This window comes from Castor canadensis, chromosome 19 (genome assembly GCF_047511655.1).
Source record: "Castor canadensis chromosome 19, mCasCan1.hap1v2, whole genome shotgun sequence".
Taxonomy (NCBI): domain Eukaryota; kingdom Metazoa; phylum Chordata; class Mammalia; order Rodentia; family Castoridae; genus Castor; species Castor canadensis.
Genome location: NC_133404.1, coordinates 24,192,697 through 24,481,054, shown reverse-complemented (window position 1 = coordinate 24,481,054; position 288,358 = coordinate 24,192,697). Strand labels below are relative to the sequence as shown.

At 39.5% G+C, this 288,358-nt stretch overlaps 4 long non-coding RNA genes and 2 pseudogenes across 9 annotated transcripts in view; 2 read left to right on the top strand and 4 right to left on the bottom strand.

The window, feature by feature from the left end:
• The window catches only part of LOC141419203 (uncharacterized), a 15,242-nt gene extending 10,684 nt beyond the window's left edge, over positions 1-4,558 (bottom strand). Inside the window, exon 1 of the long non-coding RNA XR_012443860.1 lies at positions 3,802-4,558. This is a non-coding gene — a long non-coding RNA (uncharacterized lncRNA). The remainder of the gene's footprint in view (positions 1-3,801) is intronic.
• A 74,917-nt stretch (positions 4,559-79,475) lies between these two features.
• On the top strand, positions 79,476-171,173 carry LOC141419275 (uncharacterized). 5 transcript variants are annotated; one of them, XR_012444063.1, is made up of 8 exons: positions 79,476-79,556; positions 99,238-99,362; positions 125,275-125,449; positions 126,090-127,973; positions 128,671-128,757; positions 130,745-130,933; positions 161,566-161,638; positions 163,934-171,173. It is a non-coding gene; the product is annotated as an uncharacterized lncRNA (long non-coding RNA). The 5 variants fall into 5 exon arrangements; XR_012444065.1 differs by lacking the exon at positions 79,476-79,556 and having other exon boundaries at positions 95,649-99,362; positions 126,090-126,282; positions 127,529-127,973; XR_012444066.1 differs by lacking the exon at positions 79,476-79,556 and having other exon boundaries at positions 95,649-99,362; positions 126,090-127,584; positions 127,826-127,973.
• LOC141419274 (cytochrome c, somatic pseudogene) lies at positions 162,940-163,348 on the bottom strand (annotated as a pseudogene).
• A 32,727-nt stretch (positions 171,174-203,900) lies between the features above and the next one.
• On the bottom strand, positions 203,901-217,295 carry LOC141419198 (uncharacterized). Of its 2 annotated transcripts, none has more exons than XR_012443855.1 (6): positions 216,843-217,295; positions 215,501-215,736; positions 213,926-215,161; positions 212,971-213,101; positions 212,227-212,335; positions 203,901-204,643 (listed from the first exon to the last, which is right to left on the bottom strand). It is a non-coding gene; the product is annotated as an uncharacterized lncRNA (long non-coding RNA). The 2 variants fall into 2 exon arrangements; XR_012443856.1 differs by having other exon boundaries at positions 214,944-215,161; positions 216,843-217,289.
• A 400-nt stretch (positions 217,296-217,695) lies between these two features.
• On the top strand, positions 217,696-219,814 carry LOC141419287 (glycogenin-1 pseudogene; annotated as a pseudogene).
• A 9,013-nt stretch (positions 219,815-228,827) lies between these two features.
• On the bottom strand, positions 228,828-287,164 carry LOC141419236 (uncharacterized). Its single transcript, XR_012443982.1, has 3 exons — positions 287,078-287,164; positions 230,977-231,071; positions 228,828-229,768 (listed from the first exon to the last, which is right to left on the bottom strand). It is a non-coding gene; the product is annotated as an uncharacterized lncRNA (long non-coding RNA).
• Between the last annotated feature and the right edge of the window lie 1,194 nt (positions 287,165-288,358).

Here is a 288,358-nt window from a genome sequence, read left to right as displayed (position 1 = left end):
TTTGTTCCAATATGATGTTGCCACAAGAACAAAGTGCAATGAGCTCTGGAAGTACTTTCTCCAGGGCTGTATGCTTCTTGTGTGTGACTTGCTCTTCCCCCAAAGAGAAACACACTGCCTCGGGATTCATGTGAGGCCTCTTAAATAGCAATTCTGCCATTTGTAACGGAGGTTTCACACCGATCTGGGGAATCCCTGGAAGGCAGGTTTTCCCAGCCTATCCACCATCAGGACCTGGACAGGAGGCGAGGTGAGCACCCAGTTCATATGGTCCTCACAACTCTACCAAAATGACCAACTGCCCAAGGGCCATGCAGCCTTGGCATGGGAGCTCTCCTGGCAATGGGCCATTTGAAAACTGGGAAAGGAGAGGGCAGAATGTGACACTTATGGTGGCTAACTTGCCTCCAGCAACCCAAATACCTAGCCATCCTGAACCAGCTGTGGTGTATTTGCTACTCAAGATGTCCTTCTCTGAGCTGTAACCATGTCCACCTTCACCGGAATGAGCTGGAGGACCTAGAATTCAGTGAGGCAGAGGTAAAAACACACATCTCCCTCCATGCTCTTGTGATGGAAGTCAGAGGTTAGCCAAGATGTTACAGGGAGCAGGTAGGAATGTCAAGAGTGTAAGAAATGTAAGCAAAGGGGAAGGGGATGCTGCCATGTGCTGATGCAGGACACCTGATGACACCAGGGATACCTGCTCTGTTCTTAGACACACCTGGTGTCCTATAAACATATTCCCTCTGGAACCTCAGGATTCTCATCCATGAAATGGGCTCACGGTGTCATTTGAAGTTAGGATGAATAAAAATTGAATGCAATGGCATGTTGGGCATCCTGTCAACCCTGAGCCCAAGGCAGTGTGCAAAATATCCAAGGCAGAATTTGAAGAGGAGAGGTTAATGTTGGAGGACTTCTATTTAAGGATGTTTAAAGCCACGATTATTTTCTTAATGATTTTCTATGTTTTTCCACAAGGATAGAAGACAGATGTGAATGGCTATTCTGAGACAGTAATAACTGCGCACATGATTTTATTTGTGGTAGTGGCCTGTGTGAAAACATGCTGCTATTCCTAGCCATCACCAAATGGTCCTGGCACCTGTCATCCTGGGGACATAAAGTACTAAGTCCCGAATTGGAGAAGAGTCAGCATGGGCAGGGCCATCATAGGGTCACAGAGCCACTCATTTTGGATGCCTAATGAGGGAGGAAGTCCCCACCATTGGTCACCACAATATTAGCTCTAAGAAATGATTACATACATCAGGGCACCTTAGAGGCTGTCGATATAACATCAAGAGCTACAGTTTACGTCCCTTATGATGAGAGATAGAATGGTAAGTCTAATGGTGGAATATCCAGTGCTGAAGAAAAATATAAATGTGATATATACATAGTAAGTCAAAAAGATGGAGGATATTATGTAAATAGCAAAAAAATGGATGGAACTGGTGAATATCAAGGTAAATGAAGTAAGCTAGGTTCAGAAGAACAAAATTGACATGTTTTCCACTATGGAAAGCCCTATGGACAGTCCTCAAAAAACTAGAGGTAGAACTGCCATTTGATCCAGTGTTACCACTCCTGGCCATCTACCCAAAAGAATGTAAGACAGGATACTGTAAAGATATCTTTACACCGATGTTCATCACAGCACTATTTACTAATGCTCCCTGTCACTAACATTTCTCAATTTTAGTTTCTAATGTCCAGAAGCAATTTCTTCTAAAAATATTTTGTGCATTATGCAGACATGCAAGTGGTAACTGAAAATGAGGCTTCTTGGAGTAGGTAAATCTGTCTTCAAATATGTGGTTTTTCAAACTGAAGCTGGTGACTGGGAAATGGATTGATAAGGCTCTATTACTCAAAATACTTAAGAAATTCTTACCAGCCAAAACAGAAAGAAATATATCCTAATTAAAGTGGGAGAATAAGGGCTTTCAGAAAGGCTCACGTGATAGAGGATTTTCCTAGTAAGTTTGAGGCACTGAGTTCAAACTCCAGTACTGACAAAAAAAGTGTGGGGGAGGAATGAACATTCAGGGTATCCTGCATCCAGTTTTAGAGCTCCTGCCTAGAAAGGTTAAGAAACTGAAAGACTATGCACCCCAAAATAAGTACCAAAAAATTAAAAATTTTTTTAAAAGGTGAATAGTATTCCAGAACAAATGGGTGAGCACTCTTTGCATTTCAGACATTCTTTCAGTCTTAATCCCAGAAGTCCAGGATAAATGTGGCTGGCATTAGGTGGAGTCTGTTGACCCTGTATCCTTCTACAATTCCTCCACAGGAACACAGTGGAAAAGAAGATGCAAGGAGTAGCATTTGTGGGAGCCAGGTATAGGGGTGTCTGCATCTTCCCCAGGATCAGGCTGCAAGACCTCCCACAGACTGGCCTGTCCCACCCCAGCCAGCTGAGGATGAGTTCCCTTTGCCCTTCACAAATGCAGCACTTCCTGCAGGGGGGAGGGTGGGAACTGCCAGCAGGAAGTAACCAAGCAAACATCCTGGACATTCCTTGGGGCTTTGTCTATGGTAAGAACATTGTGACCTCGCCCAGCAGGAGAGAGCACTTTTGGTGGCTCTAAAGTGACAGCTTTGGGGAGCCTCACAAAGGTTCCTGCAATGGCAGGTTCCTTTGTATTTCTGTCATATTTACCTTTCATGCTTGACCCTGAAAACCAGGATAACCAATGCAAGAAAGCACACCACGGAGGCCTCACCTGGCACAATGCTCAGGGGATAACTAAAAGGAACTTTTTTACACACTTTACTATTCTGCACAACAGACACTAAATTGAGGGTTTGGCAGAAGTAACATAGCCTAGTAAACCGAACAAACCATTTCTGGACCCACACTTTATCCCAGGCATGGGGAGGTTTCCCGAAGCAAACAAACAAACATATAAGCAAGTTTGCAGTACATACAGTGAACATTGCATAGGATCACAGAAAAATTACTATTGCATTAAATCCTTAAACCCCTATGCTTGGCATCCCTGCTTCTCTCCCCTCCTTCTACACACTCTTCATTCCATCATTTCTGCCACTCCAGATATACAAGAGAACCAAACACCTACCCATCCCCCCAATATATAGTCCCTCACCATCCTGTCACCACCTCTTCCACTCTGGGACCATGGGCCTGACCACCTCCTCCACTCATCTCAGACACCTGCTTCAGCAAACTCTATGGTCAATCAGTGCTGCCCACCCACACCCACCCCACTCTCACCCCAAACTATTCTGTGAACCTCAGCTTAAGCCTATACACCACAACCACAAATCACACCCCAGTTAGATATAGATGTATAATGTACCCACTCTCAATCCCACCGTCCTGATCTTGTGGCAAATTTAGCATCTTCCCTCAAACTGTGCCACAGAAACTCTCCTCCCCATATCCTGCCATCAACAACATGCAGTACTTCTTCAAAGTTCAAGAAAAAATGTCCACCACAAAAAGATCTGTGGTGACAGGAAAGAACACACGGAAGACAAAGCTTTCAGGACAACAGGAAGGAGCAATGGGGCTGCTTAGCAAGCTTGAGACTGAGTCAATCCACAGTAACTATAAAAAATTTTTTAAATGAGCCTCGGGGTCAGAGAACAACCCTTGGCTAACCTTGTTGTGCATATAATTTCAGGATAAGGCTGTGGCACGTCCTGCTGACCCCCCACCCCCAACATGCTGTACTGAGCCAGTTCCTCACAACTAGTTTTCCACTCTTGGCAAATCTGCAGGGGACATGACAACCCCTAAAAAGGAAATGTTTCAGGTAAGAGCACCTGGACCACAAGCATTCAGACAACCGTTTCCTTGAGGGAGACACTTCAAAAGTTTCTATTTGCCCGGTGCCGGCGGCTCACACAGCTAATCCTAGCAACCAGGAGGCAGAAATCAGGAGGATCGCAGTTCTAGTTCTGCTTCCAAATGGTCCGTGGCTCACTGGTGTGGGAGTGAGTTTCTGAGAAATTCCGGAAAGACCCAGTGTTCAGCTATCTTTGCCCAGGGATGCAGGACAGCCAGCAGCAGATCTCAGCTCAGACGTGGGTCCCCTTAATTGCATCGCAAGTCCCTTTCTTTTAGAGTAATTTCCCTTCTCATCTACTCTTCTCTTTGGTCAGCTTCAACTAACATAACCGCCGAGACGCCGCGGCCTCTCTGTGTGTCTTGTCCGACTTGGTCTCCCCTGAACCTTTGGCGTGGTCCTCCCAGCCACCTCCATTCCTGCTGCTACTCCTCACTGCTGTGGCGGCTCACGATCCTGGTCCCCGCCTTGGGAAGCTTCCACTGTGTCTGTAGCTCTGCACTCCACCTCCATCTCCGCAGCCGCAGGCTTTTTGCTGTCATGGTGATCCGGTCCTCACCAGACGTTTCACACCTGGGACACCGTCCATGGCTGCTACAAATCCCATGCTTCACCTGCACTGCACCGCCAACACTGTCTTTAAAGATGGGTCCCTTTGTGTCGCTATTCCCTTTCTGTCGTCATTTCTCTAATGATGAAACTGAGGAAGCTGTAAAGGAACTGTGGCCTGGATCAAGCCCGCGGCAACACTGAGTCACAGTGAGGGAAGGAGTTCCTGCAGGGCTGGGGCACCGCGGCCCCCCTGCGGATCACGACCTACTTGGCCGCACCATTACCCTTGGCGTGGTCCTCCTGGCCACTTCCGTCCCTGCAGCTGCTCCTCATCACTGTGACCCATTTGTGGTCCTGGTCACTGCCGGCAGCTCACACCTGGGACACCTCCTGCAGTTGCCGGAGCTCCGCACCCTGCCTTCATCTCCTCTGCTGAAGACCATTTGCCGTCCTGGTGATCGTGGTCTCCGTGGGCCCCTCACGCCGGAGACACTGAATCGTTGCTCCACCTGCACTGCCACCGCCAACAACATATTTTTCAATAGCCTTGAGTGCAGGAGAACTGATGAGCTTCGCTTCATTAAAAGATGCCACTCCTTACCTTTCTTATGTGCCGCATGGCCCAGATAGAGAGTCCAGCTCCCTCAATTTCTTCTGTCACAAGTTGGGTCCTCTGAGCCTTCTTTCTCACATGATCCTCCCCCAGAGGCTCTCCTTGACTGCCTCATAAAATTTCCTCCTCCCTGCAGAATTCCCTTGGCCTTTCCCTAGCCCTTTGTTTTGGGCTTTTCCACCTTGACTCACTGACCTGGTAAGCAGAATTGGGGTCATTTCATTCTTCTGTCTGTCTCGTATTTATGATATTGAACATTGGGTCCACTAAGCATCTGGAATGTGTTTGTTCATTTTGAATTGCTTGTTGTATTTCTGACAGAAGACTGGTCTTTACTTGAAGCATTTGTAGTAATTAGACCCAGTGTAGACTAAACCAAGTGCAGGGACAGATCAACCATGGACTGAAAACATAAGGCAAAATAAAATTTTCAGGAGGATTGAGGTTCTAGGCTAGCCTGAGGTAAAACCAAGACCCTATCTTGAAAATCCCCAATTCAAAAGAGCTGGTGGAGGGGCTCAAGTGGTCAAGTAGTAGAGTACTGCTGAGGAAGTATGAGGCACTGAGTTCAAACCCAGGTAAATGAAATTAGAAATCTACATAATGTGACAAAATATTAAAATTGGAAACCATCTACACATGTACAAATTACATTTAGCATTATAGGTGTGAGCCACAAGCACCTGACTCCAAGAATTTTTTTATGTAAATTTTTTATTAGGATATATTCTTTATACAGGGGGGAATTCACAGGGTCAATTCTGATTTGACTTATACTGTACATTAGTTACCTTGCTCCCATCATCTCTCCCCCTCAACCCTCTCCCACCCCACTTTTGCAAGATTTTTCCTATTTCTATTTCATATAGGTACATGAAGCCCCTGAACCACATAGTATCACCTTAATCTCCTTCATTCACCCTCCTCCCCAAACACACAGTGTACCTATTTTACAGCCCCATTTTTCATTATTAATATTTGATTTGATGTTCAAAGGAATTGCTCAATGTATTTCCACTGTGGGTATACTTTACTTCAGCCCATTCTACTCCTTCCATTACTTTCCCTTATCCTTTTACCTCCCATCCCCCATTTTTCAAAATCTCTCAACATACAGTCTTATATTCTCTCCTTTGTATCTATGTTTTATGATACTACTGATGCTCTATGATTCTCTTTAACTCTTTCTTTCCCTGAGGTTCATAAAGTAGTTCCACTATTGCAAAAAGTTCTGGGTTCCAGGTAGTAAACTTGGAACTATATATACACACATATATATGGACAGCAGTGTGAATGCTTAACTTTATATTCCAAAACTGCCTCTTCTAGTCTGAGCATGGGTTTTTAGCCTTTTTTTCTAGTGATGCTGAAAATTAAATAGTGGGCTTTGTAGATGCTAAAAAAAACCTCCCTACCACTGAGCTACATACCAACCCCATTAGTCTTTTCATTTGAAATTTCATCACGTGTAGCATAGAAATTTACCTGGCAAAGCAGAACAAGGGAGGATACAGAATAAGGACTCAATTAATGCTAACTGCTAATGAAAACATTTATATTCTCAGCTAAACTCAATCATAGAAAATATGAGGCTACTCTAAAAACAGCATTAGGTTTCTTTGTTTGGGGTTTTGGCGGTAATGAGGATTGACTCAAACCCTTGACCTTGCTAGGGAAGCATTCCACCAGCACATCCATTCTACAGCCCATTTTTATTTGTGAAAAGGACAACTATATAAAATGAGCCAAGAAGTACAAAAAAGAATTGATCTGCAAGGGTGTGGTGTCTTTTTAGCAACATTCCTATATCTGGTTCACACAAAGAAGCAGTTCTTTTATGTTTGTGGTGAGATAATAGGCTGAACATGGGTTCATTTACCAACATCTAGATGCAAACTTCCCATGACATTTAGCTCCACTCTCAGGGTGGACCTTATAAACCACTGCATGATAAGAAGAAACTGATGCTGTTTATTTTCTGCACACAACTCCCATATTGAGATATCTGTCATAGGTGCTACCACTCAATGGCCAGGAACATAAAGTGGGCTCTCCCTAACTTAATAAAGGAAGATCCTTTCTGAATGAACACTGAGGACATTCTTCAGCTATCTATAGGAACACACCTAGAAAGAATTCCTTAAGAATCCCATGGCCTTCTCACAATAAATGCCTGTACCTGCATTCTCACAAATTCAGTGAAGGAGCCTCTGGCAGATGCTGCTCTGCTGTTTCAACATGACTATCTCTGACATCTTCACAAAACTGAGGTTAATTTTCAGTTGCATGAGCCATGAAGAAAAATGAAATGTTATCATTCACTGGTAAATGGATAGAATTGGAGAACATCATTCTGAGTGAGGTTAGCCTGGCCCAAAAGACCAAAAATCATATGTTCTCCCCCTCATATGCAGACACTAGATCAAGGGCAAACACAAGGGAATTGGACTTTGATCACAAGATAAAAGTGAGAGCACACAAGGGAGATATAAGAATAGGTAAGACACCTAAAAAATTAGCTAGCATTTGTTGCCCTCAACACAGAGAAATTAAAGCATATACCTTAAAAACAACTGAGGCCAATAGGAGAAGGGGACGAGGAACTAGAGAAAAGGTTATATCAAAAAGAATTAACCTAGAAGGTAACACACATGCACAGGAAATTAATGTGAATCAACTTCTTGTATATCTATCCTTATCTCAACTAGTAAAAACCCTTGTTCCTTATACTCTCTGTTCAACAAAATTAGAGATGAGGGCAAAATAGTTTCTGCCGGGTATTGAGGGGGTGGGGGGCAGAGGGAGGGGGCAGAGTGGGTGATAAAGGAGGGGGTGGGGGCAGGGGGGAGAAATGGCCCAAGCATTGTATGCACATATGAATAATAAAAAAATAAAAAATTAAAAAAAAAATTTAAAAAATTTTTCAGTTGCATGGATGCTTTGGTGGATTTGGTCCTATAGAAAGGAGAAGAACTGAGAAGAAAGTTGAGTTACTAGAATTTGTTAGGTGTCTTAAGTTCTATGGAACTTCTAGAATTTTTATCTCTTCCAAGAGAAACATAAATGTCAAAGACACATCATTAGGAAGGTTTGAGGTAGGAGTGGAAGATTGAGTCCTTGACATAACTGATGAAAAGGGACCATAACTGACTAATCATTCAAGAAAAAATCTTAAGCTGCAGCTGACTAAGAACACAGCTAGAAAGCATTAAATTTCTGAATGCTCTCTTGGTGATATTTAATTCTGGCACTTGAAATTGGGGAGGGAATCTAGCCCAAAATAAAAGGCCCTCATGGATTACTATGGATTCTGTTTGGGTATACATATATTTCATCTCTGTATCTGATTTCCAATCTGCTCCCAGTAATTGAGGGCAATTGGGTTTCAATACATTCATCTGCATATTCAAATTGGGATTCATTCTTCTATTTCCTCATACTCTGTACAGTTCTGTGATTTTTCCCACACTATGTTAATAACTCTATTGCCACTTAGGAGTATTACTTCTCTTTGTAACTTTTTATATGAACACAAGCACTAGATAGAAATGCAAATTACAGGACCCCAAATAGAATTTTGAATGTAGGTAGGAATTTGTGCTCAGTGTATTAAGAAGCCCCCAGGTGATGCTAATGTACACTCAAGAGGAGAACCACTGCCTTTGACAGAGGGATACAAGAAAGTCAAACACAACCACTGGAGAAAAGTAAATATTCAAAAATACAGAAATAATTAAACTCAGGTATTAAATTTTAAATAAATTATAATGCAAATAGCAAAATGTGAATGTTTACATATTTAAGAAAAAAATTTAAAATCACTATTATCAGAAGAGTAGGCAGACTAAAGAGTGTGTACAGCTGAGGGTAAAGAGGAATAAGCTAGAGATGTGTGCCATTCCTATTTACATGAGATAAAGTACATGGAAACATAAAACAGGTTTTTCAAAATTTAAGGAGTGATGAAAACTGTGCTTTGTGTTTCTTAGAAAGGGAGAGAGATACAGATGAAGGAGAGTTAGCATTTTATTATACCTTGATTTTTGGGCTTTGTTTCTACTACATTGCTGCACTACCTGCCTAGCAAGCACAAGCTCTGCATTCCATCCCCAGAACTACATCAAAAAACAGCACCACAGAAATTCAGATTCCTCAATCCAACAAAATTCTTTGCATAATAAAACTTTCTTCAGGGACTTTCCATGCACTTTCTTATGAAATCCAGTTTCACTAGGCTTCCTGCTAACTCTATTTACAAAAATTACCACACTCTAGATATTTGATTAGTTTTCTCATCTTTTGCCATTCTCCAGGAGTTCTACTCACTGTGATCCCATCGTCAGCCCAAATAATATTCCATCCACATGACCCCTTCTAAAGGTCAAAGTCTATAAATAACCATTTGCCCATGCTATATTCTGGATTTAGTTTGATGTCCTTTCCACCCAAGAAGACGGTTGTTTGATATACAGATAATTTGCTTTACCATCATTTAAGAAACACCACTGAATATATTTTAAATAAAACACACATACAAAACTAGACTTATAGCTAATATCCTTTGCAAGTTTTGCAACCATAAAGCCCTGAGTTTAAACTCAAGTCCCACCATATATACAAGGAAACCTCAAAAAGACATATACACTCTAGAAACCCAAACAAACTCCCAATAAACAGATTCTACTGATATACTATTCAAGATCCATATGATCTTTTGACATGAACTGTGTAGCAATTCGACACATAGATTCTAAATAGCCCATATTTCTGGTCTCTTTTATTATAGATATTTTGTAGAATAAAAACAGAATGGTAAAATCAAAAGCAAACTCCACACACAGACACAAACCACAAATCAAAAGCACTCTTTAGGTTACATTTGTTAAGCCAGATTCAAAGGAAGCAAGAACAACATTAATAAAGAGAGCTGTATATTTTTAAATCTAATATACACAGTATGCTGTTAAAATTTTAGAAGTTAACTTGCTTGCAAAAATCAAGTGTCAAAATAAAAGCAAAAGGAAAAATATTAAACATCACTCTCTCTGAACATGTAAACTGAAACCCACAAGGTGACTGGAGTCAGCTCTGGAGCCTCCCACCTGCAGACCCCAGCAGTTTAGGCCCATGCTGACCACTGTCCTCACCATTAGGAAATGCAAATTTTGCTGAATTTTGACACAGTCTTGCTGGCTGCTTAGCTTCGGGGTCATGATTTTACCTGGTGTCTTTGCCTGCATGAGGGTATGAACCTAGAAGTCAGTTTTATGTAATAATATTCATTTTGAAAACAGCCTGTGCTGCACAGGAAAAATACTTTACAATTGCTCTTTTCTGAACCCAACATGACTATTCATGAATAAGAATTTTAAGCAATTATGATGCAGGAAGAATTGAATCATTGATGGGGCAGTGGTTAATGAAACCACAGAGTTCATAGAAAGGTTTTCTTTCTTTAATCACCTTCAAAAACTGATTCTTATATAACATTTCAAATTGGAACATACTACATTGTTAACAAATATTAGTACTGTTACCTTGCTTGATTTTATTATTATTTCATAAGTTATATTATACATATAAAAAATAGAGCATACAAAGAAACATTCTTTTTTTTTTTTTGCTTATACTCTCTCTACAACAAAATTAGAAATAAGGGCAAAATAGTTTCTGCTGGGTATTGAGGGGGTGGAGGGGGAGGGGGAGGGGGCGGAGTGGGTAGTAAGGGAGGGGGTGGGGGCAGGGGGGAGAAATGACCCAAGCCTTGTATGCACATATTAATAATAAAATTTAAAAAAATATTCTTGGGCTAGGAAATATCTGAGCTTTGGAGTATGTGCTTAGCATGTTGCCATGCCTAATTTTCATCCCCAGATACAAACACACATGTACAAACACACACGTACAAACACACACATACGCACACACAGTTCAACTGAGTGATTAGTGAGAAAATGAGTAATTCATAAATTGACAGGAGATTGCAGTTCTTCTATGTTTTTTGAGGATATAATTTGAACCAAAGGAAAAATAAATACTGGGAAAACAAGTCACATCAGTACAATGTAAAAATGTGAGTGAACAGATTCTGATGTATTTGTACAGAGTGACAGAGAGTATTTACTGGAACATCAGTAGTCATAGTTGAGCCCAATGTCTATAAACAATTATATACAATTCCATCAAAATGAATCCTATCATCTATCAAAGTCATTCTTGCAGTGCTTTTATAAATTTGCCAGATAAATTTTTAATAATCATTGAATAATATTTATGTCACATTAACAGTGCCATAACTTGGATATGAACATATTGACCATTTTGCTCTTGGATTTCTCATCCATGTGATTCAAACATCAGCACCACTATGCCAAGAATAACTCCAATGTTGATGGCAATGACAAGATTAATTAATTAATTAATTAATTGATATCTGCAGTATGTAAATTAAACGTAGGACCTCACACTGAGCCTTAACTCTAGCCCAGGAGAGATTTTGAAAGTAAGTTAAGTGGTATATACTCCTAAGCTGGGATAGTTTCTCAGGAAGGTCTTCATACCTCCTTTTGTAAGGGCAATTATTCTCTTATTCCTGGTCCACTTTTCTCTGACCCTTTTCAGAGGCAGAGTGTATCACATGAAGGATTGTTGAGCTGTAGACACTGAAGGAAAGTAAATTTAAGGAACTTCTTTAGGGAGCTGAATGTGTGGCTCAAGTGGTAGAATGCCTGTCTAGCAAGGTTGAGGCCCTGAGTTCAAAAGCCAGTTCTGCACAGAAAAAGATTTTAAAATTTTTTTAAAAAACTTTAAAACGTAAAGTTTTCTATCTTTGCTTTATGTGACTAAGAGCGTCACATAAAGCGTTACAAAGACAAAAGGTATCCTATCCCTCTATCTCATTTCTACCGTATTAATCAGTTTAACAACTGAAGACAACTTGTCAAGAAAATAGCATGAAACTAAAGACTCTTAGCTAGGCTCTGATGACTCCTGTCTGTAATCCTAGCTACTCAAGAGGCAGAGATCAGGAAGATTACAGTTTGAAGTCTTCCCCAGGCACATAGTTCATAAGAATCTTGCTTCAAAAAAACTCATCGCAAAAACGGCAGGCAGAGTGGATCAAGTGGTAAGAGTGCTTGCCTAGGACCTCATGAATTACTATGGATTCTGTTTTAGTAGGTCTGTGGTTGAAGTTATGTTTCATCTCTGTAACTGATTCCCCTCCTGCCCCCAGCAACTGAGGGCATTTTCATTTTAATACACTCATCTGCATATTCAAACTGGCAGTCACTCTGCTATCTCCTCATGTTCTGTACAGTTCTGTGATTTTTCCCACACTATGTTAATAACTCTAATGCCACTTGGGATTATTACCTCTCTCAGCATCTTTCTTATAGCAACACAAGCACAAGATAGAAATGCAAGTTACAGGACCACAAATGCAATTGTAAATGCATGTCGAAGTTTGTGCTCAATGTATTAAGAAGCCCCCAGGTGATGCTAATGTACACTCAAGAGGAGAATTGTTGCCTTTGACAAAGGGATATAAGTAAGTCAAACACTACCATTGAAGAGGAGTAAATATCAAAAAATACAAAAATAATTAAACTCAGGTATAAAATTTTAAATACAACTATAACAGAAATGGCAAAATGTGAGTGTTTTCATCCTTAAGAAACAAGTTTTAAAATCACCTATATCAGAAGAGGAGATGGACTAAACAGAGTGTGTACAGCTGAGGGTAAAGAGGAATAGGCTAGAGATGTGTGCCATTCCTACTTACATGAGATAAAGTACATTGAAACATAAAACAGGTTATTCAAAACGAAGATGAAAATATGCCTTCTGCTTCTTACAAAGGGGAGAGAAAGATGTAGATGGAGGAGAGGTAACATTTTATTATACTTGAGTTTTGTGCTTTGTTTATAGTACAGTGCTGCACTACCTGCTAGCAAGCACAAGCTCTGGGTTCCATTCCCACAACCACACCAACAAACAGTACCAAGGAATTCAAATTCCAAATCCAACAAAATTATTTGTGTAATAATACTTTGGTTAGTCTCCATATTTCTCTCCAAGGAGTTTCCGTGCACTTTCTTATAAAATCCAGTTTTACTAGACTGCCTGATAATGCTATTTACAAAAATAACCATGTTCTAAATAAATTGGTTAGTTTTCTCACCTTTTGGTATTCTCCAGATAATATCTAATCACTGTGATACCATCCTCCCCCCTTCCTGCTTAATGATATTCCTATCCATAAGCCCCTCTAAAGGACAATGTCTACAAATACCCACTTGCCTGTGCTGTATTCTGCCTATATCCATTGATCAGATGCTCCATACTGATGATTGGATCATGAAATTATGGTATATATACACAATGGTGTATTACTCAGCTACAGGGAATAATGGCATGGGGTTTGAAGGTAAATGGAGCAATTGGAAGACATCATGTTAAGTGAAGTTAGCCATGATCAGAAACACAAAAGACACATGTTTTCTTTCATACATGGATGACAAATCCAAAGATAAACATATATACAAAAACAAGCATGATCATATACAAACTCAGTTGTATAACATGTTTGTAATTCTATGGAATTTGGGGAAAGAGAGAAAGGAAAAGAGAATGATAGAGCAACAGTAAAATCGCATACCACAAGATGTGAAGGTAGACGATATAAGAATGTGTATTGAAAGAGGTTGAGGGAGATTCCAAGATGGCGGCTAGAGGGAGGAAGCAGAAAGCGAGCCTCCTATAGTGAAATCTTGGAGAGACGCTGGAGACACACTTTGCAGGCATAATCACCGAGAAAAGGCATAACTTTGACTCCTCCACATCTCCAGCCGGCGCAGAGAATCTCCACTTCACGTTAAACGGAGAACCGAGGAGGCCCCCGGGCCGCCAGTGGCCGGCGCCCATACGGCTTGGGAAGGCGCGGACCAGGTGAGCTTCGCGGTACCGCGGTTCCCCCACAGACAAGCCTGGGCCAGAGCAGCATAGCCCCCTGGACAGACTGACCTCCACCCGGGGAAAAAAGAGAAACTGAGTACTAAGCAATAAGAACAGTTAAGACACGCTGGAAAGAGGGTGGGGCGCCCTGAGCGCTGAAGATTGGGGGAAGGGAATCCTTCCCGGGACTGTAAATAAACGAGCCGGGCGGGCCGGAGAGGCTCTGGCGGGAGCGGGGCGCGCCCAGCAACCAGGAGCGGGGAAGCTTGTGAGAGGAGGGAAGACCCACTTCCCACGTGAACTGTAAATAAACACGCAGGCCTGACAACGCCGGGCAGTGTCGCCTTTCCCAGTGCTTGGAAAGGGAAAAGCCTGTAGCAGAGGCCCCCCTCCCCCGCACAGGAGAACTCTGAGCAAACAAAGCCTGTGGGACCAGGTGAGCGCTAAGCTCACCCCAGAGATCTGCATAAATAACGCCGCCAGCTACAGGCTGAGAGCAGCAGGCAGGCAAGCCACAGTTGCAGATACCACTCTCAGAACTGCCTCCAGACGCTTTTTTTTCTTTTTCTCCCTACCTTTGATGAGAGAACAACCGAATTACACCTGCAAGCCGAAAAACTTACTGAAACTATTGCATTTGAACTGGGGACACTTGGTGGGGCTTTTTTTTTATTTTTTCTTCTGTGTGTGTGTGAGTGTAGTTTTGTTCTACTTTATGCATCCCCTTTGATGAGACAACTACAGAACAACATCTGAGGCACCAACTCCAGGACTGGAGATTAAGACGGACATCCAAATTATTAAGACTGAAATTGCATTGCATATAAACTTGGAAGTTTTTTGGTTTTTTTTTTTTTTTTAATTTCCTATTTTCCATTTTATTTTAATTCATTTTTATAAATAGCTATTACTTTCATATACTTATTTTTTATTTTTTTTATCTTTGATTTTCAATCCTCTCTCTGTCTCTCTATTGTCTGTTCAGCTTACTGTCGATTAGTACACTAACACTCCCTGTTTATACCTTTGAAACTCTCTTGTCTGATACCTTGTTCTGCTTTCTCCCTCTTGTCTGTATATTTGTTTTCCCCTTTTCTTTAACTTCTTGCTTTCCATCTCAGCTCACTCTTCCGTTCTCAATATTACCATTGTTATTATTACAAGCTAGAAAATACTTAATTACACACAGTACAGGGACAGTAACAACACCAAGGACAATGACAGGAAGACAGAAAAAACAAGGAAACCAGTTTCCCCACAGCAAAAAATTAGTACAGGAACCAGAGGGGAATGAAGAGAACAGAAACTCAGAGCCAGACTCCAACAAAATGAAGATAAACTATGCCAAAGGACCCAATGAAGCCTACAAGAATAATTTAAAAGAAGACATACTACAAGTACTCAATGAGAATTTTATAGAGATGATACTGGATAGGGTCAACCAAAATGTACAGGAGACACTCAAGAAATTCCAAGACAATAAAAATAGAGAATTTGAAAAAGCAAAAGAAGAAATAAAGGAAACCATAGAAGCACTGTATAAACACCAAAGTGAAAGAGAGAACACAATGAATAAATGGATAAATGAACTCAGGACAAAAATAGACAACAATAAAGAAGAAAACAGCCAGGATATGGAAAACCTCAGAAAAAAGAACGAAACAGAACTGCAAAACAAAACGGAAAGCCAATCCAGCAGAATAGAACAAACAGAAGACAGAATCTCAGAACTTGAAGATGAAATGGTAATTAAAGGAAAAACTGAAGAACTATTAATTAAACAACTCAAGACCTGTGAAAAGAAAATGCAAGAACTCACTGACTCCATCAAAAGACCAAACTTGAGAATCATGGGCATCGAAGAAGGAGAAGAGGTGCAAGCGAAGGGAATGCGTAATATATTCAACAAAATAATAACGGAAAATTTCCCAAATCTAGAGAAAGATATTCCCATACAAATGCAAGAGGCCTCCAGGACACCAAACAGACCAGATCAAAATAGAACTACTCCACGACATATCATCATTAAAACAACAAGTTCAGAAACTAAGGAAAGAATATTGAAGGCTGCAAGAGAGAAAAAACAAGTAACATACAAAGGTAAACCCATCAAAATCACAGCAGACTTCTCAACAGAAACATTAAAAGCAAGAAGAGCGTGGGGTGAGATCTTCCGGGCACTGAATGAAAATAACTTCAACCCCAGGATACTCTACCCAGCAAAGCTATCATTCAAAATAGATGGAGCAATAAAAGTCTTCCATGATAAGCAGAAACTAAAACAATATGTGACCACAAAGCCACCATTACAAAAGATTCTGCAAGGGATCCTGCACACAGAAAGTGACACCCAACTTAACCATGAAAAGGCAGGCAGCACCAAACCACAGGATAAGAAAAAGCAAGACAGTAGAGAGTAACATCAAGTTAGGTACACACAATCAAACCTTCAAACAACTAAGATAACTAAATGGCAGGAATCACCACATACCTATCAGTACTAACACTTAATGTCAATGGACTTAATTCACCCATCAAAAGACACCGTTTGACAAAATGGATTAAAAAAGAAGATCCAACAATTTGTTGCTTACAGGAGACTCATCTCACCGACAGAAATAAGCATATGCTTAGGATGAAAGGCTGGAAGAAGATTTACCAAGCTAATGGCCCCCGAAAACAAGCAGGAGTAGCAATACTTATCTCTGACAAAGTAGACTTCAAACCTACATTGATCAAACGAGACAAAGAAGGACATTCCATACTAATAAAAGGGGAAATAGACCAAAAGGAAATAATAATCATCAATCTGTACGCACCCAATGTCAACGCACCCAATTTCATCAAACATACCCTAAAAGACCTAAAAGCATATATAAACGCCAACACAGTGGTTGTGGGAGACTTTAACACTCCATTATCATCAATAGATAGGTCATCCAAACAAAAACTCAATAAAGAAATCCAAGATCTAAAATATGCAATAGATCAAGTGGACCTAGTAGATGTCTATAGAACATTTCATCCAACCTCTACACAATATACATTCTTCTCAGCAGCCCATGGAACCTTCTCCAAAATAGATCATATCCTAGGGCACAAAGCAAGCCTCAGCAAATATAAGAAAATAGAAATAATACCGTGCATACTATCTGACCACAATGCAGTAAAAGTAGAACTCAACAACAAAAGTAAAGACAAAAAACATGCAAACAGCTGGAAACTAAATAACTCATTACTTAATGAAGAATGGATCATCGATGCAATAAAAGAGGAAATTAAAAAGTTCCTAGAAGTCAATGAAAATGAAAACACAACCTACCGGAACCTATGGGACACAGCTAAGGCAGTCTTGAGAGGAAAGTTTATAGCCATGAGTGCATATATTAAAAAGATTGAAAGATCCCAAATCAATGACCTAATGATACATCTCAAACTCCTAGAAAAACAAGAACAAGCAAATCCCAAAACAAATAGAAGGAGAGAAATAATAAAAATAAGAGCTGAAATCAACGAAATAGAAACCAAAAAAACCATACAAAGAATTAATGAAACAAAAAGTTGGTTCTTTGAAAAAATAAACAAGATCGATAGACCCCTGGCAAACCTGACTAAAATGAGGAGAGAAAAAACCCAAATTAGTAGAATCAGGAATGCAAAAGGGGAGATAACAACAAACACCATGGAAGTCCAGGAAATCATCAGAGACTACTTTGAGAACCTATATTCAAATAAATTTGAAAATCTAAAAGAAATGGACAGATTTCTAGATACATATGATCATCCAAAACTGAACCAAGAGGAAATTAATCACCTGAATAGACCTATAACACAAAATGAAATTGAAGCAGCAATCAAGAGTCTCCCCAAAAAGAAAAGTCCAGGACCTGATGGATTCTCTGCTGAATTCTATCAGACCTTTAAAGAAGAACTGATACCAACCCTCCTTAAACTGTTCCATGAAATAGAAAGGGAAGGAAAACTGCCAAACACATTTTATGAAGCCAGTATTACACTTATCCCAAAACCAGGCAAAGACACCTCCAAAAAGGAGAACTATAGGCCAATCTCCTTAATGAACATTGATGCAAAAATCCTCAACAAAATAATGGCAAACCGAATTCAGCAACACATCAAAAAGATTATCCACCACGACCAGGTAGGCTTCATCCCAGGGATGCAGGGGTGGTTCAACATACGAAAATCAATAAACGTAATAAACCACATTAACAGAAGCAAAGACAAAAACCACTTGATCATCTCAATAGACGCAGAAAAAGCCTTTGATAAGATCCAACATCATTTCATGATAAAAGCTCTAAGAAAACTAGGAATAGAAGGAAAGTTCCTCAACATTATAAAAGCTATATATGACAAACCTACAGCCAGCATTATACTTAACGGAGAAAAATTAAAACCGTTCCCTCTAAAATCAGGAGCCAGACAAGGATGCCCACTATCTCCACTCCTATTCAACATAGTACTGGAATTCCTAGCCAGAGCAATTAGGCAAGAAGAAGGAATAAAAGGAATACAAATAGGTAAAGAAACTGTCAAAATATCCCTATTTGCAGACGACATGATACTATACCTTAAAGACCCAAAAAACTCTACTCAGAAGCTTCTAGACATCATCAATAGCTATAGCAAAGTAGCAGGATATAAAATCAACATAGAAAAATCATTAGCATTTCTATACACTAACAATGAGCAAACGGAAAAAGAATGTATGAAAACAATTCCATTTACAATAGCCTCAAAAAAAATCAAATACCTAGGTGTAAACCTAACAAAAGATGTGAAAGACCTCTACAAGGAAAACTATACACTTCTGAAGAAAGAGATTGAGGAAGACTATAGAAAGTGGAGAGATCTCCCATGCTCATGGATTGGTAGAATCAACATAGTAAAAATGTCGATACTCCCCAAAGTAATCTACATGTTTAATGCAATTCCCATCAAAATTCCAATGACATTCATTAAAGAGATTGAAAAATCTACTGTTAAATTTATATGGAAACACAAGAGGCCACGAATAGCCAAGGCAATACTCAGTCAAAAGAACAATGCAGGAGGTATCACAATACCTGACTTCAAACTATATTACAAAGCAATAACAATAAAAACAGCATGGTACTGACACAAAAACAGACATGAAGACCAGTGGAACAGAATAGAGGATCCAGATATGAAGCCACACAACTATGAGCAACTTATCTTTGACAAAGGAGCTAAAAATATACGATGGAGAAATAGCAGCCTCTTCAACAAAAACTGCTGGGAAAACTGGTTAGCAGTCTGCAAAAAACTGAAACTAGATCCATGTATATCACCCTATACCAAGATTAACTCAAAATGGATGAAGGATCTTAATATCAGACCCCAAACTCTTAAGTTGATACAAGAAAGAGTAGGAAATACTCTGGAGTTAGTAGGTATAGGTAAAAACTTTCTCAATGAAACCCCAGCAGCACAGCAACTAAGAGATAGCATAGATAAATGGGACCTCATAAAACTAAAAAGCTTCTGTTCATCAAAAGAAATGGTCTCTAAACTGAAGAGAACACCCACAGAGTGGGAGAAAATATTTGCCAATTATACATCAGACAAAGGACTGATAACCAGAATATACAGGGAACTTAAAAAACTAAATTCTCCCAAAACTAATGAACCAATAAAGAAATGGGCATGTGAACTAAACAGAACTTTCTCAAAAGAAGAAATTCAAATGGCCAGAAAACACATGAAAAAATGCTCACCATCTCTAGCAATAAAGGAAATGCAAATTAAAACCACACTAAGATTCCACCTCACCCCTGTTAGAATAGCCATCATCAGCAACACCACCAACAGGTGTTGGCGAGGATGCGGGGAAAAAGGAACCCTTTTACACTGTTGGTGGGAATGTAGACTAGTACAACCACTCTGGAAAAAAATTTGGAGGCTACTTAAAAAGATGGACATCGATCTACCATTTGATCCAGCAATACCACTCTTGGGGATATACCCAAAAGACTGTTACTCCAGAGGCACCTGCACATCCATGTTTATTGCGGCACTATTCACAATAGCCAAGTTATGGAAACAGCCAAGATGTCCCAGCACTGACGAATGGATTAAGAAAATGTGGTATCTATACACAATGGAATTCTATGCAGCCATGAAGAAGAACGAAATGTTATCATTCGCTGGTAAATGGATGGAATTGGAGAACATCATTCTGAGTGAGGTTAGCCTGGCTCAAAAGACCAAAAATCGTATGTTCTCCCTCATATGTGGACATTAGATCAAGGGCAAACACAACAAGGGGATTGGACTATGAGCACATGATAAAAGCGAGAGCACACAAGGGAGGGGTGAGGATAGGTAAGACACCTAAAAAACTAGCTAGCATTTGTTGCCCTTAACGCAGAGAAACTAAAGCAGATACCCTAAAGCAACTGAGGCCAATAGGAAAAGGGGACCAGGAACTAGAGAAAAGGTTAGATCAAAAAGAATTAACCTAGAAGGTAACACCCACACACAGGAAATCAATGTGAGTCAATGCCCTGTATAGCTATCCTTATCTCAACCAGCAAAACCCCTTGTTCCTTCCTATTATTGCTTATACTCTCTCTACAACAAAATTAGAGATAAGGGCAAAATAGTTTCTGCTGGGTATTGAGGGGGGGAGCGGGAGGGGGCGGAGTGGGTGGTAAGGGAGGGGGTGGGGGCAGGGGAGAGAAATGAACCAAGCCTTGTATGCACATATGAATAATAAAAGAAAAATGAAAAAAAAAAAAAAAAAAAAAGAAAGAGGTTGAAAAATGGGGGGATGGGAGGTGAAAGGGTAAGGGAGAGTATTAGAAGGGATTGAACAGACCAAAGTAAAGCACACCCACAGAGGGCATACATTGAGAAACGCCTCTGAACATCAACTCAAATACTATTACAAAAACCAGGACTGTAAAATAAGCACAGTGTGTGTAGAGGGGGGGACTAATGGGAGGAGGGGGGATGAACTAAGGAGATTAAGGTGATGGTACATGGTAGATGGACTTCATATACCTATATGAAACAGAACTAGAAAATCTCTTGCGACTGCTTAAAGTGGGGTGGTGAGGGGGCAGGAGGGGAGAGACGATGGGGGCAATGTAACTAATGTACAACATAAGTCTAATTGGAATTGTCACTATGTAACACCCCCCTGTTTCATGACTAGATCCTAATAAAAATTCATAAAAAAGAGAAATATAAAAATTTTCCACAATAGTATGCAAAGAAAAAAGTAAATTAAAATTCACACACAAACACACACACAAAAAAAACTTTGGCCAGGCTCCATAGTTTCTTCTGGGACATTCCATGAACTTTCTTATAAAATTCAGTTTTACTACATTGCCTGGTATCTCTATCTACAAAAATTACCACACAAAAGACACTTGATTAGATTTCTCTCTTTTGCTATTCTCCAGATACGATCTCATTACTGTGATTACAATCTCAGCCAGAACTCCTCCTTACTGCTTAATAACATGCTATCCACTGGCTGCTTTGAGTGTCATTGTCTACACATAACCACTCTACATTTGCACTTAGCCTGAAAACTTTCCTGTCCAGGATGCCCATTAGGAGAAGTTCCTACACATACACTGTTAGTTTTACCATAGTTTAAGAAATATCTTGAATAAATTTTAAAATACTCATACACACTAGAAACTCAAACAAGCAGCTTATACTGATACCTCATGCAACATCCATAGGATTATTTGAGATGAATTGTGCCACAGTGTGACACACAGACTCATGAAGTGAACTTGTTTCTGGCATCTTTTATTATCAGTATTTTTTAGAATATGAGAGATATTAAAATTTAAAGAAAACTGCACACACACATCACAAATCAAAAGCATTTTTTAGGTTATATTTGTTAAGCAAGAATCAAAGGAAGCAAGAAAAAGAAAACAATGAACAAAAAATTGTATATTGTGAAATCTGTATTACATGTCATATGCTGTTAACATTTTACATATGAATCTGTTTTCAAAACATTAAATGCTAAGCGTATAAAAGAAATAACAAAATACATTAAAGCTCATTCTCTGCCGCCATCTAAAGTGGATAACATAAGATGCATGGAGTCAGCTCAGGAGCCTCCCACAGCACAGACCCCAGCAGTTTAGGCCCCTGCTGCCTGTTGTCCTGAGCCACACCTTACCTTAGGAAGTGCCAGCTGTGCTGAATGATGTAGCAGTTCCACCAGTCTCTCCACCTGGAGGTCATGGTTTTACCTGGTGTAGGTGAACTTGGAAGTCAGACTTATGTGGTAATCCTGGCTTTTAAAACAGCTTGTGCTAAAAAGAGAAAGTACATTAGAATTCCTATTTTCCTAATTTTGTCCCCTCATGATAATCCAGGAGTAAGAATTTTAAGAAATCAGGACAACGTAAATTCTACACTAAAGTGTCTTTTTAAGAAGTATTTGATGAAGAAGGAATTTAATCGATGGGGAAGGGCATATGAAACTTACAGGTTTCAGGGAAAGTTTTACTTTATGTGTATTTTAATTTCAAATGAAAATTCATCACCTTGAAAAACTGGTTCTTACCTAACATTTCAAATATACTTGTGCTGTTACCTAGCTTGTCACTGGCTAAAGCCAGCCTTGCTACAGGGCAGGTATGTTGATGTAACTAGATGTATTCCTGGTGATCCAGGAAGGAATCTGTCAGCAGCCAGGGGGTCCTTTGTCTAAGGACTAGGCTCAGATAAGGGGCTCCCAGGGGTGACCCTACTTCTTTGATTATGTGTTAAACAGAACATGGAACCCTGGTAGCCAGGCAGCCAAATTCCAGAGCTGCCTAGAACCACCTCACTTGGCTAGAGAACCTAGAGAGAGCAGGGTGCTGTTTCCCAACTTCCCCTGACTCAGGAATGGGGTTGAAGCTCAGCAGCAAGAGGGTCCTTTGTCAAAAGAAGAATCTTAGTTATGTGCCCCATCCCCAACCAAGGTGGCCCTACTTCCTTGATTTTGAGCCAAACAGAACATGAAACCCTGGTAGCCAGGCAGCCAAATTCCAAAGGTGGCTAGAGCCAGTTTACTTGGCTAGAGACATTGAGAGAGCAGGATGTGTGTTTTTTGTCTCCCAACTTCCACTTGCTGAGTCCTCAGAAAGTCCAGAATAGGGGTGTTATTTGGGTCTAAACATGGTGGATCAGCCTTCACTACAGACCCAGGTGCCACAGGCCGTTTTCTATGTGAAATCCAAGAGGAAGTGCGGCTGGCAAGGGCAGGTACACACAGGCCAGGCAACATCTCATAGTAAACCCCCACCCTACCGGCCCTGTAAACACCCCCACGTTTGTTTGAGCCTGAATATTGAGAATGTTTTTTGTGCAGGTTTCACTTCAATATATGCCAACTAGACATTTTCAGTTTCCTAGTGCTTCCATGTTTGTACTACCTCACCCAGACTCCACCACAGAATGAAAATGAAAACTATTCATTTCTAGTAGTAATATTTACAAAGAATTGGAGTAGTGAGCAAGTTTGTGGTACATCAAAATAACTTATGTTCTTCATTTCTAACAGGTTTTCTATACTTAGGGAAACTACATCTTCAAGAAGGTCTGTGTAAGAATCTGTCTTACAGTCTTTAAAATGATCACTTTATAATTATGATTAAATAAACACCTATTATTTTAGATTGTTAGCTTTTCTTTCACCACAGTCTTATGCCAGAGACCCAACACTGCATGTTCTACCCTGCCAGGTGCAGTCACTTGTCCCAATGTGTCAAAGAAAAGAGTATTGGTAAAGGACAGAGAAAAGGATATTTATGAGCATGCTGGCCATGCACTGGTGAAAGAAAAATAAGCACTTCAGTTCATCTTTGGTAGTACAGACATGAACTGTAAGATGAACTATAGGAAAAATGGAAAAGGAGAAAAAGATATGCATAATTATTGAATAGCCAAGGACCCTACGGTCAAAGGTGTTATTCACTTGATATAATCTTGAGATTGGTTAGCCAGAACATTGTCATGATAAGAAAGTCATTGCTGCTGGTGAGTAATTTCTACTCTTGTCACAAGATGTTTATTCAACATCCCTCCCTTTCCGGGAACCCAAGGGAGTCTCAGAAAACATAGGCTCTCAAAACTGCAATAATAAAAATAGACAAAGAGACATACAGTACAAAACTAAAGCTTTGAACAGGTTATGAAAGTTGTGACAAAGTAATAAGATAACTTAGAAGGGAATTTGAGTCAATGGAAGGGAAAAATGTCCTCTTCTCTCACTTTATATCTCAAAGTGCCCCTGATGTCCAGAGACAATGACAGAACTGGTAGTTAAATCCCATCACTCCCTCTCCAAGACTGGTGGAAATGGTCTTGGTGTGCAACAACTGAGACTTGGACACAAAGGCAAGAAGGGTAAAAGGAAAATAACAGCCAATATTTTTGCTCCTGACCTCCATGCTCACCCCGAATATTTAAAGTCCACAGGGTGATTTGGAAATGGACCAGCAACTCTAATAAGTTACCAATACTTTTTGGCAATACTGGAGTTTGAATTCTAGGGTTCATACTACCAAGGTAGGGAGTCTACCATATGAGTCATGACTCAAGCCCTTTTTGTTTTGGTTATTTTGGAAAAATGGTCTCACTTTTTGGCCCAGGACAGCCTGCATTGTATTCTTCCTTTATTAAGTTTCCCTGCATAGTTGGGATGACAGATGTGCATCACCATGCTAAACTTTTTCTGTTGAGATGTGAGGTCTTGCTAATATTGTTGCCTGGGTAGACCTTGAAACACCATTCTCCTGATCTCAGACTTCCAAGTAGCTAGGAATACAGGCTCAGCCACCAATGCCCATCTTAATCTGTATTCTTTAGGAGAGAGTTCATGGAGGAAGTGAGAGTACCAAGAGTAACAGCTGACTCAGTCTCCCAAGTATAAGCCATTCTGAAACAGCATAAACCTGGTAGGTGGGAAACACTGAAGGCGTCACATAATTCCCTAGTGTAATTGATGAAGAGCAATAGTTGAACGTACCACTAGGAAGGAAAAAAATATCAATTTGGGGCTGACATAGGAACCACCTGGAATGTATTGAACATCCAGCAGGAAAAGATAACCAGAGACAAATGTTATGGGGATCAGAAAAGACTACACAAACACTTAACAGAAGAAAATAAAATGAAACAAAACAGTGGTTTCTTCAAGTGTAACTCAGCATAAAAGAAATCAATCTGGGAATTCAAGAATCAGCAAAATGAAAATGGTGACACTTGTGTTAAATTCATATAAATAATTAGCCATGAGGTTATGAAGGAAGGATCCTTACAAATAATTGTATGGAAACAATTGTTATTACAGCTGGGGGCCCATGGCTCACACCTGTAATCCTAGGTACTCAGGAGGCAGAGATCGGGGGTTCGCAGTTTGACGCGAACTATTTGCAGTGAGCAAATAGCACATGGGACGCTCTGTCAAAAACACCCATGACAAAAAAGGGCTGGTGTCGTGCCTCAGGTGGTAAGACTGACTGCTTAGCAAGCATTCACTAGTCACACATGTGGTGTCTTAACCTGCAAAAAGTGAAGGAAGCCCATCTGAGGGTGACCCAGGCACCATTGCACCAAGCCTTCCTGCACCTTCAGTGCCCACCAAGCACTATGGGTCTAAAACATGTCACCCAGAAGACAGATGCCTTCAGTGGAGATCCTCACTTACATAAATAAATCCATGTAATCACTGCGAGGTTGCTTATCAGTAGAGTGTGTTTGCTGTCCCAGTCTTGTACTGCAAAGCTGGAAATAAAAGAAATATGATTGATGCTGACTTCATATACTAATAAGGGATCAGTGAGATGTGCTTTATTGGTCAGGTTTGCTTGCAGGGTTGGTCATCTGTAAGGAATCTGAGGTAGAATAAGTTTTTTTTATAGTTTGTCTAAGGTTTTATTATTTCATGGAAACACACAATCATGATTCATTTTAATTGTCCTGAGGCATAAAACTTCCAAAAACCTGTTAGTATTGGGAAACACTGGTTTCAGGTTTAGCAGAGACCTACCATTTGTGCACAAACGTTATGTATAAGTACTCCATGCAGCCTCTAAAATACGTGAACAGGCAGGTGCTATTATTACTCCCATGATGTGAATGTCAAACTGGGATAAAAATTTACAAAATAGAAGCAGAACACTGTGCTTGACCTGAATATTTTCCATAGTCTTTACTAAAATCAGCTATATGTCTGAGTAATTTTTCTCTCATACTATAGTACTTTCTAGGTTCATTTTAAGAAACTATACTTTACCTTGTGAACACGTACTTATCAACCACAAACTGCTTGTCAAGACAGAATAAACAGGACAACAAATAAACAAGACATATAATAGGACTAGGAACAACAGAGTATCAGGACAACTTCAGAATATGACTCACAAAATAGAGAAAACTAAAGAATGAATCCCAGTTCCCCAGAGATAAAACAAAGAATCATGTAGAGGCACACAAATAGAAACTCACAAAGATTCTTTACAAAAAAAAAAAAAACTGGAAGAGCCCATGTCAGGAATATCTTCACACTATCTGGGAATAAAAGGCCATATATACAATTAACAAAAATGAAATAGCAATTCAAGAAAAAATAGGACACATATTTGTAGTGGCCAGAGATTCCTAGATAATTTTATTAAAGGAACTAAATAATAAATGGAATAACCCCCCCAAAAAAAGTATGGGTGATGATGTATCTAAATACACGAATAAATGATCAATATCTCTTCACTTAAGGAAATGCAAATAAAAACATAAAGAAACATGTTTAAGAATAGAATGATGTCTTAAAGGAAAATGTTGCACACAACACCATGGATACTTACTGAACATACAAAAGAACAAAAGCATATACAGTAAAGAAGAAGTGAAATGATATGAGGACTATTGCTACAGTTTAAATATATAATCAAAAGGAATAAAGGCATAACAAGCTGCATGGAGGGTTCTTCTTTGTTGGTAGACAAGGTCAAGATTGGGAAGGAATGCCAGCAGTTAGAGGAGAGCCAGCAATATATATTTCACAACTTGGATGTTAACTCTTATATTTGCAAAATATTACTATGTACTGCTGATGTTGTTGTGTGTGGATCACATTATGCTTTCATTGGCTTTTTCAGAGAGTGTCTCACTATTCAGGCTAGAGTGTGGAGACACTGTTGGATTTGCCTCATTAATTCTTCCACAAGTTTGCAATGTTTGCAATGGCATTTTCATGAGACCTCAGGTGACCATAGTTGTCTCCATGCATTCTGGTTACAGGTTGGTTAGTGCTGTGGGAAATTTTACCTTGCTCTTATGAGAAACTAATGTGTATGGGTCAACAGTGTCTTCTGTGCCTTTGATATCTTGTAGTGGACTTCTGTGCCTGTCACCTGTACTCCTAGCACTGAGCACTCACAGCTTCTTAATACTCTTTGAATTCTGTGGTATGTCACTGCATGTCCATATCCAGTTTTCTCTTCTTGGCCTGCCATTCTACCTTACTATGGCTCACAAAAAATTGTTGAGGGAAGATATTCACAACATACATTTTAAGAAACTATGAAGACTACACTGAAGTGAAAAAGAAATATGGAATTGAATGTCGCTTATCTGTTCCAAAAACCCAAATTTAATTATATGATGGGAACGACTGTGTTTTAGCTTGTGCATTGTAAATGAGTCCATCGTTCTCAGGGATAAAATTATGAAGTAGGGCACATCAAAGTTCCTGAATAACAATGATTCATAATATAGCACCTAAATATCTGACATCACGATCTCAGAAATGAGAACTGTGGTCCAGGCAGGCCATCTCTCACTCCAGTTTCAAAGTCCAGAAAAGCTAGTTTACTCACTAAATCTATGAGTGTGGTGTTTCTAAAAGATCTCTGATTACAGACATAATTTCAAGAGTCTTGACTCTGGATTTCATGCAAAAAAGTATGCATTCCTATGGCTTTGGAGGCTTTAATGTGGTTTCAGGACATGTACCTAGAGATGCCCAGCAGAGAACTGTGGCTTTGTACAGGGAATTGTGTGAGGAGAATGCAGAGTCCTCTCTGTAATGGCATTCTTCGTTTATCCAGCACACGTACAGAATTACCATTCTTTTATTTTGTACCATACTTTCTACACCTGTGCACTCACTTGTCTTCACCTTTTGAGTAACTGAAGTTCATATTTCCATATTCTGATCTTTTCAAGAAAGGACTTCTGAATGCAGACTAAAACCATCTCCAAGAAAATGTTAGTTAAAATAATCAGCATCATTTAGGCTGTGGTATAGCTCAGTGGTAGAGTGCTTGCTTAGCATACACAAGGTCCTTGGAAAAGGCAAAGGAAAGGAACTGATCCATGTTACTAAAGAAGTAATGGGAAATCCTAAATCTAACAGACACAGTCTTCATAAATATTATGCCTTCCCTGGTAAATATGTTTCAAATGAATATAGAGATTATTAACTCTAAAACTACTATTCATGTATTTTCCAGTACAAAACATGGAATCTCTGTAAGGAATATCAGTGACTGCATGGCACACAAATAATTTTGGTTATCAAAAACATATAAGTCAGAGAGGAACCAGCCTCTACCAGGCAACCTCTGGTGGGGTTGTGGGCAACTCAATAAGGACCAATTCCACCCAATGGTCCTAACATTTGTTTTGTTTTGTTTTTTCCTTAATTTCAGATAGTTGGAGGCCCTGGGTGAACCCATCAGAGTATGGTGGGTACCTACTGTGTTGTAGCTGTGTCCACATATTTTTCTGATGATGCATGAGGGAAGCAGTCAGCACCCAGGGTGTCCTTTGTCTGAAGAAGAGGCTCAGTAAAGGGAACCCACAAAAGTCATCCTCCTTCCTTGATTATGAACCAAACAGAAAATGGAACCCTGGGGGCCAGGCAGCCACATTCCAGAGTTGTAGCCACCTCACTTGACCTGAGACCCTGGAGACATCAGGATATTCTTTCACTGTTATCCCACTTCCCTTGCCTCAGACTTCAGAAAAGTCCAGAGTAGGAGCCTTGTGTAGGTTTGGAGAGAAAGGATTAGCTTTCTACATAGATCTTCTTGCCTCAGGTTATTTTCCAAGTGGAATCCAATGGGAAAACAGGACTGGGAAGGGCAGAGAAGCCACACAACATTTCTGACTGAGTCACCACTCAACCAGTTTGACAAACCATACCCCATGTGTATTTCAATCTGAGTATTGAACATAATTCTTTATGTGCAGTTATCATTTCACAGTATGTCAGTGAGACATTTTTCAGTTTGTCACAGCTTCCATGTTTGAGCCACTCTGCCTAGTCCCCACTTCAGAGGAAAAATGATTCTATCGTTTATCTGGATGAGCCCATGAGGTTTAGGAACAATTCATTAAGGCTGGCATGCTGGAGAAGCTTGTGAGCCACGTGTAGTATGCCACGATGAGTGGGTTCACCTTCTTTGTTCTGCCTTCCTATGTATCTACTGAAGCTTTACTACAATCAGCCAGGTGCTGGATCTGCTCTGTAAAAGGTGAGTGCAACACCTCCAGGCCAAGTGGCCTCACAAGCTCCAAGCCTGGTTATTAGACTGTTCTGCAAAACTGAGTGTGTCTTTTCCAATAGGATGTTGCCTAGACTAAGTGTGATGAGCCCTGGAAATGCTTTTCCCAGGTCTGTATGCCTCTTGTGTTTGACTTTCTCCTCCCCCATGAAGAAACCCACTGCCTCATGAAGTTCCATACCCTATCTGGGGGAATCCCCTAAAGATGCATTTCCCAATAGTACCCAGCTTCAGAGCAGGACAGGAGGTGAGGTGAGGTGAGGTGAGGAGGCCTACTCATCTGGGCCTCACAAACCTACAAACACGCCCAGCTTCAAATAGTATCCTGGCCACAGCACTGTGGCCTCCCTGTGGATTGCAGGCTACCTTGGCCTCCCAGAACCCTTGGCACGGTCCTCCTGGCCATCTTGATCCCTGCTACCACTCCTCATTGCTGTGGCCCATTTGTGGTACTGCTTCCTGCCTTAGGCAGCTTGTGCCCAGGACACAACCTGTGCTTTCCAGTTCTCCTTGCTCCACCTTCATCTCTGCTGTCAAAGATGCTCATTGTCCTGGTGGTCCTTGTTCCCGCCAGGCCACTCACACTCAGTACTCTGCCCATGGCTGTGCCAAACCCTGGGCTCTGCCTGCACTGCCACGTTCAACACCATCTTTCAAGACCTTTGAGCTCGGTAGGACTGGATGAACTTTTGTTCTTCAAAGATGCCCCCTCCTTACCTTTCTTACATTTTGCATGGCTCAGATGGAGAGTCTACCTCTCCCAATTCCTTTTGTCACATCTTGGTTCCTCTGAGCCTTCTCTGTCAGGTGGTCCCTCCCCCTGGGGCTCTTCCTGACTGCCTCACAAAAGTTACTCCTGCCAGCAGACTTTCCTTAACATTTTACTAGCCCTTGAATTGGTGAATGTAGCTTTTCTACATTCTGCAAGTTCTATGCTTTTAAGGTAGTTTCAAAATGTAAATTTAAATAAAATCAGCAAGAGCCAATTCATTTGTTGAAAAGTCACCCTAAAGAAAGACCTCAGAATATCCCTATTTGCAGACGACATGATCCTATACCTTAAAGACCCAAAAAACTCTACTCAGAAGCTTCTAGACATCATCAATAGCTATAGCAAGGTAGCAAGATATAAAATCAACATAGAAAAATCATTAGCATTTCTATACACTAATAATGAACAAACTGAAAAAGAATATATGAAAACAATTCCATTTACAATAGCCTCAAAAAAATCAAATACCTAGGTGTAAACCTAACAAAAGGTGTGAAAGACCTCTACAAGGAAAACTATACACTTCTGAAGAAAGAGATTGAGGAAGACTATAGAAAGTGGAGAGTTCTCCCATGCTCATGGATTGGTAGAATCAACATAGTAAAAATGTCGATACTCCCAAAAGTAATCTACATGTTTAATGCAATTCCCATCAAAATTCCAATGACATTCATTAAAGAGATTGAAAAATCTACTGTTAAATTTATATGGAAACACAAGAGGCCATGAATAGCCAAGGCAATACTCAGTCAAAAGAACTATGCAGGAGGTATCACAATACCTGACTTCAAACTATATTACAAAGCAATAACAATAAAAACAGCATGGTACTGGCACAAAAACAGACATGAAGACCAGTGGAACAGAATAGAAGATCCAGATATGAAGCCACACAACTATAAGCAACTTATCTTTGACAAAGGAGCTAAAAATATACAATGGAGAAATAGCAGCCTCTTCAACAAAAACTGCTGGGAAAACTGGTTAGCAGTCTGCAAAAAACTGAAACTAGATACATGTATATCACCCTATACCCAGATTAACTCAAAATGGATCAAGGATCTTAATATCAGACCCCAAACTCTTAAGTTGATACAAGAAAGAGTAGGAAATACTCTGGAGTTAGTAGATATAGGTAAGAACTTTCTCAATGAAACCCCAGCAGCACAGCAACTAAGAGATAGCATAGATAAATGGGACCTCATAAAGCTAAAAAGCTTCTGTTCATCAAAAGAAATGGTCTCTAAACTGAAGAGAACACCCACAGAGTGGGAGAAAATATTTGCCAACTATACATCAGACAAAGGACTGATAACCAGAATATACAGGGAACTTAAAAAACTAAATTCTCCCAAAACTAATGAACCAATAAAGAAATGGGCAAGTGAACTAAACAGAACTTTCTCAAAAGAAGAAATTCAAATGGGCAGAAAACACATGCGAAAATGCTCACCATCTCTAGCAATAAAGGAAATGCAAATTAAAACCACGCTAAGATTCCACCTCACCCCTGTTAGAATAGCCATCATCAGCAACACCACCAACAACAGGTGTTGGCGAGGATGCGGGGAAAAAGGAACCCTCTTACACTGTTGTTGGGAATGTAGACTAGTACAACCACTCTGGAAAAAAATTTGGAGGCTACTTAAAAAGCTAGACATCGATCTACCATTTGATCCAGCAATACCACTCTTGGGGATATACCCAAAAGACTGTTACTCCAGAGGCACCTGCACACCCATGTTTATTGCGGCACTATTCACAATAGCCAAGTTATGAAAACAGCCAAGATGCCCCAGCACTGATGAATGGATTAAGAAAATGTGGTATCTATACACAATGGAATTTTATGCAGCCATGAAGAAGAATGAAATGTTATCATTCACTGGTAAATGGATGGAATTGGAGAACATCATTCTGTGTGAGGTTAGCCTGGCTCAAAAAACCAAAAATCGTATGTTCTCCCTCATATGTGGACATTAGATCAAGGGCAAACACAACAAGGGGATTGGACTATGAGCACATGATAAAAGCAAGAGCACACAAGGGAAGGATGAGGATAGGTAAGACACCTAAAAAACTAGCTAGCATTTGTTGCCCTTAATGCAGAGAAACTAAAGCAGATACCTTAAAGCAACTGAGGCCAATAGGAAAAGGGGAACAGGTACTAGAGAAAAGGTTAGATCAAAAAGAATTAACCTAGAAGGTAACACCCATGCACAGGAAATCAATGTGAGTCAATGCCCTGTATAGCTATCCTTATCTCAACCAGCAAAAACCCTTGTTCCTTCCTATTATTGCTTATACTCTCTCTACAACAAAATTAGAGATAAGGGCAAAATAGTTTCTGCTGGGTATTGAGGGGATGGGGGGGAGAGGGAGAGGGCAGGGTGGGTGGTAAGGGAGGGGGTGGGGGCAGGGGGGAGAAATGAATGAAGCCTTGTATGCACATATGAATAATAAAAGAAAAATGAAAAAAAAAGACCTCAGAACACATCTATACACATCTTTAAATTATATTTAGGATTATATGCATAAGCTAGCAGTGTCTGCCTCTAGGAATTTTTTTTAAATGACAATAAAAGTTCTGGGTTCTGGGCAGTAAACTGGAATTCTTGGAAATCAATACAATGAAATACATAAAGAGGACAGCATTGTGAAGGTCTAACTTTATATTCAGTATCTGCCTCTTCCAATCTGAGCCTGGGTTTTCAGACTTTTCTTTTTCTAGTGATGCTGAAAATTATACAGTAGGCTTGGTACATGTAAAAAACCTACCTACCACTGAACTACATACCAACCCCCTTAGGCTTTGTGTATGACATTTTCATCACCTGTAGCACAGAACTGTGCATAGAAAAGAACAATAGATGCTAACTGATAATGGAAACATTTATATTCTCAGTGGTATTCAATCATCAAAAATATTAGGCTACTCTAAAAAGAACACCAGGGGTTTTTTTGGCAGTAGTGAGGTTTGATTCAGGCTTTAAATAAAACCTGTATATATTTTTATAAAATACATACTTTTTATAAAATATACACTTTAAAAAAAAAGATAAAATATTTTATTTCTAAATAAAATATCTTTATCTTTCAGTAGTGACCTTGCTAGGGAATCATTCTACCAATAGATCCATTCTCTAGCCCAATTTTATCTGTGAAAAGTGCAACTATATATAATGAGTCAAAGAGTAACACAAAGAATTTGACTGCAATGTGGACCTACTTGAAAAAGATAATAATATGTGTCAGAGCTACCCAATTTAATTGTCCAGTATAGCCAGTTTTAAAACATAATGGGATCATAAACATTAACAGACTAGAGATGTTAAATCAAGGTATCTTCTAAAGTCCTAGATGAATTACTACATATAGAAAAAGTTATCCATAAAATAACAGATTATATTTGGAAGTACTAAGTAATAGCAGAAATGTCAGATATGTTTTTGCAATACTTAAAAAGAACACCAAGAATGTACACTGTTTACATTGGAAAGCAAAAACTAACAACTTGTGACTCCAATAAGACTATTTAAACAGAATATTTGTACTATTATTCCAAATAAATTAGGCAAATTAAGAATCCTTAAATATATCATCTATAGATAACATAATGATGATAAGTAATTATAAGCAAATGTTAGGAACAAAAGTGTAACAGTAACAATTTAGAAACAATGACTGCACTATTAATGAGGAAAAATAATAAGATCATGTAACACTTGCAAATTTTTAGATTGGACGTGGTCATCAGAAGCAGGCCGATATCAGAGATAGTGACAGACAAGATTTAAAAATAGGGACATCTATATCGTATAAGAAGCACAAATGTGGATAAAGTTATCTGGCTACTAGAAACAAAACATAACCGCTTAAACACCATATGAAAACATTATAAGGCCACAAGAAAATCATAGGACTTCACCTGGGGACCAGAATAGAAACAGGCACTAAAAATATTAAAAGACATAGTCTCTACCTTCCAAAGTCCCAAAAAATTGGCAGGTATCCAGATTGATCACAAATTGGTTACCTGGAAATGCTACATACAAGAAAGCAGAGTTGCTGGTTTCAAGAGCCAACCAGGCCTCCCCAGAGGGGAAATACACAATATGGAGATAAACACGATGACTTCATAAGGAGAGGGGGGACATGAGCTAGGATTCTGTGTCAGGCTAAGTCATGGGCTGTGTTGCCTCAGGACTGTATAGTCCTCACCTGCAGCTGTAATTCAAGCCTTAACTGTACTGGAGGACATGGAAGCTAGAGAGGCAGAGCTCAATACCCACATCTCCTCCTATGCTCTCATAATGGAAGTCAAAGAGAAGCCAAGGCATTACAGGGAACAAATATGAATGCCAAGAGTGTAATAAGGAATCCAAGCAATGGGAAAGTGAGAACTGCCATGTGCTGCTTCAGGACACCTGATGACACATGGGTATATGCTCTGTTCTTAGACACACCCAGTGTCCTATTGAGAAAGGCTAGGTAGGGGTAGTCTCAGACTCCTCCTCCTCTTGACTCAAGGGCTCCTCCCCCTAGCCCACAGGTGTGAGAAGCCAGGTGATGACATAATCACCTACCTCCAGGTTCAAGGTAATATAAAAATGACCTACCTAGGATCCCAGCCCCCCTTTTTCTTCTTCCCTGTCCTCACCTGGCAGAATGGGTGACTCCCCTTCTCTCAGTAAAGCTATTCTACCTCACCCCATCAACATTTTGTGCTTCAATTCTTCCATTTGGCACAGAAGGACCAAGATCTTCTGATAACAATGACTGCCAATAACACTCTGAAGTTGTTCTCACTTGCACCTCAGAATTGTCATGCATAAAATGGGCTAACAGTGTCATCCAGGGTTAGGATGAAGACAAACAGTATGCAATAGCATGTGGAATATCCTGTCAACCATGAGCCCAAGGCAGTGTGCAAAAATACAAAGCAGGACTTGAACAGGAAGGTTAATGTTGGAGGGTTTTGATTTAAGATGTTTAAACCCATGATTATTTTCTTAATGATTTTCTAAGTTTTTCCCAAAAGGGTAGAGAATAGGCTGTAAATGACTATTCTGAGTCAGTAGGAATTACACACATGGGTATGTCTGTGGGAGTCACCTGTTTGAAAACCACCAAATGGATCCTGGTACCTGTCACCCTAGGGATGTAAGTACTGTCTACTCACTTAGGGAGTCATTGTAGGCAGAGCCACCTTAGGGTCACAGGCAACTTATTTTTGATGCCTAGTGAAGGAGTGAGCCCCCATGATTGGTCACCACAATATTTGCCCTAGGAAATGCTAATACGTTTCATGGCACCATAGAAGCATGTGTCAAGACTCAGGGCTGTCAATACAACAGCAAAATTGGGTAAGAAACAGTTTAAGTCACTACTGGAGACAGGTGGAATGAAAGGTACAATGGTGGGATACCCAGTGAGGAAGGAAAATGTATATGTGATATATGTGTTTATATTAATATGTATATATAAAAGTATGGTAAATATATACGTGATATACGTGACACATCACATATGTAAATGTGATATATATGTACATATACACAATGGTGTATTGTTCAGTCATAAAGATGGGGGACATTTTGTCAAGAGCAAGAAAATGGATGGAACTGGTGATTATCATGTTAAGTGAAGTAAGCCAGGTTCAGGAGGACACAAGTGACATATTTTCTCTCATATGCAGAATCAAGATGTTTTTTATATATATATATATATATATATATATATATATATACATATATATATATATATATATATATACACATATATAAAACATGACTGTAATTGTGGGGCTACTCAGGAAGAACAAAGAGGAGGAGGGAGACAGGTAAAGATAATGATGGGTGTAAATATTATGTACACCAATTGTGTCTATCTATAAAGACCAGATAATCTAAGCTAGTGAAGGTGACTGAAAATAAGCGAGTACAAAGATAGGCTCAATCTCTCCTATGAAAATAAATCAATCGTCACTGAAGAGGCTCAACTCATACAGTGCTTCCACAGAAAGCCCAAAACCTGAGTTCAAAGACAAATGGTATAAATAAAAATCCCATATACTAACAAAATCAACAAGTAAGCAAAACCAAATTGATATACTATCAAAATTGAAACTAGACACTAGTGTCTCAAGCCTATAAGCCCAGCTACTTAGTAATCAGAGATCAGGAGGATCAAGATTCAAAGTCAGCCAAGGCAAATATAATTCTCAAGACCTTATCTCAAAAATATCAAACACAAAAATGAGGCTAAGGGGCATGACTCAAGTGGTAGAGCACCTGTCTAGTGACCTTGAAAAAGTGAGTTCAAAGCACAGTACCAGCAAAAATAAATAAATAAACCCCAAAGATTATGGGGAATTATTTTAAAATTAGCCATAAGTTTGATAAGGGTCTATTATTCAGAATATATAAGAAATTCTTACCAGTCAAAACAGAAAGAAACATATCCTAATTAAAAATTTGTGAATGAGTGCTTTCAAAGAGGCTCACATGGTAGAGGCCTTTCCTAGTAAATGTGAGGCCCTGAGTTCAAATCCCAGTACCACAGAAGAAAAAACGGGAGGCAAATAAATAAAAGATCAGGGTGTCCTGGCTCCAGTGGTAGAGCTCCTACCTAGAAAGGTCAAGAAAATGAAAGACTAGGCCCCCAAAAAACAACTACCAAAAACTTAAAATTATAATAAAGGTGAATAGGGCAGAACAAATGGGACAAGCCCCATTGCAGTCCTGACATACCTTTCATGCTTAATCCCAGAAAACCAGGAAGAACACTGTTCTCATCAGCTCAACTAGATGGTGTCTGTCCACCCTGTCTCATTCTACAATTCTTCCAAAGGGACCCAGTGGAAAAGAAAGTGCCAGGAGTAGCAGTGGTAGCAGGCAGTTATAGGGGTGTCTGCCATCTTTCCCAGGATCAGTCTGCAAGACCTCCAACAGACTTGCCTGCCCCACCACAGCAGGCTGAGTCTGAGTACAATGTGCCCTTCCCAAATGCAGCACTTCCTGGAGGGGGCAGAGTGGGCCTGAACTGCCAGCTGGAGGGAACTGAGCAAATGGCCTGGACACACCTGGGTGTATCTTTGCAAACTCTCAAGTAACACCAGCCACATTTCCAGAACTGTAATGGCCACTTTTCTGGCCTGTAATGACCAGATCCCATTGAATTCCTGACATACCTTTCAGGTTTGACCCTGAAAACCAGGATAACCAACTTGAGAAAGCACTCCACTGTGGCTGGCCTCACCTGGCAAAACTCTCAGGGGATACCGAAAAGCAACTTTCACACATTTCGCTATCCTACCCAAAAGACACCAAAGTGTGGGTTCTGATAGTGGTAAAATAGCCACTAAACCCAACAAAGCATTTCTGGGACAATGCTTTATCCTAGGCAGAGGGAAGTTTTCCAAAACAATCAAACAAGCACATTCACAGTACATACAGTGGACCACTGATAGGATCACAGAAAACTTAACATTGCCTGAAATCCTTAAAACTTCTGCCTGACATGATAAAAGCGAGAGCACACAAGGGAGGGGTGAGGATAGGTAAGACACCTAAAAAACTAGCTAGCATTTGTTGCCCTTAATGCAGAGAAACTAAAGCAGATACCTTAAAAGCAACTGAGGCCAATAGGAAAAGGGGAACAGGTACTAGAGAAAAGGTTAGATGAAAAAGAATTAACCTAGAAGGTAACACCCACGCACAGGAAATCAATGTGAGTCAATGCCCTGTATAGCTATCCTTATCTCAACCAGCAAAAACCCTTGTTCCTTCCTATTATTGCTTATACTCTCTCTACAACAAAATTAGAAATAAGGGCAAAATAGTTTCTGCTGGGTATTGAGGGGGTGGGAGGGAGAGGGAGGGGGCGGAGTGGGTGGTAAGGGAGGGGGTGGGGGCAGGGGGGAGAAATGACCCAAGCCTTGTATGCACATATGAATAATAAAAGAAAAAAAAACACTTCTGCCTGCCATTCCTGCTTCTGACACCTCCCTCTGCACACAGAAGCATTCATTCCTCTGCTCTTGCCACTCCAGATACACAAGAGACCCAAACACCCACCAATCCCCCCAATAAACCGCCCCTCACCACCTTGTCATCGCCCCTTCCAAAGCCCCAAATTCCACTTTGGGACCATGGACTCCAGACTTAAACCCTGACCCCCCAGTTCCACCACTCACCTCAGAAACTTTTGCTTGCAGCAAACTCCAGGTCAGTCAGATCTGTCCACCCCCCTCCTCCCCACCATCACCCCAAAGTACTCCATGAACATTCTGGCTAGCAAAATTGCACAAGTGGTTTAGCAGCTGCTTCGCAAGCCTGAGACCCTGAATCAATACACAGCATACACACACACACACAAACACACACACACACCATGCAAAGACTCAGTCTTGAGCCATCTTTTGCCCAGGAACTCAGGACAGCCAGCAGCAGAAGCTCTCAACACAGAGATGAGTACCCTTCATTGCAATCACTTGGCAGCAACATTTCTCTAATGATGAAACTGAGGAAGCTCTAAAGGAACTGTGGCCTGGATCAACTCCATGGCAACAGAGTCACAGTGAGAGAGGAAGTTCACGCAGAGCTCAAACCAGTTACTCATTATCCATGCAAAACGCAGAATTGTGTTTTGGACATGAAGCCTCACTATCACATTCTTCCCCTCAATAAACCATAACTACAGTAAGTCCCCCACCACGCTCTGGAGGACATCGAAATTGTCTCCCTGTGTGCTTCTCCACTTTCATTATTGACCACTTTTTCAGCATCTTGATATTGATGCCAATTAGAGATGACCTTTAGTTTACAGTAATTTCCCTGCTCATCATCCTCTTCTCTATTGGACTCTAAATAATGTCAGCTTCATCTTGCAGCCTGGCTGCGTCACCACAGCCTCCTGGTCAATTGTTGCCTATTTGGCCTCCTTTGAACCCCTTGGCTCTGTCCTGTAAGCCACCTATGTCCCCACTGCCACCCATCACCACTGTGACTTGCTCAAGGTTCTGGTGCCTGCCAGGAAACTCATGCCTGGGATGATGACCTTGGCCCCATCTCCGTGCTCTACCTTCCTCATGGCTGCCGCAGACCTCTGGCTGTCGGGATGCTCCTGGTCCCCATAGGACACTTGAGCCCTACACATAGGCGCATCAAACCCTGTGCTTTGCCTGCATCACCTCGACCTCCACACCAACCACAGTGCTGAGCATGGACTGGAGGCAGACACTGGATGGCTCCAGATGTGCCAAGCCCCTGTCCCACCATTTTCATATGGATTACAGCCTAGATCAGCCTAACAAATTTCTAGGGATAATAATCTATATTCAGATTTGTTTATGTGTGTGGTACTGGGGCTTGAACTCAGGGCTTACAACTTGAGCCACTCCTCTAGCCCTTTTTTGTTTAAGGTTTTTTAGAGATAAGCTCTCACAAACTATTTGCCTGGCTTCAAACCTCATCCCTACTGATCTCTGCCTACTGACAGGCATGAGGTAATGGCACCTGGCTTAAGATCTTTTAAACTAAGGTCATAGGCAAAAGCATAAAAACTACAGATGCATAATTTATCCTTTTATCTTCATGGAAAACAATATAATTTCCAACCTACCATTCAAACTTCAAAACCAATAAGTCGCCTTTTGATATTTACCCACAGAGCCAAAAACAGTAAAGCAATTTTTTTGGTGGTAGGAGAGGTTGAACAAACAGCAACATCATTTCATGACACAGTCTCCTCCACTTGAGCACTATACCAGCCACAGTGTATATAATTATTGTACAGTGTTTACTTTCTTTGGCAAACATGTCACCAACTTCATTCAATTTAGTTTGAAAAAGACTGTGTTCTGGTTGGAACAGAAAATGTGCTCCACATGCTCATGCATTGTACCTTGATGCACAGTGGTAGATCTACTTAGGGAGGTTTTGTAATGTTAGGCATTAGGGCCTCAGAGGAGGAAGCAAATCACTGGGGATTTGCCCTTACAAACTGTATTTTCTTCTTAGACCCTGTTCTCCTCTCTCTGCCATGCAAACAACTATTCTATTTAGCATCCTTCCATGTTGTTTTTCCCAAGTATACAGGACCAAACAACCATGGACTGGAACTGCAAAACCTTGAGGCAAAATTAAATTTTCTTCCCTCCATCTTTCCTTGTAAGATATTCTTTACCATAACATAAAAGTACCTGATGCATATACAGGGTGTCTGACAATGTGGCTGGTTCTGGTAGTCACATCTCTACATTCAGCCAGGAGGAACTCATGAGTCCAGGAGTTTGAGACTAGTATTTGAAACACAGTAAGACACCATCTGAAAAATAAAAATGTATTTTCCCTTATTGTAGAGACTGATGCTAACCACAAAAATTACCAAATTACAATTCTGTAGAGAACATTACTGGGGAAAGTGAAGGAACTCCATTATAGACTGTACGTTAGATCAAAGAACTATACTACTAAGTTTATTGACTTAATTACTGTTATGCAGTTGTTTAATTGTTTGCCTCTGTTGTTTGGAAATATTTTATTAGAACGAGGTCTTCAAAGTTCTCTCAAATTGTTCAGAAACAAAAAGTAAATAAGTACAAAAGTGTGCACAAAGCTTGCGCTGGTGGATCAAGCCTGAAATCCTAATTCCTAGAGAGGCTGAAATTTGGAGGATGGCAGTTTGAGACCCACTCAGGCAAATAGTTTATGAGCCCCCATCTCCAAAATAACAAGAGCAAAATTGACTGAAGGTATGGTTCAAGTGGTAGAGTGCCTGCTTTGCAAGCACAAAGCCCTGAGTTTAAATCCCATAAAAGTTTCCACAAAAAAGGAGAGAATAAGACACTGGAAGAAGAAATCCAGGTGGGAAAACAGGACAGTGAGAAATTGGTAAACTAGATAATTTGGCAAACTATTAAAATTAGTGTCCCATGTTACTGTGCTAATGAGAATTTTTTAACATTCCTGCAAGTTCTATGCAATTATGCTTGTCTCAAATTATAAATTAAAAAGTACCTTGGGCAAACTCATTTCTTAAAAGTCAACCCAAAGCAAGACCTCAGAACAAACATACACAAAACTAAAAGCAAAATCCATTTACATGCCTACAAATTATACTTAAAATACTTCGAGGTGAATGCAGACAGTGACACCACACATACCACTGAATGGGGTGGGTTTGCACTGAGGTAAAGGAACAGGAATCTGAATAAAGTACCTGGACAACTCATCATTCAAATGCCCACTTCTGAGAGGAAGACTTGTAATTATACCAGGACAAGGTTGTAAACTGCTCTGAACCAGGCATAAGGGGATTTGTGAACCTAAGGGGAAGAAGCAGACAACTCACTGAATATCTTTTTATGTTTTTATTTTTTTAACTAGGGGGACATATTAGTTACTCAAAAATTTAAGTAAAAATAAATATATATTGAACGAGTTATCTAAGGTTCTGTGTATTTTTTCCTTGAACTCAGGGCTTTGTGCTTGCTAGGCCAGTGCTCTACCACTTGAGCCATGCCTGCATCACAGAATCATCTAAATTTTTACTAAATATGATAAAATTTGGAACCAAAAATATTGTTGGAATTTCTACTCAATGGACAATGGAACCAACTGTAGGTACCTATCTTTTTTTGTTGTTGATTCATCCTTTGGTCTAGTGATTGACCCCAGGGCTTTTTGTATACTAAGCAAATGCTCTACCACTGAGTTATACTCCCACCCCTACTACAGCTATTCGGGTTTTAGGTGGGTCTATTCTTTCTGTACTAGCAAAAGAATAAGTTAGCCATATGTTGGTGGCTCACCCATTTAACCATAGGTAATCAGGAGACAAAAATTACAAGGATTACAATTCAAAGCCAGCCTACAAAATAGTTCATGAGGCCCTATCTTGAAAATGCCCCACAGATACATAAAAAGAATTGGCACAGTGGCTCAAGTGGTAGAGTGCTTATTTAGCAAACATGAGGCTTGGAGTACAAACAACAGTCTCACCAAAAAATAAATAAATAAAAAATTAAAAGCATGAGCTAAATATCTATACTTGTTTCAGAATCTAAACATTTCACACCATCTCACCAGATTCCTGAGCCACCATCACTTTCATATGGACTACAGTCCTCTGACTACCCTCCTCCTAACCCTCTTATAAAAGATTTGATAAAAATTAATGTAAGCCATATCCTCAAGTCACATATGCACACATGTACACATATATACAAAACACATACACACACACACACACACACACACACAAAGAAAGAAAGAAATTAGGCAGTTTTGAAAACTCAGAAAGTAAATGGGAGAGAAATTGCAGCACAGGGAGAAATTGCAGCACAAGATGGGGTTGTAGTCCCAGGAGAGTATGCAAGTGGGGACAGCAAACCTACTGTTGCTCTCTATGTAATGAGCTAAAACACGGGAAAACTCTTTTCTCCTAGGACCAAGTCTTCACTTAGATATGCAGGAATTTAGCAACAATCCTTTTTGTTTTCCCCTTGCTGAGTAAATTAGTCTACTTCCATAACAGTAGGTTGATTCACTGTTATTTTTCTTCTACTACACAATTCCCAAGATTACTAAGGTGGTATTAACCACAATTTCCTCATTTAACATCATTTTTTAGCAAGGTGTGATGTTATACTCCTGAATGTCCAGCACTGGTGAGGGTGCAGGAAGGGAATATCAAGCTTCTGGGAAGTCCAGGCTACATCGTGAGCCACTCTCCAAAAACAAATGAACAAAGTAAGTTGAAACACATTATGTAAACATTATAACCCTAAATCTCCATAGGTGTGAAAATTCACTCACAATTGTGAAAATTTCAGTGTACTTTTCTAAGGGGCAGACTTTGATTTTTTTATACTACTTAGGACAACTATGTTTTTGCCTGGATCCCTATGCTAAATATTATTTTTATGGAAATCCTCAATGATTTTACATGTAGATAATTTTTTTTGTCTCTGTATAGTACAATTCTATTGAATTCATATACTGACATTAATTTACTAATTCTGGGTTATTATTTATAGATTTTGACTATAACAAGTAATACTGCTCTCAAGATGTAAATATATGACTTTTCATGAACTTTGTAAGTAATCTTCCCAAACGCATACTGTGAAGCAAAACAGCTGGTGTATAAGGCACACAGAGCTTTGTTGGTAACAGTGAATACTTTCAAAAAGCAGTTGTTAGAATGAACATTCCTACTATGAATGTTTGAACTGAAAATTGTCCACTCAACTCCCAGAAACAGACACCTGAGAAATGTGAGCTTCTAGAAATCAGGACACATGAGCTTAGATGTTTGTGGCAGTCGTGTTCATGATACTTGCAAATTAGACATGAGTCAAACATCAAGCAAAGTAATGAACAACATAGTAGAGGATAAACATACTGTTGATTATGTACAAGTATTTGTGATATTAACACATACTACTATATATACACACTGTGATGAAATATGTATTATATAAACATATATAAGAATAGAATGATGTCCTCAATTAAAATGTTGCACACAACATAATGGATTCATTCTGAACACAGAATATTAAGTAGAAAAGAAAAAACAGCATATACAATTAAGAAGAAGTGAAATTATATGAGCACTATCCCTGCTGCTTAAATACACAATCAAAAGTAATAAAGGTATACCGAGCTGCATGGAGGGCTCTTCTTTATTGGTAGAAGAGGTTAAGATTGTGAACAAATGCCAGAAGTTACTGGAGAGCCAGCAATATATATATCATGATTTGGATGCTAACTTCTATTTTTCATAACAGTACTATGTACTGCTTTCTTTCTTATGTGTAGATCACATTCTTCCTTGTTTTTTTTCAGAGAGTGTTTCACTATGTATACCATGCTGAACTCTAACATGATTTTCCTGCCTCTGCCTCCAAGAGCAGGGTGTACAACCATGTATCACAATGCTTAGGGATAAGAACTTTCCTAAAAGACAATAAACCAACAAACAACTTCTGGATTCCAGACAGAAATCTTGCAAATTCTGGAATTCAAGTCAGTGCACTCTCTAAAGAACAACATTGTGAATGCCTACCTCTATTCTCCTTATCTACTCTTCCATGGGAGCCTGGACATTTTCCCTTTTTTTCCTAATGGTACTGGAGATTAAACATAGAGCCTTGTGGATGCTAATCAACCTCTCCAAAACTGAGGTACACATCAGCCATGTTAGCATTTCATATGACATTTTCACCATCTGAACCACAGATCTTTGCATGGAAACCAGAAGACAGTGTGTTATACGGAATAAATCTACTCAATAGATGCTGACTGATACTTGGAACATTTACATTCTGTGTTAAATCCAATCCCCAAAATATTAGGCTACCATAAAAAAGAGCACCTAGTTTTTGGCTGTACTGGAGTTTGACTCAAGGCCTTGAGCTTGCTAGGGAAGCACTCTACCAATAGATGCATGCTGCAGCCTATTTATCTATTTCTCCTCTGATTTATTTATCAGTGAAAAGAGCTACTGTAAGTAATAAACCAAGGAGTACCTCACAGAGTTAGACTGCATGGATGTGTTCTCCTGCCTTTCAATAACAGTCATATAACTAACAGATGCAAAGAATAAAGCAGATCCTGCAGATGAGTTATGAGATAATAGGCTAAACATAAATTCATTTCCCAACAACTACATGAAAGCAAGCTTTCCACCACATTCTGCTCCACTCTCCAACTGAACCTTTTTTTTTAGTGAGACTAGAGTTTGAACTCAGTGCTTCATGCTTGTAATCAGACTCTTTATCACTTGATCCCCACCTCCAGTCCATTTTGGACTGGTTATTTTGGAGATGGGGTCTTGTGAACTATTTTTCCAGGTTGGCTTAAAAAGGTGATTCTCCCAAGTAGCCAGGATTACAGTCATGAGCCAATGGATCAGAGCTGGCTGGACTTCAAAACCACTACAGGACAAGGAGGAACCGACACTGCTTTTTGCCTGCATTACAACTTATCCCCATGCCTCAGGTACTGTATCCTGGTTGCCCCCAATCTCTTAAATGGAAAAACAATGGGTTCTCCTTAAGTTAATAGAGGATAACTGCCTGAATGAACACTGATAAGCTTCTGGAGATAACTGAAAGAACATTACCTGGAAGGAATTCCTGAGGGATCCCGTGGGTTTCTCCCAATAAGTGCATGCACTTGCATTTTCACAAATTCTCTGAAGAAGCCTCTGGCAGATGCTGCTACCCTATTTAAAGTCAATCTTCTTAAACATGACTCCGAAGTCTTTATAAAGCTGAACTTCATTTTCAGTTGCAAAAACTCTGTCAGATGTTTTTAAGCAAAGCCATTCAAAACAACCTTGAGTAAGTAGAATTGAGAAGCTGTCTTTAGATTTATGCAATTTCCAGAATTTGTGAGCATCGCTGACAGGAAAATCATTGAATGGCCAGGGCACATCACTATAATGTTCTGAGATAGGAATGGAAGATAGGATTCATGACCACATGAAAGGGGAACATAATTGACTAACCCTTCGAAACCAAAACCTTAAATAGCACCTGAATTAGGACACAGCCACAAACCATTAGCCATCCAAATGCTATCCGAGTTAAACTTTGCTTCTGGTATTTGAGATCTGAGAAGGAGTCTAGTCCTGTTATACATCTGATCTCCAACCTGTTTCCCAGTGCTGAGGGCATTTGGGTATTAAAACACACATTTGCATATTCAAACATGGATTTAGCTCTACTCTCTCCTAATGTTCTGTACACTCCACAACAGGTTATCTAATTCCATTAACATTGGAATTATGCCATCTTCATATCGACCCAGGCACTAGTTAAAAATTCAAATTTCAGGCACATGTTGACATTGTGAATTCTAAACCGACGTGGAAATTTGTGGTGAATGCATTATGAAGCCCCAGGTGTTGGCCATGCACATTCAAGGGGGAACAATTGCCCTTGACAGAGGGATACAGGAAAGCCAACCAGAACCAATGAAGATAATACCAAAAATGAAGAAATAATTAAACTCTGGCATTAAATGTTAAATAAAAATATAACTGCAAGAGGAATGTGGAAATGTTTTTAGAATTAAGGGAATAGTTTTAAAATCATCTATATCAGAATAGGAGGTAGACTGAAACAGTGTGTGTTTGAAAGGTGAGGATAAAGAGGAATAGGCTAGAAATGTCTACCATTTCTATACACATAAGATTAAGTACCTTAAGCTTTGCGATAGCAGCAGTAAAATCTGCAGAGCACATTCTGGTGAAGGAGCAGGTTCAAGACATTTGAATTCTAATTTCCACAATTACACATGAATGATGAGAATCACAGAGACAACACTAAAAAAAGGGTTAACAGAACAAGCAAGAAAATCTTAACAGAGTTGTATATTTTAAAATCTCTATTATGTATGGTGGTTTTTTAAGGTTTCAGACGTAAACTAGTTTGAAGATAATTAAATGCTAAACATAAAAACAAAAAAACGAAACATCACTCTCTGTGACCATTGAATCCAAAACAAACATTGAGTACTGCTGTCCACTCAAGAGCCTCCCAGAGGCACAGATCCCTTTATAGTGAGCTCTCCACTACATCTCACCTTCTGGCAGCAACAGCTGTGATAAATGATGACGCACTTCCTGCTTGTGGCTCAGCCTTGGAGATCATGGGTTTACCTGGCTTTTGGCCCAAGGGACAAAGTCTGGGCCAGGTTCCCGTGGTTAATACTGGAGCCTATGCTACACAGGAAAAGTAATTTAGAATTGCTTTTTTCTTAATTTGATATTCTAATAATAGTTCACATATAAAAATTTTAAGCAATTAGGACAACATATTTATGCAGCCATGAAGAAGAATGAAATGTTATCATTGGCTGGCAAATGGATGGAATTGGAGAACATCATTCTGAGTGAGGTTAGCATGGCCCAAAAGACCAAAAATCATATGTTCTCCCTCATATGTGGACATTAGATCAAGGGCAAACACAACAAGGGAATTGAACTTTGATCACAAGATAAAAGTGAGAGCACACAAGGGAGATACGAGGATAGGTAAGACACCTAAAACATTAGCCAACATTTGTTGCCCTCAATGCAGAGAAACTAAAGCAGATACCTTAAAAGCAACTGAGGCCAATAGGAGAAGGGGACCAGGAACTAGAGAAAAGTTTAGATCAAGAAGAATTAACCTAGAAGGTAACACACATACACAGGAAATTAATATGAGTCAACTCCCTGTATAGCTATCCTTATCTCAACTAGCAAAAACCCTTGTTCCTTCCTATTATTGCTTATACTCTCTCTTCAACAAAATTAGAGATAAAGGCAAAATAGTTTCTGCTGGGTATCGAGGGGGTGGGGAGAGGGAGGGGGTTGGGTGGGTGGTAAAGGAGGGGGTGGGGGCAGGGGGGAGAAATGACTCAAGCATTGTATGCATATATGAATAATAAAAAAATAAAAATTAAAAAAAAGGACAACATAAAGTAACATCTACCCAAAATTGTCAAGTTGCCTTCTTTTTTCAATGTGAATTAATCACTTTTCAAAAATGGTTCTTAACTAATGTTTCAAAATTGGCAATAACCACATTGTTAGCAGATACTCACTGATGTTATCTTGCTTGATTCTATTATAATTTTGTAAGGGAACTAATTCATACAAAATACATTGGCGCATAGACAGGAAAAGCCTTTTCTCCATGTTGAAACTGTACCCAGGAACTGACACAAGCTAAGAACTGCTATACCATTGAGCTACATCCTTGCCTCATGAAGGTATACCTTAAGAGAAGATGTTAATAGAAAGATCAAAGTAAAGACATTGGAGGTGGAACAGCATAAATTAGAAAGCTTGGGTAAATTTTCATTTCCAAACATTTTGAATTCTTTTGTTACATGAGCACAGATTTCTCTTTAAAAAGTAAGTCAATTGACCCAAAAAGATGTGTTTCTCTATATATGTATGCATGTGCATAGTGTATGTGTGTTTGTGTGTGTATATATTAATATATACACACACACATATATAATATGCACATATATACATGCATTCTATGTATGACTGTGTGTGCATGAATATATACAACTATGGTCCAAGTTGAAAATTCCTGAATTTGTCAGAAAGAGTTTTCTCATTGTGCAATTATTCCCTATTTGTATAAACATTTCTTATGTCTGTCTTTGCTGTGTCCCATAGGTTCTGGTAAGTTGTGTTTTCACTTTCATTTGAGTCTAGGAATTTTGTAATTTCTTTCCTTAGTTTTTGCAATGACCCATTAATATTTCAAAAGTGTGCTGTTCAGTGTCCATGAAGGATTTGCATGCTAAGCATGTTCTCATATACTGAGCAATGTGCTCAGCTGAGTTGTATCTCCAGAGCCTCAACATTGCATAATCTAAGAAACCTCCTGCATACTTTGATTGCTACCAGTATTATCTAAACCTCTAAAGGGAATCTGGTTTTTTTTCCCATATAGGCTTTGTATCGTGGCTTTAGTATATGTGGAGGCTTCGTGTTTTTTATCTATTTGCTAGATATTCCCAAAGGATTTTGTTGTTCTTTTTTATGTTAAAGTGACAAATTTTAGGTAGTGGGCCAATATTTTATAAATACAATGATATTAGCATTTGTTGACCAGACATTTACCGGTTAAGATGAATGTCTAATGCAACAGCTAAGTGGTAGAGTTCAGGCCTTTCACATTTGAAGCACTGAGTTCGTTCCCCAGCACTGTAAAAAACTGACTTGCTGATGTTTGGCCACATCAAGGTGTTTTGATATGCAAACCTTTATCAGAGATATTCTGGCTAATAGAAAACAACAGCATTCCACTAGATTCTACTACATATGAGGTCATCAGTGTCATTTGTATAAACTATGAGCTCCCATACTATAGACTCCATGAATCAAATGGAACATTTATGTAGTCAAAGGATTTAGGGAAGGGTTGACCTCCCTCAGGTCCCTCAATCTGGCAAGGAACTGAGTAAAGTGGAAGCCACCCTCTCCTACATGTGAATTGCACTCCAAAGCCATTATTTGGTTATCTATTGACTTAGGTAAAACTTACTTGCTGTGTTTAATTTTGGCATTCTGTTTCCATGATTCAAATCAGAATGGACCGATGTGAAAGTGTTACAGGCCCAGAGTCTGGAAGAGAATATATTTGGGAGATAGCCCAGTATGTAACCAGTCATTGTAGTTTTGTTGTAGCAAAGTCCGAAACGAACTGTTTTTTTTTTTTTCATCCTAAGACCAAAGCTTCTGGAAAATGCAATAGAAGTTTACCTAAGCATCTGAGGTGAATGTTATTTTTTTCTGTTCATTCGTTTGGAAGACTGTAAGAATAGAACTGGCTGACTTCATTTTGCAAGGAAAATGTACAAATGAGTCACCATTTCCCAAACATGCTAACATAGGTTTGTTTTATATATCATTAAAATACTTTGTCTAGCAAACACACTTAGAGGAGGATATCATTGATGCCACATACCAGTATTCCTACAGAAGGTATAGAGCACTATTACCTTGTCTTAAAGATTGTGTGTAGAGGAAACTCATGCGTAACCTTGAAAGTGTATATTATAAGTCTGGGGTTATAACTTAGTGTTACATCCTGTGCTTTGCAAGACACTGTGTTCAGTCCACATCAGTAAAATCCCCCAAACCACCACCAACAACTACAAAATGCAATGTGTACTGTATTCTTTTAACATGGAGGGAAACTATAGCTAAGAGCATTTTGAAGTAGGAACTGAGGCCGAGGGCTGGTGATTCATGCCTGGAATCCTAGCTTCTAACGAGGCAAAGATCAAGAGGGTCGTGATTCGAAGCCAGCCACTGGATGACATATATATAAACCCTATCTCAAAATATCCACCAAAAAACAGAGCAGGTCAAGTGGCTCAAGTGGTAGAGTTCCTGCATAGCAAATGCAAGGCCCTGAGTTTAAACCCCAGTACTACCAAAAAAAAAAAAGAAAGAAATATGAACTAAACCATACATATTAGCCATATGTATAAGACCTCAATGTTTGAAAAACATCAAGTGCTAAACATAAAAACCAAAGAACAAAAATATTAAGAGCGCTCAGTGACCATCGATTCCAAAACAAATAGTGAACCCTGATGTCCATTCAGGAGCCTCCCAGCAGCACAGCAACTTAGTTCCCTTCATGCTTAGCCCTCAGCCACATTGCACCTCTAGCAGTGACAGCTGTGCTGAATGATGAAGCATAGCCTGCTGCTGGGTCAGCATTGGAGATCACCATATTTCGTGGATATTGGCCCAAGTGAAAAGGTCTGGGTCAGTCTTCTGCAGTAATACTGGTTTTCAAAACAGCCTATGCTAGACAGGAAAAATACTTTAGAATTGCTATTTTCTTAAATTTGTATTCTCATGATAGCCCATGAATAAAAATGTTAAGTAAATATTACAACATAACATCCACCCAAAATTGTATTTTTAGGAAGTATTTGATCCAGAAGTAATTTAATCATTGATGTGTGGGTAGAGGGAATATCTAGATGGTTATATCCAGACGGGGTCTTGTAATCTATTTCCCTTGACTCTCCTTGACCCATGATCCTCCTTCCATTTAGCTAAGAATACTGGTGTGAACTACTGGCACTGGATTTCAGTGCATTCATTTATGCTATCTCATTACACAAATGCAATGGATTTCAGTATTTTCTCTCAATCATTACCATTTCCTCCTCCTCCCCTCATGAGTCCCCTCAAAGGATATACATATTACTATCATACTCATATATGATATATGTATATAGAAAGATAATTTCATATACAGACAGGTAAATAGATAGATAGGCATTTGGTCTAGCTTCCACATAAGAGGGAAAGTATAAAAGTTTTGTACTTTTGAAGCAGGGTTACTTTTCTTAACAGGATCATCCCCAGTTCCATCTATTTATCTGCAAACAACACAATTTAATTCTTCTTTGTCACTAAGTATTAATCCATTGTTTATATATGCCACATTTTCTCTCTTATTTATTTATTTATTTTTTATTCATATGTGCATACAATGCTTGGGTCATTTCTCCCCCCTGCCCCCACCCCCTCCCTTACCACCCACCCCACCATCCCCTCAATACCAGGCAGAAACTATTTGGCCCTTATCTCTAATTTTATTGAAAAGAGAGTATAAGCAATAATAGGAAGGAACAAGGGTTTTGCTAGTTGAGATAAGGACAGCTATACAGGGAGTTGACGCACATTAATTTCCTGTGCATGTGTGTTACCTTCTAGGTTAATTCTTTTTGATCTAGCCTTTTCTCTAGTTCCTGGTCCCTTCTCCTATTGGCCTCAGTTGCTTTTAAGGTATCTGCTTTAGTTTCTCTGCATTGAGGGCAAAAATTCTAGCTAATTTTTTAGGTGTCTTACCTATCCTCATATCTCCCTTGTGTGCTCTCGCTTTTACCTTGTGATCGAAGTTCAATATCCTTGTTGTATACCACATTTTCTTTTTTTTTTTCATTTCGTAAATGATTTTCTAGTACTTGTTCATAAGTCAACATGCTCTTTTTTTTTTCATTTTTCTTTTATTATTCATATGTGCATACAAGGCTTGGTTCATTTCTCCCCCCTGCCCCCACCCCCTCCCTTACCACCCACTCCACCCCCTCCCGCTCCCCCGCCTCAATACCCAGCAGAAACTATTTTGCCCTTATCTCTAATTTTGTTGTAGAGAGAGTATAAGCAATAATAGGAAGGAACAAGGGGTTTTGCTGGTTGAGATAAGGATAGCTATACAGGGCATTGACTCACATTGATTTCCTGTGCGTGGGTGTTACCTTCTAGGTTAATTCTTTTTGATCTCACCTTTTCTCTAGTTCCTGGTCCCCTTTTCCTATTGGCCTCAGTTGCTTTAAGGTATCTGCTTTAGTTTCTCTGCATTAAGGGCAACAAATGCTAGCTAGTTTTTTAGGTGTCTTACCTATCCTCACCCCTCCCTTGTGTGCTCTCGCTTTTATCGTGTGCTCATAGTCCAATCCCCTTGTTGTGTTTGCCCTTGATCTAATGTCCACATATGAGGGAGAACATACGATTTTTGGTCTTTTGGGCCAGGCTAACCTCACTCAGAATGATGTTCTCCAATTCCATCCATTTACCAGCGAATGATAACATTTCGTTCTTCTTCATGGCTGCATAAAATTCCATTGTGTATAGATACCACATTTTCTTAATCCATTCGTCAGTGCTGGGGCATCTTGGCTGTTTCCATAACTTGGCTATTGTGAATAGTGCCGCAATAAACATGGGTATGCAGGTGCCTCTGGAGTAACAGTCTTTTGGGTATATCCGCAAGAGTGGTATTGCTGGATCAAATGGTAGATCGATGTCCAGCTTTTTAAGTAGCCTCCAAATTTTTTTCCAGAGTGGTTGTACTAGTCTACATTCCCAACAACAGTGTAAGAGGGTTCCTTTTTCCCCACATCCTCGCCAACACCTGTTGTTGGTGGTGTTGCTGATGATGGCTATTCTAACAGGGGTGAGGTGGAATCTTAGCGTGGTTTTAATTTGCATTTCCTTTATTGCTAGAGATGGTGAGCACTTTTTCATGTGTTTTCTGGCCATTTGAATTTCTTCTTTTGAGAAAGTTCTGTTTAGTTCACATGCCCATTTCTTTATTGGTTCATTAGTTTGGGGAGAATTTAGTTTTTTAAGTTCCCTGTATATTCTGGTTATCAGTCCTTTGTCTGATGTATAGTTGGCAAATATTTTCTCCCACTCTGTGGGTGTTCTCTTCAGTTTAGAGACCATTTCTTTTGATGAACAGAAGCTTTTTAGTTTTATGAGGTCCCATTTATCTATGCTATCTCTTAGTTGCTGTGCTGCTGGGGTTTCATTGAGAAAGTTCTTACCTATACCTACTAACTCCAGAGTATTTCCTACTCTTTCTTGTATATACCACATTTTCTTAATACATTCATCAGTTTTAGGGCATCTGGGCTAGGCTATTGTGAATGGTGCTGCAATGAACATGGGTGTGCAACTGTCTCTATTGTATCTTTACTTACATTCATTCAGATATATGCCAGGAATTGTTTTCCCTCAATCATATGGTAGTTCTATTGTTAGTTTTTTTTGGCATGTCCATAATGCTTTCCATAGTGGTTACTCTAATTTACATTCCCACCAACAATGTATAAATAAGGGTTCTTTTTCCTGCATTCCTGCCAATATTTCTTGTTGTTTCTGTTCTTCATGATAACTACTCTGACTGCAGGGAGGTAAATTCTCAATGTCCTATTGAATTGAATTTCATTTATAGTCCATGATTGTGAGTATTTCTTCAAGTAGTTATTATTGACCATTCTCTTTTTAGAATTATCTCCTCATCTCATCTGCCTATTTATATATTGGGAGTTGATTCTTCAGGAGACAAGGTATTTTGAGCTCTCTTACATTCTGACTATTAATCAGATTATTAATCTCTTATAAAATGGATATCTGGCAAAGATTTTCTACCATTCTGTAAGCTCTCTTCCATCTACTGACCCCTTCTTTTCTGTGCCAAACTTTGTACTTTGAGGTAGTTCTATTTCTTGAAACTTAACTGTTAAGACACTGCAATTCTATTCAAGAAGTTATTGCCTATGCCTATAAGTTCCATATTTTCCCTATTCTTTCCTATATTTGTTTCATAGTTTCAGGTATTACATTAAGAGCTTTGACCCACTTCAAATTAATACTATTACAGTCTTAAAAACTGGGGTCTAGTTCCAGTCTTTTATATGTCAATATCCCATTTTCTGAGCATAATTGTTGAAAAGAGTGTGCTAAAAAAGGGGAAAGGAAAGATGAAAAAACGAAAGAAAGGAACAAAGGAAGGTAGGAAAGAAGGAAAGGAGGAAGGAAGAATGGAAATAAGAAAAAATTCTCTACACTTCATAGAAATGACAGTTTCTGAGATTCAGAGGAGACAAGAGGGAAACACCTGATGACTTTCCCCATCATAGAAACTAAATTAAAATACACACACAAGGAAGGAAATTAAGAACCCAATATTCTGTCAAGAAACTGATTCCTTCTGTGAATATACTCTGAGTACTCTGATCTTGTTAGGGGTTTCAGCAGAATCCAAAGAAGTTCTTAGTGACTTGGTTCATAAGTGTATGGAATATATTCCTTCCGGAGGTGATGTAGAAAAATCTACCAATGAGTCCACATCCCTTATATCAAGCAATGCTTACAAGGTTCTCAGATAACTCCACAGAATCATTCCCTGACAACTACATCAGTCTAGGCCTGTAGGGATACCTAGTCATCAGATGAGGGTCCTGTACCTTAAAACACAATCAGAGATGCAGGCCTCATATGAGTTAGGATGAGGACAGCCATCTTCACCCCTGCTTCTTGGTAACTGAAAATGATTTCATGCCAGCACACATAAAAATTAATCCCCAGGCTTACCAGTTTTAAGTTTCAGAGGAGGGTCCTTCTAAATGATATGGGCCTATGCTTGGCTAAAACAGAGCAAGTAGAGACTGATTGGTGTAGCTAAGGTGTGAACTGCTGCATAGACATGGGAACATATACACAGAAAAGGGAGATGTAATAGACATAGGAAAAAGGGTATTGGGTGGCAAATGTGGCAAGACCTGCTGGATGCATATATGGAGAGAGAAAATAGACATTAGACTAATGCTTTCTCAGATTAAGAAACTGTGTTATTTATATACAACAGAATTTTATTCAGCCATGAACAAATATGAAATTTTGTCATTTGCAGGTAAATGGGTAGAACTGGAGAACATTATCTTAAGTGAATGTAGCCAAGCTCCAAAATTCAAAGCCACATGTTTTCTCTCATATGTGAAATATAAACCCAATAAAATACAAGCAATATTATGAAAAACAACTCACAGCAGGAGAGGTAACTAGAGGGACAATGAGGTTAAAAGAAGGAAGTTTAGAAGGTGAATATGGTTGATGTACTTTCTATACAAGAATGAATTTAGAATTTTTTAACCTGTTGAAATCACCATTAGACAGTTACTAAGGCAGAAAGGAGAACAATAGAGGGGATGAACCAATTTGGGTTATAATACACATATTCATGGAAGTATCACAGGGAAACTCCCTGTATAGCTACCTTATAAAAAATGCCTTTTTGCAAAAACAGAGAACAGGATAGGAAAAATAGTTCCTAACTGGGGATAAGCAACAGGGAGATGGAGTTAGGACATATAACAAAAGAGTGTAGGAGTATGAATATGATAGAAATATTTTGTACTTATATAGAAAAATGGAAAATTAAGATCTGTTGAAACTATTCCAGGAACGGGATGAGGGGAATAAAGAGAATGATGGAGGGGGTGAATTCAACAATGATACACCGTTAAGAACTTTGCTAAATGTGATGATGTATCTCCAGTACAACAATAATAAAAAAGAAATAAATGAAAGGAACAAAAACTTTTAAAATCAAATCCTAATGCATTCTCTTTATTCTATGAAAAATTAAAGCAAAGCAGCATTACACCACTGGAGGAAAGGTGGTAAGCACTGCATCATCTGACATGATAGGAAGGCCAAGGTTTCCCTCAATGTTGGCCATTCAGGAGATCTGAATTGCTTTGGAAATAGTATATATGTATCTTTGTAACAAAGAGACTTGACTCTAGTGGATACATGGGCAAACACATTCTCATACATGCCAATCCTCACATAATAGCTGAGCCCCTGATCTACATAGATAGGTACAGATGTTCATCCATCCCTTTGAGATGTGCTATGTCTACTGTTGCGAATTGTGCATGCTTTTCTACCCCATAGTGGGTCATCATAGCCACACTCCTAGAGAATACTGTGGGAACTGCAGATTATCAGGTGAGTTCTGTTTGCAAGTGATTGCATTAAAATCCATGTTCCAAAGGGAAGACAATTAACAATCAGTGGTTTTTTCCTCACCCAGATGGTAGATATTATCAACAATTCCATCTCTCAGGTGGGCACAAGAGATAACAGATACTATTCAGGAAGTAGACTGACTAGGCATTGTACATCCCACACAGAGGACATAAAATGTCTATATGGTTGGGCTCACAAAATACTGTTTTGCATTCACCAAATGCTTTCTGCAGCTTATTCCTACATATAAGTCCAAAGACATGTTTGCCTCACTTGAAAGAGCCAACAATTTGTTGTTTATGTGCTCCTCCAGGATTTCCCTTCTGGCCCCACTATTTGAGAGTGTTTAATACCTAGAGACCTACTCATCTTTTGAGAACCATCCCAGTACTCACTGGAAAATTATGATATTCTGTTAAACTCATCAGATTTATGTCTCTTGAAAAAGGTTACCCCATTAAAAGTCCTTGATCATTTGGAATCAAGACAATGGTCAAGCAATTTCCAGAATTTCCTGGCTAGAGGGGAGGGACAGTGTTGGGGTGGGGTAGAGGATGGAACTATAAAATTCCTGAGTCTGATATAGTTGGGTAAGGCCCAAGAAGATGTGGGAATATCAAGAGCCCTGAAACTAAATAAAACCTTGTATGCTTACTAGGAAGTTAGAAGGCCTTCATTTCCCAATTTAGCCCAAATTTTGAAGCCATCATATAATCTTATAAGGGCACAGAAACTGTGGGAATGGAGTAATATAAAGGTTTTACTCAAGGAACAGCCTTAGAATTCAAACACAAGATAGACTTGTGACTTATAAAGGAATGGGCTGAGCCCTCTGATTGAGTGGATGTAAACAATGTGTGCTCACTGGCTTCTAGTCACCTTTGTTAAGGGAACAGAGGAATGCTACGTTCTGTTACAAAACCAGTGTCTTGCAGTTTACCAAGCTGTTTAGCAAATAGATGCTCTAACTGGAGGTAACTGGATTACCCTAACAAGGGTTGGATTAATTGTCTGTCTGACCCACATTGGCCTTAACCCAAAGTAGAACCAGTTAGGAGGCATGCATATTTTCCCTCATATGTATCCAAACCTTTGGGGAACCACAGGGACTATTGTGACCTTTACAATGTACAGTGGATTTAAAATTAGTTCCAAATCCATCTTGTGAGAAATAAGGTGAAGTGTATGAGGGAGGTGGGGACCTTGTGAGGATGTGTGGTACACACACGAGTGTAGTGAAGGCCTGTCACCAAGATACACTGCCATAGTTACCAGGTGGATGAAAACAAGAATGGGAATAGAAGCCAAAGGGAACAGCTTTAAGCTGCCTGCTGAGTGATTATTAAGGAGCCATACCCAGTCATTTGGTGTACTTATTCCTAGATATTGAGGAGTGTTGGTATTAGGTCTTCTTTAATGGTCTGGGAGAATTCAGCAATAAACCCATCAGGACCTGGGCTTTTCTCTTTTGGGAGGTTCTTTGTAACTGTTAATCTCATTGCTTGTTATAGATCTGTTCCAGTTTTTAATGGCCTCTTGGTACAATTTTAGCCATTCATAAGTGTCAAGAAATTTATCTAGGGTGGGGGGAAGGGAGAGAAATGACCCAAGCATTGTATGCACATATGAATAATAAAATAAATGAATAAAATTAAAAAGAAATGTATCTATTTCATCATCATTTGCAGTTGGCTTGATTATATGTTTTTAAAGCATTTCTGTATGATCATCTGAATTTCATTGGTGTCTGTTGTTCTATTCCCTTTTTCACCTCTGATTTTATTAATTGTGGTCTTCCCCTTTCTTATTTTAGTTAATTTGGCTAGAGCTTGGTCCATTTTGTTTTGTTTTATTTTTTAAACACATATTGTTTCACTGATTCATTGTAACTTTTTTGGTCTATGATTCATTGATTTCTGCCCTGATTTTTTACTCTTAGTCTATTACTTTTGGGTTGGCTTGATCTTGCATTTCTAAGCATTTTTGATGTGTCATAAGATTATCTGATGTCAAATTTTGTGATGTGGGTATTCATGGTGATAAACATCCCTCTTATGACGATTTTTGCTGTGTCACACACGTTCTAGTATGTTGTGTCACCATTTTCACGTGAATCTAGGAATTTCTTCTTTTTTGGCAGTAATGGGGTTTGAACTCCAGGTCTTTTGCTTGCCAGGCAGGCACTCTACAACTTGAGACATTCCAGCAGCCCTCCTAATTTCTTCAATCACCCATTGATTATTAAAAAGTGTGTTGTTACGATGGAGAAATAGCAGCCTCTTCAACAAAAACTGCTGGGAAAACTGGATAGCAGTCTGCAAAAAACTGAAACTAGATCCATGTATATCACCCTATAACAAGATTAACTCAGAATGGATCAAGGATCTTAATATCAGACCACAAACTCTAAAGTTGATACAGGAAAGAGTAGGAAATACTCTGGAGTTAGTAGGTATAGGTAAGAACTTTCTCAATGAAACCCCAGCAGCACAGCAACTAAGAGATAGCATAGATAAATGGGACCTCATAAAGCTAAAAAGCTTCTGTTCATCAAAAGAAATGGTCTCTAAACTGAAGAGAACACCCACAGAGTGGGAGAAAATATTTGCCAACTATACATCAGACAAAGGACTGATAACCAGAATATACAGGGAACTTAAAAAACTAAATTCTCCCAAAACTAATGAACCAATAAAGAAATGGGCAAGTGAACTAAACAGAACTTTCTCAAAAGAAGAAATTCAAATGGGCAGAAAACACATGCGAAAATGCTCACCATCTCTACCAATAAAGTAAATGCAAATTAAAACCACGCTAAGATTCCACCTCACCCCTGTTAGAATAGCCATCATCAGCAACACCACCAACAACAGGTGTTGGCGAGGATGCGGGGAAAAAGGAACCCTCTTACACTGTTGTTGGGAATGTAGACTAGTACAACCACTCTGGAAAAAAATTTGGAGGCTACTTAAAAAGCTGGACATCGATCTACCATTTGATCCAGCAATACCACTCTTGGGGATATACCCAAAAGACTGTTACTCCAGAGGCACCTGCATACCCATGTTTATTGCGGCACTATTCACAATAGCCAAGTTATGGAAACAGCCAAGATGCCCCAGCACTGACGAATGGATTAAGAAAATGTGGTATCTATACACAATGGAATTTTATGCAGCCATGAAGAAAACGAAATGTTATCATTCGCTGGTAAATGGATGGAATTGGAGAACATCATTCTGAGTGATGTTAGCCTAGCCCAAAAGACCAAAAATCGTATGTTCTCCCTCATATGTGGACATTAGATCAAGGGCAAACACAACAAGGGGACTGGACTTTGAGCACATGATAAAAGCTTTAGCACACAAGGGAGGGGTGAGAATAGGTAAGATACCTAAAATTTAGTTAGCATTTGTTGCCCTTAACACAGAGAAACTAAAGCAGATACCTTAAAAGCAACTGAGGCCAATAGGAAAAGGGGACCAGGAACTAGAGAAAAGGTTAGATCAAAAAGAATCAACCTAGAAGGTAACACACACGCACAGGAAATTAATTTGAGTCAACTCCCTGTATAGCTATTCTTATCTCATCCAGCAAAAACCCTTGTTCCTTCCTATTATTGCTTATACTCTCTCTTCAACAAAATTAGAGATAAGGGCAAAATAGTTTCTGCTGGGTATTGAGGGGGTGAGGGGGAGAGGGAGGGGGCGGAGTGGATGGTAAGGGAGGGGATGGTGGCAGGGGGGAGAAATGACCCAAGCTTTGTATGCACATATGAATAATAATAAATAAAAATAAATAAATAAAATAAAATAAAAAGTGTGTTGTTAAATCTCCATGAGTTTAAAAGATTTTTGTGGATTTCTTGTTTATTGGTTTCTAATTTTACTCTATTATGATCTGTTAGGATACAGGGGATTATTTAACTTTTTGTATTTATCATGGTTTGCTTTACAACCTAGGATGTGGAGAAAGTTTCTATTTTGGAGAAAGTTACATGGGCAGAGAAAAATGTGTAATTTGCTCCTGTGGGATGAAATACCCTACAAATGTCTGTTAAGTCCATTTTGTCCATGGTATTATTTAGTTCTAAAACATTGTTTTGATTTTTTGTTTGGATGTTCTGCCTGTTCAAGAAAGTGAGCTGTTCAAATCTCTCACAATTATTGCATATGGTCCTCTCAAGTCTGTAAAGCTCAGAGGTGTTTGTTTAATAAACTTGGGGGTGTTGATGTTTATTGCATATATATTTTAATTTGTTATATGTTCCTGCTGGATTGTCCCCTGTACAAGTATATGATGACTTTATCTCATGACTGATTTTTGCATAAGAAACACTTTATCTGATATGAGAATAGCTACTCCTGCATGTTTTTGGTTTCTGTTTGCCTGGTAAATCTTTTTCCAGCTGTACTTGTGTCTTTGTTTATGAGATATATTTCTTGTAGACAACAGATTATTGAATCTTGCTTTTTGATCCAATGTGATGTCTGTATGTTTGGAAAGGAGAGTTAAGTCCATTTCCATTTAAGGTTATGATTAAGGGGTGTTTACTGATTAATCAATACACAAAAATCAGTAGTATTTTTGGTGGGTCTGGATACCTAAGGTAGATGAGTGAGTTTCCACCCCCCCCCACCATGGAGTTGGAGGCCTGCATTCCTGCATCCTGAGAGGGAGTTATAAATCTGCATTTCTTCATTCTAAAGAAGAGATACAGAGTCTGACAGATCTGCCACAGTACTGATGAGCAAAATGCTCTCAAGATTGTTCCCTTTCCCCAGTAAAGGTGCTAACTATAGCAGTTCACCTAAGAAAGCCCACAAAATTGGCCCACAGCCAATGAGAAACCCCCCCACCCAGGGTTAAAACATCGATAAAAATCCTAGCCTTTACCTGAGTAGGGAGTTACCGATTTCTGGGCTCCGCTGTACTTCTCTAGCTGTAGCCTTTCCCGTCTCTCTAATAAATCCTAGTTTATATACAAGTTTAGCTCATCATTCAGCTGCCTTATGAGCCAATTCCCTGGCCTGTGAAGCCAAGGACCCTCGACACCAGCCTGCAACACTTCAACACCGGCAAGTAACATTTGGTGACCCATAAGGGGACCAGTCTTCATCTGAGGTCAGTATAGGTTGTGCCAAACTGGGAAAGGCTGCCTAGGAACATGGCCATGACCATCTGGCCCTCTGATGGAGTCTGTTCTCCAGGACAGCTCCCCCACCACCATGGCCTAGCTATGGTGGACCTCTCAGGTCAACCTTCTCTCTCTCTCTCTCTCTCTCTCTCCTCTTGTTAAGGATGCTTTCTCCCTTAGGAATGTGAGGAAAAGCACCGAGCCCATTACAGTAAGGCAGTCAATCTGAGAGAAGTCAGACGCCAGCTGGGAGCTTATACTGGACTGCCAATGCTATGTGGGTGCAGCTGAATTTCAGTGCACCAAGGCTTTTTTTCCTCTCCTTAAACTCTCTCTTTTTCAAGATCTGACCCGCTTAGGTGGAAGTCTGAAAACAGCAAGTGGAAAGGAAAGTTTCTGTTCAAGCTATAGGGTGCTCTGGCTGGGGCACACCCCAGTGTAGCCCAAAGGGTAGAGATGCAACTTCCTGACCTACCCTGAGGCCCCAAAGGCACCTAAGTGTAGGACCTCTCCAACCATGTCTGAGGCAAACAGACAATTAGATATCTTATGGTTCCTTCATGGTTTTTGTAACCTGCTGTCACTCTCCCGCAAAGGGATGAGAGAAAAAATAAACGCACACAGGCACATGTACACAGGGAGTAGGGAGAGGTGACAGGCTGCAGGATGGGTCACTCATCCTGGGCATAGAAGGGGGGCAGTGGAACTTTGCCCCGTTCCCAGCCCTGCCCTACGCCTTGGGATTGACTGACCCAGCCCTTGAAAGCTAATTGTTATCTCAAGGTTATAGTCCCAGTAATAGCAAAATGGGCATTACTGTGGTCTCTAAAGGTCTCATTTAAAATTTCCTATACTTTTTGTCTCAGCATAAAATTATTTTTCCCTCCAAATATTAACACTAGTTGTTCCCTTATGGCACTGTGATCACCTTACTTCCCTGAGTACACTTCTCTAAACTTACAGGTACCCCTCTCAAGGAGAAATCCCTTTAAAGAGGCTGCCTACTGTTAGATAAAAGGCAGGATCCTAGAGCTTTCCTCACTGTGTCAGTCAGGTGGCCTAAACTGACCAGTTCAGTTTTCTTGATCCTGGTCATGGATGATGGGGAAAGTCAGAAGGTAGGATACCTGGTCTTGTTAGTTAGGTCATTCCCAGTCAGGACACTGACAAGAAGGGAACTGACCCAATTATTGTTGTTACTGTTTTTCTAGATGGGACCTACCCCTTCCACTCTTCCAGCCTCAGTCCCAAGCAGTCCCTGATGGCCTGTCTACTGAAACATTGGAAGGGCCTTGACCCAAACCTCAAAAAAAAAAACCTTCATCTTTCTTTGTACTGAAGCTTGGCCTCAGTATCCCTTAGATGACCACAAGAAGTGGTCTTCATAGGGTTCGTTAAATTACAATACCATACACCAATTAGACCTTTTCTGTAACAGGGAAAAAAAGTGGATTGAGGTACCCTACATACAACTTTTTCTTCATCTCTCAGACCACCCAGAATGGCTCCAAAATTGCTATTTAGATACTCAAACATTGGCTAGTATTTGTAAGCCACAGGATAAACATGGGGAAGTAGAATAAGAAAATCCCCTTATCAATAACAAGTGCCCCACCCCTACTGCTCTACCCTCTGCCCTACCTTCTAAGCCAGCCCCATATTCAGAGCCTCCTAATGGGTGCTTCCTCCTTTAGCGAGCAATGATAGGAAGAGGACATGGCTTTGTTCCCTCCCAGTTATCAGATCTAAGGGAGATTTTAAAATATCTGGGCAGTTATACTGATGCCCCAGACCAGTACATCCAAGCCTTTATTTCTGTGACCCAAATCTTTGAATTGGCATGGCAGGATATTATGCTTCTACTAGACCAAACGCTTTCTTCATTAGCAAACAATAGGTTCTGGCCAAAGCCACTCAGGTTGGAAATGATTACCATTCACAATGAGCCCCAATACCTGTGGCACCTGAAAATGAAGAAATAAATGTGCCTATACCCACAGGGGCACAGGCAGTCCCCTTGGCAGATCCACACTGGAAGCACAATGGTGAGGAAGATGAGTGGCATCGATGCCACTTAATCCATCTCATAGTGGAAGGGCTAAAAATGGCCAAAGTCAAACCTCTAAACTATTCCCAGGTGACTATAGTACAACAAGGCCCTGATGAAAACCCCCTTACCTTTCTACAGAGTCTTAAGGATGCTATCAGAAAGCACACCACAGTGGACCCAGAGTCACAGGTGGGAGAGGTTCTCCTCAAAGATAAATTTCTAACACAGTCAGCCCCAGATATTCATAGAAGCAAAAGTCTGTGGCTGAAGGAGAAAAATCATTGGCTCAATTAACACAACTAGCCATGTCTGTATACTATAACCAGGACATTACTAAAAAGAGAGAAAAAGACAAGAAACACCATGACATCATTGCAGCTCTCAGGGAGGGCTCAACCCAACTGGGGCCAACATCCCAAACTTGCTACCATTGTGGAGGACAGGAGGGGCACTTCCACAGAGAATGCCCAAAAGGAAGTCAGCCTGGGAGACAGCCCTGCGCCCCTCCAGGACCCTGCCCTCTCTGCAAAGGTAACCACTGGAGGTCTAAGTGCTCCTGTCTCCAGATAGAAGGCAGGGTGCCATCTCCTATGGATTGATGGGTCCTGAGGACTCCTGTGCAGGCTCCACTTCTTAACATCAATGTTGAGGAGCCTCAGATAACCATAACAGTAGAGAAGCAAAAGGTCAATTTCCCACTAGAGAGTGGAGTCCATTTCTCTGTCTTACCATTCTCTCTTGGTCCCTGGTCCAATGACAACATTATCATTTAGGACTAACTGGCAAGCCCCTAGAGTGCTATTTTACCCACCCTCTGGCCTGCTCTTGGGGAGACCTCCACTTCTGTCATTCTTTCCTCATAGTTCGTGAAACTCCAGTACACATACTAGGGCAGGATTTACTATCTCAACTAAAAGCTCAAATTCTCCTCCCAGCAGACTATTTCTGCTGCCCTCTCCTTCAGGAACAAATAGATCCCAATGGGGACTGATGGGATGACTGTAAGGTGAGCCAAAAAGGCTCTCCCTATTCAAATAAAACTCAAAAATCATTCACAGTTTCCACCCCAACAACAATAACCCCTCAAGTCTGAGGGAAGACAAGGCCTTTTACTTATCATAAATTCCTTAAAAAAGCAAGGGATACTAATTAGTTGCACCAGCCCCTATAATACTCCTATTCTTGCTATCCAGAAGGGGCCAAATAAATGGAGACTGGACCAAGATCTCTTTCTCATTAATGAAGCAGTGATTCCCTCCACCCAATTGTTCCAAATCTCTATACTCTATTGTCTCAAATACCTTCAAAAGCCCAATATTACTCTGTACTAAATTTAAAGGATCCTTTCTTTTGCATTCCTCTGCATCCTGACAGTCAGTCTCTGTTTGCCTTTGAGGATCCCACAAACCCTTCACAGCAACTAACTTGGGCAGTTTTTCCACAAGGGTTTAGAGACAGCCCTCATCTTTTTGGACAGGCGCTAACCAGAGACTCATTAGATTGGCACTACTCAGAGGCCACCTTCTTCAATATGTTGATGACTTACCTCTGTAGAGAGCCACAGAGCCCCTCATCTGCAGGGCAACTGAGTCCCTTTTAAAATTTCTGACCTTCATGAAGAAGAATGAAATGTTATCATTCACAGGTAAGTGGATGGAATTGGAGAACATCATTCTGAGTGAGGTTAACCTGGCCCAAAAGACCAAAAATCATATGTTCTCCCTCATATGTGGACATTAGATCAAGGGCAAACACAACAAGGGGATTGGACTTTGATCACATGATAAAGCTAGAGCACACAAGTGAGGTATGAGGATAGTTAAGACACCTAAAAAACTAGATAGCATTTGTTGCCCTCAATGCAGAGAAACTAAAGCAGATACATTAAAGCAACTGAGGCCAATAGGAGAAGGGGACCAGGAACTAGAGAAAAGGTTAGTTCAAGAAGAAGTAACTTACAAGGTAACACACATGCACAGGAAATCAATGCAAGTCAACTCCCTGTATAGCTATCCTTATCTCAACTAGGAAAAACTTTTGGTCCTTCCTATTATTGCTTATACTCTCTGTTCAACAAAATTAGAGAGAAGGGCAAAATAGTTCCTGCCAGGTAGCGAGGGGTAAGGGGGGGTAAGGGAGGGAGTGGGGGTGGTGAAGGAGGGGGTGGGGGGAAGGGGGGAGAAAGGATCCAAATATTATATGCACATATGAATAAAATAAAAATTAAAAAAAAAAGAATAAAATTTCTGGCCTCCCAGGAATACAAAGACTCTGAGGAAAAGGCTCAATTATGCCTCCCACAGGTCACCTACCTAGGTGTGGTTTTTAAGGGACAGACTCTCTCCCTGAGTCATGAGCAAATCATCCCAACCCACTGGGTGGGTTGAAGCATTCTGCTGCTCCTCTGAAAAGGCCTGGGAGGTAACTAAGGTACTAATTAGTGAGATTATCCCTAGATTCAGATTCCCTCAGACTCTCCAAAGTGACAATTGGCTGGCCTTCCAAGCAGAAGTCACTCAGAGAGTCTCTAAGTCTTTGGGAATCAAATATCATCTCCACTGTGCCTGGATACTCCAATCCTCAGGCAAGATTGAGCGAGCCAATGGATTCCTCAAAAGACACCTGTCTAAGTTGACTCAGGAAACTCACCTCCCTTGGCAAAAATTACTACCTTTAGCCTTAATCTGACTTAGAAATACCCCAAATAAAATGGGCCTTACTCCCTTTGAAGTCTTGTATGGGAGATCTTTTCTCAAAAAAGATTTAATTTTAGACCCTGAAATAACAAACCTAGTCTCTCAAATCGCAAAACTAGCCAAGTTTCAGCAGGTCCTCTCTGAAGTAGGGAGGGAAGAGCCTCAAGGCCTCTCCCTGATTACCTTTCATCCTGGAAATTTAGTCCTTATCAAACTTCCCCATAACTCCTGAGATCTCACTGAAACCCCTTGGAAAGAGCCATACCCCATCTTGATATCTACCCCCACAGGAATTAAGGTTGCTGGTCTAGACTCCTGGGTTCACATCTCCCGAGTGAAACACTGGACACCAGAGCCTGATGCACCCACCCCGTAGCCACTCCCTGCTCCACCAGCCTACTCCTGTGAGCCAATAGAAGACCTCAAATATCTTTTCAAAAGGAACACCTTGAACGCATAACCTATACCTTCACTTTTTCCCTTTGTGTGGGCTGTTTTTATTCTGGTCCCCTTTCTTCTGAGTGTTGGTTTGTAGGCAACTTCTCCCCGAATGGATATGGCCCCAATGAGTAGACTTGAGTGGTGGGTATCTCATCCTGTGTATTCTGCTCCTTGTGCTCTCCTCCCTCTTATAGTCTGCACCTTGGCTGCGGTTCCTCCTCCCTGTACTCATGATTCCAGTTACTATAATGCTGCACCTGGTTGCTCACACAGCAACCTTTTCTGTTTAAAAAATGTACAACTATATGGCAAGGCCTTCGGCACAGGATTTGTCAGCATGTATGGTCCCACCCAATGCCTTGGAAGAGCAGGCCAATGGATCTGTTGATGACAGGAGGGGACAGAAGGAGAAAATACAAAAGAGACTATAAAAGGAAAAGTTGAAATACTTGCTGGCATGTCACAGGAGGATCATATAAACTATGTATGCCAGATTTACCATTTCCCACTCCCTCTCCCAGAAAAAAAATTATAACCCCCTCAGTTTCAGCCACCCATGCATCTAAATTCCCAGATTTTCAGGTTACTAAACTCTGCCTGTCATCTTTTGAACTCTACAATCCCCTCTTTGGCTGAGGATTGCTGGCTTTGTCTCTCTCCAAGCCTTCCACAGGTATTGGCAACCTCCATGGACTCACTTGAGGTTTCACCAGGTAATAAATTAAACCCTCTCTTAACAAAACCTAATATTACCAAGATAGAACTAACCTATCCTGCTCCCCAGTGCCTCCAAAGTTTACAGGGTCAATTCCACTGAGGAAAATCTCCAAGAGCCTTTGCATCAATATCACTTAGTCATCAAATAACACTCAGTGTTTGTTTTCTCTTGGAACTTATTTTGTTTGTGAAACATTTGCTTGCCTCCTGGATGAAAGAGAACCTGTTCTGAGGCTTTCCTAACCCCACAAATTGATGTTGTCCCTGATCCCCAATCCATTCCTATTCCTCTAGAGGCATACACGTGGTCAAAACAACCTATCCAAGTCATTCCCTTATTGATAGCTATGGGGCTCATGGCTGAAATAGGTACTGGCATTGGGGGCATCTCCTCATCAGTTGATACCTATCAAAAGCTGTCAAGACAACTTAATAATGACATAGAACAGATCACTCAGTCCACAGAGGCTTTACAGGACCAGATAGATTCACTCGTGTCAATAGTGCTCCAAATTAGGTATGCACTTGACCTATTAACCGCTAAAAAGGGTGGAACATGCCTTTTCCCTAAATGAGGAATGTTGCTTTTATACTAATAAATCTGGGGTGGTCAGAGACATGGTTCAACAGTTAAAGGAATGTGCTACAAAATGGAGACAAGAGCTAGCCAATTTGTGGTCCTTCTGGGACAACATATGGAGCTGGGCTCCTTGGGCACTACCTCTGGCTGGCCCACATTTTATGCTCTTTCTAATACTCCTATTTGGGCCTTGTATAATAAATGCTGTCTCCAGATTCATAGCTCAACGTGTCCACCGGATCAAACTCCAGTTCTTAGTAAAGGAATACTCACCTCTGCCTACCCATGAGCCTTCCATCCTGTTCTATCGGGGGCCCCTGGAGACCACAGGTCAACTCCTGAGACAAGTACCACTTCCCCTACCCCTAGACTCCCCATTGTCAGCATGAAGAAGCTAGAGGAGTCATCACTCCTCTCCCCAAAGCATTTGGGTACTTGTCTTAGAGGGGAGACTTATTGGGTCTGGAGATCTAAGGCACATGAGTGAGTATCCCACCCTTCCCTGGAGAGCAATATCATTCCTACATCCTGAGGAGCTGGAGGCCTGCTTTCCTGCATCCTGAGAGGGAGTTGTAAATTCACATTTCTGCATCCTAAAGAAGAGATACAGAGTCTGATAGATCTGCGCAGTGCTGATGAGCAAAATGCTCTCAAGATTGTTCCCTTTCCCCCTATAAAGGTGCTAATTATACCAATTCAAGTAAGAAAGCCTGTAAAATCCACAGACAATGAGAACCACCCCCCCAAATTCAGCGTTAAATCAACCATAAAAACCCCAGCCTTTACCTGAGCAGGGAGTTATGATTTCTGGGCTCCATTGCACTTCTCTGGCTGGAGCCTGTCCTTTCTATCTAATAAATCCCACTTTATATACTGGCTTTGGCTCCTCATTCAGCTGCCTCATGAGCCAGTTCCCTGGCCTGTGAAGGCAAGGACCCTGACACCATTCTGCAACACTTCAACACCAGCACATAACATTTCTATATACAAACAATGAGTAGTCTGTAAAGGAAATTAGGAAAACAACAACATTCATAATAGCTTAAAAATTAAAATACATAGGACTAAATTTAATGAAGAATGTGGCTATCCTAGCAATGAAATTACTAGTCACTAAAAAAAGAAATCAATGAAGACATCAGAAGATTGAAGGACACCCCATGCTTATGAATCAGCAGAATGAATATTGTGAAAATGATTATACTAACAAATGAAGTTGTATGTTCAATGTAATATCTATCAAAATTCCACTGACATTCTTCATGGAGACTGAAAAGTCAACCTTAAAGTTCAAATGAAAGAACGAAAGATCTTGAATAGCCACACAATTCTGAACAATAAAAACAATGCTAGAGTTATCACAATACTGGATTTCAAACTCCATTATAGAGCTGTAGTAATAAAAGCAGCATAGTAATAAAAGCAGTAATAAAAATTTTTGGTACTGGCACAAAAAGTGACATGAAGAGCAATACATGCCACTTTACATAACCCAAACAAGTACAGCCATCTGATTTTTAACAAAAGAGCCCACAATATACACTGGATAAAAGATAGCCTTTTCAACAAATGGTGCTGCGAAAACTGGATTTCCACATATGGAAGACTGAACCTAGATCTCAGTCTCTTACCTTGTACTAGCATCAACTCAAAGTGGATTAAAGATCTTAATGTAGGATCTGAAACAGTGAAATTATATCAGGAAAGAACGGGGAACACACTGGACCACATAGGCATAGGTAATAACTTTATGAATAGTATTCTAATAGCTCAGTAATTAAGAGAAAGGTTTGACAAATGAAACTGCATGAAACTAAAGGCTTCTGCACAGCAAAGGAAATGGTCACCAGCTACATATCTGACAAAGAATTAATAAGCAGAATATACAGGGTACTCAAAAACCTAACCTCTCAAAGAATCAACAACCTACTGATTAAATGGCAAATGAACTGAACTGACAATTCTCTAAAGCAGAAGTACAAATGGCCAATAAACATATGAAGAGATGCTCAAGATCTTTGACTACCCCAGCTGTGATCAGGTACCCTGCCCCCTGTAACCTGGTGTAGCCTGCAGCCCAACCCCTTGTGTGGCAGCAGCTAATGGTAGTGAGGGGGCCCCCACAGAAGCAGGTCCAGATTAGCCCATCACCAGGTCTGGATGTCTATTGATGTGGTGCTCTAGTTGCGAAATTAAGACCTATGTTGTTTGCATCTCTGCATGGTTCCCCAGCTCTTCCCCCAGCTCACTGTTAGATGAAGGGGCAACCTGCAGCCTGGAGTGACAGGCATGCACTGTACAAGAACAGTCCTATTTGGCGCCCACAGTCTCATTCACCAAAGAAGCATTATTGCGGGAAGAGGGGTGGGGAGGGATGAGAAAATGATACTTAGGTCAGAGTTCACAGTGGTCTTCAGGGAGTCAGCCCCCACTTCAGTGTGCCTCCTGTCTAAGGTGAGAAGAAGGCATGTACCTAAAAGCATGTAGCTCTTTTCCTGTGAGGCTTTTGGGGAATGATTGCTGACTTACCACATTCTGTGCCACAGCCTTAGAAAATACCAACAATGTGTGTCTCTTTTTAGCCGTCTGTTACCATGCACTTAGGCTAAGGCATGGGCCTCAGATACCCCCTTCTCAAAACGCAGTAGGCTTATATGTTGTCACTTCTATTGCACCTGTGAATTCACAGCATTGTGAGGTGTTTGTGTTAAATGACATCCAAGCAAAGGAAACAGTATTTGGAATGTCACACATTGACATGACCAAAGGCCTCATGAAAAAGGTACACTTACAGCAAATTGTGAAATTTTCCATGAAAAAAAGGAGAAACTATCCAAAATAATTATGAAACTCGTTTAGAAAACAAGGAGACGTATGCAGACGAGACTACTTCTAAATATCATGGTCTTTTATGCAAATAGATGGAGTATCAAAAGAATTTTGTATTTTACTCATTTTGATTTTCATTTATGTCAGCAAAGTGAGAAGCATTTGTGGCAAAAGAGTATCGTTTTCAATAATTCCAATTTGGCAAGTTTTATTGGTTAGGTAATCCTTGTGATGAATTTTATTGGGCTCCTTGTTTTGAATTGTAGTTGTGGGTGAGCTGACAGATTCTTATAAATATTTTCTGAATTTTAGCTTCCTGTTGCCTTATTTCTGCAAAACAAAAGGAGAAAGACTGAATTTTCAGGTTGGGGATGTAGCTGAGTGGATAAGTGCAAGACCCCGGGTTTGATCCCCAGTACTGAAAAAAAAAAAAGTCCGGATTTTGTTCTTAGCAATAAATAACAATATTTTACTTTTGTCCATTACTTTATTTTAGCTGAGCATTTTTCACTATTACTATTTAATCTAACCTTCCTATGACCCTCAGGCTTGTGGGGGTGTTGTTATTTACAAATAAGGAAATTGAGGATTATAGGGGTTAAGTGTTATGTCTTGGAAAACAACTGGTAAGTGGTTGCTGGAGACTGGGCTTAAAATATTTGACATCAAATATGGTTTACTTTCTTGATCAGTATGATGAAATGCAGAAACAGAACACTGTAGTAACAACCAAATGTTGATCCTAAAATTTAACAGCATATCAACGTGAGGTATTGTTACACAAGACTCAGTGATCCATTGTCTACTTAATTTCAGCCAGTTCTATTTCTTCTGCAAAAGTATACTACCATAATTATTTCTGGTAAAATCATTAGACTGAAAGAGTCACAGAATAGATAAGCTGCAAGGCAGCTCAAATGCCAGCACAGTGTTTATTACTTGGGAAGAAGTCCTGTGGAGAGGAGTATCCAGCCAAAGCCAGAACACCAATGTCAGTTACACACTTGGAGTAGATATAGGAAGGGGTGTGGGGGGGAAATTTTCCTGAGTGGGAAAATTTTTCCAGGCTTAAAAATCGCTAGGGGAAGCTAGAGGAGGTAAGTGGGGCCTACCAGCTCTGGGCCTCTGGGGAGGTGACATTTGCATTTCCTTGAGGCTGGTCGGGTGTTTCCATTAAGCTGCCTACAAGGGTAGGGGTCCCATCCTAACCTGGCTTGCCTTTTCTTCATCCTAACAAAAATGGGGCTGTATTTTTGAGTAGTCTGCATGCTCATTTCAGAAACAGTGTAGATATTGCTTTGATGTCCAATGGCATAATAACTGCAGGTTCTAGAACCCCCTGGAGACCAGGTGATTTAATGCAGAGCTCTGGGAGCAATTATGCTTGGCCACTTTCAGGAAATGAAGTATTTTCATTAATTAAATCATATGTTGTATAAGAATATTAAAGTAAGTAACCTATTTTTTCTACATCTTGTTTTTGTAAACATCATGGAAATTTGCATTTGACAATTTAAAGAACTTAACTACACATAAAACACTTAACTGTTCTGTCTTGGTTTACTTTTTTTTTCTTTGGTGGTACAAGGATTTAAACTTGGGGCCTCATACTTGTAAAAACCGCTCTTGCTGGAGCCACTCCACCTGCTTTTGTCTGTGTGTGTGTGTGTGTGTGTGTGTGTGTGTATCTGTAATAGAAATATGCAAAAAAAAAGCCTCCATTTTGAGCCCAGCTGGGTCTCCATTCTGATTTCCAATGATCTCAGTAAATTTTCACAGCAACTACTTCTCTTACCCAAGACAGACATAAAAACAACCCCACCTCCGATTCCCACGCTGTGCCATTCTCATGGGCAGCCTGGCAGCTTGAGCCTGTCATAAAACTTTGCCTGCTGGACTTGAGAGTCTCGTGTGAGCTTTCCTTTGCAAGCAGCATTTTCCTAACAGTGTGCATGCATGTGCGTGTGTGTGTGTGTGTGTGTGTGTGTGTGTATGTGTTGGGAATTTTCAAAACAGGGTCCACAAACTATTTTCCAAAGGCTGGCTTCAAATTGCAATCCTGATCTCTACATCCGAAGAAGCTAGGATTGGAGGTGTGAGCCCATGGCATCTGGCTTTCTTTACTTTTTTAAAGATGTATAATGATGGCATCACTCTCACAGGGATTAGGACAATAAATGAGTTAGGATGTAACCTATTTAATCAGCATTTGGTCCTCCTTACATGCTAGCTAACAATAAGCTAGCTAACACTGATCTCTTTTCAAAAACTATTTTTTTCCTCTTTCTTTTATTATTCATATGTGCATACAAGGCTTGGGTCATTTCTCCCCCCTGCCCCCACCCCCTCCCTTACCACCCACTCCGCCCCCTCCCTCTCCCCCCCCTCAATACCCAGCAGAAACTATTTTGCCCTTATTTCTAATTTTGTTGTAGAGAGAGTATAAGCCATAACAGGAAGGAACAAGGGTTTTTGCTGGTTGAGATAAGGATAGCTATACAGGGCGTTGACTCACATTGATTTCCTGTGCATGGGTGTTACCTTCTAGGTTAATTCTTCTTGAACTAACCTTTTCTCTAGTTCCTGGTCCCCTTTTCCTATTGGCCTCAGTTGCTTTTAAGGTATCTGCTTTAGTTTCTCTGCATTGAGGGCAACAAATGCTAGCTAATTTTGAGGTGTCTTACCTATCCTCACCCCTCCCTTATGTGCTCTCGCTTTTATCATGTGCTCATAGTCCAATCCCCTTGTTGTGTTTACCCTTGATCTAATGTCCACATATGAGGGAGAACATACGATTTTTGGTCTTTTGGGCTAGGCTAACCTCACTCAGAATGATGTTCTCCAATTCCATCCATTTACCAGTGAATGATAACATTTCGTTCTTCTTCATGGCTGCATAGAATTCCATTGTGTATAGATACCACATTTTCTTAATCCATTCATCAGTGGTGGGACATCTTGGCTGTTTCCATAACTTGGCTATTGTGAATAGTGCTGCAATAAACATGGGTGTGCAGGTGCCTCTGGAGTAACAGTCTTTTGGGTATATCCCCAAGAGTGGTATTGCTGGATCAAATGGTAGATCGATGTCCAGCTTTTTAAGTAGCCTCCAAATTTTTTTCCAGAGTGGTTGTACTAGTCTACATTCCCAACAACAGTGTAAGAGGGTTCCTTTTTCCCCACATCCTCGCCAACACCTGTTGGTGGTGGTGTTGCTGATGATGGCTATTCTAACAGGGGTGAGGTGGAATCTTAGTGTGGTTTTAATTTGCATTTCCTTTATTGCTAGAGATGGTGAGCATTTTTTCATGTGTTTTTTGGCCATTTGAATTTCTTCTTTTGAGAAAGTTCTGTTTAGTTCACATGCCCATTTCTTATTGGTTCATTAGTTTTGGGAGAATTTAGTTTTTTAAGTTCCCTATATATTCTGGTTATCAGTCCTTTGTCTGATGTATAGTTGGCAAATATTTTCTCCCACTCTGTGGGTGTTCTCTTCAGTTTAGAGACCATTTCTTTTGATGAACAGAAGCTTTTTAGCTTTATGAGGTCCCATTTACCTATGCTATCTCTTAGTTGCTGTGCAGCTGGAGTTTCATTGAGAAAGTTCTTACCTATACCTACTAACTCCAGAGTATTTCCTACTCTTTCTTGTATCAACTTAAGAGTTTGGGGTCTGATATTAAGATCCTTGATCCATTTTGAGTTAATCTTGGTATAGGGTGATATACATGGATCTAGTTTCAGTTTTTTGCAGACTGCTAACCAGTTTTCCCAACAGTTTTTGTTGAAGAGGCTGCTATTTCTCCATCGTATAGTTTTAGCTCCTTTGTCAAAGATAAGTTGCTTATAGTTGTGTGGCTTCCTATCTGGGTCCTCTATTCTGTTCCACTGGTCTTCATGTCTGTTTTTGTGCCAGTACCATGCTGTTTTTATTGTTATTGCTTTGTAATATAGTTTGAAGTCAGGTATTGTGATACCTCCTGCATTGTTCTTTTGACTGAGTATTGCCTTGGCTATTCGTGGCCTCTTGTGTTACCATATAAATTGCATGGTAGATTTTTCGATCTCTTTAATGAATGTCATTGGAATTTTGATGGGAATTCATTAAACATGTAGATTACTTTTGGGAGTATCGACATTTTTACTATGTTGATTCTACCAATCCATGAGCATGGGAGATCTCTCCACTTTCTACAGTCTTCCTCAATCTCTTTCTTCAAAGAAGTGTATAGTTTTCCTTGTAGAGGTCTTTCACATCTTTTGTTAGGTTTACACCTAGGTATTTGATTTTTTTTTGAGGCTATTGTAAATGGAATTGTTTTCATACATTCTTTTTCCGTTTGCTCATTGTTAGTGTGTAGAAATGCTAATGATTTTTCTATGTTGATTTTATATCCTGCTACCTTGCTATAGCTATTGATGATGTCTAGAAGCTTCTGAGTAGAGTTTCAAAAACTATTTTATGACAGGGTTTTTTGGCTTATGTGAACAGCTCCTGTCTAGCATGCACAAAGCCCTGAGGACAAACTCCAATACCACCAAAAACAATACTTTAACTCAACTATATTTGGTTACAAACATTTCAATCTTTTGAAATCATCAGGAAAACACTTACTTGAAAATTCTTATCCCAGAATATTCCCTGGGCCAGACTTTATGAGGAAAAAAAAGCATTTTCCCAACGCTATCATCTGACCCTAGTAAGTGCCTGGGTAAATTGTGTTTTGTTTTGGCAGTACTGCAGTTTGAGCTCAGGATCTCAAGATTGCTAGGCAGGCCTCTACTTTTGAACCACTCCAGTAGTCACTTTCTTTTGTTTGATACTTTCTAGATAGGGACTCTCAAACTATTTGCCAGGCTGACCTCAAGTCACTATCCTCCTGACCTCAGCCTTCCTAGTAGCTAAGATTAAAGGCATGAACCAGCGGTACTTAACTATACTAATTTTTTTTTAATTTTCATAGACTAAGAATGATAAGAACAGATTAAGGTGCTACAAAAACCCTAAATAAAAAGAAAGGTGGGTGTGGCAAAGGAAAACCATATAGCCTCAGGTATGCAAAGAGAGTACTTTAGCCAAGCACCAGTGGATGACAGCTGTAATCCTAGCAAATAGTTGGCGAGACCCTATCTCAAAAATACCAAACACAGAAAGGGCTGACTGAGTGGCTCAAGAGGTAGAGTACCTGCCCTAGACTTCAAACTCCAGTTACACAAAAAAAAAAAAAGAAAAAAAAGCACTTTAACAATGAAGTACATTCCAGAACTAAGAATTTATGAATGTAGGTAGTTTTGAATTCCAGCTCACATTACTCCTTTAACAGAGAATAGTTCATTTTTAGAGCAATGAAAAGACAATAAATATAAATTTGATGGTTTAGATCAGCAATTTGTGAAAAGAAACAAAATTATTTAGTTGTCTTGGTGGCATATGCCTGTAGGGCAAGAATCAGTAGGCTGAGGCAGGAGGATGTTGAATTCAAGATTATATTGGTTATTTAGTGAAACTATATTTGATGGAAAAAAGTTAGTTTCTAAACTATGTTCATGTACATTCCTCTTTTCGTGATAAAATCTAAGTTTTGTTCAGTGGTTAAATTGTTCACCTTGGTAGAAATTGGATGAAAGGGTATACCTTTTAGTAAAGGAAAAAACAGATAAATTCCCCGTATGTATGTATGTATATGTGCAGGTATGTATGTATTTATCTGTTTAGTTGTACTTGGATGGGAACTCAGGGTCTTAAACTTCTTTTACACATGCTCTACCATTTGACCTTCACCATCAGTTCCAAGAACTTTTACTTTTTCTGTTTTATTTTTTGTGGTATTGAGTTTTGAACTCAGGTCATCACACTTGCTAGGCAGGCATTCTTCCACTTGAATCACTTCTCAAGTCGAATGTACTTTTCCTTAACTCTACAAATCTCAACAATCCTTGATGTTTGGGGGCTGACATATTCTGACCTCTCAAAAAGAGTGAGGAAAAAGAACATTCCTGGCCAGAGAGAATGCAGGAATAAAACCCCTCACTAAAAGTAGCTATCCCAGTAGGGGCCCTTAAACAGAACCCTGACACACTAAACGAGCTTCAGAGAGTATACTTCTATACTTAAGAAAAAAAGTCTTTCCTGAGACTAGAAATATAGACTAGCTGTGTAGCACTTGCATAGTATGCCTGAGTCTCTGTGTTTAATCACCATTTTGCAAAAATCAATCAATAAATAAATCGATATATAAATTAATAAAACTTGCTTTTACCAGTATCAGTGGTTAGTTTGTTGGAGTAAGGGTTCAGGTGTCTGACTCCCATGACTCAGAAGTCCAGGCAACCAGTGATCATATGATTACATCAAAGACTGCGCATTTACTGTGAAAAAAAAATTATTCAATGATTTTTGAAAATTTACCTGTAAAAATGTAAAAGCATTGCAAGGAAGGCTTTATTAGGACCACTGTGATAGAGTATGGGATTCATTGTGATGGAATTTTTTAGTGTTGGAGACAGACATTGGGCTCAACTCTGACCACAGCAGGTACAACCTGGTATTTACAGTTAAAAAGCAATACACAGTACATGGGATGGAAAATTACTAAGGGGAAAAACATCATGATTAAGTGGGGTGTGATACTGGCTAAACTCATCTAACAGTACTCTTATTAAAGAAAGGCAGGACCAGGCGTTGGTGGCTCACACCTGTAATCCTAGCTACTAAGGATACAGGGATCAGGAGGTTCTTCATTCAAAGGTAGCCTGAGCAAATATTTCACAAGAACCTTTGTTAAAAATACCTTAAACAAAACAGGACTGGTGGAGTGGCTCAAGTGGTTGAGTGGCTGTCTTGCAAGCTTGAGGCCCTGAGTTCAAGTCCCAGCACCAGAAAACAAAAGAAAGACAGGCTAGAATAACCAAACATCACGTGGAAGTTTGTTTTGGATCAAGACATTGATCACATACTGGGGGTGATCAGTTATCAATAATGAGAAACATAGTTATTATATTTTGCTATAATAGGATTTAACAGAAAAAATTAAAATGCTGAATGCTTTTTGAGAATCATTCGGAAGCCTGATGAAATGGTGGTTTATAATTCAATAATCCAATGAGTAGTACCAAAACAATCAAACAAAAAACAGAAGGCTAAGTTTTGGTATTTCAAACTCTGTCACTCTGCATATTCATTATACTCCCTTTACTACAATGGTGCTCATATTATCACCCAAATATTATTGTGAACTAACTTGTTTTTCCAGTATTTGTGTTTGCTTTGGTTTAATTAAATCTTAAAAAGCATAGCATGTCAGGCTTCAGTGGGTCCTACCTGTAATCATAGCTACTCAGAAGGCAGAGATAAGGAGGATCCCACAGTTTGAAAGCAGCCTCAGCACATAGTTCTGCAAGACCACATCTTGAAAAATACCCATCACAAAAAATGTCTGGTGGAGAGGCTCAAGGTATAGGGCCTGAGTTCATAACCTAGTACCAGAAAAAAGCATACAAGTTCAAAATCTTCCACAATTCACGAATTCTTCATTTTTTCATTAATCATTCAGAATTTAACTGTGAGTGTATGTTCATATGTGAGTTTGGATCTGGTGAAAAGCTAAGCACAATTATGTAAAAATTATGCAACTTTAAAATATTGGCATGATAAGAAATTTAAGGGGATGTAGAGAGCCAAGTGCTGGTGGCTCATACTTGTAATCCTACCTACTTAGAAGGCTGAAATGGGGTGGATCATAGTTGGAGGACAGCACAGCCAAGAAGTTAACTAGATCCGATGTCTAAATTAACCAGAGCAAAAGGAACTGGATTTGGCAGCATAAGTGTAGAGTGCATGTTTTGTGTACTTGTAGCACAGAGTTCAAACCCCTGGCCCACGAAAAACAAAAGTGTGGAATAATTCCAAAATTAAAAACTTCCTTTGACAAATTCAGGAATCTTCAACTAGTACCACAGGTATACATATTCATGAATACATACTCAATCACAGTATACACATACACACAGTTTACAAATCTCTCTATGTGTGTATATATACACGAACAACTTTTTTAGGTTATAGTTCTATTTAGGGAGAAATCTGTGCTCATTTAACAAATTATAAGAATTCAAAACATTTGGAAATGCACAATTCTTTAAGCCTTTTGATTTGTGCAGTTCCACTTTCAATGTGTTCACTTAGTCTTTCTATTCAAATACACAATTAAGAAATACCTTCATGAGGGTGGGGTATTGTTCAGTGCTACAGCAATACCACTTGCTTAGCCTGTGTTACCCCTGGATTCAACACAACGTGGGAAAAATGTCTGTTTATTTGTTGTTCCATTGTATTTATATGTATGATTTAATATACAAAATTATAATACAACCGAGCAAGGTAATAATAGTATTCGTTAACAATGTAGTATTCCAAGTTTGAAATGTTAGGTGGAGAATCTTTTTTTGAAAGTGAGAAATTTACATTGAAATATCAATGCAATTAATGAAATAAAAACTTTCTCTGAAGTCTAAGGTTACATACCTCCACCCCATCAATGATTAAATTGCTAGGGGATCAAATGCTTCTTAATACAATTAAAATTCTTCATATTCATAAAATAGTTCTTAAAATGTAGTTTGGGGTAGATGTTATTTTATGTTGTCATCTTTGAATTGCAGAAAATCGCAATTCAAGAAGTATTTTTCTTTCCAGCATAGGCTGTTTTCAAAATCAGTATTACCACAGAAGACTTTCTTTTAGGCTCACACCAGCCAGACCCGGTTCCTGGGGCTCAGATGCAGGAAGAACCGCGACCTCCAAGCTGAGGCTGCAGAGGAAGTGCGTCATCATTCAGCGCTTCCGGAAGGTGAGGCGCGGTGAGGATGGCTGCGGCCCCCGAAACTGCTTATGCCAGTGTTGTAGGAAGCTTGGGAAGGAATGCAAAGCGCCTTGTAGGTTTTGGGCTTAATGGTCACGGGAGAGTGAGGGGCAGTATTTATTGTTGTTTTGCTTTTCTGTTCAACACATTTTTTCATACAAATATTTCATACAAATTTGCACGTAAAATCTGAACAACCTACCGTATATAACATAGATGTGAAAATATACAGCTTTCTCTGGTAATATTTTCTTGTTTCCTTTCAATCCGGCTTTACCAATACGACCAAAAGAGTGTTTTGATTTTATGTAAAACAAAATTAAAATTGTTTTGCACCCATTCTATTGTTAGAATTCAGTCATGGGTCGATTTGTATGTGTTTCATCCTTTAAAATGTTTGGGATCGTTTTCTTCTCTTTCTTTTTGCAATACTGGGTATTTGGAATATTTTTAACATAATTGAATTACTAAAGAATTTTTCAGTAGGTTTAATGGTAGAGATTATTCCTACTTAAGATTCCTCTTAAGTATTGTGTTTGGGGGTGGATTGTAAAGAATTGTCTTTTTATGTTACCATTCTCTCATTTTTTATTACAAAATACCTGTTATGAAAGAGGCCAGAAACAAGGACTATTGAGAGCCAATTTGACAAACTGCTACACTGTTTATCTCAAAGGTTCATATAGATTTTGCATACCATATAAGTAGTAGCTGTTTGTTTGGGTTTCTAATGTGTCTTGTTTAAAATTTATTTAATGAAATCTCACATGATAAATTTGAATGTGTATATATAAATAGACCACTGCAATGTCAGTGTCTTCCTGTGTGGGAAGGATATCAGGCTAAATGAGGAAAATAGCATAGGCAAGTAGTTATTTATAGACAATGATCATTTAGAGAGGTGGGATGAATAGAATATTATTAAGCAGTAAGGGGGGATTCTGACTGAGGATAGTATCATGGTGATTAGTTGTCATCTGTGCAATAGTGAAAGATGAAAAAAATTAATCTATCTAGAGTGTGGGAGTTTTGGTAAATCAAGTTAGTAGGTATTGTGGGAAAACTGGATTCTATCAGAATGTACCTGGATGGTCCTTGCAGAAAGTTACAAAGAGACTGAACAAGTTTTATTAAGCATTGATTTTTGTTGTATTGGTGAATTTAAGTTTCTGGTGTGTTGTTTGTTGATGTGCTTCTTGAGGTTGAAACCCCGAGCTTGGTGCATGCCAGGCAGGTATTGCACAACTGTGATATAAGTGAATTCCAGAAAATCAAGGTATGATAAAATTTTACCTCTCCTTCATATGTGACTCTCCCCTTTTGATGGAAGAAAAAGCACATTTTTTCTTGACTTCTAGATTTATACTCTTGTGTTTTGAAAACATGTTTTATGTTTTCTCTGTAATTCTTAACTTTCATGTGTAATAATGGAAATTGAAAGCCAAAATTCCTTGATCCTGCTCCTTCCCCAGAATTTGTTCTGCAGATTTTCCTGCCTCCGCTTAAGGTTCTTTATCTTTTGAAAGTAGATATGTTAACTATCTCTGGCCTATTCTCTTTACCCTTAGCTTTCATAGACCCTCTTAGTCTCCTCCTCCTCTGATATTATAAATGACTTTAAAACTTTTTTCTTAAACATAAAAACATTTTCATTATCCTCTTGTAGGTGTAAGTTTATCTAACATTTTGTACCAGAGTTTAATTGTTTCTACCATTTTGATATTTACTTTTCTTCAGTGATATTGTTTAACTTTCTTTGTATCTCTTTGCCAAAGGCAATTGTTTTCTACTTTACACATTTACTAGTATCACCCAGGGGCTTCTTAATATACTAAGAACAAACTTCAACCTAGGGCTAAAATTCACAAGTTCTTTTTGTTGGCTTGTAATTTGCATTTTTAACTAGTGCCTGTGTGAGAGAAGTCAAAGATCCCCACTGGAATACCAGTTAGATACTTGTGAAGAAAAATCACAGATGTGTACAGAATAAGAGGAAAGAGCAGAGGTGAATCCCACTTTGAAAATAAAAATGAGTGTTTTAACACCCAAATGCCCTAAGCACTGTGGAGCAGGTGTGGGATCAGATACAGGGATGGAAACATAAACCTAATCCTAGACCTACTGATACACAATTCATAGTAATCTGTATGTTCCTTATATTTTGGGAATCACTGAGCTAGATTCACTCAGAAATCTCTAGTTTCAGGAGCAAAAGTCAACTTGGAGAGCATTTGGATGGTTATTGCTTTTTGTCTGTGTCCTAAGTCAGCTGCAGGGTTTTTTTTTTTCAGAAGAGTCAGGCATTTTTGGCCCCATACTACATGTGCAAGGATTTATGTACTCTTTGGGATGGTGTTAGAGCCCTTGTCTGGTTTGATCAATCCCCCCAAACTCCAGGATCAATCCCCAGTACTACAAAACAAAACATAGTATTCCTAGGGTGTTCTGTCCTCCCCTCCTATCTGGCTTCGCAGTGGGACTCAAAATTGTGGAATTTGCATAGACTTAAAGATAGCTACAAAATTCTAGTTACTCAGACTCCTGTACAGATCTTCTTAATACAGGACCACATCTGACAAAGGGCAAAAGCAACTGAGATGCAACTTAAGCTTCGTGAAAACTTCAAAAACAGTTCATTTTAGGCAGATTGACTAAACAGGGGCATGGCATTTCCCAGAAACTCCCACACGTAATTTGTAAGGACACAGCTGCATGCATTTATTGTGAAAAAGTCATGTGATATTTGAGGAATTCCTTGCAGGTGGGTTCTTGCAACTAACCCCCCAATCTTTTCAGTCTGCATTGAGGCAGCAGATCATTTATTAACTTAGGAAGAGTCCACCTTGTTTTCCAGGTAAGAGAGTAGGAGAAACTCTGAAACAGAAACCTAACCATTGGGATTAACAGACAATAGCCTCAGTTCCTCCTTGTCATGCAGAGTTTTAGGAGGCCCAGCCAGAGTGGAGCTGAACATCACAGGACGCTTGCATCTAGGTGTTGCTTCCAGCTTGCATGTAGGTGAACATATGTTCAGCTTATTATCTCATAACTGATGTGCAGGTACTATTTCTTTCTTTGTCTCTGCTAGTTACATGGCTGACGCTGAAAAGGAGCTCATAGCCTTGTAGGCCAATTCGCTATGGTACTCCTCAGCTCATTCTTTATAGTTGTTCTTTTCACAAATGAATGAAAGGACAAGAGCATGGATCTACTGGTTTAGTGTTTCCCTAGTAACCTCAAGGCCCTGAGTCCAAACCCCAGTATGGCCAAAAAAGTTGTTCTTTGGGGAGTCTAAGATTTTGGGGGGATTGTTTTGAACATAGAATATGTTTCCAGTATAAGTTATCATCTATTGAATACTGTATAATTCACAGCTCTTTTGGCTTTCCATGGAAATTACTATGCTACAGATGATGAAAATGTTATACAATATGAGGCTCAGTAGTAGTGAGGTTGATCAGCATGTATAGGGACCAGTGTTTAATTTCCACCATCACAAGAAAAAAAAAAGCCAAAAATTAAGCTGACAGTTGAAGAGGTAGAGCTGGAGTACAAAGTTAAGTATTCACAATGTTCTCCTCTTTAGAGACTTCACTGAACTTAATTCCTGAAGTTCAAGTTTACTGCATGGAACCCAGAACACTTTGTCATTTCTAAAAAATGAATTCTGATACCTGGGAATGGTGATGCATGATTGTAAAAACTGCACTCAGGAGGTAAAGCCAAGTAAATCATGTTTCAGGTCAGCCTGGGATATATAATGAGGCTCTGTCTCAAAAAAATATAATCTACATATAAGAAATATTTCAGAAAATAGTGCTGCTTTGCAAATTTGTAAAGCTAATAGACAAATTGTGAAATTATCTTCCCCAAAACTGTTGGCATTCCTTCCCAATCTTGACCTCTTCTACCAACAAGAACCCTCCATGTAGCTCTTCATACTTACATTCCTTTTGATTATGTATTTAACCACTAGGGATTGTGTGTGTGCTCTTTCTCTTTTCCTTATTATACATGCTATTTTCTTTTTCACTGAATGTCATATGTGTAATATTTATACATGCTGTTGTGTGTAAGTCCAGATTGATCCTTTTCATTTGTAGACAGCATAATGTGTACTTTACCAGATACTACATTTAGCAGATATATGTGAATATCACACATTTGTGTATGTATATACTTAGTCATCATCAGTACATTTATCCCCTACTAGATGGTCATTCCTCTGCTCAGTGTTTGGGTCATGTGTACCTTGCTCTTATGACTAACCTTGCTGCCACAAACATCTAAGCACATGTGTCCTGATTTCTGTAACTTCCCATCTCTCAGGGATCTGTTCATGAGAATGAAACTGATACATCTTCAGCTCAAATATTTGTCATGAAATGTTAATTTCAAGAACTGCTGTTGGAAAGCTTATACTTTCCAACAAAAACTGTGTGTGATTTACACATCAACTGTTCTTCTTTGCAGCATGAGCTATAGAAGATTACATGCAAAGTTCATAAAAAATCATTTATTTTCATTTTGATAGTAGCATTGTTTGTTATAGCCAAAAAATTAATGATAATAATGAGTAAATAAAAGAGTATATGAATCCAATGGAATTCATCCACATATTTATAAAAAACAAACTGTACGTGTAAAATCTTTTTTTTCTAATTTCTTTTATTCATATGTGCATACAATGTTTGGGTCATTTCTCTCCCCTTCCCCGCCCCCTCCCTTTCCCTAGCCCCCTCTCTCTCCTCCCCACCCCCTCGCTACCAGGCAGAAACTATTTTGCTCTTATCTCTAATTTTGTTGAAGAGAGCATATAAGCAATAATAGGAAGGACCAAGGGTTTTTGCTAGTTGAGATAAGGATAGCTATCCAGGGAGTTTACTTGCATTGCTTTCCTGTACATATGTGTTACATTCTAAATTAATTCTTCTCAAACTAACCTTTTCTCTAGCTCCTGGTCCCCTTCTCCTATTGGCCTCTGTTGCTTTAAAGCTTCTGCATTAGTTCCTTTGGATTGAGGACATCAAATGCTATCTTGGTTTGTTTTTTGGGTTTCTTGCCTATCCTCATACGTCCCTTGTGTGCTCTTGCCTCATCATGTGATCAAAGTCCAATCCCCTTGTTGTGTTTGCCCTTGATCTAAAGTCCACATATGAGGGAGAACATACGATTTTTGGTCTTCTGGGCCTGGCTAACCTCAGGATGATGTTTTCCAGTTCCATCCATTTACCTGCAAATGATAAGATTTCATTCTTCTTCATGGCTGAGTAGTATTCCATTGTGTATAAATATCACATTTTCTTAATCTATTCCTCAATAGTGGGGCATCTTGGCTGTTTCCATAACTTGGCTATTGTGAATAGTGCTGTATTAAACATGGGTGTGCAGGTGCCTTTGGAGTAACCTGTGTCGCATCCCTTTGGGTATATCCCCAAGAATGGGATTGCTGGATCATATGCCAGGTCTATGTTTAGACTTTGAAGAAGTCCCCAAATTTTTTTCCAGAGTGGTTGCACCAGCTTTTATTCCCACCAGCAGTGTATGAGGGTTCCTTTCTCCCCACATCCTCGCCAACACCTGTTGTTGGTGATTTTTCTAATGGCTATTCTAACAGGGCTGAGGTGGAATCTTAGTGTGGTTTTGATTTGCATTTCCTTAATGGCTAGAGATAGTGAGCATTGTTTCATCTGTTTTTTGGCCATTTGAATTTCTTCTTTTGAGAAAGTTCTGTTTAGTTCACTTCCCATTTCTTTATTGGTTCATCAATTTTGGGAAAGTTTAGTTTTTTGAGTTCCCTATATATTCTGGTTATCAGTCCTTCGTCTGATGTGTAGCTGGAAAATATTTTCTCCCACTCTGTGGGTGGTCTCTTCAGTTTAGAGACCATTTCTTTTGTTGAGCAGAAGCTTTTTAGTTTTATGAAGTCCCATTTGTCTATGCTATCTCTTAGTTGCTGAGCTGCTGGGGTTCCATTGAGAACGTCCTTGCCTATACCTATTAGTTCCAAAGTATTTCCTACTCTTTCCTGTACCAACTTTAGTGTTTGGGGTGTGATATTAAGGTCCTTGATCCATTTTGAGTTAATATTGATATAAGGTGATAAACATGGATCTAGTTTCAGTTTTTTGCAGACTGCTAACCAGTTTCCCCAGCAGTTTTTGTTGAAGAGGCTGTCTTTTCTCCATTGTGTATTTTTAGCACCTTCATCAAAGATAAGTTGGTTATAGTTGTGTGGCTTCATATCTGGGTCCTCTATTCTGTTGCACTTGTCTGCATGTCTGTTTTTGTGCCAGCACCATGCTGTTTTTATTGCTATTGCTTTGTAATATACTTTGAAGTCAGGTATCGTGATACCTCCAGTGTTGATCTTTTTGCTCAGTATTGCCTTGGCTATTTGAGGTCTCTTGTGTATGTAAAATCTTTGATGGATTTTTGCTTCTCTTTTGCCATGCAGTTGGTAGATGTCACAAGCAGAAAGTCGGCTTTGCCCTCTGTGTCACCAAAACAGACACCAACAGCCCTGAGTATTCAGATATGACAACCTGAATGACAGCTTTCTAGTTGGACTACTAGACTCAGAAGTAATTTGACCAGTACCTTCACCATCCCATTTACGTACTGATAGAGCTTGTGACCTCTTTTTTGGTCAGATTCCCTTTTGTAAATATGCACTGCAACTTTGTAAGCTTTGGGGACCTTGCTTTCTTAACTGCATCAGTGTTTGTCAAACAAGGCTGTAGCTTAGGCATTAGGTGTTTCTCCTTGTGGCCATGCATGTCACTAGACAATGTACAGATGCATATTTACCCCCACTGGTTTGCTATAATGCCCATTGTATGCATGAGAGAAAGAATGCCCAGGGAGATTTAGTAAATTCCTTAAGATCACATTGTGAGTGGCTAAGCAGGGGCTGGGGCTTGGTATGCTGCCTTCTGTTGTCTGAAGTCTTTTTCAGTTTGTGTTAATGCCTTTCCTTTGCTATTGCATTTTTTTCATGGTCATTGGTTCCTCTCCACACATGGCCAGCATCTACATGCTTGCTATGGATATGGATTCTTTCCACTCCCCTGAATTTCATGTTGAAAGTTGTTACCTTAGGTAAGAGTATTGAGAGGTAGTAGGACCGTTAAGCAATGATTATGTCATCATGTAATTTTAATGCTATTCTTTCTGGTCTAGATTATTTAACCTAAAATGATCATACAGGTACTGACCCACCACCTTTCCCTTTTCTGTTATAACACCATGTTGGGATATAGCTCAACAGGAGGCTTTTTCCAGGTGAGGCAGCTCAGTACTAGATTTCTGGCCTCCAGAATTGTGAGCTAAATAAAATAAATTAAAAATAAATTTCTGTTTCTTTAAATTGTTCAATATCTTAACAATACTTCTGATAATGTGACAGAATACCTGAGATAACTACCTTGTTAGGGGAAAGGTTTATTTTTGCTCGTGGTTTCAGAGATTTCAGTCCATGGTCACTTGGCACTTTTAAGTTGTCTGGCAGCACATGATGGTGGCCAATGTGGCAGAGAATGCCAGTTCACCTTATAGAATCTGAAAGGAAAAGAGAAAAAGAGGAAAGGCTAGCGTTCCAATAGACACTTATAGGGAATGCTGCCAGTGACCCAACTTCCTCCCACTGTGTCCCACCTCTTAATGGTTCTATCAACTGTGAATAGTTCCATACACTTGTGACCTAATCTTCAACACACTGAGCTTTGGGAATATTTACCATCAAACTGTAACTCCCACTCTCAGAGGGTCTATGATAACAAAAGAAAGTAGACCAAAACATCTTTGGGCCTAAGACTTTTAGCAGATTGCCTGACTTAAACACTATTTTCAAAGGTATTTCCCAATGCTCAATAATCTTGTGCTCAGTAGAACCCTATGAGCTCAAGTTTGCTAAAGATGCCCCCTCCTCACCTTTCTTTATGCTTCATGTCCCACATGGAGCATGCTGGCCTCCTAATTTCTGCTATCTGAAGCCTGGGACTTCTGGACCTTCCCTCTCAGAATTATCCCCCATGTAGCTCTCACTGATTGCCCTAGGTGAAATTTATTCATTCCCCCTTGCTGAGATCCCTTAGCCTTTCACTGGCTCTTTGCTTTGGTTCTATGTGCACCTTGACTCATTGAGCTCAGCCCTTGGCAGTTACAATTGAGTTCAATTTATTTTTTTGACTGCCTTTCTCTTTGACACTGAACTTTGAACCCAGAGAGCAACTGGAACATGTCTGGTCATCAGAATTGCTTGATATATTTGTGTGGCAACCAGTGTGTGGTGTGAAGACTGGTCATCTGTGATGTTTCAGAGTCAAGAGCTCTGTCTGGTGCACACAGTAGGTATTCATAGCCACTTTTGAAATGTAAAAATTGAATTGTTGTGTAGTGGTTTCTTGAAACCATTTTGCCATCTTCCCCGAATCCACAAAGCCATCATTGATGATTTCAGTGAGATAGCAGTGGCTAATTCGTGGATATTTGGGCACCCAAAGCATCCTTGAGAGGGTGTGGGGAGAATATATTGTGCAGTTCTTGTTATTAAGTCCACTTGGTGGTCTGAAATGGGTGTTGGGTTTAGCAGAATTATCACATCATGTGGAAGGGGATTACAACTAGCAGGGAAGGCTCTGGCAGAGATACAGATTTTCAGACAGCAATATTTTGTCAGTAACTTTTATTGAAATGTACACCGTACTTGAAATAACGGTATGGTGGCAGATGTGATTTGTTTTGCATTCTTACCTATTTTGGCCCTGGAGATGCCTTGCTTTGGTGTCTATTGCATCAAATGGTGAAATGTGTAGAACTTGCTTTCAGGTGTCACCTGAGAGATGTGTCAGGAGAGCCCACAGGAGCTTGTCTTTTTTTGTATGGTTTATGTTGATTTTCAGGATCAAGACTGAAGATATGTAGGAATTCTAGGGATCATGGCCATGCCAGCACCTTTGTGTGGTTCCCAAAGTTGGCTACTGATGTGTGGGTATGGTTGTCCAAAGATATGATAGGCTGGGGCTGGTGTGTCCCTCCTTCAATATTGAAGGCCCAACTGTATGTCAGGGCTTGTCTATCTGCTCAGTTCTCTCCAGATGGAATTTCAGCCACACTCTTTAGGTGCTGTAGTAGGGTAGTGTACAGGGTACTCAGGTACAATAGGGAAGACAGCACCCCTGGCTGTGATGGGGAAGGCAGGTTTGTGCTTCCAATCAGCCAGGGGAAGATTGCAGAAGGTTGCAGAACACTTATGTGCAGGAGGGAAGAAAATGCCCCTGGCAGACGCCCCTACACCTGACTGCCACAGCAGCTACTCCTTCTTTCACACCTTGTCCCTGTAGAGGAGCTGTGGAAGGAGGCAGGTTTATAAAGGGTCCACATAGTTGTAGTGATAACCGCCATTTCTTTACAGTTCTGCAATGTCTGCCATAAAAGATGGGAGAAGAGTTAGAGAGAGTGCAGTGTTTTTTGTTTCATTTTGTTGAATAGTCCCCCCACCCCTTAGAGAGGTTTGAACTCAGGGGTGTATTCTTGCTAGGCAGGCGCTCTAGCACTTGAACCACACCTCCGGTTGTGTCTAAAACATAAACTTTACATTTATGGTAGGTGATTTTTTAAAGTTGACAATTCCAAATTAAAAAATAGTTTGTCACCAAATATTTCTAGGAAAAAATGGGTAAAATAGACAATGCAAGTTGGACTCTTCCTTCATACCATATTAACAATGGTATCAAAATGCACCATATACTTAATTATGGGAGAATTACAAAACTTACAAATAAGTAGGTTAAATAATGGATTTTATGTAATACCCCAAGTACAGCTGATAAAAGAAATTGTAAATTTCATTTATTTAGAATTAAGACATTGTGTGATTCAAAATATGTCATGAAGTGTGGGCCTGGTGATGCACCTCTATAATCCCAGAACTTTGGAGATGGAGGCAAGGTGATCCAAGATGCAGAACATATTGGGTCACCTGGTGAAATCAAGACCACCTCAAGGGACGTAGTGTTATCCTGTCTCCAAAAACAAGGACTGAGCCAGGCATAGGTGGCTCATGCCTGCAATCCTAGCTACTCAGGAGGCAGAGATCAGGACAGTCATAGTTCAAAGTCAGCCCTAGGAAAATAATTCAAGCGAAACTGTCTTGAAAACACACAGCACAAAAGACTGGCAGAGTGGATCAGTGGTAGTGCACCTGAGTAGCAAGTGTAAGGCCTTGAGTTCAACACCAGTACTGAAAAAAATCTTATACCTGGCCATGTGGTGCATGGTTGTAAACAAATAGTTGATAGGCAGAGAAGGGAAGAACATGAGAACATGTGTGAAGTCAGCAAGGTACACATAATGAGAAACCGTCTCAACCCCCCCATAATATAATAAAAACTTACAAAAAAGAACACTGCTTTGAAAATATGATAAGCCAATGTCAAAATCAAGAAATCTATATTCCCTCGCTCTCCCAAAACGTCTGGCATTCTTTCCCAAACTTTACCTCCTCTGTGAACACAGAACTCTAAGTGCAGCTCTTCGTACCTTTATTCCTGTTGATTATGAATTTAGGTAGTAGGGATTGTGCTCGTATAATTAATACTACACTTGTATTTTTCTTTTTTGTAAATGCTGGTTTTGAACTCAGTCTGATGCCCTTGGAAAGCAGGCACTCTATCACTTGAGTCACCTTGCCAGCCTTTTTTGTGTTGGATATTTTCAAGATAGGGTCTCGGCCACGCATCATATCCTGGCTGTAACTCAGCTTGGGGGAATCAGTGGCAGTGCATGGGGCTCTGGGCATCCCTGAAATGCATCCAGGGTAAGAACAGCCTGGGGGACTGGGAATGCGACTGGGATTGGGACCAGAGTGGCCTGTGCAACAAGGGGCAGCAGCCAGGACCTAGGAGGCCATGACCTGAGAGGAGGCTGTAGACACAAAAGGCCGTGGTCCCATGGCCCAGATGGGGGTTGACTTTTATGGTGAGTCAAAGACCTGCAGGGTACTCATCCTAAAAGTATAAATTAGAGTATAGTCTAGATAAAGTATCGTATAATTTAGAATAAAGTAGATGGAGACAGGGTTGACAGGTTCCTCCTAGTTGAGCTGATCCCACCAGTGTTTATCCTGGTTTTCTGGGATTAAGACTGAAAGGTATGTGGGGAATGCAAGGGGACCTAGCCATGTTTTGTGTGCATGCACGTGTATCTGCACTGGGGATATTGCCTATATTAATTTCTTCACATCTTTTATGAAAATGGAGGCGCAGTGAGGCAGAGCTGGGGTGGGGCAGTGGCACAAAGGCGAAGGGCAGCAGTAGGGATGGAGGTGACCTGCAGAGCCATACCTACGATCAAAGAGAGATAAAGGGGACAAGGGGAGAATACTGCCTGGTTTAATTGAAGAGTCAATGCAGTTGAGCTTGGATTCTTTGGCATGTAGGCAAAGAGGGAAAATATGTCTGTTTAATTAACAAGGAGAGTAAACTGGCCAGTACACATGCTCATTACAATCAAATTACTTTCCCTTTCAGTCTCAGTTACATCTTCCCCACTGTCCATTTATTTTTTCTATTTCTGTGGAAAAGAGGTGTTCTAGTCATCTGTTTCCTGCCTTTACTTGATCCTGGGGCACCAGTTAGGGAGTCAGTTCTCTTCAGTGAAAGCACCTTTAAGCCTTATTACAATCCCTTAGAATATCCATATATAGCCTTGGTCTGAAGAAAGAAATTTATTAGTTCCCAAATAATATATTTTCATGTTCCTTTTTGTATGTTTGAAAATGCTTATTTCCCCCCATTCTGTCATTGATTAATGATAACTTTTGAATGTATGCAAATTTAATAGAGAAAGAAAGCTTTCATTTTTAAATGTTAGATAGGGATCTAAATTGCTTCATTTGTAATAGGAATTGGACTTTTCCTATTTCAAAGTTCTTTCTCTTCTGTTTTGAAATGTTAATTATTTTACAATGTTGGGTTGAAGACTTTTCAACTTAACCCTCCATATGTGCTGAAAGTAGAGTAAAGGTGATCATCCTGAAAGAATTAATCAATTTAGCATCTTTTCTTTTTTATATGATTAGGCACATTTTCTTCTGGCCAGGGTCTCTAATGTCTGATGTGGTTTTCTGGCTGTAGATTTGGGTACTTTTCCTTTTCCCAAGCAGCTTTTCAGAGCCATACAAGAAAATGTGAGGGTGATTTCCAATCAGGATAATTTTGCCTGTGGTGCCTGCAATGACTTCTTGAGAAGCAAGAGTTTTATCCTGACCCTTATTTACATATATAAGAATAGATCAGTAAGTTCCTTCACACCAGGCTAAATGGTGGCATTTGAAATTCTCTCCCTCAGTGCTTGTAGTCAAGATGCTGTTATCCTCAGGACTTTGCATTCAGCCAGGTGCAGGTGGCCCAAGCCTTTGATCCGAGCTACTCTGGAGGAAGAGATCAGTAGAATGACAGTTGGAAGCCAGCCCCTGCAAATAGTTCACTAGACTGAGTGGACAAAACCCATCAGAAAAGAAGAGCTGGTGGAGTGGCTCAAGATGTAGACACTGAGTTCAAACCCCAGTACTGCAAAAAAGAAAAGAAAAAAATTCTCTTTCTCAAGGAACCTCTTGTAGGAATGCTTGTAGTCCAGTGGCTTTTATCCTCAGGGCTTTGCATTCTTGGCCAGTCTCTTGCTGGACCAGAGAGGGTCCCCTCAGAGGTGCAAAGAGGTGCACATGCACGGAGGGAGGGGCAATGTGTGCTGGCGTGTTTGCTCAGGGAATTTGAAGGTGAGAAACTGGCTCAGTTACAGCAAGTTGTCCTGGAGGGGTGGCTGGAGCTAGCAGAGCCTCCACCTGAGGACCCTTCACTGAAGTGATGAAGACAGCAAGGTTAGTCAAGCATGGTTTCTCTGAGATGGTGAATATTTATTTTTGTGGGTACTGTGGTTTGAGCTCAGTCCCTGATGCTCACAAGGCAGCTGCTCTATCATTTGAGCCACTCCTCCAGTCCCCGATGTTCTTACTTTTTTTTTTTTTTTGGCGGTGCTGTGGCTTGAACTCAGGGACTCTTTTTGTTAGGCAGTCACTCTACCGCTTGAGCTGTGCAAGGGTGCAGGGGACGGTATGATGGGGAATATGTGGGTGTTTGGGTCCTTTGTGTATCTGGAATATCAGGAGCTGTGGGGAAGAAGTGAGTATTTCAATGGCAGGCATGGGCATGGGGCTAGGATGTAAGACAATGGTAATGTTCTGTGATCGTATGAGGTGTTCCACTGTACATACTGTGAACATGCTTATTTATTGGTCTGGGGTTTTTTTTGGTTGTTGTTACTTTGGAAATCTGCCCCATGCCTGGCATTAAGTATGGTCTCAAAAATAGTTTGTTCAGTTTACTTGACTATGTTACTGCTGTCAGGAGCCTCACTTTGTTGTCTGTTGGGTAGGTTAGTGAAATGTGTAAAAGTTACTGTTAGGTATCCCTTGAGAGTTGTGCCAGGTGAGGCCACAGTGGCATGCTTTATTGAATTGGTTATCCTGGTTTTCAGGGTCCAGCCTGAAAGGTATGTCAGGAATATAAGGTGACCTGCTTGAGGCGCCTTTGTGAACTTCCCCAAAGTTGGCTTCTGTTACCAGTCACCCTATCCTTACATATGAGAAGGCCGCTGGGATTGTCCATGCCAGTTTCTCATTTCCCTCCTGTGAGAAATACAGTCCCACCCTGCAGCTTCCAGGAAGTGCAAAGGGACCTTGCCATTTTTTCTACCTTATTATTACACATTTTTGGCAGCTGTTTTGAAGGAATTGGTCTCAGTTTCTTGACCTTGTTAGGCAGAAGAGCTACCACTGGAGCCACATGGAAGTCAGCCAGCTCACTTACTTCTGGAAGATAGGAGACACAAAACATTAGAGGTGTTGTGGCCATTGGTAGCTATGGATTCTCTTCACTGAATGTGAGGAAGATGAGCAAGTAAAGAAGTGACTGGACTTTAGGTCAAGGAGGAGGCCTTCCATATGGGCAGTGGGGAATTATGGGGGCTGAGGTTGGATGGTGGGAAAATTGTGCATCATGCATCTCTTGTGATTTATACTAGAGGACTAAACCTGGGACTTTACATGCTAGGAGAGGAAGGCAGAGATATTGGTGGATTCTGGGATTTTTGGTATCTGATTGGAGGCTGGGGGCTCAGGTCTGGCCATTGTGTGAATCCTTCCCCACCTCACTCCATCATAGTCACAGTTTCTTAGCACTGTCCTCCATCAAGGCCTGGACTAGAGATGAAGTGAACACCCTGCTCACGCAGGCCTCACAACTGTGCCCAAAATGCCTAACTGCACATGATCTGGGCAGCCTCTGCATGGGAGCCTCCCAGTAAGAGGCCATTTGTGTACTGGGAATTGAGAGAACAGAGTGTAACATTTCTTCCCACCAACCTGACCCCAGCGTCATCTGCTCCTTCCTGGAAATGTGGCTGGACAAGTAACCTGAGGAGTTTTGCAAGTTCAATGGATTGGCCTCTTAAAACAGTTGATGGCCTATCTGCTGGTCAACATGCCATTCCCAGACACTGCCATTCCTGTCCACCTTCTGTTGACTCAGCTGGAGGATTTGGAATCCAGTGATACAGAGCCCATTCACAGTCAGGAGGCCTTGAGTCAGTGCCTGAGAACTCAGTAAGAGGCAAGTGTACAGGGAGCAAACTCCAGAGCCTGGGGTTGGGCCAGAAGACATCAGTGGTCACCAATCTGGGAAGATATCCTGTTTTGGGGTGAGGTACTGAAAATATCTGGCAGGTGGGGTCATCTCTCGGTATGGAAACGCTCAGGCAAAGCCACTTATCCTAGTGTTCTTGTATCATCCCACCAGTGCAGTGCTTCCTAAAGTTCTAGAGCTACCTTCATTAGTAGTGCATCTTTTTCCATCCTTAGATATAGGGCCACACATACCATTCATCATCAAACAAGATAACCCTTTACTCATTCCCCCAGCTTTGCAACAATTATCAGCTTTTCCATCTGCTCTAGATGGAGAGTTGGTGAAACAACAAGATTCTTGGGAAAATACAGCAGGTTATTTCAGTGGCAGAAGGGAATTAACAACTCCACCTGGTTCTGCCCATGGTAGCTGACACAGACAAAGCTTCAGCTGTTTCAGCAGCAGATGAGCCTGAACATCTGACTACTGTGGATCTCCAGTTGGTTCTCTCCATATAAGTAATATTAACCTACCTCTACCTCTGGAGGAGCAGCTATCTCAAAAAACATAACAGAACTCCAATTTCCTCCTCAATTTATGAATTATTCATTTTCCATTTAACCACTCAGAATTTAAGTCTGCATGTGAGTATGTGTGTTTGTAAAGGTGTGTCTGAATCTGGAGATCAAAATTAGGCATGGAAACATGCCAAGCACATACCCCACTGCTGTGACATTTGCTAGCCCTAAAATTTAACGTTTAAAAAATTATACACTTGGTCTGGGAGAGTGGTTCAAGGGGTAAAGTGCCTGCCTACCAAGCATGAAGCCCTGAGTTCAAATCCCAGTATAAACAAACACACACACACACACTTTCTCTCTCTCTTACATAATCATGGGAGCATATGAAATTTAAAGAGAAATAGGGAATAATTTCAAAATCTGAAAATTCCTCCTAACATACTCTGAATCTTTTAAGTACATCTGTACCTAATGCCCTCATACACAGTATTCATAACACATACAATGCATACAAAAACACTATGTACATACATATATGTGCACATATATACAAAAATACTCCTTTCTTTGGTCAGACTGCTTTCTTTCAAAGAGAAATCTTTGTTCCTTTAAGAAATTGGAAACATTCAAAACAGCCAAAAGTGAACATTTATACAAGATTTCTGGTTTGTGAGATTCCACATTGAACTGTCTTACTCTGGTCTTTTTATCTAATTCTATACACTTAACAAATACCTTCTTGAGGACTGGGTGTTATCTCAGAGCTACAGCACTTGCTTAGCATGTGTTCATCCCTGGGTTAAATCCGAACATAGGAAAACAATGTTTCTTTCTATGCTCTCTTGTATATTATATACATATTATTTACCTTAAAGTTATTATAAAATCAAAGAAGGTAACAGCACTATTATTTGTTGATAATATAGAATATTCCAAGTTCGAATATGATGAATTTTTTTGAATGTGATGAATTTACATTGAAATACAAAGACATTAATAAAAGGAAATCTTTCTCTAAAATCTGGGGTTTCATGCCTGCCCCCATTAATGATTAAATCTCTTCTGTATCAAATACTTCTTGAAAAGACAGTTTGGTGTAAAGTTTATTTCATGTTGTAATCATTGCTTAAAATTCTTATTCCTCAATTATTATGAGGAGTTCAGAAAACAGTAATTCTAAAGTGTTTTTCCTATCCACCACAAGCTGTTTTCAAAACCAATACTATCATAGAAGACTGACTGCCAAGTTTGCACCCTCTTGCTCATAAAGAAACCAGGTAGTATGGCAATCTTCAAGGCTGAGTGGCCAGCAGGAAGTGTGTCAGCATTAAGTTCAGCATGTGCTTTCTGAAGGTGCAGTACAGTGAGGACAGCAGCCACCAGGGGCCTAAACTGTGGGGTTTGCAGGCTGCAGTCTCCTGAGCCTATTATACATACCTTGTGGGTTTCAGTTTAGTTGTTTGCAGAGAGATACGTTTAATACATTTTCTTTTATTTTTAGTTTACCACTTAATTGTTTGCAAACAAATTTATGCCTAAAATTTTAATAGCATGCCATATATAGTAGATTTAAAAATATACACCTATTCTTATTACTATTTTTTGCTTCCTTTGAATCTTGCTTAGCAAATGTAACCTAAAGAGTGCTTTTGATTTGTGGTTTGTGTCTGTGTGCTCAGTTTTCTTTTAATTTTACCATTCTGTCATTATTCTACAAAATATAATCAAAGAGGACAGAAATATGGGCTATTTAGAGCCCATTTGCTACACTGCTACACAGTTCATGTCAAAACATCATATGGATTACGCATAATGTATCAGTAGAAACTGTTTTGGGGAGTTTGTTTTGTTTTCTAGTGTGTATGTATCTTTTTTGTTATTTGTGTGGTGAGACTGTGGTTTGAACTGAGGGCTTCACATTTGCACAGCTTGCAAAGGACATGTGTGTATGTCCAGTGCTGTATGTGTATTTTATTTAAAATGAGTTCCATGGTGTTTGTGAAGTATTGATAAAGCAAACCATCTCTACATTTAAGGGACCACTCAAATAACAGACTTCCTGGGTGGGAAAGTTGTCAAACTGCAGAATATAACATAGGCAACTGGTTATTTATAGACACTGAACTTTAGGGGGGGGGGCATGTGGATGGAATGTTTTTAAGCAGAAAAGGGGATTTGGGCTGAGGATGGGATTGCAGAATAGATCACCTGGAAAACAGCAAAAGATGAAACGACTAATTAAATTTGTAGAGTGTGGTAATTTATGTAAATAGAGTTAGCAGGCAGTTTGGAAAGACTGGTGTTTATAAGAAAGGACATGGAAAGTCCTTGAAGAAATATATAGAGACTGACCAGAGTTTAATACCCAAAGATTATTGTTGGATTGAGGGAATTGAATTGCTCTGGTGGTGTTTTTTGGCGTGTTTCTAGGATGGAACACAGAACTTCGAGTTTGCTAGGCAGGTATTACAGCACTGTAGTATAAACAAAAATGAAGCCCCAAACTCAATTTCTAATACAAGGCCACCTCGCCTTCGTCTATATCTTCTCTCTCCCCTTTCTAAGAAACACCAAGTTCATTTTATCGCTTCTTGAATTTTGAAAAACCTTTTAATGTTTCTCTGTGATTCTCAAATTCCACATGTAATAGCGGAAGTTATAATCCAATGTTCCATAAAACAGGTCCTCCACTAGAGTAGGCTCTGTAGATTTGCTGTCCCTGTCACAAATTGCTTAAGGTAGTTAACCTTATGTAAGTAGAAATGTTACATATCTCTACCCTTTACCACTTGACCAGCATCTTTATACACTCTCTTTAGTCTACCACCTCTTTTTTGGTCATACTGGAGTTTTGAACTCAGGGCCTCAAACTAGCTAGGCAGGTGCTCCACTAGAGACATTCCACCAGCCCTGAGCTCCTCTTTTGATACAGGTGATTTAAAAAAACTTTTTTCTTAATAATAAAAGCACATTGAGTTCTCTCAGTTACAATTTTGTGTGAAATTTACTACTAGAGTTTTAATTATTTCTGCATTTTGGGATATGTACTTCTCTGCAGTCATTCTGTTTACCTTTTCTATTTTCTTCAGTCAGTGGCAATGGTTCTCCTGATGCGTGTACATTACCATCACCTGGGAGCTTCTTAATAAATGGAGCATAAACTTCAACATCGATTTAATATTCTATTTGGGGTCCTGTAATTTGCATTTGTGTCTTAGTGCCTGTGTTAATATAAGTAAGACACTGAGAGAGGTAATACTCCCCCAGTGGCATTAGAGTTAGGTAACCTAGTGTTGGAAACAATGCAAAACTGTACAGAATATCAGAAGGTAGCAGGGTGAGGCCCACTTTTAATATACAAATGAGTATATTAAAACTCAATTTCTGGGGGCAGGTTGGAAATCAGATAAAGAGATGGAATCATAAACTCAACCCCAGACCTACTAAAACAGAATCCGTAGTAATCCATAAGGTCCTTATATTTTGGGAATCAGCAGGCTACATTCCCTTCCAAATTTCAAATTCCAGAAGAAATGCTCAGCTTGGAGAGCATTTGGATGGCTAATGGTTTGTAGCTATGTTCTAAATCAGCTGCAGTTTAAGTTTTTTCTGGAGATGTTAATCGATTATGGTCACCTTCCATGTAGTCAAGGATTCTATCTTCCCCTCCTGTGTCATAACATCCTACTGATGTGCCATTAACATTTCATGTTTTTATAGGAAGAGATAAAAATTCTGGAAGTTGTGTAGATGTTAAGAAACCTCCCACTTCTAGTAACTAAATGTTCTTCTGAATTGTTCTTCTTAATACAGGACCAAATCTAGCAGAGTCCGTGCAAGTGAAAATGAACTGCAGTTTTGTGAAGACATTACAGACAAGTCATGTTTGAGAAGATTGACTTTAAACAGGGAAGAAGCATTGGCTAGAGGCTCCTTCACAGAACAAATTGAGAGAAGCTTGCAGATACCATTCCAATAAGGAATTTTCTGAGAACAAAGACATTTAGATACAGTAATTAACATATATAGTTAGTTCATCTAGTATACAGTCCATAATGCCATTCCTTCTCTTTCCCAAAAATGTTTTTATAGCCTTGTTTTATTTCTAACAGCTCATCTGACATTATAAGTACAATCAGGCTCCCAAATAATATACAAAGAAAAATCAAGTTTAATTTACAATGGCTGCTCAACCTTCCTTTCTCTTTCATGGGGATACTATGCTTGAATCATTCAGGACAAAGATTCTGTACAATCTGTCAGGTTCTCAAGACTGGATTTAAATGTTGTCTTTTTTAATTGTGACAGTAGTAGTTTGCTATAATTTCCCTCCAATGATATAATTACGGATTCATTTCACTCACTGACAGGTACATTTGAGAGAAATTAGCTGATTTCATCATTGTGTAAACATCACAGTGTGTATGTAAATAAAGTGTGATACCCTACCTTCTACAAGGCATTACCATATGGTGTGAAGGGAGCTTAATGTGGTAACTGTTTGGTAAGGATTGGTCTCAGTGAAAAGAAATGCATTTTTATTTTTCAGATGGCATCTTACTGTGTTTCCCAACCTAGTGCCCAAATCCTGGACCCAAGAGATCCTACTGCCTTCATGTAGAGATGGAACTGCAGGAGCCTGTCATATTTGGAGACATAATGTGTATATATCAGGTATTTTCATGTTTTGGTGAGCAATAACTGACAAAAGCAACGTAGAAAAAGAAATGTTTTTATTAGTATACATTAGTTGTACAGGGGGATTCACTGTGAGTTTTCTGAATACTCTTCCTTTGTACATTGGTTAGGTCCACCTCAACCATCTCTTTCTCTCATCCCCATCCTCCATATTTAAACCATTGCAAAAGGTTAAGGGATGAAAATTTTATTTTACTTTATGTTTTCAGTCCACCTTTTTTTGTTTACATACACTTGGTGTAGTTACCAAGAGTCTTACAGAGTAAAGCCAAGCCTGGTGTCAGAAATAAAACAAGCAACTCAAATGAACAAACATGTTCCAAATGCTCACTGGATCCAATGTCAGTGTCAAACACAGAGACAGTCAGAAGAATGAAATGACCCCATGTCTATTTACCTGCTTGGTTAGTCAAGGTGGAAAAGCCCCATATAGAAATGTTATTGCCAGTGAAAGGCTAAGGAAAGTCGGCAAGGAGGTACAAATTTACAAGAGGAAGTCGGTTAGAGCCCCTGTGGGAGGGACCACCTGAGAGCCAAGGTTCAGAGAAACCAACTTGTGACAGAAGAAATTGTGGGGGCTGCACTCTCCTACCTGGGCCATGCAGCTTGTAAGAAAGTTGAGGGGACATCCTTGAAGAACCCAAATTCATCCTGTTCTACTGAGCTCAAGGCTCTTGAAATACTTTTACAAACATTGATGAGGCAGGCCCGCTCCAAATGGTCTCAGTTAAAAAGATGGTGTAGTCCATTTTCATTGTTAGAAAGACAATCTGAGAGTTGGAGGATCCTAGTTGGAAGGCACCCGGGGAAAATATTTTGTGAGACGCCATCAGCAAAATAACCAGAGAAAATATACTGAGGGCCAATGGTTTACCACTTGAGCCACTCTGCGAGTCCCTTTTTTGCTGGGTTTTTTTCAAGAGAGATTATTGTGATCTATTTGCAAGGCGTTGGCTTTGAAGAGCAATCCTTTTGCGTAGCTAGGATTACAGCCACGAGCAGGGATGGCGGCAGCAGCAGTGCAGGTGGATTGTGGCGCTCTGCTCAGCCAGGGGCGGTGTCCTAGGTGGGATCACCCGGCGGGGACCCAGACCATCTCAGTGGTCGCAGGGGAGATGAAGGCAGAGCGCTGACGCTCGTGTAGCATTCAGTATCCCGAGCATACAATGCACATCGGGCACCAGGTCCACGAAAGGTCCAGAAGTAGCCAGGAGGACTATGGCTATGGTTTCCAGGGCTGCCAAGAAGGCCCTGACCCGGGCCTGCAACTAGGAACTTCTGTTGTAGCCCGGAATCTTGGCTTGGTGGTTGCTCTGCTTGCTGAGCAGGGATGTGGGCGGAGCACCCGGCTCAGCTTAGCCCCAGGCGGGCTCCTGGGCGGAAGCGACCCAGCGGGGTCAGGACCTCCAGGACAGCTTGACATCCTTGGCAGTGGTGACAAAGGTGGTGTGCTGAGCTCGGAGCAGCCGCGGGCAGCATCCTGGGTGCAAACAGCCACCCGGATTGAGGATCACTAGGACCTGGAGTGATCTTCAGCAGGTAATGTAGGTGGCCAAAGGAGCCTGGGTGGCCGTGGGTCTCCACCCAGGAGTGAGCTGCTCGGTAGGGATCAGGACCAAGAGTCAGCCACAGTGGTGCAGGCGGTGGGGACAGGCGTGGCTTGGGAGGACAAGTGGATAGGGCTTCCCTGCCACCAAGGAGGCCGCAGTGTCGCGACTGGGATGCATTTTGTAGGTGAGATTGATTCAGATATCAATAAAACAGGGAAAATTATTCCAAAATAAAGGTCATCTCTGTTTGGGACCGTGGTCAAGATACCGACAAAGAGATCAATAATGAAAGGAGACTCGCAGAGTGAATAGATTTCAGTGTCCTCCAGCTCAGCAGGGGATTCCACGAAGTTCCTTTTTGCTGAGAGAAAAGAATGGGATGGTGAGTCTTCATGTCCAAAACAAAAGTCTGCACTTCTCATGGATAGCAAGTAACTGATCCAGCCCTGATAATAACTAGAACAAAATATACTATAGGGAGGAATTGTTAACCCTTGAGCTACTGAGTCCTTTTTTTTCCCCATGGGTGTTTTCCAGATAGGGTTTCTGATACATTTGCCTGGGGCTGGTTTCAAACTGCAGTCCTCCTTATCTCTGGCCTCTTGGTAGCAAGGATGACCTGCGTGAGCCACCAGCACCAGGAAAATAGTGGTTTTCAGGTCTCTGCTTTAAGGAAATATTGCATGGATAGTTGTAATCCAGGTGTAGTACAGCACATTGTGAGTGAGAGTCAGCTAGAAGCAGCCCCTGAGAGTTGTGCCAGGTGAGGCCACAGTGGAGTGCTTTCTTGTGTGGGTTATCCTGGATTTCAGGGTCAAGCCTGAAAGGTATGTCAGGAATACAATGGGACCTGGCCATTACAGGCACCTTTGTGAGGTTCCTGAAAGGTGACTGGTGTTACTTAAGTATGCAAAGGTACTTCTGCTGGGATAGGTCATACTGTCCTTACAGTAAAGGAGGAGCCAGGGCGTGTCCAGACCATTTGCTCAGTTCCTTCCTGCTGGCATTTCAACCCCACCCTGCCCCCTCCAGCAAGTGCTACATTTGATAAAGCACAGTGGGCTCAGACTCAGCTGGCTGGGGTGGGGCAGGCAGGACTTTGAGAGGTTTTGGAGCCTGATCCTGAGGAACATGGCAGACACCCCTATACCTGTGTTTCACAACTGCTACTCCTGTCACCTTTTGTTCCACTCTGTTTCCATGGAGGAATTGTAGAATGAGACAGGGGTGAACATAGCCCACATAGTTGAGCTGATGACAGCAGTGTTTATCCTGGTTTTCTTGGATTGAGACTGAAAGTTGTGTCAGGCATGCAAAGTAGGTTGGCCCTTTTGTTCTGCACCTTTTTTTTAATTTTAATTTTTTGGTATTTATTTTTTGGGGGCCTAGACTTTCAGTTTTTGACCTTGCTAAGCAGACGCTCTACCACTGGAACCATAATACCCTAAATGTTCATTTCCCCCCCCCTTTTTTTTTTTTTGGTGGTATTGCAATTTAAAGTCAGGGCCTCACACTTACTATGAAACGCCTCTATTACTTGATCCTCTCTGAAAGCCCTTATTTATCCATTTTTAATTATAGTATGTTTCTGTTTTGCGTAGTAAGAATTTCTCATATATTCTGAATAATAGACGCTTATCAACCTTATGGCTAATTTTAAACTATTTCCCCATAATCTCTGGGGTTTACTTTTAATTTTTTTCGCGGTACTGTGGTTTCAACTCAGTGCCTGTCACTTGCTAGGCACGTGCTCTATCACTTGAGCCACTCTGCCACCCTTGTTATGTGTTGGGTATTTTTTTTTAAAGGATATTGAACAGTTTTTGTTTTTTCCATTAAAGCAGTGTTGGATTGTGTTGTAAAGATTAACAGTCAGTTCTAAATATTAATAAAACTTTAGTGGAAGTAAAAATCCCATTTATAGATAGCATCCCAGTTTTTAATTCAAACTCAAATTCTACCAAATGAGCCTAAGTGGGTGGATATAATGTCCTAAATGGACTTTTTAAATACTTGCAAAATTACTTGCTCCAAATGACTCTAGTACTCCACTCTTAGGCTTCACCTTCAATATTTGAGACAGGCACTTCCTAGCAGTTAAATAAGATAAACACTATGCATCCAAAATGTGTTTATTGGTACTTGATTTAGATACTTTTAATCCTGCTTCCTTCTGAAGGAACATCCTTCTTTAATCCTTGATTTTCCTTGTGTCTGTTGGCAGATGACAGTGAAGCAACCAACTCACAAACTACCGTTAGGTATTTTTGAAAATGGGTCTTGAGAACTATTTAGCTGGGCAAGCTTTGACCCTTAATCCTGCTGATCTCTGACTACTAAGTACCTAGGCTTACAGGCTTGAGTCACCTACCCTGGGCCTCAATTTTTATAGTGTATGTTTGGGGCTTCCTAGGCAAGCACTATACCACTTGAGCCATGCTTCCAGAAGTGACTGACTTATTTGCATAGAAGGGATTGGTCCCAGATAATTGTGCACACTTGAGACTGGATATCCCTATGAACCTCAATTCACTGTGAATAGCCCAGGGTGATATCAATCTCAGATCCTCTTGACTCTGCCTACCAATTTCTGTGGTGAGTCACAATTAGGTCATTCATAGTATAATTGGATCACAAAATGTCTTAAGTCTGATGAAGTTTAATTTATGATTTATTTGATGTATCTTCTATTGCTAGTGCTTTTTTTGTTATACAGAAATTATTATTTAAGCTAAGACCTTGAACGTTTATTCCTATGCTCTCTTTTGTGAGTTTTGTACTATTTTTTGTTTTTGTGATCATTTTAAAGTGTGCACTCAGAATCTCACACTTGCCATGCAGGTGTTTGACCAAGTTAACCACTCAGTTAACCCCTTTTTGTGTGGGGTATCTTTGAGATAGGGTGTCGAGAAATATTTCCTGGGGTGCATGCTAAATTTAATGGTCCTAATCGGCCTCAGGAATAGGTAGGGTTAGAGGCATGAAGCAATGGAGGCTCAGTGACTTTATTTTGGTTTTTTGCCTATATTGGGGTTTGAATTCAGAGCCTCACAGTTGCTAGATAGGTGCTCTGCAACTTGAATCACTCCACCAGCCCTAAGATTACTTGTTCTTGATGTCGTAGTTTGGTAATGGCCTATTTTGATACTCTTGTATTTTCTTCTGGCGGAATTGGGTTTTGAACTAAGGGATTCATGCTTGCAAAGCAGGCACTCTATTGCTTGAAATTCCTCCATCACTGAACAGTTTGTATGCTCATGTTTTTACACTTTCCTAGCAATGTTTGATTACATTATGGAATTTCCCACATGCATATTCTCTTACCCTCTCTTTTCCCTATCCTCATACTACCTTATTTTCAATATATTTCACTAGCTTTGGTTATTTGTTCTTCATACATAGACACAATATGTTTTGATACTAATTATTCATTATCTTTACCCATACCACCTCCCCTTTGTTCTCCCCAAACAGTGACACAATTGCAATCAATCATTTATATCTATATCTGTATCTGTATCTATTATATATGTATATCTTGTATATACATGTATATGTATATATGTATATCTTAATTCTGCACATGAGAGAAAACATGTTGTTGTTCTTTACCTGCCTTACTTCACTTAACCTGATAATCACCACTTCCATCCATTTTCTTGCTATTGACATAATATCCTCCCATCTTTGTGACTGAATAGTATTCCATTGTTTGCATGTACATAAAATATATATAGATATGTACATATTTATATATATCACATGTAAATTATCTTTCAGCATAGATATCTTACCATTAGACCTTTCATTTCACTTATCTCCAGTAATTGACTTAAACAGTAGCTCACCCATTCATGCAGTTATATTGACAGTGCAAGTTGAAACTTGCCTCTGTATGGTGCTCTGGTGTGTGTAATCATTTCCTAGGGCAAATATTGGGGTGACCAATGGTGGAGCCTCCCTCCCTCACAAGGCATCCAAAATGCATTTCCCGTGACCTTATGATGGCCTGGCCTGCATTGATACTTCCCTAAGTTGGTAGATGGTAATTTATGTCCCCATGATGACACTTGCTAGGATCCTTTTGATTGTAGCAACAGGTTTTTGCGCAGGCCACTACCACAAGTAAAGTCATTTGTGCAATTCCTACTGGCAGAGAATAGTCATTCATAGACTTTTCTCTATAAAATTTGTCTTCATTGTAACCTCGGATGACAGTGTTAGCCCATGTCATGGATGAGAATTCTAAGGTTCAGATGGAAGATCTTTATAGGATGCCAGGTGTGTCTAAGAACAGCAGATATCCCTAGTGTCATCAGGTCCTGCATCAGTACGTGACAGCATGCCCTTACCCATTGCTCAGATTCCTTATGACACTCGTGGCATTCCTGTCTGTTCCTGTAATGCCTTGGCTTTCCTCTGTCTTCCTTCATGAGAGCATGGGAGGAGATGTGGGTTTTGAGCTCTGCCTCACTGGATTCCAGGTGTACCAGCTCAGTCAGGTGAAGCTGGACATGATTACAGCTCAGAGAAGGACATGCAGAGCAGCAAATAGGCCATCAGCCGGTTCAGGATGGCCATGTCCTCAGACTGCTCCTGTCAGGTTGGCCACCCGAAGTGTCACACCGTGCCCTTTCCTTTCCCAGTTTTCAAATGGCCCATTGCCAGGAGGATTCCTATGCCAAGGCTGCCTGGCCCTTGTGCAGCTGGGCATTTTGGTAGAGTTGTGAGGCCCATAGGATCAGGATGCTCACCTATCTCACCTCCTGTCCAGTCCCTGATGGTGGAGAGAGCTGGGGAAAGCCTGGGTTTTAGTGACCTCCCGGATTGCATCTTGAACCTGCCTTACAAATGGCAGAATTGCTATCTACAAGACCAGATGTGAGGCCTGAGGCAGTGCATTTCTTCATGGGTGAAACGCAGACCTGGGGAAAGCATTTCCAGGGCTCATCACACATCCTAGTGGAACAAACACTCTCAGTGTTGCAGAGCACTCCAAAGACCAGGCTGGGAGTTACTGAGGCCCTTGGTCTGGAAGTGGGGCCTTCAACTTCTGTAAAGGAGATCCAGCTGCATAGTGGTGACAAAAGTTTTTTAGCTACATAGGAAGACAGAGGCAAAGAAGGTGTCCTCACTCGGTAGGAAACATTACAGATGGTTCATAGGCTTCTCCAGCCTGCCAGCCTTGACTGTCCTCAGCCTTCAGGACTCATCCAGGGCAAGGGTGGACTCATTTTCACTCTGAGTTGGGGACGGGGAGGAGTGGTTTAAACATGGAAGGTATAGCAAACTGAAAAATATCTCACTGACCATAGTGAAGGGAAGGAAACATGCAGAGCAAGAACTATCCTCAATATTCAGACTCAAACCCAAACATGAGGGATGATTTGTGGAACTGATGGGTGGGGTTTCAGTCAGAAAGGTTTTGTGGCCTCTTGTACCTGTCCTTGCCAGTCCTGCTTTCCCTCTGGGTTCCACTTGGAAAATAACGTAAGTCACCTGGATCTGCTGAACAGGCTGATCTGTGTCTCCAGTTCACCATCTCTGGGCTTTTTAGAGGTCTGAGGCAGGGGAAGAAGGGAGACAGCAAAAGAACATCCTGATCACTCCAGGGTCTCAGCTCAAGTGAGCTAGCTGCAACTGTGGAATGTGGCTCCTGGTTACCCAGGTTCCATGTTCTTTTCAGCTCATTGTCAAGGAAGTAGGATTACCTCTGCAAAGCCGTTCATAGGAGACTCTTCCTCAAACAAAGTACTCCCTGGCTACCAATTGCTTCCCTCCCACATCTGCAGGAATAAATCTGGACACAGTTACAGCACACTAGTTAATTACTATCCTCTATCAGGGCTGGCTGTACCAGTACCTCCAACTATCTGAAAAGCAAAGAACCAAAGTGATAGGACCATATGGTAGAATTGTTCCTTCCTGTGGGTAATGTACTGGAGATACTCCTAGATGTGGGATCCCACGTCATTCTTGGCCACTGGAACCCTGCTAGGTGCCCACATCCCCACCAGAGTTTGCCTGATAGAGGCTGTTTCCACACTGACATATTTATTGTTGATGAACCAAAACTAATTGGGAGGTCCAGACTCTCCATCTGGACCATGCAGAATGTAAGAAAAGTAAGGAGGGGGCATCTTGATGAACCCAAGTTCATCCAGTTCTATTGAGATTAAAGCTCTTGAAAAAGTTGATGAGAAGCATTCTGCAAAATCACTCAGGGAAAAAGATATATTGGTTCATTTTCTGTTCTTACAAAAGACAACCTCAGAGCTGGAGGATCACAGTTGGAAGGCATCTGGGCAAACATTTCATGAGACACCATCTCCAAAATAACCCGTGCAAAATATATTGGCAGTGTGGATCAAGCAGGAGAGAGCCTGCTTTTTGCAAGCTGAAATTCCTGAGTTCAAACCCTAGTCTTACAAAAAGAAAAAAAAGAGAGAGAGAGAGAGAGAAAGAAAGAAACATTGTCATTAGGACAAAGTTGTTTCTTTGTACATTTATTTGTGTCTATATATGTTACTAAACTTAATAATAATGGCCCTGGCCATTATTTGTAACCAATGTGGTATATACCAGTCTGAAATATTAAGAATCAGTTTTAGAAGGTCATGATTTTATATTGAACTATGAATATAATTAATGAAAGAAAATGATGCTTTGAAATCTATTCTTTTATACTCCTCCCATGTATCAGTGGTTAAATTCCTTCTACCTCATATACTTCTTTTTAACTTTTAAAAGGTCATTTTAATTATGAATTGGTAGTGTATTCTTAGGATTAGTGTTGACAGTAAAAACACACCAACAGATGTTATCAAAAACAGACGTTATCTGATAGCCATCTCAATTCTAAGAATTTGCAAGTGGTACATGATCCTAGTGTTATTCCTTCATTAATAGTGCACTTGTTGTTTCTATATACTGCTATTGTTACATTTTTGTTCCTAACTTTTACCTATACTTAGTTATATATATGCCCAGATGTAGTGTCAATGGATCATATGGTAGTCCCGTTTTTAGTTTCTTGATGGACTTCCATACTGCTTTTCATAGTAGTTGTACTGATTCACATTCCTACAAGCAATGTATAAGGGTTCATTTGTTCCCTGCATCCTCTCCAAAATTTTTTGCCACTTGTGTTGTTAATAATAGCCATTTTGAACGCAATGAGGTGAAACCTTAATGTGTTTTTTGTTTGCATTTCCTTATGTGAAGGGATTTTGAGCATTCATTCATGCATTTATTTGCCATTGGGCATTTGTAATTCGTCCCTTGTAAAATTTCTGTTCACTTTATTTGCCCATTTCTTCATCGAATCCCTTGAAAATTTAGTTTTTTGATTTCCTTATAAATTCAAAATATTAATCCATTGTCAGTTGTGTAGCTGGCAAAAATGTCTTTCCATTCTGTAGACTGTCTCTTCAGTCTGGTGACCATTTCCTTTGCTGTGCAAATGGTTTTTAGGCAGGTGCTCTATCCCTTAACCCACTCTATCAGCCCTAGAATTGTATTTTTGATACTACTAATTTTTAAAAAAAACTGTTTCGGGCATTGGACCTGGGACATCACACATGCTAGGCAAGTACTCTAGGACTGAGCTACACTCCCAGGTTTTGATGCCACTTTAAATGGAATTGTTTTCACATTTTTACTTTTAGATTGTAAATTAAAGTGTATAAAAATAAAAGTGATGTCTGCATATTGATTGTGGTAGGTAATGTTTCATTCCTATGACAAAAACCTGACAGTATCTTTTTATAAGGAAAGAAGATTTATTGTGATTTATGGTTGTAGATGTTTCAATGCATGCCTACACGTGTAAGAAGAGATCAACTTGATCCTTCACACCAGGTTATCACTTCTTTCAGGAGTCTTTCTCTCAAGGAACCTGTTGTATAGATGCTCATGGGGGCAGGTGGGCAGATCTGAATGACCTTGGAGTTTGAGGTAGCATATGTTTCTAGGTGAGTGGGCAGAGATGGGTCAGGGTTGAAGTCATCAGGCCGTTTTGGTCACTTGAAGGTCTGTAGCAGGTATCAGAACAGTGGAATGATGGATGAGGTGAGCCTGGTGAAGGGTACGAATCAAGAAGGCAAGATTGTAAGACTATGCTAATTTTTCTAAGACTTTATTGTGTGGTTCACTGTGTATACTGTTAAAGTAACTACTATTTATTTATTTATTTTGAACAGCTGTTCCATGCTTGGAATAAAGGGACTGTAGGAGAAATGGTTTGTTCAGTGAAAATATGTTATTTTGATAAATGTTTAAAGGCCAGACTCAGGGGCTCATGCCTCTGAGCTCAGCTACTCAGGAGTCAGAGATAAGGAGGATCACAGTTTGAAGCCAACCCAGAGAAATAGTTTGTGAGAGCAGTGGTGCATTGTGTAAGGGCAGAGAGTGAATGGGAAACTGAAATTTATTATTCACTTCATGAGTACTTAAATCTGCTTTTAAAAATATTCTGTTCTAATTTAATTTCACCAGTTAGGCCTAATGGTTCCTGTTGTAACCCTGACTACTCAGGAGATTGAGATCAGGTGGAATGCTGTTTGAGGCCACACAGGGCAAAAAAGTTAGAGATTCTCCACTTCAACCAATAAAATACTGGGCATGGGGGTGAGTGCTCATCATCCCAACTGCACAGAAAGTGCATTTGAAAAATATCTAAAGCTGAAAAGACTGGGGATTTGTCTTAAATGGTAGTGGAGCTGCCTATCAAGTGCACGCCCTTAGTTCAAACCCAAGTAGCACCAAAAAATTAATTTCACGAGATACTTTTGGTATGCCAAAAGTATGGGAAAGAAAATGTGACTTGTTCTGCATTTCTTTGAACAGGGCTATATGAGACTTGCATCTTTCTTTGGCATGGCCCTGCAACATGATATGTGTGAAATAAAAGTTTGTAGTTCGTGGATAGGCTCTGAAAGATGCCAGGGCTTCTCAGTGGCAGCTCATAGAAGGGGTAGAGGCCTGGGAGGGGGAACTTCAGGCTTTTCTTACTTGGACCCGGATACCTCTGCTCTTGTCTGTATTTATCATGCCTCTGTCTGTTATTAATTTCCTGCTGTGGAGGAGTGAGAAGAGAGGTGACTGTCCCATTTTGTTCTTGAGACTGGGACTTGGAGATGGAGTTGGATTTTAAATTCCAGATTAGGGGTCCAGATCCCCGGCCCTCAGGGGAAATTGATGGAGCTCTTTGACACTATTTCTCAGACATGGTAGTAGGAAACAATGACATGTTTCTCTGACATATTTTATATCTATTTAGAGTGATTTTGGGTCCACAGCAAAACTGAGTGGAACCAGGCACCGGTGGGTAACACCCGTAATCATATCTTCTCAGGAGGCAGACATCAGGATTGTGGTTCAAAGCCAGCCTGGGCAAACACTTGTGAGACCCTATTTCAAAAATACAAAACTAAAAATAGGACTGGTGGAGTGGCTCAAGTGGTAGAGCACCTGCCTAACATGAGTCCATGCATTCAAACCCCATTAGCACCAAAAAAAAAAAAAAAACTACAGAGAAAATTCACAGTTCCCTTCTCCCCTGACCCCGTCCAGTTGGACTCCCACACTATCAAAATTCCCTACCTAGCACAGTAGTCCATTTGGAATAAATGATTAACTTGCAGGGACACAACATCTCCCAATTTCATAGGCTGCCTTTCTAAATCTTCAGCATGTGGGCCTTTGGGGGTCACATGTTGAACTCAGTGCTTCAGGCTTGTAAAGTAAGTGCTCTACTGCTTGAGCCATGCTTCCAGTTCATTATTGCTCTGGCTCTTTTGGGGATAGTGTCTCACAAATTATTTGCCCAGGCTGGTCTCAAATTGAGATCTCAAAATTGAACTCCAGGCTGGAAATTTGAATCACTCTGCCAGCCTTTGGTATATATAGAATTGGAGAAACTGTGAAATGGAAATGTACATTATGGGAGTTGTTTGTAATGCAGTCAAGAAAGAGGTTTATTTCCTCCATTCCATGCTGTGGTTGAAGAGGTCCAGTAAGTGAGAGGAGCTGAACACCAAGGAAAGGGGTTGGCTAGGGCTTGGGGAATGAGCTCATGTTCAGCTGATAATGTCATAATGGAGATGCAGGAGCTGCCTCTCTGTTTGCATTTCCCAGTCATGTGACTGATGCTAAAAAGGAGGATGGCACAGATTTATATGCCAATTGTTATTTGTTGACCTACTAAGGAGTTGCTCTTTTAATGCTCTTGCCAGATGGAACACCTGGCTGTAACTCTCCCTTATGGGGAGTGAAAAAAATGTCTCTTTTATCACACAGGAGAAGTCAGTGTTACACAGAATCCTCTCACTGTTTTTAAGCCTTTTAAAAGTGAGTTTCTCTAGCAGAAATGTCTTACTAATTTATCACCAAGCCTAAGAACACCTAGCTTACCTTGTAGTGGTGACTTTTGTTTCCCTTCCCACCTGGAGAGGCAGGGATGGCGCTTCTGATGGTTTCCCACTGTACTCAGTTTCTTTCTGTTTCTATCAGATTTTTAGTTGTCCTGTCTCTCCTTCATTGTTCCCATGCTCTTCCTCTATGTTTCCCTTCAGCAAACAGTCTCTGCTTTGATACCCTAACTGTTTTCATTCATGGAGTGAAACTGAGAAAGATTCTGCTCTGCTATCATGCTCCACTTCTTAGGACTTGTTCTTAATTTAATTGGGCAAATATCCTCAAAATCTCAATTATAAATTATATGAGATGCTTCTTTGATTCAATATATTAATCAGTTCATATCAGTCCAGTTTCTAAGGTTAAAAATTAGATTTGGCCAGAGAAGTAAGTGGGGAGAACAGAAGTTTATATGATGATGATAATGAACCTATTTCTATGATCAGTTCTGAACTTGAACTGATTTGTAGGATCACCATTCACATAACTAGAAAGAACACCTAGAATGAGTAAACAATTCATAGGTAGTTGTTTTGAATTAAATAGTTGAATTTGGAATGCACCTTCCAGAGAGCAGTGCTCATATTTCTATGTCTGGGATAGAAAATCTCAAGGTACAGCTTTGTCCACCTCACCTGAAAGGTAACCCTGAAGTGCACAGTTTCACGTATTTCATGGGCACTTTTGCCCTCTTTCACAGTGGACGTTTTAAAACATGGATTGTAAGTAGACTTACATTTTTAGTGCTTCTAGTTTGCTCTTAAGGTCCATGTCTGGAGAAGTCTGTAAAAAGAGTCCCTCCTCTGAGGGGATTTAACAGAATTTTGCTTCCTGGACTTTCCAGTTTGTCAGTCATGGTAAACATGTTATCTTGACATATGCCCTATTGCATAAGTTTTTGAGTAATGACACATGACCCAGATAAACTTTTCATAGGACACTTACTTATTACAGTGGCTACATGTATGGATCTAGTTGGAGATATGTCCAATTTGAGTAGTGTCCAGTTTTTTTCTTTCTAATAATAGCTACTCTCTAGAACAGCTAGGTTCAAATACATTAGCAAAATGAGACTCATGAAGCAAATCAAAAAAGCACATGAAGTAACAGAAACAGTTTAATACTTACAGATTCATGAGAGAAGAATGCAGATTGATTCTGGCAATCCTCGGGAAGTGGTTAGCCATCATGTTCACCCTTAAGGAAGGACAACAGGAAATTTGGAAATCAGAGAAACTGTCTGAAGTACCATGAGATGGAGCCTTATGGGAATTCAGAGTGTTACATAAGCAGGTTTCAAAAGAGTAGTCTAACTGGAGGACTTACCCATATGAGTAAATATTCTATGGAGGCTCTTTCTGGTGGAAAGGTATTATTTGTGGCATATTTGCACAGTCCACCCAGGGAAATGGGTTATATAGGTAGAGCCATGTGTTAACTCTGTAGTAATGAGTAACAACTACAAGGTGATGATATGAGACAGTTTTCTGAATCTAAGGGACTGAATGATTTAGAGGAGGAAGAGAAAAGGAAATTCTCAGAAATGATGCTCAGATATGAAAAAGGTAAACTTATACTCAAAATCAGTACTGAAGCAACACAAAATTATTGAAATTCCCTACAAGATTCACACCAGTGTGTGAGAAAATTGACTTTAATGATGTGAGCAGAATCAGACGTATGAGTTCAAGGAATTCCTGATGATGGAAGAACATGCATTTATTGTGAGAAAACCACAGGATATTTGACATGTTCTTAGGATAGCATTTGAGTTCTGTCTTCTTTTGGTGACTGAAGGAGAGCCTGTCTTGTTTCTAGGTAAGAGAGTAGGAGAAATTATTATACAGAAACCTAAGCATGGGTGCGAGTTGTAACGCATATAATAAATAGGGTCATTTCCTCCCTGCCAAGCTGTGTTGAAGATGTCTAGCCAGAGAACAGAGCCAAATGCCAAGGGAAGTGAACAGCTTAGGAGTTGATCAGTGACCTTATATGTTCAGCTTGTAGTGTTTTAACTAAGATGCAGGCTCTGCTTTATTTGCATTTGCCAGTCCTATGGCTGATACTAAAAAGGAGAAGGGCACAGACATGCAGGCCAATCTCTGGTTACTCCTGGGTCATTAAATAGTTGGTATGTTGAAGAGATCCTAAGATTGCTCAGGATTGCATTTACCAGAATATGTCAATGTTCCCCATATTAGTCTGCATCTGTTGAATACGTATGTTCTATCATCCACTGTTCGTACATTTTTACATGGAAAATTCTGTTATAGATGATAAAAATGTAACAGAAAGCTAAGAGTGTTGGCATGTGTCTCCGTGCTAGATTGGCTGCCTAGTATGTGCAAAGTCCAGAGTTTGCCCACCAGCACCACATTAAAAAAAATCACTAAAAAATCACTTCTTCAGGCTTACATTGCAACAATTGAATTTAGAGTATTAAGCTACACATGTACAATACTGTCCTCTTTAACTATTTCACTGCCTGAAATATATCTGAATGTCTGAGTGTTTATGTATAAGTACATATGTTGAACAGTTTGTATGTGTATGACATACATATACACAAATAGAGTGTATGTATTTATATTTATATATACATATACACACATAGCATTCAAATAGATATACCTTGCTACATAGATATTTTCTCTGCTTGATATTTGGGTCATTTCTAGTTTTCACCTGTTACTAATGCTGCTGCCAGCGCCTGTGGCTCAGGCCTGTAATCATAGCTCCTCAGGAGGCAAAGGCCAGCCCAAGAAAATAGTTTGAGAGACTCTGTCTCTAAAATGTCCAACAAAAATAGGTCTGGCAGAGTGGCTGAAGTGTCCCAGCAAGCATGAGACCCTGCATTCAAAACCCAGCACCACAATAAATAAATAAACAAAAAGATAGATAGATGACTAGATAGAGAAATAGATAAACAAATAATTTGTGCATGGTAACAAATTGCTATAAAGTCAGGAGCAGAAAGGGGGTGTGAAGAGGAGGATCAGTGATGTCTGGGTAGTATTACGTAAATGGTAGCTGAGTAGTGATTCAGTATCCATTTGGTGTTGCTAACTGGGTCTTACTAAGGTAATTCTGGGCCAAGCGTTCATGTACATTGGGTTAAAAAGTTTAGAACCCCTATCAGAAAAGATACCTAAGGTTTAAAAGACTGGAGGCATGGCTCCTGTGCTACTGTACCTGTGCAGCAATCAGAAGACCTTGAGTCTAAACCCCAGTACTTGAAAAGAGAAAAGTTAGCTTTCTACTCACCCACAGAGACTGAAAAGCAGAGGTTTTGTGTCGAGAGTACAGGTGGTTTGTAGCTGGCACCAATGCCCAAGTGTTTCCATTCAGAGAGGACATTGAGTCCCCTGCCCTGTGGCAGTGAAGCAAACACAGGGATGGGCTGGCAAGCAGGCAATGGCCTGAGAAGCTGACTCAGGGATAGAAGGTTCTTTGCAGGCTAGGAATGCAGCTGGATAATCCCGAGTTCCTATACAATATTGTCTTTATGGCATTATGCCACATCTCCCACATTATCTGTACTCTGCTGTCACCACAGAGCTCTTCATGTTGCACATCTGCCCTTTCACTCTGACTTTCTGTGTGCTGTCTATGTCTGTGAATCTGTGCCTGCGGTCCAGTCACTGATGTGATAGACCGAGGCAAGTAAGTAGCAGGTGGTTTCTCTGAGTCCAGGGAACATTCATTTTTATCTGTTAAATATATCAAACTTATGGCACTTGGAATATTTATGTATAAAGTCTAGATCCCAAATTCTTGTCATGAGATTACCAGAAAGCACACCTTTAGAGACTATGGCATAATTTTTACTCTCCACTTACTTTTAATTCTAATATATGTTTATATTTAATAAATGCTTCTCACAAACAGTATGTATGTGAAAGTGCTGATTTACTCTCCCATTCTTTGCCTTTTAATTTGTGTATTTAGGCCTTTTATCATCAAGGTGATCACTGACATAGTACTATTAATGTCTACAATTTTTAAACTCTTCTTTGGCATTATAAGGATTTTAGCTCAATGCCTTACATTTGCTAAGCAGGCACTCTACCTCCTGAGCCATGATCCCAGCACTTTTTTTTTGATATGTCTGGAGTTTGAACTCAGGGCCTCATGCTTGCTAAGCAATCATTGTACTACTTAACCACTTCTCCAGCCCTCCCACTGCTTTTCTGCTTTTAGTAATTTTCAGAAAAGGTCTACTGGTTTTGTGTTACCTGTCCCGGGACTGTGATCCTTCTGCCTACTGTTTTGCTGGGAGTACAGGCATGTGCCATCACACACCTGTTACCTCATTAACTTTTCCCCATTGCTATCAGTGAAGTATAATTCTCCTGATATATATCTCCCAAATAGCTGGGAATACAGGCATGTGTCATCAAGTCTGACCCTCCTTTTTTTGAGACAAGGTCTTTTCTTTGACAGTACTAGGTTTTGAACTCAGGGACTCACACTTGCTAGGCAGGTCTCTACCACTTTAGCCACTCTGGCAGTCGTTTTTGTGTTGGGTATTTTTGAGGTAGGTTCTCGCCTTTTTCCAAGGCTGGCACCAAAGTACCATAGCATTCATCTCTGCCTCCTGATAGGATTGCAGGTGTGAGCCAGTGGCACCCAGCATCCAGTAAAACAAGATCTTGATATAAAGACTACCTTGGCCTCAAACTGATAGAAATCTTCACTCAGCCTCCCTACGGCTCGGATTATGGAAATATGCTACCATGCTTTGTTTTATAATATTTGCCTTTGTGTTTGGACCCTATTTTTCCTCCTCAGTTTTGTCCCTTTTGTGGTTTTAATTGAGCATTTTACTTGATTGTATTTTCTCTTCTTTATAGCATATCAGATATATGTATTTGTTTCACTAGCATTAGTGTCTCCTAGGGTCAATTCCTTTTTTCTACAGTGAATAGAAAAATTTTCTACCTAATAAAAATGACCTAAGGGAATAAACCTTTATTTTGGCTCACAGTTTCAGTGTTTCAGTCCATGGCCACTGCCCAATGCACTCGGAAATGACATCATGGAAGGATATGGCATAGGAAAGCAGTTCACATGACAGAGAGAAAGAAGAGGGTTAATGGGGCCCATGAGACAATCCAGTGTCCATGGACATATCCCCACTGGCCTATTTCCTCCACCAGGTCCCCAAATCCTAAAATTCCCAAACTCCCAAAGTAGTTCTACCATCCGTGGACTAAAGAACACACCATGACCATAAGGCAAATCATTTTATATTGAAACCATAGGTTCCTAGTGTTCAAATAAAATTTAATAAATGGTGGCAGCAAGGTGTTGAAATGAAGATTCTTAAAACAAAATTTATTGAAGAATTCTCTTCAGTTTCCCCAGGTTGAGTAAATGCTGAATAGGTAGTTCTGCAGTTGCTGTCCGGAAGAATAGGAAGGGAATAATGTAGGTTAATTTATTTTGTGTTGAACAATTCTGGTAATTTCTCTGCACCTTTTTAAAGTTTGGTGAGATTCCTAATACTTAACTTTGAAGCATTGTTAAGCCAATCACGTATCTTCATTTGTGGAAGATTGGCCATAGGTACATTTTTCATCAATTTGATGACATCATGTTTCCCTGGGTTTATTTTCACCTTTTGGTTCTGCATGAATGCCTACAGTTTTGATAAAGGAGGTAGTTAATTTCAGTCTTTCTGACAGGCTTTACCTGGAATCCCTTTCAATTGTAAGCCCATCCCAAGATTCAGGGCAGGCCGTTTGTATGATCCCTATACCCAGGGCTGCTTCCGGCATTGCTACAATAATGGTGGCCTAAGCCTGGGATTTCCCTGTAAATATTATGCTGGATGGGAATCGCATACTTCCTAAGATTTATGTAGTACAAAGCTGGAATCCTCTAACCAAGAAAGGTTTTTAGGCTGTGGAACTGTCCCATTCCCTGAGATCTCAATAACCTGACTGATACTGAGTAGTTTCTACTGTTCAAAGTCACAGTTGTCACCAGCAGGTATGCAGATTGTAGATGAAGCTTACCTCAAAAGGATTTAAGATGCACTGAAACTGCTTTTGCTGGAAAGCGTGGCATCTCTATATTCACTTTGTACCTGTTATCCTTTGCTCTGAGCCATTACCTCCTGTAGCCCCATTGGAATAAATGAAAGACAGAATGATTGATGCCATCTTTATTTCACAGGACTGAGACTACCCCTAAAGAACAGCAGAGCCCTACAGTGCAGACCCTCATCAAAATGAGGACAATTATCTGTGATGACTGGGATGCATCCTGGAGCAGCAGTAATCATCTCTTGATATCTCATTCTTTGGAACCAGATAACACCCATCAAGTAATGACAGCGATAAGAACTTTTCAGCCAAAGCTGTTTGAGTACCTTTTATTCCAGTATGAATAGTTAAAACAGTCTCAGTCAGAGATATAGTCTAGTTGGTCCTTATTTCCGTTCTTGTCCTGGAAGAGGTTGTGCAGTTGTTATCTGACCTCATTGTCACCTGGCAGCTGGACCTTCCTGAGGAGGCTCTACTGTTGGAGGTAGTTTCTGTCTCTTGTCATGAAGATGGTTATCAATTCTGTCTTTTCTGAAATCCAAGGTGATTGCAAAGTTATTGCAAAGAGAATGGCTTAGTACAAAGACAGAAAGATATAAAATGAAGGAGAGATGCATGCTTTTCTTCCTCTTTTAGAACTTCTGAGTAAGGAGTCCATGTAGTTTGAGCACCTCTTACAGTACTGTGGTATATTACCTCATTTTCAAAGCTCATGTGAAGGAAATTGCCTTGGATAGTTATTAAAATTGATGTTTTTTCAGGGAGATGACCACTAGAGGGTCCTATTCTGCCATTTTGTTCTGTCCCATCCTATCATTCATCCATTTTTTGCATTTTATTTTTATTTTATTATTATTAATTTGGTGGTTCTGGAACTTGAACTCATTGTCTGAGGCTTTCTGAGCAATTGCTCTCCCACTGAAGCCAAGCTCTAACCCTTTCATGAACTCATTTTTGTGGTGCAAGAGATAGTAAATTTTATTTAAAAATGTGTATACTTTCTGTAGACTGAAATTGGATCATCTCTAGAGTGAGGATGGAAATTGTAGTTATTTTTACCCTGGTGCCAGTTAATAATGAAGTGTAAGGGGCTTGAGGCATTAAATCCCTACCTAAGACCAGTCCAGGATGCTGAAGTCAAAGTCCTGAAGCTTGGGTAGGTGAACAGATTTATGATGTTGCAATGATTATTGGGTCCTTATCCCTAGGATATAAAAGCAGTCTTTGTTTTGTTAAAAAAAAGATCTACTGTTTGAGGAACTGACATTGACCTACCTTAGGATAGGTGACTCAAAAACATATTGTGACATTCCATGACATTTGTGGGCTAATGTGCTTTAGCAGAGGGATAGGGTAAGAGGGAAGTAGACACAATTGGTGAGTAAAATTAAGATATATTATAAGCACATATGTGGATTTCACAATGTATCCTCTTCTCTACAACTATTATTTACTGATAAAGAGTTTGAAACTTGAATTATATTGTTTTTATTTCTCAGAGACATTGAGGAATCATGCATTTAATGTTCTCTCTGTATATCACTATAACTCACGGCTAAATGGGACTTAACCCAATCAAGTACTAGAGACCCAAAACCTGTTAGGAAAAGTAATTTTAAATTAGCCTTTGGCTTCTTCCTGCTATTATGGAACCTAGATTGTGAGTCTATTTTCCTTGCGGTCTGTTGAATTCTTTAGAGATTTCAACTAGCAACTGTTTTACTGTTTTGTTCAAGTAGTATAGGGCACAGTATGTTTTGTAGAGTTAGCACTTGGTGTGTGTGTGTGTGTGTGTGTGTGTGTGTGTGTGTGTGTGTGTGTGTGTGTGTGTGTGTGTGTGTGTGTGTGTGTGTGTGTGTTACTGGAGTTTGAACTGAGGGCCAAAAGCTTGGTAGGCAGCCATTCTACCAATTGAGGCACTTTCCCAGCCCTAGAATTAGCCCTTCACCTGTGTAGAATTTGAAGTTTTATATCCTGAGGAGGAAACATATTAGGTGAAAACAATTATATCATGTTTAATAATGAGCTGCTGGATTTGTCCCAGAGCTATAGAAATAGTGGTTGACTAAAAGACAAGGGTGCAAGTTCTGTCCAGTTTGGAGGCAGACAGGCATGGACATCATGCTTACACACTAGTTCTTTTTAAACTTCTGGCTTTAATTATTTTTAGATAGTCTAGCAAAAGTGACTCCATTTGGAATCTGAGAACAGATTCTTCTTGTGTGCAGTGTTTTCTTTCTTTTTTTTTTTTTATCTGTTTGTGTCTGAATGGCCTCTTGTCCCTGGGATGAGATATCTTGGTAAGTCTTTCTTTGTTGCTGAGATGAGATGTCACAATTAGTGTGATTTGATCCCATGTTAGAGGGGAGTGACAGGCAGATCAGGTGAGAGTTGGTGCCAATAAGACCATTTTGCCAAATTTAAGCAACAAAAAGGCTCATATAACCTGGCTTACCTGGAGTCCATTACATTGTTCTTCTTATAACTAGGAACATGTTGATATATGCCTGTAAGGGCAAGCATTAACAATTTTATTAGAGGGCATCAGCTTCTTATAAGTATCTTCCTAAGCTTCCTAAATTTAGAACGCTGATATACATGGGAAGGAGAAATATATTTAATATACATGGGAGCTACCAACCATTAGCATCACAGCTATACCCATGTCATATATAACTATTAATTTAGATTTTTTCTTTGAAGTATAAAAATTGTATTACTTAATTTTTTTCCACATTGCCCATGTTACAGAACAATAATTACATAGCTTCCTTGTAAGAGGCATGGAGAATTGGACTGGTTATATGTCCATGTATTGGATTCATGATTTTGAGCAAATCCTTGCATAGCAATTATAGCAAGCATAATCACATGCATTTATTTTTTTTCTTTTATTATTCATATGTGCATACAAGGCTTGGGTCATTTCTCCCCCATGCCCCCACCCCCTCCCTTACCACCCACTCCGCCCCCTCCGTCTCCCCCCATCCCCTCAATACCCAGCAGAAACTATTTTGCCCTTATTTCTAATTTTGTTGTAGAGAGAGTGTAAGCAATAATAGGAAGGAACAAGGGTTTTTGCTGGTTGAGATAAGGATAGCTATACAGGGCATGGACTCACATTGATTTCCTGTGCGAGTGTGTTACCTTCTACATTAATTCTTTTTGATCTCACCTTTTCTCTAGTTCCTGGTCCCCTTTCCCTATTGGCCTCAGTTGCTTTTAAGGTATCTGCTTTAGTTTCTCTGCGTTAAGAGCAACAAATGCTAGCTAGTTTTTTAGGTGTCTTACCTATCCTCACCCCTCCCCTCTCTTGTGTGCTCTCACTTTTATCATGTGCTCAAAGTCCAATCCCCTTGTTGTGTTTGCCCTTGATCTAATGTCCACATATGAGGGAGAACATACGATTTTTGGTCTTTTGGGCCAGGCTAACCTCACTCAGAATGATGTTCTCCAATTCCATCCATTTACCAGCAAATGATAACATTTCGTTCTTCTTCATGGCTGCATAAAATTCCATTGTGTATAGATACCACATTTTCTTAATCCATTCGTCAGTGGTGGGGCATCTTGGCTGTTTCCATAACTTGGCTATTGTAAATAGTGCCTCAATAAACATGGGTGTGCAGGTGCCTCTGGAGTAACCTGTGTCGCAGTCTTTTGGGTATATCCCCAAGAGTGGTATTGCTGGATGAAATGATAGATCAATGTCTAGCTTTTTAAGTAGCCTCCAAATTTTTTTCCAGAGTGGTTGTACTAGTTTACATTCCCACCAACAGTGTAAGAGGGTTCCTTTTTCCCCGCATCCTCTCCAACACCTGTTGTTGGTGGTGTGGCTGATGATGGCTATTCTAACAGGGGTGAGGTGGAATCTTAGCGTGGTTTTAATTTGCATTTCCTTTATGTCTAGAGATGGTGAGCATTTTTTCATGTGTTGTTTGGCCATTTGAGTTTCTTCTTTTGAGAAAGTTCTGTGTAGTTCACTTGCCCATTTCTTTATTGGTTCATTAGTTTTGGGAGAATTTAGTTTTTTAAGTTCCCTATACTGGTTATCAGTCCTTTGTCTGATGTATAGCTGGCAGATATTTTCTCCTACTCTGTGGGTGTTCTCTTCAGTTTAGAGACCATTTCTTTTGATGAACAGAAGCTTTTTAGTTTTATGAGGTCCCATTTATCTATGCTGTCTCTTAGTACATGCATTTATTTTTATGGTACTAGAGATTGAACTCAGGGTTTTTTTGCATGCTAGTTAAACAATAAGCCTTGAGCTACCTCCCCAGTCCCATGAATATACATTTAATATACTTAAGATAGACTCATACCATTTTCACCTTTTTTCTGAGCCTTCTGGTTTTTGTCCTATCCCGGGATGAAACTTTTGCCCACTATTCAATAGATTAATACAAAAACATGACACCTATAGTTATGTTAATTTACAGTATTCATACTCCTTTCATCCATAGGATAATTATAATACATCCTAGGTGGCAAAAATATGGAGCCGAACTAGTGTCTACCATCCCAAAATCATTTTGGAGGCTATGGCTGATGTGGACTTGTTCCATTGTAGGAGATATGAGTGTTATGTTGGCAGCATTTTCCTGTAACTCCAAGGTTTTTCCAAAGGGTCATGTCACATACAACATATAAACACAAAATAAATACCAAATGAAGAACAAAAAACAGGATAAATGGGGTATACCCCATTTAAGAGGTGCTCTCAAAGAAGAGGATAATGTGGAGATAAGACCAATGGAAGAGGTTTTAATCAGCCTGGATGTTATCTAGCATCGCAAAAAGGAAAAAAAAACATCTGGGGGGAGCAAACTGTTTATCCTTGGAGCAGAGGACAAAAAAATTCAAAGTCAAGAATAGTGGGGAAGTGATTTAATTACTTAGGAAACATATCAGAGAATAAGGAGAGAATCCTTTACCTATGTATTGTGTTTTCATCCTGGAGGTGTCTATAGAAACAGATTATGAGCCACTTTCTGACTAGTGACAGATGACCTGGTGTGTAAGTTGTGTAAGTTAGATGGCAGGAACCACACCAGATGGAAGGAAAAAACGTCAGGGGACTCTAAGGTGAATCTAGTGGAACAGAAGAGAGCTAGGGATTCAGGAGAGACCAGACACATCCAACACCATTCCCACATGTCTAGTTCCTAAGAGAGGAACCTGATGGCCTAAATATAGGTGACCTCAGACCATTTAGAGTAATTATGCTAGGAAAGATCATGTAAGAGTACCATCTTGAGTCAAGACTTCTTGAACTGGCAATCTAAGTAGGCCATACCACATTACAAAGAATGTAACATAGGGATGAGTCTGTAGGAATTTAGACTTATTGCCACCCACACATGCTGGAAGAAAAGAAGAAAGCCACTTGTCATGATCCAGGCAGGCAGCCCTAACCACACTGGTTGTTCTGAAACCTTGCACCTAGGTCAAAGCATTAAGATTGGTAGAAACCTTAACCCTAGGTTGATGGAGGAGCATACTCCGGGCCCATGAGCTAAGTAAACCTTTGGGGTCACTTTCATAACTTTCATAGAGTCCTTCTAGTGATGAGGAAATTAGTGTAGTGCCCTGTTTCTAACTTCTCCCTCTCTTTGGTACCTCTTTTTTCCCCCCAGCATCTGTATTTCCCCATAGTAGGTCTCAAGGAACACTTCTGCTTTGTCCATAAGGGTCTCTTATGATGTGGAGAATTTTATCTAATTGAGTCAGAGATAGCATTAGTCAGTCCTTGGACAGTATTCCAGATGCAAAGGAAAGCCTTTAAATTGGAAAGAAATAATATTTGGAATGAGCTTTTATCCAAGGTGGTAGTCTAAAAGAGAGAAGCCCATTCCCATACAAAACATTGGAGCACTAGGAGCAGAGTCCATAAAGGGGAAATAAAGCATTTTAACATTGGAAAAGACAGGCTAGAGATGGTAGTGAGTGCCCAGTAGGAAAAAGAAGCAGCTGGCACTTCAAAATCTGGTAGGAATGGCAAAGGCAGCTCATGGAAGAAAGGTCAAACTTCCTGAAGGTAACATTGGGTAAGAAAGAGAAAAATGTCAAAACTAAAAGCACTTGTAGAATGGAGCGAACTGGCATATCCTCAACCCTGACAGAGTCAAGGAGGATAATTCTTACCTCTCAGAGAAATAGATATAAGTGATCCACATCAAGATGTATTAGATCCATGATCCCAGTCATGGTACCAAAAATGTCCCCTGAAAGTCAACACAGTTATTTGCCTCAATCCTTGCTCCCACGGAGAGAAGAATAAAGGCAAAGCAACAAAATGTAATGAAAGAGAAAAGGAAGTTTATTAGAAAGGGGTACACCTTCAAGAAACTGAAAGTCTCTTGAGTAAGAAAGAAAAGGACCTCATTTACCCATTTTTATTGAGACTGGGTGGGTGCCTGCCTCAAAAACTCAAAAATCTTTGAGTTCAAACCCCAGTATGGACAAATAAATAAAATATTGTTTCTATGTATTCTGAATAATTGAACCTTATGAGCCATATGATTTTAAATTTCCATAATTTTGTGTTTTATTTTCATTTTGGACTGTGTAGTTTATATTTGTTTCTGTGTTCATGGTGCTGGGGTTGAACCTAAGGACATACACATGCTAGGTAAGCATCTGCCATGGAACTAAATCTTCAGTCCTTGTTTTTTGAGGTAGGATCTAGCAATGTATCTCAGACTGGTCTTGACTTTGCTGTGTGGTCCACACTGTTCTCAACCTCAGATCCTACGGGCTCTACCTTCTAAATTCTATAATTATAGAGATGCATCGCTATGCCCACCCAGGACAGCGCACTTTAAATCACAAATTGTCTTAATTCTAATGAGATTCAATTTATATTTTTGTCTTGTATCATTTATGGTTAGATGGTTATAGAATCCACTGCTTACCCTGAGAACATGAATTTTCATCCTATATTCTTTTCTGTCATTTTTGTAATTATTCTTGCATTTAGTTAAATTGTGTATTTTGATTCCATAATTGATATGTCTATGCATATCCACTTTTCATAGCAATATTTGGTGAAACAATATTTTTTCACATGGAATTAATTGGATAGCTTCAAAAAGTCACCCACCATAAATTTAGGGTTAATTTTTTAAACACTCAATTTTATTCCCTGGTTTGTACCTGTGGCCTCTTCAGTGATACCTGGTTTATTATGATTGTGTACTAAATTTTGAAGTCATGAAGTATGAGTTGAGATCTCCAATCTGTGTTGTTTTTACGAGATTTTGTTTGTTTGTTCCTTGCAGTTAGGGTCTTTGTAGACCAAGCTGGCCTCAAACTCAATATGTTGCTGTGTCCTATCTGCATCATACTGACCCTCAGACTACCTGGGACCATTGACTATAGAGGATCTCCTTGGGACATGGGATGCTATATTCAATCAGCTACTCATACTGACCAGAACCCTAAATCCCATTAAAACTCTTCTCCTACCCCTTTACTTAAACTTACTACTCTAAGTCTGCAATTTTGGACTGACTCTAAATCCCAACTGTTTTGATGGCACTTACTGTAGCCCAAACCCTGACCCTTACCCAGAACCTAAACCTAAATCTGGGATAAGACCCTAAATCTGAACCTGTTGTTAACACTATCTTCTTAACCCTGACTCCATTCTCTTCTCTTGTGCGTTTGTACAGCTATTTGTGCCTCTGTTTGCGAGACAGCCTATCCTTATGTATTTGGATTTGTGTCTCTGTGTGTATCTGTGGTTCTCTGCATGTGTTTACATGTACACATATGTGTGGGAAGGAATGAGTATTTTCAATCACTTCCTATGATATTCCCATCTTTTCAGTTTTTGCATTAACTACATGAGATACTGGTCCTTGTTTACAGGTAATGTAGTTGTTTATGGGAATGTACACCTCAAAACATCCTAGAACATAGATGTGATAATAGTCCTGGAGATGGCATGGATTGCTGATGTGGCTCTGTGAGCCAAAATGACTTGTCCAGTATCCCAGAAATGGGAAGAAGGAGGTGCTGCATTTGCTGGGTCAACTTTTTGAAGGTAAGGCTCTGGCTACCACCAGGCCTTCCAAGCCACAGTGTGGTAGGACAGGCTCTGTTGATTTAAGTGTGAACAAATGTATATATGATGGTGTGGGATGGTATATATGATGGTAACAAGAGGGATATTTTGGGAAGTCATTTCTGAGAAAGAAGCTCAGGTAAGGGTCTTTGGCAGATGACTCTACTTGATGATGAGCCAAACAGTACATGGAATCCTGGTATCCAGGTAGCAAGATTCCAGAGCCAATAACAGATCACTTGGCCAGAGACATTGTAGACAGCAGGATGTTCTCTTGCTGTATCTCAGTTTCCTCTGGCTGAGGCCACATAAATCCCTGAGTGGATGGCTTAATCATTTCTGGAGATGGTGAACCAGACCTCATGACACAACCAGGGCCTCAGCCATTTTCCAAGAGAAAGTCAATGAGGAGAGAGGGCAGTCAAGTGCAGGTACACACAGTCAAGGACACTGCTCTGATTAAACCACAACAACAGCCCCAGGAAACCTCTCCCATGTGTCCTTGAGTCTGAGTATTGAGGATAATAGTTTATGTGCAGTTTTCAATTCATACTATGCCACTAACTTTTCACTGCTAAAAATTCCATGTTTGGACCATCCGTTTGTGATCCCATCTCAGGGAGAACATGAGTCTACCCCTGTCCTGAATGAGCCTTGTAGCAGGAGGAACCTTGAGCCTGATATGCTGCAGAGGCTTGTGAAAAATCTAGTGCCTTCCCTGCGGAGTAGGGACCCCTTCTTTGTTCCTTGCTTCCTGTACACCTACTGAAGGTTCTCCACCACTGGCAACTGCTGCACCTGCTTTTCAAAAGGTGAGTATCCCAGATGCAGTTCAATGGGGCTTGCCCCCTGTATTCCATTCCTCAGAGTGTTAGGAAACACCCTGGCTCAGCTTGCTTTAATAAGGTGCTGTTCAAGACCAAGTGTGATAAGCCCTGGAAGGGCTTTCCCCAGACTTCTAGGCTTGTGTGGCTGTTGTGTGTGGTTTTCCCCTCCTCCATGAAGAAAATCTCTTCCTCAATCATCCTTACATATCTAAGACTCATATATAGCACTTTTGCACTTGTAAAGAAAGTTCCAGATCTCATTTGGGATTTCCTGAATTTTTTTATATCAGAGAAAAGACCTGTGCAAGTGGTTTGAGTAGTCCTGTGCCAACTGAGATATCTGGGAAGAAGCTGGGTAGTTTCTGTAAAAACACAAACGTGAATCATACAAGATATGTAGGCATATTAGAAATAAGGTAGCATGTAAATCAGGGGATAGTGTCAACAAACCTGCCTCCCCTCCCAGATTAACATTCTCATCTGGGTTTCAACCAGTGCACTAACTTCTGGAAGATAGGTGACACAAAATGTTAGAGGTGACACCCTTGTTTCTTCCTGGAAGTATGGATACTTCCAAGTTGTTTGTGTGGAGAATGAGCAGGTAAAGAAGTAAGTGGACTTTGGGTGAAGCAGGTGGACTCCTACATGGTGAGTGGGGAAATTACGAGAGCTGAGGTTGGATTTGGGAAATCTATGGATCCCACACCTCTTTTCATTTCCCCATGGATATAAAACTGGGGTTCAACAAGCTGGCAGAGGAGAGAGATCTTGGTGGGATCCTGGGAATTTGGGGAGCTGCCAGGAGCCTTGGGGTTCAGGGTTGGCCAGTTCTCACTGTTTTATACCTCCATCCTTCTCCATCATAGCCATGCTTTCCCAGCATTTTCCTCCGTCAAATAGTTGAGATGAAATGAGGTGAATGCCCTGTCAAATGGACCTCACACCTCTGTGCAAAATGTCTAGTTGCACATGACCTGGTAGCCTCTGTATGGGTGTCCTCCCAGCAAGAGGCCAAGTGAGTACTGGGAACAGAGAGGTCAGGGTGTGATAATTGTGCCCACCAATCTGCCCCCAACCTCATCTACTTCCTCCTCCAGATGTGGCTGGACAAGTATCCTAAGGATATTTGCAAATCCAAGGACCCAGCATCTTGAATAAGTTGATGGCCTATCTGCTAGTCAACATGCCTTTCTCAGAGCTGACAGTTTGTGTCCACCTTCTGTTGCCTCAGTCTGGAGGACTTGGAATCCACTGATACACAGCCCTACCACAGTGAGGAGGCCTTGAGTAAGTGACTGTGAACAGGGGAGGAGGTGTGGGTACTGAGCCCCGGTGGGAGCAGACTCAAGAGACTGCTGTTTTTGCCAGTAGACATCAGTGGACCCCAGTCTGGGAAGATGTCCTGTTGTTGGGGATGTGCTGGGAATTGTCTGGCAACAGCAGAAGAGCCTAAAGATCTGGCTACCATGGGTTGCTAGCTGGCTCTCCCAGCATAGGTAAAATTAACTTACCTGTATCTTTGGAGAAGTTATTTCTTGTGCATAGAACAATCCAGATCATAATCCAAGTTTGTGAGATCATCTTCTGATTGTCAAGACCAGAGAACCACTTCTGGCACCTCCCTTGGAATGATCTCCTGATGTCTACCCAGAGCCATCCCCCTCTTCTCCTGGAAAGTATGTTTTAATTTTTCTGGTTATTTTAATTTCACTGTTTAGTATGTTTTTTACTTATTACTTCTAATATCAGCATTCATTTATCTTAAGTTGGACATTTCCAGAGTATTAAATCCAATGACAATGTATAAACATGAGCCCTCTGTACCCACACACTTGAAGACACAGGCAAAACACATGGCTCCTGTGGAGAGGACAATCATAGTCCTTCGTGCAGGGCATGATAGGGAAGCTCCTGCTTTAGGAGGAGACAGGGAAACACCAAGAGAGCCATAAGAAATCCACATAATACCTGCAATACCGCTGATGATTAAGGACATGGACTCTGTTGTCAGAGAGAGGTGATTCCTAGAAATGTCTTCCCAGTTGAGTCTCGGTATTCTCATCTGTGAAATGGGTATCAGTGCCTTCCCAGCTTAGAATGAAGACAATTTGCATGTAATGTCATGGGGTACAACTTGCCAACCTTAACTATAAAACTATGTGCACAACCTTTCTTCTTTATGCAAAGACACCAAGTGGAATTTGAGGTCTGTAGATGTTTAGGAGGGTTTTTCCTCAAAGATGTTCAAAGCCAGAATCTTTGTTTTCTTAAAAGATTTGATAAGCTTTTCCATGAGTTTTATGGGTAGGCTGTGAATGATGAATCTGAACCAGCAGTTTATTTGTGGTATTGATCCTGGTTCCTGTCATTCAGGACACATGAAATACTGTGTATCAGTGAGGGTTAATAATTGGAAGCCCAGGGCTGAAGAACACAGTTGAAGGACAAGCACCACTAGAGGTGAGTCATGGTGTGTCTAGGATGCAGAGCACGGAGAACAGAGAGGGTAGGGGCCACATCAAGAAGCAGCTGGTAGGCTGGGGGTGTGATGACATCAGTATTCAGGCTAGGGTGGGTAGTTCGTGCTTCTAATACTTGGAGGTTGAGATAGGATTATCATGGTTCAAGGCCAGGGTAGGCAAAAACACAAGACCCTACCTGAAAAGTGCCAATAAAAATGCCTGAGTGAGTGGGTGAACCAATAGCAGACCTGGATACCTAGGATGATACCCAGAGTTCAAGCAACCATAAAAAAAACTTGGAAAAGAAAATAGAAAAAGACAGTTGGCTATCATTGACTGTCACCTATAATCCTGTCTACTGAGGAGATTAGTATTGTACATACTCAGGAGATATTGATCATAAGGATTGCCATTCAAAGCCAGCCCAGGCTAATAATTTATAAGGCCCTATCTTGAAAATACCCAACGCAATAAAGAGGGGTGGAGGGGCTCCAGTGATAATCATCTGCGCAGCAAGTGTGAGGCCCTCAGTTCAAACCAAAGTAACACTAAAAAAAGAATAAACTTCAACAACCACAAAACTAATCCAAAGAAAATTATTAAACATTGTTGAAATAAAATATGAAAACCCCAATTAAATGACAGTAGATGTCATGATCATAATTTTAAGTTGGCTATGTTATACAATGTATTATACACTCATCCTATTCCTATGGGGATGGTCAGAGGCTGATGTGATTATTCATGTGAGATTTCAAAGTATCCTCAAGAGACAATACCAAAAATGCAAATTAAATTTGTTGTTTGCACTTTCCCATTTCAAACAAGCCTGGTGCTGGTATCTCATGCCTGTAATCCTAGCCACTTGGGAGGGTAAGATAAGGCCAAGTTTACAAAATTGTTCACAAGAATCTACCTCCAAATTAAGGAGAGCTAAGAGAACTGAAGTTGTGTCCCAATCAGTGCAATGCCTGCTTGCAAGCTGATAGCCCTGAGTTCAAACCCTAATCCTGCCAAAAAAATCCTGTCAAAAAACAAATATAATCAAGAAAGAGAGACAAGTAGAATAACCATAAAGAGAAAGATTTGTGGAAGTGAAAGGAGAATGCAAATTAAAACCTGTGTGTTTAGTGAATTGATTGTTGATAAACACCATAAACCTTACCATCAAATGTCATCCTTATGAAGTTGTGTTAATCCACTGGCTACTCACAGGTGGTGGACTAAAACTATACCCTCAGTGCACACTACTCAGAGGTAAAATGGAAGTGCAGATAAATTTGATCTCCTGAGAATTCAAAACTTTTGTAGTTTTTTTTATAGAAGACTCAAAGTTCAAAGACAATACTGCTGGACTAGGGAAAAACAAACCAACTCTTTTCTCCTGTTCTCTGTACACTCAAAACAGAACACCTCTGACCAAGATGTGTGAGCCTTTCTCTACAACAACCCATTTCAGACACCAGCTCTGGGTCCTGCTGTTCAATTTAGTTCTAGCACCATTTTCCTATAGACAGTATCAGATCCAAAAGATCAGGGCTCTGGCGTACAGAGTGAACACAGCCAGAAGTAATAAATTCTCAGGTTATCCACCACTGGCTAATTTGGCTTCAAAGCAGAGTTTCCAACTCCCATAGGAAAATAGTGTAAAACTCCTGATTCTCTGCAGAGTTCATTTTTTGTGGCCCTTTTTTGTGATAGGTTTTCTTGGTAGTATCTCTGGAACTATTTGACAGGGTCTGGCTTTGAAACATGATTCTGACCTCTGTCTCCTCAGTAGGTATAATTATAGGCATGAGCCACCAGTGTCCAGCTGCATAACTCATTTTAATGGACACTAATGAACAGTCAGATGAGGATGATATGGGGAAAGGTATGTGGGAAACAGATGGTGTTTCCATGTACTCTTCAGGTACCACCTGCCCTACACCTTCATGTGTTCAAAAATGTTGAATGTCTATGATTCCTATTTTTTGTGTTCTCAGGAGGCTTCATTATAGAAGAATGATTGCTCAAATCATTAGTCACTGGTGTGGAGAGCTCTCAAATTTCCAACCATCTGATCACATATTGGGTTCCCCTGCAAACAGCATTAGGTTCACTCAGGAGCCTGAGTCATCAGTCTCCTCAGCATATTACAGAGCTGTCACATAGATAGACTCAAGACTCAAAACGTAAGTATCAGAAAACCAGAACAGATTCCAAATATGTGGTTTCTTTTTTTTTCTTTATTCATTTATTCATATGTGCATACATTGTTTGGGCCATACCTCCCCCCTTCCCCCCACCCCCGCCCTCTCCCTTCCCCCCCATCCTCCTCGCTTCCAGCAGAACCTGTTTTGCCCTTTTCTCCACTTTTGTTGAAGAGAAGACCTAAGCAATAATAAGAAAGACATAGCATCTTTGCTAGTTGAGATAAAGATACCTATACAGAGAGATTCCTAGCATTTCTTCCACGCACAAGTGTATTACAACCCGAATTGATTCATCTCTACCTGACCTCTTCCCCACTTCCCGGTCATCTTCCCATATTGACTTCTATCACTTTAAGGTTACTGTATTAGCTCCTTTGCAGTAGGGACGTCAAACACTTTCAAGTTTTGGATTTCCACCTATCCCCATTCCTAAAAAACTAGCTAGCATTTGTTGCCCTTAACGCAGAGAAACTAAAGCAGATACCTTAAAAGCAACTGAGGCCAATAGGAAAAGGGGACCAGGAACTAGAGAAAAGGTTAGATCAAAAAGAATTAACGTAGAAGGTAACACACTCGCACAGGAAATCAATGTGAGTCCATGCCCTGTATAGCTATCCTTATCTCAACCAGCAAAAATCCTTGTTCCTTCCTATTATTGCTTATACTCTTTCTACAACAAAATTAGAAATAAGGGCAAAATAGTTTCTGCTGGGTATTGAGGGGGTGGGGGGAGTGGGGGAGTGGGTGGTAAGGGAGGGGGTGGGGGCATGGGGGAGAAATGACCCAAGCCTTGTATGTACATATGAATAATAAAACAATAAAAATAAATAAATTAATTAAAAAATTAAAAAAGAAAGTGCATGGAAAGTCCTTGGAGAAAATTACGGAGTCTGACTACAGTTTTATTAAGCATTGAATTTTGCAGAAGAATTAAAGTTTCTGGGGTGTGGCTTTTCATTTTGTTCTGTGAATGAAACCTAGAGCTTGATGCAAGCTAGTAAGGTACCACAGCAGTGTGGTAAAAAACCCAATACAAAGCCCGAAATCAAATTACAATAAAATGTTATTTCTCCTCCACCTGTCTCTCCCCTTCTCTGAGGAACAGAAAGTTCATTTTTCATGATTTCTGAATTCATTTACTTCTGCTTTTGTGAAACATTTTGTGTATGTTTTCTTTGTGATTCTCTACTTCCATGTTTAATAGTGAAAATTACAAGTCAAACTTCCAGAAACCTGCTCCTTAACCAGAATTGGCTTTGCAGATTTTGCTGCCCCGGTTACAGAGTGCTTAAGGGACTTTATCTTATTTAAGTTACAATGTTATATTTTCTACTCCTGTTTCAAAACCACTGTTTCTCTGTCCCATCTTCTGATACACAAGATTTTAAAATGTTTTTCTTAATCATAAAAATATTTCCATATTCCTCTTTCAGTTATAGTCTGATTTAAATAAATTAATTAAAACAAATAATTTGAAATAAATTTAAATTTAAATTAAAAATTACATAAATGTGGCTGTAAAGGCAGATTTTTTAATTATTTCTGCATTGAGCATATTTCCCTTTTTTCCAGTGATTGTGTTTGACTTTGCTATATCCCACTCTCAAAGGCAATTGTTCTCTTGAGTGGGCTTTAGCATCACCTGGGGGCATTTTAATACAATGAGCAGGAACTTTTACCTTGGCTTGAAATTCACAATGTCTACTTGTGGGCCTGTAATTTGCAGTTGTAACTACTGCTTGTGTTGATATGGAGATGTCACTAAGAGAAGGTCACACTAATTCTAGTGTTATTGGAATTAGATAACCTAGTAAGGAGAAGAATCACTGACTTGTATAGAATATTAGGACAGAGAAGAGTTGAATCCCAGTTTGAATATGCAAATGTATGCTGTAATGATACTCAAGTACCTTTAGCACTGGGGAATAGGTGGGAGATGAGATACAGGGATGAAACCCTAAATACAACCCCAGACCTACTGAAACAGAATCCATAGTAATCCATAACTTCCTCATATTTCTGGAATCACTGGACTAGTTTCTGCCAATGTCTAGTGCCAGAGATGAAGCTTAACTAGGAAAACCTGTGGATGTCTCTGCCCTAATGGTTTGTGACTGTGTCCTAAGTCAGCTGCCTTGGAAGTTTTTTTTCTGAAGGTTTAGTCAGTTATTCTGCCCTTCAGTATAGTTAAGGATCCTGTATTCCCCTTCCAACTCCAAAAATTGTACTGATATTTGATGGACATTCCATGCTATTCCTGGCAGAGATACTCAGAAATTCTGGTCGTTGTCTAGATCTAAAGACAGCTACAAAGTCGTATTCACTCAATGGTTTTCCTTACTACAGGACCATTTCTGATAAGATTCCATGCAAGTGAAAATGAATTTCAGCTTTATGAAGACTTCAGAGACAATCATGTTTTAAGAAGGTTGACTTTAAAAACGGGAGCAGCATCTGCTGTTGCTCCTTCACAAAATTTGTGAAGAGGCGGATGCATGTGTTTATTGTGAGAAAACCATGGTATGCTTGATGAATATGCTACAGGCAGTGTTCTGAAGATAGCCCTAGAATCTTATCAGTACACATTCAGAAAATATCTTCCTCTATTAACTTAGGTTGAGCACTCTTGGTTTTCCTGGTAAGAGAATGGGAACAGCAATGATACAGAAGTTATGCATGGAGATAAGTTGAAATGCAGGCAACAAGCAGCACAAGTTTGTCCTTGTCAGGCAGTGGTTTAGAGGCCCAGCCACATGGTATCCAGTGGCTGACACTGATACCATTAATCCTAGCTACATGGGAGTGTGAGAAGGATACTAACACGGTTTCAGACCAGGGCAAGTAAATAATTTGGGAGACCCCCATCTCTAAAATAGCAAGACCAAAATGGACTGGAGGGGCTCAAGCGATAGAGCACTTGCTTTGCAATCATGAAGCATTGAGTTCAAACGTCAGTCGCATCAAAAAAAGTCCAAATTGTAAAATATTGTATTCCCTGGCTCTTGCATAACTGTTGGCATTCCTTCTCAATCTTGCCCTCCTCTATCTACATAGACTAACCCTTGGTTGGCAAAGTCGGTTAAATGGTAAGAATGCCTAATAGCCTGCCATTGCTGCCTTGGAACCATGATCCTTTTGGACTGTTTCTCCTGAGTAGCTAGGATTACAGGGGTGAGACACCAGCACGTGGCTAAATTATGCGTTTATTAGAAATAGTAGAATAGACAAAACTAACACTTAAATAACTGTAACAGGGGCAAGGATTATGTAGGTACTGTTGCATAAACTTTCCATTAATAATTTCAGTTTCCAGTGTTTGTTATATTTAATAAAACTTAGGTGATTTGGTGATGGAAGCGTGGCTCAAGCGGTAGAGTAACTGGCTCCCAAGCTCAAAGCCCTGTGTTGAAACACCAGTAGAAAAAAATAATAGAAACAAAAATGTAGAGGAGTCCTGCAACATCCACATGGTGATTGTTTTGGTGATCATCAGTCTCTGTACTGTGTGAAAATATATTTTTATGTCTCAGATGGAATCTGGTTATGTTTCCCAACATCATCTCAAACTCTGCCAAAGAGATCCTCTTGCCTGAATGTATTGATGGGATGACAGGAACCTGTCACACTTCCAGACACAATGTATATGTATCAGTAATTACTATTATAATAGGAAAAATAGACTGGGTGCTTGTCCCTCATGTCTGGAATCCTAGCTACTCAAGAGGCAAAGATCATGAATATTCTGATTCAAGGCCAGCTCAGGTAAATAATTTTTGAGACCCTATCTTGAGAATATTCAACACAAAAAGGGGATGGTGTGTAGACTTAAGTGGTAGAGCAGCTGTGTAGCAGTGTGAGGCCCTGAGTGCAATCACTGGTGCCACCAACAAAGAGAAAAAGAGCCTAGCATGAATGAGACTTAACTCTTAATATGTATAGAGGTAACAGGTTGCAAAGTTGTGATGAAGAGTAGGAATGGATTGTAAGTGGAGGCTCCATGGTGTTAGGAAAGTGAAAGTTTCAAGAAGTCCTAGGAAGTGGGGCTATTCAAACTGGAACTCAGTTGGCTTCCAACTTGATCTTATTAACATAGTCTAGGCTGTAGGACTATAATACCAGATGCTATGAGGTGGAGATCTAGAGGAGTACAGTTCAAGGACATTCTGGGTAACATGCTAGATTCCCATGTCACTAAACAAGGTGGGCTCTAGTGGTGCACACCTGTAATCCCAGAGATGGTAGTCTCAATTCAGGAAAAAAAGCAAACCAATCTGACAAGTAATAAAAGCAAAAATCACTGAGGCATGTTTCAAGTGGTAGTGTACTTGCATCACAGGGGCAAGGTTCTTAGTTCAAACACCAATACCAGCACCAAAAATGAAAAGAAAGAAACAACAAAACTAAACTAAAAACCAACAGACACTGACAGACAGGGGCTTGTGTGCATGCTTGGGGGTTGTGCAGCCTGGACCTTACTGCAGGTATTTCAGTTCATAGAGGACACTTTGCCCCCTGTCCTGTGGCAAGGATGGCTGCAAGCACCCAGGCTTGCAGCTGGGAAAAGCTTGTGTAGTCATCCATGAGAGAGAAGGGAGGTGCCTATGCCTCAGTTCCTGAGTGGATGGAACCAGCACGATGAGCAGAGAGGTTTCTTCACTGAGTCTGGCTAACGTTCATCTTTATTCATCATATATTACAAGTGTGTAGGACTTGCAGTATTGATATAAGAAATTGGGAGTCATAAATCCCTTGGTTCCAGAGAATCAGATAGGATGCATTTAGAGGCTTCAAATTCAGTATTCTGACCCCACATTTTCGTGGAAACATTGTACTACATCTCTCACACCATGTGTCCTGTCCTGTCACTATAAGGAAGTTTCATGATGGATGTTTGTCTTTCTTGTCTGAGGCAGGTACTGCATGTTGTCAATCATGGTTTGTGAAGAGGAGAAGGAAGAAGAGTGACTGTGGGAGTTTTAGGGAAGATGTGCTACTTTACACAGTTTTGAGGATGGTACCCAAGGTGACTGACCTGAGGACAGATACATTCTGAGCCTGCATGGAACCAGGGTGTGATGCTATGATTGTGGTGGCGATAGTTGATGTGAAGCTCTGAAAATACTTTTGGGGTGACCGTGGTTGGGGACCATTGGGTAGATCTGACAGAGAAGGGTGTGTTTTGTTTTTGCTCTGGGGTTTCAGAGGTGAGTGGGTATGTTGCAGGCTGGTGTCTAGAGTTCTTGTCTTCATGGGCCGAAGACTTGGCTCATGAGTCAGTGGATTGACTTGTGAGACAACAAGGTCAGCACACAAAGTAGTATTTAGTAGAGAAAGGGCTGCAGCTAGAGCAGTGCAGAAGAGCCCGGAAACCAGTGGCTCCCTGCTTATGTGAAGGGACTTTTTATGGATGCTTTAACTCTGGGTTTGGATAAGGGTTGGGTGGATTCTTTCCATTGGCCGTGCATTTGCGCCTGCTCCCGGGCTCTCCTTGATGAGCTGGTCTGTTTGCCCCATATGGAGGGAAACAACCTTGAGAGCATTTTGTTTTTCAGCCCCGTGACAGATTTATGAGACCATGTAACTCCTTCTCAGGATGCAGGGCTCATAGCACTCTCCATGGGGGATGCGATACTGACTCACTCATCTGTCCTTTAGGTTCCCAGATACAACAGGTAGAGCCATGTTGGGGTTGAGGTTAGGTTGGCAGTGGTGTCAGCATAGACATTAGGTCAAAAGGTATCTATAGGATTGTGGTGTGGAGGGTAAAGTGCGGGGGGGGGGGGCTAGGTGGGTATTGGGTTCACTGGGGTGTCTGAAGCATGTGCAGGGGTCAATGGAGTGACTGCTGTGCTATGAAGTATGAGGGGTGAGAAGCAGGGATGGGGAGGCCTGAGGTGCAGATTTTATTGCAAGATAGCAATAAACTTTTAGTCTTTTATGCATTGGTCCACTGTGCATATAATGATCATGCTTGTTTTCTTTTCCATTTTTGACTATGTGTACCACTCTTGGAAGAAAGGGATGGTAGCAGAAATGTTTTGTTCAGTTTCCTTGCCTATTTGAATCGTGTATGATCCCTAACCCTGCATTTTCATGTGTGTTGAGTAGGAGAATGAAGTGTGAAACTTGCTTTTAGGCATCTGAGTGTTTTGACAAGTGAGACCTCAGGGCTGAGTATTTTTTCCATGTGCTTCCTGGTTTTCAGAACCAAGATGGGAAGGTTCACAGGCACCAGTGGTTCATGTCTATAACAGTAGATACATGGAGGTTGAGATCAGTAGGATTATGGTTCAAAGTCAGCCTGGGAAAATAGTTCCTGAGAACCCCATCTGTAGAGATAATTAGGGCAATGTTGAATACAGGTTTTGGTTCAAGTGGTAGAGTGCCTGCTTTAGAAGCAAAAAACCTTTGAATTCATATCCGTATTCCACCTAAAAACAAAACAATTGACATGTTTTTTGGGGATTGCATGGGTTGGTGATCATATCAGAATTTGTAAGGTCCCCCAAAAGTGGCTGTTTGGTGTACAGGCATGAGTCTACAATGGTGTGATATTGTGGGACCAGTGGTCACATTCTTACAATGTAGAGAAGGAATGAGGGCATGCCTAGGTTTATGTTCAGATCTCTCCTGCTTCAGTTTCAGCCCCACCCTGCCCAGTCTTGAAGTGCAGTGGGATGGGCACTGAGAAGTCAGGTGCAGCAGGGAAGTCAGCATCCCTGGCTGAGATAGGACAGGCAGTTTTGTTTGGGGTTGTACAACCTTAGCTTGGGTAAGATGGCAGTGACCCCTACATCTGGCTGCCATAGCATCTACTACTTGCACTTCTTTAGCACTATGTCCCTGTGGAAAAGGTGTGAAGAAGGTAGGTTTGCATTAACTCCACCTAGTGCTGATAGCAGCCCCCTTACAGTGGTTCTGCAGAGGCTCTAAGGCAGGTGGGAAGGGAATCAGCTAGAGGGCAGGTTTGTTGCTTTGAACAATTTTTGTATATCACAGTTACTTTGTTTCATTATCAGTCTTTGTACCTTCTATTTATGAGAGATTATTCACCAGCACTTTTTTAGATTGGTTGGTTAGGCTGTTTTTTTGGTGTTACTGAAGTTTAAATTCCAAGCTTCCTGTTTGAATAGGCTGGTATTCTACAACTGAATCCAAAACCTCCATCCCTATTTTTTCAACTTTGTGATGCCACATTTACTTGCATGTTCTTTCACTTTTTGGTCATACATTCAGTACCTGCGCTTGTGATGAGCACGGTAGTAAATTCCACCTTTCTGACAGGGTTTACCTGGAATGTTGTTCAATTGTAAACCTGAAACCTGCACAAAATGCATTCTCCTTAATACTCAGGCTCAAATCATCAAGCGTAGGGGTTTTGGAGTTTGTAGGTTAGAGGTAAAGTATGAGCTGTTACTGCCTTGTGTGTACCTGACCTTGTCAGCCCTATTTATCCTTTGGGTTCCACTTGGAAAATGGCCTGAGGCACCTGGGTCTGTAGTGAGTGTTGACCCAGGATCTCCAGACCCATACAGGGCACCCATTCTGCACTTGGCTGAGGACTGAGCAGGGGAAGTTGGAAGACAACAGAAGAACATCTTGCCCTCTCAAGGATCCCTTGGCAAATGAACTGGTTCTGGTCAGCTCTGGAATTTGGCTACCTCACTACCAGTGTTCCATTTTCTGTTTGTCTCATAATCATGGAAATTAGAGTCACTTCTTGGGGGGCCTGTCATTTGGGCCTCTACCATAGACAAAACACCCCCTTGCTACACCTTCCTTTTCTCATCAACAGGAACACATCTAGACAGTTACATTAATCCATCCATCCAATGGCAAGGCTGAGTGTAGCCAGTGCCTTAGCTTCAAGTTTAGGGTCAGGGTCTGGTTTTAGAGTTGCGGGTATATATAGGAACAGCTAAGAGTTAGGGTGCTAATCAATAGGAGCTGCAGTTTTAGTATAGTATCCGAGACCCAAAGGAGACCATGTATAGTTGATGGGTGTTGTGAACCCAGATCAATTGAGGATCAGTATGGGGCAGCCAGGACGAAGCAAGTTATCTTCCCCCACAAAGCTGTCCTTTCTGGCAATGTGTGTCCACATAGAAGTGTAATGTCTGCTTTGAAGTGAAGAATGTTGAAGTTCTTCTCCTCAAAAACAAGCCAGGTAAAAATAGCCCTGATTTCTTCCCCCTGTCTGAAAACCAGAAAGAAGCAAGACACTAGCACCTTTGGGTGGAATTGCTCATTACGGTGGGTGATACACTGGAGAGACTCTCAGATGTGGGAAGTGGTGGTGGGTGCCTCGTCACTCCTGGTCTCCAGAAACCTCTCAGGTACCCAAAGCCCCACACAGGGTGCCTGGCAAAGGCTGGTTCCACTTGGCCATAGAGGGTGTCGACGAAACAAAATTGCATGGCTTGTCACCACTGGATTGCTTATGGAGATTCCAAGTTAGCACATGATGGTACACACATAATAGTTTCAGAACTGTTGATCCCCGTATTCACGGGAAACAAGGTTACAAAAGATAATGCATAGGGCTGGTGGAGTCAATCAAGTGGTAGAGGGCCTGCCTAGCAAGCATGAAGCCCTGAGTTCAAATCCCAATTCTGCAAAACAAAACAAAAAATGCACTGTTTATTTCTGACTATTTTGTGCTTTAGAATTAGAATTTCCTCTTACTTCCTTCGTAACTTTGGTCAGTCCCTTTCCCTTTTCCTTTCCTAGGGCCTTGTGCATGTTAGGCAAGCAGTCTACTACTGTGGTACACCCCAACCCACATGGTGTCATATTTTTAATAATATTTTCTTGGAGATGTTTTCACTGTATACACATAAGAGTCACTGGTTTTTCTCTGAGTGTGCTATCAAGAAAAACTGCCTCATAGAATGCATTAGGTGTGATATCTTCTTAAGGAGGTAAGATTGTGAAATGTCAGTGGCAGGGAACATTAATCATATTCACCCACACTCCAGTAGAGTGTTTTCTTGGTTCAGAGTTTTGCTCCAAGTTATCAGAAGACAACTGGACCTTCAGGTCATTGAGAAAACTCTGCCATAGTTAACAAATTATGTTTCATATTGCTAATGCAGCTCTTTGGTTTAGAAATTAATAATTTCCCCATTTCTGTGTATTTAATTTTCTCCAGTCATTCTGGTTGACTTTCCTGTATTCCTATTTTATATATATATATAAAATGTATATAAATATATATCATATATTTTCTATGTGAGGCCAAAGACGATGTTGCATGACTCTAATCCCAGCTCCTTGGGAGGCAAAGGTCAGGAAGGTCATACTTCTAGGCTAATTATGGGCAAAATCACGAGACACTATTCAAAATATAAATTAAATGCAGAAAAGTCCCAGGAAAGTGGCTCATGTGGTAGACTTCCTGCCTAGCAAGGATTACGCTCTGAGTTCCTATTCCGTATGACAAAAATTTTTTCTTCTCTTTGATTTTCAGCTTTCATATGTAGTAGTGGAATTTATAAGTGAAAATTCTTTGACCATGCCTGTTCACCAGAATTTCTTCCACAGGTGCTGATGCGCCTGCCACAACATGCTCAAAGTAGTTTCCCTCTGTAAATAGAAATGTCACATGTCTCTAGCATCTTGCTCTTTACTGTATGCAACTACTACAGTAAAGTAGTTACTAGTAGATAGAGTTGCATATCTACTTGTATGCAACTTATTGTACCAACTCTTGTGATACAGATGTATGTGTAACTTTTTCGTTAATCATAAATATCTTTCCAATTGGTGATGCAACTATGTGTTCTAGAAATTAATAATTTCACATTTTGGGCTATTTAATTTTCTCCAGTGGTTCTGGTTGACTTCCCTATATTCCTTTGTCAAAGGAAATTGTTCTCAATGTGCGTTAGCATCTCCTGGGTCTTGTTAACACTGAGCACAAACTCCTTCCTCATATTATAATTGCAAAGTTATATTTGCTGGCCTATGATTTCCATTTCTAACAAGTGCCTATGTTGACCTGATCACTACATTGAGAGTAATAAATGTCCACCAGGTGAGCTTCAGTTCCCTAAGCTGGCTGAGAGAAAAATCATTAAAGTGTATGAAGTTGAGGAGAGAGAAGAACATGTGAATATTCTTACATTCTCAGACTCCCTGGAGAGATACAGGGGAGCAGGGCAGCAATCCGATGAGTCGATAGAGTCAAAAGGTCAACCCCAGACTGGGTGGACTTATTTCTAGGTTTTCTGTTGTATTCCATTGTTTGTTCATATCTTCGTATCTTTATGGTTGCACTGTGCTGTTTTTGTCGCTGTTAATTGTGTAACATATTTGAAGACAGGTATTGTGATGCCTCCAGTGTCTTTTGCTCAGTATTATTTTCGCTATTTGTGTATTTTTGTGTTTCCACATGAATTTAAGAATTTGTTTTTTATATCTTTGTGAAGAATCAGAGTAGAATTTTCATGGGATTGCATTAAATCTATAGATTGAGTTAGGTAATGTAGCCATTTTTACAATATTGATTCTGCTGATTCGTGAACATGGACAGTATTTCCTTCTTATGATGTCTTCTTTCATTTCTTACCTCAGTGATTATAATTTTCTTTATAAAGGTCTTTCATCTCCTGAATTACATTTATTTTTAGGTATTTAATATTTTAGAGACTCTTGTGAAGAGGTTCTTTTCTTATTACTTTTTTTGCCTTTTTAGTATTCAGCTCCTGATTTTTGTGCATTGATTTAAACATGCTAATTTCCTAAAAGGGTCTTTCTGGTTTACATTTATATTTGCTATAAATAATTGGACTTCTCCTCTAATTCAATTACTTTTTGATTTCTTCTATTGCTCTACTAGCAATCCCAACACTATGTTGAATAAGAGTACAGAGACTAGGTACCATTGTCTTGTTTCTCACGTTAGAGGAAATAGGTTTTATTATTTCCTTTTTTACTATAATGTTGTTGATAGTTTTTTTTTCTTTTTTTGGCAGCACTGGGATATGAACTAAGAGCCTCACACTTTTTATGCAGGTGCCCTTAGTGCTTGAGCCCCCCTGCCATCTTATTTTTTGTGATGGGTTTTTCAAGATAGGGTTTTGCAAACTATATGTCTCAGAGGTGGATTGGTACCAGGATCCTCCTGATCTCTGCGTCCTGATTAGCTAAGATTATAGGTGTGAGGCACTGGTGCCCACCTAGGTTTTTCATGTATAGCCCTTTTTATGTTTTTGTACTTTCCTTATAGTCATAATTTTTCTTAACTTTTATTGTGAGCAGATGTTGAATTTGCTGGGATCTGTGCTGCTGGGAGGCTCCTGAATAGACATCAGTGCTCACTGTTCGTTTTGGTTTCAATGGTCACAGAGAGTGATGTTTACTATTTTTGTTCTTTTGTTTTTATGTTTAGCACTAATTTTTTTCAAAGATGTTTATGTGTGAAATCTTAACAATGGACCATACATAATAGAGATTTTAAAATATACAATTCTGTTAAAGATGTTCTTACTTGTTCTGTTAACCATTTTTAAAATGTCTCTGTAATTCTCACCTTTCATATATAACTGTGGAGATTAGAAGTGAAACGTCTCTAAGTTGCTCCTTCACCAGAATGTGTTCTGCAGATTTTATTGCTGCTGTAGCAAGGCTTAAGGTACTTAATCTTATGTATGTAGAAAAGGTGCACACCCCTAGCTTATTTCTTTTTCCTCAGCTTTCAAACATGCACTGTTTCAGTCTCCCTCCTCTTCTGATATAGATGATTTTTAACTTTTTCCTTAATCATAAAAAATTTCCATATTCCTCTTGTGGTTATAATTTTATTTAAAATTTAATGACTGTCTAATTTCAGCATTTTTGGGTATTATCTTCAGTGGTTTTGTTTGACTCTTCTATATCCCTCTGTCAGCAGCAATTCTTCCCTTGAGTGTGCATGAGCATCACCTGATGACTTCTTAGTTCACTAAGTTCAAACCTCTACCTAGGTTTAAAGTTCACAATGTCTACATGTGCCTGTGGTTTGCATTTCTAAGTAATGCCTATACTGATATGAAGATGACACTAATTCCAGTGTTAATTGGAATTAGATAACCTGGTGTGGAGGGAAAATCAGTGACGTGAACTGTGTATTAAGAGAAAGCAGAGCTGAATCCCAGTTTGAACATGCAAATCCATGTTTTAATATCTAAATCCCCTCAGCACTGGGAAACAGGTAGGAAATCTGATATACAGATGGAACCATAAACTCAACCCCATACCTACTGAAACATAATCCATGGTAAGCCTTAAGTTCCTTATATTTTGGGCATCACTGGACTGGCTTACTTCCCAAATCTGAAGTGTTAGAGGCAAACTGAAGTAGGACAGTATTTGGATGGCTAATGGTTTGTAGCTGGGTCCTAAGTCAGGCGCAGTTTAAGTTTTTGTTTTGTTTTCTGAAGGGGTATTTAGTTATGGTTCCTTTCAGTGATGTTAAGGATCATATCTTCCCCTGCTTTCTCAGATCATTGTACTGATGTGTAATGGACATTCAATGATTTTCCTGGCAGAGATACTCACAAATTCTGGAAATTGCATAGATTTAAAGGCAGTCGAAAAATTCTAGTTGCTCAAGGCTCTTTTGAGTGGTTTTCCTTAACATAGGAGCACATCTGACAAAGAGTCCAGGAAAATGAAAATGCGATTCATCTTTATGAAGATTTCGGAGACATCAGCCAAAGGCTCCTTCGCACAGTTTGTGAGGATGTAGGTGCATGTATTTATTGTGAGAGAGCCACGGCAGATTTGAGCAATTCCTTCCAGGTAATGTTCCTGCAGTTGTCTCCAGAATCTCATCATTCAGGCATTATCTTCTTCTATTTTCTTAAGGAGAGCCAACTGTGTTTCCCAGTAAGAGAATGGGAGCAATTAGGATATAGTAACCTGAGCATGGGGGATAGGTTGTAATGCAGGCAACAAGCAGCGTCACTCCCTCCTTGTCCTGCAGTGGTTTACAGGTCCAGCCAGCTGGGGCCCTTTGTCTCATGCCTGTAATCCTGGCTACTTGGGAGGCTGATATTAGGAGGAGCACCATTTGAAACCAACCTGGGCAAAAAATTTACAGGACCCCCATCTCCAAAATAACCAGTCCAAAATGGAATGGAGCTGGAGCTCAAGCAGTAGTGTGCCTGCTTTACAAGCATGCAGCCCTGAGTTCAAACTCTAGTCCCACCAAAAATAAAATAAAATAGGTCCAGTTGGAGAGTAGAGGTGATCGTGATGGAAAACTTGTTTACACCTAGGTATTGGCAAATGAATTTATGTTTGCCCTATTATGTCATAACTTACATGCAGGATCTGCTTCATTCTTTGCATCTCTTGGTTATTTGGCTGTTGAAAGTAGAAAGACACACCCATGCCGTCTAATTCTGCCTGGTACTCCTTGGTTCATTATTTCTACTAGCCCTTTTCACAAATGAATAAATGAAATGATAAAGAAATCAATAAATAGGGTGTAGCATGGATTTAGTGGTAGAGTGCTTCCCTGGCAAGCTCAAGGCCCTGAGTCAAACCCCAGTACTGCCAAAGTATAGATGATGTTTTTTAGGGTAGCCTAATAAATGGAGGCATTGAATTTAATGCAGTGAGTATGAAGCCCTGAGTTCAAATACCAGTAAGAAAAAAAAAATCAAAAAACTTAGATGACTCATAGAATGCATGTTTATTTTTATTTATACATTTGAGTAACTATTGTGTTCACCTAGTTAAAAAATGAAAACACATAAAAAGATACACAGTGATATGTCTGCCTTCTACCCTTATGTTCACAAATCCCCATACACCTGGTTCAGTACAGTTCATGTCCCAGTATAAGGATGAGTTTTCATTTTACAATTGGGCATTGGGATGAGGAATTGCACAAGCATGTTACTTAGATTCCTGTTCCTCCACCACACTGAAAAACCAATTCATTCAGAGGCACATGTGGTGTCATTGTCTGTGTGACTCCTGGAGAAATTTGAAGTATAATTTCTCGATATGTGCATGTGTTGTGAGGTCTGTCTTTGTGTTAACTTTTCACAAATGAATTTACTGAAGGTAATTTTTATCTTTTGAGGAAATCTTAAGTGCATAGAACTCTCATATGTAACCTGGGACACTCACATTAATGGTTTGGCAGATTATTCGGTTTACCAATTTTTTATCTTTCAATTTCCCCTCCTGCTCTTTATAAATATTTGCACATGATAGATGGTCATATTGTTATTCCTTCAATAATAGTCCAGCTATTGTTTCTAAATTCTCTTGTTATATGTTTATTCCTAACTTGCTGCAAACAGTGTGGCATTTTCCCTGCATCCTCTCCAACATTTTTTGCTGTTCTTAATAATAACCATTCTGAATGGAGTGAAATGAAACGTTCATTTTGTTTTTATTTGTATTTCCTCATGTGAAGGGATATTGAGCATTTATTCATGTATTTATTGGCCATTTTATAATCCCTAGAAAACTTTCTGTTCAGTTCATTGACTTATGTCTTCATTGAATAATTGATTCTTTGAAAGTTCAGTTTATTGATCCCCTTGTAAATTCTGTTTACTAATCCCTGTCAGTTGTGTAGCTGGCAAAGATGTTCTCCCATGCTGTGGGCTGTCTCTTCAGTCTGGTGACCATTTCCTTTGCTGTGCAAAAGGTTTTTGTTGTCATGTTTTCCCATTTGTTGATCCATTCTCTTCATTGCTGTACTATTGGAGGTTTATTCTGGACGTAATTGCCTGTGGCTCTGAGTTCTATACTTCTTTTCCTATTCTTATAGTAGTTTCAGAGTTTTAGGCCTTACATTTAGATCTTTGATCTACTTTGAATCTGTATATATTACTGGTATCAGTATTTTATGGATAACTTGTTCTACATGCAGTACTGCATCTGGGAGTTTAGAAGATACCTTGTTTTAACTTCTATAGTCTGCTGTTAATATTTACAATCCATTATGTTTTAGAACTGGCCATACTGGACAATTAAATTCATTAGAGCTGTCAGGTATTATTATGTTTTCCTTTAAGTAGTTTCATTATCTTTTCTGTAAGTCTTTTATGTGTACATTTTAAAACCATTTTATTACATAGGGTTTCTTTGTGATATTTTCATATATCCTTATGGAGTACCTTGGTTTGCTTCATCCCCATCATCTTCTTTACTCATACCCTGCCCCCGATTTAAAATGATTTTGACAGGTTTCAATTTTTTATCTTTATATATGTATATAAAGTACATCGATCATGGTCTTCTACCTTAACTCTCTCTGTTCACAATTCCCCTCCTGCTACTACCATTGCTCTAAGAGGACCTGTTTTACAGTCCTGTTCTTCATTGCTTAAGTGGATTTTTTTTATTTTTCAAAGGTTTTTGCCATGGTATTTCACCTGTGAGTATGCTGTGCTTTAGTTAGTCCAACCTCCTCTGTTACTTTTCCATATCCTTTAACCCTACCCAGATTATTCAACAGCTTTTAGTGCATTTCATTGTGGCTTCCTCATAAGCACGTCATTCATTTCTATATTATTTATTCTATATCATTATCTTTTCCTCTCCTTCCTCCCCCTAGTCTCCTCAAACAGTCCCACTATTGGAAATATGTTCTGTATGTATATATGATTATACTTGCATTTATGTATATGTTTATCTTTTAGATCTGTTTCCCATAAATGAAAGATGTGCCCTTTAATTTGTGACTCTGCCTATTACTTCATTTAACATGATGATCTCCAGGTAGGTCAGTTTACCTATAAATAATACTATTTCATTCTTTATGGCTATGTAATACTCCACTCCCTTGTGCAAGTATACCACATTTCTTTAATCCATTCATCAGCTGTAGACATTTGGGTTGGTTCCATAGCTTGGCTATTGTGAGTAATGCTCCAATAAATATGGCTGTGCTAGTGTCTTTATTTTATACTGACTTAACCTTCCTTAGAATGTACGCCCAGGAGTGGTATCAGTGGACCGTATGTTAGTCCTGTTTTCTTAAGAAGACTCCATACCGCTTTCCACAGTGGTTGTACTGATTCTCATTCCCAAACCAGTGTGTTCATTCTTCCCTGCATTGTTTCCAACATTTTTGGTTGGTTGTGTTCTTACTGATAGCCATTCTGAATGGAGTCAATGAAACTGCAATGTGGTTTTTATTTGCACTTCCTTCTGTGAAAGGATGTTGAGCATTTATTCCTGTATTGATTTGCTGTTTCCAATTCTTCCCATGAAAAATTGGAAACAGCCCATTCATGGAATCATTGATTCTTTGAAAGTTTAGTTTTTTGATCCCATTTTAAATTTTGGTTATTAATCCCTTCTCAATTGTCTAGCTGGCAAAGATGTTCTCCCAACTGTGGAATGTCTCTTCAGTCTGGTGACCATTCCCTTTGGTGTATAAAAGGTTTTTATTTTCACATGTAGGCATTTCTGAATCCTTTCTCTTCATCGCTGTGCTATTGGAGTTCTATCCAAATGCTGTTGCCTGTGCCTATATGTTATAGTGTTTTCTGTTTTTCTTGTAATACTGTCAAAGTTTTAGGCATTACCTTTACCTGTTTGATATACTTTCAATGTATATATTACTGGTATCACATTCATGCTCCAGATATTTTCTTCCTCAGGTGAACAATGTTCAGATACATCTACTGGGTCAATTATTGTGGCATGAAGTTCTTGCTGTAGTTTCAGATATCCTGCCACCTATACTTTTATTTTTGTGGAGTTATTGCATTTCTTAATTCGTCCCTTTAATAAAGTTGTCTAGGATCTATGTCCACTAAAAAAGTGTGTGCTTCCATCATTTTCTTGAATTGCTTTTTGATTTTTGCTAATTGTATAGATGGCCTATTGTTCCAAGGACCTATAAAGATATTCCTGACTAGGGACTCTTCCCGGTATTTTTCTAACGAAGCTTTGAGAGTTTCTACTTGTGCGCTTTTGCATGTTTCTTTTTTTTCCATATGGGGCAAGAGATTCATTCTTTGAAAGTCTTCTCTATTTTGTGAGTTATATTCCTGAATTTGTCTTGCTGTCAGTTGTTCTTAGGTCTGTTATATGTCCTGTTTGTTTGTTGTGATATGTAATAAGCAGTTTGTGACTAATACGTAAGTGCTCACAAGGTATGGCATATTATCTGATACTGGACCAAGAAAGTATTTTATAAGAGAAAATATATTCACACAGTTGATTTCAATAAACTATGGAAAGAAATCAGGTCAAGCCCAATGTTCTGCTTCTATCTTGTAACATTTTAGGCCAGATTTGCATTCTCTCTGTGAGGGTAGTTAATACTACCTGCCTATTCACATGTTTTACAAACTGAATGGGTAATTATACATACTGTTTTGGCACTAAGGATAGGTCTCTACTAACCATGAAATCAGTGTTTCCTAATACTAATAGGTTTTTGGAAGATGTATGCCTCAGGTCAATTAAAATACATCATTTTTGTATGTTACAATGAAATAATAAAACTTTAGAAAAGTATAACAGATTACAGATATGAGCCGCCAGCATTGGACTCATTCCCCTTTTGGTGGTACTGGGGTTTGAATTCAGGTCCTTATGCTTGGTAGGCAGGCAGTCTACCACTTGAGCCACTCACACAGCCCTGTTATGTATTGGACCTTTCTAAGATAGGGTCTTACTAAGATTTCTGTGTGCTGGCTTTGAGTCATCCTTATCTCTGCCTCTTTGAGGCTAAGATTACATGTGTGAGCTACAGGTGCTCAGCAAAATTGTTTTTTTTTGTAGTTGTTTGTACTGGGGTTTGGACTCAGACCTCACAATTCCTAGGCAGGTGCTCTAGCACTGAGACACACTACCAGCCCTAGGACTTTGTTTTTTGATACTTCTATCCTAGCAAGTGGCCATTTGAGACAAAGGTGGGAGTGGGCAGGGCATGATACCAAGACCACCAACTCACCACTAGCTTCATCTGTTCTTTCCTGGAAACTTAGATGGACAAGTACCTAGAGGATATTTCGGATATCCAAACCCTAGCCAACCTTATCCAGTTAAAGGCCAGTTGCTGCTCAACATGTTCTGATTAGAGCTGGCCATCTGTATCACCTTCTCCTGACCCACCTGAAGGACCTTGAATCCAGTGAGGCAGAACTCCATGAAAGTGAGGAGATCTTGCAAGAGTGCCTGAGAGCACTTAAGGAGGTGTGGGTACTGTGTCCCATAAGAAGGATACTCCAGATACTTAGGTTAGGCCAGTAGCCATCAGTGGACCCCAGGCTGTGAAATGGTCTTGTTGCTGGGTGAGGGACTTGGGATTGTCTGGCAGGCAGGGTCTTTTCTCTGTATGGAAAACTTCAGGCAAATCATGAACTATGGGAATATTGTCTCCTTCTGCAAGTGCAGTGCAACCTTAACCTTCTAGAGCTATCTCCAACAGCAGTGCATCTATTTCCATCATAGGTTTGGTCCCACACAGGACACTGATCCTCAAATCAAGAAAAGGGCCTTTCATAAAAAATGGGGTGGCGGAGTGGCTCAAGTGGTAAAATACCTGCCTAGCAAATATGAGGCTCTGAGGTCAAACCTGACACTGTCAAAAAATACACATAGAATTGTAAACACTCTTAAGTATAAAGGAAATGCAAATGTAAATGAAATTGAGATTGTATTGCACCACAGTCAGGATGGCTATCATTATGAACACAACAACAAATGTTGCTGATACACTGTTGGTGGGAGTGTAAATTCTCACAGTCACCATGAAAAGCACTATGGAGGCTTGTTAAAAAAACTAAAAATAGAACTGACATGATTTAGGTATACCCCATGGAATATGTCTAAGGGAATATAAGTCAGTATACCATAGAAGCACATTCCCACCAATGTTTATTGCATCACTATAAAATTATTCATAATAATCAAGCAATGGAAGCATAGATGACCTTTAATTGATGAATGTATAAATACAATGTTATATACTTATATGTGTGTGTACACATATATGTGCACAGTGGTGTATTCTGTTATAAAATGAACAAAATTAGGCATTTTCAGGACAATATGTATAACTGGAGATCATAATATTATATGAAATAAGCTATGTTCAAAAAAGAGCACTGCAAATGCTCTTCTTTCCCGATTATCTCCACCACTATTGCTTAAACACTTCTCTGGCCAGAGGCAAGACCCAAGGTATTCAGTCGTGATGTTTTTTTTCCTGTAACATAATTGCTGAGATTAATAGGTCCTTATGACCCTCAGCTCTACCTGCCTGAGATCAAGCTAACTCCTAACACTGCTGATGTGTCCTGAACATTCCATGTATTCTGGAAGTTGTATAGATCTAATGATAAGTACCATGATTAAGTAACTCAAGGTTCTTTTGAATTGTTCTTAATACAGAATCAAGGCTCATTGGGCCTTTCTAGAGGTTTATATATTGCTTAAATCTTAGTATTAAGTAGGAACAGGGCAGTGACCAAAAATTCCATGCAACTGAAAATGAATCTCAACTTGGTGAAGATTTCGGAGACTGTGATGTTTAAGAGGATGACTTCAAACAGGGGACGTGTGTCTCCCAGAGGTTCTTTCCCACAATTATTGAAGATGAAGATGTATGTATTTATCCTGAGAAAACCATGGGATCCTTGAGGAATTCCTTTCAGGAATGTTCCTGTAGATAGCCCCAGAAAGTTATCAGTGTGCATTTAGGACACATCTTCCTTTCTTAACTGAGGGAGACCCGACCTTGATAATTCCAGGTAAGAGAATGGGTGTACCCAGTGTAAGTGGAGCAGTGACAGAGGTGACTCCATTTTGGATAAGAGAGGCAGTTTAAAAGCAGTCATCTAAAGAAGTGTGTAAAACAATGGCTTTTCAGAGAGAGTTCAAGCCTCTCACAAAAGTAACAAGATACAGCTGTATAATGTGGGTAATGGGACCCAAGGACAGGAAGAGTTTGGACAACTCCAATGTCAGGATGAGCTGTCCAGACCCTCTTGGAATGTCCATTTTGATAAGGAGCAGGATGGACAGGTGGTCTTATTCAGGAAGTTGTTGCCTATGGCTTTATCTCTCGGTGATTTCTCTGTTTTTCTGGATTACTCTCAAAGTTTCAGGTCTTACATTAATGTCTTTGATCCACTTTGAGTTGATTTTAGTCCAGTGCAACCAACAAGGATCATCTAGTATCAGTGTCCTACAGATAGGTACTCAGTTTTACCAACATAGGATTTTTACACCTTTGTTGAAAATCACCTGGCTTTAACTCTGTGGGCTTATTTCAGAGTCCTCTGTGCCTTTGGTTGAGAGGGCTATTTCTGTGCTACCATCAAGCTGCTTTGGGATGGTTCTGTAGCATAATTTGAAGGTAGATACTGTGATTTGATACCTCCAGGGTAGCTGTTTTTGCTCACTGTTTATTTGGCTATTTGACTCTTTTGTGCTTCCATGTGAACTTTAGGTTTGATTTTTTTTTTACCCATGGAAGAATGTCATAGGAATTTTGATAGATATTGCATTGAATGTATAGATTACTTTGGTAGGACTGCCATTTCCACATATTGATTATGCTGATCCATGAACATGAATGTCTTTTATAAAATGTGTTATCTTTAATTTCTTTCTTCATTATTATATAGTCTTGTGTAGATAGCTTTCCTCTCTATAGTTAAATTTATTCCTAGATAGTTAGTTTTATAGAGGCTATTGTCAATGAGATTGTTTTCTTGATTTCTTCCATTGCTTATTGATTGTTTGTATATGGAAGAGTTAAAGAGTTTGTGTATTGTTTTTTTATCCTGCTCTTTTGTTCAAAGTATCTTAGGTATAACATCATTTCATCTGCACATAGGGATAATCTGACTTATTCTTTCCTATTTGAATCCCTGTTATTCCTTGTTGTTGTCTCACTTCTCTGCCCACTAATTCTAGTACTCTAATGATTAAGGGTTGGGAGAGTATTCAGATTAGTTCTTATTCCTGAGTTTAGAAAAAATGATTTTGATATTTAGTTGTTTTAATGCAATGTTGACTGTTGGCGAGTCATACCTACCCATAGTATGATCAGGTACATTACTTTAATTCCTACTGTTTTCAGAACTTTTGTCATGTTAGGATGTTGAGTTTTGTCAAAGGCTTTTTCTGAACCTGTTGATATGATCATAATGTGATTTGTTGTTGACTTTGTTGGTGTGGTGTATGATGTTTATTGATTTGCATGTGTTGAAACATCCTTTTTCTGGATTTGGCTTAGAAATACTTTGTGGATAGGATAGTGCTTAGGGTTGAAGTCAGGGTTTAATTCTTACCAGGAATTTGAATCACTCTTTCAGCCCTTGGTTTGCAAGTATTTTATTGAGAGTTGAAGATACTGATGTGGAAACCTACTTTATGTGTGTTGGGTGTAACACACAGTCAGCAAAGAGTTTTATTTCCTCCTTTCCATACTATGGTTGAACAGGTCCAGCAAAAGATAGGAGCTAAATGTCAAGGGAAAGTGGCAACCTAGGGTTCTGGGAATGACCTTATATTCACACCGATATAATGTAACTGATATCCAAAACCTGCTTCTGAGTTTGCATTTGCTTGTCATAAGACTGATTCTATAAATTAGGGCAGAGTATTATTACTGGTTGGCCTATTAAATAGTTGTTCTTTTAACAAGATTGGTTGGAATTGAATTTACCAGAGAATGTACATATTACAATTAGTCGTCACCATCTAGTGAGTGCTTATTCTGTATCATCTAGCGTTCCGCTCGATTTCTGTGGAATGTTCTATAGTAGAGAAGGTAAAAATATCATCAAAAAGGTTGAGGGGGCTGGGATATAGCTCAGTGATAGAGAGACTGCCTAACATTTGCCCATATGGGATCTTCAGCACCATAAGAAAAACACTGAGTTAAAAGTCTTCAGGCTCTCACTGTCAGAACTTGAGCTGGAGAATTAATTTAGGCATGCAAAATACTGTTCTGAACTTTAATTTCTTTCCTTTTTAAAAGATTTCTTGTAGTTTGGTTGTACACGCTTGTAATTGCAACAGTCAGCAGGCACAGGCAGGAAGACACTGCATTTGATGTCAGCTGACCTGCATATGAGACTATGTCTCAGAAAAAAAAGCAACAAGTAAACAGTGTGATCTACATATAGTAAAAATGTCAGATGACATTTATATATATTCTTTAGAAATGTCTCACAAAGTATTTGGCATGACTGGCCTTAAACTGCAGTCCTCCAGATTTCAGTGCAATAAGTAGCTGGGATTATATATGTGTGCCACCATTATCTGACCTTTATAGTTATATTCTTTGTGATTATGTATTTAAGCAGCAGAAATACTACTGTACTTCCCCTTAACTGTATGTGTTGTTTTGTTTGTTTCACTTCAGGTTACATGTTCAGTATTTCTCTGTGATGTTGTGGTTATTGCAATTTATTCATTTTCATTACCAGATAGCATTGTAGCCTTACATTTGTGTGTGTATACATACCATTTACAATAGACACAGATTTATATGAAATATATTCATATATATTGTGTTACTATGCATATTTTATATATATATATATATATATTTGAACAGTATATATGTATAATAATAGTGTTTTGTATGTATCCACTTACAGCATTTAATACTATATATCCTACTGGGTGGGTCTTTTCTTTGTGTTACCAGGGCCTCACACTTGCTGGGTACACTTCCTTCTACTTTAGCTATGCCCCAGCCCTTAGATTTTATTGTCTGTGCTTGATATTTTGGTCATGCCTACTTTGCAGTTATGACTAATAGTGCTGTAAAAACATTTAAGTATATTTCTTTGTATTTCTATAGTTTCATATCACTCAAGACTATATAACTTGACTAGGACCATTGCTCAAGTCGACCATGTGTAGCAAGCAGGAGACCCTGAGTTCAGACACTGGTATGGCAATATCTAAGTGTTTAATTGGTACATCTTTGACTTAAATATTTGATGCAGGAATGTTAATTAAAATAATTAGAGAAACAACATATCTACAAATTTATATATACCTAAACAAACTACCTAGAATGCTGTGTGTACTGTATACACTGCATGAATATGAACTACAGAACATTACATGTGAAGCTTATGAAAAATTATATATATACATGTTTATACTAACATTTGTTATAGCAAAAAGTATAAATTTTAAATTATCAAAATGTATGAATGATAGATAGTATATGAATAGAATGAAATTCCACAACACCAATTTTTTCATAAACGTATTAAGAAGAATACTACATTCAAAATTTCTTGTCCTATAATTCCTTCCTTTAGAATGAAGAAATAGATAATGTAAAATATCAAAGAGTTGTTACTATGAAAGGAGAGACTGCTTCTTAGAAAGACTCATGGAGGTATTCAGAATTGGTTGGGTCACTGTTGGAAATTTGGGGTTAATTTAGTTTCTAGCTTGCATTTTATAGCTATGTGTATTCTATTGTGACAAGGCCTGGTTATACAGTTCTGGTTGACATTAAACTCCAGATAGTCCTTCCTCAACCTTCTTACTGGCGGAGTTTGATGAGTGTGCCACCACACCTGGGGAAAAGCATACCATGTGAGAAAATTATCATCAGAAACTACCTTAATATTATTAATGGAAAATGTGTGGGTAGCAGAAGAAGAAAACAGTCCTCCTGTCCCATCCACATCCTGTTGTGGCCATTGTTGTTGGAGTAGACTCATTGACTCAGCAGTGTAAAACCTGACAAGGGAGGATCATTAATACATACCTACATTGGGTAGGGATGAGAAATCAGTACTGACCTGTAGCTATGGTGATGTTCTAGCTATTTGAGGCCATGTTCCCTTAAGCTAATTCTTATTTTATTGGACTTTTGGAACAATAAGGATAAAATTCATATTATTATCTTTGTCAACTTAAATAAAGCAGTATATGAAGGTTTGTACTGGAGTTAGTAACGGCTGCAACAGGAAAAGTTAAATTTGCACTGTATTTGCATTTTACTGTTCCCTCCAAATATTGATATAGGTGTAGTTTATTAGCTTATAAATGATTTCTTGGAGAAAAGACATTCCAGTGTGTTACATCAATCACAGAAGGAGCAATTATATACCTTTTAAATAATCCTTTGTTTTTCGAAAGCAGGATTGTTGTCCCCTATCACAAACCCCTGGATGAACACCTCCGTGCTGTATGTTGTTCCTGATATATCTTTCTCCATAAAGTTTTCAAAAGTGCCTAGTCTGTGTGCTAGAGATAATTTATATATTAATTTTATTAAACCATTTTGAAGAAAGGGTAGTTAGAGGGGCAGGACACAGTAAATCCATGTGACAATCCCAGATCAGAACACATCTGAGTAAATGTTGGATTCTGAACCAAGTACAGATGCTTATGTTATGGTTAGGATGGTAGTCATAAAAAGACCTAACTAATTGTTACTTCCTGTAGCTATTATTGTGTGGGCATTCCAGAATTACTCCAATTTTCATTATTCATTCTATTTCTGAAACCGTAAATGTCTTGTTTAATATGTCGGTGGTCATAAGTTGGGTAAAACCATAAGATTCCACAATCTTATTCTCAGATCACTCAGCTCTACCTGGCATCAAACCCCCAAAGACAGCAGGTAGATCCCTGAACTCTCACCAGCCATGGCCCTGGTTCTTTTCTACAGTGGCCCTTTGGCATTCTGTCTCATTTTGCTATTTGGGGCACCTGACTATAGTTCTCAGGTATGGAGAGTGAAAAAATGTCTTGGGAGAAGTCAGTATCACGCAAAATTCCCTCACTGTGTTTAAGCCTTTCAGAAGTTAAGGGTTTTTTCCACAAGTAAGTCTCCTTATTACCCAGCCTAATGTCACTCTGCTTATCTAGTGTTGGTGACTTTTGCTTCACTTTCCTCCTGGGAAGGCAGGAATGGAGTTGCAGAGGGTTTCTTACTGTACTCAGTGCCTTTTTGTTTGTTCCTGCTTTTTAGTTGTCTTGTCCCTCCTTCATGGTCCCCATGGTCTTTCTCTCCTTTTCTTTTCAGCATAGAGTCTCTCTTTGGTACCCTAACTTTTCTCATTCATGGAATTAAAGTGAAAAAACTTCTAGTCTGCCATCTTGCTCCACTTCTGAGGACTTACTCTTAATATACTTGGGCAAATACACTCAAAATATTACTTATAAAGTATGTGAGATGCTTTTGATTCCATATTTTAGACAGCTCATACCATGTCAGTTTCTAACTACATGAAACTAGATTTGGCAAGTATGAGCTGTTGCCTGGCCTGTGTGTAGCTGCCCTTGTCAGCCCTACTTACCCTTTAGGTTCCACTTTGAAAATGCCACTTTGAGGCATCTGGGTCTGTGGTGAAGGCTGATTCAGTGTCTTCAGATGCATACAAGGCACCCACTCTGGTCTTTTCTGTGGACAGTGCCAAGGGAAGTGGGGCAACAACAAAATAACATCCTTCTCTCTACAGGATCCCTAGCAAAGAGAGCTGGCTCTAGCCAGTTCTGCTATTTGGCTTCCTGGCTTCCCGGGTTCCATGTTCTGTTTGGCTCATAATCTAGGAAATGGGGTCATTTCTGGTGGGTCCATTATCTGAGCCTCTTCCTCAGACAAAGGACTCTGTGGCGGCTGACATACTCCCTTCCACATCTCCAGGGATATAACTGGACACAGTTACTTACATCAACATAGTTGTCCACTGGCAAGGCTGGGTGTACCCAGTGCCTTACATTGAAGTTGATGATCAGAGCCAGGGTTTTTTGTTTTGGCTAGAGCATCATATCGGTATAGGGTTAGGGTTCAGCTCAGATTTAGTGTGCTAAACAGTATGAGTTGCAGTTTTAGTATAGTATCCCAGGGCCCAAGGGGAATATGTGTAGTTGATGACTATCTTGATATCAGATAAATTGAGGGTGAGAATGGGGCATCAAGGACAGAGCAACTTGTCTTCCATCATAAGATTTTTCTCACTGGCAGTGTTTTTACCCAGAAGTTTATCATGTCTGCTTTGAGATCAAATTCTCCTTAAGAGCCATTAATTCAATAAAAAGTCATGTTTCTTTCCACCTTTCTTCAAATCAGAAAGAATGGAAATACTAGAACCTTTGGGTAGAATCCCTCATTACTGTAGGTGCTTTACTGGAAAGACTCCCAGATCTGGAAAGTGGTGGTGGGTGCTTGTCAGTCCTGGCCTCTGGAAACCTCAATACCCACAGCACCGCAGAGAGCACCTGGCAGAGGCTGGTTCCCTGAGGGCTCTAGGTTGTTGATGAACCATATTGTTTGTGTGCCCTGTCATATATGGCATGGGTTACAGAGATTTCAAGTTAGCACATGAAGATTAGTGTATAGTAGTTTAAGAGTTTTTAATCCCCACATTCATGGAAACAAGTTATAAAATGGTGATGGAAAGAATTTCTGTGGAACACAGACTCAATTCCCAGAGTGGAACACCATGCAGGATGCTGAACATTATCACGAAGACAACCTGAGACTGGTGGATCACAATTTGAAGCTAGCTTGGGAAATTAGTTCAGGAGACCGCCATCTGCAAAATAACCACAGCAAAATATATTGGAGGTATGACTGCAGTGGTGTAGCTTCTGGTTTGCAAAAATGAAGCCCAGAGTTCAAATCCTAGTACCACAAAAAAAACCAAAAAACAAAAAACAAATGTCTTCATTAAGGGCATGGTGGTACCCAGTGGTAGAGCACTTGCTTATTGTTGGTATGCCCTAGTTTTAATCCCCAAGATGACACAAAAAAGTGTTTTTTGTAAAATTATTTGTATACATATATAATATTTACACTAAATAATTAGAAACTGGGTAACAGCAGCCAGCATTTATTAACAATGTGTGATGTGCCAAACCTGAAAAGTTAAGAGCCAGTTTTTGAAGGCCATGAATTTACATTGAGGTATGAATACAATTAATGAAAGAAAAGAATCCTTTTAAATCTGTTGTTTTATACTCCTCCCAAATATCAGTTCCTTCAGGATCATATACTTTTTCTTAACTTTAAAGGTTAATTTTAGTCATTAATTTGTATTAAATTTTAGGATCATTGGTGATACTAAACAAACACAAAGAGACATGATCAATAATTACAGATTATAATGTGTATCAAATGTTCTTTTAGAAAGTGGTTTGGGTAGAAGTTATTTTAATTTTATTTTATTTTATTCATGGTATTGGGGCTTTAACCCAGGGCTTTGTTCATGGCAGGCAGGTGCTCTACCTCTGAGTTTCAACCCCAGACCTGGTTGAATCTTATTTTATGTTGCCGTCATTAGTTAAAATTCCTTTACCTTGACTGTCATGAGGGAATGAATTTACAAAAATAGTAATTCTGGAATACTTTTTTTCTGTCCAGCATACGCTGTTTTGAAAATCAATAGTACTGCAGAAGATTTCCTTCATTGTTTGCACTCACCAAACTATTTCCCACTGGCCAAGATGTAAATGGAGACAGATTATAGGATTTATTTTGATGGAATTTTGTACAATTATTTGTTGACATTGTGCTCAAATTTGAATACTGCTGGTAAAGGAAAGACTCTCTGTCATTCTACAAATGCATCAAAAACTCTTCAGTCCAATTGGACTCATCTTGTTGCATAAATATGATTGTGACCTGAATTGTTTTGCCAGTGTTTACATTTCCTCTTTGATCCAATTAATCCTAAAAAAATAGTAGTAAAATGCCAAACTCCTCCCCAATTTATGAATTATTCATTTTCTCTTTGTTAGTACAGAAATTACCTAAGTTTGTGTGTGTGTATGTGTGCATGTGTTGGTATATTAGCCGTTGAATCTTGGGATTAAAATTAGGCATGGGTCATGCTGAGCACATACTCCACTGCTGAGGTATTTCCCACTCAAGAATTTAACATTAAAGAAAAACTCTTGGGCTGGCAAAATGGCTCAAGTGGCAGGGTACCTGCCCAAAAAGCATGAATCCCTAGTTCAAATCCAGTAACACACACACACACACACACACACACACACACGTGCTCACACACACACACAATATAATTACACTTATAAAACTATGGGAGCATAAGCAATGTAAGAAGAAATGTAGGATAATTTCAGAATCTGGAAATTCCTTCTGACACAGTCTCAAATCTTCAACTAGGTCTTTAGTTGTACATAATATACTCCTACATCAATACACACATACATTAAATTCATACATATACATAGAAATGCACACAAACACACATGCACAAATACCTACTCACATATACACAAAAACTCTTTCTCACGCAGGCCAACACCAGTTAAAATCATTCTCCAGGTAGAGACGCTGGTAAAGAATGGCAACATCATTCAGAGCAGCTGGTGCTTCCTAAACTTGAGGTCTTGCTCTGGATAGCGCCTAGCAGGGGCCTAAACTACTAGGGTTTGCACTCTGGATGGATCCTGAGCTGACTCCAGGCATCTTGTGTGTTTCAGTTTTGATGTTTGCAGATATTGATGTTTAATATATTTTATTTCTCTGGTATATTTAGCAATTAACTTTCTGCAAAGAAATCCATGTGTAAAACGTTAATAGCATATCATATGTAAAACAGATTTTAAAATGTACATGTCTTTTTATCAGATTTTCTCTTTTTCTTGCATTCTTTGAATCTGGCTTAAAAATGTAACCAGTAGAATGCTTTTGATTTTTATGTGTGTGTGAGTGAGTGTGTTTGTGAATGTTGCTTAAATTTTACTATCTCTCATTATTATAAAAATATCTGTAATAAAAGATGCCAGAAACAAAGGCTGTTCATGAGCCTATGTGTTACACTGCTACACAATTCAAGGTCAAATGGTCACATGGATCTTCATAAAGTGCCAATATAAGCTCCTTGTTTGAGTTTCTAGTGTATGTGTATTTTTAAATTTATTCAAACATATTTCTTAAAACTGACAAAGCTAAATATCTGGGTGTGTGAAGGGTCCTCTCCACAACAGGTGTCCTGGGTGGGAAAGGTATCAGGCTAGATACAAAATGTAGTGTAGGCAAGTGGATATATGTAGACAATGGCCTTCACAGGGGCCAGTGGGTAGAATATTATTAACCAGTAAGGGGACGTTCTGGCTGAGAATGGAATTGCAGTAAGTGGATAGCATCTGGAAAGTAGCAAACAAGAGAAAACTAATCAAATATCTAGAGTGTTGTAATTGTTGTAAATCAAGTTAACAGGCAAAGTAGTAAAACTGGATTTCATAAGAAAGTGTGTGGAACATCCTTCAGGAAAGAAATGGAGTCTTACCAAAGTTTTGTTATGGAAAGAATTCTGTTGGATTGAGGAATTTTAGTTTCGGTGATGGTGTTCCTCGTTGTGGTTATGGGGACAGAGCTCAGAGCTTGGTGCTTGTTAAGCAGGTATTGCAGCACTGTGCTATACTCCAAAACCAAAAATAGAGTTATACTAAAATGTTACCTGTCGTCCTTCTATCTCTCTCTCTTCTTTCTAAGTAATAGAAAGCTCATTCCCCAAGACTTCTAGATTTATGAACTAGAAAATCCAGTTTTATGTTTTGTCTGTGATTCTCAACTTCTCCAACTCTGTGATTTAATTTCCACATATAGCAGTGGAAATTAAAATTCACAATACCGCCAAGCTGCTCCTTTATTAGCAAATCTACACATTTGCTACCCTTATCACAAAATGCTTAAGGTTCTTTCTCTTAAGTTAGTGGAGGTGTTACATATCTCTGGCCTCTTCCTTTTTTTCCTCACCTTTCATACTCTATAATCTTCTTCTTCTTTAGATATAGAGATTTTAAAACATTTTTAATCATAAAAACATTTGCATTTTGCTCTTTCAGTTATAATTTTATTTAACATTTAATACCAGAGTTTAATTATTTCTGCTTTTTGAATATGTACTTATGTCTTGTGGTTGTGTTTGACTTTCCTATCTCTCTCTGTCAAAGACAATCGTTCTCCTCTAGAGTGTGCATTAGCATCACCTGGGGGGTTCTTAATACACTGAGCACAAAGTTCTACCACAGCTTAAAATTCACAATGTCTACTTGGGAGCCTGGAAGTTGTACTTCTGTCTAAGGTCTGTGTTGACATACTCCCTCAGTAATCTCAGAAGTGTACAGAATGTGAGAAGACTGCAGAACTGAATCTCAGTTTCAATATGCAAATTAGTGTATTAATTTCCAAGTGCTCTGCAGTGGTAGGGGGCAGGTGGGATATCAGATACAGAGATAGAGCCATAACTGAACCCCAGATCTATTGAACAAGAATCCTTTGTAACCCATAAGTTCCATATATGTTGAGAGTCATTGGACGGATTCCCTCCCCAATCTCAAGGCTAAAAATAGAGGTCAACTAGGAGAGCTTTTGGATGGAGGATCATTTCTGGCTGTGTGCTAAGTCAGATGCAGTTCAAGTTTTCTCTGAAGGACTAGTCAATTATGGTCCTCTTCCATGGAGTCGAGGAGTCTATCTTCCCCCCTCTCTCAAACTGATCTGTCAGGGGTATTCCATGCTTTTCCTGGATGAGATGCAAATTAAAGTAGTTGCATAGATCTAAAAACAGCTACCAAGTTTAGTCACTAAAGGCTATTCTGAATTTTTATCCTTAATGCAGGACCATCTACCAAAGAGTCCATGAAAATGAAAATGTATTTCATCTCCTTTCCAGAATTTGTGAAGGTGCATGCATGTCATGGGTTTCTTGTGACAAAACCACTGGATTCCTCAGCAAATTCTTCCAGGTACGTTGCTGAAGATGGCCCCAGAATATTTTCAGTATACATTCAGAAAACGTCTTCATTAATTTAGTGAAAGCTCATCATTTTTCCAGGTAAGTGTGGGAGCAACTATGATACAGTAACATAAGCATGAAAATTGTTTGCAGGTAACAATCACTGTCATTTCCTTCCTATCATATAGTGTTTTAAGAGGTTCAGCTAGACAGTGGGGCTGAGTGTGTCTGGAAGCTTGCATCTAGATGTTGGTGCATGAACCTATGTTCAGTCTACTATCTAATAACTAATATACAGGAACTCCTTCTTTGTTTGCATCTTCCAGTTATAGGAATGTGGATAGAGAGGAGGAGCACACAGCCATGCAGACCAGTTCTTTGTGGTACTCTTTGGCTAATTATCTATAGTTGCAATTTTCACAGAGAATTAAAAATGCACTAGAGTATGGATCCACTCATAGTGTGATTCCCTAATAAGCTAAAGGCCACTGTGTCTAATCCCAGTACTGCCATAACTGGGTGCTCGTTTTAGGTAGCTCAGTATTCATGCATGATGTTGTGTGCATATCCAGATTGTTCAGTGATAAATGCAGACAGCATTCTATCCCTAAATATATTTATATATCTATATATGTTTATATAAATATATATAAATATGTTTATATATATATACATATATGTATTTCACCACACAATCTGTATTGTAGGAATGTATTAATAATACACTTGTGTGTATATGCATAAACATAAATGTATATAATTATTTTATCCCCTTCTTGATGAGTCTTTTATGCTTGATATGTGGGTCATGTCTAGTTTAGAGTTATCACTCATATTGCTGCCACACACATCTAAGCACGTGTGTCCTGAGTTCTATAAGTTCACATCACTCACATGGGAGTGGAATTGATACATCTTCAGCTGATATGCATCCTGGAATGTTAATTTTAATAACTGCTTTGGAAAGTATATACTTTTCTCTACAATACTGTGTGTATCCAGTACACCAGCTCTGGTGCTGTTCACTGAGAACAAAGGAGCTTACATGCAAAGTTCATGAAAACTCATCTATCACCTCTTTTGTTGTGAGAAATCTTAAATATTCATTAGTTGATATTATTCATTATTTGATTATTATTACAAGGCAGCATTTTAAATATAAGAAATTCTACTTAAATTGGTAGTTGTATAGTCCAGAAATATGGACAGTGCTTCCTTCAATATTGCCTTCAACAGCAAATGAGCACAAATTGAAAAAGTCAATTTTACCTACTTCAGAAATGTCCAACAAAAATATTCTTCAGCCTTTCATGATCTAAATTCTGTTGTTAATGAGATTAAATTGTGATACACATAAATAAAACCATGATACACGTCTGTTTTGTAATAAATAAGGCAGTGGCTATTACTCATTGGTAGTTTTTTTTAGATATGTTATCAAGTGTTTCCTTTCTCCCTTCTTAATGCCAGCAAAGATAATTTTTGTTCCATGAATATACATTTTGGGATTCTTCAAGTACTTCATGAGTTTATCATCTCCCCAGGTGATGACTTTTTTCTTGATGGTGTGTGTGTAAGAAAATACAGCAGCTTGACCTATTCTGCACCGAAACAGACCCTGGAGATTTGGCCCACTCTTCTGCTTGTCTCCCTTTTCCCCTTTGTGACACAGGACACACTTCTGAAGAAAAATCTTCTTATTTTTCTCAACATCACCCATCTTTAAATTGCTCTTTTGTTACTACCAGAATGAAGGAAAATGCTTAAAAGCTGGAGTCCCCACTGTCTAGAACAAGGACCCATATTTACCTACTGATACCTCATGATACTGGAGTGTTGTTCCCAAGTTTCTGTCCTGGTGTAGGGAATGATTGAAGTGGCTGGACTAGGAGTTAAGAGTTAAAGCAAGAGCAAAATTTATTGAAAGAATAGCCAAGCACCCTGACAGGTGGGATTTAGTGAAAGTGCTAAGCCAAAGAATGGCTGAAGTCTAGGAAATGATACCTGGCAATATCAGGCTTAGGTCCAACTATTCTAATATAAAGGTGAATCTATAATTAGGTATGTAGTTAACTTCTTGCTGACCCCATGGTTATCACACTGGACATTCCAGGAGGGCCTTTTTAGTCCATCCTGTCTTTAACACCTGCCATATACATTTTATGACTTCCACTCATTATTTTGGTAAGACCTCTATTTTGTTTATCTTGGGAAAGTTTGCAATGGTATTTTCCTTTAGAAGTTTATATTTTTCATCTCTTTAGATGTTTGTCCTTAAGAATGTCTCTTTGTTTCCCTTATCTAGGAGAAAGACCACTGTATGTCATTATCTACGTGAGAAGCCAGTTCTCAGTCTCCTTAGATGTTTCCTGAATCTACAACAGACTTTCTTCTGTTCCCTTTACATTCCCAGGGCCATTTCTGCCATTTATTCCCCCTCACATTTGCTGCCCTCACAATAGTATCATTATTTGCTATAGCCATAAAATGTAAATAATAATACAAAATGAGTAAATAAATGACAGGATATGAATTCAATGAAATTCTAGAATACACTAACAAAAGTAACAAACTGTATCCAAGTTTAAAATTGTTGATTGTTTTCATAAATATAATATTTAGAATTATGATCTAGGCAAAAAATAATCCTGCTCTGGGACTCCATCCCTATAGTATTACAAAGAAGTCAATTTCAAAATCAAAGAGGTTTTCCTGAGAAGAGGAAGAAGACAGTTTTGTGGAAGTGCTCCTTAAAGTCTTCACAAGTCTTAGCAGTCTCTGTAATGCATGTAGGGTTACCTTATTTTTCTGCTTAAATTATGTATTTATTTTGTTTATTTTTGGAGAGTGGATCTCACTGAGTATCTCAGGCTGGCCTGAAACTTGATATCTTTCTCAATTTACAAATTTTTTTTTACTCATTAGTCACTCAGAATTTACTTTGTTTGCTTATGTCTGTGTTTTTATATGTGTGTTTGAATCTGGGGATCAAAATTAAGCATGGGAACATGCTAAGCACATACACCAATGCTGAGAAAATTGCCAGCCCTTGAAGTTAACATAAAAAATTACACAGTTGTGGTAGCAGAGACATTCAAGTGGTAGAGTGCCTGCCTAGCAAGCATGAAATCCTGTGTTCAAATGCAAGTAATGTGCACATGCACACCCAAACACACATATAATATCATGGGAGCATAAGAAATTTAAGAATTTGTGCAGGTCTACCTTCCTCTGTTTACTTTGGACTTTCAAATGTACACACTTAAGAAATACCTTCATGAGTGCCGGTGTTACTCATTGGTATAGCACTTGCTTAGCTTGTGTTAATCTCTCCATTCAATTCCAACAGGGTAAACGGAAAGAATGTTTCTTTAAATGCTCTGTTGTATTTTATATGTATTCTCTAGCATATAAAATTGGAATAAAACCAAAGAAGGTAACAGCACTAATATATGTTAACAGTGTAGTATGTTGTACATTTGAAATCTTAAGTAAGAACCAAATTTTGAAGGAATGAATTTAAATTAAAATACAAAGACTTTTTCTCTGAAATCTTTGATTTCTTTACCCCCTCTGCATCATTGATTAAATTCCTTCTGCATCAAATCCTTCCTCAAAAGACACTCTAGTTTTGAATTTCTTATATGTTGTCATAATTGCTTTACAATTCTCAGTCCTCAGTTTTCAGAGGGGTTCAGAAAACAGCAATTCTAAGGTATTTTTCCTGTCCAGCACGAGCTGTCAGTATTGTGAAAGTCATATTCCTTCCCAAACTTGACCACCTCTACCAATATAGCTACTCATACATTTATTCTTCAATTATGTATTGAAGCAGAACGGATTGTGCTCAGATAATTTCACTTCTTTTTAACTGTTTGTTATTTGTTTGTTTTGCTCAATATTATATGTTCAATATGCATCGTTGATGGATACATATCCTCAGTGACCAGATTCATATACAGGCATGAATCTTTGCCTGCCTGTGTTTATATAACAAAATATGTATATAAGCACATGGTACCTGTACTATGTATGTGTGATTATGACATACATACACATATATATTATATATACATATATTTTATACACACAGATGTGTATACATATACTTACATATATGTAAATATACATATAAGTGTATTTATTAATATATTTATCCCTTGCTAGATGGGTGTTTTCTGCTTGATGTTTGGTTTCTATAAGTTCACATCTCTCAGGAGTATGTTTCTGGGAGTGAAAGTGATACAGCTGCAATTCAGATATTCATCATGGTTATGTTTATTTTCATAGCTGCTTTTGGAAGGTATATACTGTTACATACAAAACTGTGTGTGCCTTACACAGGAGCTAGTTTGCTCTGCAGTACAGACTATAGAAGATTACATGCAATGTTCTTCAAAAATCATATTTTACATCTTGATAGTAGCATTAGTTGTTATAGCCATAAACTAAATAATAATGCAGAATGACTTAATGACAGTATCTAGACTCATTGGAATTCAACTATGCAATGATAAAAGAAAGCAAACTCTATGTGTAAAACTCTTGATTATTTTCACGAACGTAATGACTAGAATTATGATCCAGGCACAAATACATTCAACCTAGGGTTCCGTGCCTGCCACATTAAGTTGATGCAAAAAATCAAAAAGTGTTTACTTGTGGATGGGAAAGAATTCTTTCTTAGAAAAGTTCACTGAAGTCTTCACAGTTCATGGCATTTACTATAATAAATTTCGAGTCAGTTTATTTTTCTGCTTACATTATTTATGTATGTTTATTTTGTGTACTTTTTCTTTTGGAGAGTGGGTTTTACGGTGTATCACAGGCTTGACTGAAAATTGACAGCTTACAGCCTAATCCTCCCCAGTGCTAGGAACACAGGCATACACCACCACACCTTGGTACAACTATTACAGTATAGTTTACAAATTTTCATCAACAGATTCCATTACTTATTCTTTGGAACCATGTATTCTTTTGACAGGCACAACATGGGATTATACTACCCATTGTCAAGCACAGCAGCACCAAAATGGGAATCATTATGGTCAGAGCTGACTATGGTAAAAACATAAATTTTAAAATATGTTGGCTTAGGCCAGTCCTCTCTCCTACAGGCCTGGAAGTGAATCTTTACATCCTAGGTTTTCTGTGAAGGTGAAGGCACACATATTCCATACATCTTTCATGGGCACATGGAGATCAACTTCATAAAGTAAGTTAGTAGATGGACACAGACTGATGACTCAGAAGATATATATGCTGGATAAATAAATAATCACACTGCATGGGTGACTGGCCACCTGCACCAGTCATCCATCCACTGCATGGGTGACTGGCCACCTGCCCCAGTCATCCATCCACTGCATGGATGACTGGCCACTGCTTCCTCTTCACAACCAAAATTCTGCACTGGGTACCTCAAGTGCTGTTTCCAGAAAGAATGTCTATAAAAACTTGAAGGTTGTCCAGGTGCACATTATACTTAGTGGACTTCCACAAACTCATGGTATTTGATTTTATTGTCTATCATCAAGGACTATATTCTGTACTTCACTTACATTTCCTTATTTACTTTGATGTTGACTAATTAAGTTGTCCTACATGGCCTGTATTATGATAAGGTACATTTCTTTAATTCCTAGTGTTTTCAGAACTTTTATCATGTAAAGACTTAAACTTCCTCAAAAGCTTGTCCTGAAGCTATTGATGACCACGTGAGTTTTGTTCTTGATTGTGTTGATGTGTTGTATTGTGTTTATTGATTTATATGTGTTGAAACATCTGTGCATCTCTGGAAGGAAACCAAGTTGATCATGTTATATCAACTTTTTAATTTGTAATTGGATTTGATTTGCAAGTGCTTCGGCCATGGGGCAGTACCTAGGGTTTATCTCAGGTGGCTTCATGCTTGGTATGATTTTGAATCTCTCTGCCAGCCCTGGCTTTGCAAGTGTTTTACTGAGAGTTGGAGAAACTCTGATAGAGAAAACTATGGGGATCAGTTGTATAGTGGTCAGCAAAGAGGGTGATAGTATAAGCAAGACTTAGGTGTGACTCTCCAGCAGCACAAGGAAAACAAAAGGCTCAGGGTCTTCATCAGGTTCACAATGGAAGATGTTCAGCTAGAGTATTAATTCAGGCATGTAAACTATAATCCTCTTTAAAGGTTTTAGTGACTTGAAATGAGAAATTTTCAGGTATCTGCCTGCAACCATAACATTGTTCTTTGCTTTTAAAAACTTTTTTATATGTTGGCATTCTCGTGCATGCTTATAATTCCAACACTCGCCAGGCATAGGCAGGAAGGTTTTTCATTTGAGGTCAGCTGAGCTGCATTTTGAAATTCTTATGGAAAAAAGCAATGAAAAACATGGCTATATGCATATAATAAAAATGTCAATATACATTATATATTTGCCTTACTAATGTATCAAGCTATATATATATCAAGATATATATATATATATATATCAGAAACTATATATTTCCTGGGTCTCCAATAATGATTGGATTCCAGCCCCATCTGGACCTAGAACATTTGCCTAGTAAACAGGAGGCCCTGAGTTCACGCATTGGTATGGCCCGAAAAATAGACTCTATACCTGGGAGTCAATTTGATACATCTGTAAGGTAAATATTTATCATAGGAATGTTAATCATAGCAAATAATTTGAGAAACCACATACTTACAAAATTTCATATACTTACAAACTACTAGAAAGCTTTGTGTATCTTACACAGAAGCTGTTCTGCTCTGGAGTATGGACCACTCACAATTAGATTGTAAAACTCTTAAAAATTTATGTATTTACATGTTTATATTAGCATCATTTGTCAAAACAAAAAGTTATAAATAATGAAAATGTGTAAGTGAACAACGGTATATGAATTTAATGAAATTCCACAGTATAGTGTGAAAGAATAAATCCCTATAAGTAAAATCCTTGATTTTTATAAACATATTATTTATCATAACAGTATGGACAAAATTTTTTTCTGTAGGTACTTGGATTGTAACTCTTGGCTTCATACTTACTAGGCAGGTGCTCTATCAATTGAGCCAATTGGCCAGTGGCAAAAAATTCATAGTCTATGATTCTCTCCCTTAGAATTAAGAAGTAGATAATGTAAAAAGTCTAGGAGAGGTTAATGTGAAAAGGAGAGAATGTTTCTTGGAAAGATTCAATGAGATATTCACAGTTGGTGTGGCTTACTTTGATAAATTTAGGATTAGTTGTTTTTTTTCTACTTGCACTTTTTTTACTTGTGTTTCATTCTTTGAGACAGGGTATTATTATGCAGCATAGGCTGGCATTGAACTCAAGACTTTCTTTCCTTAGCCTTTCTAGTGCTGGAGTTAGATGAGTGTGCCACTGCACCAGGCTAAAACATATTAGTAAGAAGATTATCCTTAGAACCCACCTTAATGATAATGGGAAACGTGTGGGTAGAAGAAAAGGACAGTCCTCCTGACCCACCCAAGTCATGTTGTGGTCTTCATTGGTGGAGTAGACTCATTTACTCAGCAGTGTAAGGATCATTGACAAATACCTACATGTATTTGACATGTACATGACAGAAGTGTTGGGTATAGATGAGAAATCATTCCTTATATTTGGCTATGATGATTTTCTAGCTACTTAAATGTAGATTCCCTTAAGCTATTTTTATTGTATCACTGTCACAATAAAGATATAATTCATATAATCATCTTTTGTGAACTTAAGCAGTGTGTAAAGGCTTTTATTGGAGTTATTAAGGGTTATGACAGGAAACATAAAACACTGGCAATGTCTTTTCTTCCAGGAATCTCATAAGCTGATAAATTGCATCTGTACATATGGAGCCATCAGTAAAGTGAAAACAACAGTGCAAATTTAACTTTTCCTGAGAGGGGACTTGTCCCCTCTCACCCTTCCCTGGCTAGATACCTCCATAATATGTGCTATCTCTGCTGAATTTTATTCTGTCACGCTTTCCAAACTGTCTAATTCATCTCTTCATTTTTGTTTTTGGATTGTGTGTACTGAGGATAATTTTTATATCACTTTCATCAAACCATTTATGAGAAGGAATAAGAGGAGTGGCAGGAAACAGTGATCCACATGACAGTGATGGTGGCTCAGATCAGTGCAGTTCACCCATATGTGTTTCCGGGGTCCCCACCCAGTGAGCTGTTCCTCCACGTACACCCCATCTGCTGCTTTCCACAATCTGTCAACTAATTTCATCATATTATAAATCCATCAAGTGTTTAGTCCATCAATGAAGTCAGAGACTTCATGGTTCAGTGATTTCCCAAATGTCTCATCTTTGAGCACTGCAGGTTAGGAACAAAGTCATCAGAACAGGAGCCATTTGAGGGAACACCTCATATCAAAACCATAGAATTGGTTTTGTTAACTTGAACCTTGCTGAATTGATTTTTAGTTCTAACAGTATTTTGTTTAATATTACTTTATTCAATTTTTGTACAATATTTTTATACAAAGTACCATATTATTTGTAAGTAGAAAACTTCATCTGGTTTTAGTAGCAGTTTAACAGGTTGAGTTATAAAGCATTATCTTTCCTTTTGTGGTGGGGGGAGTAGGAATTTTGGAACTCGGGGCCTCATGCTTTTTAGGCAGGCACTCCACCACTTGAGCCATTTTGCCAGCCCTTTTTTGTGTGTTGGGTATTTTCAAGATAGAGTTTTGTGAACTATTTCCATGGCCTGCCCTACAAATCACAATCCTCCTGTTCTCACCATTCAGAGTAGCTGAATGAGTCTTTGGTGCCCAGCTGTTCTGTTTTGTTTTTACATTTTTTTAAGACCATATGAAAAAATTACTTTCACATATAGTGTGATTTGGGCTTTCATATTTAGGGACAATTTCCTCTGAGGCAAGTTTTTATTGTTTTACTTTAATTACCATTATAGTTCCCTTCAGTTTTTCCATTTTTTTTTTAGCTACTTAAGTGGTTTTTCTTCTCAGAAATGTCTTCATTTCATTACATCATCTTGTTTGGCAGAGTATTCCCTTACAACCGTATTTATTCATGTGAGGTTGTTAATCTTCCAATGATTTGGTTCCCCATTCTGTCTTCTCACTCCCTTTACTGCCTGTAGCAAATGGAATCCATTCTTCTAGTACCTTTCCTTTCTTTGTGGTGGTTTACTTCTTGAATAGTACAGGAAGATAAGGTAAAGTTTCTAATGTGGCCTCTTCCAAAGGTACATTAGACACAAATGATTTGTTTCTTAGAGAAGGTTCTGTGGCATGGAAGAAAAAATGTTCATGAGAATGCAAAAAAACCCTCTAAGCCTATTATATCTCAGTGATCCTTAAAGCTCCTTAAACCTCGAATTCAAGTTCTAGGAAGTACTTTATGGCTCCATCACCTTCCACTTCTGGTAAGATGATCGTAGTTGCTCCAGATCTCTTCAGATGTGATTTTCTCTACACATTTTGGTGTACAGACTTACTATATGAACCCAATTCTCAGATAGGTTCAATAAGAGTAAGAAATTTTAGCTCACTGAGCTTTATCTTTTCAAAAGATTGGCAAATTAATTTTCTTTTTTTTTTCATTTTTCTTTTATTATTCATATGTGCATACAAGGCTTGGGTCATTTCTCCCCCCTGCCCCCACCCCCTCCCTTACCACCCACTCTGCCCCCTCCCTCTCCCCCCCCTCAATACCCAGCAGAAACTATTTTGCCCTTATTTCTAATTTTGTTGTAGAGAGAGTATAAGCAATAATAGGAAGGAACAAGGGTTTTTGCTGGTTGAGATAAGGATAGCTATACAGGGCATTGACTCACATTGATTTCCAGTGTGTGGGTGTTACCTTCTAGGTTAATTCTTCTTGAACTAACCTTTTCTCTAGTACCTGTTCCCCTTTTCCTATTGGCCTCAGTTGCTTTAAGGTATCTGCTTTAGTTTCTCTGCATTAAGGGCAACAAATGCTAGCTAATTTTTTAGGTGTCTTACCTATCCTCACCCCTCCCTTGTGTGCTCTCGCTTTTATCATGCGCTCATAGTCCAATCCCCTTGTTGTGTTTGCCCTTGATCTAATGTCCACATATGAGGGAGAACATACGATTTTTGGTCTTTTGGGCCAGGCTAACCTCACTCAGAATGATGTTCTCCAATTCCATCCATTTACCAGCGAATGATAACATTTCGTTCTTCTTCATGGCTGCATAAAATTCCATTGTGTATAGATACCACATTTTCTTAATCCATTCGTCAGTGCTGGGGCATCTTGGCTGTTTCCATAACTTGGCTATTGTGAATAGTGCTGCAATAAACATGAATGTGTAGGTGCCTCTGGAGTAACCTGTGTCACAGTCTTTTGGGTATATCCCCAAGAGTGGTATTGCTAGATCAAATGGTAGATCGATGTCCAGCTTTTTAAGTAGCCTCCAAATTTTTTTCCAGAGTGGTTGTACTAGTCTACATTCCCACCAACAGTGTAAGAGGGTTCCTTTTTCCCCGCATCCTCGCCAACACCTGTTGTTGGTAGTGTTGCTGAGGATGGCTATTCTAACAGGGGTGAGGTGGAATCTTAGCGTGGTTTTAATGGCAAATTAATTTTCAATCCTCATGTTACAGATGAAAGAAGTATGTGATGTGGATGTTGGGAAGAAAAGCATTGCATCATTTGTCCTCATTATATTGGTGATACATGATGTCACCATGGTTTTTACTAGTGATGTTAAAATTGATCACTTGATTAATAGAGTGAGTGAAAGATTTCTGGGTAAAGTTATATGTCTTTTTTTCCTATCTTCTATTTTTTTAGAAATAAACCACTAAGCTACACCCACAGAATGAGACAGGAATTAAGCTTCATCTGTTATGCACAACAGTAGTAATTAATATGTTGATTTACTTGACAGATTTTAAAACATGACAATATGTAGGATTGGGAAGAATATTTGAATCTTGCAAATATCCTGCTTATCCTTAGTATTTCATCAACAAATTTAAGAATTTACTAACTGATGTTTTCTATAGTAATTACTATTGTCATGGTGATATTCTACATCCTTTATTGTTTGAGACTCAATATCTTTCCAGTGTATAATAGTGCACTGCTTGTTAGTATACCCAGATATAGGATTTCTGGATCATAGGATACTTTATCATATGATATTTTGGTGGTACTGGGGTTTTATCTCAGGGCTTCATGCTTACCAGTAGGTGCTCTATCAATTGAGGCACTCCAACAATCCTTTTTTTTTTTTTCTGATTGAGGAACCCTGATATTCTCTTCCTCAGTCACTCCAGCATTTTAAGGGGTTTCCAGTGTCTTCATATACTTGTCAACATTTGTCTTTTTACTTTTGGCAGGACTGGGGTATGAAGTCAGGGCCTGACACTTGCTAGGCAGGCACTCTACTACTTGAGCCACTCCACCAGCCTTCTTTTGTAGTGGAGTTTTTGAGATAGTGTCTCAATAAGTATTTGCCCAGGGCTGGCTTCAAAATGTGATCCTCCTAATCTCTGAGTCCTGAGTAGCTAGGATTACAGACATGAGCCACCACTGCCCAGCAACATTTTTCTTTTGTTCATGTAACTTTTCCAATTTGGTATTGGTTTTGTTTCCCTGATTCTTTATAATGTTGAACATGTTTACCTGTTGGCTTGGCCATTTATTAATCTTTGGAAAAATGCCAACTTTTTAAATTTAGGTTTTTGGGGTTTTTTTTGCTATCAAGTTGTAGGTGTTACTTATGTATTTGAATATTCCTTATTCAGTATAGGGTTTGAAACTATTTTCTCCCATTTCAGAAGATGCCTCTTAAATCCTTTGTCCTTTCTTTGTTGTTAGCAAACTTTTTTTATATAGACTTACTTCCATATTTTTTAGTTTGTTGGCTGTGCATTTGTTCCAGAAGTTTGAGATTTTTATTGCATCTTCTTTTTTATCTGTACTCACTTTTGAACTCAAGGCCTCTTGCTAGGTAGATAAGCAATCTACCACTTGAGCCATGACTCCAGTCCTTTATCTAGGCATTGGTGTCGTATCCACAGGTCTTTTACCTTATCATGGCATGAGTTGCTTCCACGTTTTTCTAGAAATATCAGTTTGGGGGTTCATATTTAGATTTTAATTCATTGGAATTGTTTTCTGTGTGGGATGAGTTCAATTTCATTCGTTTACAAGTGCATTTACAATTTTTGTCACATCACTTGAAGAGACTTCTATTTTTGCCATTTGTACTCTGGGCACACTTACTGTATTTCTCCTGACTGTATGTGTACTTCTGGGCTCTCTATTATGTGAATCCTTTATTTATTCCATTAATCATTTATATCCTCATGAAGTCATTGTTCATACTTCTTCATTTTCTGACACTGGAATATATTTCTATGTATCTTGCAATTTTTGTGCTTTAGCACTACAAACAAGCATTTCTCTAAAGAATGATATGGTTTGCTAATGGGAGTATGGTATTTTAAAATTAGATATGCTTGATATTCTTGGAATGTTACCAGTTCTAGGCTTTTTCAACAATCAAAGTCCGACTATCCATATTTTGTCCCCACCAGGACAGGCAGTTTGGTACAATCAACATTTCTCCAAGTCCAGGAGTTACTTGACCAAGCCTTCAATATAAGGGCCTTTTGGAGACCCTTATGTTGGACCCATTCGAAAGTGAGAATCTCTGTAGATAAATATTCTTGTTGAAAAAAGAACATGTCAGGCACAATCTCTCAGAAGGTGAACTTCCCATACCCCAAGTCTAGAGCAACTGTTTCCTTTTCTTGGACACTTTTTCAGACTACCTACCATACGCTCCTACTTTTCTTTTCTTTTTTAATTATCTTTGAGCTGTTCAGCTCAACCTAGGATGCTTAGCTACATTACTGTGTTCAGATATTTTTAAAAAGATCCATTGTGAGTTTCTATTTGTGTACTTTTGCATGTTTCTTTGTTGTTTTGTCAGGGGAAATAGATTCATTCTTTGGAAGTTATCTCTATACAACCTTGTTCCTGAGGTTGTCTAGGTGTCCAGTTGTTCCTAGCTCTATTATATGTCATATTTCTTGGTCATGGTATCTAATTCTGTCTTGATATGTAGTTTGTGCCTGTTGTGTCTGGCCAGTTAAATGTGTGCTAAATGTACATGCATTTGTTGCTTTTATGTCATTGGTAAGATGTCTGCTTTTCTGGTGTTCTTAGTTGCCCCAGTTTTATGGTGTCACAAGGGTGTTTTGTACTCCAACTTACTGCTATCTAATTTTATAATGACAGGAATCTGTTTGGGTGGTTAGTTAAGAGCCTTAGAAGCTCTTTGTATAGATTTGAGTTTCTTGCTAGTGGAATATTTGATTGATTTCACTTCACTTAAGACATTTGTCATTCCATGTCTCAGTTTAACTAGTCAATCAATATGCATGGATTGTTTTCTGCATGAATTCTGTCATAATTTTTGTAATTTTTTATGGTATATTCCATTCTTTTCCTCTGTTTTGGGATCTTCTTTGCCCATGATTGTAATTTATTACTATTTTTGTATCTATAATTAATTGTACCTAATAGATCCCACCCAGGATCACTAAACTTTCCTTGGTTCTCATGAAGGGAATCCTGTGGTTGCAGTGGGTCATTCATTACATTGTTTACATTATCCATCATTGTATTATCCACAGACCTATTGGACTATAGCTCTATACTTCCTATGTAATTTACGTGCTGTTTTCCTTTTTTTCTGTCCTGTCCAATTTGTGACAAACATTAAACAATATTTCAGGTAACTTTTCTTCTTATACTATATATTAATGGATTCACATTATCAGGATCATTTACATCTACAGTTATATCATGTGAGACCCCTCCTGTTATCTGGTGATTAATATCCCTCTCTGTGGAGTACCAGGGATTTCTGGAGCTTAGTACCATCTCATGACATTTACTTTTTCTTAATATGTTTCTTCCCATATATTTCTTCCCTGAGCTAACACTTTCTTTCCTTAGATAAGAACTTTTTGTCACAATTTCCTAATATAAAATAAATCTAGAGTTACCTTGCATGTGAATAACACTGTGATGAATGGTCAGTAGTTTGTTTCTCTTCTTTCTGCTAATTTCTATGTCTTAGTGCTATCAAATGCTTCATAAGATGAGACCCTGCACAGTGCATTCCAAGTGCCTTCCCAGATCTCCAGCATTCAGCCCTTGAACATCTACATGTGGCAAAGGTGGCCTTCTGTTTCATGGGAAAAGGAGTAAGGGATATGTGAGGGCAGTGGAGATAAGTATGACCAAATATTTGCATGCATGAAACATTACAATGAAAAAGATTATTTTGCATAATTATGCATTACTAAAAACTAAAAAAGAAATGAAATATTTGTCTTTGTCTAAATGTTCTAGGAAGTTAAATATCCATGAGAAAATGAAAATTTGAACTTCAACCTCACATAATAAAACAACTCAATTCTTCTAGCATTGCAGACCTAATTAGATACAAATTAATATAGTATTTAATATGTTAATAGGGATATAAATAAGTGATCATAAGGTAAGGTATAATGTCTTACACTAGACCTAGAAAGTATTATTATATAAGAGAAAAAAATACTCAGACACATATTTTATTTCAGAAAGAATATGGAAATAAACTGAGCCAAGCTTTTGTTTACTAGGGTTTTAGCTTAAATTTACAATTGGACCATGATAGTGATAATTGTGTCTGCCTGTTAACATGTTTTACAGACTGAATGGAGTAATTACACATAGCGTTTGTGCAAAAATGTTAGGTCTCTGGTAAGTATGAAGTTAGTGTTTATTAATACTGATGGGTTTTTTGGAAAATGTATGCCTCAGGTCAATTAAAAGCCAAAATTATTATATGCTACAATTAAAGAATAAAACCTTAGACAAATTATAATGAAAACATCTATTGTAATGCAGAATTTTTAATATCAAATCAATGGAAGTGACTTTTATGACCTTATATAAAAGTGGCTGTTTATCCTATGACACCCTTGTGATTGCATGACATAGAAAAGGAAATGAGTATGTGACAAGGAAAATGGAAAATGTTCTTACAAAATCAATTTTAACCTGCATCTCTATTGCAAAATGTAAGAAATGGAATACACTGTGTTTCTTTGTGACTACCTATCCATCACTATAAAATCATGGTGGCACATTGAATCAATTTTTGTGCATAATTAAGGATCCATACTTAAATATATTTGCACTTAAATCTATCAACTCAATTCACATTTTATCAAGGTGTTAGAAACATCACTTATGAGTATGCTATTGGAATTCTTATTTGTTAAGAGGTACTTTTATATATAATGATTTAGAAAGGAAAAATAAATTGCAAGCAGTTAGTAGAATGTGTGTGTTGTGATTGTGGCATGTAAAGATTTAGGAAAAAGAAAAATGGTTTGGAGTTATGGCTACAGTGGTAGATCTCCTCTTTTGCAAGCACAAAGCCCTGAGTTCCAACCCTAGACCCACCAAAAAAGTAAAAAACATGGAGAAACCAAAACCATTCATGAAAACAGCATGCAAGATTGTAATGATTCTAATTTATTACTATTTTTGTATCTATAATTAATTGTACCTAATAGATCCCACCCAGGATCACTAAACTTTCCTTGGTTCTCATGAAGGGAATCCTGTGGTTGCAGTGGGTCATTCATTACATTGGTTACATTATCCATCATTGTATTATCCACAGATCTATTGGACTATAGCTCTATACTTCCTATGTAATTTACGTGCTGTTTTCCTTTTTTTCTGTCCTGACCAATTTGTGACAAACATTAAACAATATTTCATGAAAACAGCATGCAAGAAATTAGGGATCCAAAGGAAATTTCAACTTAAGGAAGCATCAAAATAACAGAATCAGAAAACATCAATTTTCCTAACAGCTCTTTATATATTCCAATGATTAGAAAATAGACAAAGATGTCCATTAATACCATGAGTATTCACCTTTGTGCTAGGGGAGTTAGCCTAAGCAAATACTGCTTCCAAAGTAAATTTAAGTTGTGTAGATTAGAAAGATAAAGAAAGTTTTTATGTATATATAAATTATTATCTTATATATGAGTCTAATGAAATAAAACTAGAATTAAACTGTAAAGAGAATATAAAAACACCATTTCAAGGTTTCAGTACAAAATATGAAAATAGAGATTAAACATATTTATCCATACTAATCTAAAAATAAAACTCAAAAATATTCCAATTAAAGTAGACTTCGGGAGCTGGCATAATCGCTTAAAAACTAGAGTGTCAGCCTTCCCAGCAAGAGACCCTGAGTTTAAATCCTAGTACTGCCCAAAAAGAAAAAAAACTTCTAAAGGAAAACATGGAAATGAATGTAAAATATATGGAAGGTATGTATATTGAAAACACTTTAATTTTTTTATTCATTTATTCATATGTGCATACATTGTTTGGACCATTTCTCCCCCCTCCCCTCTCTCTCTCCTCCCCACCCCACCCTCGTTTCCAAGCAGAACCTCTTCTGTCCTTTTCTCCAATTTTGTTGAAGAGAAGAAATAAGCAATAATAAGAAAGACAAAGCATTTTTGCTAGTTCAGATAAGGATAGCTATACAGAGAGATTCCTAGCATTGCTTCCATACATAAGTGTGTTACAACCCAAATTGATTCATCTCTACCTAACCTTTTCATTCGTTCCCGATCACCTTCCCATATTGACCTGTCTCTGTAAGGTTTCTGTATTACCTCCTCTGCAGTGGGGACATCAGACACTTTTATGTTTTGAGTTTCCTACCTATCCCCATTCCTTCCGTATGTGCTCTCCCCTTAGCGTGTGACCCAAGTCCAACAACTTTGCTGCCTTTGCCCTAGAACTGAAGTCCACATATGAGGGAGAACATACGATTTTTGGTCTTCTGAACCTGGTTAACCTTGCTCAGAATAATGTTCTCAGTTCCATCCATTTACTTGAGAATGATAAGATTTCATTCTTTTTCATGGCTGAGTAAAACTCCATTGTGTATAAGTACCACATTTTCTTAATCCATTTGTCAGGAGTGGGGCATCTTGGCTGTTTCCATAACTTGGCTATTGTGAATAGTGCTGCAATAAACATGGCTGTGCAGGTGCCTCTGGAGTAACCTTAGTTGCATTCCTTTGGATGTATCCCCAGGAGTGGGATTGCTGGATCTATGTTTAGTTTTTTAAGAAGCCTCCATATTGTGTTCCACAGTGGTTGTAGCAGCTAGCATTCCCACCAGCAGTGCCCAAGGGTTCCTTTATCCCCACATCCTCACCAACACCTGTTGTTGGTGGTGTTTTTGATGATAGCTATTCTAACAGGGGTGAGGTGGAATCTTAGTGTGGTTTTGAAATGCACTTATCCTTTATGGCCAGATTGTGAGCACGTTTTCATATGTTTTTTTGGTCATTTGAATTTCTTCTTTTGAAAAAATTCTGTTTAGTTCAGTGGCCCATTTCTTTATTGTACATTGATTTGGGGAGAGTTTAGTGTTTTACGTTCCCTGTATATTCAGGTTATCAGTCCTTTTTCTGAGGTATAGCTGGCAAATATTTTATCACAGTCTGTGAGTGGTCTCTTCAGTTTAGAAACTATTTTGTTGTGCAGAAGCTTTCCAATTTCATGTAGTCCTTTTTTCCATCCTTTCTCTTATTTTCTGACCTGCTCTGGTTCTATTGAGGATGTCCTTGCCTATACCTATTGCTTCCAGAGTATTCCCTGCTCTTTACTGTACTAACTTAAGAGTTTCAGGTCTGATATTAAAATCCTTGATCCATTTTAAGTTGTTACTATTATAGAATGATAAACATGGGTCTAGTTTCAGGTTTTTGCAGATGGATAACCACTTTTCCCAGCAATATTTGTTGAAGAGTCTGTCTTTACTCCAGCATATATTTTTGGCGCATTTATCAAAAATAAGGTGGGCATAGCTGTGTGGATTCATATCTGGGTCCTCTGTTCTGTTCCACTAGTCTTCATGTCTGCTTTTGTGCCAGTACCTGTTTTCTTTACTATTGTTTCGTAATATGGTTTGAAGTCAGGTACTGTGATACCTCCAGCATTACTCTTTTTGCTGAGTATTGCCTAGACAATTCATGGTCTCTTGTGTTTCCAAATGAACTTCAGGGTAGATTTTTCAATCTCTGTGATGAATGTCATTGGGATTTTGATGGGAATTTCATTAAACATGTAGATTGGTTTTGGGAGTATAGCCACTTCTACTATGTTGATTCTACCAACCCATGAGCACGGGAGATCTTTCCACCTTCTGTAGTCTTCTTAGGTATTTGATTTCTTTTGAGGCTATTTTAAATGGAATTGTTTCTATATATTCTTTCTCAGTTTGTTGTTGGTGTACAGAAAAGCTAATGATTATTGTAAGTTGACTTTGTATCCTAAAATATAATGTTGTTGATCACATTGGCCCCAGCCCTAAATCTGACCCTAATCTTAAATCAGTTACAAATCACTAAGTCTGGCCTGTTCTTAACACTAACACTATTTTCCATAACCCTGACTTCATTTTTGTGCTCTTGTGCAATTGTATGGACTATTGTGCCTCTGTGTTTGGGGGAGACCCTGTCTTTACATGCCTGTTTCTCTGTGTGCACTTGTGGTTGTCTGTGTGTGTTTACATGTACATATATGTGTGGTAAGTAATTTGTGTTTTCAATCACTTCCTGTGATGTTCCCATCTCTTCAGTTTTTGCATTAGCTACAGTTGATAGTGTTCCTTGTTCACAGGTAAAACTGATGTTTATGGGCTTGAACACCTGAAAATATCCTAGGACATAGATGTGTATTAGTCCTGAGGGTGAGGGGGATTGCTGGTGAGATTCTGTGAGGCAAAATGACTTGTCCAGGATTCCACAAATGGGAAGAATGAGGCACTGCATTAGCCGGGTCAGCTTTTTGAACGTAAGGCACTAGCCACTGCCAGCACTGGCTGAAAACTGTGAGCTAGGACAGGCTGTGCTGATGTGTGTCCATGTGTGCATTTATGATGTGGGAGAGTATTAGTCAGTAAGCTGTGGGTCATTTTGGGTGGTCTTTTCTGAGAAACAGGCTCGAGGAAGGGGACCCTGCAAGGTGACTCCACTTCCTTGACGATGACCCAACAGAACCTGGAATCCTGGTAGGCAGGTGGCCAGATTCCACAGCCAGTAACAGCCAGATCACTTGGTCAGAAACCCTGTAGAGAGCAGGGTGTTCTCTTGTTGTCTCCCAATATCCTCTGGCTCAGGCCGCAGGAAATCCCAGAGTGGATGGCTTCTTCATTTCTGGAGACAGTGGACCAGACCTTGTGACACAACATGGGAATTCAGGTTAATTTTCAAGAGTGAGCCAAAGAGGACAGAGAGCAGCCAAGTACAGGTACACACAAGCCAGGCAACCAATCTGATTAAACCACTATAATAGCCCCAGGAAAAGTCCCCCTTGTATGTTTTAGTATTAGTTTTGAGGATAATTTTTATGAACAGTTTTCAATTCATACTATGCTACTAACTTTTCAGTTTGCTAAAAATTCCATGTTTAAACCATCCCTACTTGATTCCATCTAAGGGAGAATGTGAGTCAACTCATGTCCTGGATGAGCCTTGCAGTGGGAAGACCCTCAAGCCTGGCATGCTGGAGAAGCTTGTGAAAAACCTGGTGCCTTCCCTGCAGAAAGGACACCCCTTCTATGTTCTTGCCTTCCTGTACACCTACTGAAAGTTCTCCACTACTAGGCAGGTGCTGGATCTATTTTTTAAAAGAGAGAAATTATTTATCAGGTATTACCAAATGCATAGGACTTGTTTACACAAAGTCCATTAGCAACTCTAATAGAGGTTATTAAATGTTCTGTGGTAAAATCTCTTTCAAAAAAGTGTATAGTTTGTATTTTAGCAGAGCTGATCTTAAAAGAAATTTCCTTTTATATCAAGGCGGTGAGTGAGCCACTACTTCCATTCATTTACCATTTTGAGAGTCCAAGATTCATCAAAATATAAGTGGGCTTCCTAGTATTTTCTATTTCCTTACTTTAATGCCACAAAATTAGTATGAACATTGATAGTGTCCAAGTACAAGCAACCCAGTCAAAAACTGCTTTTTTATATTAATAGCATTTTCTGCAAAGAACCCCACGTGTTCACTAAATCTTGCAATACTGACAGTTGATCATAACTGAACTTTTTCTGTTCCACACAATATTATGTTCTGTATTCTCTTAGACTAAGAATTTCTGAGCCAGTGATGCCTCTAACAGCATCTTTATGCTTTTGTTGCTTTCTTTGAATGTGGTTTTATAAATGTAACCTAAAGAGTGATTTTGATTTGTGAGGTGTGTGTGTGTTATGTTTGCTTTTGATATTACCACTCTGTCATTATTCTACAAAATATTTCTAATATGTGAGGACAGAAACAAGGGCTATTTAGAGCCTGTTTTCTGTGCTGATACACAGTTCACATACAAGTGTTGTATCGATCTTGTACAACTTAGCATTAGAAGGTGTTTGTGGTTTGTGTGGGTTTCTATGTCTATATGTTTTACTGAAAATATACTCCATGATATTTCTTAAACAAGGATAGAGGAAGCTGTATCTCACATATACCACTCCAACAAAAGTCTTCCTGGGTGAGAATGATATCTGTCTAAGTGCAGAACACAGCATAGGCAATTGTTTATTTGTAGACAATGACCTTTAGCTGGAGCAGATGGATGGAATATTATTAAGCACTAAGGGGCGGATTGTGACTAACAATGGATCACAGTGATTAATATCTGGAGAAAAACAACAGAGGAGTATACCATGTGTAGAGTGTAGCAGATCAAGTTAGTAGGTAGCATCGTTAAACTGTATTTTATAAGAAATTTCGTGGACAGTTCTTGATGGACGTCATGGAGCCTGAGCAACGCTTGTTTATGCAGACAATTTTGTTGGATTGAGGAATTTCAACTTCTGTTCTCTTGTTTGTGTCTACGGTTCTTTGGATGGAACCTAGAGCTTGGTTCTTGTTAGGCAGGTATTGTAGCACAGTGCTATAAACCAAGTCCCCAAATCAAGTAATAATAAAATGTGAAATTTTCCTCCTTGTCTACTTCTCTCCTCTTTCTAGGACACACAAATAACATTTTTCATGACTTCTAAATTTATGTACCTGTTTTGCAAAACCTGGTTTTTGTTTTCTTTGTGATTCTCAACTTTCATATAAAATAGTGGATATTAGAATTGGAAGTTTCTTGGACCTGCCCCTTTGCCAGAATTTGATCTGCAGATTTACTTCACCTTTCCCAAAATGCTTGACCTATTTTATATTATGTAAGCAAACATATAAAAAACATCTCTAACCTATTCCTCTTTACCATCAGCTTTCATAAACAATCTGTTTAGCCTTCCTGCTGTTCTTATGTAGATGATTTAAAATTTTACCTTTATAATAAAATCTTTGCATTTTTAAATATGTACTTTCCTCCAGTGCTTATGTTTGACTTTATTTCCTGTAAGTCCAAGGAAAAATGTAGGAAACTTAAGTAGTGAATAAATGCAGGGTCAGGAAGTAAAATGCTGTCAATTGTATATTACTTGATTTATAGACAAAAGTGTAGGTATAGTAGAAAAATTAAGAATTGTGTACATATCAGTGTGGTCTGAATGGTGGTGTCCACCTAAAATTTACATTTTGAAATGTAGTCCCCAATGATACATTATTAAGAGGCTTTAGCACTTGATCATTTTCAAAAATGGTATTCGTCCCTTATCAACACCGTGCATGCTGCTGCCTGAGCCTGTCTGCTGTGTGAGAGGATCCAGAGGGTGTCATCTATGAAACAGGAGTCCCTCATTGCACATACAATCCTGCTATCACCTTAATCTTAGGACTCCCCAGGCTCTACCACTGTGAAAAATATATTTCTATTATTCATACATTACCCACACAGAGGTGTTGTTTTATAGCAGCATGAACAGTCTAATACAGCAGTGTGTTTGATATTCAATATACAGATTATATACATTATGTATGAATATATATTTACTATAAATGTCATGTCAAATATAAATATATTACAGCTAAATAAAAACAAATGTCTATAGTTTTATTTAATTGGAAATTCAAAGTTTGCATGCTTAATTTACATACTGAATTACATACATCATTAAATTTAAGAAGTTGGGTAAATTTTCTGCCTGTACAACACAGGTTTACCTTAACTTTAACATTTTCTATAAGGTGTGGATTGACAAATTTCATGACCTTAATCTCTACTAAGACTCAATTAATAGACATACTTGGAAATAACTGCTTTAATCATTGTGGCACTTTTGATCTTTAAATGTAACTAAATATAATATTAAAAATGTCTATTTAAATTTAACTATAACCTTGATTAAATTTTGCAGTCATGAAACCCATTGCCCTAAGTTATGTGAGGTGTAAATGTTCTAATGTAATAAAAAATAAAATTAAAGAAATCTTTCAGAATCACAACTTGTTTTGCTAAAATAGCACCTCATGGCTCCCCCAGCTAAAAATAGTTAATATGCTCATGGTAATTGAAAATAGGGCCCTCAAGGATCATGAATAAATATCTATCTATCTATCTATCTTGTCTACTTAATGAAGTTATGTGTATCCTTCCTTGTCCTGGAAATCCAATTTTGTCTCTTCTCAAACTCAGGAAAAAATATAGGGCATGCTTAAATGGACTTATTCTATCTCTTTTTTCTTGTTAGTACTAGTATTTGAACACAGGGCTTTGTGTTGCTAGGTTGGTACTTTACCAATTCAGCCATGTCACTGTCCCTGGACTACTACAGTTTTAATGCTGTGGTCTCTTTCATCAAAGCTTCCCAACCCACACAATATTATGAAAATTATTAACATGGCTTCCAGTATAAAGACAAGAACTGGGCAATAGTCTTGGAGGTGTTCCTCAGGTGGTAGAGAACCTGCCTACCAAGGGCAAGGTTTTGATTTCAACCCCAGTATAACAAAAACATTAATATAGGGAAGGAGGAAAAGAGGAAGGAAGGGAGGGAGGGAGGGAAGGAATAAAGGAAGGAAGGAAGGAGAAGATACAATGGAAGGAAGGGAGAGAGAAAAAAGAAGGGATGGAAGAAAAAAAAAATACAACTGGCAAATAGTGAGACCTCATGCAGTTGGCTAATGTGTCTTTTTCATTTCCTATTGTTTTTGGCAGTACTAGGGTTTTAACTCAGGGCCTCATGCTTGTTAGGCAGGCACTCTACATCTAGAGCCTCTTGGCCAGCCCTGTTTTGTCTTGGATATTTCAAGATAGGGCCTCAAGAAGGTGAAGCCAAAGAATATAGACAACATAAAGAGATGTATAATGAGCAATGAGGTTGAGTAGTAATGACCTATGGGAATGAGTAATATTGAGCCTCCCAATAAAAAAGCCAAAATTTGGAGAGATTTGCTGCTGTATTCACCAGTCCTTTAAAGAAGAACTAACACCAAAGCTTCAAAATATTTCCACAAAATGGAGAATTAAGGGATGATTACCTCTTTTTACACATATAAATATGCACATACGCACACACAAACACACACACAAGTGGGCATGTGTGTGACTTAAGGATCTGGGTATTGTCTCTTGAAAATTGTGCTTCTGTGACTTTTTTGTGGATATATTTTTGGATGTGCTAAAATGTGGTAGAGTTAATGTGGATGAGAACAGGAAAATTTCTGTTGTCAACTTAGGTCAGAGTAGGAGAGATGCTATTTACATGTGTTGAAGAATGGAGCTCAGTTTAAAAAGCCAACTGTTGAAATGCTAAGCCTTTTTCACGTATGCTTAGGTTTACATCAAAACCAAATTAGTAGTATGGATGGAAAAATGGATGTTGACTCCATGCATACCAGAAGCAAGTCCCTGGTCTATTTATTTTGTTTTGTTTTACTTTGTTTTGTTGTGATACTGGAGATTGACCTCAGGACCTATACCTTGAGCCATTCCACCAGCCCTTTTTTGTGATGGAGTTTGTTGAAATAGAGTCTGATGAATTATTTTCCATGGCTGGCTTTGAACCACAATCCTCCTTATCTCTCTGCCTCCTGAGTAGGTAGGATTATAGGCATGAGCCATCTGTGCCTGGCATCATCCCAATTCTTGCTTGACTTGGCCATTTTCCTTATTGTCAAGATGATTTCTAATAGCATCCACACATAATTTGTTTTCTGGTTTGAGTCCTAGAACCATGTGTTAATATGGAGCCATTCATCAATGATGAGAGATTTGTATATCTGGCCTGGGGTTAGCCAGAAAAAAGGAATGCATTTGAGGATCCATTTCCTGGGTGTCATTTTACCTACTTGTTAATACTAGAGTTCCATTGTATAAATGTCTTCTTTTGTGGGATCACACTCTATAATACTTCCTTATGATTTGTATAAAATATCTTAGTATAAGATTTAGTGTTTTCATTCAGGTATGGGATTTTATTAGATATGTCAAAGTTACAAATAGGGGATTACCTCTATCTTTGGGAAGGTAATGGTGAGATCTGAATATGTAGATTGAATCCATGCAGGGTCTTTTTTTCATTTCTAGGTTTTATTTGCCTGGCCATTGACTTTGGATTTTGAAAATGGTTAGGCCCTATTTAAAAGGATTATTCCAAGAATATTTCTTTATTTTGTTATATACATAATTTTCATTTCTGAAAGGATCATTCTGTAATTTAAAGGTTATTCTGTGGGATTGGGGCTGAACCTCAATGCTAGAGAATTTACCTTGGCTTAATCCAGTAGCAAAGTAAAAACAAAGAGAGTAATAACATGAAAGGTTTATTTTCCATTATGGTTTTTAAAATTCTACATATAAAAGAATTATCTTTTGTCTTATGTCCCTTATGCCATAAGACTTGTTTAGATAAAGTCAACCAGCACTTCTAATACAGGTTGTTAGGTGTTCTATGATAAAACTCTTGCAAATAGTATAAAGGGGTGGTGGGAGAGGGTTGATTCAAGTGGTAGAGTACCTGTCTAATAAGTGCAAGGTCCTGAGTTTCAACTACAGTACCACAAAATAATTGAAAAAACATAGTATAAAAGCATGTCTGGAGAAGGGCTAATCTTAAAATTATTTGACTATAATAACAAGGAGTAAACTAATATTTCCATTAATAAACCATGTTTGAGAGTCCAAGTTTCATGAACATATAAGTGAGTTCATAAGTGTTTTTTATTTCCTTACTTTAATCCCACAAAACTAAGTGTAGGTCTTGATTGTGTCCAGATATCAGCAACTCAGAAACTATTGTTTGTAAATTAATGAGATTTCCTTAAAATGGCCTCAGATGTTGGTTCAAAATTGCATCTGTGATAGTAGGTCATAACTGAACTATTTCTTTTCTATAAAATATTATCTTCAGTTCTCTGTTAGATCAAAAGCTTAGGGTCCATTGAGATTTTTTGTTAATATATGCATGCTAAAATTATATTCTCAATGTAGTTATTTCCTGTCTTGTATCAGTCCCCTTTTCTGTTAGTCTTATAAGATGCATATGGTCAACTTGAGTAATTTTGTGGATAATAAAGGGTCTATCAGTAGAATAGTGATAATATTCAGTTCAAACATTATGTACATTTGAGAAGACAACCTTTTTGTCACTGTAACAGCTCCTTTCCTTCTCTCTTCTCTGTTAACCACCCTTACTTCTGAAAACCACCATTTCATTCTCAATTTGTGAGGTGAACTTTAGAAATTCTTTTATGATGGAGATTGTGCAATGCTTGTATTTGCTTGCCTTATGGATTCTTTTCATTTCTCTGATGTACTCCAGATTAATCCTTGTTAATGACAGGATTTCCTTTCTTTCTTAGAAGTGAATAGTACATCATAATCAGTTTCTTGTTGGTGGGAGTGGATCTGTGAATGGAAGCCATGAACTTTCTCATATCAAGCATGTATATTATCACTGAGCAGCATGCAAATCCCCTTTCAGAAATTTTAATAGTGGTGTAAATTGAGACATTCACTCAGGAAAACAGCCAGAAAGAGCCTTGTGGGGTGAGTCAGGGAAATAGCCCTACTCAGGAAGGAAAGTGTATGGGAAAAAATAATATGCACTTGTTAGTTTTTGATCATACTTATTCAAAACAAAAAGACAGGTTAACAAGAGAACAATAATTCATGTTGTTTTGTTTTTGTTTTTTGGCAGTTTTCATGGTCAGTCCCAAAGCTGCTAACAGAAGAGCCTGTGTTTAGCATGTACAAGGCCCTATGTTCAATTCCTGGAACAGAAACAAACTAAACTTTCTGAAGTGGAGGTTTTTGTAGGCCATCCCTCAAAGAATAGCATAGTACTCTTAAGTACATTGGTACATTTTATAATTGATACATCTGTCTTACTACCACTTATGCTCAAAGCCTGACTTAGTGGTTAGTATAAACCTAGTTTATTTACCTAAATTTTTGTGAGGTATTCATAGATTATTTGCTGACAAGTTTTAGTCTGCAGTCTTTACATATTATAATGCTATTTTGGCCTTACAACATAGCACAAGGCAGCCACTGTTGCTGCTCCCATGGTCCAATTCTGAGTGTGAGCTGAAATGAATAAAAGAGCCCAGATCCTATCTCAGTCTGTCTCCAGTCTTTGTTTTTATAAACTCTGTTAAGATACCTTTTCTCTCATGTCATAAACATTTTTTAAGTCTCGTTTATGACTTCTTACTCTACCCCTTTCTTATGAATTTATTTTCCTAATTTTCAGGATATTGTATATATGATGTCATTTTGTTATAAAATATGAAATAATAAAAATCATGGAATGTTTGTCAAAAGTCTGTTTGCACTCCTTTTTTGTTTCATTTGATTGGTTTCCTTCTGCAAGCATGTTTTGGCTTTTGATCTGACTTTCCACTTTGTTCATGTGTGTGTGTGTGTGTATAAGAAATATATGTAGGTGTGTGTATATACATATAAGAATATAAGAAATCACTTTTTCTTAAGACAGATCTTAATTGGGCAGGCTAGTATACATGTCTTTTTCCAGAACATGGTCAGCTAAGGGGCGAGTATCATGAGTTCAAAGGCAACCAGGACTATGTAGAGTTTGAAGCCAGCATGGGCTATATAACAAAACCTTATCTCATAAAACAAACAGATTAACAAATAAACAGGCAATGTTTTCTCTCAATCTTTGGATTTTATTTTCATTTTTTGTTAATAATTTGGTTCTTTAACTTGTTCATTGATGACTGATTGATTTGAATGACAGAGACTTACATATACAAGGACAAGCATAAACCACTGAGCCAAGTCGTCATGCCTTACGTTTTTTTCTCAGAATATCTACCTATGTAGGTCAGACTGATCACGAACTAGCTATGTACCCCAGATGGCTCTCAGTCTGGGATTCTCCTGCCTTTACCACCTAAGTTCTTAGATTAGAGGAATAAATAACCATGCTCACCCTTGATAGTATAATTTGATTAACAAAATGCTTAATTCTAATGAAATTCAATTTATTTATTTTTTGCTTGTATTACTTGTGCATTTTTTGTTATCAGGAAACATTGTTTAAAATAAGAACATTAAAAATTTATTCCTAAGTTTCCTCTACTTCTTACTCTCATTATTAGGTATATGCTACTTTTTGAGCACCTTCTTTTTATGGCATGAGGGAGGAGTCCAACTTGCCTGCATACACATACCCACTTTTACTAGAAAAACTTGTTGAACATTATTTTTCACAGTGACTTGATTTAACATCTTTACAAAACCAACTGGCCATAAATGTAAATATGATTTTTGGTTAGTTACTTTAATCACAGGTCTCTGTGTGTACCCTTAAGTCAATGTCACAAAATAAATTTTTTTGTTTTTTAATTAGTGCATATTAATTTTACAAATGGTTTTCACCATGGCATTTCACACATGCATAAAGTGTTTCCTGATCTGACTGACCTTCTCAATTGCCCCCTCTCTCCCCCATCACCCTGAATGCCCCTAATTTATCAGTTGTTTTTTGTAGGTTTCCTTATGCCATCTCCCTTACAGACACAATGTATTTTGACATCATTTATTCCCATCATTCTCTTTAACTCTCCTGCCTACCTGTCTTTCCCCTGAACGGTTCCACAATTACAAGCATGTTCTATTTACATGCAGATACATATGCATAATTTTGTCCTTTAAACTGAAAATGTCACTACAGTGTGTTCTTCATCTGTTCATAAGTTGAAGGACATTTATGCTAATTGAATAGCTTGGCTATGTTGACTAGTGCTGCAATAAACATGGGTGTGCAGTTGTCTCTATTGGATCTTGACTTACATTCCTGTAGCTATATGTGAAAGAGTGGGATGGTTAGAACATATAGTAGTTTTTGTTTTAAGGTTTTTTGAAGAACCTTTATAACAATTTCCATAGTGGCTGCACAAATTTATATTTTCAACAAAAGTATGTAAGGCTTACATCGTCTCTAGTGTGTGTTGTTTCCTTGTGTTCTTGATAATAGCCATTCTGACCAGTGTGTGATACAACCCAATGTCATTTTGATTTGTATCTCATTTATAGCCAGTATGTTTCAACATTGAACATTTTTTCATTTCTTTTATTAGCCAATTTTTAGTTTGTTTTTTGACAAAATCATTCAGTCCATTTGCCCATTTATTAATTGGGTTCATGGTTCCTTTGGATTTTATGTTATTTTGAGCCCATTGTCACATGTGTAGCTGGAAAATATTTTCTCTGACTGACCATTCGTTACAGTGACTGTTTTCTTTGGTCTGCAGAAGCTTTTTAGTTTGATGCAACCACTTTCTTCAATCCTTGCTCTTATTTTCTTGGCAGTTGGAGTCCTGTTCAGGAAGTTGTTGCCTATGACTTTATCTTTCAGTGATTTCTGTGTCTTTTTCTGGATTACTTACAAAGTTTCAGTTCTTACATTAATGTCTTTGTTCCACTCTGACTTGATTTTTGTTCTGTGCAAGCAACAGGGATCATCTATATTAGTGTCCTATGTGTGGATGTCCGGTTTTGTTGACATAGGATTTTTACACCTTTGTTGAAAATCACCTGACTTTAATTCTGTGGGTTTATTTCAGCATCTTCTGTTCACTTAGGCTGGATGCCTGTTTGTGTGCTACACCATGGTGTTTTACTGCTGTGGGTCTGTAGCATAATTTGAAGAGAAATGCTGTGATGTGATGTCTCCAGTCTTGCTGTTTTTGCTTAGTATTTCTTGAGTTATTTGAATCTTGTCTACATCCATATCAACTTTAAGGTCATTGATTTTTTTTTTACCTGTGGAAGAATGTCATTGGAATTCTGATGGATATTTCATTGAATGTACATATTATTTTGGTTGTGAAGATTTTAACATCTTGATTGTGCCAATCCAAGAACACAGATGTCTTCTTTAACATGTATTATCTTTAATTTCTTTCTTCTGTATTTTATACTCTTTTTGTTGACATCTTTTCCCTCTACGGTTAAATTCACTCCTGGATATTTAGATTTTTAGAGGCTATTGTGAGTGGGATTGTTTTCTCCATTTCTACCATTGCTTATTGTTTATGTATTGTAGAGTTACTGATTTTGTGTATTGTCTTTGTGTCTTGCTGTTTTTTTCAAAGTGACTTAGGTATAATAACATCAGTTCATCTGCACATGGATAATCTGTCTTCTTGCTTCGTATTTGAATACCTGTTATTTCTTTTTGTTGTCTAGGAATTCTTAACACTTTATTGGTTAAGAGTTAGGAGAGTGTTCAGCTTTGCCCTTATTCCTAACTTCAGAGAACATGGTTTCAATATTGTCTAGTGTGAGGTTGGCTCCTGGCAACTCATACATATCCTGTAGTATGATAAGTTACATTCCTTTAATTCCTTTTGTGTTCAGAACTTTTGTCAAATAAGGACATTGAAATTTCTCAAAGGCTTTTTTTGAAGCTATTGATATGATCATGTGAATTTTGTTGATGTTGATATGGTGTATGATGTTTATATATTTGCATGTGTTGAAATATACTTCTATCCCTGGAATGAATCACATCAATCATGGCATATGCTCTTTTTGATTTTTGCTAGATTTGGTTTGCGAATATCTTGGGATTGGGATAATGCTTAAATTTGAATTTAGGGTTTCATGCTTGGCAGGAATTAGAAGCACTCTGCAAGTCTTTGGTTTGCAAGTATTATATTGAGAGTTGAAAAAATGTGATACAGAAATCTATGTTATACAGCTGCGCTGTAATTCAGTCAGCAAAGATTATCTCCTCCTTTCCATGCTGTTGTTGAAAAGGTACAGTGAGTGACAGGAGTTGAATGCCAAGGGAACATGGCAGCATAGCGCTTAGGAATGACCTCATCACCACTCGATTATATCATCACTGAGATGCAGGATCTGCTTTAATTTCAGCATGCAGTAGACACAGGCAGGAAGATCTTGCATTTGATGTCAGCTGAGATGCCTAGTGAGACCATTTCTCAGCAAAAAAGCAACAACAATACACTGTGATCTACATATAGTTAAAATGTCAGAATACATTTATGTATTTTCATTACAAATAGTTATTTTGGAGATGAGTGTCTCATGAACTATTTGGCATGGCTGGCCCTGTACTGTGATCTTCTGTATCTCAGCCTGCTAAGTAGCTAGAATTATATGTGTGTCCCGCCATTGTCTAACCTCCATACTGTTCTTTATGTTTATATTCCTTGTCATTATGTATTCAAGCAGTAGGGATACTGCTATACTTGTCCTTAACAGTACATGTTATTTTGTTTCTTTCACTTTATATTATATGTTCAGTGTTTCTCCATCATGTTGTAGTAAATGCAGTTTATTCATTTTCATTACCAGATTTTATTGTAGCCTTAAATGTTTCTATGTTATGTATGTGTGTGATACTGTGTTTAGTAGATAGACACACAAATATATATCAAACATTATATAAATAAATGTTAAGCATTAAGTATACAAATAGCATCCATTCTCAAAGTATGTGTGTGTGTATATATATATTCAGAACACTATGTATGTATATTACATATAGTAATTTATAAATATCCAATATAACATTTAATATAATATATCCTACTGTAAGGTATTTTCTTTGTGTTATTGGGTATTAACCCAAGGCCTCACACTTGCTAGGTACACTCTCTCCTGCCTGAGCTATGCCCTTCGCCATTAGATGTCATTTTCTATGCTTGATATTTGGCATCTAGTTTGTAGTATGGCTAATGCTGAGGCCAAACATTTGAGAATGTGTCTTTGGATTTGTATAGTTTCACAACATTGAAGGATGTATAATTTGGGCTAGGGCCATTGCATGTGTAGCAAGAAGGAGGCTCTGAATTCAGGCACTAGAGTGGCCACAAATGTGTCTATATCTTTGAATTAGATATTTGTTGCAGGAATGTTAATTATAGCAAATAAGTAGAGAAATAACCTATCTATAAATTTATATAAACCTACAAACTACCTAGAATGCTATTTGTTCCTTACTCACTGGCTGAGTATTAACTATAGAAAATTATACTTGATGCTCATGAAAAATAATGTATTTACATGTTAGTAGTAGCATTATTTATTATAGCAAAAGTATGAATAATCAAAATGTATAAATGAATGATAGTATGTGAATGGAATGAAATTCTACAGTACCAAGTTTTTCATGAACTTAGTATTTAGCATAATAGTGTAGGCAAAAATTCTTGTCCTCTGATTCCCTCCCTTAGAATGAAGTATTACATAATGTAAACTATCGAATAGGTGTTACTATGAAATGAGAGACTCTTGCATAGAAAGACTCATGCAGGTCTTCATAATTGGTAGGGTCACCATTGCTAATTAGAGGTTAATTATTTTTCAATTTGTTTTTTATATTTGTTTATTTTTCTTGAGACAGGGTCTTATTACACAATAGAGGTTGTCATTGGACTCCAGACATTCAGTCCTTCCTTGAGCTCCTTAGTGCTGGAATTAGATGGATATGCCAACATACTTCTTGAAAACATATATTAGGTGAGAAAATTATTACCAGAATCTACCCTAATAATAATGGGAAATGTGTGGGTAGAAGAAAAATGAGTCTTCCTGACCCATCCATTTCCTGTTGTGCCCATTGTTGGTGGAGTAGATTCATTGACTCAGCAGTGTAAAACCTGACAAGGGAAGATCATTGACAAATGCCTACAGGTCTGACAGAGGTGATGGGTAGGGATAAGAAATCAGTCCTGACCTTTATATATGGTGATCTTCTAGCTATTGAGTCCATGTTCCCCTAAGCTAATTCTTATTTTGTTGGACTATTGGAGCAATAAGGATAAAGTTCATATTATCACCTTTTGTCAACTAAGTAATGCAGTATGTGAAGGCTTGTACAGGAGTTATAAGTGTTGTAACAGGAAAAGTTATATTTTCACTATTATTTCCATTTTACTATTCCTCCAAATATTGGTAAATGTGTGGTTTAATAGCTTATAGATGATTCCTTGTAGAAAAGAATTTCTATGGTTTTATCATAATCACAGAAAGAACATCTATATACATTTTATATAGAGAGGATAAACAAATACATATTGAAATCATATATATATATTTGTTTTACAAAAGGAGGATGTTTGTCCATCTTACATTCCCCTGAATGGATACCGCCATACTGTGTGCTGTTCCTCATATATATTTCTCCATGAATTTTTCATAAGTGCCTAATTCATCTCTCCTTTTTCTGTTTTGAATCTTTGTATTAGGGATAAAATTTATATTAATTTTATGAAGTCATTTTTAAGAAGGAATAGTTGGAGGGACAGGACGTAGTAATCCATGTAACAATCCATGTGACAATCCCAGATTCGTGGAGATCATGACTAAAGGCTGGATTCTGAACCAAGTATAGGTGCTTATCTTATGCTTCCAGTAGTAGCCATAAAAAGACTTAGTTACTTGTTAAATAGCTACTTACTGTAGCTATTGTGTCCATTGTGTGGACATTTCAAAATTATTCCAATTTTCATTATTCATTCTATTTGTGAAACCTTAAGTGACTTCTTTAGTATATTGGTGGTTATAAGTTGGGGAACATCATAAGATTCCTCATTCTTAGTCTCACCTCTCTAGACCCCACCTGGAATCAAACCCCCATAGATTCACTGGTAGATCCTTGATCTATCTACCAGCCATAGAATTGGTTCTCTGTCTCTACAGTGGCCCTTAAGCATTTCATCTTGTCTTGGTATATGGGGCACCTGACTATGTTTCTCAGGAATGGGGAGTGAGAAAATGTTTCAGGAGAAGTTAATATCACACAAAATTCCCTCACTGTGTTTAAGCCTGTCAGAAGTTGTGGGTTTGTCTTGCAAATAAGTCTAACAGTTTATCACCAAGCCTAACTCCACTCAGCTTACCTTGTATTGGTGACTTTGTTTCACTTTCCTCCTAAGGAGGCAGAGATGGAGCTTCAGAGGGTTGCTTACTGTTCTTAGTTACCTTTCTGTTTCTCCCTGCTTTTTACTTCTCCTGTCCCTCCTTCAAGGTCACCACGTCCTTTCTCTTCAACATAGTCTCTCCGTTGGTACTTTAACTTTTCTCATTCATGGAATTAAATTGAGAAACTTCTAGTCTGCCATCTTGCTCCACTTAATCTTACTCTTAATTTAATTGGGCAAATACACACAAAATCTTAATCATGAATTATATGAGATGCTTTTTTGACTCAATATATTGGTCAGCTCATACCATGTCAATTTCTAAGTACACAAAATTAGATTTGGCCAGTATGAGCTGTTGCCTGGCCTGTGTGTACCTGCCCTTGTCAGCCCTACTTACCTTTGGGTTCCACTTTGAAAATGCCCTGAGGCACCTGGGTCTGTGGCAAAGGCTGATCCAGTGTCTTCAGATGCATACAATGTACCCACTGTGGTCTTTTCTGTGGAAAGTGCCAGGGGAAGTTGGGAGACATCAAAATAATATCCTCCTGTCTCCAAGGTCCCTAGCCAAGTGAACTGGCTCTAGCCAGTTCTGGAATTTGGCTGCCTGGCTACCAGAGTCCCATAGTCTGTTTGGCTCAGAATCAAGGAAGTAGGGTCACTTCTAGGGGAGTCCTTATCTGAGCCTCTTCCTCATACAAAGGACTCAGTAGCTGCTGACATCCCTTCAACATCTCCATGAACATATCTAGACACAGTCACATCAACACATTCGTCCACTGGCAAGGCTGCTTGCAGCCAGTGCCTTACCTTGAAGTTGACAATCAGGGTCATGTTTTTGGGTTATGATTAGAGCATTACATAGGAGTAGGGTTCTGCTAGGAGTTAGTGTGCTAAACAGTATGAACTGCAGTGTTAGTATAGTATCCCAGGCCCCAAGGAGAACATGTATATTTGATGACCGTCTTGGTCCAAATAAATTGATGGTCAGAATGGGGCATCCAGGACAGAGCAACTTGTCTTCCACCAGAAGATTATCCTCTCTGGCAGTGTGTATCCACATAGGAGTATCATGTCTGCTTTGAAGTAAAATTCTTTTCCCTAAGAACCATGATTTCTTCCAACTTTCTTAAAATCAGAAAGAATGAATATACTAGCATCTTTGGGTGGAATCCCTCATTACTGTGGGTGTTTTACTGGAGAGACTCCCAGATGTGGGAAGTGGTAGAGGGTTCGTTATCATTTCTGGTCTCTGGCAACCTCTCAGTATCCACAGCCCCACAAAGGGGCCCTGGCAGAGGCTGGTTCCATGCAGGATGTAGGTTGTTGATGAACCATATTGTTTGTGTGCCCTGACATACATATCATGGCTTACAGAGATGCCAAGTTAGCACATGGAGATAACGGCATAGTAGTTTAAGAATTTTTAATCCCCGCATTCATGGGAAACAAGTTTACAAATTGGTGATGCATGGCAAGATTTTCTATGGAACACAGACTCAATTCCCAGAATGGAACATTGAGCAGGATGCTAGAAATTATATCTAAGACAACCTGAGACTAGTGGACCATAGTTCAAAGTGCTCTACCACTGAGCACTTGCTTGCCTTGTGGTAAGCCCTAGTTTTAATTCCCAAGATGTCAAAAAACATGTTTCTTTGTATGTTTGTTTGTATTTATATATAAGATTTACAGTAAATAATTAGAAGCTAGGTAACAGCAGCCAGCATTTATTAACAATGCGTGATGTGCCAAACCTTCAATGTTAAGAGCCAGCTTTTGAAGAGCTTGAGTTTATATTGAACTATGAATACAATTAAAGGAAGAAAACTATCCTTTGAAATCTACTCTTTCATACTCCCCACAAACATCAATGCTTAAATTCCTTCTCGATCATATACTTCTTTTAAACTTCAAAAATTGTTTTAATCATGAATTGGTATTGCATTTTCCAGATCAGCGGTGATGCTAAAAACATACACACAATGAGATATAATCAAAATTAGAAACACATTATGTGCATCAAATATGTTGGTTTGGGTAGAAGTTATTTTATTGTAATTTTATTCATTTTTTTTCATGGTAATACTGGGAGTTTCATGGTATATAAGTGCTCTACCCCAGAGTTTCTGTCCTAGCCCTAGCTGAATGTTATTTTATGCTTGTTTCATTAGTTAAAATTCCTGTACCTGGACTATTATGAGGGGAAGAATTTATGAAGGTAGTAATTCTGGAATACTTTTTGCTGTCCAGCCTATGCTGTTTTGAAAATCAATATTACTGCAGAAGTTTTCCTTCACTGTTCACACTCTCCAAGACCATTTCTCCCTGGCCAAGATGTAAATGTGGATAGACTACAGGATTCATTTTGATGAAATTTTGTTAGAGTTATTTTTTGACCTTTGGCTAAAATCTGATTGCTGCTGGTAAAGGAAGTCACTCTCTAGAAATGCATCATACTCTCTTCACTCCAATGGAAATCACCTTGTCACATAAGTATTTTTTGACCTGACTTATTTTCCCAGAATAGATCTTCCCCCTTTGGTCCAATAATATCCTAAAATGTAACATAACAAAACTATGAACTTCTCCTACAATTTATGAATTATTCATCTTCTCATTAGTTACACAGAATTTAACTGTGTGTGTGTGTGTGTGTGTGTGTGTATGTGTGTGTGTTGGTATATGCGCCTTTGACTCTTGGGTCAAACATAGGTTTTTCTCTGCCCATCCTCCAGTGCTGAAATATTTCAAACCCAAGAATTTAACATTTAAAAATAAACACTAGGGCTGGCAGAGTGGCTCAAGTGCTAGGGCACCTGCCTAGCAAGCATGAAGCCCTAGGTTCAAATCCCATTAATACACACACACAGACATGTGCACTCAATACATATACATTTGTAAAACCATGGAAGTATAAAAACTTAAGTAGAAATAGAGAATATTTCGAGAATTTGAAAATTCTTTCTGATAGAATTTCAAATCTTCAACTAGGTCTTTAGTTGTACATAATGTAATAGTAAATATTTTCATAAATACACACATATGATTATATTAATACATATTTATACATATAAATGGGCAAAACACACATGCATATATGCATATTCCCATATATACAAAAACACCTTTCTTGTGTCACTCTCCTTTCATTCAAAGAAAAGACTGTGCTCATTTAACAAATTAATTAAAACATTCAGAAGTGGGTATTTATCCAAGTTTTCTGATTTGTGCAGTTCCACCTTCCATCGTCTTAATTTTGGGCTTTCTATTTAAATCTACACACTTAAGAAATACCTCAAGGACGAGGTATAGTTCAGTGGTACAGCGCTGGCTTAGGTTGTGTTAATGCCTCAGATCATTCGGAACAGTGAAAAAAATAGATTGTTTCTTTGTATACTCTATTGTATTTTATTTATATTATTTAGTCTATGGAATTATAATATAATCAAGCTAGGTAATGCCACAAGTATTTCTTCAGAAGTTCATTCCAAGTTTGAAATGTTAGGTTAAAACGAGTTTTTGAAGGTGATGAATTTCCACTGAAATATGAATACACTTAAAAAAACTTTCCTTGGGTGGGATGGGGGTAGGAGGGAGAAATTTCCCAAACAATGTATGCACATGTGAATAAATAAATATTTTAAAAAAGAAAAGAAAAAAACAACCAAAACCAACCACTACAAGAAAAAAAAAGTTTCCCTGAAATCTATGGTTTCATACTCCCTTCCCCATCAATGATTAAGTTCTTTCTTCATCACATTCTTCTTTTTTTTTTTTTCATTTTTCTTTTATTATTCATATGTGCATACAAGGCTTGGTTCATTTCTCCCCCTGCCCCCACCCCCTCCCTTACCACCCACTCCACCCCCTCCCGCTCCCCCCCCTCAATACCCAGCAGAAATTATTTTGCCCTTATTTCTAATTTTGTTGTAGAGAGAGTATAAGCAATAATAGGAAGGAACAAGGGGTTTTGCTGGTTGAGATAAGGATAGCTATACAGGGCATTGACTCACATTGATTTCCTGTGAGTGTGTGTTACCTTCTAGGTTAATTCTTTTTGATCTAACCTTTTCTCTAGTACCTGGTCCCCTTTTCCTATTGGCCTCAGTTGCTTTTAAGGTATCTGCTTTAGTTTCTCTGCATTAAGGGCAACAAATGCTAGCTAGTTTTTTAGGTGTCTTACCTATCCTCACCCCTCCCTTGTGTGCTCTCGCGTTTATCATGTGCTCATAGTCCAATCCCCTTGTTGTGTTTGCCCTTGATCTAATGTCCACATATGAGGGAGAACATACGATTTTTGGTCTTTTGGGCCAGGCTAACCTCACTCAGAATGATGTTCTCCAATTCCATCCATTTACCAGCGAATGATAACATTTCGTTCTTCTTCATGGCTGCATAAAATTCCATTGTGTATAGATACCACATTTTCTTAATCCATTCGTCAGTGCTGGGGCATTTTGGCTGTTTCCATAACTTGGCTATTGTGAATAGTGCCGCAATAAACATGGATGTGCAGGTGCCTCTGGAGTAACAGTCTTTTGGGTATATCCCCAAGAGTGGTATTGCTGGATCAAATGGTAGATCGATGTCCAGCTTTTTAAGTAGCCTCCAAATTTTTTTCCAGAGTGGTTGTACTAGTCTACATTCCCACCAACAGTGTAAGAGGGTTCCTTTTTCCCCGCATCCTCGCCAACACCTGTTGTTGGTGGTGTTGCTGATGATGGCTATTCTAACAGGGGTGAGGTGGAATCTTAGCGTGGTTTTAATTTGCATTTCCTTTATTGCTAGAGATGGCATCACATTCTTCTTAAAAAGACACTTTGGTGTAGAATTTATGTTGTTATGATTGTTTAAAATTCTTACTCCTGGATTAACATGAGGAGATAAAGTTAGGAAACAGCAATTCTAAAGTATATTTCTTTTCTGAAACCTGTGGTTTTGAAATCACTATCATCACACAAGATTGACTTCTGGGTTTGCACAGGCATTGACACCCTTGCACTGGCCAATGCCAGGTAAAATCACTAACTTCAGGCAGAGAGGTTGGCAGGAACTGTTACATCATTCTGCACAGGTGGCACTTCCTAAAGGTGAGGTGTGGTTCAACACAGCGGCCAGCAGGTACTTAAACTACTGGGGTCTGTGCTGTGGGAGGTTCCTGAACGGACTCCAGGAATCTTGTGGGTTTCAGTTTAGATGTTCTCACAGAGCGATGTTTAAAGTATTTTTTATTTCACTTGTATGTTTAGCATTTAATTTTTTGCAAACAAATCCATGTGTAATATGTTAACAGCATAGCATATATAAAACAGATTTTAAAATATACAACTCTTTTTGTGAATTTTTTTTCTTTTTCTTGCTTCCTTTCAATCTGGCTTAAAATTTTAACCTAAAAAGTGCTTTTGACTTCTGATGTGTGTGTTCAGTTCACTTTAAATTTTACTATCGCTCATTATTCTAAACAATATTATAATAAAAGATGCCAGAAACAAGAGCCATTCATAAGCCTGTGTGCCACACTGTTGCACAGTTCATGTCAAATGATCATATGCATCTTCATAAAGAATCAGTATAAGCTGCTTGAGTATCTTTTATATATGTTTTTACATTGATGCATATATACTTTTTAAACCATGATAAAGCTAATTGTCTGTGTATGGGAAAGGACCTCTCTATAACAGGCATACTGGATGAGAAGGATACCAGTCTAGATACAGAATGCAGCATAGGCAAGTAGTGTTGTGTAGAAAATGACCTTCATATGGGTGGGGGATAGAATATTATTAAGCAGTAAGGAGAACTTCTGGCTGAAAATGGAATCACAGTAATTAGATAGCATCTGGAGAATAAGAAAAGAGGGAAAACTAACCAAATACCTAGAGTGTCATAATTGTAAATCAAGTTAACAGGCAAAGTATTAAAACTGGATTTTTTAGGAAATTGAGTGGAAAATCCAAAAGAAAGAAATAGAGCCCGACCAAAGTTTTGTTGTAAAAAGAGCTTGGTTGGACTGAGGAATTTAAGTTTCTATGGTGGTGCCAGAGATTGGTGCTTGCTAGGCAGCGACTGTAGCACTGTGCTATACACAAAGTGGAAAAAGCAAGTTTTTTTTTTTTTTTCCAACAGAAAAATGTAGCTTCCACATAGCTTTATTTATTTATTTTTTTATTATTCATATGTGTATACAAGGCTTGGGTCATTTCTCCCCCCTGTCCCCTCCCCCTCCTTACCACCCACTCTGCCCCCTCCCTCTCCCCCCCCCCCAATACCCAGCAGAAACTATTTTGCCCTTATCTCTAATTTTGTTGTAGAGAGAGTATAAGCAATAATAGGAAGGAACAAGGGGTTTTGCTGGTTGAGATAAGGATAGCTATACAGGGCATTGACTCACATTGATTTCCTGTGCATGTGTGTTACCTTCTAGGTTAATTCTTTTTGATCTAACCTTTTCTCTAGTTCCTGGTCCCCTTTTCCTATTGGCCTCAGTTGCTTTTAAGGTATCTGCTTTAGTTTCTCTGCGTTAAGGGCAACAAATGCTAGCTAGTTTTTTAGGTGTCTTACCTATCCTCACCCCTCCCTTGTGTGCTAAAGCTTTTATCATGTACTCAAAGTCCAATCCCCTTGTGTTTGCCCTTGATCTAATGTCCACATATGAGGGAGAACATATGATTTTTGGTCTTTTGGGCCAGGCTAACCTCACTCAGAATGATGTTCTCCAATTCCATCCATTTACCAGTGAATGATAACATTTCGTTCTTCTTCATGGCTGCATAAAATTCCATTGTGTATAGATACCACATTTTCTGAAAAATCAAGTTATACTAAAACTTTGCCTGTCCTCCATCTATCTCTCCCTCTCCTTTCTGAGGAACACAAAGCTCATGTTCCATGACTCCTAGATTTAAGTAATGGAATTTTGAGTATCTGGTTTTATGTTTTCTCTATTATTCTCAACTTATCAAATTCTGTTATTTAATTTCCACATATTATAGTGGAAATTAAATTTTGCAATACTTCCAACCTGCTCCTTCACTAGCTTTGACTCTACAGATTTGCTTCCCTTGTCACAAAATGCTTAAGGTTCTTTCTCTTATGTTAGTGGAAATGTTACACATCTCTAGCCTCTTCCTGTTAATCCTCACCTTTCATACTCACACTTTAACCTTCCTCTTCTTGTGACATAGATGAGTTTGAACTTTTTTCTTAATCATAAAAATATTTGTATTTTACTCTTTGAGCCGAACCACAGTTGGAATATGCAAATTAGTATTCTTATACCCAAATGCTCTCCAGCAGTAGGGGGTAGGTGGGAGATCAGATATAGAGATGGAACAATAATTGCAACCCCAGAGCTACTGAACAAGAATCCGTGGAAACCCATAACTTCCTTATATTTTGGTAATCATTGGAGTAGATTCTCTCACAAATCTCAGTGGCCAGAAATAAAGCTCAACTAGGAGAGCTTTTGGATGGTAAGGCTTTGTGGCTGTTTACTAAGTCAGCTATGGTTCATGTTTTCTCTGACGGGTTAGTCAGTTATGGTCCCCTTCCATGCAGACAAGCATTTCATCTTCCCCTCCCATTTCTTACTGATGTGTCAGGATATTACATGTTTTTCTTGGAAGAGATGAACCTTCTAAAATTTGTTCGCTCTAAAGGCAGCTACCCAATTCTAGTCACTCACGGCTATTCTGAATTTTTCTTCTTAATATAGGACCACCTACCAGAGTCCAAACAGGTGAAAATGAATTTCACCTCCTTCCCAGAATTTGTGAGGATGCATGCCATGTGTTGCTTGTGATAAAACCACTGGATTCTTGAGGAAACTCTTTCAGGTGTGTTTCTACACATAGCCCAAGAATATTACCAGCGTGCATTCAGAAAACATCTTCCTTCATTAGCTTAGGGAAAGCCCACCATTTTTGCCAGGTAAGACAATGGGATCAAATGTGATACAGATTATTTGCAGGTAACAATCACCATCAGTTCCTCCCTGTCGTGTATTTAAGAGATCTGGCCAAAGAGTGTGGTTGAATGTGTCTGGAAGCTCGCACCTAGATGTTGGTAAATTAACCTATTTTCTGTATGTTATGTCATAACTGACATACAGGAATACTTCTTTCTTTAGATCTTCCAGTTACGTGACTGTGGATAGAAAGTAGGAGCAACAGGCATGCAGACCAATTCTTTATGGTACTCTTTGGTTGATTATCTATGTTTGCACTTTTCACAAATAATTAAAAATGCTCTATAGCATGAATTTGCTCATAGAGTGCTTCACTAGCAAGCTGAAGGCCACTGCCTCTAACCTCAGTACTGCCATAACTGGGTGCTGTTTTGAGGGTAGTTCAGTATCATGCATGATGTTGTGTGCATATCCAGATTTTTCAGTTTCAAATAGAGACAGCATTCTATCCTTATGTATGTTTATGTAATATATATATATGTGTGTGTATATACATATATAGATAGATTTTTTTACCACACAGTCTACATAATGGATATATGTAAATAATATACACTTGTGTGTATATGTATATCCATGTATGTATATTATTATCCCGTACTTGATGAGTCTTTTGTATTCTTGATGTTTGGGTGATGTCTAGTTTGGAGTTATCACTCACATTGCTGCCACACACCTGTAAGCATGTGTGGCCTGGTTTCTATAAGTTCACATCACTGAGGTGTCTGTTCTTGGGAGTGGAATTGATACAACTGCAGCTCAAATATTCGTCCTGTTAATTTTAATTACTGCTTTTGGTACATATAAACCCTTAGCTACAAAACTGTGTGTACATTACACACCAACTCTTCTACTCTGTAGTATGAACAATGGGAGATTACATGGAAAGTTCATGAAAAATCACCTGTTACCCTTTTGTCATGAGAAATCTTAAATATTCTTTGTTTGATATTAATAAGTAAAAAGTAACATTTGAAATAAAGGAATTTCTACTTAAATTGGTAGTCATCAAGACCAAAAACTGCGACATTGCTTCCTTATTTTCAACATTGCCTTTATCAGGCAAATGATCACAAATTGAAATACAGACAAGTCTTGCTTAGTTTTGAGATAGTGAAGGGAATTTCCTAGTATTTAAACATTTTCATATTACCAGTTACATAAATCTCAATATAAAACCAATCCTTACTAGGTTTTGAGATGTGATTCTCCATCTGTGAAAAGTTGAATATTACTAAGTAAGTCCCATCAGATCTTCAGAAAGGGAAAACAGTGTCAATATTTACTTAACTGGATTTTTTTTTTTAAAGAAAGACCACATTCACTTAACTCCAAGCCAGTTTTGCTTATTTCTGGACTGTCCAACAAAAATATTCTGTTAGCTATTCATGATCTGAATTCTGGTGCTATGAGAAAAATGATGGTACACATAAAAAAGCCATGAGACATTTCTGTTTTGTAATAAATAGGCATGGTTATTACTCATTGCAAGTTCTTTTCAGATAAGCTATCTTCTTAATGCCAGAGACAATCGTTTTTGTTCCATGGATGTTGTTTTTGGGATTCTCCAAATACTCCATCAGTACATCTTGTCCCCAGGTGATGACTTTGTTCTTGTTGGCATGTACGTAAGAAAATCCAGCAGCTTCACCTATACTGCACCCAAACAGAGCATGGTTATCTTATTTTTCTGCTTATATTATGTATTTATTTTGTTTGTTTATTTTTGGAGAGTGGGTCTTACTACACAGCCTAGGCTGGTCTGAAACTTGATATTCTCCTCAATTTACGAATTATTTCTTTACTCATTATTTACTCAGAATTTAACTCTGTGTTTTTATGTGTGTGTTTGATTCTGAGGATAAAAATCAGGCATGGGATCATGCTAAACAGATATTCTAATACTGATATCATTACAAGCCCTGGAATTTAACATTTAAAAAATGACACCCTTGGGCCAGCAAAGTGGTTCAAGTGGTAGTGAAGAGGAAGATCGCCTTGAAACAGGACCATAAAACATGGTAAACTGTCAATTAAAAGCTGTAACCTCTGACAGAACTGTGAGGAATTACCTATTAGGGCCATGCAAAAGTTCAGGATTAAGATAAAAGGCACCATGCAGAATAAGCACCCATTCCCGCCTTTCTTTGTCTCTTCTTGTAAATAAACTTTCCAAAGCAGGCCTCCCCTGCTGTTCTTACCTAAACAACATTATGTCCTTAGCTCACTACCAGCCCAATTAACCTAAACAACCTAACTCACTGGTTAGGACACCATAACCTGAGCACATTTTGTAACCTGATGCCCTGCACTACCTTTTTGTTTGTTTGTTTTTTTAATTATTCATTTATTAACATATGCATACATTGTTTGGGTCATTTCTACCCCCCCCACCCCGTCCTCTCCCCCACCCTCTCTCCCCTACCTACCTCACTTCAAGGCAGATCCTGTTCTGCCCTTATCTCTAATTTTGTTGAAGAAAAGACATAAGCATAATAAGGAAGACAAAGCGTTTTTGCTAGTTGAGTTAAGGATAGCTATACAGAGAGATTCCTAGCATTGCTTTTCGTGTACACATGTGTTACAACCCACGTTGATTCATCTCTAACTGATCTTTTTTTTTTGCAAGTAGAGTTAATAGTAGTTTTTTTTTATTGTTTTATTATTCATATGTGCATACAATGCTTGGGTCATTTCTCCCCCCCTGCCCCCACCCCCTCCCTTACCACCCACTCCGCCCCCTCTCTCCCCCCCACCCCCTCAATACCCAGCAGAAACTATTTTGCCCTTCTCTCTAATTTTGTTGAAGAGAGAGTATAAGCAATAATAGGAAGGAGCAAATGTTTTTGCTGGTTTAGATAAGGATAGCTATAGAGGGAGTTGACACACATTTATTTCCTGTGCATGTGTGTTACCTTCTAGGTTAATTCTTTTTTATCTAACCTTTTCTCTAGTTCCTGGTCCTCTTTTCCTATTGGCCTCAGTTGCTTTTAAGGTATTTGCTTTAGTTTCTCTGCTTTAAGGGCAACAAATGCTACCTAATTTTTTAGGTGTGTTACCTATCCTCACCCCTGCACTCACTACCTTTTAAATATCTTGTGAATCCTTTGTTCAGTGCTCAGACACAGGTACACATCTGAGCCCATTGGCATAAAAATAAAATCTGAGTTCTCCACTCCTCTAACTGTTGCTTGGTTTCTTGCCTGACCATACTTTCTTAACACTATCTCCAAAATAGCCAACAAAAAACAGGGCTGGAGGGGTGGCTCAAGTGGTAGAGCACAAAGAAGAATGGAGATTCCATTGTGATGGATAAATAGAGCCAAAAAACTGACAAGAATTAAAATTCTTTATATTCTTGTGATGTTTTCACTACTGTACACGCCCTGGTCTCTATCTGAAAAGCAATCTTTCCTTTGACTGCCAAAGCTTTAAATTTGCATGGTTTTCTGCTACTTTTATTTATTTTTTGGCAATATTGGTGTTTGTCTCACATTTGCTAGGCAGGCACTCTTCCACTAGAGCCACTCTGCTGGCCCCACTACTTATTTTTATGTATTCAATCATAATAAGTTGCTTCCTCTACGAACCTTAAATGCTGGTTGTATGAACATACATCTTATGGATTTCTTCAGAATACTGTATATTCCTTACTAATGTGATTGGATTTGTAGCTCCTAGTTGATTAACTCTACAATCTGATTTGATACACTGCCTAATGGATCAAATTTCTACTTGGCTGCTATCACAAAGGAAGGAGAAATTTCTTTGTTAATTACATGTAACATTGTACCTGGCACATGGTTGACACTTAACATTCTTAGTTTGCAAAAATGAATAGGCTGAGCTGAGCACCAGTGGCTCATACCTGTAATCTTAGCTACTTGGGAGGCTAAGATGAAGAGGATCACAGTTTGAGGCCAGCCCAGGAAAATAGTTCTCAAGACCCCATTTCCAAAGTAACCAGAGCAAAATGGACTCTAGGTTTAGCTCAAGAACTAGAATGCCTGTTGCAAGTAAAAAGTCCTGAGTTCAAACTCAAATCCCATAAAAAAATGAATAGGTCAAAATCAATTATCTTCCCTTTTAAAAATAATGGACAATTGGGTAGTGAAGTTAAAATAGGTTTTAAAATCACATCAAAATATGGTAAGTGGTGGAAAGGACCGAGAGGTAAGGGTGCCTGCCTGGTGATCATGAGGCCCTGAGTTCAAAACCCAGTATCGATAAAACAAACAAAAAACATGATATGCTTATGACAAAATACCTGCAAAATTCTTACTCTGGAAATTATAAGACAATGATGAGCTAAATTAAAAATGATGAAAGTAAATGTAGGAATATGGCACTTTCATGAATTTGAAGGCTCATGATTACCAGGCCAATTCTTATAAATTTATTCATACATTTGCTAGATACCCAATCAACATCCTATTAATGTTTAGAAATAGGTGGATTCTAAAAGGTATATGAGAAGGAAAAGGATGTAGATTAGTCAAATGAATTTAGAAAAAGGATGGACAATACTGTATAGCACATACCACCTAATTCAAGGATTAAAATGAAGCAGCTTTAGTCAAAATAGAGTGGGATTTATGTAATGACAGCAATTTAAATAAATGAGGCAATGAAGCAGCTATTAATAAATCAACACACAGATGATGAGATTTCTGAGTTATGTGCCAAAGTAATTTAATGGGGAAATGATAGTAACTTTACCAATAATTTCTAGAATTATTGAGCACCTACATACCATAAATGTCTACTGTAATTTTTCATTGTATCTAATAATTCAAAATTTATCATAGGTATAAAAGGCAAATGTTAGCAGGCATTCTGCTACTTAAGCCACTTCTCCAGTCCATTTTGCCTGGTTATTTTTGAGATGGGGGTCTCACAAACTATTTACCCAAGCTGGCTTTGAAATGAGAACCTCCCCATCTCAGCCCCCCAAGTAGCTAGGATTACAGGCATAGGCTACCAGTGCCTGGCTTATATTCACTATTCTAAGTAAGAAGAAACCAGCCATACACATTGAAGGCATTATGATATCATTTACTTGACATTCTAGAAAAGGAAAAACTATTAAAATGGGTGTGATCAATGATTGCCAAGTAAACTTCATCATATCAGTAATTGCTGAGTGGGGATTAGGATTACTACAAAGGTGCACTATAAAACATATTGTGGTGATGATGGAGGGTGGTTCTTTGGGTGACCTTGGAGGGACCCATTTTCTGCCATCTCCTTTCTTGAAATTCTTTTGAATGAAGTGGTAACACATTGGGAAAACAGTGTCCTGAAGTAGGGAGGACTGCTGGGAATAAACAAGGCTTTGTTCCTCTCTTCCCTAGAAGCAGGATGCCCTTCAAAGGTATGGTGGCCAGCAGAAGTAGTAGCATTAAGACAGGGACACGGTCACCATACAACACTAACTCTATGCTATAGAAGACTGGAGCAAAAGGAACCCCGATGAACTGTTGGTGGGAATGGTAATGAGTACAGTCATTATGAAAAGTAGCATGGAGTTTTCTCAGAAAATTAAAACTAGAAATACTGTCTGACCCAGCAGTTCTATTATTCTACTACTGGTTATTCATCCAAAGGAAAAGAAATCAGTATGTTGAAATAACATTTGCATCCCATGCTTACTGTAGTGTTACTTCTAATAGCCAAGAAGTGGAAAAAATCAAAATAGTCATAAAAGGAGAATGGATTACATAGTACTATTAATGGAAGAATGAAAGTATTCAGCCATGAAAAGGACAAAATCCTGTCATTTGAGACAACATGGATGGAACTAGTGAACATTTCTGTTAAATTAAATAAGCTTTGATAAGAAAGAAAATTACGATATGATCTCATTCATGTGTGCAATCTAAATTGTTGAACCAGAGATTGGGGACAATATGAGGAGGAGGGAGAAAAAGATGGTATGAAGTTACCTTAGATAGAAATAAGACTGTTAGATAGAAAAAGAATTAGATAGAAATAGAAATAAATTAGATAGAAATTAGAATTTCTGGTGTCCTGTCACACAGGGGCCTAACTATAAATAACAATTATGTATCATATATTTCACAAAGTTAGAAGAAAAGTGTTTCAGTGTTTCTACCATAAAGAAATGATGCTAGAAAAGATTGATATGCTTACCTGGATTGAGACATCACACAACATACACTTATATCTGAATATCACATGGTACCCCATAAAAAAGCATGTTTCTGCTTTTATGCATCAATTTTTTTTTTTTCATTTTTCTTTTATTATTCATATGTGCATACAAGGCTTGGTTCATTTCTCCCCCCTGCCCCCACCCCCTCCCTTACCACCCACTCCACCCCCTCCCGCTCCCCCCCTCAATACCCAGCAGAAACTATTTTGCCCTTATCTCTAATTTTGTTGTAGAGAGAGTATAAGCAATAATAGGAAGGAACAAGGGGTTTTGCTGGTTGAGATAAGGATAGCTATACAGGGCATTGACTCACATTGATTTCCTGTGTGTGGGTGTTACCTTCTAGGTTGATTCTTTTTGATCTAACCTTTTCTCTAGTTCCTGGTCCCCTTTTCCTATTGGCCTCAGTTGCTTTAAGGTATCTGCTTTAGTTTCTCTGCGTTAAGGGCAACAAATGCTAGCTAGTTTTTTAGGTGTCTTACCTATCCTCACCCCTCCCTTGTGTGCTCTCGCTTTTATCATGTGCTCATAGTCCAATCCCCTTGTTGTGTTTACCCTTGATCTAATGTCCACATATGAGGGAGAACATACGATTTTTGGTCTTTTGAGCCAGGCTAACCTCACTCAGAATGATGTTCTCCAATTCCATCCATTTACCAGCGAATGATAACATTTCGTTCTTCTTCATGGCTGCATAAAATTCCATTGTGTATAGATACCACATTTTCTTAATCCATTCGTCAGTGCTGGGACATCTTGGCTGTTTCCATAACTTGGCTATTGTGAATAGTGCCGCAATAAACATGGATGTGCAGGTGCCTCTGGAGTAACAGTCTTTTGGGTATATCCCCAAGAGTGGTATTGCTGGATCAAATGGTAGATCGATGTCCATCTTTTTAAGTAGCCTCCAAATTTTTTTCCAGAGTGGTTGTACTAGTCTACATTCCCACCAACAGTGTAAAAGGGTTCCTTTTTCCCCGCATCCTCGCCAACACCTGTTGTTGGTGGTGTTGCTGATGATGGCTATTCTAACAGGGGTGAGGTGGAATCTTAGTGTGGTTTTAATTTGCATTTCCTTTATTTATGCATCAATTTTAAAAGATTTAAAATTAAAATGCATGAGTAACCCTCAGGGTTTAAGTTGAAATGTAATTGTCTATCCTTTATCAGAGTTAAATATGAACTTGGAGGGGTCAAAATAACAGCACCTAAGTATCTAACCTGCTCCCAACATTACTTCGCACTCTGGGTCTTTAGGGCCAAGGAGCACATGGTATCACTGAAGCTGTGAGATTGGTGTGGAGAATGCACCCGTGGTCGTGGGTCATGAAGGAAAGTTTCTTCAGTGTGGATGTTCATGCCAGTGCAGTTTGCCATCCCATAGTTTTGGAGACTTTTGGGCGTGGTTCTGTCCACAGGCCTGGAGCTGCCCAGCAGAGAGCTCTGGGTGTGGACACTGAACTGTGTGGTGTGCCTGGGAAGTCCTCTACATTGCAGGATTCTCTCTGTATCAAGTACATGTGCTGATTCCTCAGTCTATGCCCACCTCTTAGATTACTGCATAGGGCGTTGTAAGAATCCTTTGTTGTTATTCTTAACTTTTGCAATTTTTTGTTGATTCTTCTAGGCTTTCTCTACATGAATCATTCATTCACCTTGGCCTGCCAAAAACTTCATGCCTAAGGACTTATTTCTAGGTTGAATGAGCAGAAACGGACTCTAAGTATTAAATATTGTTTGGCATCCAATCTGTTTGTAGCCAGATCAATATGGCAATAATTATTGATTAAAATAACTGTACAATGTATGTACAATAGAATCTGTAAGTAGGTTAAAACCACCTGTTGTGCACACTAACTGGCTTTTCCTAGAATTTTTTGTTAACATCTGGCTGGGTATGTTAGTGCATACCTGTAATTCCAGCTACACAGGAGGGACAGGCAAATATGTGTAAGTCAATTTTATTTTTAAAAACTAACAAGTAAAAATCTAAAAATACAACTAAGAAAACAATTCCACTTAAAATGCTAAGAAAAATAACATTCCAAAAAATAAATTTAACTAAATAATTATAACACATTTACACTGAAAAATAAAGATCTATATAAATGGAAAATATGCCATATTCTTAGTTCAAAAGACTTAATACAGTAAGAATGGCAATACTACCCAAACTGATCTATTCATTCAATGCCGTCAAAATTCCAACTGACTTTGTTCTGGCAGTAATTGACAAGTTGACTCTACATTGCACAAGGAAATATAAGAAACCCAGAAGAGTAAAACCAGTCTTGGAATGAAAAAAACAGGAATGATTTTTCAGTATTCAACTATACTTTCAGACTTCAACATTTCCTACAAAGTGATAGTAATGAAGAAGCATTGTGGCACTGATATAAGAAAAGACATATATAGATCGGTGAATAGAACTTAGTATCTAAAAATTAGCCCTTAAATTTATGGTCTGTGAATTTTCCAAAGATGTCAAGGCAATTCAGTGTGTTAACATATTTTATTCAGCAAATGGGTCTGGGAAAATGATTATACATATATATGGAAGCTGGATGCCTCCCACATTCTATATAAATAATGGACTCAACATAGATCATAACATAAATATAGGAGCAGAAACTACAATGCACATAGAAGAGAACATAGAAATAAATCTGCAAGATCTCAGCTTAGACAGTGGTTTCTATGATGTACCAATAGCACAAGTGATTAAAAAAGATAAACTGAACTTCATTAGAATTAAGAAACATCATGATTCAAACTATTCTATTTAAAAGAAAAGAAAAGAAAACCCCCCAAACTGACAAAATATTTGAAAAATTGTATGGTTGTTAAGGATCTATAGTTCAAAATATATAGAAAATTTCTACAAATCTAAATCAAAAAGACATATCTCAATTGAAAACAGGTGAATAAAAAGGCAGTAAAATGGCAGAATAGGATTCTCTACTGCTTATCTTTCAACAGAGATTTCAATTTGAACAACTATGCAAGAAAATACTTTTACAAGGACTATGAAAATGAGGTGAGAGCCATGTGTGGTGTTACACACCTTTAAGCCCAGCCTTTGGGAGGCTGAAGCAGGAGGATCACATGTTCAGTGTCAGCATGGACTATGTGGTAATTTGCAGGCCAGCTTAGGCAACACAGTGAGACCCTGTCTGAAAAAAAAAACAACAAAAATATGAGATAAAAGATGATACCTGGTTAGAGCACAATAATAAAGTGGAAGAGGGCAGGAAACAGTATTAGGTTATCTCTCAAAACCATGAAACACAATACAGCATTTCCTTGGGGGAATAGTTAAGTGAGCTACGCTTTAATAATCAGTCCATTACAGTTAAAGTGAACAATGGGCACATTCCCATAACCCCTAGATTCAAGGCGAGTAACCATGGACTGAGTCTCTAGACTTGCCTTAGTACTTGGCAGGGCAACCACATCCCCTTCGAGGCAGATGTGATCTACCATCTGCATTCCTGCTGGGGACAACAATGACTGGGGCAGCGGTCGTCAGCCCTCAGTGGTAGGTAGGACATTGTGACCATGGGATGTGGGAGTGTACTAGAACTTCACCCACCTTGCTTGCCACAGGATTCCAGCCTATTACCACATCAGTCTGTGATGTGATGACATAGGATTCCTGTCCTGCACAGGGCCTGCTGGGAAGTACCAGGCTTAGGCAGTAAACCTGGGCTTAGGGACCACACCAAATGTACTGTCCAGAATCTTAGGATGGGCTTACAAGTGAAAAGAATTCCAGGAAAAGCCTGTTTGCAAGACTACAGTTACATACCTACTTCATCAAATGTGCAGACTTGATATAAGACCACAGGTGGAAGAACACTGAGGTACACTTAATCTCACCAACGAAACAGGAAAACGGCCATTGAGCCATCTTGTGTAAATGGAGCTAATATGAATGGGCTGACAAAAAATCAAAGTAACGGTTTTAGGAATGTCAGCAAACTTCAAAAAAACACAGGAAAACATAATAAAATTGTCAAAGGGGAACAAAGGCTAGGGACATGGTCCAAGTGGTAGAGGGCCTATGGAGAAGCCTCAGACTCAATTCAAACCCTAGTACTGCCAAAAAATTAAATTAATAAATATCTGAAAAAACATGATCACAGCATGCAAAATGACTACCCCAAATCCCAGAAAATTAATACTCTTTCTTATATATTTTGCACCTCTTCTCCTCCTTCCCACTCTTGCCCCTCTACAATACAGTGGTTTCTGCTCACGTGCACCCTCTCTTCACACCCCAAACGTCCTCATGACCTCCAACTTACTGCACTGCAATGATCACCATGTCAACACTCCCCATCCTCATCTCTTCCCCACCACCCACTAACACCGCCCCCACCAGCGACACCTAATGTACCTTTCTCTCAAGTGAGTCACTTCGGTGTGTAACATCCTCCAAAGTACACAGAATCACACATCTGCCCTCTAACTGACTCATGGTCGCTCCCCCTCCTCCCTACACATGAATACAACCCCCAGTAACAGCCTGAGATTTGAAGGATCTATAGTGATATGACAGGATAGATGGAGGGGAGTGAGGATGCAGCACAACAGTGCCACAGCAATGCGCTGAGTCCCAAGATTCCAAGGTGTCCTTTCTGGTTCTTCCATGACAAGTATTTGGCTCTGCAAACTTCCAACGTTATAAATAAAATATGGAATAACTGATGAAAAAAGTGAATATTTCCCAGGTTGAGAGTATCCATCCACGTGCAGCTGACCTTGCTCACCCCACCACCTCAGTAACTGGTCATCAGGTGAAGGTTCAGGCATCGCCAGCTGTCCTCCATCTCTGCGCAGGATTTCTTGTCTCCAGCCGACTTGTCAGTTTCAGTGTCTCACCTAGAGCTGAGGCCCGCACCACCCCTCCCCTCTGCGCATGCACGGCTGTGCCACTCTGCAGAGAACCCAGCCTCTTTAAGAAATTAGAGTCCTGGGCATGGCGGCTGTTAAACCCTAAGCACTCATAGAACGGGTGCCTTGAGGAAAGACTTGAGAAACCACTATTGACCTGATGTGAAGGGAACTATTTATCTATTCTTATATCTGTGCAAAGGATTAGGGTACAATTCTTGCTTCTCAAAACATCACTGCAAACCCAACAGGCCAAATAATCAAGATTAGAAATCACCCTCAGTGTGGGGGTGGGGGAGGGGGCTACTTACGGGAGTGAGGAAGGTGAACGACGATTAAGGTGAGGGAATATGGTTGATGGGTTTCATATACTTATATGAAATAGAACAAAGAAATCTCTTGCAATTGCTTTAAGTGGGATGGGGTGGAGGTCTAGGGGGAGACAGTGAGGGTAATCTAATCAATGTCCAATATAAGCCTATTTGGAATTGTCACAATGAACTCCCCCAGTACAACGAATATAACCTAATTTTAAAAATGGGGAAAAATCACCCTCAGACCTTCCTATATGTGATACAGAAAAGCTGCTAGGGAAAAGGTAAAGTAATCAGATATGCTGTTAGTACAACCATGCAAGACACTTGAAACCCTGTCAGAATAAAATATGTCTAATTATAAAAAAGGTACTACATTGTCCATATTTTTCAGGATATTTTCTTTTTTTTTCTATTTCAACAATTTAAGGGGGTGCAGTAAATCCTTCTCCCAACACCATTATGTAATTTCCCTCTAAGGGCTTATGGAATCCTCAATTAAAATACAGAAGCAAACTGTAAAATTCAATGAGGAGGGAATCTGCAAAAAATGTTTAATTTGAATACAAACCTTAAACAACAAGGAGTTGTTGCCCGTGTCTGTAATCCCAGCACTCAACATGCTGAGGCTGGAGGATCACAAGTCCAGGCAGGTTTGGGCTCCATCAGAGACCTTGTCTCAAAAAAACAAACAAAACAAACAAAAAATTAAATTCCTAGCAGTGGCACAGGCTGCTTGAAGCAGCACGGTAGGTCCTGAGGTAACCTGTAGACCACGACAACAGCAGCCTAGGGAAGAAAAGAAAAGCAGGGGCATAGGATATCTGCCACCACACACCAAGTGAAGGCTTAACAAATCCCTGGCCCCTCCTTCATTTCCCTCCTTGGCTGCACTGCAGCACAGTGCAGAGCAGGTTCAAGCCAGCCAAGCTAAGTGGAAACTGCAGACATTCTTCTTGCCCTCCCCCTGCAGTGTAACACTGAGGAAGGAGAGGGAATGAGTAGAATGCTTTGGCACCAGGTGTAGACATGGCGGTAATTCTCCCCAGTCTGAAGTTACACAACCCCCACTGATCTGCCTTCCCCACTGCAGCTAGGGGCAGAAGTTTCCCAGCTGCGCATGCTTACCCAGCCTCCTGCACTGCAGCACTTTGGGAGGGGGTTGCTTGTGGGATGGGGAGTCATCCACTCTAGGCCAGCTCCTGTCTGCACCACTGTGCTTTGGAGAAGGAGTGGCTGAATTTCCAGCAGGGGCTTAGCAGACACCCACAGCTTGCCCTTGCCCCTTCTCTATTGTGAGAGGGGGCGATGGCCCTCTACCCGGCAGTGTTTCTGCAGACTGGCACATCTGCATAGGCAGCCACCTTTGGGGAATCACACAAATCATCACACTGCATTCTCGAGATACATTTCAAGTCTTGCTTCCTAACCCTAGAAAATGCCATGAAAAGAAAAAGACCTTCCATTGTAGCTTCACCTCCCACAACTGTCAGGGGATTCCTACATACAAGTTTTACATACCTTTCCCTATGTTATACAATAATAGCCACCACAGTGAGTGACTGTAAGACAAGGGTAAAATATACAAGGAAACAAACCCAAACACTTTCGCACATTCATCTGCATAGTGAGGGTGGGTTAGATTTTTTAAAAAGCACAATCACAATATGGGACCACCACAAGGCCACAGAAAAATTATCATTACCTTAAGATAAAATCTCTATTTCTGCCTGCTGCATCCTCGTTCTCACCCCTCTGGCTCCACACCACAGTGGTAATTCTGTTGACCCTCCCACTTGCTTCAGACACTCAAGTGATCCCCAAATTACCCCCAAGTCCCCTACATAATATACCTTCCACATCACCCTTTCACAATACATCACATGGACCAGAGCCTGCACTGTGACCACCACTGCCATAACACATATACCTCCAATCCACCCTCTCCCACTCATCTCAGAAATACTTACATCCACAAAACACCCACTTATCATTTACCCCTCAATCCCCTCTACCCTCTTACCCCTCACCCTGCTCTCACCCTCAAATATCCACTGAACCATCATTCAAGCATCCCAGTAGCAATCATTGTGTCAACCCGCCCCACCCAGTGCCAGGCAGAAACACTAATGACCCTCTCTCCTGGCCAGCAGCTAGGCATACTACCCCAGAAAGTGCAGAATCACGCATCTTTCCTTAAAGCTGCTCTGATGTCACACCGCCTCCTCCCACACATCTCCACTAACCATCCACAGTAACAGCCTCAGAATTGAAGGACAAACGTCCACCCAAAAAAGACCCCTCATGACTTGACAGGACTGTGGCAGAGGTGTCAGGCACACTATTGCCATAACACAGGGCGGAACAGCTGAGTCCCAAGCCAGCAAGCCTGGTTCTGCTGAACCAGCAACTTTAATTCTCAAAAGGTTCCCAGGTTATACAATCTCCAAGTCCTACAAACTTCAAATACCTGTTAAGCAAAAAGGAACGTTCCCAAGGCTCAAAGCAGTCACTGGAGCTGCTTACTTTACTCGCTCCATCGCCTGGATGACCATTCCGCAGGCTGACGCACCAGGCGTGTCCAGCGGTTTCTCCTCTCTGCAAAGGACTTGCCAGTTTGCAGGCTCCTCCCGCCCCTCAGATGCAGGCACGCTAGTCCACCCCCTCAGTCTGCGCATGCGCACTGATTTGCCACATTGCAGGGGACCCTGCAACCAGTAAGAATGGAAAAAGGCCACTGACATTGAAATATTCATAGTATGTATGACTGGAAGGGGAATCCTTTTCATGATAAAATTAAATATTTAGCAGCAGAAATCCAGAGGACTACATCTTGAAAGACTAAATGAACTTGTAGGAGAGGAGAGGTGAATTAGGGATGAAGGTGAAGGAATACTGTTGGTGGGTTTCTTATATGTATACAGAATAGAACAATGAAGCATCTTGCAATTGCTTTAAGTAGGGTGGAGGGGGTTGAGGGGGGCGATGGTGGGGTGGTGATCTAACCAGTGTACAAGTACGCCCATTTGTAATTGCCATAGTAAATCCCCCCTATACAACAAATATATTCTGAAAAATGAAGGGGAAAATAGCCTGAATGAGGGGCTGAGTATTCAGCTCGGTTTTAGGGCACTTGCCTAGCGTGCAAAAAGCCCTGGGAACAATTCCCAGCACCAAAAAACAAAACAATTAAAATAAACCCACAAAACATGAAAAATTTTATGTAAGATTCTATTTTTTGCACCTAACTTATTTTACATCATATTGTGTTCAATGCAAAAGGTATTTTTCAAGGCACATTAAAATTACTCCATATAACAACCATGTCAGTATTCATTGATTTATTTGCAGAGCTAGGAATGAGTCAAGGTCTTCAGCATGTAAGGCATCACTTTACCACTGAGCTTTATTCTCAGCCATTTTTATTTTACTTTAAGATGATTTCACTAAGTAGTACAGACAGGCACCCAATGAAGACAATTCTGACTCTACAAATACTTCATATTCTACCCTTCAACTCTTCCCTAAGACTTCAGATTGACATCACAACTGTAGTGGTTGGATTTATCAGACTTCCAGCATCAAGTGAGCCAATTGCCAATTTCTTAAAATTAATCCTCTCTCTCTCTCTCTCTCTCTCTCTCTCTCTCTCTTTCCCTCACATATATACACATTCTCTCTCCCTCTTCCTCTCACCCCATGGGCTTTTCTGAACATTTCTTGTACAATGCAAGTCAATTAGCAATTTCTTAAAGTCTCTCTCTCTCTCACACACACCCACTCCCTCTTCCTCTCCCTCCCCCACAGGTTCTTCAGAAAATACATTTCCTGAACTCTTCCCTAGCCTCATGGTCTTCTTAATAAAGGTGTCTGATACTCCTAGTAGGAAAAGCACAATTACTTACTTTCCTTCCCACATTTTTTCCTGCAAGTTATGTTAGGAATGGTGAAAAGAAAAAAATAAAATTCTAAACCAAAACCTTGAAAATGTCTGGCATATGATCTATCAGTGAGTTATATACCATCCCTGTAACAACATTTTTAGAATGCATGTTAAATACACAAGCCTAAGGAAATGACACCTCACATTGGTTTGTTTTTGAAAGGGTTTCAGAAACATTCAATGGAGAAAAGAAAGTCTTTTCAGCACATGGTTCTGGGAAAACTGGCTATACCTATCAGAAAGAATGAAGTTGCATCTTCTACTTATATCAGATACAAAACTTAATTCTGAATGTATCAAATACCTAAATGTTACAGCTAAAACAATAAAGCTATTATGAGAAAAAGCTTTTAAACATTGGATTTGGAAATGATCTTTTGGATATGTCACCAAAACCTAAGGAAAAAGAAAAATAAGTAAACTGGAATACATCAAAATTAAGACTCCCTGGGTATCTCTAAGGGCACAATTCAACAGAGGGATGGGGAAAATAGAGAATGGGAGAAATTGTTTGCTAATTGCATATCTCAAAATGGGTTAATATTCCAAATGAATGAAAGCGTGCAATTCAAAATCATTAATAAAACAATCCGCTGGTGGCCCAAGCCAGTAGTTACAGTTACTTGAGAGGTTAAGGAAAGGAGATTGCTTGAGCCTAGAAGTTGTTGATTAGTCTAGGCAGTAAGAAAGACACTTCAATTTCAAAAACAAAAAAAAAATGGGAACTTACCATATTCATCCATTATATTCATGGATGCAACATGCTGGTGCTACCAAATATTGATGATCTTTTAGCAGAGAAGAATTGTCAGCAGCACACAACATGGGGTGCTTGTCTGCTTCAACTCATGTCTTTATCTATCAGCCCTCAGCTGAAGCCTATAACCAATTGCTGTTTCTTGCTTCCAAGAAAGGTAATTTTGACCAGGTCTTCTTCAAAATATTTTAAACAAGTGGTCAACAGTAGCTATCAGAAATAACTATCATTGATCTACAACATAAGCATAAGCAGAATTTCTATATAATCCTAACTTCCAGCACTTTAAAAGTCTTTGGTGCTAGTGTCAATGTTGTGCATTTTCTGGGATGAATCAAACCCTTCAATGATATGTACCCTCTCAAATCAAAAGGTTTCAAAACTGAGTGCCATGGTCCCACCATAACTCACCCAGAGTTTCTCAGTCTCTGGTGGGACATTGTCATCACCAATGCCTTACCTCTCCTTCCACACTTGGGGCTGTCCAAGACATCTGCTCATACCTAAATGTGGAACATGTTGCAGGAGCCATATCACACCTGTTCCTTAGAGAGGTCCCAGCCACATCGTAGCCTTTTGCACCCTCAGCAGAATGAAGGAGCAGTGGGAGTAAGGCCAGCCTTATTACACAAGAGCAGATTGCATTGATAACATTAAGAGAAAACTAGATACTTTCAGTAGAAGCACTCTCATTTTTCTGTGGACATACCCACTTCACAGGATTTTTTTTTCTGACACTTAGAATTTAGAGCTAGGTCTAGAATAGTCTGTTACAGATGTTAGAGGCTTTCACAAACTCATCAGGTGAAGGTGTTTTTGCAGGATAGCAAGAAAGAACTAGACAAAAGTTGTAAAGCACTAATTCTGTTAAATGAATAGTGTTGTCTTTTTTTGGTTGGACTGTGGTTTGAACTCTGGGCTTTAAACTTGATTGCTTGAGCCAAACCTGTGAGTCATTTTGCTCTGGTTATTTTGGAGATGGGGTCTTGCAAATTATTTGCTCTTACTAGCCTCAAACCACAATTCTGATTTCATGCTCCAAAGTAGGTAGAATTACGTGTGATCCACTAGTGTCCCAAGAATGTTCTGCTTTTTAAATGTGGGCTTATTTAGCTAATGTTTTAGAAACTCTCAGTTGTGCTGATTGATGACAAATGTTTAAAGCAAACACAATTTTAATCTCTTAAAATGGCTATATGAACTTTAAAATGCTGCAAACCAGGCTCCAATGTATCTTCCTTAGAATGAGACAAGGCATCTTTCCTTTACTTGCTTTGTGTACCTTTCACTAGACCTGCACTTCAAAACTTCCCAAAGACTGGCAGAGTGACAATTCTGCTTTCTGGTAAAGGCGGTTTTTTACAGCACTGCCTAATGAAACATAAATAAACATATCATAAATGGTGTTAACCCATTTTACTTCCTAGTCTTAGTCCACCAGTTTTCTTTTTTTTTTTCATTTTTCTTTTATTATTCATATGTGCATACAAGGCTTGGTTCATTTCTCCCCCCTGCCCCCACCCCCTCCCTTACCACCCACTCCGCCCCCTTCCTCTCCCCCCCCTCAATACCCAGCAGAAATTATTTTGCCCTTATTTCTAATTTTGTTGTAGAGAGAGTGTAAGCAATAATAAGAAGGAACAAAGGTTTTTGCTGGTTGAGATAAGGATAGCTATACAGGGCATTGACTCACATTGATTTCCTGTGCATGGGTGTTACCTTCTAGGTTAATTCTTTTTGATCTAACCTTTTCTCTAGTACCTGTTCCCCTTTTCCTATTGGCCTCAGTTGCTTTTAAGGTATCTGCTTTAGTTTCTCTGCGTTAAAGGCAACAAATGCTAGCTAGTTTTTTAGGTGTCTTACCTATCCTCACCCCTTCCTTGTGTGCTCTCGCTTTTATCATGTGCTCAAAGTCCAATCCCCTTGTTGTGTTTGCCCTTGATCTAATGTCCGCATATGAGGGAGAACATATGATTTTTGGTCTTTTGGGCCAGGCTAACCTCACTCAGAATGATGTTCTCCAATTCCATCCATTTACCAGTGAATGATAACATTTCGTTCTTCTTCATGGCTGCATAAAATTCCATTGTGTATAGATACCACATTTTCTTGATCCATTCGTCAGTGGTGGGGCATCTTGGCTGTTTCCATAACTTGGCTATTGTGAATAGTGCCGCAATAAACATGGATATGTGCAGGTGCCTCTGGAGTAACAGTCTTTTGGGTATATCTCCACCAGTTTTCTATACACTGCAGGGCCGAAAGATGAAATGCTTTTTTAAAAGTTGTGTATATTGAAAGTACCTGTATACTATCTGATGTTACCTGTAGTAACCTGTGAACTGGTGGATTATGCCTGTAATCCTAGCAACTCAGGAGACAGAGATCAGGAGGATCATAGTTCAAAGTCAGTCTGGGAAATTAGTTCTCCAGACCCTATCTCAAAAATATCCAACACAAAAACAGGGCTGAGGGTGGCTCAAGTGTTAGAGCACAAAGAAGAATGGAGACTCCACTGAGATTGATGAACAGAATCACCACAAAGAAAACTCTCAAATCCAAACAAACTAACAGGAATTAAAGTTCTTTATATTCTTGTGATGTTTTCACTGCTCTTCCTGTCCTGGTCTCTATCTGAAAAGCTAATCATTCTTTTGTCTGCTGTAGCTTTAAATTTGTATGATTTTCAGTTGCTTAATCTTTTTTTTCTTGGCAGTACTGGGGTTTGAACTCAGGGCCTCACCCTTGCTAGGCAGGCACTCTACCACTACAGCCATCCTGCTGGCCCTGCTACTTTTTTTTTTATTCAATCATAATAAGTTGCTTCCTCTAAGAACATTTAATGCCAATTGCATGAACTTATATCTTATGGATTTCTTCAGAATATTGTATATTCCTTATTAATGTAATTTGATTTGTAGCTCCTAGTTAATTCATTCTTTGCTCTGATTTGATTTATATTGCCTGACTGATCAAATTTCTACTTGACTGATATCTCAAATAAAGGAGAAATTTCTTGGTTGTTCATTTTTTTCTGAAGTGTAACGTTGTACACGGCACATGGTTGACACTTAACATTCTTAGTTTGCAAAAATGAATACATAAGCTGGATGCCAGAGGCTCATACCTGCAATTCTAGCTACTTGGGAGGCTGAGATGAGGAGAATCACAGTTCCAGGCCAGTGTGGCCAAATAGTTCTGCAGACCCAATCTCCAAAATAAGCAGGGCAAAATGAACTTGAGGTATAGCTTAAGCAGTAGAGGGCTTGTTGCAAGTGTGAAGTCCTGAGTTCACACCATAGGCCCACAAAAAAATTGAATAGGTCAAAATCAATTGTCTTCCCTTATAAAAATAATGAATGATTGGGTAGTGAAGATAAAATATGTTTTAAAATAGCATCAAAAACTAGTATGTGGTGCAGTTACTGAAGCAGTAATGGTGACTTCCTTGCAAGCATGATGCCCTAAGTTCAAACCTAGTACCACCAAAACAAATAAACTAACAACAACAAAACAACTTCATATGCTCATGATAGAACACATGCAACATTTGTACTCTGGAATTGATAAGACATTGATGAGTTCCAGGCCAGCCTCACCTACATACTGGGACCATCACAAAATGAAAGTAATCATCAGCCTAATCTATACGGTAGGGCATTTGATAAAATGCCTGCCCAATACTCTCAAAAGGGCCAAGGTCATGAAAGATAAGTGAAGACTTAGAAACTCCTTTGGAGTTGACAGATCTCAGGTAGTAAGTATACTTGATGACGGCACTAAATGATCCCCACAGGTGGGTTACACAACACTGTATCCCGATGTTCAGGATGTGGGATTGTTTTTAAGTAATGTAATATTGGCAGGTGAAGAGATATTGCCTCACTGATAATGTGACAATATACTGTGATTCTCTGTCCTTAGCAAATTTTCTCCAGTCACAGCTTCGATGAAAATTTCTCCATGTGGCAGAAGCTGAGGCAGCAAGGAATGAAACACTCTGATAAATATCCAGAAAGAACTGGGGCCCTTCTCCAACAATCTTCCCTACATTTTGCAATATGACATTTACAAGTCGAACTGTGTTTCAAATAATGCTAGATTGCTTCATGGGTATTGTGAGCACCTTGCAGTAATAATTCTAATGTCTCCTTCTCATACCATATATTACTGGTCTCATCTATAAAGGTTTATATAAAAACATCAATGTCCATATGTATATGTATTTATCAGGGACAACAAATCAAATTACATAATTATAAAAGGGTCAGTTCTCTAACACAGCATAACAATTTTTATCATTCATGAACCCAAAAACAGTGGTTCAGACTACTTGAAGCAGAAACTGGTGTAACTACAAGAAGAAATAGGTGAATATACTATTGTACTTAGAGACCTCCTGTGTATTAGAAACCAGCAAATCTAGCACACAGAAAATCTGTGAGCAGCTGGATGCATGGCTCAAGTGATAGTAGGTCTGCCTAGAAAGCATGAAGTCCTAAGTTCAAACAACAACAAAAAAGAAAATTAACGAGGATAAAGTTGAACTTGATACCACCACCAATCACATCTATGAACTACTACTTCATCCTAGAATAGCAAAATATATGTTCTTCTTAAGTCTTTATTATGGACCATCCATCCAGATAGATAATATTTTCTTTTAATTAATTAATTAATTAATGGCAGGGCTGGAACGTAAGACCCTGGGTTGGAACTCAAGGTCTTATGTTTGTAAGTCAGCTGCTCTACCAGTTGAGCTACATCCCGAGTCTTTGTGTTATTTTTCAGTTAAGTTGTCATGTCTTTGCTCTGGGGCTAGCCTCAGACTGTTATTCTTATGGCCCCCCACAAAGCTGGGACCACAGGCACAGGCACAGGCAGGCCTGGAACCACCATCTACCCAATATCCACCTCCCTAGAAACTGTGATTACAGATATAGCCACTGGGCCTGGCTTTAGACCATATTCTTGCCATAAAACATCCCTAAACATTGCCAGGCATGGTGGTGCATGCGTGTAATCCCTGCACTCTGGAGGTAGAGGCAGAGGCAGAAGGATTGCAATTTGGAGGCCAGCCCAGGATATATACTGAGTTCTAGACCAGCCTGGGCTAACAGAGCCTATTTCAAAACAAACCTACCTCTAATCCCACCTATTGTGGGCCTAAGTAGGAGGACCCAGGGTTTGAGGCTTGCCTGAGTAAAGTTACAAACAAAAGGGTTGGGAGCATGTCTAAACTAATAGAGTACTTACCTATCCTGGTGAGGCTTTGGGTTCAATGCCCAGTACTGAAAAATAAATAACCAAGTTTAAAAGAATGCAGTAAGAAAATGTATGCTCTCAGACCAAATGGGACTAAACTAGAAATCTGAAACAGAAAGATATCTAGAAAATCCCCGTAAACATGGAGGTTCAAAGTATGTGCAATAGCATCAATGGTATGGACATTTCCATTGAGAAAGCTTCACTGTGTTAGTCATGCCAGCAAGGGTGAAGTGAAGACAGCCTAGACTCTGAGTCCAAATATGATTCAGAACAATAACAATATCAAGATACTTGTGCATGCATTTATGAACTAACTTCATTACTGCTTTTACTTTTAAGTGAATAAAACTTATGTCATTAACACTCTAGGATGACTTTTCCAACAACTACAGAAAAGCTATTATGGTTGGGTGCCGGTGGTTCACGTAAGTAATCCTAGATACTCAGGAGGCAGACATCAGGATAATCATGGTTTGAAGCCAGCCCAAGAAAATAGTTCAGGAGATCCTATCTTGAAAATACCCAACACAAAAAAGGGCTGGTGGAGTGGCTCAAGAGGTAGAGTGTCTGCATAGCAAGCGTGACGCCCTGAGTTTAAACTCTAATACAACCAAAAAAGGACTATTACGTGTGTAAGACATTAATTAACACAGATATCATCTTTTTTAGAATCATATCAAATCTTTGACTGACTGACATACAGTAGGTGACCCTCACTGGGGCTCCTACAGATGCTGTAATTGGTTAATGCTGATGTTCTCTTTGTTGCCACCAATGCCAGCTCACCTGCTGTCATCCTTGTGAAGTGTTCACTCAAATTATTCCTTATTCACTTCAACATTGCTAACTAGAAACATACAGCTAGGAGTATATAATGAATGCGTAATTAAAGTAGGAATTAATGAAGATAGCATGGAAAAACTAATAAGGAGTAGACATGCTTTACCACTTGTAAAAAACTAGACAAAATATATGTAACAGTGGCTTGCAAGACACTGTACATCAAACAGTAAAGAGAAGACACAATGATGAGGGCTCTACTATATTGTCCCAGCTCACTGCTTCCAATTTCTACACTGTAATGTGAAAAGAACCTTAGCAGATTTCCTGACATGAGAAGATACACATGAAGGTCTGAAGAACAATGTGGTAAAAATTTCCCAGGCATTTTCCTACATCCTGTGATAAGAACTGAAGAGTAATCAGGCTCATGTGATGTCATTATTGCTTCACAGTGCTGTAAGGATAAAAGGGCAAGGATACAAAAATTAATGTCCTTGATTTCCAACATTTTGTCTTATTTCTGAATACAAAAGACAAACTCCTTCATGTGATGTAACTTTCTTGCAACAAGACAAAGGATGACACAATATCCTTTAGAAATATAGGAAATGATGCTTATTCATAGGATGAATGACACATCATGTATGTAAAGTAGAATTTCCTATGATTTTTTGTTATGAGTGGATGATAAAACTTATACATTATGAATTAATTTAGAATCTTCTATTTATAAAAGTAAGACAGTCAGGCACGGTGGCACATGCTTGAAATTCCAGCACTTGAGAGGCTGATAGAGGAGGATTATGAGGCCAGCCTGGGTGCATGCCAAGAACCTGTTTAAACAAAAGCAACAACAAAACCCAAAACAGAAAACCAACAACAAAAATGTCAAACACACCCATCATTTTAAAAGGGCATGATAGAATAATCTGTATTTACCCAGAAAGTCTGCAGTTAACTTTATTTTATTTGTGGTACTAGGGTTTGAACTCAGGGCCTACACCTTGAGCCAATCCACCAGTCTTTTTTTGTGATGGGTTTTTTCAAGTCTTGAAGCCAGACGCTGGCTCTTTCTCCTAAGCAGACAACATTTCAGGTGTGAGCCACCAGTGCCCAGCTCCAGTTAACCTTAGATTTGAGAATTATCTTGCCTTTGCTGTTTACTATATGAATGTCAGTTTCTGTGGAGGGTTTGCAAAGAGGGGTGCTATTTATGTGCAATGAAGTTAAGATTAATGCTGCCAGGCTGTGATGCAATAATACTGTGAAGATGAGTGGTACCCTATGTTTTGTTTTGCCAAGATGTGGCCTGAGATTTCTCTGAACACAGTATTGTTTTGCTTGGCAAAACAAATGCCTGGCTATCAATTTGGTGGGAAAGTATCTATAAAGTATCAGTTCTCTTGCTCTCTTGTTCATATCTCATAAATACTGAAGACATGCTAATTATTTAAGAGAAACTTTTCTTTTCAGTACACCAAATAGTTTTTACAATATTAGATTGAGGATGTCATTAGAACATAGATGACAGATGTTATTTAGTCTCAGAGACACCCCTGTAGGAACCTACCTACACTAGAGAATGTTCTTCTCAACCCGGTCACACTGACATTGATGCCTCCCTAAGCAGGTCCTAAGCATATCCTACTCTACATGTTGGAGACATGAATTGTCTTTGACCTCTCCTTGCTTTTGAATCTCCTGGTGGCTTCAGGTGGAAAATACCCCACTTCAACCAAAGTTGCCAGGGCAGTCATGATGTTTTCCCATCCGAGCTGTGCCCGGGTACTGTCAATGGCACATACAAAGCAACAGACATGAACAGATCAGCTAAATAATAGACCTGTACAGCAGTTACTGTCTAAGTCACCAGAAATGATCCTCTATTAAGGTCACAAGTATGAATGGATGACATTTTTATTTCACAGAAAACATTTTTAGAACACATTCATCACTTTAGGTCATGTGCGATATATTCTGAGAATTCTGGTGGACAGGCAGACTCTGTGAAATCTATTCACAGGTGGTTTAGTAGTTTGTGGGAAATCATAGCACTTATGCTATCAGAGAGTCAGATCAAGGGGAAGAGAGACTGGGGCTCAGCACAGAACTGTGTTTCTTCTCTTAACGCTGAGCACCCAGTGCTCATTGTTCCTCATTGAGTTTGGTCACTCCTTGTCCAAATAAAACTGTGGTCCATTATGACAACCCACCTGTCTTTATAAAAGTTCATGAAGTATGGCACTTATAACACACAGAGTAGAAAATCTGGACTAAAATGAAGGAGGAAGGAGATTTTTCCAGCATTTAAATATAACTGAACTTACAATTAAAAGAAACGAATGATATAACACTCTGTGTGTTGAGATGTAGAATTTAAATTGGGCTTTTTTGTCCAAAGTAATAAAACATGAGATGGGGAGTTAAGATGATTTAATTATAAATTCCTAAAACACAACATCTAAAGATTTTCCATCCTGACATCTGAAGTGAGGACTGTAGTCCAGGTCAGCATTGTTGCTCACTCTGGTTACCCAAGCAAAAGAAGCCAGATTTTTCAAGCCATGAATTCTTTTAGTTTATGTCCCATATTTGTAACATTACAAACAAGGATCTTAACTCTGTACATGTCCATGCAGTGCACTGGGCAATCTAGGCCCTGTGGGCTTTGTAGATATCATTTCTGGACACAGCCATGGTTGTGACAAGTACAGGTCTGTGTGCTGTGAATAAGAAGCTGTGTGTGTGACTGGGCATTTCCTACCTGCTGTGGAATTTTTTATTAATCCAGCTCATGTGCACAGTCCTCTTTCAGCCTGTGTATATCTCTTATGTTGTTGCACAGAGTATTAGAAATGTGTTGTATATAGTTCTTATAACTAAAAACAGTTCTCCGGACCAAAGGAGCTACTTTTCTCACTGAAGCTAGGAATGTGGTGTTACATTAATATGTTGCATGACTGAAGACCATAAATTCAAGAGTCTTGACTCTGGATTCTATGGAGTGCAGAGTACAGTCTCATGGCTTGGTGTGTTTTGTAAATGTGCTTCTAGGACATGGGCCTTCTGCTGCCCAGCAGAGAGCTGTGGGGCTAAGCGGGAACTATGCGAGGTGAGTGCACAGTCTTTCCTGCACTGGTGGTCTTTGTTTAAGCAGCACATGTAGAGAATTACCATTCCACCTTTGTCCATCCTAAAGCACTGCATGGGGGTTTGGGATATGTTGTGCCTTGTTGTCCTTTTGTTTTCTACCACAATTTTAACATCTATACACAGCACAAGTGTCTCTCACTTAATTTCACCTTTCATATAACTGGGGATTATAAGTGTATTTTCTGGACACTCCAAATGTTTACAACTGTTTGGGTACCTATATAATCTGGATTGTGGTACCATCTCTGTCTTTGACCTTAGGGCTTGGTGATGGATAGCATATTTCTACTATGCAAGTGTCAATGGAATACATGGTTCTTAATGATACATGGTTCTTATTGAAAATAAAACAAAATGAAATAATTGAGAAGAGAAAGCTTCCAAATGCATTCTGTTAGGGCAGTTTACCTTACGAATGAAATGACTCAAAGACATTATAACAAGGACAAAAATCAATACGTCTTATAAAGACAGGGTACATCCCAAAGAAACACTAGGAAAACAATTCATCAACATGTAAAAGCAATTAAACAAGGGGATTTTATTTAAGAAAGCAAGTTTTCTTCAATGTCCAAAAAATAATCAATATGATACAAAACAATGCAATGTATGAACAGAATAAACAACATGTTTACCTATAAGTATGGTGAATAAATAGTTGACAAACCAAAAATCCATTGATGCAAAAACACTAAACAGATTAGTCAAAGAAGGGAATTTTACTGGAGATGGCCATCCATGAAAATTAACATAAAACAAAGGGTGTCTTGACAGTCTTTGTGATTTTTTAAAGGTTAGAATCATGATAAAGATGCCCAATCTTGTTTCATCATTGTGCTGGGCAATGGAGCCTAAGTCAATAGGTGAGAAAAATAAATATAAAATATTCATATTGAAAAAGAAAGTGTGAGCCTGATGCTGGTGGCTCACGCCTGTAATTCTAGCTAATTGGAGACCGAGATTGGGAGGATCACGATTTGAGGCCAGCTTAGGCAAAGAGTTCTTCAGACCCATCTCCAAAATAATCAGAGTGAAATGGACAGGAGGTCTGGCTCAAGCAGTACAGTACCTACCTCGCAAGTGCAAAGCCCTGAGTTCAAACTCCAGTCCTGTCTCCCCGAAAAAATACAAGAAAAATGACTTCTCTGACACATATGGTTGCAAGGCTAGCCTTAATAAAATCTGCTGGCTTAGTACATTGTTGGAAGTTCTATAATTCATACTATCAGTGAGTCATGTCAGGTGACTTTATGTTTAGTACTGTACCATCTGTGTCCGTGACATCATGCTGGTAAAGTCTTGAGTTATCACCATTCTGGTTCTAACTGTGGGCAGTCAGAACTCAGGGATCTTGATTTACTCTTATGAGATGGAGCATTCCTTCTCCAAATACTCTTCTGGTTCATTTGTAATATTTTACTTGCCTTGTTTTGCCCAGAGTGTAGGGATGGATGATATTCAGTGTATATCATGATACATGGAAAAGTTTTCACTGAAATGAAAAAGAAACGAAGATTGGATAAAACATTTAAATTTGATAAAAAAATCAGTTATAACGAAATGAATGCAATAATTAAACATGTTAAAATGTGGGATATAAAGGAAGCTGTCATGTCTCAGAGAGAAGTATAATGCTAGGTGCCAGAAGGTTTCTTGTATTACATGTGCTGAAAACAACAATGCCTAAATACCAGAAATGAGAAACTTTTTTCAAAGTCAAACTCGAATTCTCACGCAGGTATTAAGGAGGGAGGATCTCAGATTTCATTATCTATGTGGGCATAAGGATATACTCCATGTTATAAACAGTAAAATCATGGGTGGTGACCTTATGGAAGTCCATGTAAGTACAATATGCATTCCCATGACCTTCAGAAGGCTTTGTAGACATGATTTATGGATACAACCCTGGAGCTGACCAACAGAGAGCTATGGATGTGAATAGGCAGCTATGTGGGAACTTTCTTCATCTTAAAAGAACATGGACAACAAAAAAAATCACATAACATCATAAATTATGTTAAAGTCTCTATATTTTCCCCAATGACTAGAAATAAGACAAAGATGTCCACTCATATCAGGACTACTCAACATTCTATGCAGGGGGGTAGCCTAGGCATTCATGATAGTAAAATGAATATGAGGTGTCTAGATTGGAAACACAGACTATCTCTGTTTGCAAATGACTTGAGTTTGTATGGAGAAAATTTTAAGTATTCTAAAAAATTCAAATATTATTAAAACATAAAAAAGAATTTAAAAACTCCAATTTCAGCAAGGTTGTAATATACAATGTCAATATAAAATAATTATATTTATATACAGTAGCTAGCAACAAACAATCTACAATAAAACTCAATTGAATTGACAGAGTGCCTCAAGTGATAGAGTGGCTGCTTACCAAGGGCAAGGCCCTGAGTTCCAGCCCCAGTACTACCAAAAAATAAAATAAAATAAAACTCAAACAAATGTTTCAATTAAAATAGATTCCTAAAGGAAAAATTGGAAATAAATATAAAAAATGTAGAAGGCATGTACAGTGAAAGCAATAAAATTTACTGAACAAAATTAATGAAATGCTAAATAAATGGAAACATTTGATGTTCAGTGACTAGATGGTGAATTAATCTGTTTTCAGTGGTTATAATAAAATACTTAAGACTGGATACATCATAAAGATAAGAAATTTATTTAGCTCACAGTTTTCGAGGCTGAATGTCCATGATCAGACTGTGTCACATGAGAGGACCATGGTGAGGGTCTAATGGTGGATTGGGTCATAGGGGATGAAAAGCCTGTAGAAGACATCATATGGTGAGATCGGAGATAATGAGATTCATGCCAGAATTGACCTTTGATGACAACTTATTACTATGGAAACTAACTGGGGTTCCATGAGAACATGAGTCACTTACAAAAGTGGCACTTCTCATGATATGATCATCTTCTTCTAGACCCCAGTTCTTAGAGGTTCCGACACCTGTCAAAACCAGTACACTGAAGACCAACCTTCTAACACATGAATCTTTTGGCAATGTAGTCAACCATATCTAGTCCAGGAGAACAATAATTAATAATTCATATGGAAATACTATCAAGTGTATCTTCAGTTTAATTGGAATTCCTTTTCAAAATCCCAGATGGTATCTTTTTGTCCAAATTGACAAACAGATTTTATGATTCTTATGAAAATGCAACACATCTACAACATTCAAAATAATCTTGTAAAACAGCAAATTTGGTGTACTATTTAAAGATTTACTATAATTCAATAATAATCTGGTTTTTGTCATACTGAAATAAGGTTAGACACATGGATGAATGAAATAGGCATAACAGATTTTCACCATTGCCAAGTCAATACATTGCATAAGAATTTTTTCCATCAAATGCTGCTGGGATAATTGGGTATCTACAATTCTAACTGGACTCCTTCCTCACATTATATACATAGTTCACCAAAAACTGATCATATGTATAAATGTAAATGTTGGACAGGCAAAATCCAAACAAGAGGACATAGAAATACATTCCCAAACACATAAAGACATGATAGCAAGACATCTTTGTGGGCCTAAGTTATATAATATTTTCTAGGATAGGATACCAAAAGCACAAGGGACAGAAGAAAATTACATTGAACTGTATCAGAATTAAAGTCTCTTATGATACAAGGTACACCATTAAAGTGAAAAGACACCCAAATAAATGAAGAGTCTTTGCAAGTCACATAAATAATACGAGTGTCTATCTAGGATATATAAAATAACCTTACAACACAAAAATAAAGGAGCAACAGTCCAATTAAACAGACAAATTATTTGAATAGATGTTGCTCTGAACTCTTGTGTTCAATCAGCACATGAAAAGGTGACAAATACATTTTATCCTATTCCTAGAAGAAATGCAAATTTAAACAACCATGAAAAATACTTCACTGACCTAAAAGGCACATTTCTTAGTGAAAATAGCAAATTAGACAGGGCAAGACACCATGTAAGTTCATTCATATGATACTCTGGGAAAGTCATAAATATGGAGAGAATAGATTTACCAGGATCTGGGAGACAGGAGTATGGAACACATAAATTCAGAGGACTTATTTAGAGCCGTTACAGTATTTTCTCTGGTACTGTAATTGTGGATGCCTGATATCAGTTTGCAAAAGGTAAAATAAACTCTAAAGCAAAGATGGAGCATAGTATGTCAAGAAATCCCAGAGAAATGCAGACAAAATATTATTACTGAATACAAATGCAAGAAATTATTTTACTGAAGGGAACAAAGGAAAAGGGATGGACCTAAGTTACTAGGAATTAAATGGAGATTCTAATGCTAAAGTACAAAATATTTATAAATTAGTTTGGCTGTTTCACCAGTAAATTTGGTGTCTAAGGGTTTTTGGATTAATAATTCTGAAACTGGTATGCCTGTATTGCAGATGGTGATGCAGATTCTTTTTAAGGAATGTCAGTGTCTACATGCACACAAAAAATTTCGTTTTGTCAACAGCCTATTTGCCAGTGTGGAACTAATCTCTGCCAGGCCCAGTCTGATGGGGCTGTGGACACCTAAGTAGTTTCCAGTGACCAGGAAGAACAAGGCTGCCACCACTGCCTCCCACATCTGGGTCACTCCAGCAAGTCACCTATACGGTAAAGACCAATTCCACTCAGGGGTGCTAGTATTATGGCTCTTTCTTTTTTTCAGACTGGGCTATCTTTAGCCTTGCTGGTGCTCAGGAAGAACAACTACTTGATTTTAAACCAGTACATATGACACACACACATGGAAACATGCTACCAGGGAGGAGGGTGCCCTTCTGGTCAAAGATCAGCTTACTCTGTCCCAACTGTCCCATAGTCACCCTTAATTTACCCAGACAGAGCAGCCATTGACTATACATGGCTTCCTTAGAGCCTAGGATGCTGTACTAAAGCTGCACTTTAACTCCTATGCAAAAATTACCCCTACAACACTGTCCCTAAGCATAACACTAACTAAAACCTGAGCCTGCCCCTGAACCTTGTGACGATCACTGTAACCCTGAAACTGACCCTAATCCAGACCCAGTCTCTAACCTTGATTAGAACCTAACCCTGACCCTATTCTTAATGCTAACCTTAAGACTCATCCTATTCCCTTAAGATTAATCTTAGTCTGAATCCTAACCTCATTCTCTTGTTCCTGTGCACTTGTATGGCTATCTGCATTTGCCTCTGGCTTTGTGAGTGTGTACTTATGCACCTGCATTTGTATGTCTGTGTGTGCTAAGAGTCCCTGCATATGTTTATGTGTACCTATTTGTCCACGTGGAAATGAATGTGTATTTTCAATCAATTTCTGTAATGGTCTCATCACCAAGTTTTTTCATTAGAAACAGCTGATACCAGCACTGTTCACAGCTATTTATGGGTGTGTATACCTGACATCATCCTAGGACACATGCTAAAATAATCTTCAGGGAGCAAATGGGAATGCTGGTGAAGTTGTGAAAGGCAAAGAGACCTGTCCAGGCACACATATATGTGAAAAAAGAAGGGCTGGATCAGCTAGGTCAGTTTTGAAGCTGAGGCAGTAGATGCACTCAGGCCTTCCTGTGGATAGTTGAGTAGGACAGTGTGTTGGTAAACTATATCCAGATGTGCACATGGTGATGTGAGAGTGAGCTTTCAGTAGCAAGGGGATCTTTGGGAGGGTCTTGCTCAGGTTAAGGGACCCCAAGAGGTGATCCTAATTCCTAGACAATGACCCAACAGAACATGGAACCCTGGGAGACAGGCAGCCACATTCCAGAGTCAGTTAGAGCCAGTTCAGGCCAGAAACCCTGTAGAGAGCAGGATGTTCTCTTGCTGTCTCCCAACTTCCTCTGCCTCCAGAGGAAGCCCAGAATGGGTGCCTTGTCTACCTCAGGAGATTCTGGATCAGGCCTTGGCACCAAACCAGGTACTCCTGGCCATTTTTCCAGAAGGACTCTAAGGGGACACAAAGCTGTCAAGGGGAGATGCAAATAGACCAAGCAACTGTTCTGACTGCCCCCCTTCCATACCCAATATCATGTATGGTTTTTAGGTTTGAATACTGAGGATAATCTTTTCTGTGCAGTTTTCACTTCACTATATTGCAATGAGTAATTTTTCAGTTTGCTACAGTTTCCATGTTTAAACTGTTCCTCCTTGATTGCCCCTCAGGGTGAAACTGAGTCTATTCCTACCCTGGGTGAGCCCTGCAGGGTGAGGACCCTCGAGCCTGGCCTGCTGGAGCAGCTTGTGAACCACCTGGTGCCTGCCCTACAGAGCAGGGGCCCCTTCTTGGTTTCTGCCTTCCTGTGTGCCTACTAAAGGTTCTCTACCACACTGCAGGTGCTGGATCTAGTCTTTAAAATGTGAGTGTAGACTGGGGGAATTGCACAAGCAACAGAATGATGCCTAGCAAGCATTATATACTGAGTTTAAACTGTACCTTTTCTCCCACAAAAACAAAAATGACTTGTGTGGGCCATTGTGCACACTGAGATATCTGGGAAGAAGATGGTCAGATTCACTAACTGCACAACTGTTTATGAATCAGGTACAATGTGTAGTCACTCAGTATGCAATTCAGGGAAGAGTACAGACAAATTTTCCATCCCTTCCAAGATTTTCATTCCCACCTGGGAATTAACCCATTCACCTAAATGTCAGAACATTATATGATGCCTTCCTGGCTTCTTGTAGGTATGGATATTTCCACTTTGATTGTGAGGAGGATGAGCAAATAAAGAAGTGAATGGACTCCATCCTTGGGGATGTTAGGGGGCTGGCAATGGAGGGAAGATGAGCTTTATCATTTCAACTTACAGGGATGAAGCCTGAGGGTTCATCCTACAGGTAGAAAAATACAGAGCTGTGGGTGGAGTCTTGGGTATCAAGACAGCCTAGGAGATCTTGAAGCTCAGAGCCAGCTCCTGTGAAAATCTATACCTACCAACATCCATCCAAGCCAGGCTTTCCCTGCACTATCTGCCATGAGGGCATGGGCAGGAGGTGAGGTGAGCACTCCGTTTTTACATGGGCCTCACACATCTCCCCAAAATTCCCAGCTGCTCGAGACTGTATACCTCTGCATGGTCATGCTGGCATGGGGCCGTTTGAGGACTAGGAAGGAGAGGTCAGGATGTGACACTACTAACCAACATGTCCCTAGTACCATGTGCTCCTTCCTGGGAACATGGATGGTAAGAACCCTGAGAATTTTTACACGTCCAAAGACTTGGACATCTTTAACTAGCTGATGGCCTATTTGCTGCTCAACACACCCTCATGCTCAGAGCTGACAATCTGTATCCACGTCCTGACCCAGCTGGAGGACCTGGAATCCTGTGAGGTAGAGATCAATAATAGTAAGAAGGCTTTAGGCAAGTGCCTGAGAACATGTAAGTATGTGGATAGTGGGCCACACTGGAAGGAGACTCCAAAACAAAAACGGTGTCAGGCCAGTAGGCAATTGTGGATCCCAGTCTGGGAAGATATCTTATTGCTACATGAGGGACTGGGACTAATCTGGCAAGCAAGGTCTTCCTTCTGTATGGAAAGGCTCAGGCAAAGCCACTCATCAAGGGAATCTTGTCTCCTTTTGCAAGTGCAGTGCAACTTAACCTTCTAGAGCTGCCTGCACTAGCAGTGCATCTGTTTCCAGCCATAGACTTGGAGCTTGCATAGAACGTTGATCTGAGCTCAAGCAAAAGCTTCCATCTGTAATACCAGCAACTCCAACTACTACAAGTTTCTTCTCTAGAACTATATGGAGGTCGAGAGCCACCACAGCATTCTGTGTCACTTGTGAAGATATTGCAGGTTGTTTCTGGGGCAGAAAGGCCAGAATACCTTAACACTTCTGTGAGTCTCCACCTGGCTTTGCACATCTCCACCTGGCTTTGAGCATAGCAGCTGACACAGACAATTCTCCAGCCGTGGAAAAAACATCTGGCTATTATGGATCTCTAGTTGCCTAAGCCAACATTAGCTAAAATTGAACCACTTTTACATGTAGAGGAAAAACTACCTCTAGTAGATAGAGTCAAGTCAAATGCTAATCTAAGTCTGCCAGAACATCTTTTGGTTGCTACAATGGTAGAGCAAGTTCTACCGCTGCTCTTGGTATCACCTGATGAAATCTACCTAGCATCAGCGCCTGCATCAGAAGTATACCTCCCCCCCCGCCCCAGAAAATATCTGTTTTACTTTTCCTGTTGCATTTTTCACTGTTTATTATGTCAGTTTAATTATCAATTTTAACAAATTTTCACTGTTTGAGTTGCATATTTCGGGAGTACCAAATCCACTGACCATGATGGAAAACCATGAGTACTATGTAGCTGCAGACTGAAGACCAAAGCACAGCATGTGGGTCCTGTATCGAGCACAATCACAGCCCATCATGGAGAAAGTGAGAAGCAGACTTCTGGTTTTACAGTGAATGCCCAAAGAGGCAACACATCCAGGCAATAGGGAGATGCTGACATGTGCTGAGGTAGGACATCTGATGGTTAGGGGCATGGGCTCTTTGCTCAGACACACCGTATGTCCTAGAAAGGTGCTCCACTTGAGAATCAAAACTCTCATCTATGAAATCAGGTAAGAATTTCTCCTCCTGGTTTAGGATGAAGACCAACTGCATGCAATGGCATGTGGAGCATCCTGTCAACTCTGACACAAGGCTGTGGGCATACACCCATTCTGCTTTGTACAAATATACAATGCAGAATTTGAAGGAGGAGCAGTTAATATTCAAGAAACTTTTTACTCTATGTTAAGGGCATGATTCATTTCTTGAAGAAGATTTGTTAAGGATTGGGGGTAGGCTGTGAAGGATGAATCTGAGCCAAATAAGTTTGTGGGAATGGCTTCTAAGAAATCCTGCTGCCACTGATCACCACCACCAAATGGCACCTGTCATACTGGGCATGTGCAGTGTTGCCTACCCAGTGAGAAATGACCCAATGGGAGGAGTGTTATCTCAGGATTACTGGGTAACTCCGTTTGACTTTTGAGGAAGAGAGGGATCCTAAGCCATTGGTCACAATATTTGGCCCAGGAAAAGACTATACATCAGGGCACTTTAAAAGCATGTGTCACCACTCAGGACTGTGAATGTCAAAGCATGAGGATTTAAGCTATGTTTATGTCCATTCCTGGAGGCAGGTGAAATGACAGGTCTAATGGTGGGAGCCCCATGCGGAAGAGCCCAGCTGAAGATCAACCCCCTAAATTGGGATGGGGACACGATTCACAGTAGAACATGTAGTCATAGTTAGGCCTGCACAACACAGGGAACAGGGAAGGGGGAGGACAGATATGGTAGCAGTAGGCTGAAGGGTGGTGACAGAAAAAGGAAATTAAAGAAATCAGGCCAAGCAGGGTAGGTTATGCCTGAGCCTAGCTACTTGGGAGATGGAGAAAGCAGGATCGCTTTTCAAGGTCAACTCTGGTGAAAAGCATAAAACTTTATCTGAAAAATAACTAAAGCAAAAAAGGCTGAGGGCAGCTAAAGTGACAGAGGGCCTACCTATGAACTGTGAGTTCAAGCCCCTGTACTCTCAAAACATAAAAACAAAAAGTGAAATTAAACACATCCATACACAAAAGTGAAAGCAAAATCTATATTCTCATGCCTTGGATCACCTAACACTATGTACAGAAAAATCTTGACAGATCTATAAAATACCATTAGTGTTAGTAAAGAAACTCATCAAAATTATATGCAATATATCGAAACAAAAAAGTGGAGTGGCCCACAGACCATGAAAAGAGTGAAATTATGACTGTTGATTCACTGCAGAACAAATGAATAGCCAGAAGAGGATATACATGGGCAAAGATAAGTAGCACAGGGATAAAGTTTACATGTCCTCACTTGGCAGCACCCTTCCTTCATCTCCCTGTGTTCAGTAATATTGAAGTTTTACAAACCCTGTCCCTTCAGATGTCTCTGCAGGTTTCTTAATGGATTAATCATTGACTAAGTCATTGATCAGTAGTGATCACATCAATGTCCTGACCCTATGCACAATGCATATAAATGGACAGGCCTCAAAATTTCTACCATTTGATCACATGATGTTTTTCTCTGCAACCAGGCATCAGGGCTATTGAGGGGCCTAAACCATCAGTCACGGATTCCAAGATGGCGGCTAGAGGTAGGAAGCAGTAAGCGAGCCTCCTATAGTGAAATCTTGGAGAGACGCTGGAGACACACTTTGCAGGCATAATCACCGAGAAAAGGCATAACTTTGACTCCTCCACATCTCCAGCCGGTGCAGAGAATCTCCACTTCACGTTAAACGGAGAACCGAGGAGGCCCCCGGGCCGGCAGTGGCCGGCGCCCACACGGCTTGGGAAGACGCGGACCAGGTGAGCTTCGCGGTACCGCGGTTCCCCCACAGACAAGCCTGGGCCAGAGCAGCATAGCCCCCTGGACAGACTGACCTCCACCCGGGAAAAAAAGAGAAACTGAGTACTAAGCAATAAGAACAGTTAAGACACGCTGGAAAGAGGGTGGGGCGCCCTGAGCGCTGAAGATTGGGGGAAGGGAATCCTTCCCGGGACTGTAAAGAAACGAGCCGGGCGGGCCAGAGAGGCTCTGGCGGGAGCGGGGCGCGCCCAGCAACCAGGAGCGGGGACGCTTGTGAGAGGAGGGAAGACCCACTTCCCACGTGAACTGTAAACAAACACGCAGGCCTGACAACGCGGGGCAGTGTCGCCTTTCCCAGTGCTTGGAAAGGGAAAAGCCTGTAGCAGAGGCCCCCCTCCCCCGCACAGGAGAACTCTGAGCAAACAAAGCCTGTGGGACCAGGTGAGTGCTAAGCTCACCCCAGAGATCTGCATAAATAACGCCACCAGCTACAGGCTGAGAGCAGCAGGCAGGCGAGCCACAGTTGCAGATACCACTCTCAGAACTGCCTCCAGACGCTTTTTTTTCTTTTTCTCCCTACCTTTGATGAGAGAACAACCGAATTACACCTGCAAGCCGAAAAACTTACTGAAACTATTGCATTTGAACTGGGGACACTTGGTGGGCTTTTTTTTTTTATTTTTTCTTCTGTGTGTGTGTGAGTGTAGTTTTGTTCTACTTTATGCATCCCCTTTGATGAGACAACTACAGAACAACATCTGAGGCACCAACTCCAGGACTGGAGATTAAGACGGACATCCAAATTATTAAGACTGAAATTGCATTGCATATAAACTTGGAAGTTTTTTGGTTTTTTTTTTTTTTTTTTAATTTCCTATTTTCCATTTTATTTTAATTCATTTTTATAAATAGCTATTACTTTCATATACTTATTTTTTATTTTTTTTATCTTTGATTTTCAATCCTCTCTCTGTCTCTCTATTGTCTGTTCAGCTTACTGTCGATTAGTACACTAACACTCCCTGTTTATACCTTTGAAACTCTCTTGTCTGATACCTTGTTCTGCTTTCTCCCTCTTGTCTGTATATTTGTTTTCCCCTTTTCTTTAACTTCTTGCTTTCCATCTCAGCTCACTCTTCCGTTCTCAATATTACCATTGTTATTATTACAAGCTAGAAAATACTTAATTACACACAGTACAGGGACAGTAACAACACCAAGGACAATGACAGGAAGACAGAAAAAACAAGGAAACCAGTTTCCCCACAGCAAAAAATTAGTACAGGAACCAGAGGGGAATGAAGAGAACAGAAACTCAGAGCCAGACTCCAACAAAATGAAGATAAACTATGCCAAAGGACCCAATGAAGCCTACAAGAATAATTTAAAAGAAGACATACTACAAGTACTCAATGAGAATTTTATAGAGATGATACTGGATAGGGTCAACCAAAATGTACAGGAGACACTCAAGAAATTCCAAGACAATAAAAATAGAGAATTTGAAAAAGCAAAAGAAGAAATAAAGGAAACCATAGAAGCACTGTATAAACACCAAAGTGAAAGAGAGAACACAATGAATAAATGGATAAATGAACTCAGGACAAAAATAGACAACAATAAAGAAGAAAACAGCCAGGATATGGAAAACCTCAGAAAAAAGAACTAAACCATCAGTCACCTCACTAGCTTACAAACAGACTAGTCCCTTAGACAGTCTCAAGGCTCAAAAGATAATTGCCAGAAAGTGAGAATAGAGATCAAATATTTATTTAGGATTATGTCATAATAGCACACAAAATGGAAGAAAAAAATTCATATTAAATATCTGAAGAGAGTCTGTTATCTGAAATATACAAACAACATTTATGACACAAGGACAAAATATAAATAAACCCATCAACAATTAACAAAGGAATATACACTTTGCCAACAAACAAAAAAAGTATGCTTATCATCAAAACCACCTTCACTGCTACTAGAATAGTTACAATCAAAATGATTAAAACTAGCTGGACACTGATTTTCTATGCCTGTAATCCGATCTACTTGGGAGGTTGAGATTGGAAGGGTCTCAATTTGAGGCCAGTCCAGGGACATAGTTCATGAGACCCCCATCTCCAAAATAACCAGTGGAAAATGGACTGTGGTGTGGCTCAAGCTGTAGAGGGCCTGCTTTGTAAGTACAAAGTCCTGAGCTCAAAATCCCAGTCCAACAAAGAAAATGATTAAAACAAGTGTTAGCTGGGCAACAGTGGCTCATTCCTGTAATCCTAGCTACTCAGATGGCAGAAATCAGGAGTATGTGGTTTGAAGCCAGCCTGAGCAGTAGCTCAAGAGGTCTTACAAAGAATATACTGAACACCAAAATAGGCTGATGGAGTGGCTCAGAAGGTAGAGTGCCTGTTTAGCAACCATGAATCCCTGAGTCAAACCCCAGTACCACCAAAAACAACAACAAAAAGTAAGGATGCACAGGATTTGGAACTCCTAATCATTGCTGTGACAGTATAAAATGGTGCAGACTATGTGTAGAGTACTTTGGTGCTGTCACAAGGAGTTAAAATAGATTTACCATACACTCATCAATTAAGCTTATACCCAAAGAAATGAAAAAGGGTATCCAACCCAAAAGGAAGGTAATAAAAATGTGAGGCAGTCTCAGGAAAAGAAAATTAGACCCAAACAGCCAACAGACCACTCTCTGATGGGGATTAGTTTTCTGAATCATAAACTATACCTTCTCCCTGACTTCACATGGCCAGGAGCTCTCTGGGTTCTCCTGCTAACTATACTAATTCTACTCCAGATGTTACTAACCTCATGACATGACTAACACCATCACACTGGAGTTGCAGTTTCAATAGAGGAATTCAGGGAACAGAGATATTCAGAGCACTAGGTCTGGTTTTGCTCATGTGCACTTTTGTGGATCTGTGACACTGCTGTTTCTTTGTGTATGTGTGTGTGTACACGTTTGCATATTACTCTATGTATTTACCTCTCTAATGTGCCTGTACTTATCTGTGTGTCTCTGTTTGGTAATGAAGTGTCTTTTACATTTCTTCCTGTGATTGATGTATCTCTAACTTTTTAAAAAGTGGGACTGATTATATTTATTCTTCTCTTGCCAAGCCTAAGCTTCTGGCTACTGGCTTTCCCCATCTCCAACTATTTGCATTAGCAACAGGTGACACCAGCTATTATGGTTCATTGGAAACACAGATGATTATGGACCTATAGCCATGATAGCTGGCATGGACACAGAAATTAAAATAATCCCAGAGAATAAGTGGGGATGCTGGAAAGACCCTAAGAGGTCAAATAACTTGTCCAGGTTCACCCCTGTTAAGGATGGGCTCTGTCTGAAACTAGTTCTGCCTCCTTGAAGCTAAGGCACTGGGTGATTATGCTATAAAGAGAGGATCAGAATTTCTCAATCCTGGCTCTAGTATTATTTTCTACTATTCATTTCATAATATATGTAAAAACATACACATGTAATGTACATATATCAACAAACATATATAATGAAACACATTATCGATTGTTACTGTTTCTCAAAATATTGTTTGTTAAATTTAGAAAACAAAGTTTATACACTAGGACAACCAATAATATAAGTAAAACAAAGATTCATGTTTGATATGCTAAGAAAAGAGAGAAAATAGAATCCCATAAAATGCTCAAACCTCAACAAGCAGAAAACAAGGGGAAGATACAATAGAACAAAGAAATAAGACAGTCACACATATCTGTAATCCCAGCACTATGGAGGCAGGTATCAGAAGGACTGAGGTTCAATGGTAGTCAGAATGAAAAGATAGTGAGATGGCACTTCAAAATATAAACGGGGAATGGTGCTTTATGTCTAAAATACAGCCATGTCAGAGTAGTAGTTTAGGGGATCATGGTCCATGGTTAGACCTGGATTAAAAAGTGAGACCCTATCTGAAAAATAACTAAAGTAAAAAGGGTGAGAGCAGGAGTCAGGTGGTAGAACACTTGTCTTGCAAGTACTGCAAAAAAATGAAGAAAAAAGTAACAAAAAAAGTAGATATTAATAGAATTATGCCAATCATTGATTTGACGTGAATGGTCTAAATGACCAAACTAAAAGGAAAAAAGTACTTGGAATGAATAAGAAGACTTATGTACACGTGGTCTGTAAGAAACATTTAAATATGAAGATACATTTAAATAAAAAGTAAGAGGAAGTAATAAAAATATGCCATGAGAATAATAATGACAGAAATCAAGAACTGTGGCATTTAGTTCCTAAGGAACAGCCATGAAATCACCCAATACACACACCCACACACACACACACACCCAACACACACACACCCCTCACAGTTTCACTGTATTAGGAATCCAGTTGTATATGACAGAAAATACTGATGTTTCAATTGAAATCTCAGCTTGGGAAAGATTCCCTTGCATGCTTAGTTTATGTGATTGTTCTTAGGAGTCAGTTTCTCTCACTTGTTGTTCCCAGTCTGAAATTGTCAAAATACAGTTTTTTTAATCCAAGATCTAATGTGCATTTATTCTTTTATTTAGTGGGACTAAGTTTAGAAATCAGGGCTTTATGCTTACAAAGCAGGTGCTCCCCACTTGAGCTGCACCTCCAGTCCATTTTGCTTTGGTTGTTTTGGAGATGTGGACTTAAAAACAATTATCCTGGCCCAGTCTCCTAATCTCAGTTTCCCAAGTAGTGAGGACTATAGGCATGAGCTACAGGTACTCCACTATGTATTTACTCTTAATACATTTAACACATTAGTATAAAGGTTTCATACAAAATACATGATACTCAATAAGCCAAAATAGCACAAAAGGAAAAATTTACATAAAGTTTTAGTAGTATTATTGAAAAGTAAATGTGCAAATTTTATCACTGAAATAATATCAATTGTGTTTCTTAATAAGGAATTTCAAATAAACCTAGAAGTAGGTGTGAAAAAGATCTACTTTTTATGTCTTTAGCAAGTTTCCCTGTAGTAAAACTTTTAAAAAATACTTCGACATTAGTATTTTCTTTCTTAATAAGTTTCTTATAACATATTTTTAAAATATTCATCTCCACCTTTAAAATAGAAATTTCACTAACCCATTAATAACTCCAATGTTGCTAGTTGATAAATGAAAGAGAAAGGAATGGCACAGGAACAGAAATGTTGCCATTTTATCATGTGTACCTGTGAAATCAAATTAGGCATTTTGATATCTGTGAGGTGTCCTCTCTTACTTATGGAACTCTTAACTGTGGTGTGTTAGTTTTCCATTACTTTCACAGATACCTGAGTAAATGGGCTGAAGAACAGAAAATGTTTACTTTAGCTCACTCACTGGATTGGAAGTTTTATGTCCATTATTAATTGGCTGCATTGTGTTTAAGCCTATGGCAGTATATCATGGCAGGAGTTTATGGCAGAGGAAACTGATAATCTCATGGCATCAGGGAAGCAAAGAATAGAAGAGGAAGGGGTTGGGGTCTAATTTCCTTTGAGGTGTATCTCTCAATGACCTAAAATCTCCCATTATGTACCACTTATTAGAGATTTGTACCACCACCCTGCCAATAGGGTAAACTGGGGATTAACCCTTACACATGTAGGTCTTTGAGGGACATTATAGATATAAACTATTGCATGTGAACTCATTGATCATTAGCCAATTTGAGCTGGATAATTTCTTGTCCACATCTACATGTAGCCCTTTTATGACATGTAACTCTCCTGTGTGTTTGTGTATATGTGTGTGTGAAGGGTTTGTTGGCAGACAAATTCATAATACATGCCACATATTATATAAGATGCATTGGGATGAAGAGGAAAAGGTGATTTCACACAATATTTAGCTACTAAATGAACTCTAGTAAAAATGCAATGAATTTTTTTCAACATCTCTGAAGAACATCATTGGTATTTTGAAAGATCAGCATTGAATATGTAGACCGTTTTGAAAATATGGATTGTTTAGAAACATTAAATCTTAAATCTTCTGAATGTAATGGCCTTGTCTTCTGTCTTTCTCTTTTCCTTGCACATATGCTATGCTCCATTGCTCTCATCAGTCTCAGGGTCTCCTTGAGGCCCTACACCCTGCATTCAATTAACTTGCTATGTATTGATGTACATTTATTGAAGTTTATGTAGAAATGCTAAGCAACCTGTAACTATCAAGAACATGTTGGAAAATTCAGGGATGGATGATTAAGGAGATGATGGCCCAGTTCCTCTACCAGATATCAATGTAGCAATACTTAGAGTGGTCATTTAGTGGTGCCCTGATCACAAGGACAAAGAAATGCAAACAGATTACATCTCTGCTACAGGTCAAGATTTTCAGACAGTTAACCAAGACCCCTTTCTGAACTTATTCTGACTACAAGCTACTTAGATATAAAATGGTTCCTTGATTTTATATATAAGAATATAATTAGTGAGTGGGGGAAACTCCTGGAGAGAGTCACCAGACCCTCAATATAAAAAACGACTTTACTAAGAGGAGGAATCCCAGAAAAAGGGTACCAGTTGTGTGCAGAGAAGTGAAATGTTGTGGTTAGCATTGAAACACTTTAAAGACAGATACAAACAGTAGATGTGCTTTTCTGTGTCCAGTTGTTAGTGTTTAGCAGTAGACATGTGAAGGTCATATTGGACAAAATACAAAAAGAGAGTACAGAATTTAGCAACTCATACTGTCTTGGCAGAGAGGAAATGCCAAAAGATTAAGCACAGGGCATTTCTTCTGGATAATGACTCTGTATTTCTGTAATGGTACACAGCTGATGCTGTTTTGCAATTATTACAGAATTCTCTAACAAAAATGTTTTGATTTTTAGAATTTAGGATTTAGAATGAATCCATATTGGCTTACATTTTGTAAATATTGGATTTCCCATTTTTAAATTTTTCATATGCTTACCTCTAGAATTAATATAAATGTGAGTAAATTAAAAATATATATATTACTTCATGATTTGGGATCCCAGGTAAAAATGTAGAAAAAATGGTATAACTGTATAACAAATGTATGAAACAACCCACTGAAGGTTGCAGGGTAAAAGTGGATAACCTAAAATCTTAAAAAATAAATGAAGAAGCAACTCAAATGTTGAAAATATTTGTAAATAAGCATGGCACTTAAAGTTATTTTACATGGGATATGTATCAAGAATTCTAAAAATGTATTTACCCAATTAGATATGCAGTAATCAAATAAATGAAGTAAATTTTCTCACTGGTGGAGTGGGATACTACATAAAGTAAATGAAAATGGCTAGATGGATTTGCCTTTCTGGTGTAAAGTATGTCACTTTAGAAATGTAATCCTATTCGTCCTATCTCACTCACAGGTGTATACCCGTAGCAAAGAAAAGAAAGGAATTAGATGAAATGGATTACAAATGCAGAAGGCAGGGAAGGGAGTGGAGAGTCAGTAGGGAGAGCTATATCATTGGAAGAGGGCACCAGGACCAACCTTACATGAATAAAATGGAAATATAAGATAGGACATTGGTGGTTCATGCTGGTAATCCCAGATACTTAGGAGGCTTAGATCAGGAGGATCACAGTTTGGGGCCAGACTGGTCAAATATGGAGGCTCCCTCTCCAAAACACCCAAATCAAAATGGGCTGTAGGTGTGGCTGAAATGGCAGTGTGCCTGATTTGCAATCACCTGAGATCAAATCCCAGGCCCTCCAAAAAAAAAAAAAAAAAAAGAGAATGGAAGGGAATTCAAGTCCCAAAAATGTGACAAGCTGGGTGTAGGTGGTTTATGCCTGTAATCATAGTGGCTCAGGAGGCAGAGCTCAGGAAGATCTAAGTTCAAAGCCAGCCCAAGCCATATAATTCTGGAAACCCTATCTCAAAAAACAGGTCACAAAAAAGGGCTGGCAGAATTGCTCAAGCATTAAGAGTGCAAGCCTTGCAGGCACAAGTCCCTAAGATCAACCCCGGTACCATCACAAAAAAAAAATTCCAACAACAAATAAGATGATCTAATGAAATTGAAACATTTCTAGAGGGACAAAAACACCAATTAAATGGATTACAAAAGAAAGAAAAATCTGAATGTAATAATAAGAATTTAAGATGAAATAAATAACTTACCAATGAATTAGTTCCTATCAGAGATGATTATACAAATCTCTCCCTATGTTAAAGAATAGTTCACATATTCTTAAATAAAATATAAAAAGTAAACATAAGAGAACACTTTATAAATGACAATATCAGTTTACCCTGATTCCAAAAGTAGATAAAAGTAAACTATCTCTATTTACAAATGACAAGGCAGTGTGTGTAGAAAACACTACAAAAACCACAAAATACTATTAGATCTTATCATACAGGCTATGGTTTGGATTTGAGATGTCCCTTCAAAAGGCTTCTATTTTGAAGGAGTTGTTCACAGCATAGCAGCATACAGAGCTGGGGCTTTTGGGTGGTGATTCAATCATGAAAACTCTGATTTCATCCTTGGAATGATCTCTTGATGTATTTATAATATGGTGGCAATAGTAGTAGATGGTTGAAAGTAGGAGGTAGGAGCTTCTTTGAGGCATTATGCACTTGAAAGATATACCTTGCTAAGAGAAAGTGTAGACAAGTGGGACTTTATGAAACAAAAAAGCTTTTGCACAACAAAAGAAATGGTCTCTAAACTGAAGAGACCACCCATTGAGTGGGAGAAAATATTTGCCAGTTACACATCAGGCAAAGGACTGATAACCAGAATATACACGGAACTCAAAAAAAAAAAAAAAAAACTCTCCCAAAATTAGTGAACCAATAAAGAAATGGGCAATTGAACTAAACAGAACTTTCTCAAAAGAAGATATTCAAATGGCCAAAAAACACATGAAAAAATGCTCACCATGTCTAGCCATAAAGGAAATGCAAATCAAAACCACACTAAGGAGACTCCAGCACCCAGAAGGCTTGGGAAGATGCGGACCACAAGGTGAGCTAAGCAGTACACGTTACTCCCACAAACAACCCTGGACCAGATCAGCATAACCCCCTGGTCAGATCGATTCCCACCCAGGGAAAAAAAGAGAAACTGAATAATAAGCAATAACAACAAAAAAGACACATAGCAAAGAGGGCAGGGCACCCTGAGTGCCAAAAAGGGGGGAAGGGGAAATCCCTCACAAGCCAGCTGGAGAAGGAAGGAGCGGCAGCACACACCCAGAAACCAGGAGGGGGAAAGCTTGTAAAAGTGGCCATGGGAGGAAAACTCCAGAGGAGAGGGGGGAAGACCACTTCCCATGTGAGCTGTAAATAAACAAGCCAGCCAGAGAAGGCAGCAGCGGTGGCACTGCCCAGCAACCAGGAGCGGGAAAGCTTGTAAAAGTGGCGGTTGGAGGAAAACTCCACAGGAGAGGGGGGAAGACCCACTTCCCATGTGAACTATAAATAAACATGCAGGGATGGGAAAACTGGTGCAGTGTCACCTCCCCTAGTGTGCTTGGAAAGGGGAAAGCTTGTAGCAGTGGCATCCTGCACAGGAGAACTCTTGGGTAAACAAAGCCTGTGGGGCCAGGTGAGTGTTAAGCTCACTCCTGAGATCTGCATAAGTAAAGCCTCCAGCAACAGCAGGCTGAGAGATTTATTTAAGTCACAATTTTGGAGGCTGAAGGTCCAAGATCAAGCTGTGCCATATGATATGGCCATAGTTTCAGTGTAGATGGGGTCAAAATGCTTGAAGTGCCTGAGTGCCTGCAGAAGAGATCACATGGTGAGACAGGAAGCCCAAGAGATTCATGGTCCAGATTCCATCTTTTTGTTTTCCTTTTTTTTTCAGAGAAAGGGCATTGTAAATGCTAGACAAGAGATATATCACTAAGCTTTACCTCCAATAGGGATTAGATTTTTTATGACAATTCATTATTATGATAACTAACTGGAGACCCATGAGAACAACATGAATTATTTATGACATGGGGACTCCCCTTAATCTGACCTTCTATTAGGCCCCATCTCCTACAGGTCCCAGTTACTGTTATCATCAGTACACTGAAGATCAACCTTCTAGCACATGAACCTTTGTGGGGATATACTCAAACCATAACCAGACCAGGGGAAGACTATTTAATTGTTCATATGGCAATACATTCAAGTAGATCTTTAACTTCAATGCAATCCCTTTTCAAATTCCCTGATATTTTTTCCTCTAAATTGTCAAACTGATTCTAATATTCTTACAGAAATGCAAAGATTCAGCACTCTCAAAATGAAATGGCCTCATTTCAAAACTTAGAATACAATAATAATGTGCTTTTGTGGTAATGGTTGAAGGTTAGATTTGTACATGAATGGGGATAAAATTCAGTGCTCAAACATTAACCAATACATTTAGGTTCAACTGATTTTCAATATTGTCAAGTCACATGAAGTTTGAGTTATAGTGTTGAAATACAAATATGCAGATTTTATTACTAATAATCTATGAATTGGGTTTCTTCATCAGGAATTTCAATTAAACCTAAAAGTATGTGGGAAAAATTATTCAGTTTTTTTTTTTTGGTGGCACCAGCAATTGAACTCAGGGCTTTGTACTTGCAAAGCAGGCACTTTACTCCAGAACCCCACCTCAGGTCTAAAGGATCCAGATCTTTATGTCTTTAGGAAGCTCCCATGGAATACAAACTTTCAGTGAGTATTTTGCTATTAATATTTTCTTTCTTAATAAGTGTTTTGAAAAATACTTTAAAAACTTTCAGGGGGCACTGGTGGCTAACACCTATAATTCTAACTACTCAGGAGGCAGAGATCAGGAGGATTGTGGTTTGAAGCCAACTCAAGCCAATAGTTGACAAGACCCTATCTCAAAAAAACCCTTCAGAAAAAGGGCTGTTGGAATGGTTCAAACTGTTGGTGATGAGTTCAAACCCCACTACCTCAAAAAAAAAAAAGAAAAGAAAAGAAAAGAAAACCTTTCATTTCCACATTTAAAATAGAACTTCTACAACCTCATTAATAACTCTGTTGTCATTAGTTCCTAGATAGAAATATGAAAGTATCAGTCAGAAGACACAAATAAAGCCAATTATGTCATAGGTACCTGTAAAATCAAATTAGTACATTTTGGTGTGTGTGGGATGTCCCCTCTTACATAGAGAACTCTTAACTAGGTGGGTTAGTTAGCTTTCCATTACTGTTACAGATATCTGAGAAAATGGGCTGAAAAACAGAAAAGGTTTACTTTAGCTTATTGATTCAGAAGTTTATGTCCATGGTTGATTGGCTGCACCGTGTTTAAGCCTGTGACAGTATATCATGGCAGGAAAGTATAGTAGGGGACTCTGATTATCTCACGGCGGCCAAGTAACAAAGACTAGAAGAGAGGACGGGGCCAGATCTCACTATTGTCTTCAACTTGTGCCCCTCAAACACCTAATGAGACTGGAAGGTAGGAAGTAGGGACCAGTCAGGCAGGTTAGGGAAAAGGGGACTCAATGGAATTTACCTTTGGCCCAGAGGCAAGATAAACAGGATATGGGGAGACTTAAAACTGCTTTCTAGTACCTTGTAATGGCTGCAGCCAATGGACCATGAGTGAATGAAATGCAGGACCAATTAGATCTGGACAGAAAAACATACATAGTATACTGAGGGTATCTACTAGTTGACACCGGTGAATAACTGGAATGAGCTATGGTATTGCAACACAAAGGGCTTCCCTTTACCTTGGAAATAAGAATCTTATTCTTAAATAAAACCTCCAGATAAATGAGCATCCAGCTGCTCAGCATTTCTGAGACCCCTTCCAGTGCAGGGCCTTTTCCTGATCTTTTTCTGTCTGCTCAATAAAACTCTGTTCTTTTGCTTACCCTGTTGTCTCTGACTGTCTTTTGTTCTGCAATGTTTTCTGCAAAGTATAGCACAGGAGAGACCACTCCATTACTAAGATGTCCCCTTATGGACCTTTTACAGATTTCTACTACTTCCCTGCAAATAAGGCCAGCTGGGGATTAATCCTTTTTAACACCTGGGTTGTTGGGGGACATCATGTGAACTCATTGGGCATTATTAGCAATTCAGATCTGGGTCATTCCTTGTCCACATCTACATGTAGCCCTTTCATGACTTTTAACTCTCTTGTGTGTGTGTGTGTGTACAAGAAGGTTTCTTGCCAGACAATATTCACAATATAATCTATGTTATATAATACATGCATTGACATGAAGAGGAAAGGAGATTTCACATATATTTAGCTACTAAATGAACTCTTGCCAAAATGAAATGACTTTTGTTCTATATATGTGAGTAACATCAGTGATATTTTGATAGCACTGCATATTCAGACCACTTTGGGAGATAAGGATAGTTTAAAACATTGAATCCTATGAGTACAGTGGCTTTGTCCTCCAGCTTTGTCTTCTCCTTGCACATATGCTCTGTTGCACCACTCTCATCAGCCTCTGCCACACGGTCTCCTTGAGACTGAGCATTGTGCCTTCTATTAAGCTGCAGTGTTTTGTTGAATAATTGTTTGAAATTGATGTAAAATTGCTGAACAATATGTGACTCTGAAGACCTTGTTGGAAGATTCTGGAATGGATCAGTAGACAATGGTCCAGTTCCTCTACCAAGTATCAACGTAGCAGTAACTAAAAGCTGTGTGGCCCAAAAGGACCCACCTCCTTCTCTGAGGATGGTGAGAACAAAGAAAAGCAGGCTATTCCTGCTAGGAGCCAAGATTCCCTGACTTTTACCTAAGACACCTAATAGGGGTGAGGAGGTTATACTGGATATACTGCCCATGTTTCAGTTGACTGACATAGGGCTTGGATCTTGAATAACAATGCTGAAGGAAGGGCATAGGCATGGCATTGGAGAATTTCCCTCAAGCTCAAACAAAAAAGAACATTTTTGAACAGCATGAAGGTTCCAGTCCCTGGGATATGCCTTGCTTCCAATGTTCCCCTGTAAAGTGTTTGGCTGCCTTCTCTAGTTCTGGCCTCTTAGAAGGCAGGATCTGGGAGCATATGAAGCAAACAAAACTGAACCTCCTTGATCACAAATGGAAGGGACAACACTCCTAATACCACCTCCCATGGCTTACTCCAGCTACAATTCTAGCTCCATAATGTCTTCCTGTGACATTAGACTTTCTGTGACACAAAGACTTTCTGTGAGTTTAGAAAGTTCTGCTGGCAAGATTGAGAAAGAAGCACTCCTTGTGACTGTATTCTTTGCTGGATTGCTCTTAAGTTAAATTTGTTCCATCTGGCATTAAAGGGAGGTTGGGATCTCTCCATGCATGAAAAGTGTATTGCATACAAACTGAATCTTCCAACCAGCTACTTCAAGAATAATACACCCCAGAAGGTCCCCCATGGAAAAAAGCCTGATATCTGTATTTGCTTGCATACAGAACAGAACTTCCTATGTCTTCTTACAAGACTTGCTCTAGAGATAATTCCAGGTCTGCCTACTTCTTTGGGATGAGGTTGGAGGTCTCTATGAGCTAGAGGGCCTCTATGCAGCCCCCCAATTGTCCTCTTTATCTGCTTGCTCTGACAGTAGCTCCTTGAAATGTCTCATTGGGAGATATTTCATGTGTCTGAAGAGTAAATGGGCACACCCTTGCATATTCTTTATGGGCTGATTCACAGGTAATGCCAGACAGGAAGTTCTGCTGCTTGTAGGGTGTGAGACTGTTGCTTTCTTGGACAGAAGAATGTAGTCCCAACAAGACTGGGTTACTGTGTTCCATTATTTCTACACTGATACATAGACCACATAAGATGGAATTTCTGCAGAATAAAAATGCATAGCCACAAGGAGGAGGCATTGAAATGGCTTCAAAAACCAAATATTACCAGAACTCAAAGCACAGATAGACCCCAACACAAATATACTGGGAGACTTCAACTAACCATCCTCATTTCATCCAGATAAAAATCATCAACAAAAAAACTACAGAACTAAATGACACTATACAACAAATGTTCTTATAATGGGTATAGAATATTTCACCCAAAAGCTACAGAATACCCATGCTTCTCAGCATCCCACAGAACTTTCTTCAAAACATACCACATTTTAAGACAAAAAATCCTAACAAAATTAATATAACTTCCTTCAATTTTCTAGGTATAGTGTAATAAAACTGAAAACAAATAACAAAAGAAGCTAGCAAAAATGTAAAATTATTCTGAAACACCATTCTGGGAATATGTATATTAATGGAATATATTCAAAGAAGTAATATGAAACCTTTAAAAAGGTATGAAATTTTGCCCTACATGACAATATGGATAAGCTTTGAAGGCAATATGTTAAGAAAAATACACCACTCCTAGAAAGACAAATTCTGTATGGTCATAGTTAATAAAGTATCAAAACAGTCAAGCTCATGGTTTGAATACTAGTTGGTGGAGATGGGAGAGAATGAAATGGAGAGTCACAATTCAGGAAGGGTAAAAGTTTCCCTACACAATAAATTCCTGAGATCTTCTTTGCAACAGCAGGCCTAAACATAACAGTATTTTCCAGAACACATCACATTTGTTAGAAAAGTAGATATCATGTTAATATTCTTACCTCAAAAACATAAATGAGTAAATGGGAGCAAATCTTTTTAACCTAAGAACCCAATGTAATAAATATAAAAGGAATAAAGGAAGCAAAGCATCAACAGAACGCCATGATAACAGTAATAGAAAACATCCATTGATGATGCTACAGTTGGTTAAGGAATCATTAAGGATAAACAGGACACTTAAAAGAGTCAGGCTATCTCCCCATCTTACATATTGTGCTGTGCAATTCTTCCTTTAAGAGATGATACTTAATTCCTCTCTCCTGTTGTATATGGAATGAGCTTCCAATTATTTCTAAATCATACAGGGAATAAAAAAAGAGAAACTGCAACTTTACAGAGAAGAAACCTTGCAGACATTATCTTAATGAAGTGATTTTTAACATCTCATGTGAAAATCATGCTTATATCATCTATCACCAATATAATGAGGACATGTGACCCCATATTATTCTTCCCAAGCATCTGTATCACATACATATGGTTTCTTCTTTGAAATGAAAATAGCTTGAAAGTTATTATACCTATCCATAGAATAAGAAAGAGCTGAAGAGACAGAAAACCAATTACTTTTCTGGGATCCCACCAGAGAATAGGAATCATAGTGCAATCTGAACACCAAAATATTGAGAGAAAAGCAATTCAGAAGAGATACAAGTAAGATTTTCTTACCAGAAGTGAATGGGATGGAGCCATAAACAGGTAGGGGCACCTGTCAGCATTATACTGACAAATTTGACTAATTTCCTAGAACCTGAGTTAAGGTAGCAGGAGATCTTACACTGTTGGTGGGAATGTAGACTAGTACAACCACTCTGGAAACAAATTTGGAGGCTACTTAAAAAGCTGGACATCGATCTACCATTTGATCCAGCAATACCACTCTTGGGGATATACCCAAAAGACTGTTACTCCAGAGGCACCTGCACATCCATGTTTATTGCGGCACTATTCACAATAGCCAAGTTATGGAAACAGCCAAGATGCCCCACCACTGACGAATGGATTAAGAAAATGTGGTATCTATACACAATGGAATTTTATGCAGCCATGAAGAAGAACGAAATGTTATCATTCGCTGGTAAATGGATGGAATTGGAGAACATCATTCTGAGTGAGGTTAGCCTGGCTCAAAAAACCAAAAATCGTATGTTCTCCCTCATATGTGGACATTAGATCAAGGGCAAACACAACAAGGGGATTGGACTATGAGCACATGATAAAAGCGAGAGCACACAAGGGAGGGGTGAGGATAGGTAAGACACCTAAAAAACTAGCTAGCATTTGTTGCCCTTAATGCAGAGAAACTAAAGCAGATACCTTAAAGCAACTGAGGCCAATAGGAAAAGGGGACCAGGAACTAGAGAAAAGGTTAGATTAAAAAGAATTAACCTAGAAGGTAACACCCACGCACAGGAAATCAATGTGAGTCAATGCCCTGTATAGCTATCCTTATCTCAACCAGCAAAACCCCTTGTTCCTTCCTATTATTGCTTATACTCTCTCTACAACAAAATTAGAGATAAGGGCAAAATAGTTTCTGCTGGGTATTGAGGGGGGGAGCGGGAGGGGGTGGAGTGGGTGGTAAGGGAGGGGGTGGGGGCAGGGGGGAGAAATAAACCAAGCCTTGTATGCACATATGAATAATAAAAGAAAAATGAAAAAAAAAAAAAGGTAGCAGGAGAGTGAAAGATTCCCAGAATTCTTGGTCCAAGAGGGGTTTTGTAATTTTATGGACTTTCCTCCAATGTCCAGAAACTTCTCTCTAAGAAGGGGTCACTTTAGAAACTTTATTCTACCTCTGTCTCACTCAAGGGGTAAACCCACAGGACAGAATGGAAAGGGATTAGAAGAAATGGATTCCAAGTGCAATAGGCAGAAAAGGGAGTGGAAAGACAGTAGGGAGAGGTGAATCATTGCAAGAGGGCACTGCTATCAACAACACATGTATAAAATGGGAATCTAAGGCGGGAAGCCAGTGGGTCATGCCTGTAATCCCAGCTACTTAGGAGGCTTAGATAAGGTGGATCACAGTTTGAGGCCACTCCGGTCAAATGGTTGGAGGCAATATCTCCAAAATAACCAAAGCAAAATGGGCTATGGGTGTGGCTCAACTGGTCCAGTGCCTGATTTGTAAGCATGTAGCCTGGAGTTCAAATCCCAAGCTCACAAAAAGAGAGAATAGAAGGGAAATCAAGTAACAGAAATGTGATAAGAAGAAAGACACCTGAAACCCTACCTACAGATCAAGAGGATCTCTGTTTCAAGCCAGACCAGGTAATTAGTTGATCTAAAATGCATATGGAAATACAAGAAAACAAGACAGTCAAAACAATCCTGTGAAAGAAGACAAAATTGGAGTACTTAAGTCATACGTTGTGACTTTAAAAATTTATATCACAAACTGATAAACAAGATATTGTGACATCAAAATAAAGCTGGACATATATCCCAGTGATTAAAAATGAGTGCTAAAGTTTAACCCTTAATTTTATGGAATGTGATTATCCAAATTTGTTACATCAACTCAATATAAAAAATATTTTTTCAACAAAAAATATTTGCTAAGAAAATTGGACTCTTCTGTCACATCATACAAATACTGGTACATAAAAACCAGTCCATATATTGTTAGGACCCGGAATCCTATTCCCCCGAGAGACAGAGAGCCAGGCGTGAATGCAATCAACAAAGCAGAGTTTATTGGACTGGCTAGCCAGGGTCGAGCTCCCACACGGACACGCAGGACCGGTTAGGAAAGCAAGACCCTGAGCCTCTTAGGGGGAAATCTTATATAGACTGCAGTGGCGTGCATATTTTTGTTATCAACATTAGACAAGCAGGCAGAGCACATCCTGCACGTACTTCACATCTTGCTCGTACCTCACATCTTGCTCGTATCTCACATCTTGCTCGTATCTCACATCTTGCATTCCTCACATTCTATATGCCCTAACTGAGCCCTGCCTCATTGCTTATCTTATCTACATGGGATGTTTGGTACTGGTTTCTCCAACAAGGGGGTTGGGGCCCGCTGAGACCTCATATTCCTTTCATTCCCCCCTTTCTTATGGCCTAAATTGAGGAATCATCCTCGAGAGGATGAAGAGCCTGATATTGTTGGCGGAGGACCAGAAGTTGGATAGTATTAATTCGACTTTTGACAAAAGTCATAAGTCGGTTTAGAATCCAGGGTCCTATGGTAACAAGTAATAGGATGATTATTATTGGCCCTGCCAGTGCAGATAAAAGGGTAGCCAACCATGGGGACTGGTTAAACCAAGACTCGAACCAGCTTTCCCCTGCCTCTTTTTCTCGTTTTCTTTGTTCCAGGCTCTTTCGGAGTTTAGACATGGAGTCACGAACAACTCCGGTATGGTCAGCGTAAAAACAACATTCTTCCCCTAGAGCAACGCATAGTCCCCCTTTTTGGAGGAACAACAAGTCCAGACCTCGTCGGTTTTGAAGTACTACCTCAGACAGGGAAGTGAGGGATTTTTCTAGGTGGCTAATGGAGGTTTCTATTCTCTCTATGTCTTCATCTATGGCTGCGCGCAGTGAAGACATCCCTTTATGTTGAGTAGCCAGGGAGGCTATGCCGGTCCCTGCCCCAGCCACCCCTAGGCTAAGTAGGGTAGCAATGGTTAGTGTAGAAATAGGCTCTCTCTTCTTTCTCTCACCTGTTCCTATATTCCAGTATGAATATAGACTTTCCTCCGAATGATAGAGGATGCGGGGCAGCACAACCACTATAACACAGAATTCTTTAGAGCTGTTAAACACCTTAGTTGATAGGCATGGGGTGAGTCCGGACCGCGAGCATAGCCACCACCCATGGTCCTTTGGAATTACCCATTTAATAGCATTTCCCCAGGTAGAACTGGCGTTAATAACAGTACATAAGTCCCGTCTGTTCTTTGGCACTTTTCCTAAGCAGGTTCCTTGGCCGTTTACCTGCTGTATGGTCAGACCTCTCTTACGGTCTCCCCAGGAACATTGACTAGGGTTTTCCTCAGATGAGGTATCGTGAGTGGTGTTTAGCCCTATTGCCTCATAGAATGGGGGCCTCACATCATAACATAACCAACAGGAGTTAGTCATGTTAGGGTTGGTGTGGTTTAACGTCAGGAAGGCAGCACCCACTAGCTCCCAGAGGGGGTCTTTAGATGCGGTCATGAGACTGGGCCTCACCAGGGGAGGGCTGGTTTCTGATGGTCTTGGAGTTGTAACATTAGCCCGAGCTATGGTTGAGGGAAGGTGGTGAGTTGTGGAAGGTTGGGGAGATGGCTTTACATTGGGCGGCCTAAGTACCTTATTGGGGCCTACTGCTGTGGACGGTGGCCCTATGGGCTCAATTTTTAATCTGACCACTATGGTCGAGCCAGCATGTCCACCATATTTATAAAATACAAGTCCCCATACCTTACCTTGTATCCACCCAGGGGTGTCCTTCTTGCCAGTTTCAGTGAAAGTGACCTTGATTCTATCTAGATCCGTGGGCTGGCATTTATGGGTGGGTATTGGAATTCTGTGCCCCCTTAATATCCCATTTACAAAGGCAAATTTGACTAGGTCTGATTTTGATATCCCCCATTTCCATTCACTATCATTGGATGTGACACATGCCCATGACCTACAGAAGGAGTATTGTATCCCCCCACATTCCTGGTTCTTTTTGTGGCCGGGGCAGGCATAAAACCCATAACGTCGGGCTGACTCCGGGGCAGTAGACTTGTAGGCAGGATTGATGTCTCTGAAGCAGAACTGAAGCTCCGGCCACCAAGTTCCTATGGGGGCAGTGCGAGTAGTCTCGTTGAGGGTGGTATGAGTCTCCCCATCGGTGAGTATCCAGGTTTGCTTATAGGGCTGGTGAGGGTTGGTTTCTGCGAGGCTCCCGCTCTGGGCATTGAGCAAGATCAGAGCGATCAGCCACCCCATCCGTGGCTGCTCCTGAAGGCTCTGCATGTTCCCGGGGCCACAAAAGCTTTAGCTTTAATGGGTTGTCTGGGTGCCGCCGTACAGTCCACTCCTTGACCCCTTCTTGTTTTTGATGATTGGCTCGACGCACGTGGGAGTGGTGGATCCAAGGTCCGATGCCATCAACCTTGAGGGCGGTAGGGGTAGTAAACAGTACAACATAAGGTCCTTTCCATCTAGGCTCTAGGGTTTTGGACTGATGCCTTTTAACCCATACCATGTCACCCGGGACTATGCCATGTTCCGGAGCCGGGTCCCTCTTAACAGCGTGGTATGCTTGAATTAAGGGCCAAATCCGTTGTTGCACTTTAGCTAAAGCCTGCAACATGGTCAGGTAATTTGGGGCCAGATCACCTAGTTCTGGGCTTAAGGTCCTCTGAATGATGGGGGGTGGAGCCCCATACAGGATCTCAAAGGGAGTTAGCCCATGGACATAGGGGGAGTTCCGGACTCGGAAGATGGCCAAGGGAAGGAGCGTCACCCAATCACCGCCAGTCTCCAGGGCCAATTTGGCTAAAGTCTCCTTTAGTGTCCTATTCATCCTTTCTACTTGCCCTGAGCTCTGGGGGTTATATTCACAATGTAGCTTCCAATTGGCCCCCATAGTCTGGGCTAGTCCCTGCAGGACCTTACTAACAAAAGCCGGACCGTTATCTGACCCAATTGCCTCGGGCACCCCATATCTGGGTATGATTTCCTCTAGCAAAGCCTTTGCCACTACCTGACTCGTCTCCTTCTTTGTAGGAAAAGCCTCCACCCAGCCTGAAAAGGTATCTATGAATACCAGCAAATATTTGTACCCAAACTTTCCCGGTTTTACCTCAGTAAAATCCACTTCCCAACTTCTTCCCGGAGCCCTCCCCCGTTCCCGAGTACCTGTATGGTGCCCCTCCCTTCGTCCTGGTTTCATGATTGTGCAGCTGGCACAATCTTCCACAATTTGGCGGACTGCTATGGTCTGGTTCGGAAATCGGAGCTGCGCAGATGTCAACAAGTCTAGTAATTTTCTCCGCCCCAAATGGGTGGACTTATGTAAGTTAGCCAACAGGAATCGTCCGAGTTTTTCAGGCAGAATTAACTTGCCTTCCAAGTCGCTTTTCCATCCGTCTTCCCCTTCTCTAAAGGGGGAGTGGGCTCTCATCCAAGTGAAATCCTCTGTGGAGTATTCTGGTCGGGGGGGTAGCGGAGGGAGCTCTGGGACCGGCACGTCTATCGCCGCAACCGTGGAAGGTTGCCCTGTCTCCATGGGAGGACTCACCATTGCTACTCTCTTTGCTTCTTGATCTGCTCTGTTGTTACCGACAGCTTCCGGCGTCTTGGCAGACTGGTGGCCTGGGACATACATCACTGCCACTGCCTTCGGTTTTTCCACTGCCATTAATAGACGCTGGACTTCGGCTAGGTTCTTTAGATGTTTTCCTTCTGCTGTGCGGAATCCTCTTTCGCGATAGATGGCCCCGTGGACATGGATGGTACCGAAAGCATAGCGGCTATCGGTGTAGATATTGACTCGCTTTCCTTTTGCCCTCTCCAGGGCCTCTGCCAAGGCAATTAATTCCGCTTTTTGGGCTGATGTTCCGGGTGGGAGGGCGCTGCTCCATACCGTATTTCCTTCTTGGTCGACTACAGCTGCCCCTGCCCTTCGGGCTCCATCTTGAAAAAAACTGCTTCCATCCGTGTACCAGTTTAATTTGCAGCTGGACAGGGGGGTATCCTTTAGGTCAGCCCGTACCTGTGTAACTTCGGAGAGGAATTCTTTGCAGTTATGGACAGGTGTCTGCAGTTCCGGGTTAGGCAACAAGGTGGCAGGGTTCAGGATTACGGGATCTGTGAATGTGATCCGAGGGGAATCCAACAAGAGCCCCTGGTAGTGGGTGAGCCTGGCATTCGTCATCCATTTCCCAGGGGGTTGTTTAAGGATTCCCTCCACCGGGTGAGGGGCCGTTACCCAGAGGGCCTGTCCAAAGGTTAGTTTATCGGCTTCTCTCACCAGCACGGCAATGGCCGCTATGATGCGGAGGCAGGGGGGCCATCCTGCCGCTACTGCGTCTAATTTCTTGGAAAAGTATGCCACTGGTCTCTTCCAGGGACCTAGCTGTTGGGTCAAGACTCCTTTGGCTACCCCCTTTTTCTCATCTACAAACAGAGTGAATGGTCTTGTAGGATCTGGCAAGGCTAAGGCAGGGGCCTGCAAAAGAGCGTCTTTTAGCTGATCAAAGGCCTGTTGTTCTCTCTCTCCCCAACTCCAATCTGGAGCTTCTTTGGTGGCCTCATATAGGGGTCTGGCTATTTCCGCAAATCCTGGAATCCAGAGTCTACAGAACCCCGCGGAGCCCAGGAATTCTCTCACCCCCCTAGTGGATGTCGGGGATGGGATAGCCAGAATAGTCTGTTTCATGGCATCAGTCAGCCACCTTGCCCCATCTGCAATCCGATAACCCAAATACGTCACTGACCTTTTACAGATGTGAGTTTTCTTGGCACTTGCCCGATACCCCAGCTCACCTAATTCCGTTAGCAGGTGTTCAGTAGCCTTGATGCACTCTTCTCGGGTTTCTGCCGCTAACAGTAAGTCATCAACATACTGTAATAGAGTGACTCGTGGGTGGCTCCGACGAAAAGGTTCCAGGTCCTGGCTCAGGGCCTCATTAAACAGGGTGGGAGAGTTTTTAAATCCTTGCGGCAGTCTGGTCCAAGTGAGCTGTCCGGATTGGCCCCCATCTTCTTGCCATTCGAAAGCAAATAGCGGCTGACTAATTTCTGACAATGGAATGCTGAAGAAAGCATCTTTCAAATCAAGGGTTGTATACCATACTTGCGAGGGGGGTAGGTGGCTGAGCAAGGTATAGGGATTTGGAACGGTGGGATGAATGTCCTCCGTCCGCTCGTTTACCTTTCGTAGGTCTTGCACAGGCCTATAGTCCCCGCTTCCCGGCTTTCGGACGGGGAGCAGAGGAGTATTCCAGGCAGACTGACAAGGTCGCAGTACTCCTTCCTTTATTAGCCTGTGGATATGAGGGGCTATGCCTCTTCGGGCCTCCTCAGGCATAGGATACTGTTTCACCCGAATGGGGAGAGCAGAAGCCTTCAATTGTATAACTACGGGCGGGAGGTGTTTGGCGAGGCCGGTTCCCGCAGTCTCCGCCCAGGCCGTGGGAAATCTTTTTACCCAATGAGTCATGTCCCCTCCTGGTTCCTGTTGACTCTCAAACAGACGATGCTCGTCAGCCAATGATAGGGACAAGACATGAATCGGGCTCCCTTCTCGATCAGTCACAATTATTCCATCTGGTTCAAAATGGATATGGGCCCCTATTTTGGTGAGTAGGTCCCGTCCGAGCAGGGGAGCGGGGCTCTCAGGGACGACCAAGAAGGAGTGTGTGACCTGGTGTTTTCCTAAGTTCACCTTTCTTTTGGTAGTCCATGTACATAACTGCGTACCGGTGGCCCCCTGAACAACACTTGTTCGTGCCTTGTTCAAAGGTCCATGTGCCTTGTTTAAAACCGAATATTGGGCGCCGGTATCCACCATGAACCCCATCGGCTTCCCCTCCACATGCATTGTTACCCAGGACTCGGGGAGGGGGTCTGAGCCCCGTCTCCTTCAGTCCTCTTCTCCGGCTAGTAGGACTCTGGCCTGCTCTACTGCTCGTTCCCTTTCCCTGTTTTCCCCCGGTCTCCTTCCAAACCCTCTTCTTCCCTTTAACTTAGGACATTCTCTCTTCCAATGCCCCGTTTCCTTACAGTAAAAACAGTGTTCCTTATCCGGGGTCCTGGCGTGGCCCCCTCCTCTGGGTTGGTCCCGGACACCCGCTAGGAAAATACGAGCCATTTCTCTCTGTTGCTTTCGGTTTTCCTTAGCCTGGAACTCCCGGTCCTCCTTTCTCAATTTCTCCTGGGCTTCCCTGTCTTCCTTTCTCTGTCTTTCCTCCCTTTCTTCTGGAGTTTCCCTAGCGGTAAAAACCTTTTCTGCTACCTGTAGCATTTCCCTTATAGTCATCTCCCCTAAGTTTTCCTGTTTATTGAGTTTTCTCCTAATGTCTGGGGCTGCCTGATTAATGAATGAGAGTACCACAGCAGACCGGTGGAGGTCCGCCTCAGGGTCAATCGGGGTGTACTGACGGTATGCCTCATAGAGGCGCTCTAAGAAACCGGCTGGGCTTTCGTTTTCCCCTTGAATGACTGCTTTTACTTTTGCAAAATTGGTGGGCCTTCTAGCGGCCGCTCGGAGACCGGCCATCAGAGTCTGGCGGTAGATCCGAAGACGCTCCCTACCTTCTGCGGTCCCGAAATCCCAATCAGGCCGGCGTAGGGGAAAAGCCTCGTCTATGGCCGGTTGGAGAGTTGTGGGTCTCCCATTATCCCCCAAGACATTCTTCCTCGCTTCGTTGAGGATGCGCTCTCGTTCCTCCGTCGTAAAAAGAGTATTGAGCAGCTGATGACAGTCATCCCAAGTGGGGCGGTGTGTATGCATGATGGACTCCAGGAGATCTATGAGACACTTGGGGTCTTCAGAAAAGGGCGGGTTCTGTGTCCTCCAGTTATATAGATCACTGGAGGAGAAGGGCCAGTACTGAAACTGTTGCCCTCCTCCCGGTCCCCCTTGGCCCACCATCCGGACTGGAAGTGTAGGGACAGTTTCCTCCCCCTGTGTTGATGAGGGGGGCCCGTCTTCCCCCTCCCTTTCCCGGATCCCTCGGGGGCGAAGTCTTCGACCCATTCCTCCTCCTGCTGCCAGTCCTGTTGAGGAGGATGAGGAAATTTCCTCCTCCGGGGCACTGGCTTGGCCAGGGGGAGTCACGTATGGAGGCGGCCGATCTTCCTCTGCCCCTGCGAGGGATGGGTAAAGGGGGGAACTCTCTGGTAAGACCGGAGATGGTGAAGGAGATGCCCTAATTTGAGGACCGGTCAAGGTGGGAAGAGGAAGTTTTTCCTCCTCCTTTATGACCAAGGCGGGCGTGACTGGGGTTTTAGCCCCGGGGGCCGAACTGGAGGGGTGGGTCAGAAAAACTGTTAACCAAGGGGGAGGGTTCCTCACCAGATCCTCCCAAACCAAAATGTAAGAAACTTGGTCTGGATGGCCTCGATTGTCTGGCTGAAAAATGACTGCTTTAACCTTAGTGATCAGGTCTAGGGAGAGGGAACCTTGAATGGGCCACCCGACTCCAAAGGTGGGCCACTCTGCAGAACAAAAGGTGTCGAACTTACCTTTCTTGATGACCAGACCCGCATTTAAGGCCCTTTCTTTAACTTCTGGAAAGTGAGAAAGGATCAGAGACTTTGGGGTTGTTTGTCCCTGTCCCATTGTGGAAGGAGACTCAAACACCAAGAGAGATAGAACAAAAAGGGTAAAGGCAACAATAATTCCACACACACACAACACTCTCCAGCACTCGCTCGGACCGGTCCTTCTCTCACACTGGTGCGCACCCCATTCAACCTCCTCACCGTCCAACTGGGATATCAGGCCGAAAGGCGTCCACTTGACGGGTGGTCGGTCGACTAGCTCAATTAGTTCTTCACCTGGCGCCAGGGTTCCTAAAATGCTCGAGCCCAAATGAGAGGACAGCCTCTCCCAATAGGACCCTGTGGTCCTCCTTGCGAGATTCCCAGAATGAATCTCCCTGGGGATTGGCCGAATCCCCGCCGCGGCCCAAATGGAACACTCAAGTTCCTCCAAATGAGGGTCTGGGATCCCCTCCCAACGCCTAGGACTTGGGATCGCCCCTGCTTTCTCGCAGGCAGGTTCTGTCTCTCGAGAAAATGAAATCTCGGTGGGACCTCCAAATGTTAGGACCCGGAATCCTATTCCCCCGAGAGACAGAGAGCCAGGCGTGAATGCAATCAACAAAGCAGAGTTTATTGGACTGGCTAGCCAGGGTCGAGCTCCCACACGGACACGCAGGACCGGTTAGGAAAGCAAGACCCTGAGCCTCTTAGGGGGAAATCTTATATAGACTGCAGTGGCGTGCATATTTTTGTTATCAACATTAGACAAGCAGGCAGAGCACATCCTGCACGTACTTCACATCTTGCTCGTACCTCACATCTTGCTCGTATCTCACATCTTGCTCGTATCTCACATCTTGCATTCCTCACATTCTATATGCCCTAACTGAGCCCTGCCTCATTGCTTATCTTATCTACATGGGATGTTTGGTACTGGTTTCTCCAACAAGGGGGTTGGGGCCCGCTGAGACCTCATATTCCTTTCAATATATAAGAATAAGAAATATGAAACATATAGATTATAGGAACTCCCAAAGGACAAGTGATACAAGTAAAAAAAGTGAATTGAAGTTCATTAGATTTAAGATACTTTGTGATTCAACTGGCTCTCTCTTGTAATCCTAGCTACTCAGGAGGCAGAGAGGGTGGTGGAGTGACTCAAGTGGTAGAGTGCCTGACTAGGAAAAATGAGGTCACGTGTTCAAATACTAGCACTGCAAAAAGAAAAAAGTTATTTTTGCTGAGTGCTGGTGGCACATGCCTATAATCCTAGCTACTGAGGAGGCAGAGATCAGGAGGATCACAATTCAAAGCCAGTTCAGGCAAAAAGTTCATGAGAGCCAATCTCAAAAAAACCCATCACAAAAAAATGGCTGGTGGAGTGCCTCAAGGCATAGGCTCTGAGTTCAAACTCCAGTGTGGTACAAAAAATAAAAATAGGAAGCAGAGATCAAGAGGATAGCAGTTTGAAGCCAACCCAAGCATATAGTTCAGGATGCCCTATTTCAAAAAAAAAAATCATAGTTTCTTTATTACTCAGATAAAAATGATGCGAAAATAGCCTAATACTTTTCTGTATACTGATAAAGTCTACTTTTTTTGTTGTTATATTTAATATGCATCTTATTGCTTTATAATCTATTAGCCATTTTCTTAATCTTGGGCCTTGAAATTGTTTTAATTTTTTTTCCTGTTTATCTGAGACAAGTTCTCACTATGCAGTCCAGACTGGTCTCTAAATCACAATCCTCCTGCCTCTGCCTCCTGCATACTGAAGGACAGACTGTGGGAGGTCAAGGAGACTCTTCTCCTCCCTTGGAAACGGCCATTTGCATCTGAAATGCATCTCCGCCCTCAGGCAATGCAAAAAAAGGCTATAAAACCCACTCCCCACCCTGACTCAATGGATCACAGGTTTCTAGTTACCCCTGCATTCCCTAATATGCAGTCTTTCTCTTCTCTTCTCTACAAATAAATTCTCTACAAATAAGATCTTTGTGACCTCTGCTGTTAGAGTCTGTCTGTGCTTTCATTCTCAGAGCAGGCTCAAGAACCCTAAGCACCTGAAATTCCTGCAGGTGTCATCAGTGCATCATCAATATTTACTTAATTTGAATTGTGTTGGTTGCATTTTAAATTTATTTTACTACTGGAAAACTTTTGGGCAAGTTTTCTCTTTAATATATTCTTGTGGATTTTGTCAATTGTAGCTTTATAATAGTAAAATTCAGATGAGTTCACCATTAACTGAAAACATAATTTGGTTTTGTTGACCACTTATAACATCTTATAAACACTGACTTTCTTTAAAAAAAAGAAAAAACCCAACCAAAAAGGGTTGGTAGTGTGGCTCAAGCAGTAATGGCATTTGCATAGCAATTGTGAAGCCCTTAGTACAATCCACAGTTACTCAAAAAGAAAAAGATTTTTTTTTAATTCAAAGAACTCTATCAAAGGCAGGCATGGTGACCCACCTCTATAATCCCAAATCTTGAAAGGTAGAGTAAGGAGAATCAGAGATTGAAAACAGTCTGGGCCACTCAGCAAGTTGAAGGACAAACAGATACATAGGGAAATCCTGTCTCAAAAAACCAAGAGCTGGGAATTTCGCTCAGAGTTAAAGTGCCTGCCTAGTATTTGCAAGACCCTGAATTCAATCCCAGGCACCACAGTCAACTGATAGACTAACACAAGCTCCACTATGCATATGTGGAAATAAAATCTAAAGACAGAAAAATAAATTGGGGGAATGGAACTGGGGTTGGAATTCAGAGCTTTGGACTGGAAAAGCAGGCACTCTGCCACTGGAGCCATACCTCCAGTCATCATTGCTCTTGTTATTTGGAGATGGGTTTTCATAAACTATTTGCCCAAGTGGGCCTTGACCTCAGTCCTCTGGATTTCAGGCTTCCAAAATGCTAGGACTACAGACATGATGCACCAATGCAGGCTGAGAGAAAATATTTTCAGAATCATGTGGTTGACAAAGGTTTGTTTTCAGAATATATAGAAAATTATTAGAAGACAACAACAAAAAGAAAAATATCCCATTAAAATGGGTGAATGAAAGCATGGGGACATGACTCGAGTGGGAGGGCACCTGATTAGCAAGCTCCAGGCACTAAGCTCACAGCATGGCATCTGTTCTGCATTTCTCTATCTGTCTTTGCTCTAAGCCATTCTCTTTGAACTCACTTTGCAATCACCTTGAATTCCAACAAAGACAGATACTAACATCTTCATGACAAGGGACAGAAACTACCCCCAACAGTAGACCTTCCTCAGCATGGATCACCTGCCAGTTGAAAAGGAACTCAGATAACAACTCTTGGACCGCTCCTGAGATAATGACCCATCAGAGTGCACCTGTGATTGAACTGTTTTTACTGTTTTTTGTCCCCTAACCCCACTTCTTCACTATTTAACCCTATCACTCATGTTTGTACAAGAACACTCAGGTAGACATAATGTCACCAAATGGATTGAAAAAGCACCTGTGTCCAGTTTTCCATGAATGGAGACAAAGAATGGAATGACAATGAATCAAAGTAACTGTTTTAGGAATCTCATCTTTAAAAATCTACAGAGAAATATATCAACATTTTCAAAAAGAAGTAAGTAATATGTTTCAATCATCCAGATTTGCCTGCCTTACTCTGTGGCAGTCCCCACTCCACACCCCCGCTAAACTGCTTGCCACAGGGAAGCCAGAGGCAGCCTTGTTCCCTGTTTTGTCTTAGTAAACCATACCCCACCTCACTGTAACACTTCTAGGAGGGGGCTGAGTGTGGCTGAAGTTCCAGCCGGGCTGAATTTAGCAAATAAACTGGGCCATTCCCTGACTTTCTATAATGTAAGGAGCTGGATGATGGCCCTCTTCCTGCTGTGCCTTTGCAGACTTGTGCTCCTGCACCAGTGGCCACATGAGGCTGTCTTGCATTCCCCATGTGTGTTTCAGTCTTGATTTTCAAAACTAAGAGCAATGAAAACAAGACTATGCCCAGTGCTGGGTGCCTGTGTGTGTCCCCCACCTATAATTCCAGCAGAGATCAGGAGGATCATGGCTGGAAACCAGGCTAGCAGATAGTTCAACAGACCTAATCGCAAAAAATTTCATTGTGAGAAAAGGCTGGTGGAGTATCTCAAGGTGTAGGCCTTGAGTTCAAACCCTGGTACTGCAAAAAAAAAAAAAAAAGGTAAAAGGTGTCATTTGACACAATTCTCACAATTCTGCACATTTCACTATTTTATGTAACAGACACCAAAGCAATGACTCAGAATATAATAGGCAAAGAAATTAAACAAAATATTTCCCTTTATTTCAGGTATGGTGCAGGTTTCCAAAACCAAAAAATGCACTCTGGACCACCACATAAAAGATCACTGAACTATGATGATCTCTTTAAATAAAATCTCTGCTCACCCCTTCCCTGTTTCTACTCCTCCCACACACAACACAGTATTCATTCTGCTCTCCATGACACTCATTTCAGACACCCAAGTGATCCCAACAGCCACCCAGCTCCTGGTCCAGCATACCCTTCCCATCACCCTCTCATGGACATAACAGCCATCCCAACATGCACTCTTTCCAACTCACGTCAGAAATCCCGGCACAAAACGCTGATCTCAAAGAGACTTGACCACCCACCCTCAAATCCCATGTTAATACAAAGCATTCTCTAAACCTCAGCTCAGCCCTGCCCACCATCTTCATTGTTCATAGCCCAGGGCCATGGAGACACATAAGGGACCCTCGCTGAGATCGGTCACCTTGGCGTACCATCACCCAAAAGGCAGCATTAAGTGCCCTTCCATCAAACTGTGTAGTGGTGGCTCTCCCTCTTTACAACACACCACCATCCAAAACAAGTTCCAAGTCCCTCCGACTTGATGGGCAAACTTCCACCACGAAAACACCTGTGGTGACAGGGCAGGAGAGATGGGGCACATGCGGCACTTTGCCGCCAGGACAAGGCGGGACAGAATCGCTCAGTCTCAAGACTCCAAGTTTACCAGGGACTTTAAGTGCAAGTTCTACAAACTCGGAGTATTTAGAGAATAAAAACAAATTCTTCCTAGGATCAAAGACACCTCCACACTGCTGATCTTGTTTAGTCCATCTGCTGGTGGCCTCTCTGGCGGTCTCCCGCCTCTGCACAGGACTCGCATTTCAGAGCGGACTTCTCAAGCCATCTGCTGTGTGTGTGGACCTCTCTGTTACAGGACAGGGGCCCGCTGTGCTACCTGACCCGAGATACCAGGCCCACAAGTTATAGGCAGTGCAATACTCAACCATTACCTATAAAACGCCTGTCTCTCAGCTTTGTAGAAAGTAGATTTTCCTTAGGTTTTTTTTGGTAACACCAGCATTGGAACTCAGGGTCTTTAGCCTTGCTACCCAACACTGGTACTTGAGCACTGCTGCTAGCCCTTCTGCATTACTTGTTTTTCAGACATTGTTCTGTCAATTTTTGCCCCTGCGGTCTCACTACGAATATTAATCCACTTCCACACAGTCTAGACTGAATTTAAGAAGACTAAGTTAGCAAACTCAAATGGCTTTCACATGGCGCAACCCCTCCCCCTCCCCCACTAATTTTTTTTTGGTAACATTCTCTTTCCTAACTCCACAGAGCTGTTTAACCACAACTTGCTATTCCTCTTTATCTCTTATAGCAATGTTGCCTATGTACAAATTAAAATTTACTTCCATTCATAATGGAATTTTTCCTATTGCAATTTTTTGGGCTTTACTGGGCTTGAACTCAGTGCTTCGTGGGTAGGTACTCTAAAGCCTTAGCCACCTCTATTGCAATTTTTTACTGACTAAACTCTGCACAGGCCTCTTTTTTACTATATAGTTTTATCTTTAGCACAGTAAGACAGAAGAATCATATGCAATGTGAGGGGCTAATAGTGAGAGGGTCAGCAGAAAAAATGAAAAATAAAAAAGCAAATTATGAATTTCCTTGGAAGAAACTAATGATAAAATTTTAGTTAGTATAATTTACAGACAAGTATAAAATAACTTCTTTTAAAGTGTGTTAAAGCACAGATATACATGACTGACATTTTTCTGGGAAAAAATAACCTATATTGTAATAATTTAAACCAAGGCAACAGCAAGAAAATGATCTATGCATAAAATATCCTTTCCCTTCTTGTGTAAAACAATATAATTTTCAACAAGGTTTCAATACACAATGTCATCATACAAAGTCTATTTCTACATAGTAGCAACTGACCATCTAAAAATACACCTCAAAAAATGTTCCAATTAAAATAGAGTCCTATCAGCAATGGTGGTTCATGCCTGTAATTCTAGCTCCTTGAGAGGCTGAGATCATACTTACACTTCCAGGCAAGTCCAGGCAAATAGTCAGTGAGTCCCTACATCCAAGTTACCCAAAGCAAAATGGACTGGAGAGATGAATCAAGGATTAGAAGCCCTGCCTACAAGCACAATTCCCTTACATAACACCCCAGTCAAACCACTCTAAATTAAAACAAAAATAAAAAATAGACTGCTACAAGAAAATTGGGAAATAAATGTAACTAACATGGAATGCAAGTACACTGGAAACAATAGAATTCTGAACTAAATTAATGAGATGCTCAATAAGTGGAAAACATTTGATGTTCACTAACAACAAGATGCACTAGTCTGTGTTCAGTGGCTATAATAAAATGGCTAAGCCCGGTGTTTTATAAAGATAAGAAATTTATCTAGTTTATAGTTTTGGAGGCTTAAGTCCAAGATCAGGTTGTGCCATCTGATAGGGGCATGGTGAGGGTCTTATGGTAGATGGGGGTCACAGTGGATAAAGTGCTTGAGTGCTTTCAGAGGGCATTACTTGTGAAACAGGAAGCCAAAAATACTCACGCAAGACTTTTCATTGTGGTACTCTGGTTTTTAAACTCAGGGTCTCATGCTTGCTAAGCAGGTGCTCTACCACTTGAGCTATACAGCCAGTCCTTGATTTCTTTATTTTTATTGTTATTCCCAGTTTTTGCAAAGCTAGGGATTGAACCCAGGGCTTTGTTTGTAAATGCTAGGCAAGTGGTTTACCACTGAGCTCTACCCTTAACCCAACTTTGATTATTCTTTATAATGACTCTTTACTATAGCAACCAACTAGAGAACTATTAGACCAACATGAATCATTTATGAGAGGGGCACTCCCCATGACCCAGTCTTCTACTATACTCTACCACTTACAGGTCCCAACGTATGTTAGCAATCAATACACTGAGGATGAAACTTTTAGCACATGAACCTTTGTGGGGATATACTAAAACCATGCCCAAACCAGGGGAAGAATTTTTCATATGGCAATATTTTCAAGTGCATCTTTAACTTCAATGCAATTCCTCTTCAAAGTCCCTGATATTTTTTCTCTAAATTGTCAATCTGATTCTAATGTTCTTCTGGAAATGCAAATACCCAGCACATTCAAAATGATGTTGAAAGAGAACAAAGACTTTGTATTAGACTCATATGGCATCATTTCAAAACTTAGTATACAATGTTAATGGTAGCAGATTAGATATGCAAATGAATGGAATAGAATTTGGTGTTCAACAATTAGGTGTGCTGACATTTAGGTTAAAAGGATTTTCAACATGACCAAGTCACTTCAGTGCATATGAAATTATTTTCTTCAAATGTCCAAAAGTGGACATTCACAATGGGAACTAGATTCTTTCCTCACTACATATACATACTTCGCTGGAAATGCTAAACTTGCCAAAATCATACAGGAGAACATAGAAATACATACTCAAACACATGAAGACGTGATACCGAGATATCTTTGTGGGCATGGGTTAAATAATATTTTCTACTTTATGACACCAAAATCACAAGTTGAGGGCTGGCAGAGTTGCCCATGTAGTAGGATGCCTGCCTAGTAAGCATGAGGACCTGAGTTCAAATCCCACTTAAAAAACACCCCAAGTTCACAGAAGAAAAGAAGAAAATTATACTGAATTTTCTCAAAATTAAAATCTTTTGTGAGACAAAGTACATCATAAAAATGAAAAGTCATCTAAATAATGGGAGGAAATATTTAAAATCACATAGATATTAGTCTCTTATCCAGAATACATAAAAGCAGCTTACAACTTAAAAGGAAAAGGGTAAATATTCCAATTAAGGATTCAAATTATTGGGTTCCAGAGTGGCTCAAGTGGTAGAGCACCTGGTGAGCAGATGCAAGGTCCTGAGTTCAAGCCACACTACCATAAAAAGTCAAATTATTTAAATAGACATTGCTTCATAGAAACCATTGCTAAGCACATGTGAATGAAAGATGACTAAAACCTTCTTTCCTTAGAAAAATGCAAATCTAAGTAACCATGACAATACTTCACAAATCTAAAAGATTTATTGTTCAGTGAAAAGAGCAAATCAGAGACAGCAAGATTCTGTGTAATTGCACACAGATGACACTCAGTACTAGGCAATATAGTGATAGCAAAGACTAGGTTCTGGGAATATGAAACATAAACCCAGGAGACTGTGCCTGTGGCTCAAGCCTGTAATCTCATCTACTCAGGAGGCAGAGAGTAGGAGGATAATGGTTAGAAGCCAGCCTGGGCAAAAACGTAGGTAGGCCCTATCTCAAAAAAACCTTCACAAAAAAAAAAAGACTCTGTTTAGTGGCTCAAGGTGTAGGTCCTCAGTTCAAGCCCCAATAATGCCAAAAAAAAGTATACAGGGGATTAAATAAGAGACATATAGCATTCTCTTTTATACTGTTCCTGTGCTTGCTTCACACTGGTTTTCAATAGCTAAAACAAATACTGAACCTAAAATATTCAAATTAAAAACATTGTTTAGGAGGCTGAAAAATCCTATATAGAAATGTAGAAAAAATATGATTACAGTAATACAAATACATGAAAGGACAAGAATGTATATGCATAATTATATTTATATATGCATATATATGTGTATAGATAGACAGATGTATATAAAAACATTAAGTAAACACAGGCATTGTGAATGAGAAGGAGGAGGGAGAGGAAAAGAGAAGAATGAGGTGAAATAAGGCTGAAATATAAAATCATCCTCTGGTCATTCATCAGAAGCTTAAATAGTAGTTAACTGAAAGTATTTTCCAAACAGAGTGATAGCTCTAAACCTTATGGAAATAGCAGTTCACTTTAAATATTTTCTGTACTTTGTAAGTTGATTCTAAAATGTATATGGAAATACAAAAACAGAAAAATAAGATAAAAAGACCAACAGATCAGACAGAAAAGGAAAGTTATGAAATAGCTTAAAAGGCTATGAAATAATGATATTAAGGCAACTCAGTGAAATACAAGGGGATACAGATAAATAATTCAATTAAATCAGGAAGGCATTTAATGAGTACAACTGTGCATGTGGACATATGCTTGTAATTCCAGGATCAAGGAGGACCAGGGTCTGAGTCCAGCCTGGGGTAAAAGGGAGGAGATTCTACTGAAAAATGAAGTAAAGCATAAAGTACTGGGATGTGACTCAAGAGGTAGAGCACTTGCCTAGAAACAGTAAGGGCCTAGGATGAAACTCCAGTATTGCCAAAATATAAAAAGATGAAAGGAAATTGAAAGAAGAGAAGATGACCATCCCACTGACTTAGACCAACTAGACCAAAGGCATTTCTCAGAATTGTGACCTTACTGCATTTTTTAGCCCAGCACACCAGAATCTTTGTAAGGAATGCAATGGCAGAAAAACAACTTTGGCTTATCAACAACCTAGAAGGCATTGTAGAACCATCCTCTGCCAGGACCCTGCTGTTGGGACTGTGGGCACCTGAGAGTTTTCCAGTGTTTAGTGAGGACAGGGTTTCCAGCACTGTCTCCCACCTCTAGCAGTCTCCACCTCTAAATTAGTAAATGAACATTTCCACTCAGCAGTACAAGTATATTGGTTCTTTCTGATTTCCAGACATTTGAAGGTAAACGGGGTTATTTTTGGCCTCACTGGCTCTTGGAGAGAACAACTTGATTTCAAAGCAGTAGACATGTGAGGTGAACCGAACCTGATGCTGCTCTTAGCACCAACCCTACCACTAATTCATTCCCAGGACTCTAACTTCACTCTGCTGCACTTGGGGGTGTCAATGTTCGTGACGGTGTGTTCATGAGTTAGCATGTACCTACGTATCTGCATTTGTATATGTCTGTGTGCTTGCAGGTCTCTACTTGTGTTTCTATACATTTATTTGTCTTTGTGGGAATGAATTTGAGATTCTAATCACTTCCTATGGTGGTCCCTTCACTAAGCTTTTGCATTAGCAATAGTTGATACCAGCCCTTGTTCACTGGGAACAACTGATGATGGGCATGTATAAACGACAACATCCTAGTATACAGAAGATAGAATGATAACCATGGAGCAGGAGAGTGGGGTGCTAGTGAGGCTGTGAGAGGCAAAATGACTTGTCCAGGATCACAGAAATGGTAAGGAGGGGCTGGGTCAGTTTCTTGAAGTGGAGGCACTGGATGCCCCCAGGCCTGCCAGAGGACAATGGGGTGGGATAGTATGTGTTGATATAACTGTGTACATCCCACTGTGCTGTTGTGGGAGGGAAGTGATCAGCAGAAGGGGGTCCTTTGGAGAAATCTTTTCTGAGGATGAGGCTTATGTAAGGGTACGGCCATGATAAGTCTACTTCTTTGATGTTGACCCAAACAGAGCATGGAACTCTGGTAGCCAGGCAGCCACATTCCAAGGCCACTAACAGTCAGCTCACATTGCTAGAGAATCTGTATAGACCAGGATATTCCCTTTCTATCTCTCAACTTCCCCTATCTCAGGCCTAGGGAATCCCAGAGTGGGTGCCTTGTCTCATTCTGGAGATGCTGGATCAGGCCTCACCATCCAATCAGGCACCTCAGACCATTTTTCCAGACAGACCCAAAAGGGACATTGGGCAGGTATACACAAACTCGGCAACTGCTCTGATTGAAACCCAATCTCATTAGTACCCCAAACACTCCTCCAATGTGTGCTGAATGTGAATATTGAGGATAATTCTTTCTGCACAGTTTTCACTTTACTATGTCCCAATTAGTCAGATTTTAGTTTGCTACAGTTTCCATGTTTGAACCATTCTTCCTTGATTCCAATTCAGGGTGAAAATAAGTATACCCCTACACTGAATGAGCCTGGTCAGGTGAGGACCCCTGAAACTCACATGTTGTGGCAGCTTGTGAACCACTTGTTGCTTGCATGGCAGAGTGGGGACCCCTTCTTTGATCTTGCCTTCCTGTGCACCTACTGAAGGTTTGCCACCACCAAGGAGAAGTCTATATACTCTTCCCAATACGAGAACTGCAGCTCCAAGGCCTTGCAAGCTGACCACCTTCTTTCCTAGTGTCGTGAGAGATTTGTAACATTCTGAGTCTGTTTGTACCAATACTGTGTGGTCAACATGAAGTGCGATAAGCACTAAATGTGTTTGCTCTAGGCTTATCCATGTGGAGGAAGCCTTCAAGGGCTGTTGTGGCTTTTGTGTTTGACTGACTCCTCTCCCATGATGAAATTCTCTGCCTCAGGCCTCACTTACTGGAGGCCTCCTGGAGGTTCCAGATCCAATTTTGGGGGAATCCCTGAAATAGCTGTAACCAAAGTTAAGAGCCTCTAAATGTTGACTGTGCATTCTTGTGCTCAGTGAGATATTTGGGAAGCAACTGGCTGGGTTCACCCATTGCACAAACATATATGAAGCACGTACAAAAGGTAGGCATATTAGGAGTCACTTAGAATAGAATTGAGGGAACAGTGCAGACAAACCATCCCTCCCTCCCATAACTCATTCCCATCTGAGAGTCAGCCTCCTGGAAGTTGAGAGACGTAGAATAGTACAATTGACACCCTCCTGGCCTTCTGTAGGTATGGATACTTTTGCACTGATTATGAGAAGGCTGAGCAAGAAAAGAAGTAGATTTGGGTAAAAAGAAAGGACTCCTATCTAGAGAGGGGAGGCTGGCATTGGAGGATGGGCAACTCTGGGACCCCACACTTACTGTAATTTCCACTAGAGGGATGAGGATTTGGGCTTTACCTTCATGTAGAGAAACACAGAGCCTTGTGGGGGAGCATAATCCTGGACACTCAGAGAATAGAGAGAAGAGGTTGGGTGTCAGAGCTGGCCCCTGTGAAAACTCATACCGAACACAGTCCATCCTAGCCCTAATTTCCCAGCATTGTCCTTCATTAGTGCTAGACAGGCAGTGAGGAGCGTTCATAGGCCTGTACCTCTACCCTAAATGTCCTGCTCCATATGGGATGTGCAGTTTAGCATGGGAGCACTCCAAGCAAAGGTCATTGGAAGACTGGAAAAGAGAGGATGGGGTGTGATGCTTCAGCATGCCAAGATGCCCCAGCACCATTTGCTTCTTCCTGGAAATGTGGGTTGACAAGTACCCCAGTGATTTTTGCAAATCAAAGGACTTGGACCTCCTGAACCAGCTGATAGCCTACCTGTTGCTCAAAATGTCATGCTCAGAGCTGGCAGTCCATATTTATCTTTCCTGACCCAGACGGCAGACTTGGAATCCAATGATGCAGAATCCAATTATGGGCAGAGATCTTGGATAAGTGCCTGAGACCATGTGAGGAAGAGTGGGTACTGGGACCCACCAGGAGGGCACTGCAGAAAATGGTGTTAGGCCAGTAGTTATCAGCAGACCCCAGTCTGGAAAGGGGTCCTGTTGTAGGTTGAGGTATAAGAAATTACGTGGGAGGCAGAATCTTCGCTCTGTATTGAATGGCTCAGACAAAGCCAACTATTTTTAGACACTTTATCCTCCTGCAAGTACAGTGAACTTCTAGAGTTCCCTCCATTAGTAGAGAATCTATTTCCATCTTTAGATTTGGGTCTGCACAGAGAAGTGATCATAAGTCAAGCAAAAAGTCCCATCAGTGATACCAGCAACTCAAACTACTAAAAGCTTCTAGATCTACATGGAAGTTAAGAACTACCATAGTATTTTGTGCCACCTGTGAACATGTATCAGGTTATTTCAGTGGAAACAGAACATCTTAATGCTAGTAAGCCTGTACACCTGGCTGTGCTCACAAAAACTGAAACTCACAATCCTCTGGCTGTGGCAGCAATAGAAGAGCCTGGAGATCTGGTTACTGTGGATCTCCAGCTGGCTAGTGTGGTTCTCCAATGGGGTCTCTTAACATCAGCAAAAACTGAACCATCTCAACCTTAGCAGGATAAGCTAGCTCTCCATAGAGACAAACCAGACCCCCAACCCAAGTCTGTCAGAACATCTAGTTGCAATGATGCTAGAACCAGTTCTGGCCCCTACCTTGGAGTCACCTCCTGACGTCTACATAGCATCAGCTCTTCTTCCCTTCACCTGATAATATGTTTTATTTTTCTGGTTCATGTCTTTCAAATGTTTGGTTTATCAATTTAAGTGGTAGTTTTAATAAAATTTCATAATTCATTTCAAGTTACACATTTCTGGTGTACTAACTGAATCCACTGACTACGATGGACAACCACGAGCACTATGTATCTGCAAACTGAAGGCCTGAGCACAGCATGTGGGTCCTGTGTCGAGGACAATAACAGCCCATCATGGAGGAAGTGAGAGGCAGACCTCTTGTTTTTTTGGGAATGGATGAATGCCCAAAGTAGCAACACATCCAGGCAGTAGGAGGATGGTGGCATGCGTGGAGGCAGGAAATTTGATGGTTAGGGCATTGGGCTGTGTTCTCAGACACAGTGGCAGTGTTGGGGTTTGAACTTCAGGCATTGAGGTTTCTAGGCAAGCAATCTACCAGGTGAGCTATGCTCCAGTCTATTTATGTATTTATGTGCAAAAATAGCAAATATTAATGACCCATGGAGTACCATAGAGAAACAGCTTGCATGGCTGGGGTCTCTTCCTTTTTCATCAGTCACATAACTGGCAGATGCTGAGCAAGAAGAAGGTCCTGCATATCTGTTATGAGACAACAGGATAAACATATATCCACTTACCAATTCCTAGATGCTAGCTTTCCATAGCATTCAGCTCCTCTCTCCGGCTGGACATCTTAAGCCACTATATGACACGGAAGAACTCACGCTGCTTGTAGCCTGTGTTATAACAAATCCCCATGCTTACATTTCTGTATCACATTTGATCCCACTCTCTTACCTGAAAAACAATGTGGGATCTCCATATGTTAATAAAGATAGATGCTGTCAGAATGCACACTGATATGATTCTGAGGCTATCTGCAGGAGTATTACCTGGAAGGATTTCCTCAAAAATGCTGTTTTCTAGCAAATAAATACATTCACCTGCATCCTCTGCTGTAAGATTCTGGCAGACTCTGCTCACCTGTATAAAGTGAATTTTCTTAAATATGACTTGCCTGATGTCTTCCCAAAGCTGATCTTGCATTTTCAGTTGGATGGACTCTTCATTAGATGTAGTCCCATATTAAAGATATCCAGTCAGAAGAGTCTTGGGCGACTAGAAGTTTGTAGCTGTCCTGAAATCTATGCACCTTCCAGAATTTGTGAATCTCATCGCCAGGTAAATCAGGAAATGTCCATCAGTTAGATATTCTGAAATAGGAGGGATAGAACACCTCTACCACACAATCTGTTTTGTTTTGCAGTACAGGGAATTGAATTTAGGGTTATTGGGAGGGTTGACCCAAACCTGCAAAAGGGCTATATCCCCATTGCAAGGGCATTTTCTTTAAATCCTTGCCTACTTGCAGGGAGACCACAACTAACTATTCCAGACAAGCAATAAGCTTCAGCTGATTTAGGACACAGCAATAAAGCATTAGCCATCCAAATGCCCTGTGACTTCAGCTTTGCTTCTGGTACATGAGATTTGGAAGACAATCCAGGTCAGAGATTCTCAAATTATAAGGTACACATGGCTATAGATCCTTTTTCAGTAAGTATGGTGTTAAGTTTATGATTTGATTTGTGTATTTGACTCTCATCAGCCCTATCTGACCCTTGAGGGCATATGGGTGTTAAAAACATTCATCTTTATATTCAAACTGGGATTTAGATCTACTCTCCTTCACCTTCTGTACACTGCAGTGATTTATCTCCACACTAGATTTTCTAACTCCAATTCTAGAAAGGGAGCACCTCTCAGTATCATTCTCATAAAAACATTTGATTTACTACAGACCACTAAAGGACCATGTGAATTTTAACCCTATGAAGCAGTTTGTTTCAGTGTTTGAAGAAGCCCCCAAGTGATGCTCATGCACACCCAAGTGAGAGAACAATTGCTTTTCTCAGAAGGACATAGGAAAGTCAACCAGACCCACTGGAAAAAATAAATTGTCCAAAAGATAGTACTGACTGAACCCTGTAAATAAAATTATATCTGCAAGAGCAATATGAAAATTTTATGATTAAGAAAATGTTCTCTAGTCATCTATATCTGAAGAGGATGTAGACTAAACAGGGTGTGTATGAAACCTGGGGTAAAGAGGAAGAGGTTAAGATATGTAACACTTCTACTTACATAAGATAAAGTGGCTTAAGCATTTTGTTGCAGGGGCAGCAAAATCTGTGGAGGAGATTCTGCCAAAGAAGCAGGTTCAAGGAATTTTGACTTTTAAGTTACATTATTACATGTGGAATTTGAAAATCACAGAGAAAACAAAACAGATCTTTCACAACACAAGTGCATGAATCTAGAAGTCATGCAAAATGTTGTGTTCCCTAGAAAGGGGAGGAGAGAGAACATTTTATCAAAACTTGAATTTCTAGTGACTCAACCCAAGATGGGCAAGCATTCTACCAATTTAGCCATGCCTCTTTAATCAGGATTTACAAGATGCTTTTGCTTTGAAGCACCAAGTTCTTTCTTGGGCCCACAAATTTACTAAAGGCTGGAAACAGATGATTGCAATGTCTCTTTTCTATATAAATGGAAGGAATAAATGGACAGTGGGAAAAATGTAATGAGGATGACTAAAGGGAAATTGTTTTAGTTGTAGCCAGCATTTGTACTGGCCAATTTACTGTTTGTCAATTAAACTGATATTTTTTCTCTTTTTCTACATTCTGTAGAGTCCAAGGTTAACTTCTTTTACTTTTCAATTAAAACGGGCAGTCTATATCCCATCTCTCTCTCTCTGACCAACAGAGTAGTAAACATGTGAGCTAAGACATGCAACTTCCGAGATTTGGCGCCAGACTCCTGGAGAATCAAAGCCAGCAGTCAGCCTGCACATGCATTTTATCAGGTAATCAAGCTGAGCCCCTAACCTTCCCTTTAAAAAGTTTTCACTTAGCTGGAGTCTGTGACTTATACCTGTAATCCTCCCTACTCAGGAGGCAGAGATCTGGAGGATCACAGTTCCAAGCCAGCCCAGGAAAATATTTCTCGAAAAAAACCCATCACAAAAAAGGGCTGGTAGAGTGACTCAAGGTGTAGGCCCTGAATGCAAACCCCAGTACTGCCACAAAAAAAAAAAAGCCTGCCTGAGCAAATTTTTCATGAGATTCCATCTTGAAAATATCCAACAGAAAAAAGGGGCTAGCAGAGTGGCTCAAGTGATAAGACAGCCTGCCTGGGAAGTGTGAGGTCCTGAATTTAAACCCTAGTACCACCAAAAAAAGAAAAAAAGGGACATTTTGTCTCAGAATTGGGACAGAGCTTTCAGAGGGTTATTCTCCTGTCCACACTTTTGTCTGTTGAGTAATAACCCTTGTTTTCTTTTCCTCAACACCCTGCTCTCATCATTTGTGAATTGACATTGAGGTAAAGGGACCAGCTTTGCTGTAACACCTCCACTCCTTCTATTTCATATTTTGTTGTTTCTTTTGGGGGAGTATAAAGGGAGTTTATTAAAAGTTAGGGAAGAGAAATACAAAGGGAGGCATGGTGAGGCCCAGATGGAAGCCGGAAGCCAAGAGCTGTATTTTGTTTTTGAGACAGGGTGTTGCTAACTTTTTCTGGGGCCAACCCTGAACTTGTGATCTTACTGTTTCTGGCTCATACAGGCTTGCACCACCGTTCAAGGCTTACTTTTTCTTTTCCTTTTTTATTTTATTTATTTTTAATTTTTTTTTAGTATGGGCTTTAGAGATTATAGGCAAGTACTCTACTACTAGAGCCATGCCCCCAGCCCTCAGGTTTAAAAAGTAAATAAAAAGATTTTAACATCTATGTCAATCAGAGAGATTACCCTCACTTTTTCTTTTATTAAATGGTTAAAATATTATTTTAAAAAACCTTTAATTTCTAGTTCACTAGTAAAATACTGAGCTGTATCTAGAACACCAACAAACATCACCACAGAAACTTAAAGTCTTCAAACTGAAAGAATACTTTGCTTAACCAAACACTAATCTTCATAACCTTTTCTGATGTCTTTCTATGCACTTTCTTATAAAGTCCTCTTTTACAAAGTTTCCTGCTCAATTAATTTAGGAAGACTCATATAGTCTGGATATGTTTTCTCATCTTTCATTATCCCCTAGATTTTATCTAATCACCCTGATTCATTCTTAGCCACAACCTCCAGTTAATACTTAATATTTCATCCTCTAGTCCCCTCTAGAGGATCACTGGCTAGAAACAGCCACTTGCCTATGCTGTATTCTGCGTTCAGTCCAATAATATTCACACATAGGAAAATGCAATTGGAGTGAATCCTTAACATAGCCAGACTTCAAGTTTATCACTGCTTAAAAAATATCACTGAATGGTGGAGGAGTGGCTCAAGCAGATAAGAGCACCTGCCTACTAAATGTGAGGCCCTGAGTTCAAATCCCAAGGTCAAGAAAAATTTTTTTTAAATCACTGAATACATTTTCATTAAAACACATATACACACTGCAAATCAAAATAAACTGCTACATACTGATATGTAAGCCAAGATATAGATCCTCCTATGAGAGGAACTGTGTCACAGTGTACAAGCATGCTCTACATAGGCCTTGTTTAGGGCCTCTTTTTTTACAGTCATTTTATAGAAAAATGGTAGAGTGGTGCAATGAAAAGCAAACTGTGAGCCGGGTAACGGTGGGTCACGCCTAAACCTGGATGCTTGGGGGCAGAGATTGTGAGGATCGAAGTTCAAGGCCAGCTAGGGAAAATATTTCCTGATACTCTATCTCAAAAATACCTGACACACACACACAGACATATAGACACACATACACTCACACATATACACATACACACACTCACACACAGACATGGTAGAGAGACTGCCTTGCAAGTATGAGGCCCTGAGTTCAAATCCCAGTGCCACCAAAAAAAGCAAACTGCACAGATGGGAAAGCATACACAAACACAATATTTAAGGGGTCTCTCATTTAAAAAGGAATAAATATTATCATTAAATCTACTGAATAATTCTTTAAGTATTTTTGGTAACCATATTAACAATACCACAAATATTTTAAAGGATGAAACATAAATAAAATGGTTAATGGATGACTTCTGTAACAATACAGTTAACACAACACAATTTTCATTTTTTTTAGTAGAATCAAAAGCACAGATTAGGTCATATTTGAGGCCCAGAGAGAAGGAAACAAGAAAAAAATATTAAAACAGAGATTGTATACTTTAAAATCAGAACTATATACAGTATACTGTTAAGATTTTAGATGTAAATTTGTTTGAAAAAAATTAAGTGGTAAAAATGAAAGAAAAATAACAACAACAACAAAAATATAGTACACTGGCACCAGTGGCTCACCCCTGTAAATCCTAGCTACTTCAGGAGGATTGGGTTCACTGTCTGCCTAGGCAAACAGGTTGTGAGACCTTATCTAGAAAAGACCCAACACAAAATAGGGCTGGCAGTGTCTCAAGAGGTAGAACACCAGCCTAGTAAGTGTGAGGCCCTGAGATCAGCCCCAGTACCACCACTACCACCACCGAAAAAAACACACACATCACTCTCCAGTGACTGAACCTCCCTGCTCTTCAAACTGCAGCAGCAGTTCAGGCCCCTGAAGACTGAGGTCCTCAACTGTACCTCTTGTGCCCATAGAGCCCATTTCTTGAAATGATGATACACTACCTACAGGTCATTTAGCCTTGGAGGTCACGATATTACCTGGTGTTTTGTCCAATACGACAGGGTCTGCATATCTGTGAACCTGGAAGTCAGTATTTTGCAGGAATATGCTAGAAAAGAAAAATACTTCCCTTCCAGCTATTTTAAACAAAGATGTCATTTTTTCAAAAACAGGGAACAGGAAGGTAAAAGAAGTTCTGTCTGTGGTTGGCAGCAGTGGGAGGGGGGGAGGATATAAGAAAAACATACAGGAGGGTGAATATGGAGGAAATATGTACTCATGTATGAAAATGGAAAAAATGAGACCAGTTGAAACTATTCCAGGAATAGAGAGATTTGGGATAAAAAGAACGATGGAGGGGATGAATTCAACTATGATATACTGTAAGAACTTTTGTAAATGTCACAATGTACCCATAGCACAACAATTAAAAAAAACATTTAGGAATTGCTATTTTCTTAATTTTTCCCCTTATGATTTTCCAGGAATAAGAATTTAATAACATTTACCATAAATGTTTTTTTCATAGTATTTGACACAGAAGGAATTTAATCTTTGATGTGTGTTGGGAGAGGGTGGTATGAAACCACAGATTGCAAAGAAAGTTTTCATTCTTTAATTGTATTTGTACTTCAATGTAAATTCATCACTTTCAAAAACTGGATCTTAACTAACATTTCAAAATTGTCACAAACTACTCCATTAATAAATACTTGCTCTTTCTTTGTGTGAATCTATTATAATTTTGTAGGTAAATAACACATGTAAATTACAATGGAGCATAAAAAGACAGACTTCTTTTTCCAGGTTGGGATTGAACCCACAGATTAACATTGAGTTTCACTGGAGTATAGTGTGTAGGATGCATATGTGAAGAGTGACAGAGTATTTGCTTTATTAAAACTTAGGTTTCTGGATTTTTGTTTGTTTCTGTTTTGGGTCCTGGTACTTGAACATAGGCCCTCTGTCATGCTAAGCACCACTGAGCTAAAACCCACTCTTTAGTCTGGTTTCTGAATCTTCCTTAAGGACCATTCAGTCTTTTTTTTGTAAAACACAGTTATACCCAAGAATTCTGCTTAGTCAGTAAAGGCAGAAACCCTTCTCTCTTCAGCCTTGACAATGGATCACCCTGAGCATAAGATTAGTTTCCCATCCTCCACCAAATTCCAGTGATGTCTGAACATCCTGTCCTGTCTTTAATAAGAAACCTTAACCTTGGTGTTTTTTTTCTTAGTAATTTTCCATCCATTGAATTTTGTACTGTTTCTTGGTTACAAATTTCAGGTTATCCCTGAGTTATTCAAAGTTGAGCCCAATGTCTAACTCAACATGACAAATCCCATCACAATTAAATCTTATAATGTACCACAGTATCCTAATAAAGTCTTCCTTACTATGCTTTTACTATTTTTCAGAGATACATTTTCAATTATCATTGAACAACTTTCCTTTCATGGTAACAATGCCATAACTTGAATATGACCACATAAGCCACTTTGTCCTTGAACTTATCATGCATGTGAGTTAGAAACACCTATCAAGACCCTTTCTCAAATAAAACCATCTAAAAAAGGGCTGGTAGAGAGGCTCAAGCAATGAGTGCCTGCCTAGAAAGCATGGGGCCCTGGGTCAAACCCCAGTGCAGCCACAAAATATGTAATCAATAGATGCTGAATAGTACTCACAACATTTACAATCAATGTGAAATCAATATGTTAAGTTCAACCCCCAAAACCCTGGGCTTCTCCCTGAAAAGAGCATCTATTTTTGGATAATACTAGGGTAGCAAGCCTGAATGCACACTGATAAGCTTCTGGGGTGATCTGTAGGGTTACTACCTGAAAGGAATTTCTCAAAAATCCCAGTTTTGACACAAATCATGCATGCATCTCAATCTTCACAAATTCTGAGCTTCTGACAGATGATACTCCTCTGGTTAAACTCAGTCTTCTCAAACATAATTGACTCTGAAGTCCTTACAAAGCTGAACTTGCATTTTTCAGTTGGATGAACTCTTTGTCATATATGGTCTTGTATTAAGGACAGCACTCATAAGAGCCTCAAGTGACTAGAAATTTGTAAATGTTTTTAGTTCTATGTAACTTCGAGAATTTGTGAGTATTGCTGCCAGGCAAATCAGGGAGGGTTTGCTGCACGTCAACTAGATGTTCTGAGACAGCAGGGGAAACAGAACACCCCTAGTTACATACTCTCTCATACTCCGTATGATTTGAAACACTGCCACAAAACATTAACCATCTAAATGCTAATGCAGTTGAAGTTTGCTTATGGCACTTGAGATTTGTGAGGGAACCTAGTTCAGTGATTCCCAGCAGATACGGATTAGTATGAACTTTCTTTAAGTAGGTCTGGGATTGACTTTGTGGTTCCATCTCTATATCTCAACCCTCACCCACCCCCAGCACTTGAGGGCCTTTGGTTAGTAAAATACTCATTTGCATATTCAAACTAGAATTCAGCTCTCCTGTTTCTTCATATTCTGTACACTCCTGTGATTTTTTTCCACACCAGGTTCTCAAACTCCAACTTCATTAGGGGTCCATTGCTTCTCTCAGTGTCATCCTCAAATCAACACAGGCACTAGTTAGAATGCAAATTACATTTAGACCTTGTTCTCATTGTATTCAGAAACCTTGAAGTTCCAGACACCAGTGGCTCATGCCCATAATCCAAGCTCCTAGGGAGCCTCAGATTGGGAGGATCACAGTTCAAAGCCAGCCTGAGAAAATAGTTCATGAGATCCCAGCTCCAAAATAACCAGATCAAAATGGACTGGAGATGTGGCTCAAGTGGTAGAGTGCTTGCCTTGCAAGCAAGAAGCCATGAGTTCAAGTCCAAATTCCATCCCCTCCATCCCCCACAAGAAAAAAAACAGGTGACAGCTTTGACGTATAGGAAAGTCAAACACAACCACTGGAAAAAAGTCAATATCCAAAAATGCAAACTTAAATTTAAATAAAATTATAACTGCAAGGACACTATCAAATGCTTTAATGATTAAGAAAAATGTTTTAAAGTCATTATCGAGGGGGTGGGGGGAGAGGGAGGGGGCGGAGTGGGTGGTAAGGGAGGGGGTAGGGGCAGGGGGGAGAAATGACCCAAGCATTGTATGCACATGAGTAATAAAAAAATAAAAATTTAAAAAAAAATCATCGATATCAGAAGAGGTGGCAGGCTAAACAGACTGTATGAAAGCTGAGGGTAAAGATATGTGTAGTTTTTCTACTTACATAAGAGAAAATACCTTAAGCATTTTGTGACAGGAGCAGTAAAATCTGCAGAGGAAACTCTGGTGTAGGAGCAGGTTCAAGAAATTTCACTTTTAATTTCCACTACTACATGTGGAATTTGAAAATCAGAAAAAAACATAAAACAGGATTTTCAGAACACCAGTATATAAATCTAGAAGTAAGATAAAATGTGCTTTCTGTTCCTTCAAGAGGGGAGGTATAGATGGAATAGAGGTAACATTTCATTATAACTTGATTTTCTGGGCTTCATTTATAGCACATTGCTGCAGTACCTCCCTAGCATGCATAAAATTCTCTGTTCCATCCCCTAGCCCACACCAACAAACAATGTGACAGCAACTTAAATTCCTCAATTCAACAAAATTATTTACTTAATAAAATTTGGTCAGGCTCCATAACTTTTCCATGGAATTTCCATACACTTTTTTTTATATTATCCAGTTTTACCATGATCCATGCTAATTTCATTTACAAACACGTTTGTCCTCTTGATATCGGACCTACATGATATCTAATCACCCTGGTCCCATCTTCAGACAGAATCCCCCCCCCATAAATAATATTCCATCCACCTGCCCCCTCTAGATCATTGTCTACCACATGCCTATTGTATGTTCTCCATTAAGCCTGATATTCTTCTGGCAAAAACACTATTGTTGGAGTGGTCCCTTTACATATACAGAGGGTCAGTTTATCATCACTTAAGAAATATAACTGAATAAATTTTAACTAAAACATATTTATACACCAGAAACCCAAACATCTTCTACTAGTATTAACTTGTGCAAGATCTGTTTAATCCTTTCACATGAACTGTGTGGCAGTGTGGCAAAAAGACTCTAAATTGCCCTTGTTTCTGTGCTCTTTAATTATAAACATTTGTAGAAAAGTGAGAGAATGATAAAATTAAACGCTAAGACTGTACCCCCCACACACAATATTGAAGAGTTATCTTATTTAAATAATAAAATAAACTACCTTAACCTACTGAGAAATTTGGTAAGCACTTTGACACGTATATTAAAAAATAAGTATTTTTAAAGGAAGAGACACAAAAAGTTTGCTCACGACGACTTTTGAAATAATAGAATTAGCTCAAACCAATTTTCAGTTCATATAAAATCAAAAACACTCTTTAGGTCACATTTGTAACAAGATTCAAAGCAAGCAAGAGAAATATTAACAGAGAGATACGTATATATACGGTGCGTTCTTAAGATTTTAAATGTAAATTTGTCTGAAAAACATAAAGTGCTAAGCAGAAGAAGGAAAGAACAACAACAAAACACAACATAACTGCGACCCCTGAAACTGAAAGCAACCAAACGCACTGGCATCTATCCAGGAGTCTCCCACAGCACAGGCAGCAGTACTTCAGGCCCCTGCCAGCCGTCATACTCCGCCGCACATCACCTTCCGGCTGCGCACTCGGCGCAGAATGAGGACGCACTTCCTGTTGGCCGCTCGGCCTTGGAGATCGCGAGTTTACCTGGCGTTTTAGCCAGCGCGACTGGATGTGGGCCGTTTCGGAAAGTAGTTGGGAGTCTGTGGTTCGGTTGGTTTTCAAAAAGTCTATGCTGGAGAAGAAAATTACGTCCGAATTGTTATTTTCTTAAATCTGTCCCCTCATGATGGTTCAGGGAGAAGAATTTTAAGCAATTATCGTGCATAAAATAACATCTACCTGCGAACTATATTTTTAAGAAGTATTTGATCCAGAAGGAATTTAATCATTGATGTGATGGAGGGAGGAGTGTGAAACAACACATTTCAAAGATACTTCTTTTTTACATTCTGTTCATATTTCAAGGTAAATTCATCACCTTCAAATCCTGGTTCTTAACTAACATACCAAACTTAGTACATACTAAATCGTTATCAAATACTGCCTAGTGTTTCCTGTCTTGATTATGTTATAATATTGTAAGATAAATAATTCATATTAAATACAATGGAGAAACAGACTTCTTTTTGCCATGTTGGAATTGAACCCATGGATTAACATAAGCTAGCAAGTGCTTATTTCATAAGAGTAGATTTAAGTAGACAAATTAAAGTGAAGATATTGGAAGGTAGAACTACACAAATAAGAAACCTTGGCTAAATGTTTATTTCTAAATGTTCTGAATCCTTTTAATTTGATAAATGAGCACAGAATTCTTAAAAAATAAGCCAGTGTGACCTAAAAGTGTTTCTGAATATACATGTGTTTGTGTGTATATACGTATAAGAATATCACCTACGTGTGTATAAATGTATACTATGCTTGAGTATGTTCACTTTGGTACTAGCAAAAGATTCATGTAATTGTCATAGGAGTTTTCTGATTTGGGAATTATTCCCTACTTTTTACTTTCTTTTTTTCTTTTTTTGGAGGTAGTGGGGTTTGAACCCAGGGCCTCACACGTTAGAAAAGAGATCTACCACTTGAGCCGCTCCCCAGCCCTCCCTACTTCTCCTTAAATTTCTTATAGTAGCAGGATTTTAATATTGCATAATTTTTAAATGTTAAATCCTGGGACTTGGAAGTATCTCAGCAGCACAGTATGTGCATAGCATGTTCCATGCCTTGTTTTGATCCCCAGATCCAAATACACATACATATACACACA